A 276,342-nucleotide genomic window follows, 5' to 3' on the forward strand; every position below is an offset into this window, starting at 1 on the left:
TTGCTTCATATCTTTGCCAACACTTGTTATTTTCTGTTTTGATAGTAGCTATCCTAATGGTGAGGTGGCATAAAACCTTTTTAGGACATAGGTTTACTAAAGGTTTTGATCTCTCCTACCGCTAACTTTGCATAAAGTCCTAAATTCCTTTATCACAATGTTTTCATCCAAGGAGGTTTTTTGGAACATAACCCCCATGGTTAGAGAAGGAATATTCTATTGTCATCTTAAAGTCTTTACCAACTAGAAAGGTAAAATTTGAATTGTTTTAATTTTCTTTCATTATTAGTGAAGTTGAACTTTTCACTAAATTGTTATTTATGGTTTCTCTGTTGTGAATTGTTTGTGTCTGAATTTCTTACATGGTACAAAATAAAATAGAAATAGCTATTGACTGCTTTCCATGTGTCAACTACTGTTCTAAGAGCTTTACATGTAGTAACTTAGTAACTCGCTTAATCCTGACCCACCGCGAGGCAGGTGCAATTATTATTTTATAGAAGAAACAGAAGCATGGAGAGGTCAATGAACTTACCCAAGGTCCTACCTAAGGAGTCTGGATTCAGAGCCTATGTCCTTACATACAGAATGGCCAATATTTTCTTAATTTATTTGTTTGCTTTTAATTTTTTTCCATTAACTATAAAAATGAAAACAAAATTGTGGTTAAATTTATCAGTCTATGCCTTTCTTTTATTGGACCATTTTATTCTTTTAGCCAGCTTAGAGCATCCTCTTCTTTTCAGATAATAGAAAATATTTGGATTTTTGTTACATTAGATGTTTTACATGTATGTATTTTCCCAAATAATCATTTCTCCCAAACTATTTATTGAATTATATTATTCTTCAGTTGTTTAGCGATGGCACCTTTCTGCTGGTTTTTATTTCCTAATTGCTGTTTTCTTTTAATGAACATTATATGTTCAGTCATCTCTTGGAGGATACTGAAGTGTCTTTCTTGTTGTTCTGTTCTTTTCACTTCATCCAGCATGAATCTGTCTCTGGAGTGTTGGTGTTGCTGGCTGCCTTCCTCAGTGTTACTTTTTGTGTATTTTGGAATTTTAGTTTCCAGGTTCATTTCCAGGTTTTCTCCCTCTCATCTCTGGTTCCCTAGACCAGCAGAAGATGGGCTTCCAAGACTGCCCTCCATTCCTCCAATACCTCCTTCTTCAACCCAACCCCTCTCTCTCCACAAATAGCCCTTCCCTTTACCTTCTCTCAAAGTTTTTCACCTCCCCATGTCTGGTCTGCACTGGCCTGACCCCTCTTACCCCAGGATTAACAGATCCCTGGCCTCCTCTTATATTTTTGAAGTTATCACAGTGGCCTGTCCAGTCTCTTAACCAGTTTTGCTGCAGGGAATGGAAAGTTTGGAAACCATGGTGTGGGATGGGGGAGGTGCCATAAGTGTTTTCCTTTGGTTGTCGCTGAGTGTAAAAAAAATCAGACACTTGCAGCACAGTAAGGGTTAACCTCCAGCCCTGGGCCCCAGTGGATCCCTGTAGCAGCATGGTGAGGAGGGGTGGTGCTGCCCTAGGTAAGGCCGGCTGTCCGGCTGTCAGCGTCTATTTGCCTGAAGGTTGACAGGCTTCATGCACAGAACTCACCCAGGCAGAAGCAGTAGCCAAGTACAATGAACTTGACCCAATAATAACAAAGTCTTGAACATTAAATTTTAAGTGCCTTTTCTGGCTCTGTGGGTATGTGTGTGTGTGTGTGTGTGTGTGTTTGGTTTGGTTTTTGGTCTTGCATCAGGCTGTAAACTCCTTGGTTGCAGAGACCACATTTATCTTGTTCACCGTGTGACTAGCATGGAAGAGGAATTCAGGAAATATCTGTTGACTAAAAGAGTAAGTGGATGTTGTTTGCCACCATCCCTAGTCCAGTCCTGCCTCCATCCCAGTCATGAAGAAGGCTGAATGTCAATCGGAAGCTGTGGTCCTACAAGCTCTGCAAGACCCTGGGGCCTACAGGCATTGCTTGGATGCCCCACTAATGAAATGGATCACAAAAGAGAGGAAAGGCATCTGACCACTGGGCATAGACACCCTGCAGATTTGGTGTCTCGAGGGTTCCAGTTCAGTGCGTGTGATGCTCAGCAGGAGATGGAGACAGTTACAATATCCCTGGATGGCTAAATTTATGAGCACATGTGAGACTTCCCTCAGATCCCTAGAAATACTTCGGCAGAGAAGGGGACTTTGCAGGGGTTGGGAAGAGACGCTAAAATTTGGGTTCTTACCTTAAGATGACCCCATCTGCATGTCCTTGCAGGCTAGTGAGACCCAGGGAAACTCAGGTTACATTTTTGAACTCAACCTTGAGATACTACTTGCACCACAGACTAATTACTACCGCTGGGGTGAGAGCCCCTTGTTCTGTTGGGGATAGTGGCAGTGACAGTGGCTCTGGTGGAGTCACTGCAGGTGGCCTTGGGTAAGGTAGACTGGAAGTTCAAACAGAAGGAGAATAGAATGCAGTTTCACTAGAGCTTCTGGGCATGTTAATTCCTCTGTGATGCCCTGGAAGATATGAGGTAAGTGGGTGAGGTTGGTATTTGGAAAGCGAACAGACGAGACAAATGAGCTCTTATTCAAGAGAAATGACTTCTAAAGAGTTTGAATCTCTTTCTCAAGAGGAGAATCATGAGGGACGGTGCCAGAGCACCTTTACAGTGCCAAGCCTGGGAATGTCCCCATAAAGGTGGGACCATAGATGGGAGTAGGAACAGGGTAGCTATTCAGCCTCTTGAGGAAATCTGAGGCAGGCATTTCTTTCCCTTCAAGCCCGGGGAAAGGGGCTTCATAGTATCCTTCAGAGAGTTTATTGTGTGTTCCCTGCAATGTGGAGGACTGGGAGAGCTGGTGGCTGGCTCATTCTGAAAATCAAAAACCAAATTGGCTAGCTGCCCTGATGGTGGAACAAGAGAGGCTGCTGGGCTGAGAGGCTGCCAGCCTTCCCAGATACCAGCACTGGATTTATGACGTTTCCTGTGGACCAGATGTGGGGCCTGACGCAGGGTGATGTTAGATCCTGTCTAAAAGTGTCACCTGGAGGGATTGGTGAGCTTAAGAGAGTCCTGCCAGACTTGTAGAGGCTGGAGAAAGAAATATAGTTGACTAGCCTAAGCAGGGCATTTGACCACATCGAACAATCAGGGAGTGAGAAATCTTAGCAAAGGGAAGGAGTTGTCTCCAAAAGTATCCACAAAAGTGCCTAATGAAAGGAAGGATCACCTATTCCTAAAGACCCAGGGATGACTTATGCCATCTCACAGGAGTTCTAGCCAAATAAATCCTCCCCTGGCACCTTTTGGCCTCTCCCTCTCACCACTCCAACCCTGTTGGGGTCCAAGGTCCAAGTTGAGTTAGCAAGATGATGGAGGAAAGACAGAAGCACCCATAAAGGATGGCCTGTATAGTAAGTATACAGGAGCAGCTGCTGGGGGAAAAAACTCTATGTTAAAAAGAGACAAAAGTTAAAGTATTTCTCATGGAATAGTTCCAGCATAAGGACTCCTGAGCTGGATATGGTAATTCCACCATGTTGGGGACCCTGGGTCCTTCTGTCTTGCTGTTTTGCCCTTCCCTGGAATGCTGCTCTCACCTGAAAGGTTGAAATGACCCATCTCCGCATCCGCTGGGTCCTTATTCCAGCCAGCAGGAAGAGGGAAAGGGGAATTGGAGCACCATCCCGGCCATCCAGAGCAGTATCAAAAAGTTCCTCACTCACTTCACTCAGACCCTTTTGCCCAGAAGTTAGTCACATGGTCACACATAGCTTCAAGGGATGCTGGGAAATGTAGTCTTTATTCAGGGTGGCTACAAGTCCACTAAAAATTTGGGAGTTTTATTAGTAAGGAAGAAGAGGTGAATGAATATTGGGGGACAATAGCAGTTTCTGCCACAAAGCAAGAAATGGGAAATGGGAGATCACTGCACACTTCAATTCCCAGTGAAGGCAGCTGGTCTGTATATGGCACAAAGAAAGGGAAGAAGCCTTGAGTTTAAATAAAGTTTGAAGTTTTACCTTTACACGAAACCAGACCATTTAATTACTAAACTTTTGAGGAAATTAGACCAGGTGAACTTTGATTACATACAATGACCAGAAGGTCATGGAACCTGTTTGTTTGTTTTTTTTTTTTTTTTTTTTTTTTTGCGGTAGGCGGGCCTCTCACTGCTGTGGCCTCTCCCGTTGCGGAGCACAGGCTACGGACGCGCAGGCTCAGCGGCCATGGCTCACGGGCCCAGGCACTCCACGGCACGTGGGATCCTCCCGGACCGCGGCACGAACCCGTGTGCCCCGCATCGGCAGGCGGACTCTCAACCACTGCACCACCAGGGAAGCCCATGGAACCTGTTTTAAATGTCCATCAAGGAGCAGAAGGAGAATGGGTCCCACAAAATGGGCTTAAAGGGACAAAGAGAAATGAAAATAAAATTGCTTCCTGATCTCACCTTCTATTAGTTAGAGTAGGCTAGGCTGTGGTAATTGAAACACACACACACACACACACACACACACCACACACACACACAAGTTTCGGGCCTTCACATAACACAAGTTTATTTCTTATATAACACCGCTGAGGTTTGCATTCCAAGAGCAGCTCTCCTCCTGATGGTCTATCAGGAACTTGGATTGATAGTGGCTTTGCCAATTTCAATTTATGGCTTCCAAGGTCACCTTTGGTGTCAAGCTGCCAATCAGCCAGAAGAAGGGGGAAGAGAAAGGAGGAGGAACACGGGAGGTTTTTAATAGACCAGGCCTCGAGTTTGGTATGTACACTTCTGCTCACATTCCACTGGAGGTAACTTGGTCTCCGTTGGAGATACCTTGGTCATGTGACCAAACCTGTTTAGAAGGGTGTCTGGGAAATGTAGTATGTGTACCCCAAGAAGAGTGGAGTTTGGTGTGTAGCTGGTGGTCTCCACCATTATGCCCCATGATTTTTCTTACTCAGTATATAGTTGTACCAATGTAATGGTTATAACGAGTCACCAGATATCCAAAGCCTTTGGACCAAAGATGATTTCTCGTAGTCTTGTGCCAGGTCTAGAGAATTAGCCATTTAATATGCTGGCTGGGACTTTCCCTGATACACTGGAGGAGTAACAGAGTCATGAAAGGAGAAAGAGAAGGAGGCTGGTACAAAGCTTATAGGTCCTGCACCAGCAATGTCCCTGGCATCCATGCAGACTGGGCTCTGGGGCAGGATGTTTGCGGTGGCACCTACACAGGGTTTAGAATTGTGGAGAGCTCCAGGACCATGCCAGTAAGTTTCATAGCAAATGTTAGAATGCAAAGGAGAATATCCATGTGTAAGTGTTAGAGATCTCCCTCAGGGGGTCACATGAAGAGACGGCAGTTCCGGCTCACCCCCTCAAGTCAGGAGCAGTGGACAGGAGCAGTCCACCCATCTCCCATGATTAGTGACACCAAGGAAGAGAGAACAAAAAGAGGAAGCCTAGAACATTTGCAAGAATGATCAGGAACTTGGGCCAGGGGTGTAGTGCTCAGTAAGGCTGAGGACCCTCAGAGCAGCATCCAGGCAGTGGCTTTAAAGTCTGCCACTACTGTATAGCACAGGGAACTCTATTCAATGCTCTGTGGTGACCTAAATGAGAAGGAAATCCAAAAAGAGGGGATATATGTATATGTATAGCTGATTCACTTTGCTGTACGTATGAACTAACACAATATTGTAAAGCAACTATACCCCAATAAAAAGAAAAATAAGTAAAAATCTATGTCAAGGAAGAAAAAAAAAGTCTGCCATGACTAATGGGGCATCAGCCCCACAAGGGGAGCACTGGACCCACTGTCTAATAACTGTTGTGGTCAGGCTTTTCCTGGCAAAGTGAAACAATGCCATGAACAACTCCCAGTGACAGAGAAAATAATGATCTGCTGAGAGATACAGAAATACCAGACGGCCATTAGTAGGAGCCACCAGGATCTTTTTAGGATCAAGCATCATGGCCATCACCAAATACGAGGGCCATGGGAAATTGTGACCCAATGATATGGGTTTTATGAAACAGCCCCCCACCCCAAGTGCCCAGAACTCTTCAGAGTCTTCCCCTGGTGACTCTAAGGGAGCCACAGCCCAGCAGCAGGAGTGTGAGTGGGGCTCACCCTGCCTCTGTAGCTCTAAACCAGCTTTCCCCCCTCATGACTGATGCTCTGATGGCCTGTAGATATAGTGGCACAAGCCCCAAATTGCTCCTCTCCTGGTTGGTCCTGACTGAGCTCCTTCTACTATCCTAGATTTGCATGGGAACTCGGGCTCCCTGGCTTGACTCTCAGCTCTCTCCCAGGCCTTATCTGGGGCCCACCCTTCCAGCCCTTCCAACTTCCATTGTCTAGGGTAAGATACCCCTTCTAGTCAGCCCCTGAGGACTGGCTCAAGTCTAGACTGGTACCTCAACCATCCTCCGAAGGTGGAGGATGCAGCAGTAGTCTTCTGCATTTCTCAGGACAGCCTCAAGCCCCTCAGGCATGAGGAAGAAGCTCAGGACAGGTAGGATTGGGCAACCCATGCCAACCCTGGGCAACCCCAATGTTTCCCAGTGGGAGAAATGAAGGACTTGAGATGGGACTGCAAAGCATGAAGGGGCAAGACTCTAGTAATGGAAACACCTGGCCTTGTCAATGGGGTGTGCTTCCTCTGAAGCAGCCTGTTAGGTAAGTAGGTAGAAACCAGCAAGAGCAGCCTTCCCTCTACCCACGTGCATTGAGCCACTACTTTGACCAATTTGTCATACAAAAATTGGTCAATCCTTCCTGAACTTTCAGTTGTCCAGGTTGGAGTCCCGAGCTGACAGCAAAATTCTAGATCGTAGTGACTGGCTGGCATCTTCTCCCGCCTGATGGCTAAATTCCACTAGACACCCAATGCAATTCTTGGTGGGATTTGAGTACCAGATAATTCCCATGCCCGTTTGGGGTTTTTTTTTTTTAGCTTCTATATTTAGATACCAAGCCAGAAACAAACACACCGTGTTCTCAGCTTCACCTGAGCATGACAAGGTCCAGGTACACAAAAAATGTCCTGTTGCTTTAAGAAGCTGGCAGCTTTATCAGACTGCTCGCAGAACACCTGGGAAAGCCTTGGAGGCAAGGACTATATCTCCAGGGTAGTCTTTTGAGCCAGCAGGGCTCACATCTCCACCCTTGACTCAACCAACTGGCTGCTTAGGACTCTATAACCAAAGAGCAGTTTATGAACCCAAAGAGTGCATCATTTCCTTAATTTGTGGGCTCATGGATGTCAGCTCTCAGACTCCTGTCTCTTCTTATTGTGAGTTACCCTTGTGATCCGGACCTGGAGCATCTTGAAATGGCATCTACTTTCCACTACTCTGCCCTTTGGCTATTCTTTTTTTTTTTAATATATATATTTATTTATTTATTATTTATTTTTGGCTGCATTGGGTCTTCGTTGCTGCGCGGGCTTTCTCTAGTTGCATTGAGCAGGGGCTACTCTTTGTTGCGGTGCACGGGCTTCTCATTGCGGTGGCTTCTCTTGTTGCGGAGCACAGGCTCTAGGCACGCGGGCTCCAGTAGTTGTGGCTCACAGGCTCTAGAGCGCAGGCTCAGTAGTTGTGGCGCACGGGCTTAGTTGCTTCGCGGCATGTGAGATCTTACCGGACCAGGGCTCAAACCCATATCCCCTGCAGTGGCAGTCAGATTCTTAACCACTGGACCACCAGGGAAGTCCCTATTCTTTTTTTTTTTTTTGCGCCATTTCTTAGTTGCCGCATGCGGGATCTTCGTTGTGGCATGCGAGATCTAGTTCCCTGACCAGGGATAGAACCTGGGCCCCTAGCATTGGGAGCGTGGAGTCTTAACCACTGGACCACCAGGGAAATCCCTTGGCTATTCGTTTTAAAAAATATATTTATGAAGGTATAATTGACAAAAAATAAACTGCACAGATTTAAAGGGTGGACTTCAATAAGTTTTGTCAAACGTATACACCCGTGAAACCATCATCACAATCCCACAAAGTTTTCTCTTGTTCTATGTAATTCCCTTTCTCCTCCCCCTCCCCACCCCCATTCCCAAACAACCACTGTCCTACTTGCTGTCGCTATAGGTTAATAAGCATTTTCTAGACTTTGATATAAATGAAATCATAAGAAGGTACTTTGGGGGTAGATGGGATGTGGCTTCTTTCACTCTGGCTGTCCACTTTTAAGAGACACCATTCTGATAAAAGACAGTTCATCTCAGAGAATCCTGCCAAGAGCTCAAGTCACTTGCCTGTGCAGTGACTAGGTGTTATGAATTCTGGTTAGGCTATATAATTTCTCTACAAGGATACTAAGTCTACTTTCTGCTTAGTGGATCTCTCTTAACCAACAAGAATAATTTGCACTCTTAAGTTTTTGCCAGAATACATAACCTTGAACATCACTCCCTCCCTCCCAATTCTTATCAGAAACTCAGTTAAGTGAAACAAAGTCCATGTAGGATTCTTCGAAGAGTATGTAGTTCCTCCAGTTCTGTAGATTGTGTAATTACATTCACTGCCCTGTGAATTTGGATTGCATTGCTTTAAACCTTTATAGAATCTCTAGTAGGAACTTCCCTGGTGGCGCAGGGGACACAGGTTTGATCCCTGGTCTGGGAAGATCCCACGTGCCGCGGAGCAACTAAGCCCCTGTGCCACAACTCCTGAGCCTGCGCTCTAGACCCTGCGAGCCACAACTACTGAAGCCCGTGAGCCTAGAGCCCGTGCTCGGTAACAAGAGAAGCCCCCGCAATGAGAAGCCCCAGCACTACAACCAAGAGTAGCCCCCGCTCGCCGCAACTGGAGAAAGCCCACATGCAGCCCAAAATAAATAAATTTATTTATTTTTTTAAAAAAAGAATCTCTTATAATGAATTGCGCTTTAGCATTATGCTGTCAGCTTGCAGGGACTCAATATGAGTTGGGTATAATGTTGAAGAATTTATAAATGAAATGGTACAATGTTTGGAATCTGTTTTAAAAGATCCCCAGGGGGGAAAATGTGGTCTGGGTAGATTAAATGAGTATGACCAAATTTTGTCAGTTGTTGAAGCTTTGCGACAGATACAAGAAGACTCACTATGCTCTTGTCATTACATTTGTGTAGGTTTGAAAATTATCATTGTAAGCAGAGTTTTTTTTTTTTTAACACAGCTCATCTCAGGACTGAAGCTCAGGTTCTTTATGTCTTGGCACAGAAGGAATTCAGCGAGAGGCAAAGTGATAGGTAAGTAGATTTATTAATATTTTTTGTAAAGCATCTGCAGGAAAATGGGGCACGAGAGGATGGTCATGTCCCAGGTCTCCGGCAAGTTCCTGGGAAGGGCCACCAAGTGAGGGTCCTTGGCTTCAGGCAGGAAAGAATTCAAGAACAGAGCCATAGTAAAATGAAAGCAGGGGTACACATTCCACAGACAGAATGCGGTCTGTCTCAGGAGGTGCGCATGGCCCGGAAATATGGGGTGCTTAGTTTTTATGGGCTGGGTAATTTCATTGGCTAATGAGTGGGAGGAATATTCCAACTATTTGGAGAAGGGACAGGGATTTCCAGGAATTGGGCCACTCTTTGGCCTTTTATGGTTGGCCTTGGAACTGTCATAGCACCTCTGGGTGTGTCATTTTGTTGCCAAAAGTGGGGTCCGGCTGGGCTGCTTGCCTCTCTAAAGCCAATACTAGAGGGGCAATGTTGGTGGAAAGGAAAGTTTGCTTTATTTCGGAGGCTGACAACGAGGGCAGGGGGTTGAGGGGCAGACTCCTGCCCGAAGGCCAACCCCCTCCCCCATCAGTGGGCAAGAGCTTTTTTTTTTTTAAGCTTTACTTTTTTGGTAACTTTTCTCTTTTTTTCTTGTTGGTTAGGTAATGGTCTATCTTAAGAAACTTCAACAAACCAGCTTTTGGATTTTGTTAATATTCTCTATTATATAAGTTGTCGTTCTCTATTTCATCTTAGTGTTTCATTCTTTCTTGCTTCTTTGAGTTTGTTCTGTTGGTCTAAGTATTGCTTTAGCCATGTCCAATTTCAGCCTGTTGTGTTTTCATTATCAGTCAGTTTTCAGTATCTTTTTTTTTTCTTTTCATTTATTTATTTGGTCGTGCTGGGTCTTAGTTGTGGCATGTGAACTCTTAGTTGCAGCATGCGTGTGGGGTCTAGTTCCCTGACCAGGGATTGAACCCGGGCCCCCTGCATTGGGAGCTCAGAGTCTTAACTGCTGCACTGCCAGGGAAGTCCCGGCAAGAGCTTTTATAGGTGGAGGGAGGGGGCTCCACGCAGACACAGCACCGTCAGCTCTGACCGTCGTCTTGAAATCGGTCATCGCTGGTCTGACCTGCGTCATCCTGATTGTTTTAGGTACAGTTAATCTTCAGTTCCAGGGTCGGTTGTTCCCATTTCCTCGAGGCCAGTTCTTGGAATTGTGGCCACATATGTCATGGCTACAGTCTGGTCATCATGTAGTTAAATTCTTCTCCCTGGTGGGGTTTTCAGTATTTACAAGACAGCTCAAAGAATATGGCTCAGAATATTACCTATAGCCCTTGAGGAGGAACTAAAAGTCCTTGACTTTGCTTAATGACTAAACTATTAGTGTTTTGTCCTGTTTGACTACTTTCCTTTGCTTCTTCATTTTTCTCACTTCTCTGATTAAACTTATTCTTTGGCTGAAGTTTTTCTACAGACAAAAGGCAGACTGAGGACATGGGGTAGGAGTGGGTGTGGGGGAAGGGCCATAGGGTCCTACTCCATTTAGCATCCTAGTGTATTACAGTGAGCCTATAATGAGGCTCAAGGTCTACTGGAAGGTGAATCTTGCTGCCATCTTGGGCCTACTAGGTTCTAACCAATTTTTGTCATATTCAATGGCTATGTCATTCTTTTAAAGGTTGTGCTCTGTCCCCTCCCCTCCTGTCTCAACTACAGTATACTTTTGATGAGAAACTAAGGGTAATTTTAAGGCTTAAGTAAAATATTTATCTTAATCCAATGCCTGGCACCGAGTAATCACTTAGTAAACAACAGTCACTTATTGTATGATGATTTTATCAGAATTGATTTGTGTGTATTAGTAGCCTGACCTACTTGGAATTTGGAGGTTTCCTTTGATATTGGACTAAGAACAAAGGGGAAAAAAATGTCTTCTTTTTGAGAGGTTAGTTATAGGAGGTTTTCTGGGAGCTGACTGGATATATAGAATTTCTGGAAGAAATTTTAAGGTTTCCAGAGTCTCGATCCAGAAGATGAAATTTTAGTATGAGATATTTTAACCAAGAGTTCAAAGATAGCTTAATATTTTTAAATATATACAAATTTGTCACACCTGTAAGCCAAAGGAGATAAACCACATGATCATCTAGATTACTGATAGTTAATAAAATTGAACAATTAATCCTATAAGTATATAAAAAAGAATTCTTAGAACCTAAGAATAGAAAGATACTTCCTTATCATGCTAAAGAATCAACAAACAACATAACACATACTGAAACGTTCCTATGATTAGGCAAATTTCCCACTATGGCCACTATCATTAACTATTATTTACACTTCCTAGACAATCATATCCAATACAATAAGATAATATAAAAGTAAAGAGCTTAAATATATATTGGATATATTGGAAAGGAGGAAAAGATCAAAGTATTCTTACTTGCAGACTTGATTATCTTCCTAAAAAATCAAAGAGTATCAACTGTAAAACTATTAAGGGCAGATACGTGGACAATTGCAAAATGATATATAAAAGCAATAGATTTTCTATTTATCAGCAACAGCCTGTTGGAATATATAATTAGAAAATTCACATTCACAATATTGATATAGAAAATACTTAAGAAACACACTCAAAAGAAACACATCCATTCACATCCCTGGAAAGAAGATTACAAATGTTTTTGAAGGACCATAAACATTAATGCAAATACCCCTAGTTCTTGAATGTGAATCCTCATTATTGTAAATATATCAATTTTCCCAAGTTATCTATGAATATAAGGTAATTACAATAATAATAGGATTTTTAATGTAATAAATTTTCAAGAGATATTTTGGGGAAAAGAAAAAGAATGAAAGGGTATCAGACCTACTAGATGTTAAAATGTAATGGAAAGACCCAATAATTAAAATCAAGTGTTGCTGGTACTAAAACAGCTTAATCAATGAAACAGAACGTAAAGCCCAGAAAGAGACCTAAGTTGTATATAAGAATTTGGTATATAAAAATTGAGGGCTTCCCTTCCCTGATGGCGCAGTGGTTGGGAGTCCGCCTGCCGATGCAGGGGACGCGGGTTCGTGCCCCGGTCCGGGAGGATCCCACGTGCCGCGGAGCAGCTGGGCCCGTGAGCCATGGCCGCTGGGCCTGCGCGTCCGGAGCCTGTTGCTCCGCAACGGGAGAGGCCGCAGCGGTGAGAGGCCCGCGTACGGCAAAAAAAAAAAAAAAAAAAAAAAAAATTGATAAACGGAAACCTCAATTAAAATAGTCAGGAGGCCAGAAGGGGGAGCTCTCACACCCTGTGACAATAGCAAAGCCCAACAGGAAAAAGAAAGACTTCCTCTTCTTCCTGGCAAGAGCTCAGCCAATGAGAGGCTGTCACAACTCAACCAATGACAAGCCACTATACTTTGAACTCTCAATTCCTCCAGTGGACTGTTTACTATAGCCCTCCCAATTTCCTTTTCCCCTTTTTAAAAGAGGTTTTCCTCTCCTTCTTGTGCAGGGACTTGCTCTCCTCTTGCTGTGGTTACAGGCTCTGAATTGCAATTTTTTGCTGATCCAGAGTAAACTTACTTTTGCTGGAGAAGTACCTCGCAGTCTGTTTTAGGTCAACAGGTGTACGGTAAAATATGCATTTCAAGCTAGAGGGAAAAGAAAGCTTTATTACATTGCATAAATGGTACATTGGTTCTAACCATATGAAATACATTAATGATTAGGATTGTCTCTCTCTACTCAAAATCAATTCCATATGAATATAAATGTGGAATATGTTTAATGTGGAATTGTACAAGGGAGGAAGCCAACTTTACTATATGCTTCCTGGGTTAATCTTTAGTCTTGTTCCATCCCTAAGAGAAAGCAAAAGATAAGTAAATTGTGATAAATCTTTCGTTTTTGCATCTTGACATAGTCCTCAACTTCTCTCATCTTTTGTAATACTAATTCCTTTACAATGTCTGAGCCTTTATTACAACCAATTTCAATTCCTACAATAACTGGATGCTTGGATCCTATGCTTCCATGATAAGACACTGCACTTGGCTGATTTCTTTTCATAATGCACTTGCTAAATACTTAAGCTCTTGTGATAGACTTCTCAAGATATGTCAGGATTTCTCATCTCTATTTTATAATACAGTCATATCTCAGTAGCTGCAGGGGATTGGTTCCAGGACCCACAAGGAATACCAAAATCTGGCGATGCTCAAATCCCATAGTCAGCTCTCTGTATTTGCCAGTTCCACATCTGCAAATTCAACCAACCTCAGGTGGTAAACATAGCACACGATCCGCAGTTGGTTGAAGCTGCGGATGCAGAACTCGAAGATATGGAGGGCCAACTATATTATGTGTCCCTATTGTACAATAAAGAATTTGCCCTTTGTCCCTGGGTCCTGGAAAAGACCCCAATTCCTTGGCATTTCTTCAGTAATAGGAGTATCTTTATTATTCATGAGTCCCTTGGATCACACCTGAGTTCGTGCCAATGAGATGACTTTGGATGAAAGGCTGGTCATCAGAAAACTCAACCATGTGATTAAAGGGTTGGGGCTTTGAGCCATGCCAACCTCCAGGGATGGAAGGGGACCTGGATATTGAATTCAATCATGGGGCCAATGATTCAATCAGTCATGCCTACAGAAGAAAACCCTGGACACTGAAGTTTGGTGGAGCTTCCTGGTTGGTGAGCACAAGGATGTGTGGGGAAGGTGATGCTCCCTGATTCCACAGGGAGAGCACATGGCAACTCTGTGTTTCGGACCCTCCCAGGCTTTGCCCTATGTGTCTTTTCATTTGGCTGGTCCTCCTGATTTGTATCCTTTACTGTAATTGCAAGTATGACATTTTCCTGAGTTCTATGAGTTGTTCTAGCAAATTATCAAACCTGAGGGGGTGTCATTGGAACTCCCCAGATGTGTAGCCATTTGAAGCAAGTGGCCTGGGGACCCCCAAACTTGTGACTGGCATCTGAAGTGAGGGTTGTCTTGTTGAGGACTGTGCCCTTAACCTGGGAGTCTAATGCTAACTCCGGGTGACTAGTGTCAGAATTGTGCTGCAGTATTCCAGTCATTTGTGTTATTTCCTTGTCAGGGCGTTGCTGGGATGCCCCCATCTGTGTGATCTCATAAAGGCTGGAGACAAAGGAAAGGCAGGTTCACCCAAAGAAACAAATTCCAATGCTTTTTGTTACACATTCCTACATTTTTACAATTTCTTGCTTATTGATTCTCTGATTTTTGTTTCTCTGATTTTCCTAGATTATCTAGATTTTGGCAAATGCTAACAGTATAATTGCATAAGTTTAACCTATATGCCTTCAGGATACATTTCCTACTGCCTCCATTTTTTTCCAGAACTTCCTCCATTGTGTGTATGAGTGTGTGTGTGATATTCATTAACCTGAATTTTCATCAGAAGTTTGCCATCTTGATGTTTCCTTTACCATGAACAAAACAATGAATGGATTCTGCGTAACAAATAAGCGAGTGACTATTGTACAATACAGATCCCTGCTACAGGCTCAAATATACATTGCTGAAATGCTCTGAATTGGAGAGAACATTCTACTTTCCCATTTTTATTTTGTGCTGGGAAAAACTGCTCCTCCTCTAGGCTGTATGGAACTGAGCTACAAATGCCTAGTACTACCCACCTACCAACAGATTTTCGTTGCTCTGGGGATTCTTGTTATCACTGGGACATCCTATCTCTTTCACGCACTGCGGTACTTCTCAGCAATCGTCACAGCCTGAGATAGTTCCTTTCTCAGTAGGGCTTCCTTTCTCACCTCACAGATGTCCTTCAGTCGATTCTCACCGTGGCTTTAGTTGACTGCTGGCTTCTTGCCACCCACCAGCCAGGACAGTGCAATGATGCAATTATCAGCCACATTTCCAATTTTATTTTAGCTCGTTCAGGAGCAAAGCGATCATAACCTCCAGCTCTTAGTGGGGGGTTTTAACTTCCTTATTTAATTTTATGGAAATGTTCATGAAAACGAGCCAGATCTGATCTATGTCCTCCTGATCAGAATTGAAGGCCACCCACCCTCTGCTACAGTATAATTATCTGCATTGCATGAAAAAGGAAAGAATCTGTTTATATCCTGGAATCTTACTTCAAGGGGGTTCCTCTGATGGAAACTTGCTGAGTAATGCTTCTCCCCCAGAATGGCAGAGGACAGTGCTGACACCAGGTACCCTTATCATTGACATATGGCTTCATAGCAACTCCATCCCTCCTGCATTTCTTCTGTTTGCCTGGTGTATAGTGTGGCCTCAGACATCGTGTTCCCTCCCAGACCCTCCAACTCATCCTATAGATATTGAATATCAGACCAAAATGGAAACATTGTCTTTAATCTAAGTTTTCAAAATAGTCATTAATTCCGAGAAAGAAAAAGTTTATCTAAGTGGACTCTAGGTCTGATGCATCAACATGAGAGGCTGACCCAGGCATTCTCAACTGAGTCCTCTGATGGGGTTTTTACACCTACCAATACAGAATATATAGAGAGAATATATGTATTTCTGTTTCTCTGGAACAGAGAATCCTGACTACTGCACTCCTGAATCAGGTCATGTTGTCTCAATGCCCATCACACACCCACAGTCCTGCACAGTCATCAGAAACTCCTGTCACGCTGGAGGAAAAGATGGAAATTCAGACTTATTAATCTGCTATAAAAGACTCCTTTAAAACATATATATGGCATCTCATCTCCAAAGTGAAAACAGCTCCTCCATTCCAGACAGGTGAGCCTTCTGCTGCGCACCGCCTCCCGGCCTCCAAATTCTCCTGCTCCAGCCGCTTCGGGCTCACCCCCACCCCCAGCCATGCGTAAACTGCTGTGGGGAATCAGTTCTGCCTTGTATTTTAACGCTAATTGATTAGAGTTCTTTATATCGTATATAAGACAACTTTTTTTTTTTTTTACAATAAGGAATTCATTTAAATGAACAAATCTTGTGACCAGTCGGAGGAGTAGGCAAAACAAGAGAGGAAGCAGCCTCTCTACTGCCAATGCCTTGGCTGAAAGGTACCCCAGCATGATAGGGGTCATTTGTATCCTAAACAATACAACAGAGAGCCTACTGGAGGGGGGTGGAGTCTACCAAAGACATGGCTGTGATGGAGGCCTTTCTTTTCCTTTTAATATTTCAACTTTTATTCAAGAAGGCTTGGACTTTCTGTTTACAAAATATTTTAACTTTGTTTTATTAAATATTAAATAAATGCAAATATTTATACAAATATTTCATAAAAGATATTTAAGCTTAGAAAGTAATGATACAAAGAGTGACAAAATAACATTATTTTTTTTTAACCTGAGGTCAATTCCATCTAAAACAATTCAAGCCACCTGTAGCTATTGATTTTATTGCAATAACCAACAGAGACCATGGTTACTCAACCTACCACCCCTGGCAGAAATCTTTCATAACTGTGACGATAGTGAAGGAAATATAAAAACGGCCAACCTCTTGAAAAGATGGAGCTAATTAAGGGGTCTGATGTGAAAGAAAAGTCTGAGGATGTTCTTAGGGAAATGCAGGAAGGAGAATTAGTCCAAGTGCATACATGTTAAGCTTACATGAATCTTTCATCGGTTGGGAAAAATTCAAAAGTTTGACATCCCACTGTGTGAGTGAGGCCAGGAAGAAACAGACGCCTCCATATATCGCTGTCAACAGTGCAAACAGCACAGTCCTGTGTGGCAGAACCTACAGTACGTACCAGAATTAGAAATGCATTTACCCTTCGACCCAGAAGACCCCTTCTGGGAATCCATCCCATAGATTTGCCCACACAAATGTAAACTTGCTTAGGTATAAGATTATTCATTGTGGCATTATCTGTAATAATAACTAACCAAAAACAACCCAAGTGTTTAGCAATGGGGGACTTATTAAACAGCCAACTCTGGTATATCTACCAATGGAATACTGTCAAAAAAACAGAGGAAGAGTTTTATGTGCTCTGGCAGGGAAGGATATCCAGAGTAAGTAGTTAAAATGTTAAGAGGAAGGAGCAGAATATGTATAATATGCTTTTTTCAGTAAGAAAGGAAAAAATAAAGGTACATTTGCATAAAGAAACATCAGAAGGATAAATACATCACTATTATTATTATTTTTTTTTGCGATACGCAGGCCTGTCACTGTTGTGGCCTCTCCCATTGCGGAGCACAGGCTCCGGACTCGCAGGCTCAGCGGCCATGGCTCACGGGCCCAGCCGCTCCGCGGCATGTGGGATCTTCCCGGACCGGGGCATGAACCCGTGTCCCCTGCATCGGCAGGCAGACTCTCAACCACTGCGCCACCAGGGAAGCCCCACTTCACTATTATAGTAAAAACGGTTACTTTCAGGGGCAAAGTGAGAGAAAACAGAGGGTGGGAATGGAGTGAGAGTGACATTTCTCATGTACCTTTTGATGTAATTTTCATTTTAAACTATATAAATGTAATAGCTACTAAAAAGATTAGAAATTTTAAAAATCCATACATGATTTGTTAAAATCAAAGAATACAGAGAGCAGATATTCAGTAAGTGAGAAATAAAGAACATGCGTCAACAATATTTGGGTTTTATTTTTCTGAGCAAGCCCCTCCTCTGTTTCCATGCCCTTCTTTTTATTTAAAAAGAAAAACAAAATCCAAATCTTGGAGATATTTCACGAAAATCCTGCCAAGGAAAATACCAACAGTTCAATGGGCACGGGAGCCCACAATGCAATAAAGAGAAAGCCATTAAATGTTCTGGATGGCTTGAGAAGCATGTTACATTTATTATTTGGGGTTATAAAATGTGCATGAAATATCACATTCCTTATTTTTTTCTCAATTAAATGGAATCTGCTCTGTGTCCCAAACTGCCAGACTGGAAGGAAATTGAACCCTGGTCATTAGTGGGGTTCCCTCCTCCCTTCATGAGACTATAAACTCTCAGGGGTTTATGCAGTGCCAGAAAAGCTGAGAGCAAGACAGGTCCTTACTAACTAGTGGTAGCTGTCAGCTCAGGCTGCTGTAACAGAATACCACAGACTAGGTGGCTTCAACAACAAACATCTCTTTATCACAGTTCTGGAGGCTGGGAAGTCCAAGATCGGGTGCTGGTAGATTCAGTGTCTGGTAAGAGTTCTCTTCATGGTTTGCAGATGACCCCCTTCTCACTGTGTCCTCACAAGATGGTGGGTGGCGGCGGGGAGACACACCTCTGGTCTCTTCTTCTTTTAAGGGCTCCACCCTCATGGCCTCATCTAAACTTAATTACCTCCCATCCATTACAATACCATTGCATTGGGGTTTCAGGTTTCAATATCTGACTTTGAGGGTGACGCAAACATTCAGTCCATAGCAGCAGCCATTGTTTCTGTTGCTGCCTCTGATTTCAGAGGCTGCTGTCAACCCTGGAGGCCTCTGGGTCAGGCCCAGCACTACCCCTTACAGATGTCCATATCACTGACTGCAGAGTCTCCCCTGGCCTATATGGCCCAGCCTAGGAGAAACCATGCCTATCCTCTCTGGGCATTTGCCAGCAGTTGTTCAGCCTGGGTGTGCTCTGGGCAAAAATTAGGGGCCTGGGTCTCTACTACTCACTGGGGGGAGGGCACCAAATTTCCAGATCTCAGAGATTCTCAGTCTCTGCTCAGCACATGCTCACAGCCCACTTCCGTCTCTCTTAGCCTAGGTGTTTGCACATAATCCAAATGCCAACACTCACCCACTCTCTCCATGCCCAAAACAGAAGCTCAGAATTGAGAACAAGAGCTTCATAACTTTCTCAGTGAGGGAAATATACATAGAGCAACAAAAACAGAACAAAAAAATAATTCCACAATAAATTATCTTGCCACAAGCCTGGCAGCTAAAAGAATTCTAATGGAATGAAGAGTTGTCAAATGCTATAGCCACATTGGCAAAGTGAGTTAAGGAGATGGATTCTTACAGAGCCAAGGACACAAAGGCTGTGGTCCAGGTAGAAATTCAGATGTTCCAGTTACCTATTGCTTCATAACTACTCCAAATCTAGTGGCTTAAAACAGCAATCATTGCCTCATATCTCATGATTTTATCCGTCATTTCAGCAGTTCTACTCCTATCAGTGTCTACTGGGGTCACACTCAGTTGGCAGAGGGGCTGGTCCAAAGTGTCCAAGACAGCTTTCCTCACATTTCTGTCTCCTTGGTGGGGATAACCGGGCTCTGCTTATGGTGACCACAGTGCTGGGCATGGCTGCTCCAGCATGCAGCCTCAAGGGAATTTAGACTTCCTGCATGGAGGCTCATGGCTCCCAGAGAGTGTTCCAAGAGACAGGAAGTGGAAGTTGCCTAGGTCTGGAAACTGGCTCAGCATTACCTCCACCAATTTTTGTTGATCGAAAAGCCACAGAACCCACCCAGATTCAAGGAGACCTCACTTCTCAGTGGGAGAAGTGACCAAAAGCATTTGTGGCCATCTTTATTTAATCCCTAGCAGTGGATAGAATTAGTCCCCTTCCTCCAGGTGAGTCCAGGTGAGTTGAGACCTGCCACAGCAATGGCACCAGTGAAACTGGGGGCTCTGGAGATGATACCAAGGAGACCTCAGGCTTGATCAGCAGTGTCTGCCAGGCGGATGCGAGCAGCCCACAGGTCTTGCCGCTGGCCTTACACGTGCTGGTGCTCACATACAAGAGTCCAGCTAGTATTTTATGAAGGAGGCAGCAAATTGGGGGCTCACAATAACACAAACCCCATCTAATCCCTTTTAGTTTTTGCAGGAGCTGGAAAATGCATGAGATAAATTTAGGATGCCATGAAACAGTTGATCAAAAAAAAATATTGATTCACAGAAGATGTCAGGAATGAAAGAGCTGAAAGTCCTTCATGATTTAAGTTCTGCCCTGCCTCCCCTCCTCTTGATAAGACAAGAGCAAAGATCTTATGAAGAAGGCATGGAGCACCGTGGGCACTGAAATAATAGTAGACCATTCCCATCTCCTCACTCCATTCTGTAGTCTCATTTTTTGCACTTAAATCTCAAAAAATGTTTTACACAAATATAACATCCATAAAGGCACACACATCCCCATGAACTTTCACACAGAGCACATCTGTGCAAACAGCACCTAGATTAAGGAATAGAACATTCTCAGGATGCCAGGGGCCTCCCTCATGTCCCCTTTTAGTCGCTACCCTCCCCTAAGGGAAGCTCTGGAGTTGGGCTTTTTATAGATGTAATGGTGCCCTACGTGCCCTTGTGGGTCTGGCTTCTTCCACTCAACTTTCTGTCTGCAGCTTCACTGCATTGTCACACGGGGCTGTAGGATGATTTGTTTTCTTCACCGAGAAGTGTCCCACTGCATGAATCTGCTACAACTTTCCCTCCCGCTCTCCTGTGGAAGGGTATTGGGGTGGTTTCCAGTGTAGGCTGCAGCATGCTCCCTGGGGGACGTGGTGCATCTGTGTGGGGTGCAATCTAGACGCCCCCCATCTCCTGCCTCTGGCTGAGGCACAGGACTTCGCCGTGAGGTGACCGAGGCCCCGCCTTGCCGACAGCTTGTGCTGACATGGTGCTTCCTTCTCAGGGGCTACAGGCCCAAAGAAGCACGACAGAGGTCTCCCTCTGACGCCACAAACCTTTCTGCCATTTCTACCCCTTCCCCAGGGCTCAGCCCAAGGACCCCCATCGTCTAGGACCCACAAATGTCCACAGCCTCAGTGAGTCGCCTCTGCCCTCCAGTCCAAGGGAATCCCTTCGCATCGGGTCAAGCAGGTGGCTCTTAGTGTCTAGGTGCCGGGCTTATGTCATGAATCCATTCATTTCCCTCAGGGGACTAGGGTTTGAAACTTAGGAGCCAGAGAGGACCAGCAGGCCCTACCTCTCACCCTCTCTCTCCACTTCGATCCCTCCTTTCTCCCATCTCTTACCTACAACGTGGGCAGCACTATGTTGAATATGGTTCTTTTTCTAGAAGGGCCTGGCGTTTTCTCAGCCTGCACCAGAGACCCTGAAATTCCTTCCAACTTACCTGATGGCCTCTAATGGCAACACCCTCCAGTGTTGTGACCCAGGCAGGGAACATGAGGTGCTCTACAGGGAGCTTTACGGTGGTGTTTGTGGCATTCAAGCTGGAAAGGCCCCCTTGGCCTCGCCTTTCCCCCTCAGCCTCTCTGCCTCACCCCGCTCCCCAGTCTCCCTCCTGTGCACCCGAAGCTTGGTCAGCACTGCCCTCCTCAGATGCGGCCACACTCTCTCCTTACCCGGCATGTCTTCCCTGAGCCTCCTTGAACCACTTGCAGCCCCACCTGCCATGTCCAGAGCACCCAAAGGGAACAGGAAGGATTTGCTGGCAGCCAGGCCTCTCCATCCTAGTGGAGGTACCTGCTGGAGGACGGTGCAGCCAATCTAGACGCCCCACACACAGACGCCACTTCTGTGCCCCTCTCTGCCCGCTGCCTGGGCCTCTGAAGCTTCAGGACAATTTCAGGACCTTGGTTGCCAGGTGAGGTGGACAGAGTGGCATCTGGGGAGTGAAGATACACATTACCCCTCCCGTTTCTCCCCGACCCCACACTGTGATTGTGACTACAGTGTTACATAACTACATCTGAAGCGAGACAGAACCTGAACCGTGGCAGGAGATGAGGTTGACTACATAAATTGCGAAAATGGAGGCATGATTCAATCCATAAACTAAGTCGTGTGTGTAGACACCTACATTCTGGAGGCTGAACGCAGACCCAGACGCCCAAGATGTAGAGAGGGCTCCCCCTGGTGGCACTCCCAGAGGTTCCCCACGGAGCTGCAAGTCCCAGCTCAGGCCCAGAGCCCAAGCACAACCTGCTGTCTCAGGCTGGATTGGCAGACTTCAGTTGCTGCAGGGCCAAGTTAGGACTCCTGGCATTCTCTGTCCTGAGGTGACACCCCGTCCCAGGAAGAAAGGGTTTCTGGGGCAAACTTGCACGGGCACCTCAGGAGACGGTCTGGCCAAGCGGGGAGCCCAGTGTGTCTGATGCTAGGGAAGCCTGCCCGTGTCTGCTCCTCAGCACCACTGGGCCTGATCACAGGCCGAGCCTTTGGAAAGGGATCCAGGGCCTCTGGGTGGGGCAGAGGCTGCTTCTCCCTACCCCTGAATTCATAGCCAAGAGAGCACTCAAGCCGCAGATCTGGTTCTGTTTAAATCGCAAAAGAGGCACCACTTTGTACGCAGCTCCGTGTTTAGATCACTGTGCCCATGGCACTGAGAAGTATTCTGGTGCAGCAGGAGAGGGGGCAGGAGCTGGGGCCACGTATTTGCCCTGCCTGCAGGCAGGGGTGCGTGTGGAATGTTGGACGAGTTACTCACGGGGTCCTAAGGACATGGTGCATATTTCCGCACATGCATCCTGGCACCATATACACCATTATGTTCTGCAGGGATCCTACCACAGCTGAAACTTCTGGTTGTCCATCTAGGGACCATGTCAAGCCACCAATGTTTGCTCTCATATACTCCCTGGTACTGGATCTACCCTGGCTTGAGACCCCTGATGACATGGTGGCATGGAGCTCTCAAAGAGAAACCTTCCTCCTGTCCCAGAGCAGCTACCCCAGGGCTTCTCCGATGCGTCTTCACATTGGGTGGGGGACAGTAGCACTTCCTCCACTCTCATCTCAGGTAATGGCTGTAGAGCCTTCTACCTGCTCCAGCCTCAAGAAATCTAGCAGGACACGATTGGAGGAACTTGTGAGAGTGGCTTCCTAACTCATAGCAGAGAGCGACAATGAATGCTTGTACATAAAGACACAGGCACACGAGTGAAACAGAATACACAGCCCAAGGCTTCCCGTACAAAGCAGTGGTGGATAAACTATTAGAGAAAATACAAAATCCATATTCAACAAGTGGAGAATATCCCCATGGATATTCCCAGAAATTGAATATAAATGCAAAAGATGAACAGGGCTGATGCTGTGGCCTTTTGGAGTCTGGATACAGTCAAAGGCAGCTGCTAATTCAAGTCCCGTTGAATGATGAGAAAGAATTGAATTGCCCGCTTGAGGTGGGGGAACAGAGTCATCAATTCAGGTAAAAAATCCAGGAGCTGTGACTGACCTCTCCCCACCTTCTTCAAGAAAATAGATTGAAATAAGTTGCTGCTGACTTTGCCTGGGACTGTGGCCTATGGAACAAATGGCGCAACACATGACCTTAACCCAGCCTCTTCTGTCATGGGGCTGGACCTGAGTCATCCTCAGGGTCAGGCCAGGGCAGGGACCCTGGCTGCCATATAAGACCTCACTCTGGACAGGGTTCCGAGGAGGGCAACTGCTCAGTCACTGGACAGGGAGGAGTGAGGAACCGGAGAAGAGAGATAGAAAACCTGGAAATGACCTAGAAACTAAAATTCCAAAATGCACAAAAACTAACACTGAGGAAGGGAGTCAGCAACATCAACTCTCCAGAGACAGATTCATGCCAGGTGAAGTGAAAAGAATATGAAAACCAGAAAGAGACTTCAGCATTCTCAAAGAGATGATTGAACATATAATGTTCATTAAAAAAAACAAGCAATTAGGGCTTCCCTGGTGGCGCAGTGGTTGAGCGTCCGCCTGCCGTTGCAGGGGACACAGGTTCGTGCCCCGGTCCGGGAAGATCCCACGTACCGCGGAGCGGCTGGGCGCGTGAGCCATAGGTGCTGAGCCTGAGCGTCCGGAGCCTGTGCTCCGCAACGGGAGAGGCCACAACAGTGAGAGGCCCACGTACCGCAAAAAAAAAAAACAAAAAAAAAACCAAGCAATTAGGAAATAAAGACCAGTAGAAAGATACCATCACAAAACAATGGAACAAAAAATATAATTCAATAAATAGTTTGGGATAAATGATTGTTTGGAAAATACATACATATGTAAAACATATATTAAAACAATTTGTTTTTCTATTATCTGAAAAGGACAGGATGTTCTAGACTGGCTGAAAGAAAAAAAAAGTGCCGGGAATTCCCTGGCGATCCAGTGGTTAGGACTCTGCGCTTTCATTGCAAAGGGTACAGGTTCAATTCCTGGTCGGGGAATTCCACAAGCCATGTGGCATGGCCAAAAAAAAAAAAAAAGTGCCAACAAAAGAAAGGAGTAGACTGATAAATTTTTTTAGTTAATAGAAAAAACATCAAACAAATAGGTTAGGAAAATATTGGCCATTTTGTATTTAAGGGCACAGGCTCTGAATCCAGACTTCCTGGGTAGGACCTTGGATAAGTTCACTGACTTCTCCGTGTTTCTGTTTCCTCCATAAAATGAGACTAATCATTGCACCTGCCTCATGGTGGTGGGTCAGGATTAACTGAGTTACTACATGTAAAACTCTTAGAACACTAGCTGGCACATAGAAAGCACTCAATAGTTATTTCTATTTTTATATTGTACCACGTAAGAAATTCAGACACAATTCACAGCAGAGAAACTATAACTAATTAACAATTATAGTGAAAAGTTCAACTTCACTAATAATGAAAGAAAATTAAAATAAATTAAAATTTTTACCTTTCTAGTTGGTAAAGACTGATAAAATGACTATACAGTATTCCTTCTCTAGCTATGGGGGGGTCATTTCCTAAAAATATTCATGAATGAAAATATTGTGATTAAGGAACTTAGGACTTTATGAAAAGTTAAGGGTTTGGGAGATCAAAATCATTAGCAAACCTGTGTTTTAGAAAGGTTTTATGTCACCTCACCATTAGGATGGCTACTATCAGAACAGAAAATAAGTGTTGGTGAGGATATGAAGCAATTAGAACGCTTGTGCACTGTTGATGGGAATGTAAAGTAGTGGAGCAAAAGAGTGTGGTGGTTCCTTAACAAATTAAAAACAGAATTACCATATGATCCAGCAATTCCACTTATGGGGATATACCCAAAATAATTGAAAGCAGAATTTCAAAGATATATTTATACACCCATGTTCATAGCAGCACAATTCACAATAGCTAAAAGGTGAAAGCAACCCAAGTGTCTATCAATGAACGAATGAGTAAACAAAACATGGTCTCTAGGGCTTCCCTGGTGGCGCAGTGGTTGAGAGTCCGCCTGCCGATGCAGGGGACATGGGTTTGTGCCCCGGTCCAGGAAGATCCCACATGCCGCAGATCGGCTGGGCCCGTGAGCCATGGCTGCAGAGCCTGCGCGTCCGGAGCCTGTGCTCTGCAACGGGAGAGGCCACAACAGTGAGGCCCACGTACCGCAAAAAAAAAAAAAAAAAAAAAAAAATGGTCTCTACATATACAATGAAATATTATTCAGCCTTAAAAGAAAAGAAAATTCTAATACATGCTACAACATGGATGAACCTTGAGGATATTATGTTCTGTGAAATAAGCTGCCACAAAGAGACAAATACTGTAAGATTCCACCTCTAAGAATTAGGCAAATTTGTAGAGACAGAAAGTAGGATGGTGATTGCCAGGGACTAGGGGTAGTGGGAATGGGGAGTTGTTTCATGGGTACAGAGCTTCAGTCATGCAAGATGAAAAGAGTTCTGGAGATGGATGGTGGTGATGGTCACACAGCAATGTGAACGTGCTTAACAGTACTGAACTGTACACTTAAGAATAGTAAAGATGGTAAATTTCATGTTACGTGTATTTTACCACAATTTTTTTTAATTTTAAGATTTTGTTTTTTAAAAATATTCTCGGGACTTCCCTGGTGGCGCAGTGGTTGGGAATCTGCCTACTAATGCAGGGAACACGGGTTCGAGCCCTGGTCCCGGAGGATCTCACACGCCGCGGAACATCTGGGCCCGTGCACCACAAGTGCTGAGTCTGAGCTCTGGAGCCCGCGAACTACAGCTACTGAAGCCCGTGCACCTACAGCCTGTGCTCTGCAACAAGAGAAAGCCCGTGCACAACAATGAAGACCCAACGCAGCCCAAAATAAATAAATTTATAAAAATATTCTTTATTTTTACTAAAATAAACTCATAAAGAGATGATCAATTTTACAAAACTTAGGTTGGTAACTGCTGACTGAACAATGATTGATTGTCCATTAACCCTTTTTTACTGGAGAGCATCCTCCAAAGTCTTCCCTCTCCTGCAGTTGCAATGAGATGTTTACAAATTAGTTCTAGTTTATTACCACTAATGGGCCTATGAAGAAGGATTTTGTTTGCATATAGTTCTCTATCCAAGCACTCAGCACCTCTCCAATTATCGGTAGTAATACGTAATGTATTGCAATTATGTAATGCAGTTATGAATCAGAGAAAAAGTGTGGTCCAGGCAGAACGTGCTATCATGGTCACGGCAGGAAGAGAAACGTGTTCACTGCCCTGGAATAGCTCATGGTCCCAGCCCTGGGATTCTGATTCACTGGAGGGGGTGTGGCCTAGGCACAGGTGTGTGGAAAGGGCCTGGCTGGCTCTAATGTGCACCTGTGGAAGGGGTAGGATCAGGAAAGGGAGACTTGGCTTCTACTTGGGCTCCTCCCCCAACTTTCAGCTCAGCCATAGATGAGGGTTTCCATTTCCTGGGTTTTTAATTAATTAATTAATTAATTCTTTTATTTTTGGCTGCGTTGGGTCTTCGTTGCTGTGCGTGGGTTTTCTCTAGTTGCCGCGAGTGGGCTTCTCGTCGAGGTGGCTTCTCTTTGCTGTGGAGCGTGGGCTCTAGGCACTCGGGCTTCAGTAGTTGTGGCACGCGGGCTTAGTAGTTGTGGCTCATAGGCTCCAGAGCGCAGGCTCAGTAGTTGTGGCACACGGGCTTAGTTGCTCCGCGGCATGTGAGATCTTCCCAGACCAGGGATCGAACCCATGTCCCCTGCATTGGCAGGTGGATTCTTAACAACTGCGCCACCAGGGAAGTCCCCATTTCCTGGGTTTTAATGTCCTCCTTTTGTTATAAAGTGGAAGAGTTGGACTGAGGTGGGGTCCCCATTCCATGGGAAGGCAACATGGTATGTGAAGAAAGAACACAGGCCTTAGGTATTCTCTCCAGAGTCATATTCCACTCCTTCACCCTTACATCAGTCTTTCCTGCCTGGAAATCGGTCTCCTATCTGTCCCCACATGCCCTTGGCAGCTGTCTTCGTTCAAACGTTCATCACCACTCACTGAGACATAGCCTCCCAGCTATTTTTCCAGACACCAATCTTGTAATAGGAAAGAACCTTTGTATTCTCTTACAAGTTAATCACTAAAGGGATGTTGCCTATGAGCTTAAATTATACACGATGGCCCATCTCTGGGAACTCTGCCTCCCAGGTAAGCTAAAATACCTTTGTTTAGCTCATAGGAAAGATCCTGATCTGATCCACCTGTGAATGGCTGCAGGAAGGAAGAAGTTAACACATCCCCACCCTCCCTACCCTCCACTCCACCCCCCAAGTCTGGCTGGAACCAGGACTTAACTCCCTCCCCTTTTAGTATAAAAGAAGCCTGAATTCTAATTCTGGTAAGGTGGTTCTTTGGGACACCAGTCCGCCATCTTCTCGGTCTGCTGGCTTTCTTTTTTTTTTTTTGCGGTACGCGGGCCTCTCACTGTTGTGGCCTCTCCCTTTGCGGAGCACAGGCTCTGGATGTGTAGGCTCAGCGGCCATGGCTCACGGGCCCAGCCGCTCCGCGGCATGTGGGATCTTCCTGGACCGGGTTACGAACCCATGTCCCCTGTATCAGCAGGCGGACTCTCAACCACTGCGCCACCAGGGAAGCCCCTGGCTTTCTTTATAAAGTTGCTATTCCTTGCCCCAGCAACTCATCTCTCGATTTATTGGCCTGTTGTGCAGCAAGCAGTAGGAGCTTGGACTCAGTAACAGTCTTTTGTTGTTGTTGTTGTTGAAGTACAGTTGATTTACAATGTTGTGGCAGTCTCTGCTGTACAGTAAAGTGACTCAGTTATACACATAGAGACATTCTTTTTTTATTCTTTTCCATTATGGTTTATCACAGGATATTGAATATGGTTCCCTGTGTTATACAGTAGGACCTTGTTGTTTATACACGGTAACAATCTTGATCCTCCCCAACCCACCCCGACCCCGCCTCTGGTAGCATCCTTCGCTGTGGATGAAATTTCTGGCTTCATCACAAGGGCGTGTTTTCTCGGCCTTATACACCATTTTATCAGGTCATCAAGATCTTAGCAATCGCCAGGGACCAGTTTACATTTTTGCAACATGGTTCCCAATATGCTGCTTTCTCCTCCTGTCTTCAGCAAACCCTCCGTGTTGTCCTCTGTATAAGAAATGAACCAATGGGAGTTCTCTGGTGGTCTAGTGGTTAGGATTCAGTACTTTCACTGCTATGGCCCGGGTTCAATCCCTGGTCGGGGAACTGAGATCCCCAAGCAGTGTGGCGAGGCTAAAATAAAGAAGGAAATGAGCCAGGACGTTATGCTGCAGGTTTGCCATTTTGACTTATTCCTCACAGTCAGCAGAGTTCTAAAGGAATTCTGCTTTTGCTGGGAGTTGTGTCTCTGTCCACACATCTGGGCATTGGGTGTTCCCTGGGGCCTCAGTCAAAGTGCCTCTCTTGGGATTTCCACGTTGCCCTTGTGGGGCTAAAAAACAAACTTAGAAAGCTCCTTGAAGGGGAATTCCCTGCGGTCTAGTGATTAGGACTCAGTGCTTTCACTGCTGGGGCCCAGGTTCGATCCCTGGTCGGGGAACTAAGATCCCAAATGCTGCACAGTGCGGCCAAATAAAAAAAAATTAAAAACAGAAACAAACAAAAAAACTCTCTGAAGGCTGGAACTCTGTAGCATTTACTGTTTGTTCCCAACCCCTACATAGTGCCATAGTGCCTGGGATACTTATCAAATGACTCCATCCATCTAAGATAAATGTTAGAAAAAGTCCTTTAAAATTCCCCAGGGTCAAAAGTGTACAGAAGCACAAAACAAGCACTGAACGTTCTTACTTTTCTCAGTTCCCTCTTCCCATAATCGCTCTCACGTCTCCTCCTCCCACCTCCTCAGCTTCAAAAACCTACAGCAGATTCTTGGGCACCCGTTACCTCGGACTCCATACCCCACAAGCGCCAGAGTATATACAGATGCAACTAAAGGGACAGCCTAATCATCAGGGATCAACTCTAGTTGTCATCAGACTCCCACAGGACAGATGCCCAGACCAGATTGAGGTTCCATTGCTGGGGGAGAGGGGGATAATGGAGTTTGAAGCGGCAATCAGCTCTGCCTCCCAGAGTATGTCAAGATCCACGGCCAAATGATGAGATGGAGGAGGCTGCTGAGAAAGGACGTTCCGAGTAGACTTAGACGAGGAGGAGGTATTTCTGAGTAATTCTCCATTTGAACTTTGGGCTCCTGCATGACTTGTTCTGTTCCCGTGGGTCACATGAGGCTGACATGAGAGACTGGGCTGTTTCACTTGCCCTAGGCCACAAAGCAAGAACTCATGCCATTTCCTAAGTCCAAGCCTGGGTCCTTTCCACTACCTATACCTTTGCAAATCATGCTCAACAGATCCTTGGAGAATCACAGAGGCACCTGAGGGGCTCTTACGAGTATCTGGGTGGATGTACTGTGGGGAGGGCTCATCTCCTTCACCCTCTTCACCCAGAGAAGCTCCACCTTCACGTTTTTGTTATACAGCGAGCTTCTCTATGAGACTTAATTTGATATAAAGGTTAACCTGTCACTTTTTAAAAACCAGTCTGCTCTATAACTATTCTGTACTTTCCTTATTTATTGAGCATTTTACGATCAGATTATTTCATACATTCACAGGTTCTCCAAGTTGGAAGTTGTGGCTAGTACACAGGGGCTCCAGAAACAGCTCATCCCAGTTTGGTGCTAGCATCAGAAGATGCCACTCTCTAAAATAGAACTAAGATGAGGGAGGCTGAGGTCAGACACCTGCAGAGGTGACTTGGAAATGAGTGTGAACTAGGCTGGGATATTCCTCACCACTCAATGGAGCACAGCATAGGCTGTACCGCATGTGAGCTCGGCTGGATCTCACTCATGGCAGCACACGGGGAGATGGTTTTTTAATAGAAGGTGTTGGTCTGAAGAGAAGAACAGAATGTGTCTGTCTTCAGATTACTTTCATTCAGTAGTCCGACATCGACTGGATGGAGAAAAGAAGGAAGCGGGGGACGGCAGTGGTCACAGATCTCTGGCTTTCAGAATAAGCAGGGGCGAAATCTACTGACCTCCATACAGGAGAGGGTGCTGAAGCCAGCCCACGGGGAGCCTTTGGGTGCATTTTAAAGACTCCTCCTCTGAGTGAATTGAATAGGAAAAGGCACGTCCTCTGGGCACAAGCAGATGACAAGCATACATGCTTGGCAACGAAGAGCACATTTTTCATAAACTAGAAAAAAAGGCCCCTTCCTCTGGGCAAACAGCCCTTGCACTATGCCGTGGTGAGAGCCCAAGGGAGCTGGGCACAAACTGGAATTCAGCCCTCCTCATCACCTTAGTGAGCTCATAGGCAGGGCCCTAGGCGCCAACTCTCCCTGCTCCTCCAGTTACCTGTTGGGGTACATAAGCCTGCATTCTACACATGAAAGCATTTTCAGTTCCAGACACCAGCAGCCTTGGAAGGGAGGAGGAAGGGGTGTGGAGAGGCTGCCACCCTCTTCTTTTTTGTGATGTGTGGACACAGGTTCATGTACACACACAGGCACACGTGCGCACTTGTGTGCACATATGCAGTCAGGAACCTGTAGGGTAGAGCTTAAGCCACTGAATGTTTCAGTAAGAATAATGGTGCCTAAGAAATAGAATAGTTGACAGATTTGGGGGAGGCGGTTCTTACTACTCACAGTTCCTGGAATTATGTATAACTACGTCTTAGAAACCCAACAAATAATCAGTAAGTATAGAATTAAGGAATCACTGTGATGAAGTTCAAGGAAGCTGATGTCACTCATAAGAGTAAATAAAGTAGAAAGTCCAGGGCCTAGGGTCACGGTCAAGAGCCCCGTGGATGATCTCTGGAGCTCCAGGCGTTCAGAGAGGGCAGCTTGCAGAGACCTGATATGCATTCTCCCATTCCTCCTTCTAACAGAACTCCAGTTTTATTTCGCTTATCCATATTCCTCTGCTTTAAACAATTTTTTTTTCTCAATGTCCCGTCCAGGTAGGAGTGACGGCATGACACAGTTCTGGCCAAGGGGGTGTCAGCCTAAGTCACTAAATGGACTTGCAAAAGAATTCTTTTCTGAAGCCAGCTCTCTGGTCTTGGGTCCCCTTTTCTCCTTCACTATCCCACTTCTTCCTGCCAGAAACATAAACGTGGTAGTCTGAGTTCTAGCAGTCACCCTGAGAGCATTGATTCATTTACTCAACAAATACATGCTATTTTCCATGCTGGGGTTTCAGGGTGAAGAAAACAGACAATGATCCCTATGCTCAAGGAGCTTACAGATCATAAACAAATAGATACGTAGTATGTCAGAATGTGGTAAGTGTCAAGGAGGAAAATAAATTAAGAAATGAGGTACTAGATGTAGGACAGAGTCAGCCCTATAGATGATGGCTCAGGAGGCTAGAGGGAGCCAGGTTCCCTTTAGGAGCCCTGTTCTCACCTTGAGAGTTATTTTAAATGCAGAAAAATTGAACCCTTAATTCGTTTATGTCACTGTTTTTCAGGTTTCTAATACTACCCTCTGAATGCCATCCCCCAGCCGATAACGACCCTAAAAGAAAGCTGTGTTTGGCCAGGCTCCGTGAGCTTCTCAGATTTCATCCATATGAATAGGTTGTTAGCTGATGACACAAACAGCAAGACAAGTGATAGATTCTTTTTTTTTTTTAATTGAAGTATACTTGATTTACAGTGTTGTGCCAGATAGATTCTTGATAAAGTAACTTCTCTCATCTTCTACGTACACACACGAGATACTATTGCAAAAATGCGATGACTTTCCACAGACCGTTTCTGAAGACTGAGGATTGGAGCAGTTTCAGTAGTGGTCCTGAAGTTATTTAACCTTACAGCAGTTCATTAAATACTAATCTTCATATGAACAAAAGGTGGGAGGAGGGAGAAAGAAGGGGTGAGAGGGAGAGAAAGTGGGAGGGAGACCTGAGCCTTTGTCTCTAGCAAAAGTTGTAAACTCAGCCCCCACAGGGTCGGAGCAGGAAATGTGAATGACGTCATAGCATGCTGGGGGCGAGAAAACCAAGGCTCTTGCTGTTTCTTTGTTTTCCAACTTTGGAGTAAACATGTGGGTAGGGACTCAAATTTTTCTACTAGAGGAAAAACAGCTGCTCAAGCTAAATAATAAATGCCAGTTGACATCCTCCCTCAGTGTTAGGGAAGCCAGGGGACACCGACCGAGTAGACTCTAGTGACCTGAGAGGGACAGCTACCATCCAGCTCCATTGTTACCAGCGGGCCCCTTGATACCAGATAGTCTGAATTTTGACAATCTAGAAATCTGGATTTTTATGTGCAATCTCCCGTTTTAAAATGTTTGGAATGCATTCAACAGTTTTTATAAACGTTCTGTTAGCAAGTTACATGTTTCTGCAGATATCCAGGCAGCAGTCCATCAGCTTGCGCCCTCTTGTATGCTGAATGGTTGGGATACGAAGCTGTTGCCAAGAAAAGTAGGGGGAGAGCAAGGAGCTGTCTGAAAGTAGGTAAGGAAGCGGGGGAGGTGGAAAAGAAAAGACCAAAGATGGTGGAAACAAGAAACATGGATCATCAACAAAAACTGAGCTACCACGCGCTTCACACCCGCAAGCACCCCTCCGCCCACCCCCCACTCCATGAAGCCATTTTCTACCCCACCCCCAAGCAGAGGAGGCCCTCCTGGGTGTCTGCACAACCTGCTCCAGCTTGAATCACTCTCTGGACGGGTCTTTAGTCCACTCTTCCTGAAGCCCGAAAGCTCATATCTTCCTTGAATTGCTGGAAAAACACTGTGCAGAAATCACAGAGTCCAGGAAAGAAAAACAGACAGCAAAATGAAAACAAATGCAGGGAGTTGAACAGACGTTTATTTTGATCCATGTCCAGTTTTGGAAAAGCTCGAAAAGAATAAAATGTCCAGGAAAAGACAAGCTGAAGGGAGGCTGGGGGAAGGAGCTAATAATATCAGATTTGAAACTCTATATGAACAAAAAAATTGTGTCCATTTATCATACAAAAGGATAAATTCCATATAGAATTTTTTTTAAGTGAAACCATATAAGTACAGGGGGTGGGGCGGAATGAGTGAATCTCTCTATTACTTGGGAGTGGAGAATACTTTCATAACTATGACTAAAAGTCCAGCTGCCATTGAGGGAAAAGATTGATACATTTGACCACATAAAAATTTAAAAGCAAAAACTTTTACAAGAGAAAACATTATCATAAGCAAAGTAAAATGACAAACATATCACATACGAATGGCTAACATACTTAATGTATAAAGAGCTTCCAAAAGCAGAGGGAAAAGAACCAACAACTTGAAGGGGAGCAAAATAGGCCACCCCAAAATGTGCCACTTTGGCATATGGACCATTGAGCTGAAGGCAATCAGGATCCAGCAGGCTTGGGAACAGCTTTTTACCTCTCCCTTAACTGCCTAAATAATTTAGGTAGGGGCTTCCCTGGTGGCGCAGTGGTTGAGAGTCCGCCTGCCGATGCAGGGGACACGGGTTCGTGCCCCGGTCCGGGAAGATCCCACAAGCCGCGGAGCGGCTGGGCCCGTGAGCCGTGGCCACTGAGCCTGCGCGTCTGGAGCCTGTGCTCCGCAGCGGGAGAGGCCACAACAGTGAGAGGCCCGCGTACTCCAAAAAAAAAAAAAAAAAAAAAGCAAGATAAAACAAAAGAATCTATCTGCACAGTGATTCAGTGGTATAATCACAGAGAGAACTATTTCAAACAACTTTAAACCACAGTAATTTGACTGTATATCCATAGTGAGATATACGTAATCAATTAATGGTGACAGTACTGAGAGATAAAGCAAATGTTGGTGCGTTTGGGGACTGAGATATTTGGTTGGGAGAAAGAACAGATGTACGATATATGAAGTTACATAAAACACTGAGAGTCTCTATTTGGAGTTGAAAGTATTAGTATAAACAAAGGATGATATCTTTAAATATATGTGTATATATTCCTTTCCATTAGAAGGCTGTAGAAACAAGGACCAACCCAGTAGCAATGAACATCTCTAGCACCCTGACTATAGTCTCTAATTGGCATTCCGATCAATAGAAACCTTGAAGAAATGTTTGGTTCTCAGCCTGGAAAAGGAAATGTACAAGGTGTGCTTGGATATCTTGTCATATCAGAAATTCAAAGACTATCAAAATCTCTTATGACTACATCAAAAGGAGGTAATGTTGCCAAAGATGGGACAATTTAAGCATTCATAAGAATAATAACTACAACGGACTACAGTGAACTAAAGTACATCAAATATGTTTAAACCCGTGACTTTATAATGATTTTTTTAATTGGTCACTTTTGGAGTGTTCTAGGTAGCAAACTCAATAATTTGAAGACTGCTAATAAAGAGAAATCAACATTTATCCTGCCTTTCCTGTAGGAACCATACCTGACCATGTGGTTGATGAGGGAATTTCTCTTACAGAAGTAATCCAGTAGTAAATGAGCAGAATGATAGAATTTCAATATCACCATTTTGCAACCCCTAATGAAATCATGGATTAGTCAATAATGATTAAGGACTGATAACATCACCAAAAGAGAGACAAGCAGACATTATGCACATTCTGTTGGAAGTTCACAGCACTCTCTGAGAAGGAGTCCTGCAAATATAAACACTGAACCAGGAAATTACCAATGAAATTACCAATTTACAGGGAATTCATTGGACAGAGGAGCGTGTTACATAGTACCTCAAGCATATAATCAACCAAAACCAGACTGTGGGAAACTCTACAGGAAACCACGCCCTACACACATGCGCACACACAGTTTCCTCAACAAATACATTTCAAGGGGGAAAAAAAGTGGAATTGGAAAGAGAACCTACATGTTAAAAGAAACATAAGAAAAAATATCGACCAATATAATGTATGGACTTTATTTTAATCCTGATTCAGAAAAAGTAAACTCATAAAAAGGATATGAGACATTTGAGGGAATCTGAAAAAAAAAATCTGAGGCTCCTAGATTCCAGGCTATTTTCCCACTGGCATGAGCCTGGGCATTGCTGCTATTATAAGTAAAAACCACTTCAGAGCCCAGAACCACGGGGTTGGGACAACTCCTCCAATTGGCTCTTTATGTGTCAGAAGAAGAGTCTAGCAAACAAGGCCACCTCTCCCATTCTCTCCCAGCCCCGAAGACTCCCCTGCTCCCAGGCCAACCCACCGCAGAGGGTAGAACATTCAACTACTCAGAATGAGGCTCCAGGCAGGCGATTTTCTTGAGGTGCTTCTCATTCAGGCTCTTGCCCATCTGGAGCACAGCTTTTGGCATCATTCAGGATGTGCCAAATGAACGAGTTCTGCTTGTGTGCAGTGAGTTGATGTCCCTGATCCCGACTGGGCCTGCGATTTGGAAAGGGAGGTGGTTGTGATGCTCCATCAAATTCCACCACCAGCCACACCACGGACGGGAGTAACTGGAAACTATGCAGTACGGGATTCCATTTCGAAAAAGGTAAACCCTGTCCCCAGGGCCTGAATGTTCTTAAGTCAAAAGACCTGGGAATTAGCCATTATCCCTATCTATTACTACACCTACACTTGAGGTCCTTCAGCTCTGAGCTCTTTAACCCTAGATGTGATGTGGAGAGGACACTCATTATTTCAGGGGAGAGAAGAACTTTTAAGATAAACAAAAGGACCCCAAGAAGGGCAAGAAATGAACAAGTCAGGAAGTGTTGCTGACACATGAAGCCAACAGTGCTATAACTGCTAAGTAGATAATAAGAATTTAATATTTATTGAGTTCTTAATACCTGCCATGTGCTGGGCTAGGTCCTTTTCTCTTTTTTTAAAAATTTTATTGAACTATAGTTGATTTATAATCTTGTGTTAATTTCTTCTGTACAGCAATGTGATTCAGTGATTATATATACAACTGAATATATATATATATATTCTTTTTCATATTCTTTTCCATTCTGGTTTATCACAGGATATTGAATATAGTTCCTTGTGCTACACAGTAGGACCTTGTTGTTTATCCATCCTATATATAATAGTTTGCTTCTGCTAATCCCAAACTCCCAATCCTTCCCTCTCCCTCCCCCCAACCCCTGGCAACCACAAGTCTGTTCTCTATATCTGTGAGTCTGTTTCTGTCTCGTAGATAGTCATTTGTGTCATATTTTAGATTCCAAATATAAGTGATATCATATGGTTTTTGTCTTTCTCTCTCTGACTCACTTTGCTTAGTATGATAATCTCTAGGTTCATCCATGTTACTGCAAATGGCATTATTTCATTCTTTCTTACAGCTGAGTAATATTCCATTGTGTACATATACCACATCGTCTTTATCCATTCCTCTGTCGATGGACATTTAGGTTGTTTCCATGTCTTGGTTATTGTAAATAGTGCCACTATGAACACTAGGGTGCATGTATCTTTGCAAATTATAGTTTTGTCTGGATATATGGCCAGCAGCGGGATTGCTGGATCATATGGCAACTCTGGGCTAGGTCCTTTTCATACATCATCCCTTTTCATATGCTCAAAAACCTAATAGGTAATGCTCTCAACCTCCTGCTCTCAAGGGCAACCTCACTCCCTCTTCTCAGGAACACATACATCTCTTGCCTATTTCCTATTTCCACAACTGGCATTTATATGGAATAGCTGCAGTTTCATACGTGTAGCAAAGATGCTGAAGGGGCAGTCTCAGTTCAACTTGGGGGGTCTGAGGTCACTGGAGGGCGAAAGACCTCCATGACACAATCAACAAAGCTTCTTCCATGCAATGTTTAAACAGAGGCCTATCTAAAGAAATTTGTCATCTTTGCAAAAAATGTCGAAAAAATGCCAAGCTCTTCCAGTCAGGGCTTTGTCTTTGACGTGAGCAATGGAAAGCCATTGCTCCCTTCACAGCGAGTCATCTGGCCATCCACTATTTTGGATCCTTTTCCAGGAAATTCAGCTGAACAAAGGCTGTTGGACCTCTTACAGTTTTATCATAAGTAAATGAGACTGAAAGTTGGGTGCATTTACATGCAAGAAGTCACAATGTAATCGGTGATTATAGAGCCATTGCATTTTTTTCCATCATTTCCTAACAAGGGTCATGCCCTGAAGATTCAATAATGACATAATGATAATGACAGAAAAGGGAGAGGAATTTACACAAGAGGCAAAAAAGCCCACTATGTTGCATGGGTTCTGTCTGTCCTCAGTGAAGGAGCAACATTTGAATTGTGTCCCTATTAAGTTGTCCCCCCAAAACCACCAAAACATAATTAACAATAGGGCTTAACTCTGTAGCTATAATACAACTAATCATATCTAGAATTATTTCAGTGAATCAATGAAGCAATAATGCAGCACTTAGCTTTATTACTTGTTTGTGTTTCCTCGATATGGATATTCGGCACAGTAAACATGTGGCATCTGCAAATCTGACATTCCAGCTGCTTCAGTTGTCGGTGAAGACCCCTGATGTGTGGGAACACACAGTTTTGCTGAGGCATGGGCAAGAATGGTGCTGCCCAGCTGGGGGTGGGAGATGAGAGCTGACCACCCAGCCAAAGCAGCTTTGTGTTTCTCAGCAAGCGGTCGAGTAGGCAGAAACCTACCAGAAAAAAAACTGTTCTAAAAACTCGGTTTCTGGGAATTCCCTGGCAGCCCAGTGGTTAGGACTTGGCGCTCTCACTGCCAGGGACCCGGGTTCAATCCCTGGTTGGGGAACTAAGATCCCACATGCTGCGAGGTGCGGCCAAAAACCAAACAAACAAAATAGAAAAACAAAAACAAAACAAAAAACTTTGTTTCTTTGCATAAATTGCCTCCCCGTCACCCCGCAAGAAAAATCCAGTCATTAACACTGGTGATGGACGTAATGAAAATGTGAAGAGTTGTGGAAAAGTAATGATTTTTAGGAATTGTAATTTGTGGTAAATTAAAGGTGGGTGTTTTGATCTTGATGGCAGTTCAGCTTTCTTAATCCACAATAAATGCAGCTTTTTGAAAAGAGACTTGAGAAACCATTTCAGGAAACGTTTTCAGGCAGCTCAAAAATTTCTCACAGAGTAAGATACAAAGTGAAAGTAAGAACAGTGGTTAACTTGTGGTAAGAGAATATAGCAGGAAGCAGCAGCCTCTCCACGTAAATATGATTAAGAAAGTCCCAGAAAATCTGGATAAAGTACTTATGTATCATCTACTTTGGAGATACACAAAGATCTCTGTAAAGGACAAAAGGGTCTGCTCTCCTTTCTGGAAGCATGGCCAATGGCTGAATACACATCAATCTCCCTTTCATTTCAGTATCCCTCACCCAAAACTTGCTACAAATGTGCCTTGGAGGTTGAAAAATTCTGAACTCCCTGAAACAAGATTGTCTTGTGGGGAGGGAGGTTGGTGAAGCAGCCAGCATGCCTAGCGTAGCAGCCCCTCCCCAGTAGGAAAGGCTTCTGATTTATCTTCCAAGGGCTCATCCTCTTTCTACACAGATATTATCTAGCACTGCATACCCATCCTCCCTTCCCTTCCTACTTAATTTATTATTTTACTCTTGTTTAACGATATCCAGATTTATCATGTTTATGTCTCATAACTATCAAAGTCCCTTTGGATATGAGCTTGGTATATATAAATAATAACAGTGACTACCAAGTATTATAGTTATTAATTATGTTAATAGTTGTCATTATACCATACTATATATAAAATATATACTATAAAATATATAATATACTATATATGACCTGTAGTATAATATCTATAATAGTTATACTATAGTAACAGTTATATAGTATTAATGTTATAATATAGTATAACATTCCAGTTCATATACATTGTCTTTTATCCTCACAATGCTGGAAGATAGAACTTACATAAAACAAGGCACCAGAGTGGCGGGCAACTAGCTCATGTTGTCATAGCTAGTAAGTGGTAGATTCATGGTTCAAACTCAAGTGGGAAGGCATCTATGTCAGGGCTTGTTCTATTACTAAGTTGCCTCTAATGGTGCACATCTCATTAGCATCCCTCTCTGACCTATCATTAATCAGACAGAGCGTCAGCAGTTTTATAAAAGCTGTTTACTAAGCTAAGCTAAAGCAGGGTTAACTACACATAGACACACACACACACACACACACACACACACACACACTCCCTTTATTCAGTTAGATTCCTTCATCCTCTCAACCAAAGCTATCCATGCCTATTCCATGCCAGACACGGGCACTAGTACACAAGCCAGGCATGGTCCCTGCCCTCGTGGAGCTTCCATTTTCAGTCCTACTAATTCCTCAGGTATATCTTAAATGATATCCTCTTCAGTAGGCATCCCTTGTCGCCCCAGACTTAATTAGGTACCTCATTATACTTTTCCTGGACTTTTCCTTCATAACACCTGTCTCCCTTTAATTACTTGTTCACTGTCTTTCATCCCTCTGTCCTGTGACCTCCATGGGGGCGAGATGGCTGTCCTGTTCCTGCTCTATCCAGTAGCACCGGGCACCTAAGAGAAACTCAGTAAATATTTGTTGAATGAACGGATGTGAACAAGCAGTGGGAGCAGCCTCTCTCAGAGGTTAGGGAAGGTGGTGCACCAGCCAATAGTTAGCTGACTGTCTGTTTCCATGGGTGCCAACCTCTCCTTAACAGAAACTAGTAGTCTCCCTCCCAATGCACACCCTTTCTGGTGTCCACCTTGCCAGTGAGGTCTGCCCAGGCCCGCCTTGCCTGGGAGCTGTACCAGCAGGTGGAAGTCTGTCCTGCAGAAAGGACTAATTAATCCTCACTGTCACATCAGCCTCACAGCTCTTGCCCTGTGCACACCCATCCAATCTGGGTGTCCCTTTGACCACAATCTCTAGTCTTGGGTTGAACCTCAAGAGAGTCAACAACACCTGGAAGGAATGACTGCACCCTCACTCCACCCCGGCCCCGGCTATGTGGGGATTACCTGGAGACCGTGCTTTCTGTGCCCTGTAGGATCAGGTCACACACCTGGCAGTAACGTGGTCTCTAAAAGAGATAGACATTCTGGCATCAGGCAGGCATAGGTGAGGGGGGCCTCAGGGTGGGACGTGGAACGCAGAAAGAGAGACTTGAACAGGCAGGGGTGGGAACTTCCATGTGTCTCTCAAGACTCAGGGAATGTCTTTGAGAGGGAGGCAGCAAGTCAGGAGCCAGGAAGGAGCAATCCCTGCCATCGGCTGTGGGCTGAAGATAAATCCGCTGCATCTGTCTTGTCAACCAGATTATCGGGTTTCCTTCTGCTCGGTTCTTTGCTTTCCCTTCTCTTACTTAACTCTAAGCCTTTAGGGGAGTCCTATTTAATTGTTTCAGGTCTCTGCAGTGCTGATGACTTCAGCTGTGGTTGTTCATAAGCATATAAAGGGACAGGGACAAGGGGACCTCTGGGATGTGGCAGGGCTGGGAAGTCCCTTCCTCTCCCCATGGAGATGCTCCCTTCCACTGCCTCCCCTCAGAGGATGTACCTCATCTTATTATAGGAGGTGGCTGTTTCTTTGCAGCATCTGAACCAGCTGAGGAAGTCCCCTGACTCCAGCCCTCACAAAGAGAGAGTCCTCAAATAGAAGCGCAAAGCACCCAGAGCGGGCGCTGGAGATACAGTTCCCTGGTGCTTAGTGATATTCTGCTCATCACAGATCTCTGTAACCCTGGTAATCTGGGGGGCCTGCCAGAGGAAGGTCACTGCTGGGCACGCAAAATGATCCCACTGTAGTCTCATGGTCAGGATTATAGTCCATCAATTGCATCCTACCCAAGGCCTCATCTCAAGGCTCAAAGTCATCTTTCCTTCCACAGACGAGATCTCCCCTCCTCTGTGTTGTGTAGAGCCCCCCACTCTCAATCCAGGGCACTTTTCTAGTTTCTGGATGAAACAGATCTCCTCTTCCACTGCTCTGAAAGAAAACAGCTCTTAATGACAAGCTACAACCCTTCCCCCCAAATCCATGTGACTATAAACAGTGGTACTTTGTGGTGATTATTTTGTAATATATAAAAATATTGAATCCCTATGTTGGTTCACCTGAAATTAATTTAATGTTGTAAGTCAATTATACTTCATTTTTTAAAAGTATAATGAATAAAAAATAAATAAATAAAAGTAAAGTTACAGCTTCAGTTAAAAAAAAAAGTGGTACTTTGCCCACATGTGAATAACCAATATTCTACAGCCTCATTTCTCTCTCCCATGTGCCCACACTTCCTCATTTTCCAACCCATCCTCAATCCTTCCTCAGTCTGCCACTGGAATTTATGACCACTGAGGGTAGACCCTGTTGTCCTCAGCCCTCAGTCTAGGCCTCAAAGTTAATGCTCTGTTAGGGAGAGGAGAGTTCGGTTACAGCGGTGTGCTGGTAAATCCGTATGGCGGGCTTAGGGTAGGAAGGAAATCCCTGATTTGTAGGGGTTACCAGTTTCCACAGTGTAAACGCTCCCTCCTACCATGACTGATTTCCAACTACCCACAGTTTCACAACCAGCTTGGAGAATTCCTAAATATTTAACAATTACTCTCACTAGCCAGTCTGAGCTGGCTGCAGCATACCACCAATTCAGGAGGATTCCCAGAGGATCTCTGGGCCCCTAAGATGTCTTGACAAAGTGAAGTGAAGGGAGAGAGGGGTCCTCACGTGCCATTTCTACCCACTGGCTTCCTTGGCTCAGAGCCCTGGAAAGAGTATGACTTTAGGGAGTCAGGAGACCTCTGGGTTCGAATCCTTGTGCGACTTTGGGCAAGTTTCAGCTTCCAACTCTGCAAATTAGGATTGATAAAACCTACCTGTAGGATTGCTTTGAGGGTGAAATGAAATGCCTAAGTAAAATGCTTAATATATAGCAAGTCTCGATAAATGTTCTTTCTTTTGCCCCCCAATCTTTGTCTTAATTTTTCCTGCACTAGTTCAAATAATTATTTTTCAAAGGGTCCAACAGGGGGAGCTCAAACTCAACACTGTCAGGGTGGGGGCTGGTAATTCAACCCAACTCTCATCCCAGTTTAGAGCTAAACTTCGGAAACTTTGAAGGGCACAGCTCTTTCTCTCTCTTTAGGGCTCTCCCTTGTCCCCATCCCAAAAGATGTGAGTCCAACTAAATGTTCCATAACTGGTGCTTATGCCGCCTGGCTTCATTCTCCTCTAAGACGGCAAGCTACACCCAGAATCAGAAACCACATTCCACAAAGGGGGCGCCATGTCAGGACCAGAGCAAGGACACTGGGCTTCCCTAAGGCTGTGCTTCACACAGTCCAGAGCACTCAAAGCTTCCCGCGCACCCAACATGCCTCCCACATCAAAGCAGGTCCCATAATATACAGTTAACCAATCACTCATGAGGATTTACGTTAACATTGCGCAGCAGGAGGCTGTAGTTAGATATCTAGAAAAACGCCTGTAGAAGGAAGTGGAGTCTTTGGTTCTGTGGCTGGGGGAAGGGAGGCAGAGGCAGAAGGGACATGAGGCTTGCTAGATTTGCAAAGTTTGGCTGCTCACAAACAGTGGAATTATTGGAATGCTACAGGGAGAGGCGGCAAAGGAAACTGAGAAAATCTGGTTTCTTGTGATAAAGAGCTTTCGGTAACCTGAGAAAGTTTCAGAAATTTAGACACACGAAATCGCTTCATTTGAAATGAATGAAAAGCCTTGGGTTTGAACAATGTGTGGCCACTCTCCAGCTGACTGATCCATACAAGTTATTTAACCTCTCTGAGATTCAATCACTCATATATTTATTCACTCAGCCTATTATTTATTGAGCATCTTGTATGTATCAGGTATGGGGTTAAGTGAATCCTGAGGAGACAATGGTGGCCAAAACCAGGCACTGTCCTTTTTCTCACGGAACTTGCAATTTATTCAACTGTAAAAAGGCATAGTGGGAATTCCCTGGCCGTCCAGTGGTTAGGACTCTGTGCTCTCACTGCCGAGGGCCCAGATTCAATCCCTGGTCAGGGAATTAAGATCCCACAAGCCACGCAGCTCAGCCAAACAAAACAAAACAAAACACAAAAGGCATACTAACGCTGGGACAACTGGATATCCACATGCAAAAGAATGAATTTGGATCCCTATCTCACACCATATAAGAAAATTAACTCAGAATGGATGAAAGACCTACATGTGAAACCAAATCTATTAAGTTCCTGGAAGAAAACAGGCTCAGATCTTTGTGACTGTGGATTAGGTAATGGTTTCTTGGCTATGAAACCAAATGCACAAGTAACGAAAGAAAAAAATAGATAAATTGGACTTCATCAAAATTTAAAACTTTTGTGCTTCGAAGGACACCATCAAGAAAGTGAAAAGAGGGACTTCCCTGGTGGTCCAGTGGTTGAGACTCCATAGTCCCATTGCAGGGGGCCCAAGTTCAATCCCTGGTCAGGGACCTGGATCCTGCATGCCGCAACTAAAGATCCCACATGCCACAACTAAAGATCCCGCATGCTGCAATGAAGATCCCACACACGGCAGCAAAGATCCCGCGTCCTGCAACATAGCCAAGTAAATAAATAAACAAGTAAATATTTAAAAAAAGAAAGAAAGAAAGTGAAAAGATGCCAAGATATGGAAGCAACCTAAGTGTCCATCAACAGATGAATGGATAAAGAAGATATGGTATATATATATGCAATGGAATATTACTCAGGCATAAAAAGAGTGAAATTTTGCCATTTACAGCAACATGGATGGACTTGGAGGGCATTATGCTAAGTGAAATAAGTCAGACAGAGAAAGACAAATACTGTACGATATCACATGTGAAATCTAAAAACTACAACAAACTAGTGACTATAACAAAAAAAGAAGCAAAAAAAAATCTCCCAGTCGTAGCCCTGGATCCTCCCCATCTTGCTCCAAGAAAGACCCCAGACCCCACACAGAGGGGCTCCTGCTCATTCCTAGCCAGTGTCCTCTGAACTCCTCTTCCCCATTTTTACCTCCTTCCCTATAGCAAAACCCTCCCTGAGATCTAATTTAAAGTCTCTCACCTTGCAAACTGAAAGGTCTGCCTTTCAAGGAAGCCAGAGACGGCTGGGAGCCTGGCCGGAAGTCAGTTTCCTGGGTGGGAGAACACTGGCGGAAATCCAGACGGCTGACGTCACCTGGTCCAGATGGCGGAAGCCATTGCCCAATCAGAGGGAATTGATGCCAGCAACACACTTCTCTATGACTCTCTTACCCAGTTCAGAAAAACATTTTCCTCGACAGGAGGCAGTTCGGTAAGAGTGGAAAATGCCCTGGCCTTTGAACCACATGGCATGTTGACCGGGAGGCTGACCGTGAGGCTGGCCGTGGCATCAACTGACAATGAACGTGAGACCCGACACTAGACTCGGGGTCAGAAGACACAAGTCTGGGTCTCTGCCACCTAAATCCTAACCTTTAACAAATCACTTTGGTTGGTTTTCTTAGCTATGAGTAATAATACCTACTCACAGAAGCTACTGTTGCATGGTGGAATGAGGTCATTCATGTGACAGATTTCATAACCTTGAAGCAGGATGCCATTACAATATTCTGCGTCTGTGAGAGCCTTCCAGAGGACAGTGGACCCGGAGGAGGCAAGATGGAGAGTGATTACAGGCTGATCCTGGAGCCAGGCAGCCTGTACTGGAATGTGCAGCTGGGACACATAAGTTAACCTCTCCGTGCCCAGTCACCTCGTGGTCATAGCGGGGGATGATAAGAATACCATCCTCATCACAGGGTTCTCGGGAGCGTCAAGTAGTTACTCTACTTGGAGCACACAGAACACTGCCCGGCTTGTGGCAGCACTCACTAAGACTTGGCTGGGATGATTATTCCCAAGGCCATCTTGTACACCTGCAGGCCCTGGGCTGAATCCCAAGAGATCCCGTAAAAAGAGATTCTGGGAATTCCCTGGCGGTCCGGTGGTTAGGACTCCAAGTTTTTACTGCCAAGGGCCCAGTTCAGGGAACTAAGATCCTGCAAGCCACGCAGCACAACACCCCCACCCAAAAAAAAAAAAAAAAAGACAGATTCTGCCCCCACCCACAGTCCACACAGCAGGCAGAGCTATTTAGCTAAAATCTGACCATGTCAATTCTCTGCTTAACCACCCAAATCTGCCCCAGTCCCACTCCCACCCCCAGGTAAAGGTATCAAATCCCTGTCATAGGCCCTTGAGTCCCTCTCCAGCCTCTCCTGATGCCCACTGCCTCTCATCAAGGCTCCAGCAACACCAAACTGCCTGTCGCTTCTCACCTCCACCAGCTGGCTCCTGCTGCCCCTCTGCCCAGCATGCCCTCACCAACCCTGCCTTTGCTAACTCCTAGTTACCCTTCAGGACCCTTAGACTCATGTCTCCCAGAAAGCGCTTTCTGACTCCGCCTGGGCAGACCCTGGTTCCCCCTTTCCTATATCCCTTGTGGGCACCTCCATCAGGCCAAATTGTATCCTAACTGTTCAGGTGACTGCTTCACACCAGACTGGGGGATCCTTGAAGGGAAAGGCCAGCACTGGGTCTTGCACATCTCGGTAAACTCGGCACGAGCACAGTGCCAGGCACACAGTAGGTGATCAGTAATGGTTGAGTGGAAAAACTGATGAGTGGATGACCAGGAACTAATAGAGCCCTAGCTTGTTTTGGCCACGCCGCGTGGCTTGTGGGATCTTAGTTCCCTGACGAGGGATTAAACCCAGGCCCTTGGCAGTGACAGCGTGGAGTCCTAACCACTGGACCTCCAGGGAATTCCCTGTTCAGCTACTTTTTTTTTTTTTTTTGTGGTATGCGGGCCTCTCACTGTTGTGGCCTCTCCCGTTGCGGAGCACAGGCTCCGGACGTGCAGGCTCAGCGGCCATGGCTCACGGGCCCAGCCACTCCACGGCATGTGGGATCCTCCCGGACCGGGGCACGAACCCGCGTCCCCTGCATCTGCAGGCAGACTCTCAACCACTGTGCCACCAGGGAAGCCCTGTTCAGCTACTTTAACAGATGATGTTGTTTGCCTGGGATTGGGATGAGCATCTCAAAACAGATAGAGTTTCCATTTGCCTCAGCCATTGCTTTCCTCAGAATCACCTCTGTCTGTGTCTCAGGCATCCTCTGTACCTCTCTCTTTTCCCTGCTCTTATGCTTTTTTCTCTCCTTCCTTAACACTTCGTTTCTCTTCCTTGCTCTGTGTCATATTTCTATACCCTTTGTTGCTTTGTATCCTTTTCCTCTCATCCTTCTTTTGTGCTTGAGTGGTGGTGGTCTGTTCTCTTGCCTCTTATCAAGGCTTTTAGGTGGTTAGAGTACCCCTGGGTTCAGAATAAAAAGGAGATTTTGAAAGGCAGGAAATCAATCCTTATTGTGTGTCCAGAAGTTCCATACATTTTATTTCGTATAATCTTAGTAATAAACTTATAGTACGGTATATCATCCAAGCAAGCTAGGTTATGCTTCTGTAACAAACAGCCTCAAAAGCTCAGGGGCTTTATGCAGCCAAGATTTATTTATTACTCCTGCCACTTATCAATGGTGGGTTGACTGAGGCTCTGCTCTGAGCCATCATTGTCCTAACCTCAGGACCTAGGTTGACAGAGCAGTCACTACCTAGAACGTCGCCATTTGCCATAGTAGAAGAAAGAGAGAATGTGAAAAAGCACAGCACACACTGGCTTTTAACACTTCCATGTAGAAGAGACACGTTTTAATTGGTCAAAATAAGTCACATAGCCATTCCTGGGTTAATTGGTAGGAGTTAAACGAGGTGGCAAAGTACAATCTTCCTAGGTATCTGGAAGGAAAGAGAGACTCAAATATTGGTGAACAGGCCTGATAACCATGGTAGATATTACTGTTCCCATTTTACAGATGAGGTGGCTGAAGCAGAGGAAGCTTATGTAGTTTGTTCAAGGACATGCAGTAAATGTCAGGGGTAGGGGGAGCTGAACCCATGCCTTTTGATTCCTGGGACAGTACCCTTGCCACTTCACTGGAGTTTTAGGATGCCTAAGCCTTGTCTACCCTTTTCTACCAGGTTTTTGGACTCTGCTGTGAAGACTGGTTTGCTGGTATGCCAGAGGCAAGATGCTAAGAAGCCCAGCTTTGCTCACCAACTTCTGCATCACATCTGGTGAGGGGCGTTGGAGTCTCTCCCCAAGGTGGGGTTTGGGAGGCTTCTAATTTCCAAGACAAAACCAGGTAGGTCACAAAACTTGGAGCACAGTCATTAGAAACCTTCTAGACAAAATTATCTGTGGTGATAGAAGTCAGAATAGCAGTTATTTCAGAGGCGGGCAAGAAAGGGGTTTTGCATATTGACTAGATAGATGTTTAAAGGAACCTTCTGGGGTGATACTATCTCGATCTGGATGGTGGTTAAATGGGTGAATACAAATGCAAAAATTTATCAAGCTGTACACTTAAGATTTGTACGCTTTGCTATATGTCATTTATATCTCAATAAAAATGAGTAATAAAAAGAAATATTCTTATCAAAATTAAAATATTTACTGTGCCAAAGATCCTATTAAGAGAATGCAAAGACAAGGTACCGAGTGGGAGAAAATATTTGCAAGTTATGTATTCAACAATGGATATGTATCCAGAATATATAAAGAACTCTCAAAACTCAACAGCAAGTAAACAGGCAACCCAATTTAAAAAGTAGGCAAAAAAAAAAAAAAGTAGGCAAAAGACTTGAAGGGACACTTCACCAAAGAGGATAAAAGGAAAGCAAATAAGCATATAAAAAGTTGTTCAACGTTATTGGCCATTAAGGAAATGCAAATTAAAGCCAGGATAAGGCACTTCCTTGGCGGCGCAGTGGTTAAGAATCTGCCTGCCAACGCAGGGCACACGGGTTCGAGCCCTGGTCCAGGAAGATCACACATGCCGCGGAGCAACTAAGCCAATGCACCGCAACTACTGAGACTGCACTCTAGAGCCCGCGAGTCACAACTACTGAGCCCGCGTGCGCAACTACTGAAGCCCGAGTGCCTAGAGACCGTGCTCCATAGCAAAGAGAAGCCACCGCAATGAGAAGCCTGCGGCACCGCAACAAAGAGTAGCCCCCGCTTGCCGCAACTAGAGAAAGCCCAGCGAGCAGCAACGAAGACCCAACGCACCCATAAGTAAATAAATAAATTTATTTTTTTTAAGTAAATGTAATTAAAAAAAAAAACAGGACGAATTACCACTACAAATCTGTTAGAGTAGCAAAAAATTGTTTTAAATGTTGACAGTGCTACCAAGCGTTGGCAAAAAGGCAGCAACAGCAGCTCTCGTTCGTTACTGGTGGAATGCAAAATCATCCTCTGGAACATAGCCTGGCAATTTCTTATAAAGTTAACACACTTACTGCACAAGTCAGTAATCCCCTAGGTCTTTACCTGAGAGAAATAAAAACATGTTCACACAAAAACCTATACACTGTATGCTCATAGCAGCCTACATTTGTAATTACCAAAAACTAGTTAAAATGGGTAAATGCATTACTTGGCTTCTCCGTGCCATGGCACACAATCCAAAAACAAAAAGAAAGAAATTATTCATGCAACAGCTTAGATGAATCTCAAAGGCATTATGCTGAGTGAAAAAAATCTGGTCTCAAAAAGGTTACATGCAATATGATTCCATTTATGTGACATTTTAAAAAGACAAGGCTAAAGTGACAGAGAATAGATCAAAATAGCGAGAGGTTTGGTGGGGGGTGGGGCGGGCGGGAAGATGTGACTACAGAGGAATAGCACAGGGGAGTCTTGGGGGCAGTACACCTGTTCCATATCTTGATTGTAGTTGTGATTAGACTCCAAATCCAGGGGCCAAGGAGCCCCATCTGCTTTGTTCACTCCTACACTCTCAGTGCCTGGAACTTAGGTACGATGTTCGTGCTCATGGACGCAGTGAAGGAGTGTTCTAGCTCCAGCCCTGATTCATCTTGGCACACTTCGCAGGCTAGTCTATATTTAGCTACCTCTCCAGCTGCCTAATGGACACGCCACAGCTGGAAGGCATCACTAATCCCCCTTCACAACCCAGGCCTGGGTCACAAGATCTCCCTCCTGGAAAGCAGAGTCTCCAGCTGTCCTGTAGTTTGAAATTTGTAGATATTAGCAATCTGATGAGTCATTTTAATTTTTGAAGTACATTTTTATTGTAAACGTAACATTTGTTCAATGTTTAAAAAAAAACTGTCTCAAAAAAAAAAAAGTAGACCCCACCCTATTTCCCAGAAGCCATAATTGTTACTAGTCCCTTCTCCGTCTATCTAGAAACATTTATGTGTAAATAAGCAGGTATAGCTCTATATGTGTAATAGACGTGAATGAATTGATCCACAGCTCTTGGGGCACATGTAATGTCCTGTTTCTGTACGGACTCACTCGTATCAAATCTGCCTTCCACCCTGCCCATCACTGCTGGTATTCTAGTGTCTGACAGTTTTCAGACTCCCTCCCTTGGATCAAACAAGGAAGTCGAGGCTTCTGCAATCCTGAGGAAACAGATGAGAGTCTGCTCCTCTGGCCACCTGGTCAGCATTGCCTTGCTCCTCATCCAGGCCTCGGGGGTCCAACAGAAACAGACCACTAGGCTGGCCTGAGCAATTCCTAATCGCCCAAGCATAGCATCAGCAAAGCTAGGAGAGAGGAAAAAAAGCATCAACTTTGGAAATTTGATGTTCAAGAAGAAGAAGAAAGAGGAGGAGGAGATGGAGAGAGCAGGAGGGAGTCAAAGTAATCAGGCATCTAGGAAAAATTACAAATCTATAGTACATCCTTAAAGCTGTTTTTGGTTTCATGTAGTTCTTTTATTTTTAATTACGCTGCGGGGGGGCAACATAACATTTTCTGTTTTTCTCTATAGTCTTGATCTGGCCTTACCTGGGGGCAGTTGTTGAAGTTCTGAAAATACCCAGTACAGAGCACCTGGGCGCAGTTCTCACGGATGCTGGCAGCCAATACCATCCGAGAGGCTGCTCTTGAAAAGGCCCAGCTCTCCACATGTCCTGGAGAAACTGGATCCCCTCTTTTTTCTCTGAGTCCCCAGAGGTCCAAATGCCATCCAAGAGGTAGGTTACTGCCTGCCTCTTCATCCTTCCCTTTCAGACCAGACATCCAGCACCTTCCAAAACCAAGGCCTATGTTGGTGTGGGCTTCCTAAACCCCCACCCAGTCTGATTCTTACTGTTCTTTCTAAAACACACAAAAAAGCCAAACCGCTCAACGGTCAGGAAACCCACAACTTCAAGGATGCAAAGTCCTGACTGCGCAGAAGAGGAAGAGAAGAATTCCTTTATTCCTTGTTAATTCTCAATAGATTATTGTTACAATAAATTCATAATAGATGGTTCTGCTATATAACATATTGTTTAAATTTTCTTATTTCTTCAAATATGATGCCTGTTGGGAAAGTTATTGTAGGGAGATCACTTAATAATCATTGATGAAATGTTTCTTGGATGAAGAAACCCATAATGGTCATAGTGTGGGAGATTTAAAGACAGGAAAAGAGGATTCTTCTGAGACATTTTAGTCCACTTTAGAAAACAAAATGCCTACACTATCTGAGAAACTCTTTGAGGACAATGCAGGCCAGTGGATACTTATGGAGCATCTACTAATAAAAGCTAATATCTGCTGATAGCCTACTAGGTGTCAGGCACCGTACTGGCCCTCGGGATACCACAACCAACCAGATGGAGATGCCTCCTGCCCTACAGAGCTCAGAAGGACAGACATGAAACATATAGAAACGAGGTGGTAACTCTTAAAAAAGGGAGAGTACAGGCTGCCATAGGAATGCAGAGCCAGAGAACTAAACACAGGATGGGGTATCAGGGAAGACCTCCCTTAGAGACAGACCTTTAAACTGAGACTTGCAAGTGACAAACCAAAATAGAAAGACATCAGGGCTGGGGGAGGGGAAGCTGAGTTTATTGCTTAACAGGCAAGGGAAGCCATGTGCCTCAAGAAATGAGTCCAGTGGGTCTCCCTAAGAAGAAACTGAAAGGCCAAAATATAGATCCAAAAGGAGGAAGCTCACCAATAAAGCAGGAATTGAGTTCTGGTTTCTGGCTCACAAAGGGGGTTGTACACTCTACCATCTTCAGTTCTCAAAAGAGTAGGTGATTCTCAAAGAGGTCCAAGACAGGTCCTGTGATGCCTCGATGGACTCGGGTCAAAAGGGGGCAAAACCATATCTGCTTATTCTAAAGCTAGATAGATTTCTTCTTACAAAGACCCAATAGCAGTGGGGCAGGCAGAGGACGAAAGGACGGTGATGGAGCGGTTAGATTTGCAAGAGATCTGGACAAGTTTGAGGAACCAAGAGAAATTCAAGTTACAGAAGCATGGGGGCAGAGAGAATAGTGGTGCTTAGAGGATGCTGGTGAGATGGGCTAATCAAGAAAGACCTGGTAGGCCATGTGCTATGGACTGAATTGTGCTCCTCAAAACTCATATGTTGAAGCCCTAAACCCCAATGTGACTATATTTGAAGATAGGGTCTCTAGGAGTTAATTAAGGTTAAATGAGGTCCTAAGGGTGGGGCCCTAATCTGATGGGATGGGTGTCCTTATAAAAGATACAAGAGAGCTCTCTCTGCCCATGTGTGCACAGAGAAGAAAGAGGCCATATGAGCACACAGGGAGATGATGGCCACCTACAAGTCAAGAGAATATGCCTTAGAATTAGACTTACCTTTCTGGCACCTTGATCTTGGGCTTCCAGCCTCTAGGACTATGAGAATAAATTTTTGTTGTTTAAGCACCTAGTCTGTGGTATGTTGTTATGTTACCTGAGCAGATTAATATACCATATTAAGAATTCTGAACTCAACATCAAAAAAAAATTTTTAATGGGCAGAGAATCCAACAGACATTTTTCCAAAGAAGATATACAGATGGCCAAGAGGCACGTGAAAGGATGTTCAACATTGCTGATCAGGGAAATGCATATCAAAACCACAATCACCACATACCTGTCAGAATAACTATTATCAAAAAGACCACAAATAGCAAGTGTTGGCCAAGATGTAAAGAAAAGGGAACCTAGTGCTCTGTTGATGGGCATATAAATTGGTGCAGCCACTATGGAGAACAGTGTGGATTCCTCAGAAAGTTAAAATAAAACCATCATATGATCCAGCAATCCTACTTCTGGGAATTTATCCAAAGAAAACAAAAACATTAATTTGAAAAGATATATGCACCCATATGTTCATTGCAGAAATTATTGACAATAGCCAAGATATGGAAGTAACCTAAGTGCCCATCAATAGATGAATGGGTAAAGAAGATGTGTCACACACAGTGGAATATTACTCAGCCATAAAAAAGAATGAAATCTTGCCATTTGCAACCACATGGATGGACCTAGAGTATGTTATGCTAAGCGAAATAAGTCAGACAGAGAAAAACGAATACTGTATGATTTTACTTATACGTGGAATCTAAAAAACAAAACAAATGAACAAACAGAACTGAACAGAAACAGAGTCACAGACGCAGAGAACAAGCAGGTGCCAGAGGGGAGGTGGGTGGGAGAATAAGAGGAATAGGTGACAGAGACTAAGAGGTACGAAAAGTACAAACTTTCAGTTATAAAATAAATGAGTCACAGGTATAAATGTGCAGCGTGAGGATTATAGTTAATAATTATGTAAAATCTTTGTATGGTGACAGCTGACAACTAGACTTACCATGGCGATCATTTTGAAATGTATAGAAATATCAAATCACTATGCTTCGCATCAGGAATTAACATAGTGTCATAGGTCAGTTATAGGTCAAAAACAAACAAACAAACTCATAGAAAAAAAAGATCGGATTTGCAGTTACCAGAGGCAGGGAGTGGGAGGGAGGGGGAATCAGATGAAGGCAGTCAAAAGGTATAAACTTCCAGTTATAAGTTCTAGGGATGTAATGTACAGCATGATAAATACAGTTAACACTATGGTACATTATATATGAAAGCTGTTAGAGAGTAAGTCCGAGTTCTCATCACAAGGAAAAATTTTTTTTCTCCATTTCTTTAATGTATCTATATGAGATGATGGATATTCACTAAACCTATTGTAATCATTTCATGTCGTACATATGTCAAATCATTATGTTGTACACCTTAAACTTATACAGTGCTGTATGTCAATTATATTTCAGTAAAATGGAAGAGAAAAACAGAAGACTTTTGAACATATTCCTAAAAGCTCGGTGGCAAGCCTCTGGGGCTTTAAGCAAGGGATAGACATGCTCACTCTCAGATCTGGGAAGGCTCACTCTGGCTGAAACTCAGAGAAGGGATCTGAGCAGGGCAGGACTGGAGGCAGTGAGATAAGGTAGGAGGTAGGAGGTGGGGTAGGCACACAGGCTGGAGGTGATGGAGTCTTGGAGCGTGGTGACAGGGAGGTGAGGGAAAGTGGACAGACTGGAGAGATCTTTACAAGGGAAAATCAATGGGACTTGGGGGCTGATGAAGGAAGGGGGTGCTCCAGAGGCCCCCAAGGCACAGTGGAAAAGAGCACTGGGCTGGGAATCTCAAGATCGAGGTCTAATTCCCAATCAACCACCAGTCAACTACCCAGTGGCTTTGGCCAAGTCACTTTACTGCCCTTCGCTGCTTTCGTTTCCTCATCTTGTAGGACGAGATAAGGCCTGTTGATCTTATGGTACCACTCAATTCTACTATCCTCTGATTCTACAAAGTAAATGCATTACTAAGGACAAAATAAAACCATGGTGTCACCTCCCCCCAAGGTTTAAGGACCCTTCCTCTATGTGTTACTCAATACCATTGATCATCATATACTTAAAGATGTACTCAAATGTTGCATTTACTGGTCTGTCTCCTTCAGAAGGCGAAGTGCTCCTTGAGGGCAAGAACTGGGTATCCTGTACCTGGAACCAGGTCAGGCATATGGTAATTGATTCACTGTATTTGTGGAATTGACTATTTTGAAGTGCAGAGAGAACAGACACACAGTTACTCAAGAAGGCATCTTGGTGCCAAGTATTGTGTTTTTTCTGTATCCAGAGCACTGTGGTGGATGCTAGGGTCATCTGAATAAACAAGAAAGCCAGTCATGGACCTTACGTCAAGTCAAGTGGCCAAGACAGACGTTAAACACACGAGGACAAAAATTATGGTTTATTTCTAGTTGTGGCAAGTGCCACAAGGAAAAGTACTGGGTATTGTGACTGTGTAATAGGGAGACCTAACTGAGAGAGTGACCTTTATGATAATAAGGGTGAGTTGATTGACTCACAGAACTAGGAAGGGAAGAGAGAAAGAGAGGGGGACAGAGGGAGAGACTTTTAGGAATAATAAGGAATAATAAAAAGGAATAATAAGCATGCATGGAGGCCTGAAGCAGGAAGGAGTTCTGATGAGAATACGGGAAGGAAATCCGCTGGGATGATAACATTAGCTACATTGGGATTGTGGAATTTTGGGTACTTTTTATTTTCTTCTGTTTGTATACATTTTGCATTTCACAGATTTTCCACAACAAACACACGTTATTTTAATCATTGGAGGGGAAAAAAAACATTGTTAGTTTAAACAAAATAATAAAGGATGTGGGGAGAATGGGTGTCATGGAGGAGGGGGCACATTCCAGAGGGACTGGTGACTTAAGCGGTGAGTAATCCCTACGTGGGGGAGAGCAACCGGCATGTTGATGGGGCTAGAACAAAAGAGCAGGGGTGACTCACGAATGATACAGTTGAAGCTGGGCCGCCAAGGTCCATGAAGGTGAGGCTGAAGAGTTGGAGGTGATATGAAAAGTCATAGTGAGCTACTTTCAAAGGGCCTGAGCAGGGAAGGTAAGCATTTTAGCAAAGGGGAGCAGGATGGGGAGAAACCAGAGAGAGAAGGAGTCTAAGAGGTCCCTTCGGGGCTGGTGGGGGAGAGCGGGGACCTGGTAAGGCCAGTAGTCCTACAACACAGCGTAGTTGGTCCTTTGTTACTTGACGGGCATCGAGGGGTTAGGCTGCCCTATGCTTTCTGCCCCACAGTGGAAGTGGAAATTGTGTTTTCTGAAGGTCCTTCCTGATCTGCAACCTCTGAGAAATAAACTGCTAGCCTGGGGACATTTCTAAAGAGATAAAGTCAAAAATTGGTTTTCGGGGGCAGAGGTGGCAGGGCACAGGCAGGATTTGGAAAATTGGGGCCTGATACAAGTTCTAAGATGTCCTCCCACCCACTCCTGATCTAGATAAGCACCTCTGCCACCCACACTGGATACTTGGCCAGGATTTCCTCCTGAGGCTGTGAAGCATTTTTAGGGCTGGGATGTGAGTTGGGGAGGGGGCGGAAATTGGCTCCCCACTCCCCTCTGAGCTGAACCTACAGGAACTACCTCAGCCACTTCCCTTCTAGGCTTTTCCCCCCTCTTCCCATGTGGTTCCATCAGATCACCATCTGATTGCCCCAACAGAACTCTTCTTGGCATCTCCTCTCACCCCACACTCCTGACATGGGTGCTGCCCACTCAGAGAGATGAGGACCAACTTCGTCCTGGCCTTCTACCCAGCCCGGAAGCTGAGTGCAGCACAAGAGTCTGCCTTAGCCCTCTCCTGCTCTCTTGAGAAAAGAGATGCAAAATCATATTAAATAATGATATTAAATCACCATGTTAAATCAGTGTATCAAGTGCAGGACGGTCAGTCAGCAGCTGAGGGATCACTACCCGTTGCCCCGTAGTTGGCCCTGGGCTACTGTGAGGATGGAGGGGACAGGGGCACTGAAGGAGCAGTCCCGCTGTTTGGAGGCATCAAGTTCTTAATAAAAGTAACTTCAACCCAGAAGACTTGGGTTCATGTCACAGCTGAGCTCTTGCTAGCCTAGTCATCTGAAGGGTAGCCCACTTACCCCTCTAAGCCCCGTAGTTTCTTCAACTGTCGTGATAGCTAGTTTAGGGTCAAATGATGCAGTGTCTGAGAAAAATAGACTTGAAAGGAGTTCTTCCTTCCACAGGAATCTATTGTGAGGCTATCACTGCTCAAAATGTTTAGGATATAAAGATAAAGAAGACAATCGTAACAGGCCAGTCCCCTGCCCTCAGGAAGGTCCTCCAGTTGCTGTTATTACTGATGACTGTTGAATAAATGGGGCCACTCATAAGAAGCAAACGGAGAGTTCTGACAGAGGATGAAAGGCTATATTTTCCAAAGATGGATATCCTCCTCCGATACTCTTCTTATCCCGTGACTGACACGCCAGGGTGGGATCGTGTTCCTTCCCCTTGAATCTGGGTGGGGCTGTGACTGCTGTGACCAATGGAGTAGGGGGAAAGCAATGTAGATCATAAAAAAGTGAAGTCATAAAAAGTATACAGTTCATGCCTGGTTCTCTTTCTCAGTAACCCAGACACCATGCAAGAGAGGCCCAATCTAGACCAAGGGAGAGGAACCGAGGCCCCCAGCCAATAGCCAGCATCCACTGCCATACGTGTGAATGAAGGATCCTGCAGACGGATGGTTCCAGTCTCCAGCTTTCGAGTCTTCCAGCTTCGACCCCAGACATCATGGAGCAGAGGCAAGCCATCTCCACCCCCACTGCGCTCCATCCAAACTCCTGATCCACAGAACCCATAAAGGTAACAAAGAGTGTCATGCCCGCTAAGTCTTGGGGTAATCTTTTAGGCAACATTAGATAACCAGAACATAGAGTGACCTTAGGAGGAGCAAGAATGAGCAGCATAGAAACTGAAGGAGAAAGTACCCTAGACGAGTTGAGTTAGTCAGATGGAATGACATTAAATGTGGAAAGCGTTACTAGCCTCGACCACATGGTTTCTAACCTTGTCCTGCTGTGAAATTGTCCCCTCAAAGACCACCAACAACCTTCCAACTGACGAAAGTCAAAAACACCTCACCTTTTTCTCCATACTCATTCTCCTTCAACTTCTTTCTTGACTTCCAGTCTTAATATAAGGTCAACTACCACACGGACATGCTTCTCTACCGGTCTCTGCTTTGCTTTACTCATTGGTTCCTCTTCTCCCTCCCACCTTCCCACTAGGCTGTAACCAACTTACTTTCCAAAGGCTTGCTCCCCTCTCTCTATCCATGGCCCTCAAAGAGCTCACTTCTTCTTCTTCTTCTTCTTTTAAATATTTATTTATTTGGCTGCACCTGGTCCTACTTGCAGCACACAGGATCTTCGTTGCTGCCGTGTGGGATCTTCCTTGTGGCATGCAGGCTCTTTAGTTGTGGCATGCGGGCTCTAGTTCCCTGACCAGGGATTGAACCCAGGGCCCCTGCATTGGGAGCATGGAGTCTTAACCACTGGACCACCAGGGAAGTCCCGGGCTCACTCCTTGACGAAACTATCACCTGTGTGCAGAGTCTCCCACTCCAATACCTCCATAACCAGTCCTGTTCATCGACATGAACTCCTATCTTGTATTGCCAATTTCCCTCTAGTCATGTGCCAATACCTTATTTCTTCGCCACCTCAAGTCCAACACATCCAAAATGGACCCACTGTAATGGATGCTATCTGGGCCTCACCCAGATCATCTTTACCAGCTGGTCTACTCATCCCCCAGGTACCAGGCATGTTGGCTGATAACCACACACAGCTGTCCCCTTTTCTGGAGAATTGGCCTGGACCGAATGGGAGACAAGCCATCCCCACAACACACACTTTGGACAGATCTCAGCCACTGACTGCCTGATGCGCAGCTGTAAAACGCCAGCCCCCTTCTCTCAAGGTGGAGCTGACTCTGGTGTGATTTGCGCTGAGAGTCTCACTGTGGTCTCGGATTACAGTTTAGCCCACATCCTTGCTTAGCTTCTTGGCTTTGCCATCTTGTTCCCCTCGCTCTTCTCCTCCCCGCATCAATCCCTTGGACAAAAGTTCTGTGCCAGGCTCTGCCTCTAGGTGACCCAACCTAAAACACCTATCAAGGCAGGTTCACTTGTTTACTTGTTTCTTGGCCTCCCCAACCTGAAACTCCCTATCAGGCCAGCCATCAGTCCTAACATATTTTCTAGCAAATGCCTCTCAGATTTATTTCTTCCTCCTTGTTCCCATTGCCCCCACATAATCACCTCACACCTGGATTGTGAAATTGGTCTCCTCTCCAACCTCCCTGCCCTTTCCTGTTTTTCCTTCCCCCCACCCAACATGACTCGCACGTAAACGCCAGATTAAAATCTCTTTAATGCCTTTGATCATACAGCTCCCCTACCCAAAAGTTTAATGCCTCCTGTTTATAATGGCACTAGATAAAGATTCTTTTGTCTGCTTTCCTGGACCCTCACTGAGATCTGGCTTTCACCTTGTTTACTTAACCTCATTTTCCAGTATTTCTAATTTTCTATTCCAGCCAGCTCCTTCAAAATTCCACAAAGCACACTTATTCCCATCACACCAGCCCCACTTTCCCCTCCTACACTTTCCTAAACCCTGCCCACCAGTGGGAGGGCCACCCAGCTGTCTCCCAGTATCCACCCTTCCCTTCTTCTCAGTTTCCAGCTGGGCACAGGGGTTCCTGGAGTAAATAACACATATCCCAGCCTCCCTTGCAGCTGGATATGGTTAAATGACTTCACTTCAGCCTATTTCATATAAGCAGAAATGCTGCGCATTACTTCTGTCAATGGATTAAGAGGAAAGGATGTGTTTCTTTGCCCTTCTCTGTCCTGCTGGCTGGAATGTGCAGCTTGGACAGCCATCTTAGATCATGAAGTAAAAACCATGTACTGAAGACGTGAGGCAACAAACTGAGCTTCTAGCCAAGCCTGAACTGCCAGCCTTGATCTAGACTTTCTATCAGAGAGAATGAATTTATATCTAGTAAACCACTCTTCTAATTTTTTGTCTCTCACAGCTGAATCTAATCCTCACTGACACACATACTCAACTTTTCTGTTTGTTAGCCATAATGAGCTTCTGTAGCTCACAACCAAAGGAAACCAAGTGCTAAGGAAGGAAGGTAAAAGCTTTAGAAAAATTAAAGGAAGCTGAAGCAAAGTGCACAGGACTTTAGAAAGACATTTCTAAATTATTACTGGCAGGGAAGTGACTACGATTATGTAAGGAGAAACTAGGCAAGCCCAGGCAAAATGCAGGGCTGGATTTTCATGCATTTCACTGCAGAAATTATGGGCAGAGCAGATCTAGTATAACTCTGAGTGTTAATAAGGTGGTTGAGCTGTACTTTGGTTCTGCTCACATCTTGTGAAGGGAGGAAAGAAGTGGATGCAAGGCTGAGCTGAGAAATATTTAACAACTGCCTGGAGGTTGGGGGGAGTCTAATTAGCTGCATTTCCAGTTTCCGTGGTGTAAATATTCCCAACAAGGTCAACTTCAAGCTACCGACGTTATGTCAGTTGGCTCACAAAATTCCTGAAAATATCACAATCTGCTCTCCTGAGGGGCGCTGAAATAGCAATGCATGTAATGAACCTCACTAGGCGCCAGGCGCTGTGGGAGCCATTTTGCATATATTATCTTCCTTAATCCTTCCACGCAACACTGAGGGGTAAGGCCAAACTTCGCCAACCATTAATCCTTTGGAGGAAAATTCCAATACATGTGGATTTATATTTATATATCTTCTCCACAACCCTGGAAGGTGCATTGGTCATTCCTATTATGGATAATTAGAAAAAGTAGGAAATGGAGGTTAGGAAGGAAAACTAGGGTGTAGTGGATATTACTTGGGTTTTGACAATGCAGCAATGACTCTCTCCTCCTCCTCTGACAATAGTCATTGGATTCTTTGGGGAATTACCTGTGCACAGTCCTACTGAGCTTTCAGTTAAGATGTCCGTTCTTCCCCAGGCCCCTACCTAAACCAGACTAATCAGACTCTCTCTGCTGGAGCTTTGAATGATGAACATGCATGTGAGGGATGGAAAAAAACTAGCTGTCGTTCATTCATTTCAGCAGGTAGTGAGGGCAAGACTTGATTCCTCCTATGGAGTCCCCAGAGCTGCCCTAGTTCCTATGTTCCCTGAGCCTAGCTCTCTAGCCTTCCTTTCAGGCTGTGAGCTCTCCAATATGCTCCCAATGCTCAGCTTTTCTAAGTTAGCCATAATGAGTTTCTATGGCTTGAAACCAAAGAAATCCAAATGCTAAGAAAGGAAGGTAAAAGTTTTAGAAAAATTAAAGGAAGCTGAGGCAAATGCAGAGGGCTTTAGAAAGGCATTTCTAAATCACTACTGGCAGAGAAATGGCTACAATTATGTAAGGAGAATCTAGGAAAGCCCAGTCAAAATGCAGGGCTGGGGCTTCCCTGGTGGCGCAGTGGTTGAGAGTCCGCCTGCCGATGCAGGGGACACGGGTTCGTGCCCCCGTCCGCGAAGATCCCACATGCCGCGGAGCAGCTAGGCCCGTGAGCCATGGCCGCCGAGCCTGCGCGTCCAGAGCCTGTGCTCCGCAACAGGAGAGGCCACAACAGTGAGAGGCCCGCGTACAGCAAAAAAAAAAAAAAAATGCAGGGCTGGATTTTCATGCATTTCACTGCAGAAATTATGGGCAGAGCTGACCTTATATAACTCCAGGTGTTAATAAGGTGTTTGAGCTGTACCATCAGATGCTCATCACAGGGTTTGTTTTTTTTTAAGCTTTTTTTTTTTTTTTTTTTTTTTTTTGCGGTTCGCAGGCCTCTCACCGTTGTGGCCTCTCCCGTTGCGGAGGCTCGGGACGCACAGGCTCGGCGGCCACGGCTCATGGGCCCAGACGCTCCGCGGCATGTGGGATCTTCCCAGACCAGGGCATGAACCCGTGTCCCTTGCATTGGCAGGCGGACTTTCAACCACTGCGCCACCAGGGAAGCCGTTAAGCTTTTCTCTTTTTTTGTAAATTTATTTATTTATTTATTTGTTTGTTTGTTTATTTATTTATTTATTTAGACGTGCTGCACTGGGTCTTCGTTCCTGTGCGCGGGCTCTTTGTTCTGACGCGCGGGCTTCTCTAGCTGCAGCTCATTGGCTCAGTAGTTGCAGCATGAGGGCTTAGTTCCCCAACCAGGGATTGAACCCGGGCCCCCTGCATTGGGAGTGCAGAGTCTTAACCACTGGACCACCGGGGAAGTGCCCTGGGTTAATAATCACAGGGTTTTTAAGTAAAGGCAACTCAAACCATTTCACATCTGAAGTATCCAGGTTACCCTGTGGTTTTAGAATCACTATGAAACAGATGGGAGTATTTTTTTTTTTTAATATTTGGATCATTTGGGTGGAGGACCAGAGAGAAAACACAGACCACTAAGCACTCTTAGTTAGCATTTTATCTTCTAGAAAGTAATTTACAATTATCTCCTTTAAAACTATTAGCAGCAGAGATCCTGGCAGGTTTCTAGTAGGGAAGCCAGGAGTTGTATTCGGGTTTGTGTGACTGCCCAGCATTTCTACTAGTTCTATGCCTCAGCCAAAATTTTTCCCATCACCCCTTCCTGCAGTGATCTCACCCTGCTCTGAATTCCTAAAATGCTGGCTTTCTGTCTCAACATTCCATTCATTTGACATTCAACACGGTGATTTGCTGGGTCTTCAGATGAGGAAAAGTACTTGCTAAGCTCTAATATACCAAACAAATGTTAGTTATTATGTTATGGTGTATGTGCATATATTAGTGTGTACATGTATAAAATATACACGTATACTTGTACGTATATGTGTATGTACAGTTATATAATTATTATATGTCTCTTATTTTCCCTTAACTAGGTTATAAACTTCTTGAGGCCCGTTTATCCATCTTTCTGCCTTCCACTGCTCGTAGTTGGAACACATTTGACAGTCAATCTACTGATGATTTGAGTGCAGGGACTAGCCCCCATCATTTCTATGACTTTCAGCCACTTATCTCCACTGCCCTCCTGTGTCCTACAGGGCTGCTAGGAGGAGTGAATGAGATAATGGGTGCAGAGCACCCTGGATTGGTTGGTTCCGTGTGGACTATGACAGAAAAAAACTCTCTTAGTTCCCCCTTCAACCTCTTGTATTCCTTTTCACAGAAGTTTGGGTCATGGCTATGATCAGAAACACGTTTCCGTTTTTCAGTAATAGATTTCTGAAGTTGTTTCTAGAGCTCTGAATGGGTGGTAGGAGACCTCATCCAACCAGAGCAGACTGATCTTGACTGCTTTAAAAGTGTTGAAAGCAAATGAAAGCCATCAGCTCGCAGTGAATGTTTACACAATGCAGCAGTTTTCCTTCTCTCACCCCACTCATCATCTAGCCCGGTGCTGTCCAATAGAACTTTCTGTGATGACGGAAATGCACTATACCTGCGCTTTCCAATATAGTAACCACCGGCTACATGAGGTTTTTGTACACTTAAAATGTGGCTGATGCAAATGAGGAACTGAATTTTTTTCATTATTATTTCTTTTTTTTCAAATAAATTTATTCATTTGTTTATTTTTAGCTGCGTTGGGTCTTCGGTGCTGTGCCTGGGCTTTCTCTAGTTGCGGCAAGCAGGCGCTACTCTTCATTGTGGTGCGCGGGCTTCTGATTGCGGTGGCTTCTCTTGTTGCAGAGCACGGGCTCTAGGACGCGTGGGCTCAGTAGCTGTGGCTCGCGGGCTCTAGAGCACAGGCTCAGTAGTTGTGGTGCACAGGCTTAGTTGCTCCGCGGCATGGGGGATCTTCCCGGACCAGGGCTCGAACCCGTGTCCCCTGCATTGGCAGGCGGATTCTTAACCACTGTGCCACCAGGGAAGTCCCTAGGAACTGAATTTTAAATTGTATTTAATTTTAATCAATTAAAATTTAAATAGCCCCATGTTACCATATGCGACAGCACAGAGCTAACTTAAGAGAATCTGGGTCTTTTTGTTCATTCATTAATTTACCATTCAATCAAAATCTACTGAGTACCTAATATAAGTTAGGCACAGTACTCAGCCCTGACAGGGGGTTCAATGGTTAGTCTCACCTGAAAGACCTCAAAATTTCTTTGAGGAAGGGACTTCCCTGGTGGTCCAGTGGTTAAGTCTCTGTGCTCCCACTGCAGGGGGCATGGGTTTGATCCCTGGTCAGGGAACTAAGATCCCACATGTGGCATGGCCAAAAAATTGTTTGAGGAAACAAATGATCTTTTGAGATGACCTCAAGACCTTCATTTGTCTTCTGACTATACCATGTCCTCTTGAAAAAAGTAGCTGGAGATTTCTTAGGCATGGGTCACCCTGCAGATGTCCTTACCTCCCCGACTTCCCCTGCTGGATTAGGATCCTTGCCTGAGCTAGAGGCAACTCCCAAGGGCTGGCAGGAGTCCAGCGATATGACCAGAGGAGAGAATGCCCAACAGGGCTGCCCAACAAGGTTATTCTACCCTGGGGCATGTGTGCATAACCCATTCAGAGTTTGAAAGTGAGACACAAGCAAGGACGCAAATATCAGAGCAGCGTAAAACCCCAAGGACAACGAGCTAGGGCAGTGAGCCAAATGATAATGTTAATAATGAGGATTGTTAAGAGGCAGGGAAGCGTAGAGGTTGGTTGCTTTGTCTCTGGAGCCAAACTTCCTGGAATTCAATCCCAGCTCTAGCCCTTGCTGCCGTGCAAAGTTTCTGTGCTGTATCCTCACCCGTGAGAGGGATGTTGTAAAGGCCTTCTTCTCAGAGACTTACCACGAAAATTAGATGAATAGAACATGGAATTGAACCAGAGTAAGCTGGTTCCAGCGTCCACTCTCTGACCGATGTGGTACACTGCTGGATTTGGGATGAGGTAGACTAGGGTTCGAATCTAACTCCCGCTATGTAATCTTGAGAAAGTGGGCTGCCTCATGGAACTTCTCATTTTCCTCTTTGGTAAAATGAGGATACAGGCAATGGTGACAGTGGAGGTTTGTGAAGGTTTAATGGATTGATTCCTAGGTAGTGCTCAGATTAGTGCCTCCAGGGCACTGTGTGTGCCCAAGCAGCGTGGGCCTGTGTTACTTCACACTATGCACCGGGGCCCATGCAGGGCCACGCGGCAGACACTGAGGCTGGGGAGAGCAGCAGACGGAGAGATACTGAGCCACAGGGTGCGCTGGGTGGGCCGGGAGGTGGGGTGTGCTCCTGGAGCTGCTTGAACAGCAGCGTGGCTTGAAATCGCTGTGGCCTCCTAAAGACATGACATGCCAGTTCTTCAGGGTGCAGATTGCCGGATTCCAGCCTATCCCTGTCCCCTGAGGTAACCTGCATGTCAACCTGTTCTCTGACAAGGAAAACGTTCTGACTTGACAGGTTTGATGCAGGAACTTACAACAGGGACATTTTGATGCAACTTCCTTAGAACAGTCCTGTCAGAGTGTAAAATGGTAAACCGTGGCCATTTCTTATAAAGTTAAATATATTCTGAGTTATACTACTCCTAGATATTTACTCAAGAGAAAAACACACGTCCACAAAAAAAGTTGTATGTGACTCTTCATAGCAGTTTTATTCGTAATAGCCAAAATCAAGAAACAAACACAAATGTCCTTCAATGGTGAATGAATAAGCCAACTGTATCATATTTATACAATGAAATACTATTCAGAAATCAAAAGGAAAGAACTACTGATTCATGCAAGAATATGGATGAATCACAGAAATATTATACTGAGCAAAAGAATCCAGACACAAAAGAGTGCCTACTGTAGTTTTATTTATATGACATTCTAGAACAGGCAAAACTACAGGAACAGAAATCAGGTCAGTTGTCAGTAGGGGCTAGGAGCGAAGAGAGGGTATTGATTCCAAAGGGGCATAAGGAACTTTCTGGGGCAATGGAAATATTCTATATCATGATTGCAGTGGCATTTACACAACTATATGAATTTGTCAAAACTCATCAAACTGTACTCCTAAAAAGGATGGATTTTACTGTATAGAAGCTATACTTCAATATACTTGGCTTTTTTTTGGCTGTGTCGCGAGGCTTGTGGGATCTTAGTCCCCTGACCAGGGATCGAACCTGGTCCCTCGGCAGTGAAAGCACGGAGTCCTAACCACTGGACTGCCAGGGAATTCCACAATATACCTGGCTTAAAAAAAAAAAAAAAAGTAATATCACCAAGCACTACCAAATTCTATGTGAAAGGGTGGGAGTCAGAGAGAGACAGGATGAGCACTACCCACAGGGATGGGCTGAGAGTATCTGGTTTGTACATTTCTCTGTTTTTTGTTTTTGTTTTTTTGGCTCCTCCATGCGGCATACAGGATCTTCATTTCCCAACCAGGGACCAAACCCGTGCCCACAAAGTCCATTAACCACTGGACTGGCAGAGAAGTCCCTAAATGCTGACAATTTAATAACTTTAGGGGGCCTTGTCAAAAAGTCCCTGGCATCAAAATGGCTGCATCACAATGCCATGTGCACTTCTAAGCAATCAGAAAGATCAACAGACAAATATCTATAATATACTGTGTTTGGTGCCTCAAGAGATTTACGTACAAAGTAGATGGACTAATTCTACATGGAGGAGTCACGGGCACGGTTTCCCCAAGGAGGTTGGAAAGAAAACAGCATGTGAAGAGTCCAATGGGTAAGAGTTTGGCATGAGTGAGAAAAAGTACAAAATCGTATATGGTGCCCTAGCTCAGGGAGCAGGGAAAGCAGTCAGGGAGTTGAGAGAGAAGCCTGTAAAGTTGCCTGATTCGGGTTGGGAGGCCAGTGTCAGCCCCACTAGAGAGTTTAGAGGCACTGAAGTTACCAACCCAGACACTGACTTGGTCAAGTCCTTCTTTTAACAAGAAAGCTCTGGGGAGGGAATTCCCTGGTGGTCCAGTGGTTAGGACTCCGCGCTTCCACAGCAGGGGGCACGGGTTCGGGGGAACAAGATCCTGCATGCCATGCAGCACGGCCAAAAAAAAGAAAAAAGAAAGCTCCGGGGAAGGCAGAGAAGATAGAAGATGGAATGGAGGGAGAAGAGTTAGGAAGGTTCTCTGTGTCCCATCCTTGTCATTGTTTCCATTGAAATCAAATGTGCCTTTCTGGTAGTGTATTGTTCTGAATACCAAAAGTATTAGGTAAGTAGGTCTCAACTAGGATACATCAGCCCCGAAGGTGGCTCAGGTGCCCAGTACTTTGGGACCCTCTGTCTCTTTCCTGAACTGGGGAACCCTAGCTCTCAAGCAACCTCTTCATTCGGGCTCCCAGGGTTACCACCAGTGGGTCTGTGTGGGAGATGCAGCAGTCACAGGAGCAAACCCACATGGTCGTGGTTGGCAGTGGAGATCATCAGAGCCAAGGGACACGATACTTTCAGCCTCCCCTCGTGAGTAATCCCCTTCAGCGTCGGGTGGTATTTCCAACCTGGGGAAACAATTGACCAATGGTCTGGGAAGAGAGAGTGTCATAAAAGGGCCAGGGCCGCCCGAGCCAGGATGACGGTAGCAATGGGGCCCAGACACTCTAGGGAATCCGTGAGTGATGGAGAGAGAACATGAGGGAAAGCAGGGCTAGTGGCCAGCCCAGCCCAGCTTCCTCTTTCATGAGCTCATAGTCAAAGCCAGGCCAGACCGGGAGGGTGCCAGCAATTGACTGAGCTTGTTTTTTCCCTAACTTGGTTCTGAGTCACACAGGGCATCTACCCTTCCCAGAAGACCGCCTTAGGTTTCACCCCGGGGCAGCCGATCAAGCTCCAGCCCTAACACACGATCCCCACTCGCGCTGGAGGCGGGCCAGCCGGGAGCACCCGCCCCGCCACCGAGGCCTCTCTGGGCGGAGGCTGGACCCCTACCAACCTTCAAAGAAAATGGCCTATGCAGGCAGCTGCTTTGGAGGTAGGAGGGAGGCACTGGCTAACTTTTGAACGAACACACGGGGAGACGCTGCTGAATCAAGGAGCTGCCGGGGAGGGAGGCCCATTCGAGAGCCTTTAATCTAAGCCCTTGACTTTACAGATCAACTCATTCAGTAAATACAGGGTGTCTGAAAAGGCAGGACAAAAGGGGAAATGCTTTATTTGTTGCCCTTCCTGCCCACCCCCCCACATTACGCTTTGAATTAAATCTCAGTCATATTCTCCAATGCTGACATTGGAGCAATCTACAGAGAGACTCCCACATGAACACCTCTAATATTAATGAATTAAAGAGCCCTATGTTTCTAGCCTTTTCAGGTAGTCTGTATGCTCTAGACACTGAAAATAGAACGATGAACAAGATGGATAAAGTCCTGCTTTCACAGAGTTATAATCTGGTGAGAAGGAAACTGAGGCCAGAGGGAGGAGCCACAACCCTGGGGTCCTAGGAAGCCAGTGTTGGACCAGAACAGGGATGCTGGGTTCTTTTCCCAGCTCCCCACTCTCAGCAGCCTCTGGGGAAGTTTGGCTGAGTTGGACTGGGCTGGGCTGGGCCAGGCTGGGCTGAATCCAGGGCAGGGCATATCATGTTCTTTTGTGACCTTGCCTTGGGCCTCCAGGCACCCTTGCCATCCTTTTGCGTCAGGGAAAACTGCCAGGGCCTGATCTTGGCCCTCCTAAGGCCCAGATGAAAGTCTTTGGGGGTCATTTATTAACTTGCTGCCTAGAACTCACCACCGCCCCCACCCCCCCATGCCTCTGGCAAGAATTGTTCTGGCTAGAATGTGTGTGTATATCGGGGCCAGGGGAAAGTTGTTTACAGTCATTCTCATTGGCTGAACAAGAACAAGGAATGCAGAAGTCTCTGCTTCTCTGGAGAAAAGAAAAAGCCACAAAACCTACCTGAAATGGAGAGGGAGAGAAGGGAGGACGAAAAGAGAAAGAGAAATTGTATCCCCCGATGATCTTAGCACTCGGAGGCTATTTTATCATCCTGGTCTCCTACTCCTGGGTTAGTTCACTACTGTCCACATCTGCTCCAAAGCAGCCCCTCTTCCCATAACTATAATAATGGCCACTAGGGAAAATACAGCACCTTGTGCCTATTCATATTCTTAATCCTTACAACAACCTTGAGGCCAGTTGGCCCATATTTCAATTAAGGAAACATTTTCAGAGAAGTTAAGTAGCTGGCCCAATACCTCATAGTTGATAAGTACCAGAGCTGGAATTTAAACCCACTTTCCTCTAATGCCACTAGATGATAATATACTCTTTTTGCTACCCCATGTTTCCCTTCTATCTCAAACGCACCTCAAGTCAATAAATAGTTATTGAGCATCTACTAAATGCCAGGTGTAGCTGAGAGTTTTCAATTTTCATTCCCTGACCCCAAGGCCCTGGCTCCATCCCTCTATCCCTGCTTCCCTTTCTCAGAAGCACCCACTTCCAAATATCTGTCTCCCTCTCCTCTGCCCATTCTGCCTCCTTCCCATTACCTCTGTCCCCCATTCTAGCCTGTGATTAGCAATGCAGCAGTATTCCAGGTGGGGCAGTAGGCATGACTCACTCTTATGTTACTTATAAAGGGTAAGAGCCAGGGCTTTGCCATCCATCAACTGCACAGTTATTCCTGACTCAATGGCAGGTCACCCTGAGCCACAGTTGAGTATCCCCCACCTTCCTCTTTGAAGAGGAAATGTAGAGGCCTCTGAAGAGACACAGCTGTATAAACAGACACCTCTGGGGGTGAGGGGTAGCTCCTCAGACGAGATGAATTTAAGAATATTTATTAAGGGAACTCTTGTACACTGTTGCTGGGAATGTAAATTGGTGCAGCCACTGTGGAAAACAGTATGCAGGTTCCTCAAAAAACTGAAACTAGAACTACCATATAATCCAGCAATTCCACCCCTGGGTATATATCTGAAGAAAACAAAAACACTAATTTGAAAAGATACACGTACCTCCATGTTCAGAGCAGCATTATTTACAATAGTCAAGATGTGGAAGCAACCTAAATGTCCATCAATAGATGAAAGGATAAAGATGTGGTATATATATATATATATATATATATATATATATATATATGTATACACACACACAATGGAATGTTACTCGGCCATAAAAAAGAATGAAATTTTGCCATTTGCAACAACGTGGATGGACCTAGAGAGTATCATGCCTAGTGAAATAAGTCAGACAGAGAAAGGCAAATACTCTGTCATCATTTATATGTGGAATCTAAAAAATAAAACTAATGTATACAACAAAACAGAAATCAATTCATAGATGTTGAGAACAAACTAGTGGTTACCAACAGGGAGAGGGAAAGGGGGAGGGGCAAGATAGGGGTTGGGATTAAGAGATACAAACTACTAGGTATAAAAAAGATAAGCGACAAGGATGTATTGTATAGCACAGGGAAATACAGCCATTATTTTGTAATAACTTTAAATGGAGTACAATCTATAAAATATTGAATGACTATGTTGCACACCTGAAACTAATATAATATTGTAAATAAACTATATTTCAATTAAGCCCCTACTGGGTGAAAGGCCAAGTACTAGAGAAACCACAGAGATACCATGAGGAGAAAGGGAGGATGTGGTCCTGTAAACTCGAGGAGATGATATTCCAGCGGGGGAGAGACACAACAAAAAGTAAACAAATACGTAAAATGATTCCCTACTGTGGTAAGCATTAACAAGAAAACAAACAAGGGGCTAAGAAAGAGGTTAGTGGGAGGTCAAGAACACAGGTCAAAGGAGGGGAATGAAGGAACTTGGTGATCTTGGGCAGATAGGGATGATATGAGAGCTGGAAATGGAAAGGGGCAAAGGCCTTTCCCTAGGATTAGGGCAGTGAGAACCCGTGCAACTGCCGGTCTCAGCCCCTGGGCCTTTCTGGCCTTAACTCATCCCCCAGCTGTCACCCCTGCACCCTGTCATTGACTTAATGATTCACTCTCAACCTTCCCCAGCTTCCTGTGTGGCAGGGAGGGGGTGGGGCAGAGCCCTGGCTCTCTGAGTTCTTCTCTCCGGTTCTTCTCTTGGTCCCATTCTGACTTTGCCACAAAGAAAGTTCTCTCTGTGCCGGGAGGACAGTGAGGATAACTAGGTCCAGCTGGAGGCCCAGATTCCAGATATTGGAGGTAGTGTGAAACAGGATCCTGACATCCCCTTCACTTCCCCTCCCCTGCCTAATGCCCTGGAGAAATTTTCCATCATAAACAAGTTATGCATTCCTAACCTTGGGTGACTCTCCCCTTCTCCCACCAAGCAGTTTTCTTCCATCATCACTCTCTCTCCCATCCCCAGTTTATGTCTGTGTGAGCATGTGAGCCTGTCCACACATGTAAATTGTCATGTATTTATGTTGATCATCGTTTAGTGTGCAGGTTGCCTTGGAATGAGGGTGTAGGTGGGTGGGTAGGCTCACTGTGCTTGGGTGTAAATGTAACGATGATGGCAGATGTGAAAGGGAGGTGTGGGAAAGGGATGTGTCTTTGTTTGCAGAGGAGGTGTGTTTTATGCCTCATCTGGAAGAAGTGTGTAATGCTGAAAGTTTCAAGTGTGCTTAAACAGGAGTGGTGGGTGTAAAATAAAGCAACACATAAGCCCAGGAAGCAATAGTATAGACAGCAATAATGTCTCTATTTATAGCCCAGTTGTGGGCCATCCCCTTATTTGCAACCCCACACATCCTTGGCTGAGAAATGCCCTTAGGTGTTCTTTGTTTGGTGTCTGTGTAAGACTTGTCCCAACTTTTCTTAAGAGGTTATAAATTCATATGTGGGATTTGAAGGAGTGTATGCCTGTCTCAAAATCTTGGGGTGATCCAGCCAGTGTATGTATACTATATGTGCATTTTTTAGTTCTGCATTTTCATCTTTCATTTATCAAGATTACTGAACAACTAGTACATGCAAGGCACCCTGCTGGGCTCTATGGAAGACACAAAGACATGTGTGACACAGCCTTTAATGGAAGAGGTCAAACATGTTCTCATCCTGTGTACCAGGCATAATATGATCTGGTACAAAGCTCTGTGGCAGATGCATTTGAAATGCATGGAGACAGCTTTGGTCCCTTCATGCTCCCTGACTCTAATGCTACCCGCCTTATCACTAAATTCTGGTAATCTTATGCTAGGAATGTCTCTTAAAGCTGCCCCTTCTCGTGTTCCCTGTGTCATAGCCCATTTCAGGCCCTTTCCTCATACCCAAACCTCTCCAGTAGTATCCCGTCTCTGCCTCAGTGTTTCCCCATCCAGAGCATACTCCTTGTCCCACTCAGTTCCCAGCTTTGAACCTGCCCTCCTTTGATGTCATTCCATGACCCACAAGCTCCACAGTCTAGAGTCAAACCCAGTCCCCTGGCCTGACAGCTAAGCTCTCCTCACTGCCTAATTCCTTTCCAGCCATCGTCACTTACCACTGTTGTGGAACCCAGATTTGCGTGCCTGATGCACAGTGAGGCCAAACAAACCAAAACATTGGGTTTGGGGCAGAGAAAGGTTTATTGCAAGCACCAAGCAAAAAGAACAGGTGGCTCTTGCTCAAAAACCCCAAACTCCCTGATGGTTTTCAGGGAAGAGTTTTTAAAGGCAAAATTCGGATCCTCAAGGACTATGTCATTCTTTTAAAGGTTGTGCCCTGCCCGCTTCCCTCCTGTTTATGATGAGGATGAGAAGTTGCCAAAAACTGCAAGTGCCAGGGCAGAGCAATTTAAGCAGAGGACCTAAGGCGAGAAAGAGCTTGGCAAATCCTGGGAACTGAAAGGAGGCAGCCCTGGGTGGCTGGAGCACAGCACAAGAGAAGAGGGGTAAAAATGAGCTTGGAGAGGAAGAAATGAAATTTTGAAGGTACTGTTATGGAACAAGTTCATGTGCCCAGTGCACAGTGAGGCCAAATAAACTGAAACGGCAGAGTTTGGGGCAGAGAAAGGTTTATTGCAGGGCCAAGCAAGGAGAATGGGTGGCTTGTGCTCAAAACCCCCCAAATTCCCTGAGTTTTTTGGGGAAAAGATTTTATAGGTAAAATTTGGGGTGTGTGACTTTCTTCTGATTGGTTGGTGGTGAGGTAACAGGGTGGTGCTCCAGGAATCTTGCACTCAGCCTGAAGTTACCATCCTCCAACTGAGTGAGGGACTTAGTTCCTGTAGAAGAACTCAAAGATATATTGTTATGTATATCCCTTGAGGAGGAACCAGGCCCCTGCTTTATCTGCACCATTCTTTTTTTTTTAAAGTTTTTGGCTGTGCTGGATGCACAGCATTCTTCCCGGACTAGCGATCAAACCCACGCCCCCTGCAGTAGAAGCTCTGTCTTAACCACTGGACCACCAAGGAAGTCCTGCACTATTGTTTCTTGACTACTCCTGTTTCTGCATTCCCTTCCTTCCCTAATCAGCAACTGTTTGAATCTGTCCTTTGGAACCCAGGGAAGGTCTAGGAGGGACACGGAAAGGCTTTGGTACCCAGGAGGGCCCCACAGGGTCCTGCTGGGTTTCACCACTACTCCATTACAGGAAACTTGTCCTGAGACCGTTTTTCTTGTGATTCCCCAAACACATCCTGTACTTTTCCAGCTCAAGGCCTTTGCTGATTCCATTCTCTTTCTCAGTCATCTTCCACATCTGACTCTGTGGTATCCCACCCACCATTTAAGGTCATCTCAAATGCCATTCTTCCCTGATGCCTCATGTGATTGATTAGACAGACAGGAACAGCAGCTCTATCGGGTTCCCCTTATACTTAGTCTTCCATTTTCTTAGAACCTGATGTGTTTGCTTTAGATAAAGCACTTGGCTCTCTCAGCAGCATACATGCTGAAACCTACCTCAGTACTCAACAGTACCTTTTAACAGGGTGTCTGGCCCTGTTGAGTGCTCAAAAGATGTTAAATTCTGTGTCCATTGTAAGGTCGGATCTTAACAAACGGCACCGCGAAACAGAGGAAAGCTTCAAGTGAGCGCTCCCAGGCGAGGTTCTCTGGTCGGAGAGAAAGGGGCCAGAGAAGTCGCGGCTGGGGGAGGGTTGGGCAAGATTTTATAGGGGAAGAAGGGAAAGGGGTGTGGTGAATCTGGGAGGGCGCAGGGTATTCCTTATTTGGTGGTCTTTTCGGGTATCCTGGGGGACCGTTAGTCCCGCCCCTCGAAAGGCGGGAAGGCTGGGCTGGGTTCAAAGTCCCCAGGTCAGTTCCTGGAACTGGGTGGTCCGGAGAATTTCGGTCTGATGCAACCTGTGAATCTGATTGTGTTCCCCTGCCTCGGGCCAGTTGGCCTTACATCCATGAGCAGCTTTCTCTAAGGCAGTTATGAAAATGTGTCAATTCTCTCTTGTGTTATTATCATTACCACAACATTTGCATAATGTCTCACAGTTTAAATGTTCTTCACATAAACTTAAATCCAGATGGCTGCTAACTTCTCACCTTTGTATTTTGTGGTCCTCTGCTCCAGCCATGTATGAACATTTCTGCACATTGCTGGGTTGCCCCTGTGCAGTCTCTGCACCTTTGTTCTGTGTGGGTGTGATGTGCATATTGAAGGCGAGCAGAATATGCCACCCGAAATGTGCCACTTTGGCATGTGAATTATTTGGAGCTGAAGGAAATCAAAACCCCGCAGACAATTGCCTAAATAATTTAGGTAGGGGGACTGGCCCAGAGATAGCTTTCACCTGAAAGACTTACCTGCTTAGCAGGGCAAACACCTAATTAGCTAACATCTGCCCTTTTCACCTTCCTGTGAATTACCCACCTCCCCTTCAAGCCTCAGGCCTCTTTCCCATTCCTTAGCTGAAGATGGCATATAAGCCTCAATTGCCCGACTGCCTGCCTTTGAGTCTCCAGTCTTCATGGGCTCCTGTAAGTAAGCAATTAAATTTGTTTTCTCCTGTTAATCTGTCCTATGTCTAATTATTAGACCAGCCAAAGAAACTAGAAGGAAAGGAGAAATTTTTCCGCCTCTACAATGTGGTGTGTGTGCTTGTGTGTGTGTGTGCGTGTGTGTGTGTGTGTGTGTGTGTGTGCTAAAGCAGGCAGGGTTGTGTCTGTCTGTGTGTGCTAGGGTGTTCATTTCTCTTAGGCATCTTGGCTGTTTCTGTACTAGACTTCCCTCCTATGCTGTGTGTTTTCCGTGTTCCTACAAGCTTGTGAATGTGCACCTGTAACTGTGGTTCCTTGACTTTGCTGGGTCAGTATTGTAGTAGGATGGGCAGACTTCCTTATGTAAGCCTTCCTGCCTCTCCAGAGATGGGGCTTGTGGCTGAACCTTCTCAAACTGTCTGTGAGCCCCTCTCCAGCAGCCACATGTCCCGACATGTGCCCGCAGTCCGGAATTTTACCCGCCTCCACTCACAAATCACACACTCACGACACACACTTAGGTGCCTACGGTTGCACTGGCCAAGTCTCCACCCCCTCCCTTTGCTTAAACTTCGGAATTTCCAGCCGACCGGCCAACCGCTCCCAGCAGCGGGTGGAGTTGAGAAGGGCCCGCCCAGTTCTCGGAGTACAAAACTAGCTCTGCAGGACTGCGCGGCCACTTGTCCTTCAGCTCTGCGCACAATGTGTCATTCTCGAAGCTCCCTCCCCACCATGACCGTCCTGCGGGCTCCGACCCCGGTCCCCTCCACCAGCCCGGGACCCCAACGGGGCTCCGGCCCCGAGATCTTCACCTTCGATCCTCTCCCGGAGACCGCGGTGGCCCCCGCTGCGCGCCCCAGCGCCTCCCGCGGGCACCGAAAGCGCAGCCGTAGGGTCCTCTACCCACGAGTGGTGAGTGTCGCCGAAGTGGACAGCCCGGGGGAAGAGCAGGGCGGACCGCCGTACGCCGGGGCCCCGACCTGACCTGTTGCCTTTGTTATCTCCCCACAGGTCCGGCGTCAGCTGCCAGTCGAGGATCCGAGCCCTGCCAAAAGGCTGCTCTTTTTCCTGCTCACCATCATCTTCTGCCAGATCTTGATGGCTGAGGAGGGTGTGTCGACACCCCTGGTCCCGGAGGACACCCCCAGCGCGCAGTCCCTCGCGCCCACCGTTGTGCCCCCGGTCCTCGAGCCCCTTAATCTGACCTCGGAGCCCTCGGACTACGCTTTGGACCTCAGCACTTTTCTCCAGCAACACCCTGCCGCCTTCTAACCGGACTCTCCACACCCTCAGAAGAATCTGAAAAACCAAGAAACACTGGGTGTACCTGGTGGGAGAAAGAGCGTATCCCAAACTGGGACTCCCAAGGCAACTCGCACTCAGAACACTACAGCGGAGATGCCAGCCCGAGCCTGGGAGAGACAGGCACCGACAAGCCGGGGCTAGGCCGGGTGGCAGGAGAGCGTCGTTATTTCTCATTGCTCCTAATAATATTTATATGTATTTATGTATGTCCCCCTAGGTGATGGAGGGGTGTATGTAATATTTATTTTAACTTATGCAGGAGTGCGAGATGTGCTCCTTGCTGCAAATGCAGATCTCTGGGTATTTATTGGGCTCTGGGGGATTGGTGGAGGCCGGCGCCCAGAACTGAGCGAGGCTGGGAAGAGGGATGGAGGAAACCCGGGTCCGAGAAGGCGCCCGGGCTGGGAGTCAAGGACGGTGGTGGGTCGTAGTAGGTTTAGCGGGTGACATACTCAGCCCTCCAGCATCTCAACTCGCGGGTCTACTGTGTGAGGCTTCGGCGGACCGTTGAGAATAAGGTCCTTGGCCTTCGATCTCCTCGAAGTTGCCCCCAAGGGGTGGCTGCGGGGTCGATGGGCTGTCAGGGGGCGGCTATGGGGTCGCCCGGTATGTTCTGTGAACACAAATAAACTTGATTTACCGTCAGCAGTCATGTGAGTGTCTCTTTGCAAGCCATGGTCCCCCATTCCCCATGGCCTTCAAGCGCCTGGGTCGGAGGAGCCGCGGTCAAGTCACCAGCGGGCGCTCCTCCCCGGGCCCCTGAGCCCCTTTTTCCCGAGTCACGGAACCCAGCAACCGGTAATCGGATGCTGTCGTACGTTGCCCAGTCTGCGGTTTTCCCAGTTAGTTCTCGCGGGGCAAATACGAGGTGAGTCAATCTCCCTTGCCCCGGGGTGCCAGACCCACTGAGGTCACGTCCCGTGGGGCGGGGCGTGGAGCGGCCTGGGCAGGGCTCCGGACCCCTGAGGGGCAGCGAATTGGGGGTCGCCCCATCCGACCCCGTGAGCCGGGGCCCGGGCGGGCGGCGGACCGGAGCGCGGCCTGCTGGGAAAGGGGCGGGCCGAGGGGGCGGGGGGAGGTTGGTCCGCCGCGGGGGCGGGGTCGCGTCTGCCGCAGCGCTAGGGTGCGGCCTGGTTGGGTGCTAGGGCGCCAGCGCGGGCCCAGCTCCCAGGCAGGCTGTGCGCGAGCGGCCCCTGCTCGGCGGCTCACAGGTCCCCTGCGCGTCCCCGCCCTGCCCCGGACCACGGCCAGGCCGCTGCCCGCGTCCGGGAAGGTAGGTGGGGGGTGGGGTGGGGAGATGGAGTCGGGCTGTGGAGGAGCAGGGACGGTGGCGCAAGGGTCTGGGGGTCTCCAAGGGCCGGGAGAGCTTTATCAGATAAGGGAGAAACCGTCGTCACTGAAGGTGGGGTGCGGCAAGGGGCTGGGAGTCGCTGGGTGACTGCGAAATTTCACAGGGTAAAGCCTTAGCGGATCCGTGGGCGCGGAAGGGACGGGGCCGCATTGTCTGCAGGCGGGGCGGGACTGACAGGAAAGCGAAAGGGTTCACTCCTGTGGACCTCACAGTGCCCCTTGCTATCAGCAAAGGCTTTCTCTCCCCCTCCTCCAGCTCCAGCCTGAGCCATGTTTTTCACCTGTGGCCCAAACGAGGCCATGGTGGTCTCCGGTAAGTATTGTTCTCTGCTCAGCCAGTGACCCCCAAGTCCCCGCAGAGGTCCCTTCCCCCTCTCCCCACCAGCTCCCCAGCGCCAGACCTTCTGCCCACCCCACCCCCATGGTTGCAAGCCACCCACTTGTGGTGATTCCCTGCCTCTATCCTTCCAAGGCCTACACTGCCCGCTGCTCCTGCCAGCGCCCAGATTTCTTCGTGGGGATTGCTTCCCCCTCCCTTCCCCGGTCGTCTTCCACATTCCAGCTCCACCGTGGCCACCGGCCACCGCAGCTCATTGCCTCCTCACCTTGCAGGTTTCTGCCGGAGCCCCCCAGTCATGGTGGCTGGAGGACGTGTCTTTGTCCTGCCCTGCATCCAGCAAATCCAGAGGTAGGTTGAACAAGAGAACTAGGGAAAGGGAACCTCCGTTTTCTCTCTTTTCTCCTTTTCACACTGTCCACCCCTTCTTTTTCCCCTAGGATCTCTCTCAACACACTGACCCTCAATGTCAAGAGTGAAAAGGTTTACACTCGCCATGGGGTCCCCATCTCAGTCACTGGCATTGCCCAGGTGAGGCTTTCAGAGCCTTTCCTCCAAAGTCCACTCCCCCATCACCTTCTCTGTCCCCAGACATTAAGAATCTTCTGACCATGGCCTTCCCTACCTCTTGCTATGGAGAAATTTCTCTGCTAGTCTCAGCTTCTCCAGGGATCCCCAAGGCACCTGACTCTCCCAGCTTCCTCCCTGTCTTCATGAGACCTTCACCACACCCTCCCTAACCCTATTCTGGCTACAGGTGAAGATTCAGGGCCAGAATAAGGAAATGTTGGCAGCTGCCTGCCAGATGTTCCTGGGCAAGACAGAGGCTGAGATTGCCCACATCGCACTGGAGACGCTGGAGGGCCACCAGAGGGCTATTATGGCCCACATGACTGTGGAGGTGGGCCTGAGGGCAGGGAAAGATCTGGAGGGGGTGCCAGAGTGAGAGGGGCCTAAGGACCGAGCTAGTCTGTAGGAGACAGTGGTCAGAGGATCTGAGAGCTTACGTTCCTTCTTCCCTCCATCGTGTTATCCTAGGAAATCTATAAGGACAGGCAGAAATTCTCAGAGCAAGTTTTCAAAGTGGCCTCCTCAGACCTGGTCAACATGGGCATCAGCGTGGTCAGCTACACCCTGAAGGACATTCACGACGATCAGGTAAACCTAGGCAGTTGCTTCTCCCCGCTTTCCTGCTCCCATCTGTTAAACCTTCCCGAGGACTGTGATATCTGCAACTCTTCCACAGGACTATTTGCACTCCTTGGGGAAGGCTCGAACAGCTCAAGTCCAAAAAGATGCTCGGATTGGGGAAGCGGAGGCCAAGAGAGACGCTGGGATCCGGGTGAGAGATCTGGGGGTTGCTTGGTCTCCATGGGCTTATTGTGCACCTGGTGGAAGAGGGGATGGCGTGGGGGCTGGTGGAGCAGGGTTGGCAGAGGATATAAATGAGGCCGGGCCTGGGGTGAGGACAGAGGAGCTTGGTGGAGATCAGGCTCTCTCCCTGGGGCCTTCCTCTCCCTACTCTGACTCCCTGCCTGATCTCTGCATGCACAGGAGGCCAAAGCCAAGCAAGAAAAGGTGTCTGCTCAGTACCTGAGTGAGATCGAGATGGCCAAGGCGCAGAGGGACTACGAGCTCAAGAAGGCTGCATACGACATTGAGGTCAACACCCGCCGAGCACAGGCTGACCTGGCCTATCAGCTTCAGGTCAGAGCCCCTATGCTGGCCCGGTGGCCAGGCTGGACTTCACTCCCTCCCCGTTCTTCTCAGGCCACCACTCTCTCATATTCTGACTCTGATCCCCTTATTCTGGCCCTCCATTTCTGACCCTCCATTTCTGACCCTCCATTTCTGACCCAGCTCCTCCTTATGAGGAAGATTTAAAAGACCTAAACGTTTCAGCTGAAAAGCAAAGAAAAGGCCTAGAAAGGATACGCTCTATAGGGCTGATCACGGGCTTGAGGCAGGTTGTGCCCTGTGCCAGGGCACCTGGATGAGGGGGTGAACCAGAGCTAAGATCCAACCATGGTCCACATCGGGCCTGGGTGAATGGGTCTGCATCCACCCAGAGGAAGGGGTGCCTTTTTCCAATTTGCACAGGGGTACTCCATGGGCTCACAGCAGCCCTGGTGATCACAGAAGTGTGTGAGGAAGGAAAACGTGGGCTTTGAATCCCACAAAATGAAACATGGAGGCCCTTGAAAATGCAGGGAGGTGTAGTCAATCCTCCTCATTTGTGGATCCCATAACTGAGAATTTGCCTCATCACTAAAATTTATTGGTTACCTCAGAACCAGTATTTTTTGTACTGATGACTGTTTGCAAACATGTGCAGAGTGGAGAAAAATTTGAGTTGCCTGATGTGTGCTTCCCAGTCGAGGTTGAACAAGAAGATGTTCTGCCTTCTTGTTTCGGCTCATACTGTAAACAGTGTCATTTTCATAGTATATTCACTGCCACATTTTTTGCACTTTTGTGCTTTTTTTTTTTGGTGATTTCACAGTTTAAAATGTCCCCAAATGTAGTGCTGAAGTGCTGTCTAGTGTCCTAAGTGCAGGAAGGCTGTGATGTGCCTGATGGAGGAGACGCGTGTTAGATAAGCTTCCTTCAGGCATGAGTTACAGTGCTGCTGGCCATGAGTTCACTGTTAATGAACCAACAGATATGTTACCTATGGTGTCTTTAAGCAGAAACACATAAAACAAGGATATATAGGACTTCCCTGGCGGTCCAGTGGTTAAGACTCCGTGCTTCCACTGCAGGTGGTGTGGGTTCGATCCCTGATCGGGGAACTAAGATCCCGCATGCTGCACATCTTGGCCAAAAAAAAAAGATATATATTGATCTGTTGTGACCAGAGGCTCACAGGAACCTATACCTGTATTTCCCTTAGGAACAAAATAAGTGTTTTGTTAATTCAGTGTTCATGGCTACTTTATAAAACAGAACTACCATAACTAACGAGAATCAACAGTACTCTGAGACCTTTACCCAAAGGGCAGCAATATTATGAGATTCGTTTTTGCCAAGAGTTGGTACAGGGTGAAATTATGAAATGCAGCACATCTTTAGTTATGACGTTAAATCCCTGGATGGCTTGACAGGTACCTGAGTGTGGCATAGTACTTTGCTACTCAAAGTGTGGTCTGCCTCCCAGCAACATCGGTATCCCTGGGGAGCTTGTTAGAAATACAAAATCTGAGGCTCCAGCCCAACTGACCAAGTCAGAATCTGTATTTTAACAAAATCCCTAGGTGATTCATGTATTGATAGACATTGGAGTTTGAGAAGCATTAACATAGTGGAAAACACCAGTTTGGGCGGGACTTAACCCACCCAAGGATAAGGTCCTTAATCTTCTTCTCAACATGGCTTGTCTGCACATCAAAGGGTTGGGCTGGTTTGGGTTCTGTTCAGCTTTTATTAGTTCCTCATTTTGTGCCAGCCAGGCTTTGTGCTAGGTGCTGGGGAAATAAGGATTTACTCAACAGGTATCTGTTAAATGCCTGTTATGTGCCAGGCATTGTTTTGGAGATGAGTATATACGTATGAATGAGACAGAATAAGATTCCTGCCCTCATGGAGCTTTACGTTATAATACACGAAACCACTAATAAGCAAATAACCTTCACTGGCTCAAATTACATGAAGTGCTATGAAGGAAATACATAGGTGGTACTTTACTGGGGGGATACTCTATTAGGTCGGGGGTGATCAGAGGAAGCTTCGGTGAGGAAGTGATACATGAGATAAATCCTGAAGATGAGAAATAGTCAATAATGTAAAGAGTGGTGGGCCAAGAACATTCTAGTCCAGTGCTGTTCAAATAGAACTTTCTGAAATAATGGAAATGCTCTATATCTGTGCTGTGATGTTGAGCACTTGTAATGTGGCTTTTGTGACTGAGGAACTGAATTTTTAAATTTTTTATTTTGATTTAAATAGCTATATGTGGCAAGTGACTAGGCAGGGGACTGGCACATGCAAAGACCCTGATGTAGCAAAGAGCTCAGCGTGTCCCAGGAACAGAAAGGAGGTTTCTGATCCAGTATGGCTGGTGTGCTGTGAGTAGGGAGAGGCAGGTGGGACCAGGTTTACTAGGGTTCGAGTGGCCATGATGGAGACTTAGAAGATTCAAAGCACAATGGGAAGCTGTTGGAGAACTTTAAGCAGAGAGGTGCTCTGGTCTAATTTACATTTTCACAAGGATCAGTACAGCTGTTATGTGAAGAATTGATTGATTGTCAAAAGAGAAGAGAAGGGGGCTTCCCTGGTGGCGCAGTGGTTAAGAATCTGCCTGCCAACACAGGGCACACGCATTGGAGCTCTGGTCCGGGAAGATCCCATATGTCGTGGAGCAACTAAGCCCGTGCGTCACAACTACTGAGCCTGCGCTCTAGAGCCCGCGAACCACAACTACTAAAGCCCGCGCGCCTAGGGCCCATGCTCCGCAGCAAGAGAAGCCACCGCAATGAGAAGCCCACGCACTGCAACAAAGAATAATCCCCACTCGCTGCAACTAGAACAGCAACAAAGACCCAACGCAGCCAAAAATAAATAAATAAAATTTTTTTTTAAAAAAAAGAGGAAGTGGGGAGATGAGTTAGAAGGTTTTTCAAAGATGATGAATTGCATAAATGCAGCTAATTGCACTCCCTCTTAAAACCTCACTAAATCCACATAAGGTGATTAAAGAAAAAAAAAGTTGGAGAGAATAGGAACAGAAGCAACAGAAACCATAACATCATTTTGGACGCTGGAAAGCTGTGGTAATTGACCAAGGAGGTCTGAGACAGCTGAGCCCAAAGCTGAAGGGGAGAAAACAATGAAATGATCTGAGGCTCAGGAGCTGGCAGCACCAGGGGCCTCTGGAGCTGTGACGAAGACTGTTGAAATAAGGAGAAACAGGTGAAAAGTGACTTCTCAGAGCGCTCTGGCTCCCTGCCTCTGGGTAGTGCTCCCTTCTCTGCCCCAGTAGACTTCTGGGGGTTTATTATCTGAAGAGAGTAAACCAGAGGGCATGACCTGGGGCCAGCCAGACACAGGTGAGGGCCTAAGTACTTAACCAGTAACAGGCCTGAAGAGGCTGTCTGCTTTTTTTTTTTTTTTTTTTTGCGGTACGCGGGCCTCTCACTGCTGTGGCCTCTCCCGTTGCGGAGCACAGGCTCCGGACGTGCAGGCTCAGCGGCCATGGCTCACAGGCCCAGCCGCTCCGCGGCATGTGGGATCTTCCCGGACTGGGGCACGAACTCGTGTCCCCTGCATCGGCAGGCAGACTCTCAACCACTGCGCCACCAGGGAAGCCCCTGTCTGCCTATTGAATACTGAATAGTGACCACTTCCCCTAACCACTCACCCCATATGGCTCTCAGAACCCCCATCTTCCAAAGAAGAAATCAGAAGACTGCTCTGGGGAACATGACCAATCCAACATGAAAGACTTGAAGATCCTGAATCTGAGGTTCGTCAGCAGATGAACTGCCTAGGTCAGCCTAGGTTGAAGCTCAAAGCCAACGAGCCTCACCCACATACCCAGAGTTTCCCTTCAGTGTTTCAGACCTTCCTCCCTGTGAGCAGACAAGCAAGGAATCCCTGACATATAAGGGATCCTGCAACATGGAAGACAGGCCAAAATCACAAGCAGAGCAAAGCAATTTGAAGGATACATACTATACAGGGAGAAGAAAGCTTAAAAAAATATATATCCTCAGTGATAAGAGAGTAGTTCACATCTAGGAAATCAGGACATAGAAAACAAAAAAGAGCTTTTAGAAATTAATAAAATGGAAGAACTGAAAAAAAAATCAGTGGAAGAGAAATTCTAATAAATTTCCCAGAAAATAGGACAAGACATGGAAAAATTGGGAAAGAATATTAGAGGCCAGCCCAGGAGACCCAACAGAACAAAGAAAACAGAAGGAAATCATCAGTGAAAAGATTTGGACACGTTTATGTGACTTTCTGGATTGAAATGGTCCACCAAGTGCCCAAAACAGTGAATGAAAAACATCTACCTTGAAGAACATCACTGTGAAATTTCAGAACACTGAGAATAACGAAAAGAACTAAAAGCTTCCAGAGAGAATGAACAGATCTCAAGCAAAGGGTCAGGCATCAGAATGACTTCAGATTTCTCAAGAAGCTTCAATACCCTGGAACAATGCCTTAAAAATTCTGGTGGAAGATTAATAACAACCTAGTAACCTGTACTCAACCTAATCGTCATTCAAATAGAAGAGTGGAGTGAAAATCTCAGAGAAGCAAGATCTGAAAAAACTTATTGCCCACATACTCTTTCCTTTTTTTAAAAATTTTGCGGTACGCGGGCCTCTCACTGTTGTGGCCTCTCCCATTGCGGAGCACAGGCTCCGGACGCGTAGGCTCAGCGGCCATGGCTCACGGGCCCAGCTGCTCCGCGGCACGTGGGATCCTCCCGGACCAGAGCACGAACCCGTGTTCTCTGCATCGGCAGGCGGACTCTCAACCACTGCGCCACCAGGGAAGCCCTCTTTCCTTTTTTTAAAAAAAATTAATTTTTGGCTGCATTGGGTCTTCGTTGCTGCACGTGGGTTTTCTCTAGTTGCCGTGAGCGGGGACCACTCTTCGTTGCGGTGCGCGGGCTTCTCATTGCGGTGGCTTCTCTTGTTGCGGGAGCACGGGCTCTAGGTGCGTGGGCTTCAGTAGTTGCAGCTCGTGGGCTCTAGAGTGCTGGCTCAGTAGTTGTGGCGCACGGGCTTAGTTGCTCCGCAGCATGTGGGATCTTCCTAGACCAGGGATCGAACCCGTGTCCCCTGCATTGGCAGGCAGATTCTTAACCACTGCGCCACCAAGGAAGTCCCCCACATACTCTTTCTGTGGGAGCTGCCGGAGGTTGAATCTGAAGAAGAGAGAGAAGGGGGGGTGGATAGGCTCCAACACAGGAACACTGTGATGCTGCATATGGGGGCCAAGAGCAACTAGTCTAGTTTGGAACAGGTTTGAACTTTTAGGGTCAAAGATAGTACAGGGTGCCACATCCAGAAGCACCCTTCCTCTGGAGTGAACAGATGGGTGTTCACTGTAAAGGCAGGGGCACCATCTCTTGTGTTGATGAGCCCCACAGGGGAGGTGGTGCACATCTGAGCCAGAGCAATGAGGCAAGAAGTGTGTTCCTCCCCTGAACCTCTCCTCACCGACATCTTGGCAAGAGCCTTCTGATCCCTCTACTCTGCAAGGGATAAGAAAATGAAATCTGCCTAAGAGGAACTCTATGTATACATGGTTTTGTAGTTGCTTACAGTATCCCGGGAAGGATACACGACAGGCTGCTCACGGTGGTTGTTTCAGGGAAAGTGAACCAACCAGGTGGCTTGAGAAATAGGTGGGAGGAAACCTATCACTGTTTACTTTTTTTTTTAAATTTGGACCACATACAAAAGATAAAAATGACACACACACACAGCCCCCCAAAAGAAAGTTGGTGAGAGAGAGAAAAAAAAAAGTTGGTGAGAGAACTTTTCAGTAGCTGACAGTGGCTTGCACTAAGGTAACCGCCACACAGATGGAGAGAAGTGCATGGATTTGAGCGTGACTGGAGGTGGAGGATGGCTACCATGCACTCAAGTGCCCACCAGGTGTTCATACTCTAGAGGGAGACTTGGTGGAGAAACAAGGTGATAGGAGTTCAGTGGAGGGATACTTCACCTGGCCTGAGGGAGAATTGCTGGGTTCCAGCCCTATCCAGCCCTGAAGCTGAGACTACGTGGGGAACAGCCCTAACTGTTGGTATTGGCTCTGATAGGGAAGATCAGGCCACCCCCCATCGCTCCTCAGGCCATGCCTTGGATCTGTACGGGAAACGGACTCCCTTGGGCAGGCTGAGCCTACTGGGACCGCCTTCATGTGCCTGCTCTATTTTTTTTTTAATTTTTTTGAATTGACACGGTATCAAGTCTTTTTTTTAAAGTTATTTATTTATTTATTTTTGGCTGTGTTGGGTCTTCGTTGCTGCACGCAGGCTTTTTCTAGTTGCGGCGAGTGGGGGCTACTCTTCATTGCGGTGCACGGGTTTCTCATTGCGGTGGCTTCTCGTTGCGGAGCACGGGCTCTAGGTGCGTGGGCTACATTAGTTGTGGCCAAGGCACGTGGGATCTTCCCAGATCAGGGCTCAAACCCGTGTCCCCTGCATTGGCAGGCGGATTCTTAACCACTGCGCCACCAGGGAAGTCCCCCTGCTCTATTTTTACATCCCGCCTGGGAGCCCCGGCCCTAGCTTCCCTGCCTGCTTCCTGGCCGCTTGCTCTTCAGCTCTGACTCTGAGCATCCCTCCTTCCCAGGTGGCCAAGACGAAGCAGCAGATCGAGGAACAGCGGGTCCAGGTGCAGGTGGTGGAGCGGGCCCAGCAGGTGGCAGTGCAGGAGCAGGAGATCGCCCGCCGGGAGAAGGAGCTGGAGGCCCGCGTGCGGAAGCCAGCGGAAGCCGAGCGCTACAAGCTGGAGCGCCTAGCGGCGGCAGAGAAGTAAACACCCCTTCCTGGCCCCTTGCGGCTCCTTCACCACCTGGGCGCCCCCAGACGAATTGCTGAGGCCTTCTTTACCTGTACTCCTCCTGTGGAGTCTTTCTCCCAGAGCAAGGGCTCTTCCTCAGCTCCTCCCTCCACTCCCTTCTCTGCCCAGGTCCCAGCTGATCATGCAGGCAGAGGCAGAAGCCGAGTCTGTGCAGGTGAGTTAGCAGATGGCTCTTGCCGGCTTGTGGAGGGAGTGGGATTGTGCTGGGATTTCTTGTCCTTGACTACCGCCATCAGTACCCCAGGCGTCCTGTACCCTCCTCAGATGCGTGGGGAAGCCGAGGCCTTTGCCATAGGGGCCCGAGCCCGGGCCGAGGCTGAGCAGATGGCCAAGAAGGCAGAGGCTTTCCAGCTGTACCAGGAGGCTGCTCAGTTGGACATGCTGCTGGAGAAGCTGCCCCAGGTCTGGGGGTCGTGTGGACAAAAGCAGAGGAGGGACAGGATGAAGGACTGAGGGGTGGGGGAAATGAGGGAGGGTCTGGGGGAGAACCAGGCTAGGAGCCATAAATTCGGGGTGAGAATTACAAGCCAGACCAGAGTGAGGAAGGGTGATCCTCACAAAAGTGAAGGACAAGGATCTTAAAACCCAGAGGAAGGAGTCTTAGGATGGGTGTGGTCAGACCACAAGTGCTGAGTGGGCATCTTACCTACCAGGTGGCAGAGGAGATCAGTGGTCCCTTGACCTCGGCCAATAAGATCACACTGGTGTCCAGTGGAAGTGGGGCCATGGGGGCGGCCAAAGTGACCGGGGAAGTGCTGGACATCCTGAGCCGCCTGCCGGAGAGCGTGGAGAGACTCACAGGCGTCAGCATCTCCCAGGTGAGGGTTTCTAGGGCGGGGGCTGTGGAGCCGAATCACCAGGTTCTTATGGCATGTGATGCAGCGGGCCTAGCATGGGGCCAGCACCCAGGAGGCCTGGGGGGCCACTGACATTTATTAATTGCTTTCTGTGTGCCAAAACAGGGCTAAGCTTCTACACAAATGGTTTAAAAATGTTTTTAGATCAAACTTCCTTTGGGGTATGTGGGCTTTTACAAAGTAAAGAAACTGAACTTCCAGTTTAGCCCATGTCATACAGCTGGTGAAGCTGGGCTTCACACCCAGGCCAGCTATCTCTGGAGCCTGTGCTCTTGGTCACCCCACGAGTAGAAGGAACTAGCTGCAGCCTGTTGAAAATTAATTCCAGGGCATATCACTGCTTTTCTTGGTGCCTGTTTATTCACCTGTAGATTACGGTAGAGATCAGAGAGTAGGACCTAGAGCCAGACTGTTTTGGTGTGAATCGTGGCCCCAGTGCATGCTAACTGTGACCTTGGACAAGTTAATCTTCTCTGCACCTGTTTCTTCACCTTAAAACTGGGTTAATAAAAGTAACTACCCTGTTGAATTGTTAATGGGATTAAATGAGTAGATATTTGCAGTGTTTAGAACAGTGCCTAGCATGTAGTAAGTACTATATAAGTGTGTGAAAGGACTTCCCTGGCAGTCTGGTGGTTAATACTCCACGTTCCCAATGCAGGGGGTGTGGGTTCGATCCCTGGTCGGGAACTAAGATCCCGTATTCTGCACAGCCAAAACAACAACAAAAACAAAACAAAGAGTGTGTTAAATAAAAAATGCATATATAAATAAAAGCACCAGACTGAATCAGTGACCTTCGAGCTGGGTTCCTTGGAGTCTCCTTGAGGTCTGCAGTGGATAATTGGGAGCTAAGGAGGGCCTGTGCAAGCAGGGATCCGGCTCCCTTCACCCCTTTGCAGTAAGTAATTCATTATTATACAAGAATCCAAATGACTGCTTGGCAAAGGGGGTGAGGTAGGGTACCAGAAAAAACTAGAATACTCATGGAAGTATGCATCCTCCCTGCAGCCTGTTCACCCAGATGGGATCCTGGGAGAGCAGGGCACCTGGTTCCCATAGTCATCACTGTTGTCTTTTGCCAGGTGAACCACAAGCCTCTGAGAACAGCCTGAGCCCTCGACCTTCGCGATGCCCAGCCTCATAACTCAAGTTGCCTGAATGGCCCCAATACTGCATGCACTTCAGCTGGCTCCCCAAGCACATCCTTTGACAGCGGAGTTCCACCGCTTGTCTCTCCTCGCCAAAAAGCCTGTCCCTTGCCTTGGAAGGGAAGGGTTGCTCCCTTTTCCAGCCCCATACTGCAGACTGCCAGTCCCATGCCAGCCTTCTGATGATCCCACCCCCAACTTATTTAACTTAAACTACTGTCTGAGCCTGTTGTCCAGAATTCTTCCTTAACCAAGCCTTGAGGGGTGGTCTGCAGGTTCTCAACTTTGTCAAATAAATTGCTAATAAGTACTGATACTTATGAACAGTTAATATAGCAGAACTAATTCAAAATGAATGCTAGAATGTAGCTTTTGCCTTTGCCTTCAATAGGCTTTTTACAATGGGAGAGGCAGTAGTTACTTGTATGTTAAGTTATAGAATTAATCCCCCTCCCAACCCTGAAGTTGGTTATCGTCAGCAAAGCGTGCTGAAGTGGAAGCAATATCAATAACTGCATTCGTCCCTAGAATTACTGAAAACACGGCCAAGGGAAATTGTTACATTTGTTAAATTTCCAGGGCAGCTTTGAGACTATTGTGCTCCTTGAAGCACGAGGTATTAGATGGAACAGTTTAGAATGGGACCATGGTGTGACGTCCCTCACTAGTGATTTTCTGCCTTAGGCCGAGAAAATCCACAGGATTACAGAAATCAGCGTTACCCATAACAGAAAGGAACCCTGGATGCACTGTGCATTCGAGATCCTTCTGGAGCACTGTTAAAAACAGACTGCTGGGGTCCAACCCATTCTGGTTCAGTACATCTGGGCAGGATCGTTCAAGGGGATGCTGATCTTGCAACCACTTGTCGTTTCTCAGTTCCTTTTTCTGTCCCTAGATCCTGCATCTGGGCCTATACCTACCCCAGTTACTAAGACAGGTACAGGTGGTGGGTACCAGGGATTAAGGTGTAAGGATATTCTTCTCATTAGTTTATGGGAAGTAGAATGTATAACTGAACTTGAGCCCCATGCCTCCATGAGCAATCTTTCCCTGAATGAGCACACATCTCACAACTTTTTTTTTCAATTCCCGTTTATTTTTGGCTCTTGGGGCAATGTCATCTTTTCAATATGAAAAAAAGCAGCAAGTTCAACACAATAGAAATCTGAAGTGTAGAATAGGACAAAACCAAGGGTAGGGGGGAAGGCAGTAGCAAAAGTAAGAGATGAGGTGTTGCCAGAGGATGGAGTGTCCTGTCCCCTCTCTGGGGAATGACATTTAGGTGGTAGCACATAGCTTTCCATATAGGTACAGAAGGGGTGATAAGTCATTTTTTTCCATAAGAAAAGATAGGGCTGGGGAGTGGCTTTCTGGAGGCTTAGAGACTAGTCTCCCTTGCTCCTCTTGACCCCCTTTTCTGACCAGGGGAAAGGAAGGAATCCAACATTACGAGGGAGGTAAAGTGGAAGAGGGGAGGATCCCCCGCTTGACAGGGTGGTGGCCAGAACCTTGCAAAGGAAATGGCTCAGGACAGAGCTTGGAGGGAGATTGAAAATGGAGATAATACTGTTAACACCTCCCCTGAAGCTGAGAGGAGCCGAGAGCTACCTGGAAACTAGGACTTCAATAGCCTGGACGCCCCTCTCCAAAACCCCACCCCTTCCCAGTAGGGACTTCTACCTGCTGCTTCGTTTCCTTTCCCCTGGGCTACCACATGGGCCTAGGATGGCAGTCACCTATCCGGATTATCAGCACATGGTTCTGAATGGGATTTGATGAGACTCAGCTTCTTGAGAGTTTATCTTGAAAACAGAGAGGGAAATGTTAACTGGACAGATGGGAGGAGTGGGCACCAGAAGGAAATACAGGGTTACCCAGAATGGCAGAAATCTAGGTTCCCCAGAGTGGAAAGAGAGAGGAGACATTCAACAAACAACAGATATTTATTGAGCGCCTATTATGTGCCAGGCACTGTTCTAGAACCCCCCCCCCAAAAAAAAAAAAAAAGGCAGAAAACGCAAATTCTGAGGGAGAGGAAAGGGGCGGCTGAGGAAGAAGGCAGAGGGGACTGAGAAGCCTGAGGTGGTGGGGACTCGGCCTTAGGCTTCCTCTTCGGCCTCCTCACCGAAATCCTCCTCCTCTTCTGCGGTGGCATCCTGGTACTGCTGGTACTCGGAGACGAGGTCGTTCATGTTGCTCTCAGCCTCGGTGAACTCCATTTCGTCCATGCCCTCACCTGTGTACCAGTGGAGGAAGGCCTTCCGGCGGAACATGGCAGTGAACTGCTCTGAGATGCGCTTGAACAGCTCCTGGATGGCTGTGCTGTTTCCAATGAAGGTGACCGCCATCTTGAGGCCACGGGGTGGGATGTCGCAGACGGCCGTCTTGACATTGTTGGGGATCCATTCCACGAAGTAGCTGCTGTTCTTGTTCTGCACGTTGAGCATCTGCTCATCGACCTCCTTCATGGACATCCGCCCACGGAAGACAGCAGCCACGGTGAGGTACCGGCCATGGCGGGGGTCACAGGCAGCCATCATGTTCTTGGCATCGAAGACCTGCTGGGTGAGCTCCGGCACAGTGAGGGCCCGATACTGCTGGCTTCCACGGCTGGTTAGAGGAGCAAAGCCAGGCATGAAAAAATGGAGACGTGGGAAGGGCACCATGTTGACTGCCAGCTTGCGGAGGTCAGCATTGAGCTGGCCAGGGAAGCGGAGGCAGGTGGTGACACCACTCATGGTGGCCGAGACGAGGTGGTTCAGGTCCCCGTAGGTTGGCGTGGTCAGCTTGAGGGTGCGGAAGCAGATGTCGTAAAGGGCCTCGTTGTCAATGCAGTAGGTCTCATCAGTGTTTTCCACCAGCTGATGGACGGAGAGGGTGGCATTGTAGGGCTCAACCACAGTGTCGGACACTTTGGGTGAGGGCACCACACTGAAGGTGTTCATGATGCGGTCAGGATACTCTTCACGAATCTTGCTGATGAGCAAGGTGCCCATTCCAGAGCCTGTGCCCCCGCCCAGCGAGTGGGTCAGCTGGAAGCCCTGCAGGCAGTCACAGCTCTCGGCCTCCTTCCGAACCACATCCAGGACCGAGTCGACCAGCTCGGCCCCCTCTGTATAGTGGCCCTTGGCCCAGTTGTTGCCTGCCCCAGACTGACCTGCAATGGGGTCAGAAGGCAAGCTTGGTTAGTAAAGTGTGGAAGATACATGGCCACATTTCTGCTTTTCAACTTTTGGAGTAATGCCAGTGGATGTATCTTCTCTCCCTCCCGTGTTACACCTGTCGCTCCCCCCCAATTTACTATTTAAAGCAGTCACTACCTCTATCCTCCATTAGATTTCAAAACACAGCCCTGTATAAGTTCTTCAGTACAATCATTTCCTAACTCTTGCTGCACCCAAATAACTTGAACAAGTATCTACTATTGTCTGTGTAACTCACCAAAAACAAAGTTGTCTGGTCTGAAGATCTGACCAAAAGGCCCTGAGCGAACAGAGTCCATGGTCCCGGGTTCTAGATCCACCAAGATAGCACGAGGAACATATTTGCCACCTACAGGGAATAAAGTAGCGTTGTAAAAACTGACCGACATATAGGTAAATATTTTGGGGCGGGGAGGCAGCCGGGGACCCAAACTTGTGATTCCAGGCACTGCCACCAGGTGGCAGCAGAGCCACTTTTGAGCCCCGATGTGGGAAATGAAGAAAGGGCTCCAAAGGGAGAGAGAATGGATTCATTCAAAGGGGATAAAGGGTTTCCCAGGGAGGCAAGAGACCCCAGAGAAGTGGGAGTAATGGGACCCGTGATTCACGGCCTCCTGCCCTCACCTGTGGCTTCATTGTAGTACACGGAGATGCGGTCCAGCTGCAGGTCGCTATCCCCATGATAGGTGCCGGTGGGGTCGATGCCATGTTCATCACTGATCACCTCCCAGAACTGCCAGGGGAGAGCAACGGGTCCTCAACAGCTCAGGTTCCAGCCAATTATACGCCCTCTACCGCCATTTTAATTCCAGATACGCCTGTGCCGGGCCCTCCCCTAGGGCCTGGCATTCCTTCTGCCTGCCACACCCTTCCCCTAAACACCTGCACACGCGGGAAAACTGCAGCTTTCACTGCTTGGGATGTGAGATGCTGTGGAAGGTCCCGGCGATCGCAGGCACCGAGGTGGGTAGATGGAAGCGGCCGACTTGCTCGGAGAAGCGAACCTCCCCGCCCCACCCCTTCGCAGGGCACAAAGAGCTGGGGGCCGGAGAGAGGAGCCACTGCCGCAGGCGCCCACCCCGCCCGGCACGTGACCGCGGCGCAGGCGCGCGCCTAGGCGCCGACAAAGGGAGGCGCCGCGCGTGGGCGGGGCCGGAGCGCGAATTCCGCGCGGTAAGGGCGGGACTTGGCTCGGGCTCGCGCGCCCCCAGCGGGCTGGCCCGGCCGCATTGTCCCAGCGCGCCAGGGCGCCCGGGTCCCGCCCTTCTGCTCTAACGTAGCAGCCGCGCTTCCTCCCCGCCCCTCCCCCGCTACACTGTAACCGCGCGCAAAGGAAAAAAAAACCCTCCCCCTTGGCCTCGGAATTTTATTTCTTCTCTAGCTTTTAATTTTAACCCCCTTGCTTTAAATGAGGTTTTTCTTCCTTTGTCCTACTCTTTGGCCCTGAGGAGCCCTTTTAAAAAAAGCACTCCCCCTTTCCCCTAGCTCTTTCTCCATATCTGTTCACGCCCTAAAAGGGTCTCGGTTAAGGGCAAATGAAAGAAACTGAAATTAGTCTAGCACATATTAGCCTTCCGTGCACGAAAACCTGGGGGACCGCCCCTTGGGGATCGCGGGTGCCCGGAGACACCTATCTTTTGTAAAGGATATCGCGTACTGCAGCCCACCCCGGCGCATCGCGTCCCCCACATTTGGATCTGACCTCTCTGCAGCTGCCCGCCAGCCTCGCCCCTTCCCCCTCCGGCTCAGCCCTCCGAAACCCCGCCAAAGGGGATGCACATGGGGAAAACCTCATCTCGCTTTGTCTCGGGCCGTTTCCGCATCTCCCTCGCTCCCCGGTCCTCGGACCGTTAGCAGATGCCCTTTTTAAGTAAAATTTTACAGAAACTCGGTTTTCCCGCCCCCTAAACCTGAAGGGTGCTTTTAACAGCTTCCCCAAAATAAGCCTGCCAAGAAAAATTCCCCATTTTTCAAAAGCAAATCCCAGCTTTGCATAATACAAACGTGTATTATATATACATACAACTTTTAACGGGCAAAGCCTAAGAATGGAGGATGCGAATGTCCCAGAGCCATTCGTCATAATTTACCTGGATTTTTTTCTTCTTAAAAATAAATATAGTCAAAAGAGGTTAAAAATCCTTACCTTGGCACCGATCTGATTGCCACACTGACCGGCCTGGATGTGCACGATTTCCCTCATTTTTAAAATTTATTGTAATCTTTTTGCTCGCCTCACAAGTGTGTACGGGGCAAGAAAATGATACGTAATTAGTTTTTCTCTGCTGCTGGTCGCAGGCTGGAAGGATGGGACGGGGCCCAGAGGTTGGAGCAGCGAGGTCCGAACTCGGCGGCAGGAAGGTTCTGAGAGGGAGAAAGGAGAGGGGAGGGCGCGGGAGGAAAGGCGGGCAGGGCGGGGCGCGCGTGCGCGGGGGCCGGGAGGCGGGAGAACGCGCCCCGCGAGGTGGTGGGGAGACAAAGCCTCACCGAGGCTGGCCCTGATTAGTCCGTGCTGGTCATGTATCAGACGTCCATTGGTCCCTGCTCGGCGGGACGAGCGCAGTCCTCCCTGGGAGTTGTAGTCCTCTATTGTTGTCCACGCTGCAAAATGAAAGAACAAATGGGTGGGTACTGGGTATGGGGGTTTTGGTTTGGGAGTTTTTAATGAAAAATGACCTTGCGCAAGGGTTCCTTCCTCTATGCCTGACTTTTCTGGTATAAAAAGAGAGTAGTTTACGGATACAGAAATTGAGAACCCGGGGGTGCCAGGCGTTGGAAGGTGGAGTGGGGGCACGCCCTGAAAGCTCCCCGCTGCGGTAGCTCTTGGGAAGACAGGACTGCTTAGCTCAGCGAAAACAGGGGAGAAATGCGGCATCCTGATCTGCTATCTAACAGCTGGTCCTTTGGTGACCCAAGGCATGAACTTCAGTAAACTGCTGCTCCCCCAGATACCTCAGGAAGAAGGAGGGGATTGCCCTCCTGCTATTTCCTTGGGAGTTTTCTAATGATAATGTTTAGAAACAAAATTGCAGCAAGGGCTTTTCAAGATAGAGAAGTAATTGTGTGAAGGGTATGTTCAAGAATAAGTTGAATGGTTTAGAGAAGTTGATATGCCAGAAGTGTCTGTCCATGTGGGGGGTCTGGGCCTTAGAGCAGCGTTTAACACACTGTATTGTCCAGCGGAGAACTATGGGGTGAGATACCTGATAGAATTTCAGTGTCTTCCAGCCTGCCTCTCTAGACACTGATGAAGTCAGTGTTTTTTCAGTTCACTGATTTCACTGACTAGGTGGCTGACCATTGCAACCTTCCAGGAGCCTCAGGATTGAAATAAAAGGGGTAGGGAGGTGATGGGGGAAAAACTGGATGAGCTGAAGTCTGAGTGGCATGTTTCATCTCAGGGATTAGTTCAACTTGAGAGATACTAAGTGTCCACCAAACCAGGAGCTAGGGATACAAGAATGATTAAGAAGTAGCTCACTGTTCTCCAGGATCTTGCAATTTCGTGAGAAGTGTATAAACAATAATTGAGTGTGGTAAGCCCTGTGATAAAGGACATGTTATATCAAGGTCATCATTGTTAATTCACATTGGATTCAACACACATTTCTCAGTCGTTTTATAAATAAAAGAACAAGTTGTGTAAGACCCGTCTACCCACTTAAAATAGAATGTTCATGTTTTACGGCATGATCACAATGAAAATAATTACGTATTTTGTGGTAGTGAAGAGAGTTCAGGATTTACAATTAGGGAACTGGTTTCAATTTGTCTCTACCTTACATTAGTTGTAGGCAAGTTATCGGCAGAGCTCCGATTCTTTCTATAAAACCTATTTCTGCCTATTGTAGTCAGAATGAAGTGAGATAAGAATGCAAAAGGTCTTCCTAAATTATTCATGTCAAATTATTATTCTTGTCTTAGTATGACATTTAATGAAATAAATGATATTTATCATCCTTGAACCCTTCAAAGAACTCGGTCAGCCTTCAAGATGGTTAACGAAACAGTTCTGTTTGCCTAGGGATCTTTACTCTTGGGGAATGACCTCAAAATGTCCATCAGGAATGTATTGTCAGAGAGGAAATGACATGACTTCAAGACGAGCTAACTCATAAGAAAATGACTTCCATTGCAATGAGTCCTCGAGCGCCACGCCTACGGGATATTTTCCAAACTGCAGCCTTCAGCCACGACTGCAACCCGCAACCCATTTTCATTTCTCATGAGTCAGCGGACTCCATGTCTGGGAGGACCGGGGGAGGACGCTCTGGCCGCACTAGATGCTTGGGGCGACGACTATGGTAAGCCCCTCTATCTGTCGCTGGCGGCCAGACTCTGTGGTCGCGATTTGGAAATCTGCGCGGGAAGTGGGCGGTGCGGTGAAGCGTCAGTGGGTTGTCCTCTGGAGCTACCCAATCGAGGTGCGCTATTCTGTGCGCCTTCGGCGGCCTCTGATTACAGCCTCAGCCAACTGATCTCAGCCTCCCCTTAGAAGCCGCCCCTTTGAGCTGTAAGGGGGCGGGGACGGGGCGGGGCTCTGACTGTGCCTCCGAATTGGCGGCTTGCTCTGTCGGCGTGCAGCCGGGCTGTGAAAGACAGCGGCAGGAGCCAATCAGCGAATCGGCCCCCGCCCCGCTCAGGCACTCGCGCCACCCCGGTCGCGGCCGTTACTGGTGGCGCGCGCGGGGACTCAAAGTAGGTGAGTTCTGGGGGGCCTCGCCCAAGGCTCCCCGGCTGACATCTTGGTTTTCCCCGGTGGGCGGGAGGGGCGTGCCTTGGGTACGACTGGGCGGAGGATACTTGGAAATTTGCTGCTCGGTTTATAATACTCATCCTTACCTGACGCTCCTCCCTGACCTTAGGTATGAAGACACAGGGAGCCGTTGGGCTAGGAGGGAACCCATGGGATGGAGGGAGATCAAAGGTGGTGGCCCATGGATTGGAGACGAGGGTCATGGGTACCAGCTGAGTTCGCCAGTCTTAAGAACGGAGTTTACATTATCTCCATGGAGGTGTCCTACTTTCCCAACCTGTCAACAGTTTCCGTTTAGAGTAGCATCTTTCATACTGTTTTGAGTTTTCATCTTATTTGTTCTTTAATCAGGAGGGCAGAGTTAATTTTACTTTGGTTCAGGAATGTATCCCGAATACTTATAGCGGTACCAGGTGCGCAATAATTGTTGAATGAATATGATGGACCCGTGGGGAAAAGACAGAGTTCTTCTGCCGTGTCCAGTTCTCGGGGGGGTGTGAGGCAGAAATGGAATGTAATAGTTACACTATGGTGAGAGCTATCAGGATAAGTACAAGTCCACCAACCACCGTGAAACACTTAGGAACATGGGGAACACCAGAAAGCAGAGAAGACTCCAGGCAAGGCTTTGCTGAGGTAGTGACATTTGAACTGAATTGTAAAGGATGGGTAGGATTTGGACCAGAAAACTATGAGCAAAGGGCTAAGGAGCTGGCTAAGGCCTGCAGATGAAAGGGAGCAATGTGTTCAGAGACTGGGGAGAAGGTCCATGTGGCTGAATCATAGGCTTGGGTGAGGTGCGGGTGGGACATACATTTGAGGATATGAGGTTCTGATTGTGGAGGGCCTTGCTAAGGAGTTTAGATTTTATTTTATCCTATGGGCATGGAAATCCATCAAAGAATATTAAACAGAGGAGAGACATTATCTGGGTGGTCCTGGACAAATTCCTTAATCCATCTGTATTGCAGTTTCTTTATCTGAGAAATAGAAAGTAATAAGAAGGAATTCCCTGGCGCTCCAGTGGTTAGGACTCCGTGCTTCCACTGCAGGGGCCAGGGGTTTGATCCCTGGTCGAGGAACTAAGATCCCACATGCCATGCTGCGTGTCCAAAAGGAAAACAACCAAAAAAAAAAAGTAATAATAATAGTTTACAGGGTTCTTGTGATAATTAAATAAGTCAGTGAATATAAAGTGTTTAGAGCAGTGCTTGACACCTACCAAGCCTCTCTTTTGGCTGTTATGATTTTTTGCAGTTTAGTCTGATCACACTGAGATGATCTGATAAAGTGTAAAAAGCATGGGCTTTGCAGCCAGAAGCACATTTATTCCTACCCTTTTCATTTACCTGCTATGTTATCCTGATTGAATATTTTTAGCCTTAGTGTCCTAAACGCCTGCCTCACGGCTACTATGCCTGATACATAGTTGGTGTTTGGCAAAAGTTATCCCAATAGTGGATAGTGAAATCAATTTAATGGATTGCAAATCGGCGTTTAAAGAATTGAGAAGAGAAAAAAACAGAATGACAACTACCAGTGTGTTGTATAAAGGCTTAACATTGTTTCTCAAAACATTTGTCTATAAATAAGCATGTGGGGGTTTTTTTGTTTTTTGTTTTTTTTAAGATTTATTTATTTATTATTTATTTAATTTTGGCTGTGTCGGGTCTTAGTTGCAGCATGCGGGATCTTCACTGAGGCATGCGGGATCTTTCATTGTGGTGCCGGGGCTTCTCTCTAGTTGTAGTGTGCGGGTTTTCTCTTCTCTAGTTGTGGCACGCAGGCTCCAGGGCACGTGGGCTCTGTAGTTTGTGGCACGCAGGCTCTCTAGTTGAGGCGCCTGAGCTTAGTAGTTGTGGCACACAGGTTTAGTTGCCCCGCGACATGTGGGATCTTAGTTCCCTGATCAGGGATCGAACCTGAGTCCCCTGCGTTGGGAGGCAGATTCTTTACCACTGGACCACCAGGGAAGTCCCAAGCATGTGTTTTTGTATATATTTCTGTACTGGGGACTCTATAATATTTATTTCTTATTCCGTATCATGGTCAAAGATATTTCTTAAATGCTTCAGAAGAATAACAACAGAATGATTGGCAGAAAGGGAAGCATCAGCCTCCATAGCTATCCAGGTTTACAGCAGTTAGCAGTCTCCTCTCTGAGGCTGTGTGGTGTGACCCACTGAAAGAGGTGATAATAATGTGTTTTTTCCTCAGATCATGGAAGACACCCAGGTTATTAACTGGGAAGTTGAACAAGAGGAGGAGGTTGAAGAGAGACCCAGTGAATCTTTGGAGTGTAGCTTGGAGCCCCTTGGGCGACTGCGTATCTTCAGTAGTTCCTATGGACCAGAAAAAGGTCAGGGGTTATTGTGTGCTGAAGTACTGGTATTTCTTTTTCTTTTTTTCTTTTTTAGGCCTCTTATTTCTGTGGCGAGGTAATTGGAGGGTTGCAAGCTTAGATATGCATCTGGGAGATCTGAAAAAAGGTTTTACTGGGAATGGAGAAGAGGGGGCTGATTGATCTGATTGCTCCAGGCAAGTGCCCTGGACTCAATGGGGGTGCTTTTACTTTGGTAGGAGAAGATGAAGGGATTCAGATAAAAATCCAGTGAGGTCTGGAAATGGGTGGTGGTGATGTTTTGCACAACAATGTGAATGTACTTAACGTCACTGAACTGTACACTGAAAAGTTGGCTGAATGGTAAATTTTATGTATATTTTACAATAGAAAATAATCCAGTGTGGATGGATGGGGTATTGATTATGAATAATGCATTGCATATATTCTTTATTAGCTAGTTATCCTGGGGCCTTTTATTTTTCTAATGCATGGGGGGACCTTGAGTGAGTAGTGAGGTACTTAACAGGAACATTTTCCTAATAGAAGGTCAGGACTCTGGCCTTGGAACCCATATACCTCTCTAATTCTTAGATTTCCCATTATACCTTGGGAAGAATGTGGTAGGCCGAATGCCTGATTGCTCTGTGGCCCTGCCCTATTCATCTATCTCCAAACAACATGCGGTGATTGAAATCTTGGCCTGGGACAAGGCGCCTGTCCTCCGGGATTGTGGAAGCCTCAATGGTACTCAAATCCTGAGGCCTCCTAAGGTCCTGGGCCCTGGGGTGAGTCATCGTTTGAGGGACCGGGAGTTGATTCTCTTTGCTGACTTGCCCTGCCAGTACCATCGCTTGGATGTCCCCCTGCCCTTTGTCTCCCGGGGCCCTCTAACTATAGAGGAGACACCCGGGGTACAGGGAGGAACTCAACCCCACAGGCTTCTGTTGGCTGAGGACTCAGAGGAAGAAGTAGGTAAGTTTGTGTATTGGGAGGGCGGGTGAGGAGATGGGGATTGTGAGTGTAAAACTGTCAACTTATTCCTTTCTACAACTGACAGATTCTCTTTCTGAAAAGTGTGTGGTGAAAGGACCAAGGACCTCCTTTTTGGCAACAGTAGTTCCAGAGAGGTGAGTGCCAAAGGGCCAGACACCTGAGTCCTCAAAAGAAGGAGGAATCAGGGGCTGGAGGATCCATCTCTACGAGAACTTATTACCATGAAAGTCTGGGCTGGGGAACTACACATACTCATTCAATCAACTGAATTTTTATTGAGCACCTCTGATGTGCCAAGTAGAAAACTAACTGCTGGAGATAGAAAAGAAAATACTACCTCATGTCTGCCCTCAAGGAGCTCCTAGTTGAGTGAGGTATCCCTTCTGGGGAAATAGATTCTATAGACTCTCTCTTCTCTTCCCTTCACAGCGATGAAGAGGGATCTTCCTCTCCCCTGGATATCCCTGGGCCACCTTTTGCCTTCAACTTGAACAGTGACACAGATGAGGAAGAAAGTCAGCAACCAGGAGCAGGGGAGGGCTCCTCAGCTGCCAGAAGAGTCACCGCTGCAGAGACAGAACAGCCTAAACCTGTCACAACTGGAATCCAGCTTGAAAAGGATCAGTGTTCAGTGAAGGAGAAGAACAATGACACGAAAGTTGAGAGGAGCGCGAGGAGTAGGGTGGTTCCAGTTGGAGTGATTCTGGAGAGGAGCCAGCCTACTGGAGAGGACAGTGACACAGATGTGGATGATGAGAGCGGGCCTCTGAGAAGGCTCACTGGGGTCCATCTGGAAAGGGCCCAGCCTTGTGGCTTCATAGACAGTGATACTGATGTGGAAGAAGAGGGGATCCCTGCGACCCCAGCTGTAGTTCCTGTGAGGAAGAGGCACAGCTTCCATGAAGTTGGTACAGAGAGTCCTCGGGCACCTGGCGTGGCACATCAGCAGGAGAGCCTGGCTGGTAGTGATACAGATATAGAGGAGGGGGAGGCCCCCCTGACTGTCCCTCTGGACAAAAGCCGAGCCTCTGTCGTGATCGATAGCAATACAGATGACAAGGAAGAAGTCTCAGCAGCGCTCACGCTGGCACATCTACGAGAGAGCCGGGCTGTCGCGTGGAACAGAGATCCAGATGCAGAAGACGATAGGGCCCAACCGGTGGCCCTTCTGGAGCAAAGCCAAGCCTCTGCTGGGAGAGACAGTGACACAGACGTGAAGGAAAAGGGGCTCCCAGTGGAGAAGACAGGAACTGTTCCCAGGGGTCACACGGGCAAGGCATATTCAGAAAAGAGTCATCCTCCCCTCAGGGACAGTGATACAGAGGTAACGGAAGAGAAGAGCTCACCAGGGTTCCACCTGGAGAGAAGCCAAGCCTCTGCCACAGTGCATATCAACACACAAGTAGTGGAGGAAGTCCCACCAGGGCCAGCTGTTATACTTCTGGAGAAGCATCAAGTACCTGTAGCATGGACACATCAAACAGATGTGGAAGCTGAAGGAGGCCCAGCAAAGCTGCCTGTGGTGTATCTAGAAGAAGCCCGGCCTCCTCTAGCTAGGGACTGTGACCCAGATGCGGAGGAGAACACATCCTTAGCAGCCTCAGCAGTGGCAGATGTAAGAAAGAGCCAGCTTCAGGCAGAAGAAGATACTGGGACAGAGTGGGCTGTAGCTGTTCTTGAACAGGGCAGGGCTTTTATGGCTGGGGCCCAGGGTGGGTCACCTGCGGCCCAAGTGGAGCAGGACCTTCTCCCTGTCTCAAGGAATAACATAGCAGATCTGGTGGTGGACACAGTCACTCCAGGGGAACCCACCCAGCCACAGAGACGGGGGGCCCAGACCCCCACAGAAAGGGAGAGAGAACCACATGTGGATAGGACCATGGACTCTGGAGACAACCACGATGGTTAGTGCTGGCCTTTCTTCCTCCCTTAACCCCTGCAATAAAGAATGCTTCTAGGGTATCTTAGTTCATTTGAGCTGCTATAACAAAATACCATAGACTGGGTAGCTTATAAACAACAGAAGTTTATTTTTCACAGTTCTAAAGCCTGGGAAGTCCAAGATACCAGCAGATTCAGTGTCTGGTGAGGCCCCGCTTCCTTCTTCATAGGCAGCCATCTTCTCACTATGTCCTCACGTGGCAGAAGGGCCCAAGGAAGCTCTCTGGAGTGTCTTTTATAAGGGCACTGATCCCATTCACACGGGCTCCACCCTCATGACCTAATCACCTCCCAGAAGCCCCACCTCCTAATACCCTCACATTGGAAATTAGGTTTCAATGTAAGAATTTTGGGGGAGACACAGAGATTCAGTCTATTGCATGGCGTTGGGGCTGAGGAGGGAATAGTAGAGTAAAAGGAAGGAGTTAAGGGTCAGCTGTGATTTTTTAATTATCCTATATTCCTCCCCCACCAGATTCTGAAGATATGGACCTGCAAGCTACCCAGTGCTTTGTGGAGAGAGAGAATCAGAGCCTGGAAGGTGAGGACATCTGTGTCATGTGGATACTGGTACAAACAGGAGCTTGGAGATCAGACTGGTAGTCCTTGAAGTGTGTGAAAGCTGGGACGGTCAGGGTGGGAAACTAAGAATGGGACCCTGGAGTTCTGTGGAGCAGTGCTCAGGCCATGCTTTTTTGTGCAACAGTCCCCAGCATGGAGGATGAACCCACCCAGGCCTTCCTGTTTACTCTGCCCCAAGAGCCTGGCCCTTCCCGTTGCAGCTTCCAGGCCACAGGTATAAGAAACTCTCCCCTCCTCTGTGTCCCTAACTTGGCATCCTTATTCCCCCTCTACACGTTTCTTTTATATTCCTTGACGTTTTGCTGATGTTCCTCCATCTCATCAGAAAAAAAATGCCATATTAAGTCAGACCCATAGAGCAACTAGTCTAGCATAAGTTTTTAAGAGGCTACTGAGAGAGCTTTTATATGAAGGTTTGGGCTTACTTTTTGAGACAAATGTTAAATGTTATGACTATCTTCCTTACTCCCAGCTTTCCTTTAATAACCCATTTAAATTTATTATGCATGAATTTGTCTTCATCTTTTCTCAAGCTATTACCTTTTCAACCTACATTCCTCCCTCTTCTCTCTCTCTCTCTCACTCTGCTTTCAGGTTCCTTGGATGAGCCATGGGAGGTCTTGGCTACACAGCCATTCTGTCCGAGAGAGTCTGAAGCCTCTGAGCCTCAGCCCATTGCCACCCACATTGAAGCCCATGCATCTTGCCCCTCTCCACCTACGGCAGCACCACAAGAGCAACATCCAGAGAGTCCAGTTCATGCAGAGCCACTGGGGATTCAAGGCAGAGGGATGCAGACTGTGGAGGAAGACATGGGTACACCAAGAGAGACAGCAGAGAGGGTGACCCCTGAGAGAGAGCCATTGGAGAGGGAAACTGAGAAACTGCCCTCGGAAGGAGAGAGGGAAGATGTGATGGGAGAGGAAGAATCAACCAGGGGGATACAGGACAGAGAACAAAAACAGGTGTTAGCTAGAGATACTCAGAAACAAGAGTCTGACAAAAAAGTAAAAAGTGCAAGTACTGAAAGGGATATGGAGAGTTTGAAGGTAGAAATTGAGACACCCGAGGAAATACAAGAGAAAGAGAGAGAAAAGCAGACTCTTACAAGAGAAATATTTGACAGAGAAGCAGAGAAACCAGTAGCAGAGAGAGAGTGTGAGGCAGGTGGGTTACAAGGGAAGGTACCCAAAGTGATGCTGGACAGAGGCCCACAGACAGGGGAGACAGAGGCGGGGGGCCAGGACCAGAAAGGCCAGGCCTCAGGTTCGACACCAGAGCCTGGAGTGGGGGCGGGAGACCTTCAGGGACTTGCTTCAGACCCCATAGCTTCTGGGAGCCAGTCAGGTGGAGGAAGGGGTGCCCCAGTGGGCCCCAGGAGGCAGCAGAGAGGTAAGTGAAGGTAGAGGGGAGCCTGAGGTGGTACACAGCCCTCATGATAATCAACCGCTAAGTGACTGACTGCTTAGACCTCAGCTACTTGTCTTTCCCTTCTGTCTAGGCTACTTGAATTGCAAGATGCCACCTGCTGAGAAGGCTTCCAGGGTGAGAGCTGCTTTCTGTACCCACCTCCCCACTCCACAGGTCATCTCTGTATCTCCTCCACTGCCCCTTCCCCTGACCTTGCTTTCATTTACTCCTTTCCCCATACGTTTAACTTTTCTTCCATTTTCACTGCTCCTTAGTTGGCTTCTTGGTTGGCTCCTTAGTTGGCTTCTATCCGTTTACTTTGACACCTGTTGTTTTCCATATCTGTTCCCCAAGTTCTGTCTCCCCATCCCTGACTCAGAAAGCTCCTTTTTTCAAGTCCATTTCCTCTTTCTCCTAACCGTCCTCTTTATTAGAATCATCCATATATTGAGAATACTATACTGGCATTTTGGGGAGAGGTCTTTGGGAACGAGGGAATTCCCAGTCTAATGGAACAGACAGAAAGAGAGATGCCACGAGTACATTCTATAAACAAGGATCAAGAACAGTATCCAAGTCCTGTCTCTCTTCTCTGTCTCTTCCTCCCTCACTGGCTTCCATTTCTCCCCAGGGTAATCAGGAATCCCCAGATGCTTGTCGGCCTCCTGCACTGCAGGAGGCTTCAGCGCCTCTCCAAAACCCCCTCATCTCTCAGAGCCAGAAACATCCTGCCCCTCAGTCCCTCCTTTCGCCCTCTCTACCTCCTTTAGAACGGCCCATTCCCAGGACCAGACAAAATGAGAGTCAGGAAGCTCTGGAGACTCCCTTTTCCTCAGAGCTGGACTCTCTTCACCCAAAACCCAAAGTCAAGCCCCAAGGGTCCTCTCCAATTTCTTCTGTACCCCTTGAGCCCCACCCTACCGCTTCCACAGACCAGCTTGTCACCCCCAAGCCCACATCTCGGGCCACTGGGGGCAGGACACTTAGGTCCTCTGTCAAAACCCCTGAACGAAATGTCTCCACAGTCCCTGAGCTCCAGCCTTCTGCCCACACAGACCAGGCTGTCACCCCCAAACCCACAACTCGGGCCACTCGGGGCAGGACACAGAGGGCTTCTGTCAAGACTCCCGAACCAGTTATCTCCACAGCCCCTGGGCCCCAGCCTTCCACTCCCACAGACCAGGCTGTCACCCCCAAACCCACATCTCGGGCCACTAGGGGGAGGACACAGAGGGCTTCTGTCAAGACTCCTGAACCAGTTTTCACCACAGCCCCTGAGACCCACCCTTCCACTCCCACAGACCAGCCTGTCACCCCCAAACCCACATCTCAGGCCACTAGGGGCAGGACACAGAGGGCTTCAGTCAAAGCTCCCAAACCAGTTATCGCCACAGCCCCTGAGCCCCAGCCTTCCACTCCCACAGACCAGCCTGTCACCCCCAAATCCACATCTCGGGCCACTCGGGGCAGGACACAGAGGGCTTCTGTCAAGACTCCCGAACCAGTTATCTCCACAGCCCCTGAGCCCCAGCCTTCCACTCCCACAGACCAGCCTGTCACCCCCAAACCCACATCTCAGGCCACTCGGGGCAGGACACAGAGGGCTTCTGTCAAGGCTCCTGAACCAGTTATCTCCACAGCCCCTGAGCCCCAGCCTTCCACTCCCACAGACCAGCCTGTCACCCCCAAACCCACATCTCCGGCCACTCGGGACAGGACACAGAGGGCTTCTGTCAAGACTCCCGAACCAGTTATCTCCACAGCCCCTGAGCCCCAGCCTTCCACTCCCACAGACCAGCCTGTCACCCCCAAACCCACATCTCGGGCCACTCGGGGCAGGACACAGAGGGCTTCTGTCAAGGCTCCCGAACCAGTTATCTCCACAGCCCCTGAGCCCCAGCCTTCCACTCCCACAGACCAGCCTGTCACCCCCAAACCCACATCTCAGGCCACTCGGGGCAGGACACAGAGGGCTTCTGTCAAGGCTCCCGAACCAGTTATCTCCACAGCCCCTGAGCCCCAGCCTTCCACTCCCACAGACCAGCCTGTCACCCAAAAACCCACATCTCGGGCCACTCGGGGCAGGACACAGAGGGTTTCTGTCAAGGCTCCCAAACCAGTTATCGCCACAGCCCCTGAGCCCCAGCCTTCCACTCCCACAGACCAGCCTGTCACCCCCAAACCCACATCTCAGGCCACTCGGGGCAGGACACAGAGGGCTTCTGTCAAGACTCCCGAACCAGTTATCGCCACAGCCCCTGCGCCCCAGCCTTCCACCCCCACAGACCAACCTGTCACCCCCAAACTCACATCTCAGGCCACTCGGGGCAGGACACTTAGGTCCTCTGTCAAAACCCCTGAACGAAATGTCCCCACAGCCCCTGAGCTCCAGCCTTCTGCCCACACAGACCAGCCTGTCACCCCCAAACCCACATCTCAGGCCACTCGGGGCAGGACACTTAGGTCCTCTGTCAAAACCCCTGAACGAAATGTCCCCACAGCCCCTGAGCTCCAGCCTTCTGCCCACACAGACCAGCCTGTCACCCCCAAACCCACATCTCGGGCCCCTCAGGGCAGGACACTTAGGTCATCTGCTAAGGCCCCTGAACCAGTTGTCCCCATAACTCCTGAGCCCCAGCCTTCCACCTCTAAAGACCAGTCTCTCACCCCTGAGCCCACATCTCAGGCCACTCGGGGCAGGACACAAAGGTCCTCTGTCAAGACATCCCAGTCAACTGAAGCCACAGCTCCTGACCTTGAACCTTCGTCCCCCACAGAGCAGCCTGTCACCCCCAAAGTCATAGCTCAGGGTGGTCAGAGCAGGACACTAAGGTCTTCTACAGTAAATGCTGTGCCAGTTCCTACCACCCCTGAGTCCCACTCTCCAGTCCCCACAGGAGAGCCTATTCCCCCTGAGCCCATCCCTGAAGCCAATTGCAGCAGGAGGCCAAGGGCCACTAGGAAACATGGGTCTCTCACAGCTCACGTTCATGAACCCTACTCTGCACCCTCCGAACCTAACTCCTCAAGGGACCAGAGACGAGGGGCAGTGAGGGCAGCCGAGTCCCTCAGCACCATTCCTGAGCCTGCCTTTGCCCAGCTTCCCGAGGCACCCACTCGTGCTCCCCAGATCCCAAAGGGGGAGGCAGCAGATAGATCTGGCTTCACCCCAGAGCCCCAGCCTGAGGCCTCTCAAAATCGCAAGAGGCCTTTAGCTACTGCAGACTCACCTCCACTTCAAAAACGGCTCCAAAGAGGAGAAGTTCCCCAGAAGACAGCATTCCTTAAGGAAGAAGAAGAAAATCCTGCAGCGAAGCAGAGGAAGGAAGAGGTGAGGCGGGGGCTGGAGTCACCTAGTTTAGAAAGAGCTTGGGGGCTTGGAAACTCCCACCAAGTTCTCTCTCAACCCCAGGATGTAGTGATTCCAGGACCAGGCAAGAGAAAGAGAGAGCAGACAGAGGAGGAGCCCCGGGAAATACCAAGCCGCAGCCTGCGACGGACCAAACCTCTCCAAGAGTCCACGGCCCCCAAAGTAGGAGAGAAGGGCTCTGGGGCTTTGTGGGAGATGGAGATGTGGTAGGACGGGAGGAGACCCAGGGGATTTGGGAGACGGGTGCCGATGGCGCTGGTTGCCGTGACCAGCTCTGGCTAACCCCTTTCACAGGTGCTCTTCACAGGCGTGGTGGATGCTCATGGAGAGCGGGCAGTGCTGGCCCTGGGGGGCAGTCTGGCCAGCTCAGTGGCTGAGGCTTCCCACCTGGTGACAGATCGGATCCGCCGGACAGTCAAGTTCCTGTGTGCCCTGGGGCGGGGCATCCCCATCCTCTCCCTGGACTGGCTGCACCAGGTGAGAGGCCAGGAGATGATGACAGACCCGTAGAGATAGTGGCGGGAGAAGGCTGCTCATATGGGTCTGTAGAAAGCGGTGGGAGGAACGTGGGTACAGGAAGACGAGGTTAGTGAAGCAGAAGGCTTAATTCTGAAAACATTTCCTGAGCTCCCTGTAAACACTAGAAAGAAGAGCTGGGTGAAGGGCTGGGCTGAGCTTTGATACTGACTGTTACCGTCCTTAGTCCCACAAGGCAGGTTGCTTCTTGCCCCCGGCTGAATATGTGGTGACTGATCCTGAGCAGGAGAAGAACTTTGGCTTCAGCCTTCGGGAGGCCCTGAGCCGGGCTCGGGAGCGAAGGCTGCTGGAGGTGAGAGGCCATCTTCTGCCCCACACTTCAGCTGTTGCCCAGCGGTCCACGGCCTCTCAGTGCATCATCTACTGTCTCCACCATTCTCTTCCTCCTAGGGCTATGAGATTCACGTGACCCCAGGGGTCCAGCCACCACCACCTCAGATGGGGGAGATCATCAGCTGCTGTGGAGGCACCGTCCTACCCAGCATGCCCCGGTCCTATAAGGTAGGGGTGGTGTGTTCAGGATCTGGTGAGGTGGTAGTTAGAGAGGTGGCTGGAATGGGAACAGGTTAGATGGGAACACGGAGTAGTGAGAGGCTGGGGGAAGACCTCTGGTATAGAGAGGGATAGAGAAGGAAGAGGTCTGCTGATACCAAATGGACTTATTTTTATTTTTGTATATATAATTTTTTTGAAATATACACAAAGGGAGAGGGAATATGTAGCGAACCTCCATATACCAATCACTCAGATTCAACAGGTTAATTTAGGTTTTGCTGCATTTGCTCTATTTTTTTTCCCTTTTTCTTTCATTTTCTTTGCTGAAATTTTTAAGGGAAACTGCAAAGGTCATTATTATTTTTTCTTACATATTTAAAATATACATCTCTAAGAAATATGTACATTTCTTACATAATCACATGCCGTTATTGGTCAATAACAAAATTAACAATTGTTTCCTGGTCACTTCGTCTTACTCCATTAATCAAATTTCTCGAGTCATCTGAAAATGTCTTTTTACAGTTCAAATCAGGACTCAAACAAGGTCCATGTATCCCCACAATTGCGCTGTATCTCTTAATTTTCTTTTACTCTAGAGCATACCCCCCAACCCACCTAGCCTTTTTCCTGCCATTGACTTCCTGCAGAAACTAGGTCACTTGTCCTTTAGAATGTTCCACAGTCTGGATTTTTCTGTTTGCTCCCTTGTTGTGTCATTAATCTTGTTTTTCTATCTTTTATATTTCCTGTAAATCGTAGTTAACTTTAAAAGGTTGAACAAATTCAGGTTCAACTTTTGTGGCAAGAGCTCTTCATAGACAGTGTGTGTGTGTCATATGGCTTCCCGTCAGGAGGTTGTTTTTGTGCTGCTAAGACTGATTAGTGGGTCCCGAACCTACTTCTAGGATTCTTTTTCACCCCTGACTTTCTGTTTTCTCTTTCTTCCAGCCTCAGAGAGTTGTGATCACATGTTCCCAGGACTTCCCTCGATGTGCCATTCCATTTCGGGTTGGGCTGCCCATCCTCTCACCTGAGTTCCTGCTCACAGGAGTACTAAAGCAGGAAGCCAAGCCAGAGGCCTTTGTCCTCTCCACTTTGGAAGTGTCATCCACCTGAAAACCCCACCCCAGTATGCTTTTCCTTCCAGACCAATATATAAAGTGTTAGAAATATTTGGAAGAAAGAACTTAGGGCTTTAGAAAGGATTGGGGTGTACTGATCTCATTTGTCTTGGAACATGGGTGGGGCTGAAAAGCTTGCTGGTAAACAAAGACAGGGAGATTGGGAGCCACAGTTTTCTTAAATGGCCACTTAAAGTCGGCCAATCCCGTGCTCAGATATCTTAAGTCGCTGCTCACATTTAGCCGGACTGATGTGCTTATTGCTCTATGGCGCGCAGTGTCCTGCTTCCTGTTTGGAAACCATTTGTTTCTCCTCTTCTTTTCTTACTGGGATTCTTACTCACCCTGCAAAAGATAGTGGAAACAATTTTAGTGTCCAGAACTTGAAAGAATGCTTGGAGTGAGTAAATTTGAGGGTGGAGTTATGGAATGCTACTAAAATATTTTCCCCTCTCCTTGCCCCATCTCGTTAGAAGCATCCTTTAGCTTTGACGTTGAGCAAATCTCTGCCCTTTTTTTTTTCCTGGCCTGCTTTTCCAGTATTTATAAAGTTAGCTTAGGCTTAACCTCTGTGATAAATAAATATTCACTATGTGCCTTATGGTGTAGTACAGTTTTATTTTGTAAATTTTAGAAGTTGGTTGATTATAAGGATGTAGAGAAATTGGAACCCATCTACATTGCTCATGGGAATGTAAAATGATTCATCCACGTGATAAGCAGTTTGACAGTTTCTCAAAAAGTTAATTATAGAATTACCATATGACGCAGCAATTCTACTCATAGGTATATAGCCAAAAGAATCAAAACAGATGTTCAGACAAATACTTGTATACAAATGTTCATATCAACACTTTCACAAGGGCCGAAAGATGAAAACACCACAAATGTTCATCAGCAGATGAATGGATAAACAAGTTGTGGCATATCCATACAATGGAATATTATTCAGCCATAAAAGGGGATGAGGTACTAATTGTGCTACGGTGTTTTGAGGATGAATCTCAAAAGCATTATGCTAAGTAAAAGAAGCCAGACACAAAAGGTCACGTTGTATGACTCCACCTGTAGGAAATACACAGAATAGGTAAATCCACAGAGACAGTAGATGGTGGTTGCCAGGGCTGGCAGGGAGAGAAAATGGGGAATGACCGCTTAATGGGTACAGGGTTTTATTTTGGGGTGAAGAGAAAATGCTTTGGAACTAGACAGAGGTGGTGGTTGCACACATTATGAATGTACTAAATGACACTGGACTGTTCTCTTTAAAGTGGTTAATTTCATGTTATGTGAATTTCACTTCAATTTAAAAAATACTGATTAGTTTTGGGCACTTTTCTGCAGGTAAGTTATACTTAAGTTTGGAAAACTTTGGTGTAGTAGAAACAGCATGAGCTTTGCCAAACACTGTGCTGCTGGCTTTTAGACATACCTCATCTCACAATATATATTAAGCATAGCCATAGTGGGTGTGGCACACAGTAGGACCCAGATAAATATTAGTCCCCTTGCACTGCTCAAAGCCTTGTACTTTGTGAAGCTGCCTGTGTCCCTGAGGTCCACTGGATTCCTTACAGCACCTGCTGTCTCTGTAGCCCCACTTAGCACTCGTGCACACCCACTTCATGACTGGTACAATTTAAGTGCCCCGATTTAAATTTCTAGAGAAGAGAGATCTTTTCTTACACTTCCAATGAACCCTACAGCTCATAGCACATTGTGTAATAAATGTCTCTGTCAGTCAGGATCCTAAGAGGAAACTATGGCACAGTCAAATTAGGATAATTTGGAGAGAGTTTAATGAAGTGAAAATTATAAGTAGGCAGAGTGTAGGGAAATCACAAAGAATATTGCCAGTACTCACAGCTCTGTTGTGGCCACCTGTAAACACAAAAGGTTGAGAGGAGGGAACAGTTACATAGAAAGGCTTCCCTCAACTGCTGTGATTTTCTTTGATGTAGTCCATTCAGGACAACTTCCTGAGGCAGAAAGCAGGATGGAGAGTGAATCAGGAGGGAAAACATAATGATGTCTGGTACAGTATAAAATAGCACTGATTTGGAGGAGAATGGGAATACTAAGCCTCCGGGAGGGAGAAGGAATGTAGAGCCTGTGGGAAATTTTCTTGATCTCTTTAGGCCTATGTTTCTTCTATCTATTAGCTGAGGGAATTAGCTTCCTGATCTCTAGGTTCCTCACTATGGTCATAGCTACTGTGACCAGGTCCTTAGCTACATGATCTTTAATGGAGAAAAACCTTACTTTACTTTGATTTTTAGATGTGAATGTTAGTCTTGTAGGTATTACAAACAGGTCTGTAGGGAAAATTTTGGACAAAAGATCTTAGTGTTTTCTGACTAGTAAGTGGAGTCTAATGGGGTTGTATAGGTAGTTAATTATCACAAGCTTGGATAAAATTAACATACTACAAAGTTTACAACTGTAATAAAGTTTTCTATCACAAATATTTTAACATGTTGTTACTCTCATGTTTACAAAGTAACAGCCTTTGGCATTAATAGAACAAATCTTTCAGTGTTACAGACAAGTTCTCTCCCCTTAGCAAGTGGAGAGGCAACAAATCAGCTTTATAATAAATTACAGACTAAGCGTTTGTGGTAAAATAGTCACTCTTTTTCATCTAACAAGCTGTAATGGATGATTCAGAGCTTTGGGTTCTCAGCCTGGGTCAACAGTCTTCCGTTCTCTCACCGTTCATTATAAGTGTTAGCTGAGGCTTTGTAACCTCTTGACTCTGGTTGTTTTCTAGTCAAAGCTGTTAAAGGAAGGTGGGATCATAATGCCGTTTCTGCAAGAACCCTGCAAGAGAGGAACTGTCTTCATTTTAGATGCGAAAACTAGCCCAGCTGCGATTCAAACCACGTGCATGACTGAACAACCGCTGCCCTTCTCACCTCTCACTTGGGATTCTAACATTCCCTTCTGTGACGCGGAGATCGCAGACCGGGGAAAGACACTTAGGGATCAGCCCTGAAGCTCTGTGCGAGAGAGCCGCGCGCGCCGGCCGGAAGCCTGGGCGTCGGCGCGCGGGAGCCCCGCCCTCCTGGGCAGGGTCCCAGGCGGGAGGCGGGGTCGGGGCGGAGCCTGCGGCCGCGGGAATCCCAAACCCGCCCCTTTCCCCACCCCTCCATTTCTCGCCATGGCCCCTGCACTGCTCCTCGTCCCTGCTGCCCTCGCCTCTTTCATCCTGGCCTTTGGCACTGGAGTGGAGTTCGTGCGCTTTACCTCCCTTCGGCCACTTCTTGGAGGAATCTCGGAGTCTGGTGGTCCTGGTGAGCGGGAGGGACCGAGGATGAGCTCTGGGGTAGGAAGGTGGAGCCGGAGCAGAGGGAGCGGGGGCGGGGCTTGGAGACAAATGACAGGGGAAGTCCAGGAGAGGTAACTAGAACCGTGAAAGCCGCCGAGACGCTGCAGGGGACACCAGAGGGCTAAATTAGCAACTCAGGGATTAGCGGTTTGGAGAGGCGGGAGAGTGAGGACTGAGGGGGAGAGAGGGCGATAAGCAGAGTATTCTAAGGAAAGGTTTAGTAAAGAGGACTATGGAGAGTGTTACAAAGAGGGAGCATTTAGAGAACCGAAACAAGAAGGGCACTCCAGCCATGCCTTTCGTGACTGACCAGCATGAATCCTCTTCCCCAGCTCTGAAGGAGGCCTGGGGAAGAGGGAAGAAACAGAGAATAGAAAAGTGAGGTGGGCAAAGCCTAGAGAGGAAGCATTAAGGCTCTTGAAAGCATTAAGGGACATGGCCTGGGGTCCCAAGAGGAGATAAGAGTAGGGAGTTTTTCCCACAGTCTTCTTGATCTTTTGTCCCTTTCTCCAACTCCCGCTAGATGCCCGCCAGGGATGGCTGGCTGCCCTGCAGGACCAAAGCATTCTTGTCCCCCTGGCTTGGGATCTGGGGCTCCTGCTACTATTTGTGGGGCAACACAGCCTCATGGCAACTGAGACAGTGAAGTCATGGATGTCCCGGTACTTTGGGGTCCTTCAGAGGTCTCTGTACGTGGCATGCACTGCCCTGGCCTTGCAGGTATGAAGCCCTGGCAACTGAGTCCTCAAGGGAAACAATCTGTGGGAAGGATTCCGTCGACTGGAGAGGCAAGGACCTTAGGCTTCTGATAAAACATGGGTTTAGGAGGAGAACTAAGGGTGTTCAGGACTGTAATCTCAGCTCCCATTCCTCCACAGCACATATCCTACTTTTTATCAAGAATGGTGTACTGCTTGTCATTCCCCGAGCATGATATGTGCATTCTCACCGTTGCAACTTTGTTCACGTTGTCCTGCTTGAGATTCCCTTGTTAGCTCCTCTTCAGTCTTATCCTGTCTTCAAAAGCACTTCCCTAGGTCACAAGAGAAAGCTTCCCAGTTAGTACTCATCTGTTTCTCAGTGGGTGCTTGGCCTAGGCTACTTTGTGTACCTATCTGGTGACTCTCATCCATTCTTTAAGTCCTCAGAGTACAGACAAGTCATTCTTACATACTTGGGACCCCACCCAGTACCCTCCACATGTTGAACATTCTCATGGTAGAGGCGGGGAGAGCAGCTGGCCAGCCTGGGATGGGGGCAGCCTCTGGGTCTAGGTCTTTCAAGGGTGGGCTGCTGGGATACCCAGTCCCTCATCCTCCTTCAGCTGGTGATGCGGTACTGGGAGCCCGTGCCCAGGGGCCCCGTGTTGTGGGAGGCTCGGGCCGAGCCATGGGCCACTTGGGTGCCCCTCCTCTGCTTTGTGCTCCACGTCATTTCCTGGCTCCTCATCTTCAGCATCCTTCTCGTCTTTGACTACGCAGAGCTCATGGGCCTCAAACAGGTGAGGCTCCCAGATCCCTACCCCAAACCTCTGATCCTTTCTAGAATACCTCTTTCCCCTCCAAGGATGTCCCTCCTCCTCCCCTACTCTTCCACCTGCCTCTTGCTTTTGACTCCCTCACCTCCCTTTCTTGTAAGATAGTCTCCCCTTAGCCCTCGCTCAAAGGCCAGAAACCATGGGCTTCCTGGGCCTGGGGAAGTTTCATGGACCAGAGATGAGGGTCAGGGACCCCAGTCTCAGAAGGGTGGTTCCTGGGCCTGCGTTATAGAAAGGAGGGTGCCTGGAAGGGGAGGAAAGAGGCAGCTAAGTTGCGACAAGGGCTTGACTCCATTTCTAAGCCATTCTCCCTCTCTTAGGTGTACTACCATGTGCTGGGGCTGGGCGAGCCTCTGGCCCTGAAGTCTCCCCGGGCTCTGAGACTCTTCTCCCACCTGCGCCACCCAGTGTGTGTGGAGCTGCTGACTGTGCTATGGGTGGTGCCCACCCTGGGCACTGACCGCCTCCTCCTTGCTCTCCTCCTTACCCTCTACCTGGGCCTGGCTCACGGACTTGACCAGCAAGATCTCCGCTACCTCCGGGCCCAGCTGCAAAGAAAACTCCACTTGCTCTCCCGGCCCCAGGACGGGGAGGCCGAGTGAGGGGCTAACCCTCGTTCTAAGCCCTGTACTTCCTTTTCCCCTCCAATTCCAAATCCCCTTAACATCCAGGCCTTGGCTGCTTCAGACCAGAGGCCCAAATCCATGGACTGAAGGAGCTGTCCCTTCCCTTGTTTGAGCCTCCACTCCTTGGGTCCAGCTCCATATCTTAAATTCTGAGTTTCAGCCATTGGACTCCAAGGGCCGCTTCTCACCAGCCAGGAAGAGGGAGTGGGGAACTTATCTGTCTCCTCAGAGTTTAGGGCTTGACCCTCCATTAACAACCTCCTCACAAGGAGAAGGGTCTGGCCTGACCACTCCCCTGGTCCTATTTCTGGCCTCTGTGCCTCAAGGATCCTCTTCTCCACGTCTAGCTCCCCTCCTAGGAGCTGGACCAAGATCCGCAAGTTTGACGATAGTGGCTGCCCCATCAGGCTCCACACCTTGCAGCTGCGGCCCAGCCCCACTGTCTGGCCTTTCCAGCTCCCTAGGCCCTGCCCCTGGGCTCCAGACTCATGAACCTAGTTGAGCAGATTCTCCTGCTCTTAATTCGGGTGACTAAGGGCTCCCTGCTCTCCCGAGTAACTCGCGCTACAGGAAAATAAAATTCAGCCTGGTTTTTCTACGTGTAGCATGCAGTCTGTCAGTGTCTCTCAAGCTGCAGGGCTGCCTCTGGGAAGGACAGGCGAGCCAGACTCGAGTCTGGGCATCGGCCGCGCCCTCTGATGACCGCTGGGTGGCGGCCACTCCCCGCGGACCGCCCCACCCCCCTTCCCGGAGCACCCGGTCTCCCTTCCTCCAAATCCCCCAATTTCCTCGCTGCAGACCTGGGGACCCTCGGCAGATAGGTTGAAGCGGAAGAGTGGGGCAGCGGCTCGGGTAAGGGAGCTAGCTTCCAAAACCGTTGGCTTCCGAGCGCCGCTCCTGCTGCCGCCCCCTCCCTACGGGTCCCCCGCAGCCCGGCGGCCGCCCCGGCCCCCACGGTAACAAAGGCTGGCCGGGGAAGGCAAATGCGTGGGGAGGAGCGGCAGGAGATGGGAAGGGCGGGCCCGGCTCGGAGCAGCTGCCGCTTCCTCCCCAAGTCCCTCGAGGGGCCTGAGTCACGGGCCACCGCCCTGGGTTGGCGAGCTGGGGGCGGAGGTCTGGACACCTGGGTTATCCGGGAGCCGGGTGAGAAACCCTGGGGACAGACGTCGGAGGGCCAGGGCTGGCGGCGGGAAGAGAGGAGACCCGGAGCCGAGTCCCACGCGGGGTCGGAGGGAGCGAGGCTCCGCCCCCTCGCCCGGCTCCGCCCCGCGCCCCCTTCCCTCTCCCCATTGTCCTCAGACAAAGCGGCCGTCTCCCCCCGCCCGGTCCCCTGGTCTCTGTCTCCGTCCCTCCTCCTTGGCTCCCTCTTTCCGTCCTCCTCTCCCTCCCTCCTCCCCTCCCTCCTGTCTCCGGATCTCCCTCGATCCCTCTCTCCTCCTCTTCCTCTCTCCTCCTCTCTCCGGACGTCAGGCTCCTTCGCACCCCCTCCCCTGGGAGCCCCGCGGCGTGTGAGTTGACTGAGGGGCTTCAGCCTTGGGGAGGGGGTGTCTCCTCTCCCGTCCCCGCTCCCGTCCCCGGCCCGAACCTTGGGCTGTCTCCTCTTTGTGCCGAGATTGCCTGTCTGTGCGGTCAGAGCCGGGTGGGGATGGCCGGCTATGTCGGGGTTCCGTGAGAGCCAAGACCCGGGCACAGGACTGGCAGGCTCCGGAAAAAAGAGGTGTGGGGCCGGTGCTCCGCACGCCTGGGTCCCGGGGCACCGCCGGTGGGGGAGGCAGGCGGTGGTGCCGGGACCGCGTTAGGGTGGGGGGTGGACGCCAGGGTTCTGGGAACGTGCTGGCAGGTCCGACACCCGGGTTCCGAAAGTCCCCGGGGGAGGGTATTTCCCCTGACCCGCCTCGGGGCGGAGTGCGGGGCGGAGGGGTGGGGGCTGGGGGGCCGGAGAGGCGTGACCCGAGCAGAGCTGGAAGGGGAGCCCGGACCTCCTGGGCCCACGCTGAGACGCGCCGGGCTGCAGCCGCGGAACCCCCTCGCCCCTCTGCCTCCCTGACTTCCCCTTCTCCCTTAGACCTCTCCACTCTCCGCCCTCCCACCTCCCCGACACCCCCTCAGGTCCCAGTGCCCCCTCTCCGGCGGGATTCCCTGACCTCTCTTCCCACTCTCACCGCTCCTGGGGTAGCGGTGAGGCAACCTCGCCTGGACCCTGTCCCCCTCACGTCCAGCCTCTCCTTTCTCTCTTCGCCCGCGCGCCAACTTCTCTCGTTTTTCTCTCTTCTCACATCCCGGGAACTGTCTCTGATACCCAATAACCTGTACTGACAAATCTGACTCCTGCCTCTTTGCCCTGAATCTCCACTCTTCCTCTCAACCCATCCCCCGACTGCCATCAACTTGACTCTTAGTTTCCCCTTCACTTTCTCAGCTTTTCTCCTTTCTCTGCTCCCCGCTCTTTCCCTCTGTCCTCACCCTCAGCTCCTCTGCCCTCCTCTGTGTCCCACCTCTCCGCTCCACTACCTCCCCTCCCACCCCCATTCGCACCCTCCGGGCCTCTCTGGAGCCTCTCCTTCCTGTTCTCTGCCCCCAGCGTTCCCCACCCTCCCCAAGGGGACCATGGCCACCATCCCAGACTGGAAGCTACAGCTGCTAGCCCGGCGCCGGCAGGAGGAGGCAGCCGTTCGTGGCCGGGAGAAGGCAGAGCAGGAGCGGCTGTCCCAGATGCCAGCCTGGAAGCGGGGGCTTCTGGAGCGCCGCCGGGCCAAGCTTGGTCTGTCTCCCGGGGAGCCTAGCCCTGCGCCTGGGACTACGGAGGCTGGACCTCCAGACCCAGACGAGTCTGCTGTCCTCCTGGAGGCCATTGGGCCAGTGCACCAGAACCGATTTATTCGGCAAGAGCGCCAGCAGCAGCAACAGCAGCGGAGTGAAGAGCTACTTGCAGAGAGACGGCCTGGGTCTTTAGAGGCCTGGGAGCGGAGACTCAGCCCTGGGGAGATGCGGGATCAGAGCCCCAAGGGAAGAGAGTCAAGAGAAGAGCGGCTCAGTCCCAGGGAAGCCAGAGAGAGGAGGCTGGGGATAGGGGGAGCTCGAGAGTCGAGCCCCAGGCCTGTGGATGCTCGAGACTGGAGGCAGAGCCCAGGAGAGGCTGGAGACAGGAGCTCCAGACTGTCAGAGGTGAGGAAATGGAGGCTGAGCCCTGGAGAAACTCCAGAGCGGAGTCTGAGACTGGCAGAGCCTCAAGAACAAAGCCCCAGGAGAAAAGAGGTGGTGGAAAATAGACTGAGCCCGGTGGAGTCTGACAACCAGAAGTTGGGCCTGACAGAGGCCCATAAATGGACGCTTGACTCCAGAGAGTCTCAGGAACAGAGTTGGGTACAACCGGAGGCATCAGAGTGGAGGCTGAGCTCAGGAGAAGAAAGAAAAGACTGCTCAGAGGAATGTGGGAGACAAGAAGAGAGGCCAAGTCCAAGGATGGTCCCAGAAGAGATTACAGCGTCGTCAGAGACCCTGACAAGGGAGGCTCCAGACATCAGTTCTGGAGGAGTGGAGGCAGCAGAACAGAGGCCCACCCCTGCGGAGGATGGCGAGAGGGGCTTGAGGCTGACAGAAGGGTGGAAATGGACCCTGAACTCTGGGAAGGCTCGAGACTGGACACCCAGGGACACAGAGACTCAAACTCAGAAACCAGACCCTCCAGAGTCTGCCGAGAAGCACCTGAGTCCTCTCTCTGCAGAGGCTGGAGAAGGGGAAGCTGAGAAGGAGGAGGCAGGGGCTCAGGGCAGGCCTCTGAGCGCCCTGCAGAACCGCTGCTCTGTGCCCTCCCCCCTCTCACCAGAGGACGCTGGGACTGGAGGCTCTAGACAGCAGGAAGAGGAAGCAGGGGAACTCCGGCCCCCACCAGCAGCCCCTCTGTCTCCCCCACCCCCAGCCCCACCTGCCCCCCAGTCCCCTGGGGATCCCCTCATGAGCCGGCTGTTCTATGGGGTGAAGGCAGGGCCAGGGGTGGGGGCCCCCCGCCGCAGCGGACACACCTTCACAGTCAACCCCCGGCGGTCCGTGCCCCCTGCAGCCCCTGCCACTCCGGCCAGCCCAGCCACAGCTGACGCTGCAGTCGCTGGGGCTGGGAAGAAGCGGTACCCAACTGCTGAGGAGATCTTGGTTCTGGGGGGCTACCTCCGCCTCGACCGCAGCTGCCTTGTCAAGGGGTCCCCTGAAAGGCACCACAAACAGGTAGGGAGCAGCCAAGTCAGACTCCTCAGAAGCCCACTTGTCGGCTCTCTGTGGGCTCCTGTCTCTGTCTCATACGCCTGTATTCTTGTCTTGGTCTATGCGTTCTTGTTGATTCCTGCCACCACTCTTCCTCCCCTGCGCACACACCCTTCCTTCTTCCTTCTCGTAGCCCTTCTTTTCCATTCACTTCCCAGCCCAAGGAGGCTGCCCCGCAAGCAAGCGCTGTCCTGGGTGTGTCCCTCTCAGGCTGTACCCAGGCTGCTCACCCTCTGTTCCCTCAGGCTCTGAGCCCCCAGCCCCCCAGTTCTTTCCATTGCTGACTCTGTGACCCAACCCAGGCCATCTGGTGGGAGACCTGAGCTGAGGCCACAGCCTGGAGCCTGTGAGGGCAGGGTCCGCAGGGCAAAAGCACTTCCAGCCTTCCAGCGGGGAGGATGTCGGGGCGGAAAGCCTGGGGAGGTGGAGGGGTGGCTTTGGGCTTGTAGGGATAAGTGAGCGGAGGAGGGTCTCACAGACCCGAGGACGAGGGGTGCGGAGGAGGGACACCGCAGGACAGCAGGGGGAGGGGAGTGGAACAGGGCTGGCCAAGGAGCAGAGAAGGCTTTCGAACCCCGAGTCTGCCCCATGGGAGAGACGCACACAGAGGCCATTTGAAGTGGGTGACCTCGAGGTTGCACACCCCCAGCTGGGCTGCTGCTTCAGACAGTACTCCCTTCTCTCTTGGGACAAGAAAAGCCTTCTCCTCTTCCAAAATACCCCCTCGCCATTCCCTCCCTGTCCTTCCTCCCTGGGCTTCCCCTCCCTCCCCAGAACTGGCTCAGCAGTTGGTTTTCCCCTCTCTTCCTGCCATCCCGGCCTCTCCCTCCTCTTGGGGTAGAAAGAGAAGTGAATTTGGAGGCACAGTGCTGAGAGCAGGGAGTACAATGGGAGTTAAGGACGGGGCGGGGTGGGGGCGGGGTGGGGGCCGAGGCCAGCAGACGAAGGCAGCGCAGGGAAGTTGGCAACAGCCAAGCTGTCAGCCAAGCAGACTTCTCCCCCTGGCCCTGGCCCACGTCCTTCCCCACACACCAGTTTCCAGCTTGAAAAACTCTAAGGAAAGAGAGGTCTCTGCATCTAACATCTCTCCAGAGACTGGGAAGACCTTCCTAGTCTCCAGTTCTCATCTCATGTGTGACATCCTCAGACTTGTTTTTTGTGTCCTCAGTATCAGTGGGAAAGCACAGGGACCAAAGCTCAGGGTCACTTGAGACCCCAGTTCATCTTCACATGAAGCTTAAGCTCCCATCCCTGAGCTATGGTCCCTGAGTCTGTCCTGAGCTCTCGGACTGCTACCAGCCCCTTCCCCTTCAGGCTGGGCAGATGCAAGGAAGTAGGTGAGGAACGACCAGGGCGAGGTGTTCAGAGAAGTCACTTCCTGCTGTAGAGGTTGGCTTGTGCCTCTGGAGAGGAACAAAGAGGAGAAGGCGTGAATTTGGGGGCCCAAAGCCCAGGGACTGTCTGAGCGCAGGGCAGGACCTGTGAGGGTGACCATACCTAGGTCAGGGAGCAGGGGAGCCGGAAGCAGATCGCCCAAACAGGAAGCCTGGTGGGGGGGCAGCCGGAAGGCTGGTGGGGCTGAGTGGCAAATGCAGGGCCACGGGCCTGCCAGAACTGTGCTCAGGATGTGGTGAGAGAATAAGGAAGCAGCCGCTCGGGGTGGGGGTGGGGGTGGGGCTGGGGAAGAAGCAGCATAGAGTTCTCTAGGCCCAGACGCCTTCCCCTCGGCCCTCCCTCAGGCCTTCTCCACTCGACCAGCACCCTGCTCATCAGGGACAGGCATGTCCTGTCCCCAGCTGCCAGATCAGGAATATGAGGACCCTGCCACCCAACACTGCCCCCCTTCCCTAAATAACTCCTGTTTTGCAGGCTAATTCCATCAAATGTATCCCTGCCACTGAGAGAGAAATCCCAGCCCTGCCCCTGGAGCCCAGGGGTTGGGCTGTGGCTGGTGCCCTTCCCCAGAGGCCCCTCTGGCAGGGAGACCAGCCCCTCCCCTCTCCAGCCCCCTTGTGACCTTATATAGCTGATGAGAGGAGTGAGTCACCCCCTCTGTACCCCCCACCCCCACACGCCCCATGCAGGCTGTGCATTCCTGAGAAGCCCAGTCAGAAGCTGGGGCGGGTGGTGAGGAGGGAAGCAGGGTGGGGGGAGAGAGACAAACGTGGAGGGAGAGCAAATAAAATGGATCCTTTTCCAGAGCAGATAATAAACTACGCAGCTTGTTATCTCAAAAGGTGATATGAAAAGAAAACCGAAATGGGTTCCCAGAAGTTTGGGTAAATCTGTCAGCAATAGAATTAGTTCCTTTTGAGAAACTGGGATATAAAGGGGTCTGGTTCCTGTCACTTGATTCTACCAGCCAGCTGTTCCACAGACACAGACTGGGGGTTGACTGTGTACAGACTGGACTAACCCCGCCCCCAGTATTCCCCCAGTGTTGGTCCTCTGTTGGGACCACATCTGAGGTCTGGATGAAGCCTTCCTTACCCATTGTGGCAACTTCCACGTTTCTGTTGACAGCAGACACAAATAAGTAAACAAATAAGTAAATTCTCTGGTAGGTTAGGTTAGAAGGTGGTAAGTGATTATGGGAAAACATTAGAACAGGGACAAGTGGAACCTAGAGGGCCAGGAGGTAGGAGGAGCAAATATGACAACTTTATAATAGCATGATGCAGAGAGAGGGAGCCATGGCTATATTTGGGGGAAGAGTGTTCCAGGCGGAGGGAACAGCCAGTGCAAAGGCCCTGAGGTAAGAGTGCCCCTGGTGGGGCTGGAGGAAATCACAGCCAATGTGGCTGGGGTGGAGGAGGATGCTGGAGAGGAGTGGGGAGAGGCACACTGGCAGCCCCCTGTAGGCCTTGGCCAGTCTCTGGCTTTTGCTCCCAGTGAGGTAGGGGCCAATGCCAGGTTTGGACCCAGGGAGTGACACACACAGTCTCTGAGTTCTAGCTTCCCTCAGGGACCCAGGTGTTACCTGTCCAGCCACCAGCCTGGTTTCTCTCCTCACCCCAGTCCCTGCAGAGACTCAGGGGTGCTGGGCTGCAGCCCCGAGTTTCTCAGACGCCAGAGGAGGCCTGGGGAGATCATCTGGACCTTTCTGAGCAGTTCACATGGAATCCTCCTGTTTGTCTCCTTAATCGCTTTGGCTCCCAGAGTTAATCCCACCCTGCCCCTTCCCCCTGAGCTTCTTAGGAGGGCAAAGGGGAAGGGTAAAAAGGTAGTGAGAGCAGCTGGGGCTTGCCTGCTCTTGAGACAGTATGTTTAGGAAGGATTTTCTGCCCTGTCCAGATCCCTTCTGGTCATTTGCCTTTGTCTCTGCACGTCCCTTCTGGTGCACTCTCCACCCCCATGCCATGTTTGCCCGGACTTTCCTCTCTGCCCCTGTCACCTCCCCCAGCTGCACCTTTCAGGCACTCAGGCTCATCTTCTCCCTGTGTTTTGGGGAGAGTCTCTTTTCCTCTGGGCTTTTCTGTTCGTCTCCGCTCCCCTCTCAGACCCAAGACCCTTTCCTGTGGGTCCACTCCAGCTGGAGGAGGGGAGTGAGGGGGGTGAAAGGGGCTGGTGACCAGGGTCCTGGGTTTCCCCCAACATCAAGGGGCCGAGGCTATGGAAACCATTGTGCCTGTCTTTGCTTTTGGTGGGGATCCCTCCCAGCCAGCTCTTTCCAGCTCTTTTCAAATCTCACCTCCTCTGGGTAGCCGTCCTGATTGCTCCCGGGGTGCCCAAAGACTCAGTTCTGATCATAGGACTTATCTCCATGTTTTTAATTTGTTTTTACCCTTCTACCTCCCACACTCTAAAACCAGAACCTTGGTCCTGGGTTACTCACTTCTGCCACCTGGGCCCCCGCCAAAGCTCAGGTCAAAGTCAATGTTTCTGAAATAATATGATTGAAGAGGGAAAATCTGGGACTGGAGAGAGAGTACTGCAAGGACAACTGGCTTCCAGAGTGGCTGGGGAGGACAAAGTCAGCGAGTGCCCAAATCCAGTCCCCACTCTCCATCCTGCACCTGTTACCCTGCGGGCTTCCCCCTGCTGACCTCGCCTCCTCCCCCCTTTCTCTCCCACCCTCAGCTCAAGATCTCCTTCAGCGAGACAGCCCTGGAGACCACGTACCAATACCCCTCCGAGAGTTCGGTGCTGGAGGAGCTGGGCCCCGAACCTGAGGCCCCCAGTGTCTCCAGTCCCCCAGCGGCCCAACCCGACGACGAAGAGGATGAGGAGGAACTGCTACTGCTGCAGCCAGAGCTCCAGGGCGGGCTGCGCACCAAGGCCCTGATAGTGGGTGAGCGCGGGCTCCGCCGGCCCGAGGGCGCCCCCTGGTGTTCGGAGTGGGCACTGCGGTCCAGGAGGGAGGGGGAGGATTTAATGTTGGCGCTTGGAAGCGTCTTGGCAGGGCCTCTAGCCCAACTGCTCCTTTCACAGATGGGAAAACGGAGGTCTTGGGAAGCGAAGTGCACGTGAGGTCTCCATATTTCAAAACCAGGCCTCTTTCTGAGCGCTCTAGTGTGGTTAAAAACACAGCGTTTGGATCAGACAGACCTGAATTTGCATTCCATCTTGTCTCTTAATTGTGGTGTGACCTCAGGGAAATCACCTGACCTCTGGCCTCAGTTTATTATTGTGAAATGGGGTTAATAATAACTACCTCTTGGAATTGTTGGGAGGGTTAAGTAATTTTTGTAGAACACCTAGGAACTACGGCTGGACATCAAATTATTTAACCTCTCCTGGGGGTTATTGTGAGATTAAACGAGTTATGAGAATGGCTGGCACAGAATCCAGGCTAAATGAGTGATGGCTGTTACTAGTAGTAACAGGCACTCAGGATGTGGAAGATATTATAAGATTTCCTACATGCCAACTGGCCTTCAGTGTGGGCAGTGAGTCGGGAAGGCGGGAAGCAGAGACCCTCACTCATTCTCTATCCTTATTGCCTCCTCTCCCACAGATGAGTCTTGCCGGAGGTGACCCTCTTCCAACACTGGGATATACCTCCCTCCTTCCCAGAACTGAAGATCCTGGACCCCAGAAGATTCAGAGCAGACAGACCTTGAACATGAGACTGGCAGGGAAGGGCAACCAACATCTTCCAACTTGCTTTCCTCATCCTGTTTCTGGGGGCGGAGGCAACCGCACAGTTTCCACCCACATCAGACATGCTGGTGCATCCTAGGTGATCCAAGATCCCCATCAAGTCCTGGGGAGGAGCACAGAACTCACGGGGTGCAGTGGGGGGGTTGTGGATGGAGCACCCTCTCCATCTCCATGGGCAGGGTAACTCTTCCCACAGCCTTCCTTGACTCCCCCCCCGCCCCCCCCCGAGGCTCTCGGGATTTAAGTACCCATGTCCCTGGGAGACCTGGCCCCCACTGCATTTACAGGCACCTCTCCCTCCTGTTCCTTAGGTCACTGCCCCTTTGTTTACAGCGCCTGCCTCCTCTCTTGACCACAGCCTGGTTTACAAAATCCCCCAGTTCCCAGCCCCACCTGCCAAAGTCCCGGGTTTACAAGCCACGTCTACTTGTGTGTCCACATAGAATCCTATCCCCTGTCCTCTGAAGTCACCTCGTTGGGGTGACCTGGGGGTATGGCTTCCTCCACCTTTGCTCAGTATTACTGTCTCAGTTTTCCCCAAGAGGGAAGGCTGGGAACCTTAACTCTGTATCCCCCTCTAGTTATTTAATTCTGTTCCTCCTAGTGGTTCACAATTGAACTGAATTGCGAGGGTGTGGGGTGAGTAATGAGGCGCCTCAACTTTCTTCCCCCAATTCTCCTTCCTTCTCAATTGCCTGTTTTTTTTGGTTTTGTTTGTCTTTTTTTAACTTTCCGTAATAAAGTGGAGCTCTCTCCGACTCTCCTGCTGCTGTTTCTTTAGAAAAAGTGCATGTTGGGGGTGGGGTGGGCTCTGGGCTCCTCATTCCAGGCCTCTCCCTCCCATCTTCTTCTTAGCCGTGAAGAGGAAGCAGCCACGGCTGTGGGAGGGGAAAATGACGAAGGTGAACCAGGAACTCAGCAATGACTTGTAGAAAGGGCTCTGGGAGAGCCTGGCACTGGTTTCTCAAAGGACTAGCAGGCGAAGGACTGGATTTTTGTTGTTGTTGTTTCTTTGTTTGTTTGTTTGTTTTTGGCTGCGCCTCACGGTTTGCAGCATCTCAGTTCCTCGACCAGGGATTGAACCTGGGCCTCTGCGGTGAAATCGCCAAATCCAAATCCCTAGACCACCAAGGAACTCCCTGTTTTTTTTTAATTCTCTTTTTTTTTTAATTAAATTTTTTTTTTAGTCTAGGGCTGGTTTGAGAAAGGGCAGTTGAAGCATCCACTAGACTGGAAGCACCATGAGGACAAACTGTGTTGGTTGGGTTTACTGCAGCATCCCCATGCCTGGCACCTCGTAGACACAAAAATTTATTTTTAAAATGAATGACTGAGTAAATGAATGAAAAGATGAAAAGAGCCAAAAACTTGGAAGCAAAGGACACTCTGAATTGAAGGATTCTGGTATTCAGAAGCCTAGTGCAATGCAAGCAGCCAGATAGTATGTGATTAGTAGTGGCTAATCCAGAGGATTTTACTCCAAGACTCAGGACCATAAATAAGTCTCCTGAAATTGCTGCAAGTATAGTGTATGTACAGAAGTGCAGATTCCTCAAAAGGGTCTCCTCTGATAGACAATGGGATAATTCATGGCTTTGTGGCCCAAGTGTAGTTGGTACTGGGAGGTTTCCCCATTTCAATGAATTTTTATTTTCTACAAATGTAGAATATCTGTATCTTACTTATCAGTCTTTTTTTTTTTTTTTTAAGTTCTCCAGGCTAATAAAGACATGGTTAAGTAGTTGTAGTCCTTCTATCACTAGAGGATGCTCCTCTCAGACTAGTCAGAGGAGATTCCTTCTTTATTAAAAACAAAGTGTATTAGACAAATTGATCTTAAACATATGCCAAAGGTCTTTAATTTACCAGCAAGGGAACAAGCAAGGTGTCAAAAGAATGAGCCACTTCAGAGAGGATGGGGGTAGGAGGGAAACAGGATACTTACCTTAGTAGCTAATTAGGTAAAGATCCTAATCAGTTGTGGCCCAGGAAAGCAGAAGCAAGAGGCTCTGAGGTGCCAGGGGTGTCCACAGTCCATTTCAGAAATAGAAAGCAGTGCATTCAATAAGTTAATGAAGGCTTCCCTGGTGGTGCAGTGGTTAAGAATTCACCTGCCAATGCACGGGACATGGGTTCGAGGCCTAGCCCAGGAAGATCCCACATGCTGTCGAACGACTAAGGGCATGCACCACACTACTGAGCCTGCGGTCTAGAGCCCATGTGCCACAACTACTGAGCCCGTGCGCCTAGAGCCTGTGCTCCGCAATAAGAGAAGCCACTGCAATGACAAGCCGGGGCCGCCGCTCGCCGCAACCACAGTAAGCCTGCGTGCAGCAACGAAGACCCAACGCAGCCAAAAATAAAAATAAACAAATTTTGAAAAAAGAAAGAAGCCAATGATGTGGAGCTACCTGTGGCTGTTAATTGGAATAACAAATGTTTCTTTTCCCAGCGTAGTGTCGATAAATACAATTAATTGTAAAAGTATGAAGCAGGATCAAACAGAGGACGGCAGAGTCAAGCAGCAAACTCTGCTTATTTAAAATTAAGCAGTCACCAGTGAGTTTCTCAAGCAGTTAGCCAAAAAAAAAAAAAAAAAAAAAATGCTGAATACAGTTTGCACATTCCTTAGTGTGCAGATCTTTTAAAATAACTTCCAGAGACAGCGCCAAGAAAAGAGGGCACCTTTATTTTTTCTCCACATCCCAAGTCTTCTCCTGCCTGGAGTCCTCTTTTAAGCCTAACCTGTATTCACGTCTGCGGAAAGTACCAGTCCTAGCAAAGATCACTTCTAATCAGCACGGCCTAATCTGTAATAAGCATGGACCTGATCCTCTAATTTGAAAGACTGCCCAACCAGCCGCGCGCGCGTGCGCACACACACACATACACCTTGCATTATTTTTGGCTCCATGGAACTTACATGTCTATTTATTTATTTTTGCGGTACTCAGCCCTCTCACTGTTGTGGCCTCTCCCGTTGCGGAGCACAGGCTCCGGACGCGCAGGCTCAGCGGCCATGGCTCACGGGCCCAGCCGCTCACGCGGCATGTGGGATCTTCCCGGATCGGGGCACGAACCCGCATCCCCTGCATCGGCAGGCGGACTCTCAACCACTGCGCCACCAGGGAAGCCCACATGTTCTATTTTTTATGTATCTTGTCTCCGCCCTCCTCAAGCCACTGTAAATTCTGTGAGGGACTTGTTTCTGATTTGTTCTTTGGTATATCCCCGGAACTAAAACTGCCTAGCACACATTAGGCTCTCAGCATTTGTGGAATGAAATGAGTGAGTGTAACACCCAGGAGTGACCAACAGAGGGCGAAAGAGAGATTCAGTGGGGGAGGAAATGAAAATGTTTTATCCTAAGCTTCGAGTACAATTCCGCAAGATTTGACTTCGCTCGGCCACCGTAGTGCTTAGGCCGGAAAAAGTGCAGCTACTTCCGGCTTCCGAGGTCCGGGAAGATTGCTTTGGGCTGTCGTAAACCGAACCCCCAGGTCCTAAGGCAGCTTCTTTGTGGAACAGAGGCTCCGGCCCGGGGCTTAAGGCCTCCGGGTGACCCGCCCGGCCGCCAGCAAGGCTGCTCGAGACACTTTCAGGGCCGGGAATAGGGAGCGTGAGTCGCCATGGCGACGCCGGCGGGGCTGGAGCGCTGGGTGCAAGACGAGCTGCACTCGGTGCTGGGACTGAGCGAGCGGCATGTGGCCCAGTTCCTCATCGGTACCGCGCAGCGCTGCGCCTCGGCAGAGGAGTTCGTGCAGCGCTTGAGAGACACCGATACCCTGGACGTCAGTGGGCCGGCCCGGGACTTCGCCTTGAGACTCTGGACCAAGGTGCGGGGTGGGGGTGGGGGTGGGGGTGGGGGGCGGGCGTGGGAGCGGCAGGAGAGGGGGTGGAGCGGGGGCGGCGCCCCCAGGTTATTTGTCTTGGTGAGGTCGGGCTAACTGTCCAACCGAGAATTAAGTAAGCTCAGTTCACCAGCATTTCTTCTTTGTCCGTTATCGCCTACGGGCTGGACGTCTACTTCCGTGGAGAAGATTGAGGATGGTTTAAGTGTGTTGGATTAAGCGCTATAGAGCAGTGTTTCTCAAACTTTAACAGGTACAGGATTCATCCAGGGCTTTTGTTAAAATGCGGGTTCCGATTCGGTAGGTCTGGGATGGATTCTTCGTTTCTTCATTTCTAACAAATCTAACAAGTTTACAGGTGATGGCTGGTGATCCATAGACCATCCTTTGAATAGCGAGGCTATAGAATAGATGTGTAGGCCCGTGCTGTGGAAGGGCAGAAGGGGTGGGAGTTGGGATCGGGAAAAGCAGACCCAAAGATCCCCTGGAATTTGTCAGGTAGAGAAGGGAGAACAGTACAGGTGTAAAGGTTAGCTCCTGGAAGACAAGACTGTATTTCTTTTTTTAATGAAATATTTTTAAAATAAATTTATTTATTTTTTTTGGCTGCGTTGGGTCTTCGTTGCTGCACGTGGGCCTTCTCTAGTTGCGGAAAGCAGGGGCTACTCTGCGTTGCGGTGTGTGGGATTCTCATTGCAGTGGCTTCTCGTTACAGAGCATGAGCTCTAGGCTCGCAGGCTTCAATAGTTGTGGCACGTGGGCTCAGTAGTTGTGGCTTGTGGGCTCTAGAGCGTCCGCTCAGTAGTTTTGGTGCAGGGGCTTAGTTGCTCCGCGGCATGTGGGATCTTCCCAGACCAGGGCTCAAACCCATGTCCCCTACATTGGCAGGCGGATTCTTAACCACTGCGCCACCAGGGAAGCCCGACAAGACTGTATTTCTTGTCTTTGTATTCCTACCACCTAACTGCACCTTGCAGAATTAGAGCTTAGAAAGTATCCAGTAATACTAAAAGTGTTGAGCTTGTTCAGAGAATGGTGGATAACCTGGTGTGGATATCCCATAAGGTGCTTGGTGAGAAGTGAGGTTAGAATGTAAGGGATGGGAGGGTAGGAACTTTATGTTAATCTGTTTACCAGTGTATCCCTGGAGTCTGGTACAGTGCCAGGCCTCTGCACAACAATCCTGGCCAGTCCTTGGGTAGGAATGACTTAGTCATTGGGAAGAACAGAGGCTGAGCAGTTGAGAATTGGATATGAGAATGTAAACTCCGTGAGGGCAGGAGTTTTTGTCTCTTTATTTATCCCTGTATCCCTAGTACCTAGCAGTGGGTGCACGGGACAGGCTTCGATAAGTGTTTGTTAAATGAACCACTGAAAAGAAGTTTGGAAGCTGAGAGGTCCTATTCAGGCTGATGGACATGGTGTGAAGCCTTGGGGAAGAGAGAGGATGAAGGCCGGTTTAAGGTCAAGTTACTCCTTAAATTAGGAACAGGGCAGAGTAGGTGGGCAGGGATCAGGAGTTGGTCACACTCCCTTATCCTCTCCTCCTCTGACAGGTCCCAAGGAAGGCTGTGGTGGAAAAGCCAGCTCGGGCAGCAGAGCGAGAGGCCAGAGCCCTGCTGGAAAAGAACCAATCCTACAGGTTGCTGGAGGACAGTGAGGAGAGCAGCGAGGAGACTGTAGGCAGGGCCGGGAGCAGTCTCCGGAAGAAGCTGAAAAAACGGAAACACCTCAGGAAGAAACGTCAGGAGGAAGAGGAAGAAGAAGAGGAGGAAGAGTTTTCTGAGAAAGGAAAGAGGAAGACACAGTAAGTCAGAAGTAGGGTGAGAGAGGATGGGGCAGGTGGATGATGGGACAGTAAGCCTCTGGATGCCCTTAGTTAATGCTCCGGGCTGGGCTGCAGGGCGAGTAAACAGCAGACGGAGAAGCCAGAGTCAGAGGATGAGTGGGAGCGGACAGAGCGAGAGCGCCTTCAGGACCTGGAGGAGCGCGATGCGTTCGCCGAGCGGGTTCGGCAGCGGGACAAGGACCGGACTCGCAACGTCCTGGAGCGGTCAGACAAGAAGGTGTGTAGAAGCAGCACGTCCCGTCAGTGCCCAGAAGATCCCTGGGTCCAGTGTGAGGTTGGGTGTGATTGCAGATAGTGATCTCTGGGAAGACAAGGGGCTGCCTCCAGTGATCTGGTAATGTCTTTGGGTCTTTGGGCTAAGGTGGCTCTCTGCTGAACCTGCAGCCCCAGAGATTCCTCAGTGAAGGGGGAACATTTTTTTGGCTAGGGAACATCAGGATGATACCTGTGATTCTAGAAGGGCAGTGGCTGTGGGTGTGGGGACTCTTGGCCACTCTTGCCTTCTTCTCCTAGGCTTATGAAGAGGCTCAGAAGCGCCTCAAGATGGCTGAGGAAGACCGGAAAGCCATGGTGAGTCCCAGTGCCCAGGAAGACAAAAGGAAAGACTTACTGAAGGAGTGTGGTTAAGGATAGGGAGAAAGTGTGCACAGGAAGTGCAGTGGGGCTGCTGGTGGGGTGTTGGGTCTCTGGAGGAGGGGGCTTGGTTGACAGGAGCCTGCTGAGGGTGGATTAAGTTGTAGAGGGAAGAAAACGGCCCAGAAACCCTCTTTGACTCCTAGGATCAGATCACACTGTGTGTTAGTGAGGGGAGTGTGAGCTTTCCCTGTTCCTGAGACTTAAAGAGACGTACTCCAAAGGCAGCTGGGTGTTCAAGGGGCGGCTGCAGGACAGGGGCAGAGCAGAGTCCTGCTGCCCACGGGCATGCTGACCCCTGAGCTTGGGTACAGCATCTCCACATACCTTCTTACCACCTGATCCCTCCGTGCCCCACGGGGCCTTGTGATCTCCCACTGGTTTCCTGATTTGGTCTTCTCACTGCACGGGGACAGAGCCCTTGTAATTCATAAACTGGACTTGTTACGGGGTTAGCCTAGGTAGGGTTGCAGTTTTCCAAAGGCCTGGTCTTCCCATTAAGTCACACTTAGATTTCCCCAAAGAATTTTGAGGCTCTTGGTGTCCTGAAAATGGCCTAATGGCCATCAGCTCTCTCCTGACATATCCATCTCAGCTCACACCCCACAAAGTGACTGTGGCCAGACTTCTGAGACATCTCTCGTTGCTGGTGTAGTGTTTTTACTTTCCTGAATTTTTCTTTTCTTTTTCAATTATGAAAATTTTCAAACAAATAGGAAAGTTGAAAGAATAGTATAAGGCAATTTTTAAAAAATTTTATTTATTTATTTATTTATATTTTGGCTGAGTTGGGTCTTTGTTGCTGCGCGTGGGCTTTCTCTAGTTGCAGAGATGGGGGGCTATTCTTCATTATGGTGCGCGGCCTTCTCATTGCGGTGGCTTCTCTTGTTGCGGATCATGGGCTGTAGGCATACAGGCTTCAGTAGTTGTGGCGTGTGGGCTCTAGAGTGCAGGCTCAGTAGTTGTGGCGCACGGGCTTAGTTGCTCCGTGGTATGTGGGATCTTCCCAGACCAGGGCTCGAACCTGTGTTCCCTGCATTGGCAGGCGGATTCTTACCCTTGCGCCACCAGAGAAGTCCCTGCAATGCCTATGTAAATGGCGGCTTTTTTCTTTTCCTCTCTTTTTGAACCATTTAAAAGTTTTAGACATCATGGCATTTTGTCCCATCAGCATGTACCTGGTAAGATATTTCTCTAAAACCACAGTGCCTTTGTCACACCCGGGCAGATGTTTCTCATATATCAACCAAGAACCTGCCTACAGTAAGATTTCTCCAGTTACCCCAAAATGTCTTTAATAACTGCTTTTTGCAAACTGGAATCCAGTCAGGGTTCACGCATTGCATTTGGTTGTTAGGTTTCTTCAGTTTGTTTCACTTCCCCCTTCTCTCTCTTTCTTTCTGTCTCATCTTGTACCGTGTCCTACATTCTGGATTTATCTGATCCTTATCTTGTGGTATTAAGTTCTGTCCCAGTGCTTTCTTTAAAGTGGAAATTGGGTCCACAGCTTGCTTGACTCAGATTAAACAGCTGTGGCAGCAACACCTCTTGGGTGGTGATGTGCACGTCATATCAGGGGGACACACTGTCCAGCTGTGTGCACGTTAGTGCTGGTATCCTTCCTGCCAACAGCCTCTCAGCTAATGGTTTAGCAACCACTGCTAATCCTTTCCTGAATCGCTTATGTCATGGGGGATTGCAAAGTGGTGATTTGTGGATCCTGACATTCCTTCTACATTTATCGGCTAGCCTTTTTATATAAAGAAGAACTTTTCCTCAACAACAAAGAATGGGCTACAGTGCCTTCCTCAAAGTGAGGGCAAATGCTTAATTGTTTCCTTTTAATTACTAATTTTCAGAGTAAAGAGTCTGCTGTAATATTCACCTCACCGGTGACAGAAGTTTTTTTCCTGTTGTTTGTACGCATGTCATGTTGGACTCATGAATTTTTATTTCTCAGTATTTTATAATTGCATATCATTATTCTTTTTGATGCTCAAATTGTCCTGATTTCTTGCCCATATTTTAAAAAGACATCCATCTGCCTCACCCATCAGGCCAGGCCGAAGGAGTATTTATTTGATTGTGGTACTCAGATCAGGTCATGAGCATAAACTCCATTTTAAGACGTGATAGAACAAACAAGAAAAACCAAGCAATTAAATCAAATCAGGGCCCCCAAGGGGAGGGCAGCAGTGGGGTTTTGTCACTGCAGTAGAGGAGCTTGTTGTGAACACAGGGAAGATTGTGTTGTCACAGTGGGAGGGCTTAGGGTTAGGGTCCAGAAAGGCCTTCAGCATGTGGCCAGTCTTCTGTCATCCACAGTGTGCCCTGAAAAGCCTGTATTGAAAGGAAACACGTAGAAGCCAAATGACCCATTGTCTGAGGGGGAGAAGTTAGTCCCTGAGCTAAACATCCCTCATTACGTTTTGCCTCACAGAACCACTCTCTGATGCTTCCAACCTTTTTGTGTGTAATTTATTTTTCCCTTTTCCTCAAACTGCAGTCATTTGGTTCAAGACTGGGGAGCATATCACTGGGGAGGAAGAATACCTATTTTTGGCTCACGCAGGGTTTCCAACTGTCTCAGTTGTTTTCAGTTTGAGACCTGTGCTTCCAAATGCTGGTATCAGCTGTTATGTTTTTCCCCTTTCCACTAAGTCGAATAAAACAGCAAGAGTACAATATAAAATATGCACATAATCACCTTAGCTCTAGTGAATTTATATTGGCACAGATGGTCAGGCTGCCTGGAAGGACGTCCAGCTGGGTCCTCCTGCTGGAAGGCAGCGTGTGGGCCCAGCGTTGGGCATGTTGTCAGTCGCGTTGTCCAGTGCAGAGGGAAGGAAGGTAGAGGACACATCTTTAGGTTCTCTTGCCGGCCTGTCGGAGGTTGTCACTCTTAGGGGTATGTGAGGAAAAGGGTCACTCTTCCAGCGAGAAGAGGCTCTGACTGCCCTGGGCTGACCCAGGTCCCTGAGCTGCGGAAGAAATCCCGCCGAGAATACCTGGCCAAGCGGGAGCGCGAGAAGCTTGAGGACCTGGAGGCCGAGCTGGTGGACGAGGAGTTCCTCTTTGGGGATGTGGAGCTGAGCCAACATGAGCGGCGCGAGCTCAGATACAAGCAGCGAGTGCGGGATCTGGCCCGGGAGTACCGGGCGGCTGGGGAGCAGGAGAAACTGGAGGCCACCAATCGCTACCACATGCCCGAGGAGACGCGAGGACAGGTGAGGCGAGGGGGTTACCGCTTCAGCCCCGGTGCCCGAGCAGATGGGAGGGAAGGCTTCCGGGGCTTAGGCGGTGGCTTGGCTGGCCCCTTCCTTGTCTTGCCTTTCTCTGGGGGCGGGGGTAGCGGCTGGGGAGGGAGTGCTGGGCAGAGAGGGCAGCTCTGTCTCCACGTGCCCCTCTCTCTTTAGCCAGCACGAGCGGTGGATCTAGTGGAGGAGGAGTCCGGTGCCCCTGGGGAGGAGCAGCGGCGCTGGGAGGAGGCCCGGCTTGGGGCAGCGTCCCTGAAGTTTGGGGCCCGAGATGCTGCCTCCCAGGAGCCCAAGTATCAGCTGGTGCTGGAGGAAGAGGAGACCATCGAGTTCGTCCGGGCCACTCAGCTCCAGGGTGATGAGGTGAGGGGGTGGGCGCTGGGATGTCCCGAGGAGTGTGGGAGCCGGCCCTGAAACTCACAGCCCTTCTCCTCCTTCTCAGGAGCCGTCAGCCCCACCCGTTCCAACCCAGGCCCAGCAGAAGGAGTCCATCCAGGTCGTCCGCCGCAGCCTCCCGGTGTTCCCGTTCCGCGAGGAGCTGCTGGCCGCCATTGCTAGTCATCAGGTCCTCATCATCGAAGGCGAGACAGGCTCGGGCAAGACCACCCAAATCCCACAGTACCTCTTTGAGGAGGTATGGCAGCCTCAGCCTCCGCTGGCACTGACCAGCACAGTCCTGTCAGGTCCTTTACGTGGGATTTTGAGTAGTCACTTTCCTTCTGTATTTCAGTCCTTTAGTCTTTTCTGCTAAGTGGTGAGGTTCTCGAGAATAAGGACCACACCCTTTTCATGCTTCTGTTCTCACTTCCTGCCACGGTGTCCATGCCTGATAGGTGTTCTGTAGGTTAGTGTTGGAAGGAGGTATAGACGGTTAGATGGTGGCGTGTGGGTGTGAACATGGACCCCGCTCCACCAGCCCGGCCTCTGCTCCTCCTCAGGGCCAAGGAATGAGGAGTGAAAAGACTTTTCCTGCTTTTTTACCTTCCCTTGATCCCCTTGCTTTTGGGTCTGCCCAGCCGGTCAGTCCTTTTCCAGCTTGAATCTCGCATAGCCCCGAACTTGATGACCCAAAGGGCTGGGACTGCCTAGGGCTGGGTGAGGACCCTTTGTGGGCCCTGGGTCTGCCATCCTACCTGTTTGCCCTTCTTGTCTGGTTTTCTGCTCTGTCTGTTTCTCTGTTCCCCCTGCCCTGCATTTCCAACTTCTCTGAATTGCTGGGCCCCAGCTGCATATTTGTCAAAAGGAAAGCCTCCTCTTTCTTCTTGTCATGCAGGGTTACACAAAGAAAGGTGTGAAGATTGCCTGCACCCAGCCCCGGAGAGTGGCAGCCATGAGTGTGGCTGCCCGAGTGGCCCGGGAGATGGGTGTGAAGCTTGGGAATGAGGTGAGATCTGTGGGGACTGAGGGACGAGGGGAGCCCCTAGGGTCTGGGACTCAGCCCCCGCTGCCTGCAGGTCCCCTCAACCTCCACCGGTCCAGGTGCTCACCCTTGTCCCTTTGCCCTCCCTTCTGGGGGCAACAGCCCAACTGTCGATCACTAATGGCCCACATGACAGGTCGGCTACAGCATCCGCTTTGAGGACTGCACATCAGAGCGAACTGTCCTGCGCTACATGACGGATGGGATGCTTCTCCGGGAGTTCCTCTCTGAGCCTGACCTTGCGAGTTACAGGTACGCACGGACCCCCCAGCTCCCACGAGAGGGGGTGCTGCCCGCCTTCACCTCCCTCCGGTCTGCTGCCCTCCTGTTCTTCAGTACCCTCCTTTATCTCCTTTAATCTTTGGCTTTTCCCTCCTATCTTCCCACCTGGCCATTTTGGCCATTGTCTTCTCTTCTGATTTATCCACCAGTTCTTTTTTCTTAAATTATTTATTTATCTATTTTTGGCTGTGTTGGGTCTTCATTGCTGCGCACGGGCTTTCTCTAGCTGTGGCGAGCAGGGGCTACTCTTCGTTGCGGTGCGCGGGCTTCTCATTGCGGTGGCTTCTCTTGTTGTGGAGCACGGGCTCTAGGTGCATGGGCTTCAGTAGTTGTAGCACGTGGGCTCAGTAGTTGTGGCTCCTGCACTCTATAGAGCGCAGGCTCAGTAGTTGTGGCGCATGGGCTTAGTTGCTCCACGGCATGTGGGATCTCCCTGGACCAGGGTCTGAACCTGTGTCCCCTGCCTTGGCAGGCGGATTCTTAACCACTGCGCTACCTGGGAAGTCCTGTCCACCAGTTTTTGAATCTTTATGGTTCGAACAGTCTTATAACTGAGATGGGCCCGGAGGGTAGAAGAGGCTACAGAGAAAGCCTTTCTGTGTCTCCCCAGTTGTTCCCAGAGTTCAGAAAACAACCAGGATGGTAGAATGGTGCTGTGGCTACTTGAGAAGCCACGTGAAGACCACTTGCAAAAACTTAGAATGTTCAGCTTGGAGGGGAAAACTCAGACATCCTGGTTCCCTCTAAATATGTGAAGGGCTATTATTACATGAGAAAGGGACCAGACTTGTTTTATGTGACCCCAGAGAGCACAGCTAGGAGCCATGGGGGAGGTTACAGGGAGGCGGATTTCAGATCAATACCGACAAGCCATAGTGTGGCAGAGATGGCGGGGGCTGTCAGAGTGCTTGCGCCCTGACTCTTAAGCCTCTGGCCCACATCTTGGAGTGGCTTGATCTGTGAATAATGAGTTCTCAGTGCCGGCATTGGCCAAGCAGGGGTTGGATGAGCATGTCTTGTGGGGGAGAAGTGATTCATGGATGGGATGAGGGTGGAGCCAGGCCAGCTGAGCAGTACTTGCCTTTTCAGCTCTTAGGAGACTGGATTTCTGGTCCTAGAAGGTTACACTGGAGCAATGGGACAGATATGATTTGGTCCTTTTCTCAGAGGAAAAACCTCTGAGAACCCATGGAGGCCACCTAATGCGAGAGTGTTCGGGCTGTGGGGTTCTCCCATCACGCCAGCCTGCTTTGTGAAATGGCTGAGGACTTCACCATCACGGTCACAGTTAGGCACAAAGGGTTGAAGTGGGGGATGAGCTCCTGCGGGCTTGGCAGGAAATCCAAAGACTAGAGCAAGGAGAAAGAAGGTGACACACATGTAGCTAAGTTACGAGGAGACCAAGAAGCCTGCAGAGTCCTCTCAGGTTGGGGTGGGAGGGCTCATCCGGCCCCTCTCTCCAGAAAGAGGCATCAGGGTCAATCAGGGATGCACGGCAGGTGCCCCAGAGGACCCCGGGAGCTTCGGGGCTGTTCACATCATGGTGCTTCAGGTCTGTCTGTTCCTTCCTAGCCAGGCTGGGGGCCTGTCCTCTCATCCGGCGACCCCAGCGTCCCCTCCTGCATTACCCACCTCCCCTTGCTCACTGGTGACCCCGTTCCTTCCTCAGCGTGGTGATGGTGGATGAGGCCCACGAACGGACCCTGCACACAGACATTCTCTTTGGGTTGATCAAGGATGTTGCTCGATTCCGACCTGAGCTCAAGGTCCTGGTGGCTTCAGCCACACTGGACACTGCCCGCTTTTCCACCTTCTTTGATGACGCCCCCGTCTTCCGGATCCCTGGACGCAGGTTTCCAGTTGACATCTTCTATACCAAGGTGCCCCCTCAGGGAGGTTGGGCTTAAGAGTGAAGGCAGTGGAGCCTTTGAAGGAGATTGTCCCAAGGAGGGGAGGACGGGATGGAGAGTCCAAAGGGAAACTGGGGTAAAGTGTATGTCGAGCTGGGAGGAGAGGAAGGGGTTTGCCTGAGCAGGTGGCCTTCCTGCGGCCCCGCCTCCTCCCCCACAGGCCCCGGAGGCAGACTACCTGGAGGCCTGCGTGGTGTCTGTGCTGCAGATTCACGTGACCCAGCCCCCGGGCGACATCCTGGTGTTCCTGACGGGACAGGTGCGTGATGTGGGGCGGGTGTGTGATGTGTGAACCCCAGGGGAAGACAGGGCTGGCAGGTCAGCCTCTCGTGACTCTGGGTCCCACACAGCTCTCCCCACCCAAATCCAGGAGGAGATTGAGGCTGCCTGTGAGATGCTCCAGGATCGCTGCCGCCGCCTGGGCTCCAAAATCCGGGAGCTCCTGGTGCTGCCCATTTACGCCAACCTGCCTTCCGATATGCAGGCGCGGATCTTCCAGCCCACGCCCCCTGGGGCACGGAAGGTCAGTTGGAGAAACCCACATTCTTCACCCCTGTGGTTCACGCAACTAGTAGTGAAAAGGAAAGTGTGTGCCTGCCCTGTGCAAGGTGTGTCCTGGGCACTGGTGCAGCTGCGAGGCGGGGTGGCAGTTCCTTGCCTCTGGAGCTGGAGAGAGAGGGTGATGACAGCGGGAATGGCGAGATAGCCAAATGTGTGATCCAGAAAGTGAGCGTGGCAGAGGTACAGAGGAGAAAGGAGGCCCTTGGTGTGCCAGGAGGTGGGATTTGGTCTGGAGGACCTTTAGGGAAGATGATGGGGGAATATCAGAGGAAGGCTTAAGGGGTGTCTGAAGTCAGAGTACTCCAGCAGGCTTAGGGGAAGGCTCACATGGTGAAGTAGTGGGAGACAGGCTAAAAACAACTTTGAATGGTGATTAGAGAGGGCCTTTGATGGCAGGAGGAAGAGTGTGGACTTTAGACCAGTTAGTGGCCATCAAAGGATTTTGAGCAAAGATGTAACTTTTCATTCAACAAATATTTAAAGAGTTCCTCCCGCGTTCCAGGTACTGTTCTAGGGGATGAGGATACAGCAATGAACAACACAAGTCGCTAGCCTCCTGGAGTTTAGTCTAATGTAAGTTAGGAGACAGTGAGCACATGAACGCCTGATATCGATTCGTGGCAAATGCTCTGAAGAGGCACAGTGCGGCACGGGAAGACGGAGGCTGACCCCGGGGTGTCAGGAGAGGAATGGCAGGAAGGGATTTTCCTTAGGGTATAGGGAAGGCCTCTCCCTCTCTGATAAGGTGAGAGTGAAGCTGGGGCCTCACCCAGGCCAGGGAAGGAGCCAGGCTGACATCTGGGAGAAGAGCACGCCAAGTAGAGGGAATAGCGCACGAGGAGGGCAGGCGTGAGGATGGGGCGGCCGTGAGGATGGGCGTGAGGTGAGCTCAGCAGTGGGCAGGGATGGAGCGAGGAGCCCTGGTGCTAGGAGGTGAGATCAGGAAAGTAGCCAGGGCCTGGAAGACTCAGGGCCTGAAGGGGTTTGATGTGATTCTCAGGTAGGGTGGGAGGCCGCTGATGGATGGCGGGGAGTGATGTGACAGGCTCACATTTTAAAAGGACCATTCTGGATGCCGTGTAACCAGGGCTAGGAGTAGAGCAGGGAGACTAATCAGGGGGCTGTTGTAGGGAGTAACGTGTAAAGGTGAATATGAAAGTGACAGTGGGGCTTCCCTCGAGGTCCAGTGGTTAGGACTCCACGCTTCCACTGCAGGGGTCGCGGGTTGGATCCCTGATTGGGGGAACTAAGATCCCACATGCTGTGCGGTGCAGCCAAAAACTAAAAAACAAATTAAAAAAAAAAAAAAAGTGACAGTGGGGAAGATGGGGCCGGAACCTGACACCCCCAGCTCCCACCTCTGAAAAAACCCCTGAACCCCCTTCATTTCCTTTCCTGTCCTTTCCGCCTTATGCCCTGCTAATCCCCATATCTCCCCTCTTCTACTGGCCTGTCCCCCTCTCCCGACCTTAGCCACAAATCTCCTCAGCTCCTGCTCCTTTGCACCTGTTCGTCTACTCCGCGTATTCCAGAATTACTTCCTCTGGGTAACTAGGTGGGTGGGATTTACCGGCGATCCCACATCCTCTCATTCAGGTAGTTGTGGCAACGAACATCGCCGAGACCTCGCTCACCATCGAGGGCATCATTTACGTGCTGGACCCGGGGTTCTGTAAGCAGAAGAGCTACAACCCGCGCACGGGCATGGAATCGCTCACCGTCACACCCTGCAGCAAGGTTGGCCTGGGCTTGAGCAGGGTCTCCACGGGGCGAGGGGGAGAACAGGCCAGCTCAGAAGCGGTGGAGGCTGCTTAGAGCAAGGGGGATTAGCGGTCCACACCCTCCCAGATTTCTTGCAGAAATACTGCCCTTTCTCTTTTCCATCACCAGATGGTCCGTGGACCTGACAAATTGTCCTTTCTTTCCAGGCCTCAGCCAGTCAGCGAGCTGGTCGGGCGGGTCGGGTGGCTGCAGGGAAGTGCTTCCGCCTGTATACCGCCTGGGCCTATCAGCACGAGCTGGAAGAAACCACAGTGCCCGAGATTCAGAGGACCAGCCTGGGCAACGTCGTGTTGCTGCTCAAGAGTTTAGGTGACTGGGGTCCCCCAGTCCTCCTGAGACAGAAGGGGTGGGGCTAGCTTGTGCTTGTGAAGGGACTCTGTTCTACCCCCGCACATCTTTCTCCAGGGATCCACGACCTAATGCACTTTGATTTCCTGGACCCTCCGCCATATGAGACCCTGCTGCTGGCTTTGGAGCAGCTGTACGCGCTGGGGGCCCTCAACCACCTTGGGGAGCTCACCACGGTGAGGTGGGAGGGCGGCAGGCTGGGGCAGGAGGAAGGCTGGGGTGACCCCTCGAGAGTTGGAGGGACACCTGAGGGAGGAGTGGCCTCAACTCTGTCTTTCCTCTCCTTAGTCTGGTCGAAAGATGGCAGAGCTGCCGGTGGACCCCATGCTGTCTAAAATGATCCTGGCCTCTGAGAAGTAAGCCCCTGACTCGGCCGGGCCCCCAGCACACACACTGGCCCTGCCTCTTTCTGTCTCTGGAGCCGTCTTTGTGATCTTGCTTTTTCTCTCCACCACATTCTTCTTTAACAAATAACGAGTCATTAGATAAGTTTTATTGCCCCTCTTGAGGCCCACAGGGATCAGTAAGACACTGTCCTGTCTTCGGTTATGATTATCAGAGGCGTGAAATTGACAAGCGTGTAGAAAATTCGGGGGCATGAATGAAAGTGGAAGATTCTCCATCGTGAGGAGCGCTGAGTGAGGGCTGCTTTGGGGACTTACTCATTCCTAAGGTTTCAGACTAGAGCATTTAGAAACAGCTGTGGAGGGACCGCCTTTAAATGCCCTTCCTCTGCTATGGTTGAGGTTAAATGTCATTACATGAACTTAAAGGGATTGCTGTAGTGTGCACCTTCGTACTGCAGAACCCTCAGAGGGCCCTGGTGCCTTCCTGCCCCTGCCTCCCTGGATCTCTCTCCTGTTAACCGTTTTATCTGTAACCTGACCCTCACCTCCTTCACCCCCATACCGTTGCCCCTGCCACCAAAATCAATCTACTCTCTGATTTGTAGCCGTTAGCCCAACTTGCTGTCCCCACGTGAGGACATCCACCACACAGCGATCACTTTCCTCCTCACTGCGCCTGTTCCTGTTGCTGTGTCTCGCTTTGAACTCCCATGCCTTTCCCTTCCTGCCCCAGGTACAGCTGTTCGGAGGAGATCCTGACAGTGGCTGCCATGCTCTCTGTCAACAACTCCATCTTCTACCGACCCAAGGACAAGGTCGTCCATGCCGACAATGCTCGTGTCAACTTCTTCCTCCCTGGTGGGGACCACCTGGTTCTGCTGAACGTTTATACACAGGTCACTGGGCTTGGGTGAGTGGGAGTGAGGGGGACGTGGGGGACTCTGGTTCCGCTGTATACTTAACAGCCCCTCTTCCCCCCCTCTTTTTCAACCCTTTTCACAGTGGGCTGAGAGTGGTTACTCTTCCCAGTGGTGCTATGAGAACTTTGTACAGTTCAGATCGATGCGCCGAGCCCGGGATGTGCGGGAACAGCTGGAGGGGCTCCTGGAACGCGTGGAAGTCGGTCTCAGTTCCTGCCAGGGGGACTATATCCGTGTCCGAAAGGTCAGCGTTTCTAGTCTGCTGCTGTCCACGCAGTGTCTCCCGAGGAGCAAGCTTCTCCTCTGGGGCCAGTGGCCTGAGAACGTGCCCCTTCCCCTGTGGAAGGTGTGCTCTCCCTGTGCTTTCTTTCCGGACCACTGAAAGGCCCTTACCTTTCTAGTTCTCCCAAAGCCTGAACTAAAAAGGCAGTGAGTGCTGAGGGTCCATGGACGCCTGCCTTTCCCACTGACTTCCTTTCCCACCTGCTCCACAGGCCATCACTGCTGGTTACTTTTACCACACAGCACGGTTGACTCGCAGCGGCTACCGCACGGTGAAACAGCAGCAGACGGTGTTCATTCATCCCAACTCTTCCCTCTTTGAGGAACAGCCACGCTGGTTGCTCTACCACGAACTTGTCTTGACCACCAAAGAGTTCATGAGACAGGTGAGGGGACCTTGCCCTGCCCAGGCAGGTGGGTTGTGTGGGAGATGGTATCCTGGCAAGCTAAAAACCCAGGTTCAAGTTGCTGGGACTGGCAGAGAAACAGGAAAGCACCTTGGTTTAAGGTAGGATAAGGTTGGAATGCATCCTTTCTAACAGCTGTCTCAGCATCTACTAAGATCTGAGAACTGTTTATTCACTCACTAAGTATTTGAATGCCCATTGTCTCAGTGTTTCAGGTGCCGGGGTGATGATGAACAAAGCAGATATGAGCTCCATCCTGAGTGTATTTCAGTCTTTATGTTCAGGCTTTTGTTTAGGGTTAGCTTACTTGTGCTCTTGAATAGCATGTAGAGACGTGTGTCTGCCCCTGGGATCCAGAGTATTAGAGCCAGGTACCCTTTCACCTAGCCCTGCAGTCAAAGGGGAAAGAAGAGAACCTTCTTTTAAATCACACACACACATCAGAAACTAGGTTGGACAGAAGGGAGCCCTGCTGATGTTTTTCTCTTCCCTTCCAGGTATTGGAGATTGAGAGCAGTTGGCTTCTGGAGGTGGCTCCCCACTATTACAAGGCCAAGGAGCTAGAAGATCCCCATGCTAAGAAAATGCCCAGAAAAGTAGGCAAGACACGAGAGGAGCTAGGGTAAAGAGCAGAGAACATAACAGAACAAACAGAACGTTAACACCAGCTCCTTTTCCTTCTGTACATTATTTAATATCTATTAATAAAAATATTTTTAGAGTAAAGCTATGGGGAACCTTAGAGATTCAGAGAAGGTGACATGGAAATTCGATCTCATATATTCACTTAGATTTTATTATTTACAAGTTAAGTTACACAGCAGCTTTACACGGCATGAGATGGAAAGTAAAGGAGAAGAGAGAAGAGGGGAGGAAGCTGGCTCCTGAGGTCTTTGGCCACCTCCACCTCCTCCTCTTGTGCGTAGCAAGTCTTCCGTGCTGCCTCTGCCCCAGTTCCTGATCAGCCCTTGGAACACAGGTGTAAGTTGGGTTCTGGCTCCGACAGCCCCAGAGCCACCAGGGCTCCCACTAGCAGCTTCTTCACGGGCGTTGGGGGTGAGTGTGAAGGCATCAGCTGCAGGGAGAAAGGTTAATGCCAGCTGGTGGGATGTTCTACCCCATCACCCCACCCCTATACGGCCCTAGGACTCACTTTGTCTAGGCGATGGCGACAAATGAGGCCGTTGGAATTCAGGTAGAAGGTGGAATAGGCATCATAGGTCCTGGTGAAGGGAGAAAGGCTCACTGAGGGAGAAGGGGACTGGTCCCAAAGTTTAACTCAAGCATTTGTTTAAACTAGTAGTTCCTAAACTTTACTACATATTATATCACCTGGGGATCTTTTAAAAATCCTGAGGTTGTTCCCTGGCCCAATTAGATCAGAATGTCTGGCACCGATATTTTAAAAAGATTCCTGGATGATTCCACTGTGCAGCAAAGTTTGGGAACCGCTGGTTTGGGCTGAGCCTAAGAATTTCTTGGGATTCTACTCTGTGCCAGAAATTTACCAGGTACTTTACCTAAGGTTGTGAGGCACCGCTTATGAGACGGGAGTTTTCATCTCTTCACTAAGTATTTGAGTACCTACTATGTGCCAGGTAATGTACATGAAGAAGCTGAGTTCAGAAGCTTCCTAATAGATTCAGAGTCTCTATTTTTTGTTAGATTAAAGTAGACAAAAACAAGATCCTGCCCTCAAGGAGCCTGCAGTCAAGTCAAGGTAGATCCAGGATTGTCTAGAAGACTAGACCATAGATTCCCAAAAGGGTAAGATTAGGAAATTGTAGTGCGTTTCTTTTCTCACTTCTCTTACCGGTAAAGCTCTTCCTTGTCACGCTTATAGAAACGCAGAAAGAGTAGGTGGATGGGCAGCCCCACAAGCCGCCAGCGGGCTTGCAGGGTCCAATTCTCAGGGTGGCGGGTCAGCTGTAGAACCTCCAGCCGAAGCTGTGCAAAATAGTTCCAGGCCAGGAAGCGGCAGAGGGTCAGTGACAGAATGTACCATGTCCGGCCTCTGGGAGGAAGGAATGGGAAAGAAATCTCATGATGGCAGAATCAGAAAAACAAACTGGTATCTGACAGTGGGATGGGGAGCAGCAATGAGAAGCGGCCTAGGACATTCTCTAATAAGTGAAAATAGCATTGGGTCCTTTTCCTCCCCAAGGCCCTACCCATTCGTGGATTCTCACTTGGTACGCATGTTCAGGATCTCATTGATGAATTCCACATCCGATGAGTAGAGAGTGTAGTCGTGGGAGTGAAGGAAGAGACTGGGAAGCTAGGTGGAAGAAGGCATCAGACCGGGAGGAAAGAAAAGATGATCCTATTTCTCAGTTTTCTATATTTAGTGTCTCTTTATTCATGAGTGAAAGGTCATCTCATCCCATGTTTAACTTTCCTAATCCAAACTGAGGAGCATCTTTTCCTTGGGAAATGTTTATAACATATTTATATGCCCGTCTTATGGTTCCCAGAAAGAATCCAGTTGACTGACTCCCTATTTTTAAAAGTTACCTACATCCCTTCCCATTTCGGACAAAGGCCACTTCTGAACCGACTTACCTCTTGTCTCAGTCTCTCGTACATGACAGCCAGGTGCTCCTCCATACTCGGATCTCCTGATGGAGTGGCTGGGGAAGAGTGGGCAGTCCCAGAGGCTTGGAAAGGTATCAGAGCCCCAGGACAGGGGCAGGGAGGTCCCTCAAATAGGCTCCTAAGCCCATCCAGGCAGCCGCTGTGTAACTCAGGTCCTGGTCCCTCCTCCCCCTTTCCTGGGGGGAGAACCACCCATGGTGAGGTGAGGGCTTGGACCTGAGGGAGAGGTAGTGGGGGAGCTCGGGGAAGCAGCCGGGTGGGAGGGCTTGGGGGTGGGGGAGACCAGAAAAGAGGCAGAGATGGAGAAGTGGTTGTCACGGAGTGAGGCCAAAGAGGTGGGAATGGTAGGGCCCGTGGAGAAAGGTGGTCCTAAGGAGGAAGAACAAAAGGGAAAAAGATAAGAATCCAGCTGCCTGCCATCCAAACTGCCCCTTAACAAGCTTCCAGTCCCACCTGCTCCTTCTGACAGGAGAGATGGAACTACTAGAGGGAAAATTCATCTCCATCTCTACTTAAAACAGGAGGAAACACTTTCCTGTGACAAAAGTACACATACCTCCCCCAAACATTAGCAAGTACTTTTAGATTTGTTTAAGATTCCAAACCCGTTTGGGGGCAGGTCTGCCTCTCTTACAGCAAGAATCATAAGAGTGCATATTTGAAGAATGAACAAATGAATGAATAAGTTACAGGTCTTCTTGTACTGTGGCCTCTAACACAACTCCAGGAGTGTGTGAAGCAGAGGTTATATAGAGAAAAGTTAACATCCAACTGGAACTAGGAGACTCTTGAGTTCCAATTCTATCATGTAACCTTAGGCACTATCTCATTTCCTCAGCCTGAGGGAATGTCCTATAAACGAGGACGATGAAAGCACACTGAGTTATTATGAGGACTATATGAGATAATAATTGTAAATAAAACTTTGCGACCTGTTAAGCAGTAAGCTCATCATTCGGGCTCCTCTAATGACACGAAAAGGCCCAAGGAGACTGTTAAAGGCTGGACCTCATGCCCCTGGTTTACTGATGTCGAAACTGCGATGAGGGAGAGGTCACCCAAAGTCAGGCCTGACCCGAGTCCCTGCGTTTCCAACGAACCCCCCCGAGGGGGTCTCATTATCGGGAGAGTGGGCGGGCCGCGCGGGTACCTCTGTCCCCGACGGTGTCCCGGAGGCGCCGTCTCCAACGGGGGCGTGGCCATCTTGCCCGCCCGGGCACAGGGGCCCGAACAGGGTCCACCCGGGCCGGCCTTCCCGCCGGGACCGCTATCCGGGTGCAAGATGCGCGGGCTGCAGAGCGCGGCCCGCAGGTCTGTCTGGTCGGCTCCCGGGAGGCGCCGCGAACTTCTCCGCCCCCTGCCCTTCAAATCACCTCCAGGCACAGGTAACCGCGGAAACGCGGGCGAAATGCGGACGCGCCCCACCGCCCCAGCTTCCAGCCCGCCTGCCCCCGCAGGCCCGGGAGACCGACGTCCCGTGCTCTACAGGGCTGGCGGCGCCGCCCTCGGATCCCCACGACCCCTAACCCCTAAACGCGCCGCCCCGCACAGGTGGGAAGGAGCGGCGGGACGTCACTGCGCCTGCGCGACACGGGGCGCGCGCTCCGCCCCGCACGCCGACTCTGGGGAGGGTCTCTCCCCGCCCCCTCTCCTCCCCTCCAGCTTCCCCTCTACTCTTACCTGGGGACGAGCCTGGTAGGCACGGAGGCAGGGGCCGAGGCGCCGGGCCGCCCCCCGGCTGGGCTGGTACATGATCTTCCGGGAATGGAGAGAGTACCTCCCGTGTCCGGCCTCCTCACAGGGGTGAGCGTGCCCCGGAGCCGGCTTCTTGAAGGGGAAAAGGGGGGGGGGGGGTGAAGGGCTGAGGGGAGGGAAACGGAGATGTTGCGCGCTTGCGCACTGCGGCGGGTTCCAGGGAGGCGGTGAGGCGCTGGGTCTGCAGTAAGTGCGCCTGCGCTCGCCGGATCGGAGGCTGCCTTAGAGCGCTTGCGCAGTAAATTAGCGGCCTCGAGCACTGCTCTCACCTGTGGCGCTTGCCCAAAAGTGGGCGATGATGGGGCTGAACGGGGCGCGCGAAGAGTGACGGGTGGGATTGAAATAATGACAATCGCGGTTTTCAGTACCTCTCGTGATAAAAATAAATACTTTATTGCTGTGGTTAAAAATAAGATACAAATGACTTGGCACTTATAATAAAGCCTGTCGAATGAATGAATGAATGAATACATCCATTGTGAGGGCGGGCTTTGGCTAGGTCCTGTGTGAGAGAGAAATAATACTGACTTTGAAGGTGTGAGAGGGGGCTGCGGTCACCAAGGCCTGGTGCTGCGACGTTCCTGCAAGTTTCGAATGAACCTAGCGTTGAACATATCCCCACCCATTGTCCAGGACTGGGCTGGTGGAGCCTGGGCCTGTGGAGGAACTGTGTGCATGGGTTCCTGCCGAGACCCATGCTGTGACAAGACCTGCTCCTCACTGGCAGACCTAGTAGGTGGGAGATGGAGAGTGGGTTACAGGGGTACTAAAGGGAGAATTAAAATCACAGCTTCTTAAAGGGCTGACTGGCTCTTGTGTAGAGGATGTATGATGGGGTATGAGGCTGGAACCATTAGTGCTATGTCCAAACCTGAAACCCCTCAGAGACTGCCAAAGGGAAGCACTCGAGTCGAACCTATGGGGAAAGAGGCTTGTAGGGTGTTAGGTGGAAGGCTTTGTGGGAGGAGCTGGTGTCCAGTTCAGAGAGTGAGATTTAGGAGGAGGAAGTAGCTGAGAGTGATGTTAGGAAAGGAGTCAGAGGTGGTGCGAGGCTGGTAGGGGAGGGGGTCAGACCTCACCTATTCTCTGTTTCCTGCTCCCCCTGCTTCAGTTCTTGGTTGCCTGTGGGAATACCAGGCATGTGCATGGGAAGGCTGGAGTAGGTAGTGAATATGGCCTACTTGATTTGCGGATAAGGAGATGAATAACTTACCTGTATTGGGGGATGAGGAATTCAACCGCCCATGGCGGCTATAGCTGCAGCTTTGGGCTACCAGCCCTGGGGGAGTCCTGCTGTAGAAGAAATGTGAGATGATGGGGAAAAGGCTACAGGATGAAAGATGAGTGGGTATGGAGGAATCAGGAGAATAATAAAAGGAACAGCACAGGAACAGAGAGAGAGGGGTAGTTATCATTCCTATGGGATTTTAATCAAGTTGTGCCCCAGAAAAGGGAAGGGAGCTCATTTTATACCCCAAGGTTTTCTGAAGCAGTCCTGACTTGCTGCTTTATTACTCCTAGTTGAGGTAATGTGTTAAAAGTAAGGCCAAATGTGCTCCAAACCATGTCATAAAAACAAATTCAGGGGAATTCCGTGGCGGTCCAGTGGTTAGGACTCCATGCTTCCACTGCAGGGAGCACAGGTTCAATCCCTGGTTGGGGCCTGGTCGGGGAACTAAGATCCCACAAGCCGCGTGGTTCGGCCAAACACACACACACACACACAACCAGATTCACATATACGCAAAAAAATATTTTTTTGTTGGACAAGGTGCCCTGATGTTTGGTTTGGAAAACATGATTACCTTAATTTTAGGATACTTCAGCCAGAGGGAAATAGGGAGTGGTAAGGCTGAATTAGGAAAAGGACTGTCTTGAGAAAGAGATCCAAGGGTTTAGTGAGGGAGAGGCCAGGAAACTAGCGGGAAGAGGAATTCAGGAAACAATTAGGGGACTATTATCAGGAGGCAATTAGTGGATCCCAGAGATGTTAGTAAATCTTAACATCTCAGCAAGGGCTGGCCTGGGGTAAAGGGTAGAAGTGACTAGGGAGAGCTAGAGGTTTCTGGAGAGAATGGAGGAGTAGATATAGAAGGCTACACAGAGGGATCCAGCGACTACATGAGAGGAGACAATCCGCAGAAGATCCCACAATGAAGATGGGGACAGGCAGACACCAGATCCTGCAAGGGGAGCTCTAAGGCTCCTTGCTGGAAGATCTGCAGATCTCACAGGTGAGGGAGAGAGGGGGAGAGATCCTGAGATCCCAGGAAAATAAGGGGTGACGCACAAACGAGGCTGAGACCTTAAGGTTTGTTTGGTGTTTTTTTTTTTTTCTTTTGTAGTTTTTATCATTGAAAATGTCCATTTAAAAAACACAAAAGAATTCACACTTTATTCAGACAACACTGAGAGGGAGAAGAAAAAGGAATGAGTCAGAAGAGAGGGAGATCCTGCTCCCAAGGATTTCGGGAATACAGTAGGGGTATCAACTAGCACACATCCAGAGGGTAGGGAGGGGGAAGGATGTTCTATACCCTGGGTATGGAGCAGGGAAGAAGGTTCTTGCTATGGAGGAAAGAAGAAAGGAAGGCCAGAGGAGGAGTTCCCCCATCATCTCAAGACAATCTCACAAGACAGGAATCTATCAGCATCTAGCGACCGGGGAGGGATGGCTGCGAGAGGGTATTCCAGGAGCTAATAGAGCCTTGAGACTCAGGCTTAGCTTCTGAAACTTGGCTAAGAGTGATCCTAGGGTGCTTGCTGGGATCTACTGCCAAGAAACAAACTCCCTCACAGAACCTGGACCCAGGGGAAGTGGTGGTGTCTGTAGAAGTGTGGCGAGTCTGGAGCCTCAAAGCAGACATCAGCTCGGGGGTCCCCTGACAGATACACATACACACAACATGTGGAAATTAAGAGTTTGGCAATGTTGAGTGGATCCCTTGGGGAGCTGGTAAGTCCCTGTCCTACCTGACTGGACTGCTTTGAAGCAGAGCTCACTCACTGGCTGGCGTCAGCAGGCTGATAGGGTAGCTGTGGTCGGTAGCACGAAGCAGTATTAGAGCTACCAGGAGACAGTGTAGTGGGACTATAAGATTCATTCCATGGACAAGACTCTTTAAAAGGTTTCCCTGGTAGAGGAGGCCCTTGGACCTTCCATGGTGTTCTAGAATCTGACTGCAAGCAAGACTATGCTTCTCTGGATAATTAGTAGGAGCTGCCCGACCAAGAAGTCTGGCAGCAAATGGGCTGTCTGTGGGAGAGTGTTCAGAGCCCGAGTTAGGAGAGAGCGGGTGCTTTCTATGGTAAGAAAAGCTACAAAGCATTAGGCCATCTGGGACCCTGACAACCCAGTTGTCCAAGAAAGGGGAAGAGGGAATCCTATGGGCTCTGTCAGGTTCCCCTGGATGCTGGGGGATACAATGGAAGATCCGGTCTGGGGTTCTCAGGGAGGGAGTCTCTGCCCTTGCCAGGTCTCCCAGGGAGGGGAGAGGCTTAGCTGTCTGTCAGTATCGACTCTCATCAGAGCGGGGAAGGGAGCTGTGGAAGGATGTTATGGACAGGAGGAGGGGAGAGGGGAAATGGAGGGGAGAGAAAAACAGAAAGAGAAGTCAGAGGTGAAGAGAAAGCTGGGGAGAGAAAAAAAGGAGAGGCCCACTCTCTGCCTGCCGGGATGGGCTCCTGCCACACAAGGCACTGACCCAGGGCTGGTGGCTCCCCAAACTGTGTCAGAGATCCTGCCCCTTCCCAGCAAATGTTAAACCATGATTTCCCCAATCTTAGAGGCTCAGTCACCCACCCAACGGATCTGTGTTCTTCCTGTGCTTCCTCCCAGCTCTCCCTTAAACTAGACTCCCTAGACTCTACATAAAGTCCTATTCTGCTCCTTCACTGTAATTTATTTCCAGACCACTCCCATAAATATTTTCCAATATATTCTTCTTGAAAGGTTTCAGGACTCTCCAGTCTTCCTGTCCTATTGCTTCATGTCTCTGATGGATTTACACTGCCCTCTGCCATTTCTAACACCCTGTCCGACAGTCTTGACACTCCCTAACCCTCCAGCTCCTATTACCTGGTGCGGCGACGCTGGGCCGGGCTGCCGCCTGGGTCAGTAGCAAGCAGAAGGCGGGCGGTGGGGTGCGGGGGGCAGAGGCGCAGGGAACGCAGCAGCTCCTGCTCTGGCACGAAGGGGCGGAGGGGACCCCGTTCTGGCGAGTTTCCCAGGCTGCTGGAGCGTGGGGGTGGGTGGGCTGGAGGTGTAGCACGGCGAGGGGCCCTGTTCAAGGGCCAGGGAGGCTCCACAGCTACCTTCAGAACTGGGGAGAGGGAGAAAAAAGAGCAAGACAGAGAAGAAAAAGGAAAGGGAAGAGAGTCATGACAGCAAAGATTAGAGTAGAAAAAAGAGAAATCAGAGCCTTTAGAGAGAACAAATCTTTCCCCTGGGTTAAGGCCCCCCCAGGCCCAGACCCCCTACCCCAGTCTTACATTCTCGGTCACTAGAGGAGTATGGCTTTATGTCTCCCTCTGCTCTCTTGGGTGGCAGCTTCCTTGCTGGAGCTGGCAGTGGAGAGGACACAGGCAAGGTAAGCATTAGGAGGCATACTGTGCACCCCTTCACTACCCCCACAACCCCAAACCTCTGATCCCTGACACCACAGTTCCTCCGGGGAAAGGAGACTTCAGCTCCACCGCAGAAGCAGCTCTGTGGCACTGCCATCACACCAAAAGGGAATTCGGGGGGAAGGCTGGAGCATTTTGAGGAGAGCCAGAAGGAGTAGGCTGAATGCAGAGTTGGGGGGAAAGATCTGGGGGAGACTGTGGGGCCTGGGAGACGCAAGAGAAGGGCAGCCAAGGGAGGCGAGCTCTTACTGTCAGTGGGCGCTGTCAGGCCCCCCTGGGATTCTGGGGCAGTGGAATGGTCCCAGCTGGGCCACCGAGGACCCCAGGTCCCTCTAGATGAGACGGACAAAGCCCTTGGTTAATCAGGAATTGCTTTGGAGAGGTCAGGGGAGGCTGGGGTGGGGCAAAACCTCCCCTTCCGGAGCAAAGATAGAAAGAGATTTACGTTTTATAAGGGGAAAAAAAGGATGAGGTAAAAACACAGACACCTGGAAAGGAGTCACCAGACAGAGTAAATGGGAGGCTAACGGACTGTCCCAGCCCTGTCTCCAGCCTCCTCGCTTCTCCACTTGCCCCTCCCTTTCCCTCTCGAGAGGTTCCTTCTCCATCACACGTGGCAAATGAGAGACTGCCCAGCGGATCCACTTAAACTTTAGGGTCCCTCCCGTGTGGACCTGGTCCTCACCGTCCTTGTTGGCTCTCTCTCCCTCACAGCTTTGGTCAGCAGGAGCTAGATGGGGGAAGCCTTAGAAAGCAGAGCCGGTCACGGATCTGAACTGCCTCTCCGTGCCTGACATTGGTGGATGCTAATCACTGTTGAGAGATTGCTGTCTGGGTGGTGGTTACTCTGTTTCCTGGCCACCGAGGAGGTGAGAGAGCTAGCTACAGAGCCAGCTCCTTCAGCAAAGGGCCCTTCTGTGCAAATGCGCACAGCACGGCCAGCAGAAGGCTGTGCCCCTCGGCCTTGAGAAGGAGGAAGGGGTGGGGCTCAGCCTGGCAGGGAGCATGTGTGTGGATGAGGATGGAATGTGGAACCTGGGCAGCATTTCAGTACCTCCTAGGTATGGTTTCTCCAGATCAATTTCATTATTTGGTTGGAAATGTTACAAATTCTGAGTGTTATCTTCTAAAACTGGTATTTAAGCTCTGGACCATTCATGTCACTATTCAGTGACTGGAAATGGAAGGGCTGACTGCACTTGCCTGTCCCTCACTGGCTGACAGAAGCCTGAGGAGTTTACGAAGGAACATGACTCTGGCCTATTTTGATGGGCCCGAAGCAGCAAGAGGCTCCATCACTGTCAACTGTCAAACAGGCTTCCGATGAGCTTGCTTAGTTGAAAGTCTTGCCAAATATAAATACACTGAGCTCCCATGAGGGCAGAGGACATGGGTAATGTCTGCTGGGGACTTGGGCTGCTTTAGAATGCTCCCAAACTGCCCACAGATTGCACTGAGTTCCCAGTGGCCTCCAGAGTGACTAGCCATCACAGCACTACAGATCCACCCATTCAATGCAGCTTTACCAGCGGGCATAGGATCGACCGCAGCAGCACAAGAGTGTCGAGTTGCCCTCAGAGAGGTAGCAGGGGGCCCTGTGAGGAAGGAAGCGGTGGTGCCCCTCAGTGCGGGGTCCCGTGGGACCAAGAATCCACCTCCTTCCTTCCCCTCACCCCAACTGCTTGACCAACACACACAAGGTGAGAAAACTTACGATGCTGATGGGCAAAGAATCCTTCGAAGATCACGAAGTTGTTCACCTGTAAGATGAAACAAGCGAAATATATTTGTCCATTCAGCCACTCAGCACATACTTGCGTATAGAACCCTGTGCTAGAAAAACCACAGTGGGAGGAATGAAAGCCAGCCTTCTTGTCCTTGTTGACAGACTTAGTCAAAATCTCAGACCCTGACAAGCTAATCCTAAAGTTGAATTGCAGAGGACCTCGAATAGCCAAAATAATCTTCAAGATTAACAAAGGAATAACAAATTTGGGGAGGATTCATACTTCCTGATTTCAAAACTTACTACAAAGCTACAGTAATCAAAATAGTGTGGTAGAGGCACAGGACAGACATAGAGACCAATGGAATGAATAGAGTTCAGAAACAAACCCATGTGTCTATGGTCAATTGATTTTCAATAGAGGTGCCAAGACCATTCAATAGGGAAAGTATAACTTCTTCAACAACTGGTGTTTGGATAACTGAGTATCTACATGCAAGATAATTAATTTGGACCAAAAAATAGCTAAAAATGGATCAAACAGCTAAATGTAAGAGCTAACACTGTGAAACTCTTAGAAGGAAACATTGAGGAAAATCTTGATGACTTTGGACATGGTTTCTTAAATATGACACCAAAAGCATAAGCAACAAAAGGAAAAAATAAATTACACTTCATCAAAAGTAAGAACTTTTGTGTGTCAAAAGACACTATCAAGAAAATGAAAAGCGGGGCTTCCCTGGTGGCGCAGTGGTTGAGAGTCCGCCTGCGGGTGCAGGGGACAGGGGTTCGTGCCCTGGTCCGGGAGGATCCCACATGCCACGGAGCAACTAAGCCCATGCGCCACAACTACTGGGCCTGCGCTCTAGAGCCCACAAGCCACAACTACTGAGCCCGTGTGCCACAACTACTGAAGCTTGCGTGCCTAGAGCCCATGTTCCACAACAAGAGAAGCCACCGCAATGAGAAGCCTGCGCACCGCAATGAAGAGTAGCCCCGCTCACCGCAACTAGAGAAAGCCGCATGAAGCAACAAAGACCCAGTGCAACCAAAAATAATAATTAATTTTTATAAAAAGGGCAAAGACTTGAATAAACATTTCTCCAAAGAAGATATACAAATGGGCAATAAGCACTTGAAAAGATGCTCAACATCATTAGTCATTAGGGAAATGCAAATCAAAACACAAAGAGATACAACTTCACAACCATTATTATGGCTATTATAAAAAGAACAAAGAAAAATAAATTTTGGTGAGGATGTCAAGATACCAGAGCTACCACACATTGCTGATGGAGATGTAAAATGTTGCAGTCATTGTGGAAAAACCGTTTCTCACTTCCTCAAAGAGTTAAACACAGGATTACCATATGACCCAGCAATTCTACTCTTAGGTATATACCCAGGAAAACTGGAAATATATGTGCTTGGAGACATGGCTTGCCCAAAGTCTAGTAGCTACAAGTGGCAGAACTGGGTTTCAAGTCCCAGACTCCTGATTCTAGTTGAGGCATTTCAGCCAGGAATACAGTGTAGTCATTAGAGGGGGCTATGGGTTCAAATTCAAGCTCTACCATTTATTAGCTGTGCAAACTTGGTCAAGTCACTAATCTGTATAAACCCAAAATGGGGTCAATAATGGCAACTACCTCAAAGAAATGTACAAGGATCAACAGAGATAATGCATGTAGATACCACACAGAGCTCATGAAACATCAGTTGTTATTGGGTTGGCCAAAAAGTTCGTTCGGGTTTTCCAGACGGATGTTACAGAAAAACTGGAACGAACTTTTTGGCCAACCCAATATTATTTACACTCTATACTGCCCTGCTCTTACATGTTACCTGGGTAATGCATTTGATGCTGGATACTGTGTTTCTTCCGTTGCTCTCTGCTGCCTCTTAATGGAAAAATGATGTTCTACTCTGGGAGCACAGTCTAAGGAGATCCTGTCTATCTCCTGCTGTAATGTCTACCAACCCACCCACCCTCATCCTTCCCCAACAAGCATATGCCCAGCACTCCAGCCAAACAAAACTGCTTGCAGTGCCCTGAAAGGTAGATTAATATCTCTCTGACTCTGCTCGTGCTGGTTCCTACATGAAAAGCACCTTAGCCTGCCCACTTCTGTCCACCTGACGAACACCTTTCAAGATTAAGTCAAGCCTAACTCACTTTATGCCCCCTCTGTAAGCACACCAATTAATCACGTTACAAGGGATTAACTATCCGTGCTCCTACCCAAGGCTCGCTTGTCAACCCAATCCCAAGCCCACTCAACGACACTGCTTCAGCAATTCTTCCCACTTTCTCTGACATCAGATTTTCTTTCTGAGTCATTCTTATGCTGTTCATTTTTATGCAACTGAAAAGAATCAACCCTCCCTTGATCCATATCCCCCTCTAGCTCTTGCTCTATTTCTGTTCACATTAAAGCAGCATTTAAAAGAGTGGCCTATTCTTGCTGCCTCCAGTTCTGAGCTTCTCAATCTCCTAAAGCCACTCCATCCAGGCTTCCACCCACGAGTGTGCTGAAACCGCTTGTCAGGAACACCAGTGGCTTCAGGCAGCTAAATCCAATGGTCACTTCCCAGACCTCTTCTTACCTCACTGATCAGTAGCATTTGACTCAGTAAGCCATTCCTGCCTTTTGCAAACACTTTCTTCACTGGCCTTGCAGGTCACTTTACTTCTAAGTTTGCATCTACTTCACCAGTCACTCCTCAGCTGCATTTGCTGCTTCTTCTCCTTCCTGACTTTCCAAGAGTGCCCAAGGACTCAAGTGCTTGGACCACTTCTTTATAGATACTCACTCCACGGCGGTTTCATCCTGTCTCACTGCTTTCAGTACCCTACGTGTGGTGAAAACTCTCCACCCCGAACCTCTTCTCTGAACTCCAGGGAAGTAACCAACCTGGACTCATCACGGACATCTCCAATTAACATATTCAATATGGACTCCTACTATTTTTCCCCAAAGCTGCTCCACCTTCCATCAGTTAATGCAATGCCATCCTTCCAAGTGCTCAGGCCAACAACTTTGGGATCACCCTTAACTCCCTCTTTTTTTTCACAGTCTATCAAGAAAAATTATTTGCTTTAACTTCAAGATACCTAAAATCTGACCACTCCTTACCATCTTCTACTGCTACCATTTTAGACTGAGCCACCACCATTTTCCAGCAGGATTGTTGCTTCCTAACTTGCTTGTACCCTCACTCCTCTACTACCTATTCTTAACAGGCAAAGTGCTCTGGTTTAAAGTAAGCCACATCATATTCTCCCTCTGTTCAAAGCCCTCTGATGGCTCTCCTTTTCTCATTTAAAGGCCAAAGTCTTTGCAATAGCCTATAGAGTCCTAAATGTCTTTCCTCCCCCAATTACTGCTCTGATCTCATCTACCACACTCCCCCCTCACTCATGCTGCTCTAGGCACACCAGCCAATTTTCCAGGCACACTCCCACCTCATGGCCTTTGCACTAGCCATTCCCTTTGCCTGGGATGCTCCCCCTCCAGATATTACTTAGCTGACAGTCTCACCTCTTTAAGTTATTGCTCAAGTGACACTTTCTCAGTGAGGCCTTTCCTGCTTATCCCATTTAAACCTGCAATCCCACACACTCCCATCCTCACATGGCACTCCCAAGCCTTCTTACTTGCTCTCGTTTTCCTAGAGCACTTATCATCAATCATAGTATATACTTATTACGTTTGTGTCTCCCCACGTAGAATATAAGCTCCGTGAGAACAGAGACTTTTATCTGTTTCATTGAATAAAGTCTTTCTAGAGCCCAGAACAGTGCCAGGTACTCTAATATGTATATGTTGAACGAATGGACAGCATTAGCACCATTATATTGCATCTACTTATAAACAAACCACCTTCCCCAAAATAGACCACATTTCCCTGAGGACAGGGAATGCGTATTATTCTGAGCCCTTACTAAATCTTGATAGACTAGGTAATGGTCTATGTGAAAACAAGGAGATGAAAATGAGCTGATTATGTTTGGGGCATAAACATATTATTGGGTGTACACAACAGCCCATGATGAAGAATTAAAATAGATGAGAGGGCTTCCCTGGTGGCGCAGTGGTTGAGAGTCCACCTGCCGATGCAGGGGACGCGGGTTCGTGCCCCGGTCCGGGAAGATCCCACATGCCGCGGAACGGCTGGGCCCATGAGCCATGGCCGCTGAGCCTGTGCGTCCGGAGCCTGTGCTCCGCAACGGGATAGGCCACAACAGTGAGAGGCCCGCATACCACACACACACAAAAAAGGTGAGAGTGAAATAGCTGCAGGATGAGAGATGGTACCCTGCCCCCCCAGAACTTACCTGTATAAAATAAGTCCTATATAATAGGGAATAAGGAGTACATGGAAAGTGCCACTTGTTTGCCACAAAAAAAAAAAAAAAAAAATTCAGTGGGAATGCTCAGTGGGGTCTACTCTCTGAAACCTCTAACCTGTGGGACTGTGGTCTCCAGGCTGTAGTGTTTATTCAGGAACTTCAGCAGCTTCTGTGAGGGTCGGTCAATAGCCAGTTGATGTGGTTCAACTCGCTCCTTCTGCAGGCAATAGGAGACTCAGGGTAGGAGCAGGCATGGGGAAAGCAGGCCAATAGGAACCCAGTCACCTGGGAAGGATATGGGAACATGGGGGGTGGGAGGGTGGGAGGCAGGGCCTCTGGAAGGACTCAGGACAAGGGGCCTTTGATCTCCATTTTGGATGAACTGGTGAAGAGATAAGTAATACCTGCAACATATACTGGAAGAGTTCTCGTCCATGGCCATGGCGTTGAAGTGACTCATGGATGTAAAAGTCCAAGATGCAAAGTGGTTCTACCTCATTGTGAGCCTCACGGTCATCCTAAGAGGTAAAAGAACAACAAAGATCTTCTAGGACCCAGGCAGCATTGCCACCTTCCAATCTCCAGCACTTCTGTTCTCAGGAGCCAAGGTACATGAACTTTCAGTTTCCAATGACACTCACCAGTACAAAGAGTTTCTTATATCCAACTTTAAGGAAGCCAACAATGGCTCCTTTTCCAGCCCTGTAGGTTGGGGAAAATAACAATAATTAGCAGCTATCTGGAAGAGGCAGAGTCAAAAAAGGGAGAGGGGCTGGGAGAGGGAGGAATTAAGTATAGGGTAGAACGGTATTTGGCACTCACATTCGAGCTGAAGTATCTTTGAGTATATACATAACGTGGCGGTTACTCTGCATCCTTGATGCACTGGTGATGGGAGCAGGAAGATGCTGGGCCTGCCAGGAATTTGAAGACAGACTTTCTACAAGTCCCTTCCACAGGACCCAGGCCTCCCTTACCAACTGTCTCCAGAGAGGCCTCCCTTTACTCCATGTAGACTCCACATTACCTTAGCAGAAGCCTTGCCCAGTTCATCTACAATGGTCATAATTTGCTGCTGCAGATCAACACTACAGAAAGAGAGGAGATCAAGAGTCAGATACTCACTGAATTAGAGGGTCCTGGGCACTCACTCCCTGGGAATCTGGGCGATAACCGCAACCCCAGTTCGGTACTTCAGGCCCTCTGCCTTTACCTTGGAATCTTCCAACCTGATTTCCCACCCCACTCTTCTGGAACCCAAACTTTTGCCACACCTCCTTTCAGTGTGGTACACTCCCTCCTCCCTTGAAGTATTGTGGGGAAGCAGGAAGGGCAGGTCAACCACATCCTTTGGTTGGAACCACGATGGGGCCAAGGGATGAAAGGTGACAGATTCAAGCCCCAATCTACCCCACCAGTTCTAGGATCAAATGTCACCAAAAAGGCGAGCCAGGACATCAAAAGGAGCAGACACTAGTCAGTGAGAAGGGGGCGTGGTGCCTGGACCAGGTTTCGAGAGGAACCGGGAGAGAAGGGCCGTGGGGCAGGTTTGAGATGTCACCGGGCCGGCGTTGTGGTTCCGGGTCGGCGGGCCGGTGGCCGTAGGTGCTGGTCTAGCACCGTGATCCGCTCCGGGAGCAGCGCGTCCACATCGAACGGGAACTCCATGGCCCATTGTGCGCGGCCGGACCCGCCCCGCGCGACGTCACTTCCGCCCCTCCGCCACCGCCCCGCCCACCGCCATCTTCACTTCCCCTGCCGCGCCCCCGGGTCCCTAGGGGGGGGTCGCACCGCCCCCCTCCACCACCACCGCCCCCCACCCACCGCCGCCCCCCACCCACCACCATCCCGGCAGCCGGCCCGGAGACCCTGTTCTTTTTGCCAGACCAGCTGTCACTTAGCAACGCCACTCATCCCATCCGCGCCTCCCACGGCAGCGGGTGCCATAGCAACGCATTTTTCTTAGGCCTAGTGTCTCACTCTCCAACCCTTTAGCCCCTCAGTGGGAACACTGTGCATCGGGCACAGGGGGGCACAAGTGATCATCACATAATGGCACAACTGCTCATCCCAGGTGGCTTCTGGTCCCAAGAGTGCACTGATCGGACTGGCTCAAGCCTGACCACTCCTCTCCCCACAGCAGCACCCACTGCCCCCCAATCCTCCATAGCATTCATCTGAAATGCAGCCCAGAGACAGGATACAGCTTTATTGTGGAAAAACCCAGTTGGCACAGGTCTGAAACAGTAGCAGAATGTACAGCCTATCTATTGACAACATATAGGGGCTGGGGCTTCCGATACACGTCTGCGCTGCCCTCCCTCAGCCTCAGATGTATTTATCCCTTTCACCAACAATCATTTCCTTTCTCTGGCCCTGGGCCTGCCACTGGCCACAATGTAGACAGCTCTTCAGGATGAAATACTGTGTAAGGGACCCTCCGGCTCCCTTCCTAGTCTACAGCTCCTACAGAGCAGTCTGGGGGCCCGCCTGCTCAGTGGAGGAGGCTTCAACTGCGGCTGTGAGGGGCACCTTGGGCATTGACTCAGGCGGAGGGCCACTTTCTTCTCGGAGATGACCCTGGTAGAGCCGACGAAGGCGGGACAGCTCTCTCTCTGGTGGTTGTTTCCAGCTGTACCATGGGTACCAGGGGTCACCTGAAACCAGAGTGGGCGCTGGCGGAGTGACACTCACAGCTCCATGAGAGGTACTGAAGTCAGGGTCCCGGGGTTCAACCTGGGGAATGTGGTAACTGAGGAGACCTGGGGGATTAAAAAAAAGAGAATGCCAGGGAAGGGAGGACAGGTACTTCAGATTAAGACAGATAATAAGAAAAATGACCTATAAAGGGAGGGAGGGACCAGTCAGAGCCACTGGGTTCATTTATGCATGTGGTATGCTGCACAGAAGCAACTGGCCAAGGGGGCAAGTGTGGGCTGACGTGCTGCCCAGACTCTTGCCTGCCAAGCTGTGCAGGCCTGTGCCAGGGCTATGAAGCTGCATCTGCCCTAACATAGGGGTACCTTTTCCTAATTTGTGCAGAAGTGTCATGGAGCCCAGGGTCTGAAATTTATACAAAGCTCCTATGATTTAGACATGGCATTGGGGCAACATTTATAAAATAAGAAGGCAGAGAAAGAAGAAAAAGAGGACAGGGCAACGACAAGATAAGAGACTCAGGAGAGGAAACAAGGGACAGTGGAGTGATGAAAGAAGAGATTCTTTGGAAGAACATGAGTGCTACCTTCTCAGATAGGTGGGAGCATTTATACCCACCCTCCAGCCCTAAGTCACCTTCCTTATGCCTAACAAAACTGCGCTGTGCCCCTTCTCATTCTTACCATGATCCCTGGCTTTCTGGATGGCCTGGGTCAACTTCTTGTGTTGCTTCATACAGACCCCTGTGAAAAAAGGTAACTCAGAGATCATTTTATAAGTCACAGTAAATGAAGAACATAACTACTTCTACATGGTGATAGAGGCTTAGATTTGGAAAACCTAGCTCTACCTGATGACCCCATTCCCCTGACCCCTCGGCAAGGCTTGGTTTCCCCTTCTGCCCAGTGGGAAGAACCTTCTCTCTCTCTCTGCGAACCAGGATGAAGACTTAGGAGGGTCTAGCCACTATAGAGAAGCCACTTAACAGTAAAGGTTTCAAGACAGGGAACAGAACACAATTCAAAGGGCAAGTGTGGTTAAAGGGCTGAGTTGGACAATCCACAGAGAAAGATTCAATAAAAGAAGAATGGATTTCAGATCTGGGCAAGACGATCTGAGAAAGTAGCAAAATAGTCCCTTCAGCCTTTTACAGCCTGACTATAGAACTCTTCTTAAAACTCCTTGGGAATTCCCTGGTGGTCCAGTGGTTAGGGGCTCTGTGCTCTCACTGCCGCGAGCCCGGGTTCAATCCCTGGTTGGGAAACTAAAATCCCACAAGCCGTGTGGTGTGGCCAAAAAACCCCACAAAAAACCAAACTAAGCCAAAACAAAAACAAACTCCTTGACAAACCAAACTCCACCGATCATGCTACCACACCACAAAAGGGTGGATTCCAATTATTCTTTGCAAATTTATCTTGCTTTGGAGCAGGGGTTGGCAAAATGTTCTCTGTACAGGGCCATATACTGGAGGCAATGTGGCATATGTTTTAGGCATATATTATAGTCTGTCTCAGCTCCTCAACTCTGCCACTGTAGCCTGGAAGAAGTTGTAGACAATATGAAAATAAATGAACATGACAGTGAGCCAGATTTGGCCTGTGACTATAGTTAGGGAATAGATGTAATCTTGAATTGGTGAGCTTACGCCAAATTTGGGAAATCTAACTAAATTGTCAATGGAATAAAAGTAAGGTCAATTTATGAGAAAGCCTTCCGTAAAAGTGAAGAGACCCTATAGAAAGGAAACAATCAGCACCATTTACCTTTTAACAGTTCCATTTAGATAGTTTGCTTATACTGGTACTCGCCTGTATCTTCTGTTCACATGTAACTGTTTTAGCGTGTGAGTATCCCCATTAGGCCAAGATTTCCAAAAGGTTCCATCACATTTTTTAGGCCATTAGTAGGAACCACCAAATAAATACCTGTTGTCTGTCTTAATAAATATAAGAAGTGCTGTAAGGAAAAGCTATTCTGGTGGTGACAGGGATGATGGGCTGACCTGTATATGGAGCATGGAAGATGATACCCGTGTGGGCGCAGACAAACTGTTCCAAGAGCTTCACATTCTGTAGGAAAAAGTGGTGGAGAAACAAGAGAGAGGGAAGGGAAGGTAGCAAGACGATTAGAGACTAAAAGTGCAGAATCCCTGCATACCCACACAAATGACCTTGACCCTTCTACATCTCTCCAGGTACTACTTTCCTTCAGGTCCTAGTTTTAGCCCCATCCCTTTACTGAACACATTCTTGCAACCTTTTTCCCTTTCCTGGCCTTCCAACCATTTCACATACACATCCTACGTTTTGTCACTGAGACTCACATAGAATTATCTTCTGCAGGGGTTAGGTTCTAAAGTCAGTCCTTCATGCAGCAAATTAGGGACAGTCTGTTGGAAAATCCCTGAAATCACCCAGAAAGTGTAGTACGTGTTATAATGTACATTTACAAATTATTAACTTATATAAATGCATGGTATATGTAATGTATATGTTTACTAAAATCAATTTTAGAGATTTAGTTATTAGAATGACTCCCAGACAGTAATTAATCACAGGTGGTGAGACTTCCAAAGAAAAAGCAGGTGTATCTGTGGAGTGGAATGGCAGGCAGAATCATCTGTACTCTTCAATCTGTAATCTTTCTCTCTCCCTTAGTCATGCGATTTGTTATAAACTGTATACAAATGATTATAGCCTTTTTTGGGTAACCAATTATACACAGCTGAAATTGAGAAGTATCTTCTGGACTCCTCTACAACCTGTATCAGAAGGAGCCTGAGAGCAGTCAGACACCCCCATCTGCTGACTGACTGACACCTGAATGCCCTCTGACTTCTCTGATGACCAGCCATTCAGCTTCTGCCCTAATACATTGTAATACTGCAAGCTCGGAAGGGCACTTTTCCATTATCATCTTTATAAGGTTTTTGAATACTTTAAGGAACAAGTTCTGTCCTTATCACAATGAAGGTTTTTTGAAAAAAATAACTAGATTATACCTTGCTTCATGTATCTGCCCTCCAGCCCCAAGTCTCAGCATGCCACCAAACATCAACATGACAACGAAATAAAGAAAATCTCCGGAAAAAACTAGTCCAATCTACCTGCTAACAACTGTGATTGATATAAATCAACCTTTGGGCATTGCCCTCACATTAGAAACAAGCATTTCTCTTGCCAAATTAGACTGTAAATTTCATAGACAAGGGATGAAACTTTTTAGTAAAACCCTTAGTAGAGTGCAAAAGGCTGGAGGGAGGAATGTTTTTATATTACCAGAAAGTCAACACAAAATGGACTTTAGGGGCACCAGGATATGAAGAGCGGGGCACCTAAGGTAATCTCTTTAGCATTGCAAAAAAGGCTCCAAGTCTTTATCCTAGAGAAAAGATTCTCCTTACCCTAAAGTCAACGTGCAACTTCTGATCCCGGCAGATGGGGCAGGGATTCCCAGCAATTTTATTTCCACGCTGTAGAGAGAAGAAACTGGCAGGTGAAGCTGTTCAAAGCCCTGTCAGAAAGAGTGCAGCTGGGGACTTCCCTGGTGGTGCAGTGGTTAAGAATCCGCCTGCCAATGCAGGGGGATACGGGTTCAAGCCCTGGTCTGGGAAGATCCCACTTGATGCCGAGGAACTAAGCTCGTGCACCACAACTACTGAGCCTGCGCTCTCGAGTCCGTGCTCCACAACAAGAGAAGCCACTGCAATGAGAAGTCCATGCACTGCAACAAAGAGTAGCCCCTGCTCCCTGCAACTAGGGAAAGCCCGCATGCAGCAACGAAGACCCAATGCAGCCAAAAAAAAAAAAAATGCTGCTGCCGCTGTCACTATGGCCTCCAGCCCCACTCCACATCCACGTGCCACACTCAGAAACTCACAATACATGTCTTTCGAGTCCGCTGTGGGGGTATTCCACCTTTGTGGTTGCGACGGTAGTCAGTCCAGACAGGGCGAGAACCATAGCGGTTCTGGTATTCTGAAATGAAAGACCATACAAGTTTGGGTGGTGGTGATGGGCGGGTCTCTGTCCAGTTATTTAAGACCTCACTTGACCCTCCCCTTCCCCATTTAGAAGTACCTTCTGAGTCCAGATATTTCCAGGGTTCATCCTTGTAAGGGGAAACGGGAAGTGGGAGCAAAGAATCGTCCTCAGGGGGGGCTTTGGTGCAAAGAGTCTGGAGGGGAACCTATAAAAGGAGGGGCAGAGGCGAAATGAGACAATGAGTTCAAGGACAAGACCTGATTGGTTTGCTGCCCACACTTCAGAGAGAAAGGGGAAGGCACGCCCACTGTGTAAATGAAATACAGCAGGAATATGCTGTATATGGGAGGTAGCATTTTGTGGGAGATTAAGTTTACATCAACAACGACTATCCCTACCTCCAACTGGATCTTGAAAGAAAATGTAACATTAGAAGATAAACTAGCACAGGTGACTGGGAAGCAAATTTATTTGAAAAGACAACTCAAAAACCTGGCACGTATAAGGCATTCATGCTTTCTGGGATGAACTCAGTCTACTGGAGGAAAAGGGAGAATGTCCATCTTATTGGAATTAAGATGTGTGGCAGGAAGGGGATGCAAAGGACATGCGAGTCTCCAACTCGATCCAATCCAATCACTCAGTTGCCCAGCCTTCTAAGAAGTTGAAGGTCAACATTCCATATGGCAGAACAAACTTAAGTCCTAACGCTATCTCTAAAGCTACCAGGCCTGTAATTAACTCTATGGTGACCCCGTCACCAGTTTTCAGTCCCACTTTAGGGAGTGGCAGCTGGGCAAGCCTTCCCATCTCACCCTGCGCCACCAAGAATCTGCCCTGCCCATAACCTCCAGGGTGGTGAGTACGTAGGCTGGAGGGAAAACTCAATCCAAAGTTAAGCTCTCACGTATGCTTTGATAAGAAACTGATTTAGTGAGATAAAGAGCCGAGTAACTGGTCCCAGGTCATGAGAATGTATCCTGGCTTTATTGGAAGATAGTAGGGCTGGTAGAAGCTAGTGTCCCTCAACCCAAGAACACTCCCTGGCATCGAAGATTTAGACACCACCTGTACAGTTAATAGTTGGTTTGTGTATGGCCAAGAGATCCGTTCCACCGCCTATTTATTCAGCCGAGATGGAAACGGGAAGAGGAAGACATCCAACCCTTGCTCTTTACCCTCGACTCGAGATTAGAAAACGTGCGCTGTACTGAGGAATGAGAAGGGAAGGAGGAGGGTGGTGGAAGCAAAGGGTTGCCTTGACAGCCAAGGTAGAAGCACTTGGGAAGGCCTCGGCTCCTGGATTCCCAGCAGTGGAGCGATTACCTCGAAAAGGTACAACCAAATCTGGCGTTGTACAAAATGTGCCCCAAGGAGTTACCTGAACTCCGTAGGCACCTCTGAAGGGCGAAATGCGAGGAAGGCGCCTCAGCAACACGTTCAATGTGGAGGCAGCCATCTTGACATACGCATAAAGCAGGAAAAGCGACTGCGCATGCTCCAGGAAATAGATTAGGGTAGGGCCAAGGACGACCCCGCAGTGCGGAAGGCGGCAGCGCATCTGCGTCAGGACGGAAGCGTGAAAGGGGAGCCGTAGGGAGAGGTCAATTTCAACTGCGTCACTATCGAATTCGGCCTCAAAATTGCATTTTTGCTGAACCAGCCAGTACGACTCTTAGATCGCATTCTTACAGTTTGTATTTTAAGCAATTTTGAAGTCGATTTTGACCGAGGTCCTCTCACTGCGCATGCGCCGGTCCGATTCTACCAACCCTTGGTGAGAAATGATCTCGAGGGCGGAAGTGGTGGAAGCAGAGGAAAGGGAGGTGCTAGGCCGCTAGGTCAAGCGCACGCTTTCGGGGGCCAGGAAGGAGGCGGAAGAGGGTGCCCAGGGGAAGGGGCTGAGCGAAGGTTAAGGCAAGATAGCCAATCAGCTGGCGAGTTGTCTTATTGGTTGCCCAATGAATTCACGCCCCGCGCACAGTCTCTCGCCGCAAGGGCGTTTCACTAGCACGTTTGGGCGCGTTGGGCGGTGTCCGGATATAAAAGACTCAGCCCGAGCGGGCAGCCGCCATTCTGGGGTTCGTTTAGAGGTAAGTCTCGGCCCTTTGTTGGTTGGAGGGTAAAATTTTGCTGGGACAGTTGGCCTAGGAAATGGGTTAGGCGAGGGCTCGGTTGAGAGCCGTGACTCTTTTTAAGCGGCTGTGTTCGGGATGGGACGTGGGGGTGTTTGGGGACAACAAAGATTGTACTTTTGGGTGTTTAAGAGCAACCCATACTGATTATATCTTTCTCCCTTGTGTTCCTTTTATCCCAGGTTTGAATTTTCTCGGAGAAAGACGGGCCGGCCACGAGGAGAAAAGAAACAAGCCGCAGCAACATCTAAGCCCTTGAAAGGATCCTGAGAGAGGGGGGAAAGGGAAAACAGCAGCCACCAGCCCAACCACTTGTGTCTTCTGCCCCTTCCCACCTATCTTGCCCACCCCACCAGCCCACGCTGCCTGGGACTTGAAATCTGTGGCCGAAGGACCGTCACCACATAACTTCAAAAATAATCAACCACCCTCCCTTCCCAAACCCACCCAAATTCACTCATCCAGCGTTTACTTTTTTTAATCCACTCAGAACTTTTTTTCTACGACCCCCCTCCCTACATGGAGTTGGGTGGGGGGAAAATGAATACTGAGTTGGCCTTTATTTTTTTTAAGGAGACTTTTTGATCCAATGAGGCCCCCCAAATAATTGAGTTTTGGGTCCTGGTTGGTTGTTTTATTTTTTTTCTCCAAAATTTTAACCCCCTCCCCCCCTGAGCCCGAGGTGCTGACGTCGCAAAAAAATTGGATAGTAAGTGTCGAATTTTCAAAAACCAGCCTTGCAACAAGAAATCAACGTTTCCCTTTGTGAAACCAAAAATAATGAGAGGAAGAAATGAGACCGTAGAACAAATAGAGAACTGGAGAAGGACCGATCCGGTCACTTAATCTCCATTAAAAAGGGCCTTTGGGTCTAAACAGTGTTCTCGCTCCCCTACCACCTGCCTTTTCCCTGCTCTGCTGCAGGCTAGGAGAGGGTGGAGGGAGGGCCCGCAACTTAAGATTTTGATGGTTAACCCTTGGTAATCCAGCCAATTTCCAGACTGCCAAAGCCATAAGTGTTTGCTTTTTATAAGGAGGTATGGTTACCTTCCTCTCGTTAGCAGCAGTCTTCAAAAGGGTTAATGAGCTCACATACAAAAGATGGTGGATTTTGTGGCCCAGAAGTCCCACTTCTTTGTGTGTGAGACAAGCAGGGCGCCTTTCAATTTGCCAGATTAATAAGCAATCTGTACATAAAGATTGCAGGGTAAGGAGATGGGCAGAGAGAAATAGGTGGCTATGACTTTTTAAATGATTGTTAACTCTCAATTTTAATGTAATTTGTTTGGGGTATATTTGTGTGGTTAATACAGGTAGCAATCTAGGAATAAAGATTGCAAGACACTTAATTCAGGGCAAAATATAATCTTAGTGCCAATACATACAAGATAATAGTTGGGGAGGTAAAGAATGTCTTGTAATTGTTGCAGATTGCGTAGGTTATTTAAAAGCAAAAAAAAGTGATTAACATTTTAATTTGATACTTTTTGGTGGGGGGAATACAGTTTAGAGGGTGGAAAGGTTGGGGAAATGTGGAATTCAGGAGTATAATTTTAAAAGCCATTTAGTGCAATTGAATGCTAGCTTTCTAGAAGATTTGTGTCGTTAAAAGGAATTTTTTTCTTCCCTGCTTCAATATGGCGACTTTCTTTGTCCTTTTGTCTTCCAAGCGGCGTTGCAGGTTGTGTCTTGACCCATTTTTCTCCTGTCCTCCCACCTCAACCCTATTTGTTGAGAGGGGTCCAAGTCCTCCCCCCTTTCCCTTTAAAGGGAGGATGGGGGTGTTCGACAGTAGCAGGTTGAACCTCAATTGCAAATTCAGTTCTTCCCCGCAGAAAATTGTTCTTTTTAATATTTTAATTGCTTTTATTTTCACACTGCTCTTATTCAAAGTAGGTCAAAGACTATTCAGGTTGGGGGATGCTTTTTGTTTTTTGTTTTTTTTTACTAAAAGGTTTTTTAATGTAAAAAGCTACCGGCAGAGCCGGGATAGCTTTTTAAGTTTGAGTTCTCTTCTCCGTAACAAGATGGCGTCCCTGCCTTGTTTTTCTCCCCCTTTTGCCATCCAGAGCTTAGGGCCGCCCTAGAAACTTGGTCAAGGGGGAGGAGCAGCATTGAAAGGTGATGTAATCAGCTTTCTTCCTCCTTTCTCCACCCTCTTCAAACTCCACCCCGAGCAGATGCCTTCTGGACTCTTGTGCACGCTGCTGCTAGACAGGAAAAGCCATTTTCCTTATTTTCTTTATAACCTTTTATAGCCATTATCTTAAAAGGAAAAAAGCTTATAGGAATTAGGTCTTGAAGCTGTCCGTCACCTTGGGCAGCTCTAGTTTTTGTATTTAACGATCCCGAGTCTGTTGCTTTTATTTTCACCTTCTTTCATCACTACTGCTTGGAATTTTTCCCTGCTTCAGTTGCCAGGGGTGGAAACCAGTCAAACAGCTGTACTTTAGGGCTGGAAGCTTTTGAGGGGAGTGTGTGTGAGCGTGTGTGTGTCTTACGTGTGTTGGGGGATACTGGAGGAAGACACAAGGACTTGTGAATGAGTAACTGGAATAGACAACTGGGGCCTAATGACACTGAAATGTGCCGTTTCTGCTCAGGAGTCAGTCCTTGGGCCTCTTGCATTTGGTCGCTTTGTATGATGAGAATCTGGGGGAGAGTGGGTACTTTAGGACTTTCTTCTAAATCGCCCTTATTCCCGCCTCTGGGTTTGGGGGTAAGCTCTTTGTGTTCAGTGCTGTATCACGTTCTCCAGTTGCTTAGCTCCTGTACATTGGTACTAGGATGAGAAGTGAATCTTTAGGAAAGGAGGCGGCAGTTGTAAACTCAAGGCAGGGGGATTCAAGCTACGGTTTCTGGTAAGCAAAACCTTTCTGGTAATACATTTCACAACCTTCATTTCTTTTTTCCAAAGAGACACCCTTTTTGAATTTCTTTTTCCTTCCCTTCTGAAAGAAATTCCTTAAAAACAATGGGGAAATAATGTCCTCTTCGTTTTTCAACTTGTGCAGTGCTGTAGCAATTGGTGCATGTTCGAAAGCCATGCCCTACCTGAGGGTGGTATTGGGTGTCCTGTCCCTTTCTTACCTTTCTTCTTCCAACTTTTTCAAAGTCAAATCTTTATCAGACTCTCCATATACTTTTCATTTTTTAAAGTCCTGCCGTGAAGCGTGAAGGTTCTAGGCAGAATTGGAAAGCCATTTTGTACAACTGTTATGTGGTGACTTGGTGAGACTTTAGGGCTAATTTTCTACTGGGTATGGATTCTCAAACTATTACTTGTGGATTGGATGGGAGGGCCTCTTCCACATGTCCTACTGACCACAAGTTTTTTATCTTTTAAGCAGTTTGCCATGTGCCTCTGCAGCATACCTTCCTTGGGAGCTGAACGTTCTGCCCACTGGGGTTCCTGAGCTCTAGTGAGCAGGGGATTATAATAAAGAAGATCTGCATTAACATGGGAGATGGGAAAAAAGGTCTTCTAGGGAAACCACATCCATCCAGAGAACGTCGGAGAACCTGATCCTTGTAGTTTGTGGCCACAGTCTATCCTGGGATCCTGTCCCGTGAGGGCAGGGGTGGGGGGTGACTTTACACCCTTATTGAAAGGCAAATAAGCGTTTGGGAAGGGCATGTGCTACCAGGTTTTGGAGTGATTTTGAGGGGGAGCGGCTTACTGCTCGAAGAGAGGTGCGACCTTGTGAATCACCTGAGAGACATAATTCCGTCCCCTCTGGAGTCAGACTAGGAAATGCCTCAATTACGGTGGAAAGGAAGGGGGGAATGTAAGCTACAAAGCACTTCATTTCCAGAAGTGCTGAGACCTCTAAGTGAAGGTAAACTTGGACGGACACCTTCCTCCTTTGTTAGAAGATTGTTGTGATTGTTTTTAAACTCGCCTAGAATTTTTGTCCTGAACCAATTCAGTTCTGTTTCATTGGTGATGGGTATGGAATAACTTTAGCCAAGCTAGATATTTTTTTTTCACCTTATTTATTTTGGAGGCAGGAGTTGGTGTCACTTCTGGACTTAATTTTATCTCTGGTAAGAAGGAAAATTCCCCAGTGCCTTGTGTCTGCACGTGTCTGCCGGCAACATCCTCCATAAGGAGAGCCCAGCTTTAGGACAAGGTGGAGATGATGCCAGGGGTTGCTTCCCCACTGCCACCCCGTATGTTCTGCCTTCAAGGAAATTAAAACACCATGCCCTGGATTATTCTTGGTTTCAGAAAGCTTCCTTAAGCTTTCGTTCCAGGCTCCAGATACGTTAATGACAATTGGTCACTGCCCCTCTTTCCCTGGTAAAGTCATTTGCCTTTTCTCCTGTAGGGCTGTGCCGAGAATTTAGGCTCTTCATTCCTTTCCACTTGAGTGCCTTGGAACTTCTTTCTAAACGTAATGACTTCAAAATACGGAAATAGGTTGTAAAACACTTGGGGTCCTTAATTTTACATGAGTGAAAACTAATCTGCCTGGAGGAAGCCGTCATGAGAAAAACCCCTTACATTTTAAAACCACGTGATTGGTGCTTGTGAGACAAAATTTATAGTTTTGTTAATTATATTTCCAGAATGTACATAATAGGAAAACTGCAGTGGAAAATGAATATTTAACATTTCTTCTGCTTTGTCTTCTAGTTTTCCTTGACTGTTAATGTCTTTTATTCTTGCTGCTTGTGAATGGGAATTAAAAAGTTGTCCCTGGGTCCCATTCCCAGCAGAAGGCACTGGACAGAATTTAGCTGTGTACTCGCTGGTTTCTTTTCTCTCTAAAGTTGGTTATTCTCTCTTGTCTGCTGCCCTCTTAAGCAAAGGAACATTTGAGCTCAGGTGACAGTTTTTGTTTCTGAAGGAAGTAGGGGGAGCAGGCCTGTTGACTTAACTGGTAGGTGGGTATGCAAAAGGGACTTTTCCAAGGTGCTGTGTATTCAACTGGGTTTGAATCTGAGGGGCCAGCTGTATTTAGGGGACATTGGTTGGAAGTGAAGTTAGTTTAATTGAAAGCTTTTGGTCAAATTGCGTATATATTTTTTAACTGATGATATATTTTATTATTTTGGATTCGCTCATTGCTTTTCCAGTCTCCAGCAAATGGGAAATCTATTTTATGTATCCCTTTATTGTATTTCTGTCCTTATAGTGTCTATACTTCACTTTATAGTGTCTTACTACATGGGGAAAATTCCTTTATCCCCATGTCTGTCTCTCTCTATATAAGAATCACCACACTTAAGTGGATTTGGCCTGTGGACTTCTAATTTATCTGGTATTGGACTTGAATGTTTTTTCCTCTGACCTTAGGTTCTACCTGTCCTCGTGGAGATTCCAGGGCAGCAGCAAAGCACAGTTAACCCAGACTTGCTCACCTCTCAGTATTTCTTACCTTACCTCCTCTCCCTGTATTCAACCCACAGGTTATGGTCTCAGGAACCAAGTTCCCCCCATGCCTCTGCCTCCTCTTGGCCTAGGTTGTTAGACCGTGTAAATGTAGAAATTTATTGACTTTTTTATTGTGAGAATTAAAAGGTTGAAAGTATTATGCTTGTTTTTCTCTTTTGGCTTGAGAACAAATAGAACTAATTAACATGATCTTATAAGGAACCTGTTTTCTGCAGAAAATATAATCATCTTTGTAAAACACTGATTTTTCCCACCCTTCTGCCTGGCTCATGTGTTTCATCTCTGTACTAGATGCGGGATTCAGGAGGCTTTCTTCTTGCCTGCTTCCTACCCAGTGTTCGTCTTATTTCCCAAATGTCGATATTACTAAGGTGGCTTTCTTTTCTGCTTCTCAGAAGCCAATGTTTAGAGGCATTGTGGATAAAAATCCTAATCAGAACTATATTGATTCTAAATCACCTCTCTCAAACTTCAGTTCTGGCCTAGAAATTGTTTCACGTGTCTCTGTCCCGTAACAGCTGTGTTCAGCTTTTAATTAACTCCTTTTCTAACCTAGTCTAAAGCAGCTACTTAAAGTTTAATGGCATTTTGCCAGCTTCTAGTTTTATTTGTTCCAATCTTTTTGGCTCCATGGTTTCTAATTTCAGGCTCTCCTTGGGGATCTCGGGTGGTGTTATGATTTAGGTGGGACGAGGAGTCAGATTTGCATCTTTGCTTTTGAAACCACAAACCAGTCTTGCCCTTAACTTTGAAACAATAAAAACTCATGCAGGGTTTGCTTAATGAGTGACATTTTTTCAAGGCTTAGGAGGACCTGCTTGATTTTCTTTGCTCCATTTGTCTCTCTTTCTGGGAGCCACCCCTAACTCCCGTAGGGGAGAGGTTCTGTTTTCAAGTTTTGTTTCCTTCTCTTTTCACCTACAACTTTAGAAGATTGTCTACTGGTACAAGCAGAACATATCCTGCTACCTGTGGCGGTTGACTTTTTTTTTTTTTATAAGCAGGTTCTTATTAGTTATCCATTTTATACATATTGATGTATATATGTCAATCCCAATCTCCCAAGCGGTTGACTCTTCATGGGCTAAGATAGAAAGGAGTTGACTCTTGGAAGACAGCCCAACATCCATGATTGGCCCAGTTCTTATCAAGCTATAGGTTTGGTGTTTTTTTTTAAGCTCGATTCATTAGCAACTAAGGGGAAACGGGACCTGATAAGCAAAAATGACTTGGAGAGTTGAGTGTTTTGGGAATGTGAATCTTAGCTCTGATACAATCTGGTGAAGTGCAGCTGTCCTGGGAAGGATGTAACTGGGAGCGAGAGGAGAGGCGCTGCCTCAGTCCTCCAGTCTGACTGTCGTCCCCTTCAGTCATGTATGGACACAGTGCTTCACTTGCCAGGGCTGTTCTCTCAGTAGGGACACTTGTCTGTGTTGATTTTTCTTACCTAGATAATGGTGAGTGCAGTTGAATGTAGATTAAATAATCACTAATAATTTGTCAAACACAGAGATAGAATTTATTAGAGGGCAACTGCGGCTGTCCTTGCCACCCATTTATTCTGTGGGTTTGTTTTATCCTCATCTTAGAAAACCTCGATCATGGGTTCGGGTCCCATAGACCCCAAAGAGCTTCTCAAGGGCCTGGATAGCTTCCTTAACCGAGATGGGGAAGTCAAGAGTGTGGATGGGATTTCGAAGATCTTCAGGTGAGTCTGTACCCTTTGAATTTGTTGTGAGTGGAGAATATTTTGTGTTGTAATATGACTATAATTAAGGCAGAGAGCAGAAAGTGTTCCCTAAGAGGAATGGGAGTCAGTGGAATAGGATTCAAATCCAATTATGTTAGAATTAGTGATAGGAAAAGATGACCCCTTGGTCCCCGGTCATTATGGCATCTGGATATTTGGAGATCCATAGTCCCAAGGGAAGGAAGGAAGTAAGCAGGGGAGTCAGGTGACAGGATTCTTAGTTCTGTTTTGGGTTGCATTCTGCATGCCCCAAATGTCATTTTCATTCAGGGATCCTCAAGTTTTCCAGGAGAAAGCGAGTGACTAAGCCAGTCCGAAGAGATGGTAGTTGAAGCCTAGGGCTCTTCACCTGGAAGCAGAATCAAATGTGTCCTGTGGGTTAGAGAAGCAGTGACACTTACCTCCTCAGATCGGAGACTTCAGTGCATCTCCTCCATTGTGTTCCATCCCTCTGGGTGTTTCCACATCAATCCTGATCCACCCCATCCTCCTAGGGGCCTGTGTGATCCTCCCACCCTGTAGCAAAGTCCCAAGTCATCAGGGATCTCGAGGTACTCCCACAGATTAGAGATGTCTGCTCAAAGAAGAGGTGCTTTCGGGCTGCTTCATTTCTAACCTTGACTTATCTCTTACAGTCTGATGAAGGAAGCACGAAAGATGGTGAGTCGATGCACTTACTTGAACATTCTCCTGCAGACCCGTTCACCAGAAATATTGGTCAAGTAAGTGGGGACCTGGGTGGCTGGGTACTTAGAAGGGAGGGGGGGTGAGGCACGGGGTTCCTGGGTTATTGCTGGGGGACTAGGAGGGTGGGGTATACTCCCAAGACCCAGGAAGGGCATCACAGAGCCTCCTCCCTGCCTGCAGGTTTATTGATGTTGGTGGTTACAAGCTTCTTAACAACTGGCTGACATATTCAAAGACAACCAACAACATTCCCCTCTTGCAGCAAATTCTACTGACCCTGCAGCACCTACCACTCACTGTTGATCATCTCAAGCAGGTACCTTCAGTCTTTACAATCCTGGTTCTTCCTTTTTGGTTTAGGCTAACAGATGAAAAACCCATTGACTCTGATGTGGCTACAGTCTTGGGCCTGTGAGGTAGAATGGTAGAAAAAAATAGGAGTTTGGAATCAAGATTTGGTTCAAATTTATGTCCTTTAATAGGTGTGTGACGTGGGGCACTTTATATATCTGAGCCTCAGTTTTTTCATTTGTAAAATGGGAATGGTTGAACCTACCTAACTGGGTTGTTTTAAGGAGTAAGACTACGTCTCCAAGGGCTTTGTAAGAGAGAAGGTCTATCTCAGTGTTAGTGGCTGTTAAGAGATTGTGCGTTTGTGGGAGTGGTTAGCTCTGAGTGGGCTGCTTTTCCTTCTGGCACTTACCATCCTGCTGCTCCCTTCCTTTCATAGAACAACACAGCCAAACTGGTGAAGCAGCTGAGCAAGTCAAGTGAGGATGAAGGTAGGGGCCAGTCCTTTCCTCTGTGTCCTGGGCCGCCTTCCGTTACTTCCACTGTTACCTTCATTTCTTAAGATCTCTTGGTGTAAAAGCCATACACTTAAAATTCTTTGGGGGAAATAGTGTCATCCTAGAATGTTTCGTCATCATTTACTTCTGCTTCTCTAAATATCAATAAATAGAGCATATTCTGGGACCCTCAATGTCTATTTTCCTAACAACAGGTATGCTCGTTCTACCAATAAACACCCTGCTCTAGGGCATGGGCAGAATCCTGACTGCTGGAGTATATCATAGCTTTGATAGCAACAGATTCTTTCCTTTGCTAAGACAAAGGGTTTTGGAGCTCCTGGCAAGGGCATACAGTTCTGGCTTGAAGACAAAGCCTGGCTCCAGAAAGTCACAGGCTTTTCTTTAGAGAAGAAAAGGGTTTATATCCAAGAGTTAACCCAAAACATAACCCAAAACCCATAACCCAAGGCATAAACCAGTGAGCACGACACTGGTTTCCCGGAAGTGAGCAGCATTGTAGCAGAGCCGATCCCCGCTCTTTGTCTACGGGGAATGGTATGCTAGGTCCCTTTGGAAAGTTTAGCTAGAGGAGAAAACACTGGGAACATTTTCCGGGATAAAGGATCACGATTTTATTTTAACTCACAGTATCGTTTAAGTGAAAAACATTCCCTAGCTTTCCGTTCTTTTAGTTGTATTAATTCTGTTTATAGGTCCTTTTATATAATGAGCACTTCACTGTTTTTCTGACATCTCAGAGTAGCTTTGTAGGATAAACTGTAACACAGAAGATCCCATTAAATCATTGCCTATCTTTTGTTTCTTCACCGAGGTATATTGGTCCTTGTTCCAGCTGGCTTAATTGTGTTGCCATCTTTGAGTATAGGTTTAATTATTATTCTGTGCTTCCTTTAGATACTGAAATTTGTACATTCCTTATTGACTGTAGTTAAGTTTACTGGACCATAGTATCGATTGCTTCAAAGAGGTTTCAGGATATTCCCCCACTGGGCATTGGGGTTCATATTGCATTAGGTATAGGAGTTGGCAGTTGTGTGACTGTTTTAAAAAGTTAAGTTTTAATATTGTACAACAATTTCATTATTAAATCAGCCCATAGTGGAAATGTTGGCAAGAAGAGAGGTCCCGTAGATAGGAGATTTTATTTGCCAAGTACAGAAGGAAAGAGCTACAAATGCATTTTTCCATATATTTAGAAATAAATTCTGTTTTTTATCTTTAAATTCTCTGACCATCTTTTTTCTCTAGATAAACTCTGCTTCCTTCATCCTAAATTGGTTTGTTTTTAAGTTCTTTTTTCACTCTTGCAACACTTAATTGATTCTTTTAAGAGCTGTCAACACTAGTGACATCCTAGGAAAAAAGTTTCCCTAGAAAATCTTTTTTTTACGAGGACCTAAATCTGCCTCCTTGAAATTTTTAAAATCTCGTAGCCCTTTGGATACTTGAACCCCTCTGCCTTTCTCCTTATTTTATTGTAATAAGTGGTTAAGGGAAGAGCATAGGCACTAGGTTCATTCTGCCATCTTCTAGTTTTGTAACTTTAATCTCCATGCTTCTGTGTCTTAAAGGGAGATGAAAAATGTTCAGGTTGTGGGCTTCCCTGGTGGCACAGTGGTTGAGAGTCTGCCTGCCGATGCAGGGGACACAGGTTCATGCCCCAGTCCAGGAAGATCCCACATGCTGCAGAGCGGCTGGGCCCGTGAGCCATGGCTGCTGAGCCTGCGAGTCCGGAGCCTGTGCTCTGCAACGGGAGAGGCTACAACAGTGAGAGGCCCGCGTACCGCAAAAAAAAAAAAAGTTCAGGTTGTAATAGCAATTACGTGAGATGTATGCAAAGCAACTAGTGTAGTTTTTACAACATACTTTAATAAATGTTCCTTCTTTTTGCCCCCCCCGCCCGGTGTTATAATGGCATCAGGGTTGAAAGTTATCTGAATAGAGGAAAATTCCATGATTCAGTGTATCTTACATTATTTAGGCATTTCCCCTTTCTCTCACCTGCAGAGCTCCGGAAATTGGCCTCAGTCCTTGTCAGCGACTGGATGGCTGTGATCCGCTCCCAGAGCAGTACCCAGCCTGCTGGTAAGCAGCTAGGCCCTTTATCCCTTGTATTTCTTTCTTTCCCACTGGGATGTGGCCTTCCGTGCCCCTAACCTGCTTTTTACCTCTGACTGACAGTCTTTCTCTTTATCTAAATAAAATCCTTTTCTGCTCTGTTTTTCCACAACAGAGAAAGATAAGAAGAAACGGAAAGAAGAGGGAAAGAGTCGAACCACCCCTCCTGAGCGACCGTTGACTGAGGTGAAGGCTGAGACTCGGGCTGAGGAGGCCCCGGAGAAGAAGAGGGAGAAGCCCAAGTCCCTCCGAACCACGGCGCCCAGTCATGCCAAGTTCCGCTCTACCGGTAAGGCTGCCGTCTGGCCTCTGGAGTGTCTGTGGGTAGGTGCAGAGCCCGGGCCTTATGTGGAAGAGTTGGACTTAATGGTACGATAAATCTGGAGAGAGGGAAGACTAGTGGGTGGAGCATTGTGGGAGTTTATAGGGCTTGATGAAGGTTAAGGGAGGAAGAGTCAGGAGAGTGTGGAGTGAGTCCAGCCCCAACACCATGTCTTCTCCCCCAGGACTAGAGCTGGAGACCCCGTCTTTGGTGCCTGTGAAGAAGAATGCCAGTGCAGTGGTGGTTTCTGACAAGTACAACCTTAAACCCATCCCCCTCAAGCGTCAGAGGTATGGACCATGTTCTTGGTTTTTGAATGGGTTGGGTCTGTGGACATGAGGGGAAAAGAGGGGACAAGTCAGGTGTTGTTGACCAGTCCCTTTCTAACAGTTCCACAGCTGCCCCAGGAGATGCTGCACCCCCTGCAGAGAAGAAATACAAGCCACTCAACACAACACCCAATGCCACCAAAGAGATCAAAGTGAAGATCATCCCGCCACAGCGTGAGTCCAAAGTGGGGGGATGTGCTTTGAATTGAGAGCAAACTCTTTTCATGGAAATGAAGCGTTTTCCTCCATTTTCATCTGGTTTCTTGGTGTCCTTTAATGTTTACTCCCTTGGAACTCCCTTCCTAGGAGTCCTTGATAGGATTGCTTAGGAGTGATTTTAGAGATGAAGTAGGGAGGCGTGCTGTTCAGTGACTGGTGGGTGCGCTCCCAGCCGTCACGTTCATGGGGGCTGACTTTGTCACTTACCTGAGCTCTGATTCCTATCCAAAGCCATGCTTGCCTGCCTTTAAAAGAAAGATAGAATAATGACAATAATTTCTTGTGTGAATCCTCCTACATATGCTTCCTGGTCACCTTGAGCTTATTGTGTCCAAAGTTGAGGCAGGGTCTCTATTGGCCAATTTTCTGCCCAGATTTTGTCTATAGGAATAGCATTATTAAGGAGGTCTGATGATTCCATTTTGTGCTCTTTTCTTTTGTAGCTATGGAGGGCCTGGGCTTTCTGGATGCGCTCAATTCAGCCCCTGTTCCAGGCATCAAAATTAAGAAGAAGAAGAAGGTGCTGTCACCCACAGCTGCCAAGGTATGGGTGCTGCGCAGTAGGTGCCAGTAACCAGGTAGAAAAGGTACAGGTGAAGAGGCGAAGGAAGGGCCCAGCAGCTAGGATGCTCGGGGAGGACAAGAGTTGTGTCTCAGACGTAGACTGGTGGCAGAGTACTGTTAGAGACAGTCTTCCTTTATAGGAACTGTTAGGGGATCCTGCCAAGGACCCTGGACTAATTGCCTTGCCTTTCCTGTCAGCTCATTAATTTCTTTTTCTTTCACAATAGCCAAGCCCATTTGAAGGGAAAACGAGCACAGAACCGAGCACAGCCAAACCTTCTTCCCCAGAGCCAGCACCTCCTTCTGAGGCTATGGACACAGAACGTCCAGGGACCCCAGTTCCCCCTGTTGAAGTCCCAGAGCTCATGGATACTGGTAAGTCTAGAAACTGGTTCAGGTTTCGGGGTTTTCTGAAAGGAAGGATCTGCTCTGAAACTACTTCTGTTTACAGCCTCTTTGGAGCCAGGAGCTCTGGATGCAAAGCCAGTGGAGAGTCCTGGAGATCCTAGCCAGCTGACCCGGAAAGGCAGGAAGAGGAAAACTGTGACCTGGCCTGAGGAGGGCAAGCTGAGAGAGTATTTCTATTTTGAACTGGATGAAACTGAACGAGGTTAGAGATCCAGTTTCCTCTATAGTAGGTGGGGTATAGAGAGTTTAAAAAGGACTTGGTTGGGCTTACCTTCCCTCTTGCTTTTTTTCTCCTTGGCAATAGTGAATGTGAATAAGATCAAGGACTTCGGAGAGGCAGCTAAGCGAGAGATACTGTCAGACCGACACGCGTTTGAGACGGCCCGGCGTCTGAGCCACGACAACATGGAGGAGAAGGTGCCCTGGGTGTGCCCCCGGCCCCTGGTGCTGCCCTCGCCTCTTGTCACCCCTGGAAGCAACAGCCAGGAGCGGTACATCCAGGCTGAGCGGGAGAAGGGGATCCTTCAGGAGCTCTTCCTGAACAAGGAAAGGTGAGCAGAATGGGGTTCACTTCCTGAGGTACTGCGCCCTTGAGGGGAACGTGCCCTGGGGTAATTAGAAGGGGGGTGGGGTTAGGAAGAAAATCAAGGGCTTGAATAAATAATTTGACTGTCACTCTTTTTTTTTTTTTCTATCGCCTGCTGCATTCCTGACAGTCCTCACGAGCCTGATCCTGAGCCCTATGAGCCTATCCCCCCCAAACTCATCCCCCTAGATGAGGTGAGTTATGTGGTGACGGAGGTTGTGATTGACGTTAATGCATCTTTCATGTGAGACGGGCTCTTTATCCTTGTTGGTCCTGATTGTTCTCTCCTGTCATTTCAGGAATGTTCCATGGATGAGACCCCATATGTTGAGACCCTGGAGCCTGGGGGGACCTGTGGCTCACCCGATGGGGCAGGCGGTTCCAAGTTGCCTCCTGTTCTGGCCAATCTTATGGGAAGCATGGGTGCCGGGAAGAGCCCCCAGGGTCCTGGAGGAGGCGGCATCAATGTGCAGGAGATCCTCACCTCCATCATGGTACGAGCCTCCCTCTTCTTCCCCACTGTCTCCATTTCTCCTTACTCCTGTTCTGCTCTCCTTCCCGCTTGCTTTTTCCTCGGGCTCTCCCTTCTCTGCCGGGTGTTACCCTTATTCTCTGTTGACCTTGTCCCTTAATGACCTTGCCTCACAGGGTAGCCCTAACAGTCATCCCTCAGAGGAACTGCTGAAGCAACCAGACTATTCAGACAAGATCAAGCAGATGCTGGGTAATCCTCGGGGCCAGCCCCGGGGCCTGGGCGAGGAGGCCTGCAGTGGAACTGGGGGAGCAGGGGTATTGCCACTAGGCAGCAAGACATGGGAGGGGAAGACTGGACAGAGGGCAGTGCTCTGCCAGGTTGGTCTGAGGGGGTCAGCTGGGCACACCTAAGCGGGAAGACGTCATGCCGCTCTTCTAGAATCATCTTGCTGACTGCTTCACTCCTTTTTCATTAACAGTGCCTCATGGACTCTTAGGGCCTGGTCCCATAGCCAATGGTTTCCCACCGGGAGGCCCTGGGGGCCCCAAGGGCATGCAGCACTTCCCCCCTGGACCTGGCGGACCTATGCCAGGTAGGTGGTGAGTGAGAGGTTGGAATGGGTTTGTCTGCTTGATTTCGGCCTGGTAACTGTACAGGATTGACCAAAGCCGGGGGTTGGTTTGGGTTGGGAGCTGGCGGTCCCTGGGTGCAACAGGTAGCTGATACTGTCTCTCTCCCTTTTTTTTCCCCCCAAAAGGTCCCCATGGAGGCCCTGGGGGCCCTGGTGGGCCAGTGGGTCCACGTCTCCTGGGTCCCCCACCCCCTCCCCGGGGGGCTGATCCCTTCTGGGATGGCCCAGGTGACCCCATGCGGGGTGGCCCGATGCGTGGGGGACCAGGTCCGGGGCCATACCATAGAGGCCGTGGTGGCCGAGGCGGGAGCGAACCACCTCCTCCTCCTCCTCCATTCCGAGGGGCCAGAGGAGGTCGCTCTGGAGGAGGACCTCCAAATGGAAGAGGGGGCCCTGGTGGGGGCATGGTCGGAGGTGGTGGGCATCGTCCCCATGAAGGCCCTGGTGGGGGCATGAGCAGTGGCAGCGGACATCGTCCCCATGAAGGCCCTGGCAGTGGCATGGGCGGTGGGCATCGCCCCCACGAAGGCCCTGGCGGCGGCATGGGTGGTGGCAGTGGCCATCGTCCTCATGAAGGCCCTGGTGGAGGAATGGGTGCTGGTGGTGGACATCGGCCCCATGAAGGCCCTGGACATGGGGGGCCCCACGGCCACCGGCCTCATGATGGCCCTGGTCACCGAGGCCATGACCATCGAGGGCCACCCCCTCATGAGCACCGTGGCCATGATGGCCCTGGCCATGGCGGAGGAGGCCACCGAGGGCATGATGGAGGCCACAGCCATGGAGGAGGTGAGGATGCTCCCTGTCCCCCGTATGGCTTTTGGTGTCCATTACAACTTTCTGGGGAACGTCACTACCCCGGCCGGGTCTGCCAGGCAGAACATGAGGTCACCCCGTTCCCAGCATGCATGGCAGTTCCTTCCTTTAGCCCTTCCCCCAGGTCCCCAAGACTAGGTCTCTGAAAGACAGGTCTCAGGATGCCTTGGACGGGTGGGATGAGGGTGGCATTGACCTCTTGGCCATTTCCTATCTAACTATTCCACCATCATTCCCACAGACATGTCAAATCGCCCTGTTTGTCGACATTTCATGATGAAGGGTAACTGCCGCTATGAGAACAACTGTGCCTTCTACCACCCGGGTGTCAATGGGCCCCCCCTGCCCTAGGGACCACCTGCCCACCCCGCCCACACCCCTGTGGACTGCAGCCTTGCTCCTTCCACCCTTTTATGGCTTCTGTGAGGCCCATTTTCCCCGTTCCCCAGCTGATGAGGAGCCGGCCCCCTCAGTGCACCTGCCTGGGTTCTTGGGGGTTTTCGGATCACTGGTGCGCATTGATGTACATATTTTCCTCCAGTCTGGGGAGGAGAGAGACTGGACACATTCTGTACCCTGGACTGCTGAAGAGGAGACCGAGTTGGCTTCACTTTTTGAGGAGATTTGCCCTTTATGCCAAGCGCCTCTCCAGTATTACCCTTTATGCCTGAGAACCTAAAGCTGGTTATCCTGGAGAACACCTCTACTCTCCTCTTGTGGGTCCTCCACATGCACACAGAACTCTGACACGGGATCAGCTGCACTTATGAAATCATCCCAGCCAAGTTCATGCTTCCTCGTGGGGTGGGGAGATGGTAAAAGGGGTATTGTGTATCCCACTGCACTGAGAGGACTCAATCAGGCTGGATTTGAGTTCTGGAACACATCATCCCCACTCCTCCCGACACAGGCTTTACATTGAGTCCTTTCTCAAGTAAGACGTTGCAATCTTCCGTGAACACCCAAGTTTGCATCATGGGTCTGCTAGGTTCAATGATGGCAAATCCACATCGGCATCCGGTGAAAAGTTTTAGCTGGCATAGGTGAGGCCATTGGTGGTGGTCCACCCTTGCCTGCAGCTCATTCTGGAAATTAAAACACTTCAGTGAGACCAGCTTTTCATCAACTGAAGCCCGGCGTGCTGGGCATGCCAGTCACACTACACGCACTGCCTCTGGGAGTTAGCGTGCTCCTGGCCCCCACCTGGAACCTTGTGGGTGTGAGGCCTCCAGCTCCCTCCCTTGCCCTGTCAGCCACCTCTGAATCCCCACCAGGTGCCTTCCTGGGTGGATTCGATGAGATGACCTGCCCTCTTCCAGCCCTCTCCTTCACCTGTCTCAGCATCAGTTGTTTTCTATGAAAACAGTGGATTGGTTGGGTTTTGTGCAGGGTCTTGGGTTAGAGCCACAATGGATTTGAGGATGAGTATTTTCTTTTTTCTTTTGGTTTTGTATATTTTGTACATTAATAATAAACAGTGGAAAGAGAAGTATTTAACCCCTGGTGTTCCTGGACTGTTTAAAAAGAAAAAAGCCATTATCAGCTGTTGTTGAAAGTTCATTAATACAAACCTTTGTGGAATGTGGCTTTCAACCCTTTGTTGGTGTTAAGTGAAATACTGGTGAAGGAGTACTTTGAATACAGAACGCCACAGCTCGGGAAGGCAGCGCTCACAGATCACCTGAGCTGCAGGCACATCCATTCTAGCTGATCCTAACAGCCCTGTGGAGTAGCTTAGGGAAGGGACTTAACGTGAGGGTGGGCAGAAGGGAGGAGTACGGAAGAGTGGCTGAAAAAGGAAAAATCCAAGAGCAGTTTCTGGGGAAGGAAGAAAAAAGAGGTGGATCCTGCTTGTCCCCCAAAAAAGGGGCTCTGCAGGGTAGAGAGAAATAGGCCTGCTGCTAGAAGATGTAGGATCAAGATAATTTTTAGACCTTAAGGACAGGTATTGAGGACCTAGTTGATGGAACAAGATTCCCAGGGGTGGGAATTCCCTGGTGATCCAGTGGTTAGGACTCAGCACTTTCACTGCTGGGGCCTGGATTTGATCCTTAGTTGGGGAACTAAGATCCTGCAAACTGTGTGGCATGGCCAAAAAAAGTATATTTAAAAAAAAGAAAGATTCCTGGGGAGACAGGAGGTTTTAGAGTCCAGAACATGGAGGGACAGGATTAACTTTAAATAGGAAGCTCTGCTATTCTTGTAATCAGAAATTAGGAGATTACATTTTGGGGGAAGAGGGAAAGGGAGGTAGGGATATTGGGGTATAGGTTGAGAATGGTGGTTACCAAAGTTGCAGCGTTCCTCAGAATCATCTGAAGGGCTTTTAAAAGAGACTGGGGGTGGGGTTCGGCAAATTTTCTGATTCAGCAGGTCTGGGACGAATTCCGAGATTTTGCATATCTAACAAGTTCCCAGGTGTTGCTGACTGCTGATCTGGAAAACAATGAAAAGACAGGGCCCTAGAACACGTTTCTTGGCTGTTGTTTCCAGGATTGGCCACAAGAGGGGAGCAACTTCCTAAACCTCACAGGCCCCACCTACACTTAGGCCAGCGGTGTTAATTTTATCTTCCCTTTTGCCCCTTCTCTGGAAAGAGGGTGTTCAGTCAGCCTACTGTTGCTCTTCACACTCGGAGAGGTCCTGAAAAGATGTAATCTAAGGGCCAACCTAAGAGGTGAAATACCAATGAAGTACACAACTCAAGTGAAAAAAAGTTAAAAATTCTTTAACTTGGGCTTCCCTGGTGGCGCAGTGGTTAAGAATCCGCCTGCCAATGCAGGGGACACGGGTTCGAGCCCTGGTCTGGGAGGATCCCACGTGTCGCGGAGCAACTAAGCCCGTGCACCACAACTATGGAGCCTGCGCTCTAGAGCCCGCGAGCCACAACTACTGAGCCTGTGTGCCTAGAGCCTGGGCTCTGCAGTGAGAAGCCACCACAATGAGAAGCCTGCACACTGCAACAAAGAGTAGCCCCCGCTCGCCGCAACTAGAGAAAGCCCGGCGCAGCAATGAAGACCCAACGCAGCCAAAAATAATTAAAAAAAAAAAAAAATTCTTTAACTTGTGTTTCTTTCTTTCTGGTTCCATCTACTGCTGCTTCTCACCGTCTTCCCTCCACCTCCTGCAACAGGCCACACCACAAGAACCTTTACAGAGAGCTTAATTTTTTCTATTTTAATTTAAAAATGAGTTCAGCCATTTTTTTTCAAATTCTCCATGAAAATCCAAATTACCTGTTACTTAGATTTTCTTTTTTTTTTAGGCAGGGAGACAGTTTGAGCATCTCATCCATTTCACTGTACCCACTGACCCATTTCTGTTTCTTCACCAAGCCTTGCAGGCACACCTCTCACGACTGTTTCAGTTGGTCTGTTCTTCCTTTCTTATTCCATTTCCACCCCCACCCCTAAATAACCTATTAACTTTTGACTTTTCTGTCAACCCTTCCCCAAGCACACCAGTGCAGTCTCCAATTCTGAATCACCATTATTCTATTTCTCCCATTCCTGCTCCCAGGCAGTAAATATAATGTTGAAAACCCACAAAATCCTACCATCTTGGCCCAGTACCAATTACTAGCACGGACTCAACATTCACTGCTACCTGGCAACTCCTAACTCCTCTCCCTTCTCTGGCACCAAATCTCCTGAGAAAGTGAGCCCCATCCTACGTGAGCACCATTTCCCCTTCTCTTCACCTGAAAATATGAGTCTACATTATCTCCTTTCCTTTCTTAGAGGAAGGAGGATATCTCCTCCTGCTCGCCTCTCCTGGCCTCTCCTCTTCCTGTCTCCCTCCCACCCACCACTCTTCACCCAGCAGCCAGAGCAATTTTGTGAAAATGAAAACCAGGTCAATTCACACTCCTGCGTACACACTGCCTTCTATTATTCCTAGAACCATATCCCAACTCCCTATCAACGTTTATAAGACCCCACGTGTCCTGGCCGCTGCTCAAGCTCTAAGCTCAAGCCATGGTCCTGACCAAGTCAAGCTCTTTCCAGCTTCTGAGCCTCTGCACATTCTGGTGCCTTGCTGAAGGCTCTTTCTCACCCATCTAGTTGGTTCCTTCTCCACCTACAGGCCTTGGTTTTAATTAATGTCACTTCTTCTGAGAAGTCTTCCCTAATCACTCAAGCTAAAGGTGACCCCTACCCTTTCTCTCCTAACACCATGTTTCCTGTGACATGCTCCAAAGGCACCACTGAGTTCCTACCTTTGCACTTCTAACAAACTCCAGGTGATGCCGCTGCCGCTGGTCTAGGACACGCTGAGAACCACTGCCCTAGAACGGCCACCAGTTCAAGCGTCTCAGCTGCTGCACCAGCACCGGCAGCACAAGGGCAACTTCTCACATTCCCAGGCCTCCTCTGAGTTGTGTATGGCCACAGGGCTCCTTCCTGACTTTCATCTCTCCCACCGTAGTGCTGACAGACTTCCCTAAAACGTCTCTCACATGTTCCTAAAACACACTCCTGCCTTGGCTCTCATGCCCCTCAAGGACTCATCCTTTGGTCATCCTGTCCATATTCTACAGATGAGGGAGGACGCCCAGGGCACTGGCATCAGAAAACCAGGGCCCCCATCCCAGGAACTCTCCTTTCCAGGCTGGGTGACCATGGGTATGTCAGCATCTCTGAGTCTGTTTCTTCATTAGGAAGGTGTGGAGAAGAGTAAGTAATTTTTTATAACACTTCTATGGTGCTCATTATGAACAATATTAGTGCATGATTTGTAGGTGACAAAGGTTATCATAAATTAAAATATTTGTTAACTAAATTCCATTTTTCAGGCTTTGGGTTACCCACATACTGTACTACCGTGTAAACGTGTAATTTTTTCCTTTCGAGTTCCATTTCTATGCTGCTCTTTTTGAAGAAGTGTAATTCTTTTGCCCATATTTAAAGTGCATTATTATAGTATATATATTGAGGAAAGAAAGAAAACTTGTGCCCATGGATGGAAGTTATTTTGGAGCATCTGAAGTATTTGTAGTGAAATCCGCGATCAAACACTTAAAATGCAAAATGTTGGTGTTCATTTTATAAACAACATTCTCAACTATTTTGTGTAACATCTCATCTAGACTACTGAACTGAAAAATTTAAGTGCAAAGTGTAGAGTGTACATGAAATACATGTAACAAAAGTAAAAAAAAAAAAAAATTAAAGCCCTTCACAAATAATTACTTAATCCCTTAATAACCTTGTGAGGTAGGGGCTTTTTATCACCTTCATGTTACAAATGAGGAAACAGGTACCAAGAGGCTAAGTCCAAGGTCACCCCACTAGTAGTGGACTTGAAGCCTGCTCCCACTGTTCTACGACACACCTACTTTGTGGAATTGTGGAGAATACTTTCACATGTAACATCTTACTTGGCACAAGACCCTGATGCTTTTCCCTCAAATTCCATACGGGGTGCTCCTTTAGATCTAACTTGGAGATGTACCCAACGGCACGTCTTCAATCATCTTCACACCAAACCTTCACTTTTAGCGTAAAACTCATAATTGAGGTCCAGTATTATTTGGCCAGAAAATAACTTCCCCAAATTAGACATCCCAACTTAGTAAATCTTAAATGGTTCTTCATATTTCCCCTGGAACTGCACACATCTGACCATCCTCTCTCCAACTCCCACACCTGGCTCTTTCCATCTGTCCTTGCCTTGTATCCCTCTCTCTCGTATCCTAATTCAGGATTTATTAGCTCATCCCCACAGCGAAAGTTCTGGGGCCCATCCCATAAGTCTCTAAAGTCCACCTTGCCCATCACTACCTGAAATCACCACCAACCAACCACTTGCCACTTGGGTTTTACTTTCCAAACCCATCTCTCCAATCTAACTCTAATAAGAAAAGTGGCCACAGCAGCCATGTTCTCTCATTAACTCTCAAATAGTTCTTTCTTCTTTAGATCTGCCTTAGACCTGCTCTTTTCCTATGTTCCAAAAATGGCTCCCTGTTCCTCACTACTAAAATCCTGGGACTTCCCTAGTGGTGCAGTTGTTAAGAATCTACCTGCCAATGCAGGGGACACCAGTTCAAGCCCTGGTCCGGAAAGATCCCACATGCTGTGGAGCACCTAAGCCCGTGTGCTACAACTACTGAGCCTGCGCTCTAGAGCCCATGAGCCACAACGACTGAGCCCATGTGCCACAACTACTGAAGCCTGCACACCTAGAGCCCGTGCTCCACAACAAGACAAGCCACTGCAATGAGAAGCTGCCACACCACAACGAACAGTAGCCCCACTCGCTGCAACTAGTGAAAGCCTGCGCGCAGCAACAAAGACCCAACACAGCCAACAATAAAGAAATAATTAAAAAAAAAAAAAAAATCCTTACTTTTTCAGGGTCCACTCTCAAGTGATCCCACCCAATAATCAAGTTCTAGATAATCTTTCTCTTCTATGAGCTCAAGGCAACTTAGAATCTACAGCACCACACATTTGGCAATTAATTGTATCACGCTATACACTCAAGTCTTACTTTCTAAGTCTTCTCTATCTAGACTATTCATGAAGGCAGACCTTGTCTCTTCCCTTCTTGCATACTGCACGGTGCTGTACATGTTGGCTGATTTAGTAACTTTTGGGAGGATCAGGTCTCTGGTCCCTGATACCAGGGCGGAGCTTGGATAGTGAGAAACCCGAGTGTCCTAGTTGGATGGGATGACTCACTTTCCTTTGTCCTTGTCGGAAGGGCTGTGGGAAGGGAGGGAGGCTCCTCAAACAGTGAGCACCACCTAAAGTGCGGTAAGACTGCAAGTTAGACCCACCTGTACTGGTGGGGAAGAGAGGATACTAACTGCTGCTAGTAAACTGAACAAAGCAAATCAAGAGTAAGAACAGTTCCAGCTCCCACGAAATCTCCAAACAGTGACAGGGCGGCGCAACTCCTTTCCTTTATTTCTTCCCCTTGTAAAGGGTGATTCGAGTTCAGCAGCATTCCTTTCCTGCCCCCAAGTCCCCAACCAGACTAGAGACTGCAGGCACCAAATCCTGGGTGACAGTGCAGGCCTCAGAACTCTCCTCCAGCTCTGAGCTGCACCAGCTGTTTGTATCAGTTAGGTCAGCATTAAATCCACCAGAAAAAAGCAGCACCACTCACAGAACAGGGCAGCAGCTGGGCCTGAAGCTTTGAGGCGGACCAGACGCAGGCTTCTGAGGACAGAGTCTCAGACAACTGGCCACATGAGCTTGGCTGGATGCAACCCCATAACAAAGGTCACCTCTGCTTGTACAGAGGGATTTCAAGAACAAGGCCAGCTCAGTTATCTGAAGAGAGCAATCAGACAAGTCTTTCAGAGAAGAGGAAGCAATCGAAGCGGTATCCTGGTCACATCAAGACCACACTCCGCCTTCATGTACCCGAGTAGCTACTGCGCCAGTTGCAGACCAGAGCAGACTTCCGAGTGGAGAGGAGACGAGGGGATGTCCAGGAAGGAAAGCTCATTCTCGGGGCCGGCTGACCATGACTTCCCCCAGGGCCTCCAACACCTCCCGCTTGTAGTCTTCGAAGTCGCCGTCGATCTGGCTAACACTCTGCTCCTCCACCACCCACAGCTGGCAGCTGGTTTCTGTGATAAGTCGGGCATCATGGCTGACGACGATCACAGCTTTGAAGAAAGATGGCGAGAATGGAGGGCAGAGATGAAGGAGGAAGAGGGGGATCAGAACCTGAGAGGAGGGCGCCCAGCCGAAAGACACCACAGCCCGGTACCCAAGGCGGGGAGGAGGAGGGCGCGCCCTGAGCTGACTCACCACCCTTGTATTCGTTGATGGCCTCCCCAAGAGCATCGATAGACTCTATGTCCAGGTTATTGGTGGGCTCATCCTATGGGGGAGGAGGCATCCCGTGACTGAGAGTTACGACTCTTACCTTTCACTTCTGTCACCCTTGCCCCAGCCCTGCAGTCCAGCTCACTCACCAAGATGAGGACATCGGGCTCCCGACAGGACAGCTCTGCAAACACAACTCGGGCTTTCTGCCCACCTGTAGCAAAGGGAAAGGAGATCCACACCTTTCACCACCTGACATTTCTGCAGGTAAACCCTGAATGTGTGTGTGCGCACGCGGTGAGGTCCCCCAAGTCCCAGTTCCTCTTTCCTCCTGCCTCTAGGGACAGTCTGCAGGTATGAAGGCTAAGGACGGGGACACCTGCCCTGGCCCCTGGTACCAGAGAGTTTGCAGATCTGGATGGTGTGGGCGTGACTCTCCAGGCCAAAGCGGCCCAGGCACTTGCGGGCATCCTGGTAGGGCAGGTTGAAGCCCCGTTGCAAGTACTCGGTGGGCGTCTCCTCCATGCGCAGCTGCTCTGCATACTGCTGGTTGAAGAAGCCAATTTTCTGCCCGAGAGAAGAGGGAGGTGGTCAGTCAAAGTCATACTTCCTCTGTCAGCCTCTTACTCCCTGATTCCCAAAGCCACTTACCAGCCGGTGGTTCTTCCTCATTTCCCCACGAGTCTGCAAGGAAAAAGCAAGGGGGGAACTAAGGGGAAAGGAGCTGCAGCTCCACACCCCAACTTTTCTGAAGGGGAGCTAAACACCAGAACCGGGCTTGAACAAGCCAGCATGAGAAAGGGAACACGGGCGTCTCCTGAACGTGACCAAGGCAGGCCCAGGAAATCAGAAGCAAGAGGAGAATGAAGGAGGGGGGAGACAGAAAGCAGAGATTCAGAACCAGGAGCAGACTGACCACAAGTAAAGGACCCCCGTCCCCACCCCCGCCTTCCAGCAAGATGTTTTCAGGGTTCCACCTCAGATGGGGATTAAGAGACAGTTTGTGTGAGGATCTAGAACACCTTTCTGAAGATCTACTCTCTGTGGGTGTGAGGCAACGGGCCCTCTCAACACTTTCTTGGAGGGCAGACAGATGGCTACAACCCACCTAAGCACTACATAACGCCGCAAAAGTCCCCAAAGCAATTCCAGGGAATTTATCCTAAGGAAAACTAAATTCATGAACAGGTATAATAAGACTATTTACTACAGGTTTGTCCTTTAGTGAAAAATCTAAACAACTGACATCAAATACACTACGGTAGATCCACACGAAGTGAACGCACACATAGGATTACTGGCACGGAAAAAACACTTGATGTACATTATCTGGAAAAAGCTGGCCACAGAACAATTCACACGATAGGCCACTTTCGTTAAAAAAAGTTATACGCAGGCTTGTAAAGGAAAAAAAAGGGAGAAAGCAATCCATCGAAATTAATACTGGTCACCTCTGGATTTTGCTCTGGCTTACGAAACTTCTTTTTTTTTCCAGCTGTGCCGCGCAGCTTGAGGGATCTTAGTTCACGGACCAGAGACTGAACCCGGGTCCATAGCAATGAAAGCTCTGAGTCCTAACCACTGGACCACCATGGAATTCCCTGGCTTGTGCAATTTCTAACCACTCTACAATGGGCATGTATTTCTTGCATAACCGAAACACATGGGGGGTGGGGAGGCATGCCCCTAGCCTGGCCCCACTTCTGGCTCTTCTCCCCGCCTGATCTAAACCGTCCTCCTCTACAGCACCTCTCAAGGAAGCGCACCATCCATGACAAGTTCTGTATTTAACTCTCCACGGCACAGAGGGGCCCCCAACTGCAGCCTCTGGGGAAGAGCCGTGTGCTCACGCTTCCGCTCGCTCGTCGCCGTCCCCCCTTCCTGGCTCCTGGACTCACCGGCGTCAGCTTTGCCTGTCAGCAGCAGCAGCAGGGTGCTCTTCCCACACCGTTAGGGCCCACGATGCAGACCTGCCAGAAGGAAGACAAAGGTCAAAGAGGCGAGGTCCCCAGAAACTCTCCCCGGGGCTCCTGAGCCTCCCCTGCCAACTCACATCCTTGAGTCCATGTCAATGCCAAAATCCAGATTCTTAAAGAGTGGTTTCTGCCCTCATAGCCAAACGTCACACCTGAGAGGCCAGGAAAAGAAGCACTTTATTTCTCTTCAGAGTCCCCCGAGGGTGCCCTGAATGTCCTGGTGTGGAGGGAAGGCATTGGCCGCGGCCGCTCACCGTGCAGGCCCAGCACCGGAGGGCTGAGCGGCGGCGGGTCAGGGAACGTGAAGCGCACAGTGTACTCCCTGGGCCGCTTCAGGAGCTCGGGGGCCTCCTGTGACTCCTCATCCTGGTTTTTCCTCCGGCACTTCTGCTGCTTTCGAGTCAGGGCTTCCTTTGTTTGCTTTTCCTGGGGAAGAAGGAGACACCCGCACCCTTTACAGAAGGCCTCAAGAGGCAGGCAGGGCCCGAGTCCTCCCAGGAAGACCCAAGTGCTCACCGCCTGCTTGGTGGACTTGCCGCCCGCCTTTAACTCCTTCAGCTTTTTCTCCTGCTTCTCATACTGCTTCAGCAGTTCCTTCTGTTTCTGCTGGTACATCTTCTTGAAGGTCACTGGGGCAAGAGAGGGGAATGGGCATCGATGGTTGTCCCTCTCCCCAGCAGGACGGGGGAGGATGGGGGCAGGCGTCGTTGTCTAGAATTCTGAAAGACTCAGAATTATCACCACAACCCTACAGGCCCTCCCTCCCAGGCCCTTCTCCAGGAACCACCCCTTTCCTTGCCCGCAAACGATCCTCCTTACTGTAATTGCCCCTGTAGTAATGGAGCCGCTGGGCATCAAGATGGATGATATCGGTACAGACGTCATCCAGGAAGCCCTGGTCATGGGAGACGATGAGCAGCGTCTTTCGCCAGCCTTGGAGGTAGCTGGGTTTTAGAGAAGAGCGTGGAAATGTCACAATGGCCAGGTTAGGGTGGAGTCAGGGGAAGCAGACAGAGCACGGGGGCAGGGAGTGAAAGAGGTGGGGCTGGAGTGAGAGGCGTCAAGGACAGAGTGGAGACCAGCTAGAGGAAACGAGGGCAGAATGCGAACCAACGATGCAAAGGCTGTAATCAAGGGCTACTCACTTATTGAGCCAGATGACAGCATTGAGGTCCAGGTGGTTGGTGGGCTCATCCAACATCAGCAGCGTGGGCTCCATGAATAGCGCCCTAGAGGGCAGGGCAGCAGAATGCAGAGTCAGGGGGAAGAAGACCCTTGCTCAGAGAACCCAGAGAAGCCTCTGGTAAGTGGAGCCTGAGACCATGAACACTCCTTCCCAACCTCTCCTTAGACAGTTCCCAGGCAGGAGACACAGACAGAATACACCCCCAGGTAGGGAGAAAAGACCCTGAGTCTGGCACAGCAGACAGTAAGGGAGGGAGAAGACAGCTTTGGAAGAACGGGGAGAAGGGAAAGAGCCCTGGTGGACGGTGCTGGAAGGGAGGGTGGTGAGGGGGGGCCCACCTAGCGAGGGAGACGCGCATGCGCCAGCCCCCCGAGAACTTCTGTGTGGGTCGATTCTGCATCTCAGGGTCAAAGCCCAGACCGGCCAGGATCCGGCGGGCTTTGGCCTCTGCAGCTGCCGCCCCGGTAGCCCGCAATTCCTCATACACCTGGGAGGAGGGAGAAGAGGACACATGCTGCGAGGTCCCAGGAGCCCCCAGTCTTAGCCCGTGTCCCCTGCGCCATCTCCTCTACCTTCTCGAGCCTCTCGGCAGCCGCGTCATCACCCTGCTCCAGCTGTCCCTGAAGCTGCCGCTCCTCTTCCAACAGCTTCAAGCGCTTGGTGTCGGCTCGGAGAACAGCCTGCACGGCCGGCGTCTCATCGGCTACCACCTCTGGGGGCAGGGGAGAAGTCAGGGTGCCCCAAGGGCCAAGCCTCCTATTCCCTCTTCCCTATAGCTGTTTCTGGTTTGCCTGACCCTGCCCAGCTCTTTGTACTTGTTCCAAATAAAATACTCTCCAGTCTCTCTTCTCCCCCTTCTTTAGCACCATTTCCCAGTCCCCAGTCTCCCCACATAACCCTTCCAGCTCTACAACCACGGTTTCTTCTATTCTTGGTTGGCTCCTGTACCCCAGTGGCGGCCCCCCTCAGGCCCCTCGGTTTCACCTCCCCATCAAGCCCCTCTCCCACCAGCGGCCTCACCCTGTTCACAAAGCAGCACGTCGATGTTGGGAGGGATGCTCAGGGCTCGGTTGGCGATGTGCTTGAGGAGAGTAGTCTTGCCCTTGCTGGGGGATGAGAGCTTTTAGGACCAGGCTGCCTCAGAGAAGTCTCTTCTCCTTCCAGCCCCGCCCCCCTCACAGCTCCAGCCCCTCCTCTCCTCACCCATTGGGTCCCACCAGCCCATAGCGGCGGCTGGCGACAATGTACAGGTCTGCGTTGACAAACAGCTCCTTGCCGTGGGCGGAGATGCTGAACTTCTCCAGCTGCAGGTGTCAGGGAAGGAGCGAGCACATGAGAACTCTCCCTTCCAGACAGCAGCTGCAGCTTTCTCTCTGCAGGGAAGGCCCCTCTTCTCACCACACCGGCCCCTTCCCCAACCACTGCCTCTAATCGGAGTCTCCAAATCCTAAGCTCGGCCAGCCTGTCCCGCCTTGCTTCCCTCCAAGGGTGGACCCTTATGCTGGCTCTTCTATCTTCTCACTCAAGTTGGCAGAACTCAAGGTGTAGAGAACGGCTCCAAGCTTTCTTCCCAATGGACTTCCCATTCATACCCACTTCCTCGGCTGCCGTGGCCACTCAGGGGAAGGTGAGAAGTGGCATGTCCCTGGGTAAGCTGGTAGAGGGGCCCTTACCTTGGCCCAGACCTTACCTTGATGTCAGATGCGTTTTCTAACATGGCCTGGCGGGAAGACACCTCTGCTTGCGACACGGAGAAGTCATTTTCAGCAGCACTGGCTGCTTTTAATGAAGCCACCTGGCGCTCATACTCCATCTGAGAAGGAAGGAAAAATCACATTTGAGGCTATTGCCTGCCACTTTCCCATCACCACAATACAGCCCCACATCACCAGACACCAAGACAAGGCTCACAGAGAGCAGTTATTTCCTTACTCCAACTGTTCTACTTGACAGAGCACCCAAAGCGCTCCTTCTTGTCCCCTAATTCACATGTCCCCTACTTGAAGCGTTAAGGAAAAAAAAAAAAAATCAGGTTCTCCCACCTTTGACCACCAAGAATCCAAGGTTTTACCTGTTTCTTCAGCTTCTTCTTCTCCTTCTTGCTAAGGTGAGCAAAGGGACCATCAGCCTTGGACTCCCCTTCCTCCTCCTCCTCCTCTCCTTCTTCCTCTGAGCCCTGTGAGAACCAGGGCATAGTAAAAACAAGGGACCCCTTCTAGAACTCAGAATTCACATCACGTACCCCCAGTTCCACAGTCAGCTCTGTCTCTCTCCACCAGGGTCCTGAAATACACTGGTGGATCCGCTCCCATTCTCATACCCACCCTGCTCTCCTTGCAGCCCTATATCCATTTTTGCCACCAGAAATGGTATGAGTATTTATGTATGAAACGTAATAATGTATGTATACCTGTAACTATGTAACTGCCAATACAGTGTAACTGAGGGTTATATGAGGTTCTTTTTCTCATGTATCAGTGGCCTACACATTAACATGCAGGGGAAAGGTCTAGAAGCCCTAGCATACAGTCACTGAGAAATCCAGTAAAATCAGAACTAGCAAATGCTAACAGTACGAGGGAGCTCAGAGATCACTAGATCACACAGATGAGGAAACTGAGACCCAAGGAGATGGAAAAATGTACTCAAGGTCACACAGTGAGTGGTGGCAAGAGCCACAGCTCAGACTGACTGAGGCTAACGCCCGCAGCATTTCCTCTCTGGGTCAGGAGTTGCCAATGATGGCCCTTGAGCTAAGAACGGTTTTTACACTTTCAAGGAATTTTTCCAAAAATAGAAAACAAGAAGAATATGCATCAGAGATTGTATATGACCTGCAAAGCCAAAAATATTTATTATGTGTCCCTTTACAGAAGTTTGCCTGGGACTTCCCTGGTGGTCCAGTGGTTAGGACTCCACGGTTTCAGTGCCATGGGCCAGGGCTCAATCCTTGGTTGGGGAACTAAGATCCCGCAAGCCATGTGGCAGGGACAAAAAAAAAAAAAAAAGTTTGCCAACTCCTGCTCTGGAGAGTAAGAGCACCCCCAGATCCTGCCCCCTGCCCAAGGGCCACAGAGTCCTAGTCCCTCAGCCCACCTTCCCCCAACACCAAAATACAAACCTGCTCTGCCTTCTTGGCCTTCTCCTTCCCTTGCTTGGGTGGTTCCTCTTCTTTTGTTATTTCCTCTTCATTCTCCTCCTCGTCATTGTCCAGAGCAGCAAATTTATTTTGAGGCTACCAGGGAAAAGACAGCAAGTTTGATGAAATGCTCTAATTCCTGAGACCCAGCCCCTCCTCCTGCCTATACTCCCTCACCTTGGCCTTCCCCTTTGACTTCTCCTCCTTTCCCTTTTTGCCCTTGAGCCCTGGCTGTTGTTCCTGAGATACAGCCTGGAGAAGACACACACAGACACACACAAATTAATTTGCTATATTGTAGCTTAACGAGTGTTTCTAGGGGGTCTAGGAGTAGCAGTTAACTATACTGAGTCTGCCAGGGAGAAAATGAGACCCAGCAAAACCCTAGTCTCCGGCTAAGGGACTGTGACACAGGCAAGTGAGCCACGTGGGTGAGATGACCCTAGCACTGGAGGGCTTCCTCAAGAGGACACATCTCGAGACGAGGTAATGGATGTGGGCTTAGTGAAGGTGTTCTAGGAAGAGGGAAGAGAAGGCATAAAGAACAAAGGTTTCAACACACAGTCAAGCTGGATGCCAAGATGTGATCAGGCTAATCTGAAAGGTATACATGGAGAAGTCCCAAGTAACCCTGCAGAGGAGTCCAAGTGGAAGGGCAAAGACCCACAGGCCTTTGTTTTATATTTGGAGTTTGAAAGCAACAGGATCACTGTAAATTTCCGAGTGATGAAGAGCATTTTAAAAAGCTGACTCTGACAGTGTAAGCAAGACTGGCCTAGAAGAGCTAGCTGAAAAGCAAGAAAAGAAGCCGGGAAATTACCACACTGTGGCCAGAGGTGCTACACGGGGTGGGAGTGACTGGCAGAGCCATCACTATCACCTTATTGATCCGATTTTTCTCTGGCTTGGCTGGCTTAGGAGGATGTTTTTCTTCCTCCTCTTCTTCTTCCTCACTCTGATCCTGAATCAGGGCTGCAAAAACATTACCACCCTGGAGAATGAAAGGGCCAGAGAAGTCAGCGGGATGGTCAAGGCTGCACCCCTGGGGTCTCTGTCTACCACACAGATGGCTTACCTTGGTTTTCTTCCCTCCTCGGGGTACTGGGGCAGGTACTGAAATGACAAGGGGAGAAGGTGAGAATTACAATGTCCTGCTCCTTAATCTAATCCAACTCCACAAGCAAGGAATGCAGCTCCTGACTCTTCATGACTAAAGGGTTCCAGGTACCCATTTCCCCTCGGGACATTTACCCTCATCCTCCTCATCACTGGCCGGCACTGAGAGCTTCTTAAGACGCTCCATGAGCTCCTTCTCCTCTCCGTCATCATCCACATCCTTTTTCCGACGGCTTTTGCGAGCATCTCGCTTCTTTTTTTGCTGCTGAAAGCCAAACAGTGAGAGAATGAAGCCCAGGCCGCTGATGTATCTCTGCTCCCGAGAGCGCTCCCCGTCAGCTGAGTGAACCAGTGTGGGCTGCAGAGGGGCTGGCGGACCCATGGATGCCTCCATGTAGTGGTGGGTCCCCTGACACCTGTACCTGCTGCTGCTGCTGCTGTTGCTGCTCCTTCTCCTTGAGCACTTTCTTTTCTTCCCCAGCTTGTCTGTCTTCTACTGCCAGCTCTTCGAAGAACTATAACGGGAGTTAAGATCTAGGTAAACATGGTTCAGAAACCAAGCCCTTCACCACCACACACGAGCCCAGGGACCTTCCACTCCATCCCACCTTGCTCCCTCTCCTGACGAGACCTCTTCCCCTCCCTTGGGCCCCCACCGCCTTCAAAGGGCCACCTTCTGCTCAGAAACACCCACAGTCCTCTCTCCTCACCGTCTTTTTGGTCTTCCTGTCCTTCTTCCCTTTCTTCACCACTTTGTCTAGAAGGTTAAGCAGATATTGTGAATGATGATTTGCAAATTCCAAAGCACTCTGATCTCTCCTGCCAAGCTCTCAGTGGTCCCCACCCTATTTACTGTTTTTCTAGCTCAACTACCGCTCCCTAGACATTGGCACAAGACAGACACAAGACATTGGCCACAGACACAAGACACTGGCCACAAGACATTGGCCACAAGACAGACAATGGTGGCTGGTCTAGGGTAGCAGTGGGAAGCAGAGAAGGAGAATCCACAGGGTGATGGCAGAGGTGAGAAGTAAGAGTATTCAGAGATGACTGCAATGTTTTTAGCTGGCAAAATTAGCTGGGCTAGTGGTACCACTGATTAACGCAGGATATACTGGAAGAGAAGGACCCCTCTCCCCACCCCTACCACCCGTGCGGGAGAAAGGTAGGACAAAAATATGAATTCAGTTGGGGATATGTCATTTTTGGAACCTACAGGCCACGGAAACAGCCATCTAGTAAGTCAACAAGAACCTGGGTCTATGCCGCACCTGCTCCACTAGCACGATTGTACTTGATTGGGCATCAGTCCTTCATCCTAGAGAGCGACCTGAGACTACTTAGCTCGTGTTCCCAGGAAGCAAAGTGGGAAGTCGATAAAAGTTTACTGACTGAACAAATTCCAGCTTCTCCTTTCTGTCCATCCCCATTACCCTGAATGCAGGGGACTAGGTCTAACTCCCTCCCACATCAGACTGGGAGGCAGCCAGCAGCCTCGTGACTTCCCTCCACGCCCAGGCCTGTCCACTATCACATTCGTCTCCCAACCATCCCATCCACCCACTGCTACCCAATTCTATCCAAAAGCACTCCTGCAATCGCTTGGGTTTTTTTTCCCCAAAAAACCCCAAAACAAAGGCTTTCTGCTATCTACCACATTGAGTATTCTCACACCAGATTTCCACCTAGTCCATAGTAATCAGTTATTCAGATACTGAGCATCTACAGTGTCAAAAACTGGAGATAATAAAGGACAATCGCTATAACTTATGACCTCACAGACTAAAAGGGCACATCCTATCTTGTCTGCTATCTCTGTTTCCCTAACCATACCCGGGTTCTGGACACTGGCTTCTCCCCACTCCTTGGTTAACTCCCAGGCACGCTTATGCCTGTCTTTGCTTCATCTGTGACCTCCATCCTGAACACATTTCAAAATCTGATCCCCATATTGGGTGACTAGCGTGATGGAACTGAAAAGATGTGCAGGAGAAGGTAATGAAAGGTTTTATAAGCTATTCCACGGAGTCTAACCCTAAAGCCATTAAGAAGGAGGACCCACTGCAGTACACGAGAAGGAATGACATGATCAGCTCACCCTGACAACACTGAGAGTGACTTAGACACTAAGTATCTCCAAGGACTAACACAACCACACCTCCTGACCATAGGGAGAGAAGCCTGTGCACAGGTTCAAGCGTGAGAAAGTATTATCAGCAAGGAACAGGAAAAGGCTAAGTGTGGCTAAAGCTATGCTGTATCCTCCACATCTCCCCCTCTAATGGCTCCTCCCCTTAGTAAGTACATCACTGAAGTGACTCCTAATTTCAAAGCCAAGTAAAGCACTTTCCGTAACCTTACAATCTCCTCCCCCAATTACTGTTTCTATCCTGTCTTCATTGAGTCTGAGTGCAGTCCACGCTAGCTCCACCTCCTCATCTCCTGTTCCTTTTTGAATATACTGCAACCTGATTCAGCTGTCATCTTCTAATGAATACTACTTTTCTCAAAGCTGTCACTGTCCCCTTAGTTGTTCAACCCGAAAAGATTTCTTTGTAGTCCTTATTTTGCGTGATTACTTGGCAACATTCCATGCTACCTACCTCCTCATCCTTTTAATTCTCCTTTCCTGTTGTTACTTAGCGTCAGGGATCCTGCTGCTGCTGGTCTGCCTCTAGTTTCTCTGGCTGCTCTCCTTTCTCGGTCTCATCTTCTCAGCCTCCTTCTCCACCTTACTTCCCTTAATTGTTGAGGTTCTTTTGGGTTCCCACCTTCTACGTCTTTTCGCTTCAATCTGCATTCACTCTCTAGGGGATGCCCCGTACAACTACACTCACCTGTGTCTTTACTCCTAGTCCAGCGCTCTCTCCACAGCCACCGAACAAACTCTCTCCTTGCCATCTCCTCTTAAAATTCCCCAGAAATCTCCAACTCAGCATTCAAAAGCTGACCTTACCTCTTCCCGCTCCCCACTCTACAGGCCACTACTGCTTTCAATAAATAGCCTACTAACCGCTGCAGTATTCAAGTGAGTGTCAGCCTTAATTCTTCTCCCTTGATTTAGCTGGTTCCCAGTTCCAGTCAATGCCCTGGCTTACTCTCTTACCACTTCTCACCTGGATCATTACCAGAGCCTCCTAAATGGTCTCCTCCCTCCAACCATTCCTTATGCACTTCAATGGGTCCTCCTTCTTAATGTTTTTAGGACTAAGTTCCTTGGAGTAGTGTATAACACCTTTCATTATCTGTCTCCCGCACGTCTTTCCAACCCCATCACACTAGTCACACAATACTGGGAACCAGCCAGGCTCAACGACACCTCTACCTCTGCATTAACTGCACCCTCTGCTTGCTTAGGATGTTCTTCCCCTTGCTAACTCACACTGATCCTTCAAGAACGAACTCGGCTATCACGTATTCCTGGGAGGCTTTGCTGACACTCCCGCCCTATCTGATAGATGTTGCCCCTCTCTTTTCTAGTCCCATAGCATTCTCAACACATTCATCACACTCTGTCAGCCTCTGTCTGATTAATGCTCTGTCCCCTCCACTAGGCTTGCCCCTTCTCGATAGGCAAGGCTTATCTTTCATCCCTACACCTCCAGTTCTTCTGCACAGCACCAGGTACAAAGTAGGCATCCAATAAATGCCTGCAAAATTAGTCACTGTATACCTACTATAATTATTTGTATCCATTTTTATCTCCCTCTTGAAGTACCTTCAAGCCTGGTAGGATGTCTTCGTTTTTCTCCCCTCCCCAAAGCACAGCATTCACACTGCATAATTAAAAACAGGTGCTCCATAAACATCCGCTGCTTTTAAGTAAACCGTAATCCTCCATTCCAACACCCAGTGTCTATGCTCTTGCTCCAGTTGAGTCAGAAAGGTGTCTTACGAAAGAGCGCAAGGAGTCATCCTTTCTTAAGAAGCAGGTGGGATGCTGGTTTCCACGGGTGAGTGTGAGAATGTGTATGTTTGTGTGCGCGCGCGCGCGAGAGAAGGTCGAGGCACAACTTATATCAATATGTAAGTGCCGGATGTGGAATACCGTGTGGTAGGGAAGATGTCCAAATGAGAAGAAAACAGGACTTTCTCAGTTCTCCCCATCTCTCCCTCGGTACCATAAGCTCTTCCTCGTCTCTTTCCCAGTCTTACTGAAGTTCCTGCGTGACACCCCGGCACCTCTTCTTTCGCCGGCACCCCAAAAGCCCTCCTGCCAGGGCAAACTCTTCTCGGCCCCACTGAACGCATGCGCAGTAGCCTCGCACGGCCCGGTCAGTCTCGCGCCCCGTGACTCTCTCCTAAGACACGCACACACTTCTCTCTCTTCTTCTCTTTCCTATCTCCTTCCCTCCCTGCCTACCAGCCTCACCTGTGGGGCTCGTGGTCTCTCCGTCCCCGATCCACTCGGGCTCCGGCGGCTGCTGTTTGGGCCCCTTCGGCATCGCGGTGGCAGTTACGGCAATCTTGGCGGCGCCGGGCGCTATTTCCGGTTCCGGCAGCTTGGGGCCCGGAACGAGGCGGGCTCCCTACGCCTGCGCTGTCGACCCCGCCCCCGGATGGCCCACGAGCGCCGCGCCATCATCTCCGGGGAGTGCTTGCGGCGGGGGTCCGCCCACTCGGGTCGCGACAGCAAGTTTATGACGGTTGGGGAACCCCAACGCAGTGACTCCGCGACGCCGCGTGACTAAGGACTGAACATAATAATTTCCGACTAGTATGAAAGAGTAAAGTCATGTTTTCTCTTTTCTTTTTTTAAGAAACTGAATGCTACCTTGTACCAGCCCCGTGACGTCTGGTTAGGAGCAGAAGGGCGCAGTCCACCGACTCAGGAAGAGGCCTTGTCGGTCAAGTGTTGAGATGTGTCACAAAATCCCGAGGTGTAGAGGTGTAAACGAGGAGGAACTCTAGCCTAACAAACAGAAGTCACGGTGCGGTGGAGCTTCAGTTCACCTTTTTTTTTTTTTCTTTTTTGGTAACAGCTTTTCTGAGGTGTAATTGAGTTACCATAAGCTGCGTATACAATAGACAGCCAATAAACTGCAAAGTGTACACTTTGATAAGTTTTGACATGTACACACCGGTTAAATCACCACCACAATCAATATTTGGGTACTTTTTTTTGTGTGTGTGTGACTCTTGGATTCATTGGAACTTCCTGACTTTTTTTTTTAATAAATTTGTTTTTACTTTTGGCTGTGTTGGGTCGTTGTTTCGGTGTGCGGGCTTCTCATTGCAGTGGCTTCCCTTGTTGCAGAGCATGTGGGCTCTAGGCGCACGGGCTTAGTTGCTCCGCGGCATGTGGGGTCTTCCCGGACCAGGGATTGAACCCATGTCCCCTGCATTAGCAGGCAGATTCTTAACCACTGCGCCACCAGGGAAGTCCGACCTCGGTGTTTTTAAGAGCTGGGCTGGCCCTCACATCTAGGCCATGGTGTTCTCACATTGAACATAACCTCAGAACACCCATGCCAGACAAGGCCAATCTGTGACTGTGATGAAGTAAGACAGAGTCTATAATCTTGTGTAAGTGCAGACAAAAACAAGGTTACTATGCAAACCATAAATTCTGAACAGGTCCCTCTCAGCTAAAATGAGTAGTAGCTGCTTTTTTGCTAGTTACAGCTTCAGCCATGTTTCATTTCTCCCCCCAGAGGAGACTCTGTTATCTGTGGGTTCCACATATTTGGATTCAACCAACCTAGTATCAAAATATTAGGGGAAAAAAGAAATTCCAGGAAATTCCGAAAAGCAAATCTAAATTTGCTGCATACCAGCTACTACTTACATAGCATTTACATTGTATTTATAACTATTTACATGGCATTCACATTGTATTCAGTATTATAAGTCATCTAGAGATGACAAAGTATAGGAGAGGATGTGTGCAGGTTATACGCAGATATTATGCCATCTTATACAAGGGACTTGAGCATCCTTGGATTTTGGCACATGACGGGGTCCTGGAACCAATTCCCCATAGATGCCGAGGGATGACTGTATTAAAATGTGAAATGATAGAATTGCTCCCACTTCCTGGGAGCACTCAATCTAGATTCCCCACTTCCTTGAATCTTCCCCCAAATCACAACACAAACCCTAACACAAACACAAATCCTAATCACTCCTAACCCTCTCTTAGTGAGATCTCTGCAGGTGATGTGTGGTCTTTGGCTGGAGGGCACTGACACTTGACTGTCTTATTCTCTATTTCATGTCCAAATTCTAGCAGGGAGGCACTGGTAGAGGATGTTCATCCTCCTCTAATGTTTTTACCTGCTGAAGGGCCAAGAGTTTGCTTAGTACGTGGCTGCCTGAATAAAGAGTACTTTTCAAGCCTCACTGGGGCCAAGGATTGGCCACAGGACTAAGTTATGGCCAGTGATGTGTAAGTTAAAGAGGGTATGTTAGCTTGGAGGTAATTTCCTCTGCCCTTCCTCCGTCCTGAGGCCTGGAGCATGGATAAGTGAGCTAGAGTTTCACTGCAGACTGTGAATAGGAGGGTCTGGCCCCAAGAATCATGGAACTGAGAGCTGGGGGGAGCAGGGGTTCTGAACACCTGAGGACCTTGTGGTGGCATGATTGTCACACATGCCTTGTACTACACTTCTTGACTTGTGAGAGAAATAAATTTCTATCTTGCTTTAAGACTAATTTTGGTTTGTTACAACTGAACTTAAAACTCATAACTGGGCCATAATAGGTGCTTAATATTTAGAGTGAAGGAATGTGTCCACGCTCATAGCTTCAACCACTACCTATATGCAAGTAACTCAGATTTATGTCTCTAGTTTTAATCTGAGTACCAAATCTGTATATCCAGCTACTTACTTTATATCTCTCCTTGGATGTATGAAAAGATGCAACCATTCCAAAAGCAAATTAGTGGCATTCTGCCTGTTTTCTTCTAATACCTTTCCAAACAGCACTTGGTTATGCGAGCCAGAACGACCCGACCCTGGGAAACCTAAAATACTTCCATTTTGGTCTATTTCCAAATGTTCACGTTTCTTCCACTCCGCTACCCAAGTCTATACCACCACCAACTCCCTCGGACTGCTCAAGTAACTTGCTAATGCCACTTCCAAGCCTGGCCAGCTCCATACAGAGGTCATCTTTTTGAAAAACCTATCTAATTTATGATACCCACCTGCCTAAAATTCTTCAAAGGCTTCTGTCTTAAGACCCAAATCCTCATGTTCTGCAAGGCCCTGAGTCGTCTAGCTCCTTTTCCTTCTCCTCGCCTCTCACTCTTCCCATCTCCTCTTAGCAACACCTTTGCCTGGACTCTGCTCTCCCACCTCACCTCCTGCTTGTGCTCAGAGCTTGTCTCACCTGCCATCTCCCCAGACTCCATTTATTACATGCTCCCTCACCACGCCTTCTTTTTTTAAACATAAATGTATTTATTATTTATCTTTGGCTGCATTGGGTCTTTTTTTTTTTTTTTTTAACCATCTTTATTGGGGTATAATTGCTTTACAATGGTGTGTTAGTTTCTGCTTTATAACAAAAGGTCTTACCTGTTGTTTTGTTTTGTTTTTGTGGTACACGGGCCTCTCACTGTTGTGGCCTCTCCTGTTGCGGAGCACAGGCTCCGGACGCACAGGCTCAGCGGCCATGGCTCACGGGCCCAGCCTCTCCGCAGCATGTGGGATCTCCCCAGACCGGGGCACGAACCCGCGTGCCCTGCATTGGCAGGCGGACTCTCAACCACTGTACCACCAGGGATGCCCTGCATTGGGTCTTCGTTGCTGCGCGCAGGCTTTCTCTAGCTGCTGCGAGCTGGGGCTTCTCACTGTGGTGGCTTCTCTTGTTTCAGGGCACAGGCTCTAGGCGCGCAGGCTCGCTAGTTGTGGCACGCGGGCTCAGTAGTTGTGGCTCGCGGGCTCTAGAGTGCAGGCTCAGTATTTGTGGCGCACGGGCTTAGTTGCTCTGCAGCATATGGGATCTTCACGGACCAGAGCTCGAACCCGTGTCCCCTGCATTGGCAGGCGGATTCTTAACCACTGTGCCACCAGGGAAGTCCCCGTCTCGCTTCTTCATAGCACTTCTGACAGGTACTTCACGCATACTGGTGACTTTTTCACTAACGTGTCTCCTCTTGTAGATTTTAAATGCATTGATTTCGGCTCTCCATTTTCTCTAGCATCTAGTACATTGCCTGGCCCACACGCATGCTAGAGATATTTGTTGAAAGATTGCTTTGTCATTACCACTCCATAAACCTCAAACCATAAATGCAGGTAAAATGTTTAAAAATTACTCCATGGATACCCGGCCTTTCCTTTTTCTCAACAAAACTTTACCCTTGAACAAAATGCAACCTGGTCGGGTTGATTCCCATAGGTTAATGGGACGCCACTGGCTTCCTCAGACTGGAAGAAACTTCTAGCAACACTGCGTATGAACTAAATGAAGAATAAACTGACTCCAAGAAGAACAGCCTCACCTGCACCTCCTGAGATGACTGGAACACAGGGATTAAAGAAAATGCTTGTTTCCGCTGCATTTATTACTAATATAAAAACATGTTAGAAAGAAAAAAAAATTCATTCTCAGTTCTCCAACGGCTCTCATCCCTCCCTCTTGCCCACACAACTCCTGACCCATTTCCCCAGGGCCAGTTCAAAACTGAACCTGTTCACTGCCGTTTTCACAGAAAACAACCAGTGCCAGGGATGCAGGGGAAGAAGGTTGGAAGAGGGCGACAGTACTGTCCAAGTTCCACCCACAGTTAGACCAGGTGGAGATTCACAGAATTCAAACGAAAGGGCTGGTGGCCTCACAATGACATAGTCTAAAACGGGCTGGAGAGGAGGTAGGGTAGAGGACACCTCTCGGGCCTGTGTCAAACCCAGAGAAACTGATACCGGGAGAATGGGGAGGACCAGGCAGGCAGCCTTGTGGAAGTTTCACAGTTCTCCCACGTCGGGAGGTGGGGAAAGTCTAGAGGCCACCAACGGCCCCACGCATTTTGGCAGAAAAACTCACTCTAGCGTTGGGAAGTCACAAAAATGCCATGGACACTGAGAAAGGCTATGAGGGGATGCACAGTCTCACAAAGCACAGTGATCACAGACCATAGCGGTGGAGATCATGCTACTGATGCAGAAACTACAAAATCCAAAAGCAGGGAACGTGGCCTCTCAGGAGTGACTCTGCACCAGTCATCCCAACTTGACCCCAGGTCAGACAAGCTGGTGAGTGTCACAGAGCAGCTGACAACACTGGGGGAAGGGGGTGTCACATAAAAAGGACTTAAAACAAGCAGCGAGAAGGGAATGGTAGGAAACTGCTCCAGGGCTCTCAGGAATCCAGGGCGCTACCTGCGGCTGGGTGGACAGATGCACAAGAAACAGCACCAAAGAGGTTTCCTGTTCTGCAGTCAGCTGGCGAGGGGGAAGAGGATCCAGGAGGCAGTTGAATGGAGCAAAGATGGGGTCCCGGAGACGAGTCTCTGGAGGCTGCATCAGAAGGAAGAGTGCACACCGTGCACCAGTCACGGAACACAGCTCTGGACCCCGAGTGGGGTAGGTGGTGATGGAGCTGGGCATCACTGACTGAGGGCGGCAGGTGAACGGCCTCGCGGTAGCCATCACAGGGCCACAGGGAAGTATATGGCCGCCAAGTCAGAGGGCTCCTTCCAGTCTGGATGGGAAGGCACAGTCTCACAGAGGAGGTCCATTTACGCCAGGGTGGTAGAAGGCACAGAGGTCCTCATATCGACAGTGGCCCTTTTTGGCAAAGTGTCGGCAGACGGGGCGGTCAGATTTGTCTGTGAACAAGCGAAAACCGGGCAGTTTAAAATGCGAGTAAGAAAAAAAACAAATGTAACAAAAAGCAGAGATAGAGAAGGCTGAGATTTCCTACTCACTACCATTTCCAGATATGATGGAATGGTAGTCTTTCTCCTGGGAGAAAAAACATTCAGGGCTACTCCTACTTCAAAAGGACAAAGGACAGCCCAAAGAAGAGCCATGGGCATTCTGGACATGAGGTCACTTTGGGAGTGATGGGTGTTCAATGTGTGCAGGCATAAAAAAAATGGACCTCACCTTCCATAACCTGGGGTCCATCCTTGGGTGGGCAGGTATTCTTGATAAGAGACCAGCTTTTGAGCCTTCGAGGATTTCTCTGCTCTTTGTGAAAGCCTCCCCTGGAGGGACCCCCATGGCCTGGTCCAGGAAAAGGAGGCTCAGCACTGACCCCCCACCAACCACGACCATATGGGCCAGACCTGGGGCCTAGGCCTCCCCGAATTGGGCCTCTGCCCCGGGGAGGAGGTGGGAGACTCAGCAGTGGTGGGATCATTGGTCCCCTTGATCCCGGAGGACCTCTGTGAAGAGCTGAAGAGAGAGAGAGAAGGAGAGGGAGAGAGGGAGAGAGAGCAAGAGAGAGAGAAACATGGAAAGGTGATCAATGGCTAGCTTAATCCAGATAATGAAGCCCTGATTTTTTAAAAACTTTTTATTGAAGTACAATATACATACCAAAAAATACACAATTTTAAGTGCACAACTCAATCATCACCAAAGTAAACACACCTGTGTTTCCACTAACACAGGCTAGAGAAGGGATAGAACCTTATTAGCACTTCAGAAGCCCCACCCCCTCGTGCCCCTCCTCCCCCACTATCCCACCCTACTCCCCAAAAGTAACAGCTATCCTGACTTCTAGCATCATAGGTTAGTTTTTGCCTGTTTTTGAACTTTGCATAAATGAAATTATACAGTCTGCATTCTTTTGTGTCTGGATCCTTTCGCTCAACATCATGTTTATGAGATTCATCCAGGTTGCCTGTAGCGGGAGTTCCTTCATTTTCATTGCAGTGTAGTATCTCATTGTATGCACATACAACTTATTTAGCCATTCTACTGTGGTGGATTCCAGTATGGGGCTATAACGAAAAATGCTGCTATGAACGTTTTTATACGTGTCTTCGGTACACACATGGATTCATTTCTGTTGAGTATATACGTAGTAGACATATTACTGGGTCCTCAAGTATATGTATGCTCAAGTTTAAGGAAGTCAAACTTTTTTTTTCCAAAGTGGTTGTACCAACTCACACCCCCACCAGCAGTTGTTCCACAGACAACCTGTTGTTCCTTGACAACACTTGGTAATGTTGATCTTTTTCATTTTTGCCATTCTGGTGAGTGTGAAAAGCGGTGTTTTGTTTTGAAATTGTGGTTAAAACATGTAACATAAATTTTGCCATCTTAACTACTTCTAAGTGTACATCTCTGTAGTGTTAAGTAAATTCATCTTGTTGGAAACAGATCTCCAGAAATTTTTCATCTTGCAAAACTGAAAGTTTATAGCTACTAAACAACTCTTTTCCCCTCCTCCACCCAGCCCCTGGCAACAACCATTCTACTTTCCATTTCTATGAATTTAACTACTTTAGATACCTCAGATCAGTGGAAACATAGAGCAGTTGTTTTTTTGTGACTGGCTCATTTCATTTAGCATGGCCTCAAGGTTCACCCGTGCTGCAGCATGTTACAGGATTTTCTTCCTTTTGGGGGCTGGATCATATTCCATTATATGATTATACCACATTTTGTTTATCCATTCATCCATCAACAGACATTTGGGTGGCTTCCATCTCTTGTCTACTGTGGATAGTGCTGCTATGAACATGGGTGTGCAAGTCCCTCTTCAAGATCCTGCTTTCCATTCTTTTGGGTAAATACCCAGAAGTGGAATTGCTGGATCATACAGTAGCTCTATTTTTAATTTTTTGAGAAATCTCCATAATGTTTTCCATAGTGGTTGGACCACTTTACAATCCCACCAACAGTACACAAGGGGCTCAGTTTCAAACTTATGTGTTTTTATCTTGCATTTATTTGATGACTAATGATGTTGAGTTCTTATCCATGTTTTTGGGTATTTAGATTGGTTTTTATCAGGTGGCTGTTCTGGTCTTTTGCCCATTTTTCTAACAGGTTGTCAGAGAGTTTTTATATATTCAAGATATGAGCGCTTTATTGGTTATATTGTTGCAAGTATCTTCCACTCTGTGGCTTCCTATTAACTTCTTAATGGTGTGATTTGATTAACAGAAGTTCATATTTTCTAACATAGTTCAGTTTATCTTTCCTTTATAGTTAGTGTGTGTGTTTCTTGTCTGTTTAAAAGCTCTCATCTACTTTAAGCCCATGAAATACATTTGTTTTCTAGAATTATTTCTTTACCCATGAATATCCAATTAATTCAGCATCATTTACTGAAAAGACCACTATTTCAGTTCCATCTTCATCATCAATGAAATGGCCACATATGTGTGGGCCTGTTACTGGACTCTTTATGCTGTTCTGTTGATTTATATATCCATTGTTGGGCCAATACCACACTGTTACAACTACTACAGGCTTACAATAAGTCTTGATATTCAGAGTAAGCCCTTCCACTTCAAGATTATCTTTGCAACCTCTCACCCTGATCCTCTGCGTTTCCATACAAAAACGTAGAATGTTTATTTCTACAAAAACACTGTAGGGATTATAATTGGGAGCGCACTGAATCTATAGGTCAGTTTGGGAAGAAATGACATTTTTACAACATTGAGTTTTTCCAGGCTGTCAATACACAACATCTCTCCATTCATTTAAGTACAAAATTCCTGATCTTTTAATTTTAAGTCCTTTCTGGGTTATAGTCCCTCCCTTGCTCCCTTCTCAGGACCTAATCAAAGGATGAGGGCCCCTTCCTCCTCACCTGACTTGGGGTCACCAGGCTTTCCATTGGCCATGGGGGGAGGGCCCAGAAGGCTGGGTGGTCCTAAGGGCAGACATGAAAATATGGTCATCAGAATGGACTAAAAAACTGATGATCCTGTTCTTAGGTGTTTGTCTTCTATTACTCATTTCTTAATCTAACCAGCAAAGCCAGGTATGTTCTCAGCAGTGTTATGAGTTCTCACCCCATCTATTTCCAAAGCGTTTTCAGGATTTGCAAAGTGGAGACTCAGCCAAGTCAAGGGAGATAATGAGGGAAGGATACCTACAAACTTTCTCTTTCCCTTACATTGTTGCTATCCAAAAGATCCCAAGGGATTCCAGAGGTAATCCAATTCCTCTCTTTCACTGCTGGCCAATCAGATAGCTCTCCCCCCACCCCCCCACCTCCGAGTAGTTTACAGAAGGCTGCACTTCCACATTCCCCGTGAACGTCTGGTCACAAATTGTCATCCCAGTCATCTTAACCTACAACCTCTCTAGGGCCCCTCTCCCCTGTCGTTTTGCGGCTGCGCACACGAGCTCTTTATCTTCTCCCCTGCCTTCTTTAGAAAGGTTAGTGGCTGGTTTGAAGTTGAGGGTTCAAGTAAGAGAACTCATTTAGTGTTCCATCCAAGCCAGGCCTCCCCCAGCCCCAGCCCCAGCCCCAGCCCCAGCGCGTGCGCCCTTCCTCCTTCCGTTGGAGCCCCCTCCCCCGCACCTTTTCAGCCCCCAACCCCTCGCCTCGGCCGGCTGACAGGCATGTGCACACAACTCCCGGGCTCCTCACCGATGGGACTCCCATCCTCCTCATCTCCAGTCTCTTCCCGCTCTGGCAGTGGGGGCTGCTGCTGCGGCTGCTGCTGCTGATGATTCTGCTTCTTTCGTTTCGGCATCGTGGTTGCCGCAATGGCTGCAGCTGGATTTGGAGGGCAGTGAGGAAGGGGCACGCTGAGATTCTGTTTCCGCTTCCGGGGGGCAGTGGACAGTGAGGGTGAGGCTCCCGCCATTTCACTTCCGGAAGGCTGCGGGGAAACTTAGTGCGGCTGTTCTCACATCAGCTGCCTCCCTCAGTCTCTGCCAGGCATGGCAGCAATCTCAAACCTTTCCTTTGCTGCGTTTCTATAAACGCTGTAGAAAAAGTTCCTCGCTCCTGCCCTCGCTGAAAAAACCCTACAGCCGGCTCCTCATAGTGTGCCATAGAGTCGACAGGCTCTCGGGCCAGAAGGCCTGAGAAAAGACGGCTGTCGCACCCTAAGATCGCCACATCCGGTCCCCGGTTTCTATGGTAACAGCTGCAGGCACAACTTCGTGCCCTATGACCTCCTTCCAAAAATCCTTGTTCCACCTGGGTTTCCCTCCTCGGCCGCGCGCTTGCACTTAGGATCTATAAACCTGCTGCTTACCATCGTTCCCACGAGGAATTTGGGTCCCAGCAGGGCGGTGCCCAGAGTTCTCCAGACCAACACTCGCCCCTCAAGACCTCTCACCCTGTCCCCAGTGTAGCCCATCAACTTGGCTTCCTTCCCGGGACGTGCAGTCGCGACTTTCCTCTAAGGTCCAGCCGGAGGATTGGTAAAGTAGCTTCTGCGCGTCCACGCCCCTTTATCCCGCAGGTGGTAGGACCCGCCCTCCGCTCCACCGCCCCCTCCAGGTGAGTGGTAGCTTCTCCCCGGCTCGCAAGGTAGTGATGACACGCGTCCCCCCTCCTCCAAACGCGATTTGGTAGCGTCCGTGACGAAGTTAGCCCGACCCTCCCACGCGCGCCTCCTTCCTAGCCGCTGCTGCGCCCTCTCAGCTCCACTGGCTCGCACGTGCGGGTAGCCCACCCCGCATCATCCTCTCGCTTCGCTCCCGTGGGAAGTGACTGTATTTCCCCCTGGTTGCCTTCCACCCGGGCCGCCTGGGCGCATCGGCCTGGCCCGCCCGCTGACGTCACCTTCCAGTCCCGCCCCCTCCAGTGTCCCGGGCCCTTGCGGCGGGGGCTGGCTCGGGGGGAGTCAGTTGAGGCGGCTGGAGCTCGGCGAAGGGCGGGCCAGGTGACTGGTCCGGGCCATGCCGAGGAAGAAGCCTTTCAGCGTGAAGCAGAAGAAGAAGCAGTTGCAGGACAAGCGGGAGCGGAAGCGAGGTCAGTGCGGGAGCCAGGGGAGGGGGCGGGGCTCGGACTCCCGCACATCTGGGAGGAGGGGTGTGCCCGCCTCACCTCTGGGAGGCGTGAGAGGGGGTGGCTGCCGCGCGCCGACGCGCGTGGGCGACCGCGGAGGGGATTCCCTCACCCCAGCCCCCTACATCTGGAAGGGGTGGGGAAGGATGGAGTGTTGGGGGAGGGGAATCCCTTCAGCTCCAACGGGGCGTCATCCCAGTAGATCCTTGGAGAAGAAATGCCTCCCCCCACGCACATCCGGGAGGGTCCTGAGCAGAGTAGGTGGGAGAGTCCGGCCTCAAAAGACTGGGGTGGTGTGGGGAGGAGCCAGGCCGACCGGGTGGGGGTCTTCTGGCCCGGGAGAGCTGGCCAGCCCTGGCGTCACCGGCTCCTCCCCGCAGGGCTTCAAGATGGGCTGCGATCCAGTTCCAACAGCCGCAGCGGGAGCCGGGAGCGGCGGGAGGAGCAGACCGACACCTCGGACGGGGAGTCTGTGACCCAACAAATCCGCAGGCTCAACCAGCAGCCTGCCCAGGGGCTGGGCCCACGAGGCTATGACCCAAATCGGTGAGAGTGGACAGGGGGCTCTGGCCCGGGCTTCCCCGCCTACCCGGAAGTCAGAGCGTTGAGGGGAAGCCTGCTGCCGTTGGAGGAGGCTTGAAACTGGTGGGGCTGGGTTACCACGGTTCTCCGCGGGCCGCTGGGTCACCGGAGTGGTCCACAATCTTCCCTTCTGGAGGGGCTGGAGAGAGTTTGGCTTTCAGAAGGGTGAAACATACGGGAAGGCCTGCTGTTGTGTGAAAGAGATTTGGGAGAGGGCCGACTCAGAGGGGAGACCTGAACTCTGGAGTGAAAGCTTTGCGAAGTTGCCTGCCCAAGAGGGGAATTCGTGGCCAAGGATTGTGATGGATGACGTGGTCCCTGTTCTGTAGATACCGGCTGCATTTTGAACGAGACAGCCGGGAGGAGGTGGAGAGGAGAAAGAGAGCAGCCCGGGAGCAAGTGCTACAGCCCGTCAGTGCTGAGCTGCTGGTGCTGGACATCTGGGAGGTCTATCAGCCCGGCTCCGGTGAGTGAGAGCTCAACGCCTGGATGCTTGGGACAGGCAGTGGGCTGGGGAAAGGAGTTTGGAAGAGTAAGAGCTGACCGGGAGGAAGAAGGAGTCTGGGATGGATGCACCCTTGAGTCCTGAAACTATCCTCAGACTTATTTGGATTTTTTCTTGATTTCTCAGTCCTGGACTTTCCCCGACGTCCTCCTTGGAGCTATGAGATGTCCAAGGAGCAACTGATGAGCCAGGAGGAACGGAGCTTCCAAGAGTATCTTGGGAAGATTCATGGGGCTTACACCTCTGAGAAACTCAGCTACTTTGAGCACAATCTGGAGGTGAGACTAGAGTGGGGACAGGAGTGGGGCATAGTCACCCGTGGTCAAACTGGTCTGGGGTTATGCAGGAGAGCTACTCTGGGCTCAGGTTCTCTTCCACTGACCTTGTCTTTTCAGACGTGGAGGCAGCTGTGGCGAGTATTAGAGATGTCTGACATTGTTCTGCTAATTACTGATATCCGACATCCAGTGAGTCCTGGGGATGAGGGTGGGTAAGGGGCAGGAGGGGGGAAGATTCTTGCTGGGTAAAGGGCAGAGGCAGGAGTTGGGAGTCAGAGAGGTAACCTCTTCTTTTCCAGTCTCCTCTACCCCATCCTGATGTCTGCAGTCAGGAACTCAGTCTTTATCCATCAGCGTCAGAGCCTGTCACTCCTCCCCTGGCCAACTGCCTTTCCTCTCCTTTATTTTTTTGATGGAAAACTGCATACACATCCTGTTTCCTAGCCCACTAGGGCTAAGTAGAAAGTCCCAGTGTGGAGCTCCAGGGGCTTCCCTGTCATATCAGTCACTACAGAACTCGTCCTCACCTGGGATGCTAGGGTAGTGGTTAAGGCTCTAGACTTTGCTCCTAGGCAGCCCTTGTGTGACCTGGCTGTGCCACTTCACTGTTGTCCTCCAGTGGGAGAAAGGGAGGTCTGGAGTCTGTGCGGACCTTTGGGTTGGAGCTCCTTAACACGTACACACGCACTCCTACATACTCACAGACATACATGTGCATTCACAAGCTCACTTATGCAGCTACACGTGCTCAACACAAACATGCACACGTGTGCGTGCACACACACGTTTGTGTACACATGTAGACAGTTGTGTACCTGTGAAAATAGATAGTAATTTCTATCCCACCCCCAGCCCTGTGAGTGATCGCAGCGTTTAGCCCAGTATGTTGGGGGTCTCTGTTTCCTTGTCTTCTTTTTAGCTCATTTCCATTCCTAATCAGGCCTTACAGGAAGCCCCCTAGAGACAAACACATAGGTGTTACTTATGCCTGCTTTGTCTTCCTAGTTCAGTTTGGCTGATTTATCCTTGTTGCCCCAGAATCTGCTTCCACCAGGGTCTTGTCTCCAAGCTGTGCCTGCTGTGTGAGGAGCTGGAGGCAGAGAACTCTGGGTTGACCTCGCATCACTCCCTCCTCCTACCATCCCTGTTCCAGGTTGTGAATTTCCCACCAGCACTTTATGAGTACGTGACTGGAGAGCTAGGGCTGGCCCTGGTGCTGGTCCTGAACAAGGTGGATCTGGCCCCGCCGGCTCTCGTGGTTGCCTGGAAGCATTATTTCCATCAACACTATCCCCAGCTCCACATTGTTCTTTTCACCTCTTTTCCTCGGGATCCCCGCACCCCACAGGACCCTAGCAGTGGTGAGTGGGCAATGAGGAGGGCAGCGTGGGAGAGGTGGGGTGGCAAGGGACAAAGGGGGACCTGATCTAGGACCTGAGGGTGGTGGGAGAGAGGGGGTACATAAGCCCCATGGGGTGTGCTCACGCTTTTGTGCCCTCTGATCTCAGTCTTGAAGAAGAGTCGGAGGCGGGGGAGAGGATGGACTCGGGCTCTGGGGCCGGAGCAGCTGCTGAGAGCCTGTGAAGCTATCACTGCGGGGAAAGGTATGTGCCCCTTAGAGGGGAGCTGTGGGAGGCCGTGGGGGAGACCCAAAGTCCCAAGTCATTTTGCTCACCTTTCCCAAAGTCAGTCCCTCTATTATGGACTCAGGTGAGAGGCCATGGGGTGGGGTGGGAGAGGGAGCAGCCTGACTTGGTGGGACAAGAGAGGCAGCAGGGAGGCAGGAGCCCCACTGGTTTGCTGTCTTCAGTGTTGCCAGTGCTTTTCAGAAACTCAGAAATGCACCCGATTCCAGGGTGGAGTCAAGTGAAGGCTGGGGAGAGTCGCTGTTGCGCAGCTTGGCCCTACCCAATCCAGAGGGCGCCACTTACATCAGCTGTGCAGTACATGGTCTGCACCATCGTATACAGTGGCCCTGAGGAGAACCTTCTTCTTCTTTCCTTCCCTGCACAGTGGACCTGAGCAGCTGGCGGGAGAAGATTGCCCGGGATGTGGCTGGAGCCACCTGGGGTAATGGCTCTGGGGAGGAGGAGGAAGAGGAGGACGGGCCGGCCGTCCTGGTGGAGCAGCAGACTGACTCAGCGATGGAGCCAACAGGCCCCATACGGGAGCGCTACAAGGACGGGGTGGTGACCATTGGCTGTGTGGGTAAGGAAGCGGTGGCCACACATGGCGGCCTCCTAGGAGGCACAGGGTTTCAATATTTGGAAAAGAGGGAAGGTGGTGAGGTCCCATTAGGCTCCAGGGTCTCTGAGGGCAGAGGAGGCTTTCTGCTGTCGTGGAAGGATCACGGCACACCTGAGTTAAATTCTGCTTCTCAGCGTATTGATCTCAAGCAAGTTACTTACCCACTGTCAGTCTTAGTGACTTTGATTTGAAAAATGAGGACAATGATGCTCAATTAAAAGAATGGACGAGGGCTTCCCTGGTGGCGCAGTGGTTAAGAATCCACCTGCCAATGCAGGGGACACAGGTTTGAGCCCTGGTCTGGGAAGATCCCACATGCCGCGGAGCAACTAAGCCAGTGCGCCACAGCTACTGAGCCTGCGCTCTAGAGCCCACAAGCCACAACTACTGAGCCCACGTGCCACAACTACTGAAGCCCGCAGCACCTAGAGCCCATGCTCCACAACAAGAGAAGCCACCGCAATGAGAAGCCCCTGCACTGCAACGAAGAGTAGCCCCCGCTTGCCACAACTAGAGAAAGCCCGCACACAGCAATGAAGACCCAGTGCAGCCAAAGATAAAAATAAATTTATATAAAAAAAAAGAATGGATGAGAGGAATGGAGGGAATAGTGTAGAGAGAGCCTAACAAAGCCTGACAGATAGTGATAATAGTAATAATAATAATGTTAAAAATTAACATCTACGTGATGCTTGCTGTGAACCAGGCACTGTTACACGATTTACATATTAACTTTTTTAGTTGTAATAATCAGTCCATCATAGAATGATCGTTAAATTATAATAGTAGCTTAGAAGTGTCAGTTTCTTTCTTGGTCTTAACTCTTTAAGTCTAAGGAGAATCTTCCCTATTTTTAAAAATATTTTATTTATTATTTAAAAAAATTTTTTTATTTTTCACTGCATTGGGTCTTAGGTGCGGCATGCGGGATCTCTCATTGCGGTGCATGGGCTTCTCTCTAGTTGTGATACGCAGGCTTCTCTCTAGTTGTGGCGTGCGGGTTTTCTCTCTCTAGTTGTGGCACTTTACAGTAAAACTCTTTTAAAGAGGAGAGAGGAACGAGGCTGGCGGGGGTTGTCAAAGGAGAGCCTTATCCCCCCACCCCCTTTTGAGAGGAGATACAATCAAGGAACCCGTGGATACGGAGGGCTGACTGTACTATGCCATTTTATTTATTTATTTATTTTTATTTTAAATTTTTAATTACTTATTTATTTTTGGTTGCATTGGGTCTTCATTGCTGCGCGTGGGCTTTCTCTAGTCACAGTGAGTGGGGGCTGCTCTTCGTTGCGGTGTGTGGGCTTCTCGTTGTGGTGGCTTCTCTTGTTGCGGGGCGTGGGTTCTAGGTGCGCGGGCTTCAGTAGTTGTGGCGCATGGGCTTAGTTGCTCCGCGTCATGTGGGATCTTCCTGGACCAGGGCTCGAACCCGTGTCCCCTGCATTGGCAGGTGGATTCTTAACCACTGCGCCACCTGGGAAGCCCTATGCCATTTTATATAAGGGATTTGCGCCTCCAGGGAGTTTGTTATCTACAGGGGCTCCTGGAACCTATCCTCTGTGGATACCAAGGGCCAACTGTACTTGAGTGTGTTGTAAACAGAGTGCAGTCAGCACCATGGTGCATCTTTGCCCAGCCTCAGTCCGCTGCTGAATGGCCAGAGTTGCATTTTATAGGGTTGGAGTTTTGCCAGGTGACTAAGAAGAAGGGGAGAGGTGGGACCAGGGAGTGGAAGGTCTATGAGGGGGACTGGCTGTAGAGCTGGATCATGGAATCTAAGTTGCATAAGAAGGGAAGTGAGGACATGAGTTGGGTATTGAATACTGTTCCCAAGCTAGTCAGTGTCAGAGGCTTATTGGAATGGAGGGACCAGAATAAGTGAGCTGGAAAGACGAGATGTCAGGGCAGAGAGAGGGGTGCTTGCAGGTGAGATTTGGAAGGTGTGAAGTGACAGGTCCAGGGTAAGACCACAGAGGTGGGACGGAAGAAACCTTTGGGAGGGAGATTCTGGCACTGGGAGGCCAGAGTGCTGTAGAGGAGATGTGTGGTGGAAGGTGGTGGTCATGAAGAGAGTGGCAGTGAGCCCCTGGACTCTGTCTTCTCCTTGGAGAAGTTTGATAATCATGAGATGCATGTCTCACTTAGACTTCTGCAGACACAGTGCCACGCGATTGTATTTGTTTCTCATTTCATCCTGACCACTCTGAGATTGGAGGTATCTGCTCTGTAAAATGCGGAAACAGAGACTCAGAAAATTAAGTAAATTGCCATGAGGTCACAAAGCTTAGGTAAATGGGGAGGCCAGGATTCAGCCCTGGCAGCCCAGAGCCTGATTTGTAACTTGCGATGTTATACCGCTTCCTTTCTTTCTTTCTGCACCTTAGTTCTCCATTCATCTATAGCTATAGCACAGCATCCTGCCTGTCACAGAGTAAGGATCTGTCAGGTGTTAATTTTCCTTGTGTTCCTCAGGTTTCCCCAATGTGGGCAAGTCCTCGCTGATCAACGGGCTGGTGGGGCGGAAGGTCGTGAGTGTCTCCAGAACCCCGGGCCACACCCGATACTTTCAGACCTACTTTCTCACCCCCTCCGTGAAGCTCTGTGACTGTCCAGGCCTCATATTCCCCTCGCTTCTGCCCAGGCAGTTGCAGGTATAAGGGCAGAGGGGCCAGAGGCGGGGAGAAGGCAGGAGATGGAGGAAGGTGCTGAGTGCTCTTGTTTCCCCTCAGGTCCTGGCAGGGGTCTACCCCATCGCCCAAATCCAGGAGCCATACACCGCCGTGGGCTACCTGGCCTCCCGGATCCCTGTGCAGGCCCTGCTCCACCTGCGCCACCCAGAGGCCGAGGACCCCTCCGCAGAACACCCGTGGTGTGCCTGGGACATCTGTGAAGGTGGGCTCCACACGCCTGGCTTTCCTCCCCTTGCCCTATCTCCTTTCCTCTCCTTCCTCAGAGGTCCTGCCATCGATGGGGCAGCTGGCCAGTCACCCCTAGGCTTCTGTCTCAGGGCCAGCAAGATCTCGGGCCTGGAATATTCTGGGGGAAACTGGAAGGACTGTGTTAGGGGAGTGGGATGATGGTGACTGGGCCTGGTTGATGGTCTCCCCTCCCCATTCTTTTCTCCTTCCAGCCTGGGCAGAGAAGCGTGGTTACAAGACAGCCAAGGCGGCCCGAAATGATGTGTACAGAGCGGCCAATAGCCTCCTGCGGCTGGCACTGGATGGCCGCCTCAGCCTGTGTTTTCAGCCCCCAGGCTACAGCGAGCAGAAAGGTCAGTCGGCCAGTGTTCTTCCCTAGCCCCTGCTGTGATGGAGGCAAAAAGGTGTGGGCTTTGAAGGTGTGAGGATTCGGATTCTGTACCCATAGGGCAGCTCTGTGTTACTAAGCAGCTCTGAGATGACTTCCTGCTCTATAGGACCAGGGTGGTTAGTTGCCTCCTGGCAAGGTGGTGGTCACGTTCGGAGTTAATGTGCAACAGAGCTTCTGTTCTGTGCCCAGCACACGAGAGGCTGAATGAGTGCGCGAACAAATGGATGGCAGCAGCTATAAAAGTCATTGTTATTCTTAGTCTTTGCCTCTTCCCCATCTTTGCCTGGCATTAGTTTCTTGCTCAAAACTCTCCATTCTTTTTCTTGTTTTGGTTCCCCAGGCACCTGGGAGTCCCACCCAGAGACCATGGAGCTGGTGGTTTTGCAGGGCAGGGTGGGGCCCGCAGGTGATGAGGAGGAGGAGGAGGAAGAGCTGAGCAGCTCCTGTGAGGAGGAGGGAGAGGAGGACCGGGACGCGGATGAGGAGGGGGAAGGGGATGAGGACACCCCAACCTCAGCCCCAGGGTCCAGCCTGGCCGCCCGAAACCCCTACGCCCTGCTGGGCGAGGACGAGTGCTGAGTCCCTGCCCTGCGCCATCTCCCCACCGCCCCGCCCGTATCTTTGCTTTTGGACTGACCTGGGGGTCTCTCCCGTCTGCCACCCCAATTGTGAATAAAGATTGTCTGCTTTGTAGCCCCTTCCCCAGATGGACTGAGGTGAGAGCAGCTGTCTCAGGCTGACAGCTGTGGGAGGCTCCGCTGCTTTTCTCCCTTCTTTTTTCGTGCATTCTCTCTGCAAAGGAAGAGTCCTCTTAGGAGTTAATTCAGTGGGTTCTAAGGCCTGAAACCCGCTTCCTCTGCTCACTCTCCCACTTGCACCTTAGGAACCCCATCATCAACATGGGGAGGGGAGGCCACTTCAGGCTTTTGAGGCCTGGTCTAAATTCAGCCCCCTTTGGGAATTTGTGTCAGTCCCTCTGGGATTGGAGCAGCCCCCTGTGCCCCACCCCCTCCGCTGTCAGACCTGGGTTATACGAGGAGCTTCTGGGAGAAGAAGCAGTAAGAGAAGATGTCACAGCTGATGTCTCCAGGTGAGATATTTATAGGATTTATTCCAATTCAACAAATATTTATTGAGGTCTGACTGTGTGTCTGGACTTATGCTAAGCACTGAACATATAAAGCTGCACAAACACGCCTGACCTAAATATACTGCCTGGTCATGGTCAAGACCCCATTAATCAGGCACCTAGCTTTTTGGATTAAGATGGGGGTATAATGTCCTCCAAATCCTTAGGGCTCATATAGTATAACTCTAGAACTTCCTGTTGATGGAGGTATTTAGTTAAGACTCGATGCTTGTGAAAATGTTACTTAAACGTGTATGAGTAGTCTTGATTACTGGCAAAAAAGTAGCATGCACGTTTATGATTTGAGCAGAAGAGCCCTTTGAGTGCAGTGTCAAGTTTAACTAGTGAAAAGCCTGTAACACTAGGGGGTACTAGATTCATAGGGGAGGGCACAGAGCCAGCTTCCTGAATCCCACTTACCCAGGTTTGAGATGGAGCCAAGGAGACCCAGTGCAGGTTCTTAGCTGGCTTACAGTGTCAGGCACATTTCCGCAGGGGTCAGGTCTCTTGTGAGTCAGGGCACTTTAGGCCTTGCTGTACTTCTCCCTTGTCAAGCAAGCAGCTGGACTCCCAGATTTAATTCTTGGAGAAAAGGAAGAATGGGCTTTGGTTTATTGGCTGCCACAATGTTGTCTGGGTCGGGTGGTAGCAAAAAGTGTTGTTTGATAGGTTAGCCATTAGGTGTAGGGGTGAGGAGAAGAGGGCGTACCAGATTCTTCTCTTCACCCTAAAGCATTCTATTCAGGTTCTGGGTCTTGGGCCAGTTTCTGTAATTCCAGCAGAGACCCTGTCACCCCAGGAGCAAAAGAGGCTGAGATGTTTGGGCCACACATTTCCTCCAGTTCCCTCCTCCACTGGTCCCAGTGAGGGCATAAATCCTGGAATTTGCACTCCAATGCAAAGTTTAAATACTACCAGCATGTGAATATGCGTGAGGGTTGCCCAAAATGTGCCGTAAAAGAGAAAAAGTTTCAGTGGACAGAAAAACCCACCTGTCTCCCATCTTGGGCTTTTTACCCTCAGGGATGGGTCTTTTGATGGAAGAAAGAGGACCCCAACTCAGCATCCTTTGAAGGTTCATGATGATCAGGGAAGCTCAGGGGACTTCTCTGCTGCTAGAGGTGGGTTGGGGATGTTGGAATCATCTCAAAAAGTGGAGAAAAGAAAAATCAGAATTCTGTTTGTACCCCTGCCTCTGTGCTGCTTCTCTTCACTGTCATTTATCTTTTGCTCTCATGAGTTTCACCAGGGCCATTTGGGAGATCTGGGGGTGGGGGTGAAAGTTGAGACCTGGTGCTGGAGGGGAAGCTGAGAAGGGGGATTTTCATGCTGAAGACCTGAAAGGAAGCAACTCTAACATCCCCAAGGGGCCAGACTGTAAATGATTCTTCCCAGGCCCCTGTCAATACTCACTCTGTAGGAAAGTAGCACTGGGAGAAGAACTATCTTAGCAACAAATAGATTTGGGAGAAGGGTCTATAATAACTGAAGACCACTGCCTGAGGCTGAGCTTGAAACTGACTAAAAGGGACAAAGGAAACCAGGGGTCCAGTCTCCCCTCCATGATGAAATACCCAGGACCCCTGTCCTCACGCCCCTCCTGGGTCACATCCACTATGGAGATACTTGACCATGGAGGTCTCGGGCTGTGGGAGTTCCCACAGTTTCTGGCCAGTATCTTGATGGTGAGAAACTAGTGCTTCTCATTCATGCTGGAATTCCATTTAGATGCTGAACAACTTCTGAGTTTCCATTTTTCTAGACTGAGTTCCAGTCCTGGTTCTGGGACAAGGTAGCTGTGTGTGGTCCAGAGTAGTTCAATTATCTGGGCCTCTGTTTCTTTATTTCTCATTATCATTGATATAGTCAGCGAAATTGGTTGAAAACAATATGTGTCAGGCATGCTGAATTCTGGGACAAAAAAATTGAGTAAGGCATAGACCCTACCCTCCAAGAATAGAACAGCCAGACACTAATACAGTAATTCCATAGCATATGTAAATTATAAAAGAACTGTTGTAAATGAGTCTATTGAGTTGTAACTAAGTAAGGTGGGTAGAACTATAATCACCCCAAGGATTCATTCACCAATCGAACGTTTGTCCATTTGTCAAGTAATTACTATTTGCCAGTCACTGCTAAGTGGTAAGTGACATAGAAATGGTCCTTTGTGGAGCTCACAATTTATTGGACTATGGAAGCAATTAAATAGATAATTACCAAAAAAGTGTGATAAGTGCTGTGAGAAGGGTGGAACAGGGTCCTGTGGGATAGTGGTGGCTCCATATAGAAGGGTCTTGTGATGCTGGTCAGAAAGGAGTGGAGGACAGGGCTGGGGGCTGTGATTGTATAGCAAGTTATATAAGACAGAAAAAATCAGTGGTCTGTGGTAAAGAATTGCTATGGGAACACCCAGCAGGGGCCAGTCTTGGTGAGTCAGAGGAAGCCTCCTAGAGGAACAGAGGTCCAAGCTGAGGCCTGAAAACTGAGCAGGAGTAAGCCAGGCATTGAGAGGGAAAGAGCATTCCTGAGGGGACAGCAAAGGACAAGGAACAGCACGTAACAATTTCGGAAGACTAACTCGTTCAGCATGGCTGGGGCAGAGGGTTCAAGGGAGAAGTGGCGAAAGGTGAAGCTGGAGAGGTAGGCTTGGGTCAGCTCTCACTGGGCCTTGTCAACCATGCTAAAGATTAAGGCTTTATCCAGAGGAGCACTGAGACCAAGAAGGAGAGATTTGTGCCTTAGGTCACTTTGATTGGAGTGTGGAGACTGGTTTGGAAAGGGAAGAGAGATCAGAGGCTTTTGCAGAGATCCCAGAGAAAGAATGGAAACCGGAATTAAGGGTTTCCTTAACCGGAATTAAGGGGTATATAAAAAGGGTTTGGGGGAAGAGAGGTGTGGCTGCACACAGAGATTTGGGTGTCAGTAACATATAGGTGGGAGGAGGGTAACTGAGATAATCCACAGAAAGTGTGTAGCGTGAGAAGAGAAGAGGGCTGAGGAAGGACATGGAAAATATAAAAGGGAAGGCAGGGAAAGAGGAACCAGCAGACAGGATAAAACCTAGGAAGTGTGGTGCATTGAAAGCTTAGGGAAGGAGGAAGGGCGCAGTGCAGAATGCTGCTGAGGATTGATGACAAGAATGAAGAGTGTCCACTGGATTTAGTAAAAAGCCTTGCTGATCTTGGTGGGAGCAGTTCCATTGGACAGGTGAGGTCAGAATTCCCAGATGTCAGGGGATTGAGGAATAATTTGGAGGAATGAAGTGGAAGCAGTGGAGAAAAGGATATAATTTTCAAGAAGTTTGGTTGTGTTTGCAATGACAGAAAAACGGAGAGAGCAAAGTATATAAAATCGAGGAAAACAGTTTTTTAAAGTTTTCAACATTTTCACAGGCTGTTTAGAAGGGTCAAGTGGAGGAGGAAAGGTTGAAAATGCAGGAAAGTGGGGATTAGTGATGGAACAAGCCCTGGAGAGCAGGCGGGGGTGGCACTGACAGTCCCGGTGCAGGGATTACCCTCCCGCAGGAGCCTGGTGGCTTCTGTCGTAATAGGAGGAAACAGCGCTGACATTCAGCCGGTTTGCACTGGTACTGCTCAACCAGTTGTTAAAACACTTCTGTACCAGTTAGTAAGTAGTATAAGAGTAACTGCAATAAGCAGTAAAAATAATTAATAAAACAAATTATAATATGAACTCATCAGTTCAAGTAATTTTGAGATTGCGACAGCCATTGGTAAATGGGCTTCCCGCTGCACCTGAGACGCTTTGCAGCGCCATCTGCCGGTGGAGCATCATCACTGCAGGCTGAGCGGCTGCTTTGAGCCTTATTAAATAAATTCTTTAAAATTACCTGTCTAAATTATCTTTGAATTATGGAGTTGCTATTGCTTCTAAGTAGTTTAGCTTCTACTTTGATTTTATTGCTAGTTCACTGTCACTCTTGTGTCCGTAGTAAACTGCAGTGTTTTAATATTTACAAATTCAAGAATTTTTAATAAAATATTAAAGCCAAACTTGAATAAAGAGATAACAAAGTTTGAACATGTTTCTTAATGTGCCTTCAGAAATATCATAAATGAGAATCTTTTGGTTTCACGGGAGAACAAAGAAGAAATAATTTAATGAGCTGCTGCCTGGAATGTCTTCTGTTACTATGTTAAAAAAAAAAAAAGAATAATATGGAAATTCTTTCCAACGTTTTGTTTTGAAAATTGTCTAACACACAAACTGAAAAAAAGGACAGTAAACACCCAAACATTCATACAAGGCTTCAACAAATCCTATCATTTTGCCACATTTGCTTTAGTAGTCTCTATCTTGTTATCCATCTATTTGTCTGTCTACTTATCCTCTTTTTCCTGAACCAGTTGGAAGCAAGTTGCAGACATCATGCTCATTCATCCCTAAGTCATCAGTATATATCTTACACAACCACAATAGAATTATCATGTCTAATGAGTTAATAATTCCTAATACAATCTAATATCATATTCAAGCTTTCCCAATTTAAATGTCTTTTACAGCATTAAAGAAACAAACCAGGAATCAAGTTCCACACATTGCCTTTTGTTGTGATTAAGTCCTCCTCTTTTCCCTTTTTTTTTTTTTTTTAATATTTATTTATTTATTTATTTGGCTGTGCTGGGTGTTAGCTGCCGCATGTGGGATCTTCATTGTGGCATGCAGGATCTCAGTTGTGGCATGTGGGATCTAGTTCCCTGACCAGGGATCGAACCCGGGTCCCCAGCATTGGGAGCGCGGATTCTTAGCTGCTGGACCACCAGGGAAGTCCCTCCCCTTTTCTTATTTTTATTTTTTAATTAATTAATTTTATTATTATTATTTTTGCGGTACTCAGGCCTCTCACTGTTGTGGCCTCTCCCGTTGCGGAGCACAGGCTCTGGACGCGCAGGCTCAGCGGCCATGGCTCACGGGCCTAGCCGCTCCACGGCATGTGGGATCCTCCCGGACCGGGGCACGAACCCGTGTCCCCTGCATCGGCAGGCGGACTCTCAACCACTGCGCCACCAGGGAAGCCCCCCTTTTCTTTTTAATCCAGAAGAATCCAGTCTTTTTCTTCATAGAACTGACTCTTTGAAAAGACTAGGCCAGTCTCTTCTATAGAATGTCCTACATTCTGGATTTGTCTTATTGTTTCTATGCTGTCATTTAACTTGTTCCTCTAGCTCATATTTTTTTAATTAAAAAAAATTAGATTCTAGTTACCCAATTTTGTGACTAATTCTTCAAAAGTGCTGCGTTCTTCACATTGCCTCACATTGGAATGCATGTAATAAGAGGTCATGCCACAGCTAATGATGCTAAGTGTAATCACTTGGTTAAGGTGGATACTGTCCGATCTGTCCTATGAAGGTAAAGTGTTCCCCTTTGCAATTAGCAAGTCATCTGCATGGTTCTTTGACACTGTGATTTTTTTTTTTTTTTTTTTTGGCTGCACTACATACCTTGCGGGATCTTAGTTCCCCAACCAGGGATCAAACCCAGGCCCCTGGCAGTGAGAGCATGGAGTCCTAACCACTGGACCACCAGGGAATTCCTGACACTGAATATTCTAAAAAAGCTTTCACCCAATAATTGGCATCCATAGTGATCCTTGCCTGAATGAGTTATTTCATCAGGAATTACAAAATGGTGCTTTTCAACTTCTCCCACTCCCCCATTTATAAGGGGATATTAATCTAGAGAGGAGCTTTCCCTCATCAACTGGAAAAGTAGGGCTCCTTCTAAAAAGCCACGACAAATGCTTAATTATTTCCATTTAATTACCAATTTTCAGAGTAAGGTGGTGGTATATTAATCTACAAGGGTAGAAAGTTATAGTCTTTTTTTTAATCTATAGATCCAGGGTTTTTAATCCATTTAGTATTTTATAATCAGTTACAGTCATTATTCCTTTTGTGCTCAAACTGTATCAAATGTGTCCAGTAGGAGCCCTTTTAAGCTGACTCCTGTGTCCTTTTGACATGCCCCAAAGTTATCTTGACCACTTTCTTGCTTCTGGCATGATGAGGTCCCAGGCTCAGTTTTTACTTTCCCGTGCTTCAGACATGAAATCAGCCATTTCTCCAAGGAGCACTGGTTCTTTTAACGAATAATGGTATATAAAAACCACTGTTTAGGTTCTCGGAGAGCTCATTGCTATAGAGGTATCACTGCTTTAAGACACTTTTAGTGTTTAGAAGAATCATGAATTCATAGTGATATTTCCAATTCAAATTTTACATTGTAGTTTTCTCTCAACTTCTTTAATTTTGTATTTTATATCTTTTATCAGGCTAATTGAAAATCTTAATAACTTTGATGTATTTATCTATTCATTTTATCCTAAAATATACATAAAATAATTTCAAAATTGCAATATTTAATACTACTAACAATAAAATTACTGAGTGAAATTTAATATTTACTAGCTGTTCTTTTAGTCTTTAGAATATTTACCATGAAGGATGTACAGAGTACTGTATTCAAAAGTCACCTGAAATAATTATTTTCTCTTAATGGTTACCTCAAAATATGCAAATAAATAGGTTCATATGTTTTAGTTTTCAATTTTAGACTGATTTTTTATATTAAGTTCATTTAAAATATGTAAAATACTTTCAAAGTTCAAAAGTAGAAATAAGATTTTTAAAATGTACTCATGGGACTTCCTGGTGGCGCAGTGGTTAAGAATTCTCCTGACAGTTCAGGGGACATGGGTTCGATCCCTGGTCGGGGAAGATGCCACATGCCATGGAGCAACTAAGCCTGTGTGCAACTACTGAGCCCACGAGCCACAACTACTGAGCCCACGAGCCACAACTACTGAAGCTTGCACACCTAGACCCCATGCTCTGCAGCAAGGGAGGCCACTGCAGTGAGAAGCCCGGACATGGCAATGAAGAGTAGCCCCTTGCTCACCACAACTAGAGAAAGCCCGTGGGCGCAGCAGCGAACACCCAACACAGCCAAAAAATAAATTAATTAATTAAAAAAAAATGTACTCAGACAAGTATGTTTATCGTATACTCCCCATCAGTTTCTTCCTTCTCCCTTCAAGTAACCATTTTTATTGGTTTCTGTTTTATTCTTACAGAGTTTCTTTTTACAAAAATAAACACACATGTTATAAATATTTTTTAGTCTTTCTTATACAAAGAGTAGCATTATACAGACTTAAAAGTTTTTATTGGGCTTCCCTGGTGGCGCAGTGGTTAAGAATCCGCCTGCCAGCTCTATTTACAATAGCCCGGAGATGGAAACAACCTAAGCGCCCATCATCGGACGAATGGATAAAGAAGATGTGGCACATATACACAATGGAATATTACTCAGCCTTAAAAAGAAATGAAATTGAGCTATTTGTAATGAGATGGATAGACCTAGAGTCTGTCATACAGAGTGAAGTAAGTCAGAAAGAAAAAGACAAATACCGTATGCTAACACATATATATGGAATTTAAGGGAAAAAATGTCATGAAGAACCTAGGGGTAAGACAGGAATAAAGACGGAGACCTACTGGAGAACGGACTTGAGGATATGGGGAGGGGGAAGGGTGAGTTTTGACAGGGCGAGAGAGAGTCATGGACATATACACACTAACAAACGTAGTAAGGTAGATAGCTGGGGGGAAGCAGCCGCAAGGCACAGGGATATTAGCTCGGTGCTTTGTGACAGCCTGGAAGGGTAGGATGGGGAGAGTGGGAGGGAGGGAGACGCAAGAGGGAAGACATATGGGAACATATGTATATGTATAGCTGATTCACTTTGTTATAAAGCAGAAACTAACACACCATTGTAAAGCAATTATACCCCAACAAAGATGTTTAAAAAAAAAAAAGAATCCGCCTGCCAATGCAGGGAACACGGGTTTGAGCCCTGGTCCGGGAAGATCTCACATGCCTCGGAGCAACTAAGCCCGTGTGCCACAACTACTGAGCCCGCATGCCACAACTACTGAAGCCCGCACGCCTAGAGCCTGTCTCTGCACGCAACAAGAGAAGCCACTGCAATGAGAAGCCCGCGCAACGCAATGAAGAGTAGCCCCTGCTCACTGCAACTAGAGAAAGCCCCATGCACAGCAACAAAGACCCAATGCAGCCAAAATAAATAAATTTAAAAAAGTTTTTATATTCTTAAATTATTTTTACTTTATAAAAATTTTAAAGGTTACTTTCTATTTACAACTATTACTATATTCCTCACATTGTACAATACATCCTTTAGTCTATCTTACACCCAATAGTTTGAACTTCCCAATCCCCCAGCCCTAAGTTGCCCCCACACACACACTGGTAACCACTAGCATGTTGTCTATATCTATGAGTCTGCTTCTTTTTACGTTATATTCATAGTCTGTTGTATTTTTACGATTCCACATATAAGCCATCTCATACAGTATTTATCCTGGTTTGGAGTTTGCTAAGCACTTGAACTTGTGAAAAACTTCCGCTTTGTGAAAGACATTGTTAAAAAGAATGAAAGCCAAGACACAAACTGGGAGAAAATATTTGCAAATCACATATCTGATAAAATACTGGTGCTCAAAATATACAAAGAACTCTTAAAACTCAACCATAAGAGGGCTTCCCTGGTGGCGCAGTGGTTGAGAGTCCGCCTGCCGATGCAGGGGACATAGGTTCCGTGCCCCGGTCCGGGAAGATCCCACATGCGGTGGAGCGGCTGGGCCCATGAGCCATGGCCGCTGAGCCTGCGCGTCCGGAGCCTGTGCTCCGCCACAGAAGAGACCACGGCAGTGAGAGGCCCGCGTACCGCAAAAACAAACAAACAAACAAACAAAAAAACCCAACCATAAGAAAACAAACAGCCCAATAAAATATGGGCAAAAAATCTGAACAGACACTTCACACCTTACCAAAGAAGATATACAGATGGAAAATAAGTATATGAAAATATGTTCCACATGATATATCATTAGATAATTGCAAATTGAAACAACAATGAAATACCACTACACATCTATTAGAACGGCTAAAATCCAAAACGCTGATAATGATGGTGAGGACATGGAACAATAGGAAGTTTCATTCGTTGCTGGTGGGAATGCAAAAAGGTACAGCCTCTCTGCCAGTGTTTTATAAAACCACACATACCCATTTATTTATTTATTATTTTAAAATTTTATTTATTTATTTATCTTTTCAGCCATGCCACGTGGCTATCCTATTTCCCCGACCAGGGATCAAACCCGTGCCCCCTCCGTGAAAGTTCGGAGCCCCTGCTCTTTCTAAGAGAACTGGTAACTGCTCACACTCTTTTCACACACACATCTATTAAAATAATCCCCTCATTAAATTGTACTCTTTTGTCCTGCACCATTTTCTATTCCCACCAGCAGTTTGCAAGGGTTCTGCTTTCTCTACAGGTTTGCCAATACTTGTTATTTTCTTTTTTCTTTCTTTCTTTTTAAAAAAAATTTAAAATTTTATTTTTTTTATACAGCAGGTTCTTTTTAGCTATCTATTTTATACATAGTGTATGTATGTCAATCCTTATCTCCCAATACATCCCACCATCATCACCACCACCCCCAGCTCAGGAGAAGAGGTTTCAGGAACCCACAGACCCGTCACCACTCCTTGGAACCCTATTCTCTGAGTGAGGCTGGCTGCCTGAACTGTCCACTTCCCCCTTCATTAAGTTACACAATGCGTCAGTAATTTCTTGGTGGTCCAGTGGTTAGGACTCCAGGCTTTCACTGCCGAGTGCCCGGTTCCATCCCTGGTCAGGGAGATCCCACAAGTGGCTCAGCAAAAAAGAAAAAAAAGAAAAAGTTACACAGTGCCTTGCCAGTAGCAAAATGCCATCTCTCCTCCACTTTCTCCCAACCATTCCCTTCTACCCCTTTTCTGGAAAACAACTATTTTCAAGCTTTTTGGCTTATGTTTTGTTATTTTGTTTTCTTTTTTGCTTATGTTTTTTTTTGTTATCTCCATGTCTCTTGATAGCATACATTCGTGCTTCGTTTGATTTTTGTTTTATTGATAGAAATTATCTTTGACATGCCAACATCCCTTCCTCCCACACTTCCAACTCCCCCACCCCCCAATAAATGTAATTTCTTCCTCTTAGGGTAGGTAGTCCAGTTGACTGGACTGAGAGTCTGAGAGTTACAATTGACTGGACTGCGAGTTACAATTATTTACTTATGGGAATTCTACTCATGCCTGAGCCACATGTAAAACTCTCTTAATTGTCCTTTTCATACATACTGGTGTTTGTCAGGGATTTAATAATTGCCTGATGTTTTCATTTTCTTACTTTCCATGATGTTTTAATTTTATAAATGTATCCCCCCAACTCTCCCTCAGTTAAGTGAATCCCTTCTCAATCCCTTCAAAACCATGATGGTTGCTGCCTAGGTAATTTTCTTGGTTAAGGCTCCCCTCTGCCTTCCTGTTGACTCCCTTTCCCTTCTCGTAGGTTGATGCCCTGGTTTCCCAGATCCCACATCTTCCTCTTTTTTGGTATATGCCCTCCTTTTCCTGGAGCACATCCCTCTACTTCCCAAAAAAGAGTTCAAAGGAAAATTTTAGATGTTCTCATGTCTGATTTATTTTTTTACTATTTTAAAGGGATGGAATTGCCCCCAGCAGGAACAAATGGGTCACAGGAAGATCCGCATCAAGGAGCACAGGTGGCCCCTCTCCTGATGCATAAAGAGTCTGAATTTTTCCTATACTGATTTCCGAAGCAGGCAGCAGAATAATACCACAGCCTAAGTTTTAACCACAGGTGTTCTCTCTTATGGATTTACAACCCAAGTTCACATTACATGGATGTTCTGAATATTAGCATGCCATGAATTCAGGATTAAGAAGGCCATACTCCAAGGAATCTGGTGAAAGGAAACACAAGAGAGGTCTGGAGGAATCTACTATCATCCATGCTTTGAAAATTCCAAAAATCATTTCATAAGCAAAATGAATACTTAACACTAAAAAAGAAAATATATGTTCACAAGAAACAAGATACCTTGAAAGAAGAAACAGAAAAAACAAACAACAGAATCCTATAACTTTTAAATTAGAGTAAGAAAAATAGGTTATAAAATAGCTTATTCTTACTGTGAATAAAAGACAAAATTTTAAATATTTTCAGCTAATAAGAAATTGTAAAGAATATCCAAGAAAATTTGAAAAGAATTATATACAACATTTTATAAATGAAAATATAGGAACTTCCCTGGTGGCGCAGTGGTTAAGAATCCGCCTGTTAATGCAGGGGACATGGGTTTGAGCCCTGGTCCAGGAAGATCCCACATGCCACAGAGCAACTAAGCCCGCGAGCCACAACTACCGAAGGCCGCACGCCTAGAGCCCGTGCTCCTCAACGAAAAGCAGCCCCCACTCTCTGCAACTAGAGAAAGCCTGCACGCAGCAATGGAGACCCAACACAGCCAAAATTAATTAATTAAATTTTAAAAACACAATAATTAAAACAAAAATTTCAATGGGATTTTCCAAAGGCAGACAATTTGACACAGACCATTACTAAAGGAACTCTGAAGAATGTACTTCAGGCAAAAGGAGAGGTCTCAGGAGGAGGGTGTGAGTTTAAATAAAAAATAAACAAGAAATAAGGGTAAGTGTGTGCATAACATTGAATGAAGATAAACTATGGAAAAAATTGAAATGTCTTGTGAGGTTAAAAAGGATAATAAATTGGGAGGGGATAATCAAAGTTAATTGAAATCTGAATTCTTTCTCTTTCCTCCACAATACTGAATTTATTTATATCCTGATAAAAAACTTAAAGATAAACTTCTCACTCATTATGTGGTCTATTTTTGTTTTGTTCTGTACATTTCAGTATAGGGCATAAGAGAATATTTTGTGGATCTTTCTGTATGTTATCTTCCCAACTTATTGCTGGATTGTTCAGTAACTCAGATGCTCTAAACTTATAATTAACAAATGTACAAATTCAATGGTAGGGCAATTTTCCACAATAAGAAGGCCATTCATGGAGTTGGTGGAATCTGCCAATTTAAGACTTTCAGCACTGTGGACAGATCTACATGTCCTAGTGTACAGGGAGTTCTCTCTCAACTGGATACAATGGGATACCAGAGAGGAAAGTTTAAGATAAACCCTAATGGTCATGAAACTGTGATTTGAAACACAGTCATTAATCACAATCTCAAATTCTGATTCTACCCCACTTCCAATACATCATTAACTGTGATGTCACTATAATAGAAGAGCCAGTCTGGGCAGAAGAGGAAGTGACTCACAGAGGCAGTAAGTCACCTGAGCCTCTGTTCTGCCAAGCAGCCCATCTACAGTGAACCTACAGTGTAACAGCATTTAGACCAAAGTAAGCACTTCAAGAGAAATAAAAACACGTCCACACAAAAACATTGTACACAAGTGTTTATAACAACATTATTTATAATAGCAAAAAATGGAAACCACCCAAATGTTTGTCAAATAATAAATGAATAAACAAATTGTAGTATGTCTATACAATGGAATATTATTCAGCAAAGAAGAAGAAGGAGGAGGAGAGAAGAAGAGGAAGAGGAAGAAGAAGGGGGAGGGGAGGAGGAGGAGAAAAAGAAGAGGAAGAAGAAGGGAAGAAAGGAAGTACTAATAATGCTACAAAAAGAATAAACCTCGAAAACATTATCCTAAGTGAAAGAAGTCAGAACCAAAAGGCCACATACTGTATGATTTAATTTATATGCAATATTCAGAACAGGAAATCTGTAGAAATAAAACATACATTGGTAGTTGCCTAAGACTGGGGTCTTGGGGGAAATGGAGAGTGACAGCTAATGAGTATGGTGTTTCTTTCAGGTGTGATAAGTGTTCTAGAATTGATTGTGGTAATGGTGGCACAACTCTGTTAATATATTAAAACCACCAAATTGTACACTTTGCGTGAATTGTATCGTATGTGATTTATATCTCAAGTTGTTAAAAATGATTGTGTCAAGTAAAATTAGTGTGTTTCTTTGCTTAAAAAAAGAAGCTATGAGAGAAAAACACCCAATATAGTTTTGTTGTTGTTGTTGCTTCCTGTTTTTTGTTTTTTTGGCCACGCCATGCGGCATGCGGGATCTTAGTTCCCAGGCCAGGGATTGAACCTGTGACCCCTGCAGTGGAAGCACAGAATCTTAACCACTGGACCGCCAGGAAACTCCCTCAATACAAGTGTTTATTAAAATGGAGAAATCGAAAATATAGGGAGTAGATTGATAATATTAATTACCTCAGTAAAGTGGGTGTGGGTTTAGTGATGGAAGAGATTTAAAAATATATTTATACAAATTTGATTGGTTCATTTCCTGTGTGAGTATGCATTATTTTTATAGTCAATTTTTAAAAAATAATTAATTTTATTTATTTACTTTTGGCTGCATTGGGTCTTCGTTGCTGCACGCAGGCTTTCTCTAGCTGTGGCGAGCCAGGTGCTACTCTTTGTTACAGTACACAGGCTTTTCTTGTTGTGGAGCACGGGCTCTAGAGCTCAGGCTCAGTAGTTGTGGCGCTCGGGCTCAGTTGCTCCGCGGCATGTGGGATCTTCCCCGACTAGGGCTTGAACCCGTGTCCGCTGCATTGGCAGGTGGATTCTTAACCACTGTGCCACCAGGGAAGCCCTATAGTCAATTTTGTAAAATAGAAAGTTAAGAAACTTGAGAGCTTGCCCCATAAACTCTGCAGCCAAATAAAAACAGTAACTAACAAATAACGAAGAGGTGTCTGGAATTTCTTCTTGGAGAATTGGCTTACTTTTGTGCAAGCCAGGAAGAGTACAATGATAAGAATCGAGGCAGGACTACAGTGGAAGAGAAGAAAAACACAAACATGAAGATACATGCGAGGACAGAGAGAAGATGACAAATCCAAGAACTGAACACAAATCATGTTAAAAGCCCTTTCAGTCAGGAATCGGCTGGGGTCAATGTGACAGGAAAATTGCAGCCCAGAGCCCAAGAGGACCAGACACCATGGACAAGGGACAGGGGCTTTCTGATGATTCCTTTTTTTCCTCCTTCCATTGCCCCAGCAAGATCATTGCCTAATTTATACCTATTGCATATTAAGAAATCAGCACCATTTGGAGACTTTGGGATAATAGGAGCACAATTTTTCAGCTCTTCTTGTATCAGTGTAGGCTTTTTCAGAAAAACAGCCCTACTCTGGTATTCAAGGAATAAAAAAATTAACACAGGAATAACAGTTTCTACCACAGTTGAAAATCTGGGGAGCAAACATCAGTGAAGTCATGTGGTAGGCGTGACAATGGTCTCCTAAAGAAGCCCATGTCTTAATCCCTGGAACATGTGAAAATGTCACCTGATACGACAAAAGGGACTTTTTGGCTCTTGAGATGGGAGTATTATCCTGGACTATACAGGCAGGTCCAATGTAACACAGGGTTCTTTACAAGTGAAAAAGGAAGGCAGGAGAGTCAGAGTTAGAGAATGAGATTCGACGACAGAGTCAGAGGTCACAGTGATTTGACTGTTGACTCAGAAGACAGAGGAAGGGGCCACAAGCTGAGTAATGCAGGCAGCCTCTGGAGACTGGAGAAAGCAAGGAAACAGATTCTCTCCTAGAGGCTGCAGAAGGAACACAGCCTCGCCGACCGCCGACATCTTGATTTTAGCCTCGTGAAACCTATTTCAGACTTTGACATCCAGAACTGTAAAATAACAAATTCATGTTGGTTTTTTTGTTTTTAAGTTTTATTTATTTTATTTGTTTATTATTTGGGTCTTCATTGCTGCCCGCGGGCTTTCTCCAGTTGCAGCGAGCGGGGGCTACTCTTCATTGTGGTGCGCGGGCTTCTCACTGCAGTGGCTTCTCTTGTTGTGGAGCACGAGCTCTAGGCGCGCGGGCTTCAGTAGCTATAGCTCACGAGCTCAGTAGTTGTGGCTCGCGGGCTCTAGAGTGCAGGCTCAGTAGCTGTGGTGCACGGGCTTAGTTGCTCATGGCATGTGGGGTCTTCCCGGACCAGGGCTCGAACTCGTGTCCCCTGCACTGGCAGGCAGATTCCTAACCACTGTGCCACCAGGGAAGCCCCGAAGCTCAGGTTCTTGATGTCTGATCGCAGAAAGAATTCAGTGAGAGACAAAGTGATAGGTAAGAAGTGGATTTATTTAGAGAGAAACACACTCCACAGAGTGTGGGCCATCTCAGAAGGTGAGAAAGGCCTCATGTTGTTTTAAGCCACTAAGTTTGTGGTAATTTGCTATGGCAGATAGGAAAATAATACCAGTCACCACCAAAATTCTGAGGAACTGAAGTTGGAAAGTTAGGGAAGCAAATGCTGGAGACCTCAGCTCAAAGAACTGGTGGGTGGTTCTCACAAGCTTTCCGGGAGATTGCTGTAATTCTCTAAAACCTGTGAGAAAACTCCCATCCTGTGTCTCAGTCTGCAAGGCAAAGCAGGTGGGTGTCAAACCTAGTACAGTAGCTGCTGAGAATTTCACACGTGCCTGCTCACTCATGTGCCTGATGGATAGCGAGATCTCCCCCTTCTGGGCCCCATATCTCATGCAAGTCTCTCCCACTGGAAAACTTGAACTTGAGCTATGGGGATTCTGGGACATACATTCCCTGGGTTCTCTTCTGCAGACGTGCTAGAAGTGGGGCTGCTGATTTGGTAGGATACAATTCTGCACATTGGTTAATAATGGCAAGTGCAGGAGGGTGGGCTGGCCCCTGGTGGACAAGCAAAGTTTCTGCAAGCTGATGTAAACCAGTGATGTATTTAAGAGATCCATTTAAATTCAGCAAACACTTTTTTTCTTTTTTTTTTTCTTTTTGGCCACACTGTGTGGCATGTGGGATCTTAGTTTCCTGACCAGGGATCCAGCCCGCGCCCCCTGTGGTGGAAGCGCAGAGTCTTAACCACTGGACCGCCAGGGAAATCCCCATAAATTCAGTAAATATTTTTGGTAGCTATGATGTGTCAAGGTAACTCATGGTTTTCTTGATTTTCCCTAGTATGACTCAAGAATGATCCTGAAAGACCATTGTTCTAGCCAGATCAGAACCATATATTTGAATTGGAAAAGTTGTGTCGGATCCTCCAAGTCTTAGGGGCTCATCTGAGGGGCAAAAATTTTTATTCTCTTACAGGTCTTGAGGTCAGAAGTCTAAAATTAGTTTCAGTGGACTAAAGTCAGAGTGTCAGCTGGGCTTGTTCCTGCTGGAGGCTCTAAGGAAAAACTCATTCTCTTACACTTTCCAGCTTCTAGAGTCTGCCTGTGTTGCTTGGTTTGTAGCTCCTTCCTCCACCGTTAAAAGTACATCACTTCAATCTCTGCTTCCATCATCACATCACCTTCTCTTCTGACTCTGACTCCTCCTTCCTTCTCTGATAAGGACGGTTGTGATTACATCTGGGCCCACCCTGCAAATTCAGGATAACCTCCCTTTTTCAAGATCTTCAGTTTCATCATATCTGCAAAGTCCCTTTTGCCACCTAAGGCAATATTCACAGTTTTCAGGCATTAGGATGTGATTAGGGGCCATTAGTCAGCCTAAGGCCAGTAGTAATTTGTAAGTAAAATGATTAAAGGGAAGCAAATTATTGACATCCTATTTGTAGTGCAATGTTATTTACTGTGACTTTGGCATACATTTTCTGCAATTAAAATGCTTTACAGATGTATACTACATATTGATAGCTTTTGTTTTATATGTATTCAAGACTATATGCAATTTGGGGCTATGTTTTCTAGAAATGATTGTGAGGGCCACTGAAGATTTTTAAGTAGGGGAAGGATCAAATGACATTTTGCTCTACAAATATCTCTCTGGTGGCTGGCAGAGTCTTTGGAGGACAGTAAGACTGGAAGAAAAGAAGTGTGTTAGGAAAACTTGGCAGAAATCTCAGGGACAGATAATGACGATCTCAGCTAGGCCAGTGGCCACGCACTGCGACTGGTATCCCAGCCAAGGGCAAATGCCTGAGATGGAGCAGCCACAAAGGGTGGAAGGGAAGGCAGAACAGACCAGGGCAGCGGTCTCTGGTTCTGCTAGAGTAGAAGCCCGCGCTGTCAGAGGTCCCGAGGCGAAAGGGACATGGATCTCCTGGGTTGGGGCACTGTTAGGTAAATCAGGTTTGAGCGCTATTTGTGTACTTGTAACGAGCTGGGGTAGCTGAGGGGCCCTGTGTGAGGGCAGGGACGCGCAATCAGCGGAGAACAAGAGCCGCAACTCAGGCCGGGTGGAGCTGCCACAAGGTGGCGCCAAAGGAGCGGACTCTGGGCGAGGGAAACTGACAATCTGTGACCAATGAAACTGCAGAGGAACTTCTGCAAAGCCACTTTTCCTCCGGGTTTTAGACTGCATTAGGTTTCTCGTGAACTATTTTCTAGCACCGGAGCCCATCATCTTCTCTTCTTCCTCTCGGCTCTTTCTCCAATTTGACTTTTCCCCTCATATTGAGGAAAAATCCTCCTATTGAGGTATTGCAAATTTCCAATGAGGGAAAAAAGGACCGTGAACTCTGTCCCTTAAGTCTCCTCTGGTTTCTCACTAACCCACAGCGTCCCACGCTTCCCAGACACAACAAGAAGCTCAAAGGACAAAGTCGAATTGCATCTTCCCTACACCTCTGGGAAGCAAAAGGCATGTCCAAGCTTGGGGAACACATCTGAGCTGGGAGAACCGTGAAACTCGCAAGACAAGTCCCATATCTGTGTGTGTGTGTGGCGGGGATGGAGCGGTGTCTGAGAAGTGACAACAGGGAGAGACCAGCGGAAGCTCTCAGGTGGGAGTCAGAGCAGGACCTCCCAGCGAAGTCGAAAAGGGAAAGGGAAAGGAAGAATCTCAGCAGCTGGAAAAGAGAGCCAGACCCAGAAGTGGCCCGGGAGTGTTTGCGGCTTCCCGGCTGTGCAGCTCAGACGCATCGCTGCGTCGGTCATTCCTTAAATCAACCAACGGTTATTTAACGTCCTCTATCCGCCAGCCACGATGCTGGACTGTGCGGGTACAAAACTCCAGGAACTCGTGCAGAGACACCGATCTGGTGTCGCGGAGCTGGCCCCGCGGCCAGCCGCAGGCGGATCCGCGCACCCCGGGCCTCCGTCCTGCTCGCCTGGGTCAGGGCCCGTCCCAGCCGCCGCTCCCAGCCCGCAGCTCTGTCCTGCTTTGGCAAGGCTCTGCCAAGCGGAAGACTCAACAACGCTGTGAAGCCCCGAGGAAGACAGAAATTGACGAAAAAAACCTCTAAATGCCTAAATCATAGATAGCTCCCGGTGATTTTTAGTGGGAGAATGTTACGAGATCAGGATTCCTGGAGTCAGTATCCACTTTGGCTATATACTTATCAGAACCCAAAACACTTCAGGATCATTCACTTCAGCAAAAACACATCTCTGGAATGGATGTTATGAAATCATTGGCTCCCCAGGGTAACTGCACACTGGAGGAAGATCAACAGTGTAGTTTAGGTGACCTTGGAGAGCTTGCAAGTTTAAGAGGCTTGGTTGTACAACACCCACCTTCTCTAAATATAAATTCAGATGTTAATAGCAATTCATATTCAACCCCGAGATGGTGGAAAATTCTTTTGTTCAGGGAATGCTTCCTAATCCTTTTGTAATAAGACAGAGAGAAAGGGCAGAACCCAAATGCAGCAGCTGAGACAGAAATTCAAGGATCAGTCACATGCTTAATAATCTAGATGTAATAAGATAAGTGCTGAAACACATCAGGAAAACAGCAATGATGCAAGAAATGACAAACAAAAATCAAGGCAGAATTTCAAGAAAATCTTGAGTGCTTATTACATGAGCAATTGTTTTAAGAGGCCAGAACACTGATGGATTGAGGAATGAAACCGTGTAACTCAGACTGGGACTTGAACCCATGGTCTTTTAACTGAGATCACACACCTGGTCTCAGGACTTAATGAAGCTCAGGTCCTTGATGTCTCATTGCAGAAAGAATTCAGTGAGAGACAAAGTGATAGATAAGAACTGGATTCATTTAGAGAGAAACACACTCCACAGACAGAGTGTGGGCCATCTCAGAAGGTGAGAGGCCTTGGGAGAAACAAGTGGAAATGAAACAGGAGGGAAGGGGGCAGGGCACAACCTTTAAAAGAATGACACAGCCATAGGGCATGACAAAAACTGGTTAGAACCAACTAGGTCCAAGATGGCAGACAAGTTGACTTCCAGTAGACCTTGAGCCTCAGTATACGCTCACTGTAATACATTAGCAGACTAAATGACACACCCACCAGCGCTATGACAGATCCTGCAAGCCGTGCAGAGTGACAAAAAAGGAGGGGGGGCAAAGGTCTTGAATAGATATTTTTCCAAAGATGTACAAATGGTCAACAAGTATAGGAAAAGATGCTCAACATCATTAGTCTTAGGGAAATGCAAATCAAAACCATAAGGAGATAGCACTTCACACCCACTAGGATGGCTATAATAAACAAACAAAATAACAAGTGCAAGAATGGAGAGAAATTAGAATGCTTGTATATTGCTAGTGGGAATGTAAAATGGTGCAGCAGTTGTGGAAGAGAGTTTGGTGGTTCCCCCCAAAACGGAACTACCATATGATCCAGCAATTCCACTCCTAAGTATAGACCCCAAAGAACTGAAAACAGGTGTTCAAACAGAAACTTGTAAATAAATCTGGTCACAGCCTACAGATTCTGAGGACAGAATCCTCCTCTGGACTCCTGTCTCCCCCATCCTAAGGCTCCTTCTCTGACCCTCCTACCTACTTACTCAGTTTCAGGAAAAAAAAGTCCCAGTCTTTACCCCTTATGAGGAGAAAACATCCTGTGAGATGCCAGGGTGAATACTCTTAAGGAGCTGCTAGTCTTGGGCCCCAGTGAAGTTTCCAGAACTATCTCAGTCCAGACTAGGGCAGGATCAGGAAGCAATACGGGAAAGGGAAGTGTTGGTGAAACTGTGCACCCCAGATTGGGACTTGAACCCACGTGCCGGGACACGAACCCAGCCTAAACCCAGATTGGAACTTGAACCTGACCAAAACCCACGGTCTTTTTTTTTTTTTTGTACATTTATTTGTTTTTTAAATTTTTGGCTGTGTTGGGTCTTTGTTGCTGTGCATGGACTTTCTCTAGTTGCGGCGAGTGGGGGCTACTCTTCATTGCGGTGCGCCGACTTCTCATTGTGGTGGCTTCTCTTGTTGCGGAGCACGGGCACCAGGTGCATGGGCTTCAGTAGTTGCCACATGCGGGCTCAGTAGTTGTGGTGCATGGGCTTAGTTGCTCCACGGCATGTGGGATCTTCCCGGACCAGGGCTCGAACCCACGTCCCCTGCATTGGCAGGCGGATTCTTAACCACTGTGCCACCAGGGAAGCCCCCACGGTCTTTTATCTGAGATCAGGTAAAAGGCCTGATCTCAGGTTAACACCTGGTTTCAGGACTTAATGAAGCTCAGGTTTTGATGTCTCATGGCAGAAAGTATTCAGTGAGAGATAAAGTGATAGGTAAGTGGATTTAGAGAGAAACACACTGCACAGACAGAGTCTGGGCCATCTCAGAAGGTGAAGAGTGGCACCAGGGTATGGGGTTGTCAGTTTTTATAGGAGTGGGTAATTTCATAGGCGAATGAGTGGGAGGAGTATTCCAGCTGTTGTGGGGATTTCCAGAAATCGGGCTACCACCCACTTTTTTGGTCTTTTGATGGTCAGCGTTGGAACTGCCATGACGCTGTGAGTGTGTCATTTAGCTTGCTGATGTGTTACAATGAGCATATACTGAGGCTCAAGGTCTACTGGAAGTCAACTTGTCTGCCATCTTGGACCTATTTGGTTCTAATCAGTTTATGTCATGTCCTCGGGCTCTATCACTCTTTTAAAGATTGTGCCCTGCCCCCTTCCCTGTTTCATTGGGACTAGTCAGTTGCTCTCCCAAAGCCTATCCTGCAGCAGAGACCCTAGGCCTCTGACCTGTAACTTCTGGGTGTGAGTATGTTAACCATATTTTCTAGTTTCTGAAGTTTTTAACCTGTTGGGCCTTGCAGATTAGGGAGAGACTGCCCCTCCCGGGGTTAGCCTACTCTTAGAGATAGCAATCAGCTCTCCCAGGAGCTCACCCTTTGACATGCAAACTAACCAATCTGGAGTCTGCACCCCCCCCACCCCCCCACCCCCCCCACCCCCGCACCTGCTTTATTCCCTCTTAAGCTTGTGAGACATTAACCCTAGGCCCTAACCGCCCCAGCACCAGGCATCAGACAACTAGGGCTACACCCTGGAGCTAAGATTATTCAAACTAGCAATGCCAAACCTGGTCGGCCCGCTTTTGCCCTGTCTCACCAGTTCCTTCCCACAAAAACCACAATACAGGCTTTCCTGCTGTTCCGCTTGCTCTCTATCTGCAACTGACCCCGACCTCAGTGCTCTGCCTGTGGCCCTTCTCAGTGTGATGTGCAATGCCCCCTCCTCACTTCTTGGGAACCAGAGTAAAACTATCTTTTCAATGGTAATCATCTCCTGATCTGTTGGCGTCACCATACACACCAGAGTAGAAGCAAAATCCCAGGTACCTTTTAAAACAGGGAGGACACCAAATTCTGGTGGCCTGAGCTCTGTTCCTCTGTCCTCACCTGCGCTGGCTACAGTTAACCTGCCACTCTCACCTAATGCTTAAGCTTGCGAGGCATCTATGTACACACGTTCACCAAATTTTCTCACTTATTCACATATCTGTTATGCTAACATTTAACTTCATATAAAAATTTATAAAAACCAAGGACAGAATTTATAGGAGGGTGAACTGTATTATGGAAATCTGATCTCCAGGCATCCTGGGTGCCTCTCAGGTACACCCCAGACCTACTGAGCACAGACCTCAAGGCGACAGCAGGGGAAATCTGGCTTCAAACAGATCTCTGTGACCTGTAAATACCACGAAGTGGCCCGCTCTGCTGAAGCAGCAGTCTGACCCCAGAAAGTCCTGGGATGCAGGGACTATGGTTCAACAGGCAGCAGCCTCCCTGCTCTGCTTCTAGCCTAAAACTTCTCAGTCTGCCCACCTGACAAACAAGCTTCTAATGCAGAAAACTCCTACCCCAAGTACCCAGTCCCAGCGAGCCTGGCTCCTTGCAGATTTCGGCCACCCAGGCAGTGGTTGCTCAACTAGGCTAAGGCCTTGCCCACCTGAGAGCCAGTCTCCTTCCCACAGCCTGCTGCATACCTAGGTGTAGTCATTTCTAGCCCAGCGGTAACAGGGGCAGAAAATGGGGCAATTCTGCCACTTAGGGTGGGGAAGCCATAAGGAAATGGGGGCTCTCTTTCCTACCTGGACTCTTTCTCTTCCCTATAACAAGCATCGAGGTAACAGCAAGAAGATAAAGGCAAGTCCCATAGGTGGGAGGATAATGACTCACACAGGGAATATGATGGTCTTGGATATGATAGGCCAGGAAAGCAGCTCTTAGAAGGGAAGGTGAAAGGTGCTGATCTTCAGGTTTAACCCTTGAAGATCTGTGGTCTTTGGGTTTCAATACTCCAGCCCTCCCTGCTCCACCCTGTGCTCAAGGCTCCATCCTCAGACTCTGTAGAAATACTTCATGGAGGTAGGGAGGAGCTGATACCTTGCTCCTTCCTGGGGTCCAAGGTTGATGGGGCAGGGAAGGGGTAGGGGGTGAAGGGGCTCCTGAGACAGAAGAGGGGCAGCAAGATAGAGAAAGGCAGTGACTAGGAGATGGGTGAGAGGAGGGCTGAGGAGACCAGTGGATTGAAGTTACCTTTTTTTGCATATGGATAAGCAATTGTTTCAGCATCATTTGTTGTAAAGAAATGTCATTTCTTTACCGAATTGCCTTTTTGCCTTTGCCCAAAATAAGTTATCCATATATGTGTTGATCTATTTCTGGACTTTATTCTGCTCCATTGATCTATTTGTCTATCTTTACACCAAGACTATATTGTCTACTATTGCTTTATAAGTCTTGAACTCAAGTCTTTAATTCCAATTTGTTATTCTTTTTCAGAGTTGTTTTGGCTATTAATATATGACTTTCAGAGTAAAAAAAAAAAAAGGGCTTGAGATTGCTTTAAATCTAGGGAGACATGTTTTGGGAGAATTGACATCTCAATAATATTGAGTCTTCCAATTAATGAACAGGCTATATCTCTCCATTTATTCGGGTCTTGGAACAATATTTTGTAGTTTTCAGTACATAGGCCTTTCATAATTTTTGTCATATTTACCCCTAAGTATTTAATATCTGGATGCTATTGTAAATGGTATTGGTTTTTAATATTAATTTCTAATTGTGTATAGAAATACAATTTCTAATATATAGAAATACAATTTTTTTTAATATCCTGCACTCTTGCCAAACTCACTTATTAGGTGTAGGAGCTTTTTATTTTTTATTTTTATTTATTTTTTGGCTGCATTGCACAGCGTTCAGGGATCAAACCCACGTGGACAAGGGATCAAACCCACGCTCCCTGCAGTGGAAGTGTAGAGTCTTAACCACCGGCTCACCAGGGAAGTCCCTGTAGGAGTTTTCAAGTGATGTCTTAAGACTTCCTGCATAGATGATCATGTCTTCTGCAAACTAAAACAATTTTACTCCTTCCTTTCCAATCTGGATGCCTTTTGTTTCTTTTTCTTGCCTTGTTGCACTGGCTAGAGCCACTAGTTGAATGATGAGTAGAAGAGGCGACAGTAGCCAACCTTGTTTTTTTCCTGACTTTAGGGGGAATGCATTCATTTTTTCACCATTAAATGTGATGCTAGTTGTAGCTTTTTCATAGATGTCCTTTTAAGGTTGAGGAACTTTTCATCTATTCCTCATTTGCTGAGAGATCTTATTAGGAATAAATGTTAGATTCTGTCAAATGCTTTTTCTACATTTACTGAAATTATATGTTTTTTTTCTCTTTTAGTTCATTAACATAGTGAATTATTGTTCTGTCTCATTCTTCTTTGAAATCGGAAAATATTCCCCCTGATTTATACAACAGATCCTCAAAAGGCTCAATGGACAGCATCAGGTACTTTGATTATCTTTATAATGAGAGGATATATGCTAAGAACCTTATAGCATTAACATTACAGAGAGAAAAGTTCATAGAGAGTTACAGAAGTGATGGCATGTCTCTCCATTCTACATACAGTATACTTTCCAGAAGCCCTGGGAATGATTAGATTGAATTCCAAACCCAACTTCCACCCTGCACTGAGATGAATAATGTCCCCCACCAAGTTTTTGTCCACCTAGAACATGTGAATGTGACCTTATTTGGAAATAGGGTCTTTGCAGATATAATCAAGTTAAGATGACATCATATTAGATTAGGGTGGGCCCTACTCCAATGACTGATGTCCTTGTAAGAGGGAAACGTGGACAGAGATGGAGACAAACAGGGAGAATGCCATACAATGTTGGAGGCAGAGACTGGAGTGACGTATCTACAAGCCAAGAATCACCAAGGATTGCTGATAAACATCAGAAGCTAGGAACAAGCAAGGAGGACTCCTTCTACAGAGCCTTTGGAGAAAGCGCTGTCCTGTGGATAGCTTGACTTCTAGCCTCCAGCACTGTGAGAGGATAAACTTCTGTTGTTGTAAGCCACCCATTTTGTGGCACTTTGTTATGACAGCCCTAGGAAACTAATACACACATCAGGGCTGGAGATATACTGGACTCTGTACGTTTGGATCAAATAGGAATTCATAAAATATCCTTTTCAGAGAATATTTTCAAAGTACAGACCAATATCTTGTTCTGAATATATTATATCACATATCACGAGACCATTTAAACTTTAGTTTTGTGGAATTGCTAGTTTTGTGGACTCTGCTAGTCCATCAGGAAATCTACGGGTTCTACCTTCAAACTAGATCTAAAATCTGAACACTGCTCTCCCTCTGTTAAGACCCTGGTCCAAGCCAGTATCACCTCTCACATGGGTGACCACAACAGCTTCCTGTTTTCCTTTCTTCCAATCTTGCTCTCCTAGTCAACTGTTAGATCAGAGTGATCCTTTTTAGATGTTAAGCCAGATCACGTCATTTCTTGCTAAAAACCTCCAATGGCCTCCCAATGAACAAGTCAATTTCCTTATGATGGCCTAGAGATCCTTGGCCTCCCATTATCTCCTGGCCACATTTACTACTCTCCACCTGGCTCTCTCTGTTCACTCACACCAGCCTCTTGCGCACTATGAATACTCTGCGCAGGCTCCCTCTTCAGGACACTTGCCCTAGCTGCTCCCTCTGCCTGGAAGTTTCTCCCAGATATCTGCGTGACTGTTGAAGGAGGTAATCATGAAAACATGACTGCTGGTTGACCCTCGAACTGGACCCGGGCAATGAGGGGCTCCTCACCCACTCTCCTGTCCTTGGAGTGTGAGTTCTGCCCACTGTTCCCACAGTGGGAGCTGTTCCAAGGGCATAGCTTTGAGAGAGCAAGGTGTTGTTGAGACCATCTGGACTGAAGGCATGACTGAACCCTATTAAGGCCTCTATATAAACTTTTTAAGATTCTGCTGGGTGAGTGTGGAGGTCTAACTTGTCTTGCTGCTGCCCAAGACAAAGCTTCGTATGTAAGTTTCCTTGCTTGTTTTAAACCTGCCACCTACCAATGTGGAGTGGTCTGCCTCTTTCTTTGATCTCTCCTTGCTCTCCATGTACAGGGGCTGGTTTCAGATTTTACCTAGGAAGCTCCTGAGGTTTTGAACCAACAATGACTAGATCCCTTACCTTCCTCAAATCTTTTTTGCTTCCTTTTTTTTGGCAACACCATGCGGCCTGCCAGATCTTAGTTCCCCAACCAGAGATGGAACCCGAGCCCTCTGCAGTGGAAGTGCAGAGTCCTAACCACTGGACTGCCAGGGGATTCCCAGACCTTGTTTTTTTGATTCAGTTGGGATGACATAAGTTTCTTCTCTCTCCTCTATTTAATTTTATCTAACAGGTCCTAAAAGAGCACAGATTTTGAATTATTGAATTGTTTAGAAACATTAAAGAAAACTATTGAATAATAGGGCTTTGATTTCCTCTTTGTTATAGGAAATCCATTTTTGCACATACTGACAACTATTCTATCATAATAAGTAAATATGAAAAAGGACAGAGTTTTGGGATGGGGAGGAAGAGGGCTATGATCTCTAGTTAGAGGAACCCCAGTGCTATCCCACTGTGGACATGTTCAGTCATGTGCAATCATAAACACACTCAAAACAACTTGGCCAAGAATCAGATTTAGTGCATAAGAACCAACCAGCTCAGAAATGACACTCAAGGAGGGAACCAAGGAAGGTGAGCTGAGGACACAAAGGGTCCAGGCCTGCATGGGGTGCACCTTCAGGCTACATGTTTGTGCTGGCTGCTACAGTTGACCCGTTGAGTACTATCTCCAGAAATAAACGTCAAAGAATAACTTAGAAACATTTAGTTACTTGCACACTGATAAGTATTTTCCATGCAAACAGTGTACTGGCATGTGAAGGAATCAGTGAAGAGAATGAGTCAGGGACAAAGGCAAAACAAGGATGTGGTAGACTGCTACACTGGTGGTCCTCAAGGAACCAATGAACCTCCAAGTATCCACGCCCCAGTGTAGCCCCTTCCACACTGAACGTGGGCTTGGCCACATGACTTACTCTGGTCAAGGTGACATTAGCAAGCGTGACGAGGATAGAGGATTGATACGCACTTGCACCGTGGAGCCTGTCTTCTTGGAATACTCTCTGTGGAAGCCAGAAGCTTTGTAAGGAAGTCCAACCACCCAGAGACAGCCATGTTGTGAGGACGTCAAGGCCAGTTACAGAGCAAGGCCACATGGAGAAGCAATGAGGTGCATACATGCAAATGAAGCTTCTTGAGTCTTCCAGACCAGGTACCAGCCTCCAGCTAAATGCAGCTGAGTGACTCCAGCTGATGCTATACGGAACAGAAGAACCACCCAGACAGGCCCTCAACCAGTCTAGCCCACAGAATCAGGGGAAATAACACATCATTGCTGTTTTAAGCTACAACGTTATGCAGTGATTTTTATGCAGCAATGAATAAGTGCAACCAGGATTTACAAGAGAAAGGGAAGAGAGGAAACTGCATTCTGGGAAGAGTGAATTTTGTTTGTCCACTTTTGGGGTAAACTGATTAGCTGGCACCTAGCAAAGAGGTCAGTCTGAAATTCTGACTTCGAGTAAATTGTCCAGGGATAGCAAATAAAACAATTTTGGTTGTTTACTGATTCTCAAGAAAACCTTGAAGGTGTACCTACAGAACTTACTTGTGTAATATCTGACAGTGTCCGTTTGTTAGTACCTTTGACTTTATTAGTTCAGGTTGTACAACTTCTCTTATTAGAATTTTTTTTTTTTTTTTTTTTTGCGGTACGCGGGCCTCTCACTGTTGTGGCTTCTCCCGCTGCAGAGCACAGCCTCCGGACGCGCAGGCCCAGCGGACATGGCTAACGGGCCCAGCCGCTCCGCGGCATGTGGGATCCTCCCGGACCGGGGCACGAACCCATGTCCCCTGCATCGGCAGGCGGACTCTCAACCACTGCGCCACCAAGGAAGCCCCCTCTTATTAGAATTTTATAGAAGAAAACACAGAGATTGGGAAAAGACCCAAAAGGAAGTGGGCCTGGAGAATCTAAACCCTCCCTCCACCAATCCCACCCAAACTTTTTTTCCCTCCTTTAAAAACAGCATCAGTGGCATCAGTGGTCTGTCTGTCCAGCCCTTTAGCCAACAGTCAGGGCTACCTAAAAATGGACTGCCTTAAGGAGGATCAGGGCCTCGCAGACAACCCCAGAGCCTGCGTTCCAATCATGGCACTGCACTGAGGAAGCCGGGGTGGAGGGGCACTGGAGGCAGGGTCCTGGAAATGGGAGCTGCTTCATGGGGCCAAGTGGTAATTGGGATCTCCCTGAATGGTGGGAGTATGAGGATGATAATGACAAAGGACTAAAAGGACAAAGAGGTTAGCTGGTGACAGAGAAATACAGACAGAAACAGAGGAAAATGGAGTTAAGAGCTGAAATACAGAACAGAATCATGCAAAGTTAAAGAGAATTAAAATTTATTTGGAAGACGGGGTGAATCCATCACTGGCGATTGGAACTCTGAGGCTGAACTTTCTCCTCAGGAAGGTGGGCTGGAATGCGGTGGGTTGTGTTTGGCAGGGGTTGTGGTGGTTTGGGATCTGAGTAGATGAGCAGAATTAGTTTTTTAAGACTGTGGCACCTTTCACACCAACCCAGAACCCACCAATGTGTCCACCGCAGCTCTATGTTACCCACTGTCCCTACTCCCCTGGGGTACCCCCCATTTTCTCAACCACCTCTCACCTGCCTGGCTCCCCAGCTGGGCCTCAGGCCGGTCTCCCCAGAGCAGATGCCTAGGATCGTTGAGGAACCGTTGGCTGCGCTGGCATGTCAGGCAGGTCTGTACAGTCCAGCGCTGAGCCTTGCAGCCTGGGGTGCATGAGGGGAAAAGAGAGTGCCCAGGTTTAGGAAAAGAAAAGGTCTCCTGCACCCAGTTTTGCCTCCACCGTTTTCCAGTAGGGATTCTACTCCCTCCCCACCTCGATTTGATGGTGTCAGGTCTCTGCATAAAGTCTGTCATTTTCTTGGTACCCTTTATTTATTTATTTGGTTGTGCCGGGTCTTAGTGGCAGCACGTGAGATCTTTGTTGCAGCGTGCGAGTCGTGCGGGTCGTGCGGGATCTTCGTTGCTGCATGCGGGATCTAGCCCCTGACTAGGGATTGAACCTGGGCTCCTTGCATTGGGAGCGTGGAGTCTTAACCACTAGACCACCAGGGAAGTCCCTCTTGGTACCCTTTAAGATAAAGTCCAAACTCCTTAACAAGACTCTTCAAGATCTGCCCTGTTTCCCTCTCCGGCCTCCTGTCTTGCCCTTGCCCACCTCAGAGCCAGCCTCCTGGGCTCTCAGTTCCTTGACAGCACCACAAGCTCTCTTGTCTGAGGCCTCACAAATGCCTAGGATTTCCATCTCCCACTCCCTTCCCTTATAATGAACCTCACCATCACTGGTTTAAGTAACTTAGTATTCTACTTCCCTAATTAAAGCATTTTTCTACGCTATTCTAATTGTTTCTGTCTTAGTCTGTCCCATCAGACTATAATTTCATGAGAATAATGACTCTAGAGCAATACTTGACACATCTCAGAAAAATAATTGTTGAATGAATGAATGAATATGGGAATCATGTCCTCCATGATGTCGAATAACATCTATTATCATGCACGGGCGAGGTTGCTTCTCATGGCAACATCATTTCTCTACTGCCCAGACCTAGTTTGTCCAAGTGGAGTTAAGCTGTTAACTCAGAGCTGAAGAAAGCCGACGCCTCCAAATCCTACACCTGGCACCCATCTACATCGAGGAATGGATCATTGCCCGTGCCCTCCCCCAGCCCACAGGTGTTCCTCAAACATCCCACCTCGGCAGTAGGGAGCACTCACGTCTCTGGCGCTGGGTGCAGGTCAGGCCCGGGATGAGGAGGGAAGAGCAGCCACGACAGAGGGTCCTCTTCACCGAAGGGTCCCTGGGGGCGGAGGTGGGTGGTGGTCTGGGCGCCCGCTCTCCCTCTCCCCTCCTTCCCCCGTCCAGCCCGCCGCCGGGCTCCGCACCCCTCTCACCGCCGCAATACGAGCCTCTTCGCTATGGTCCTCTCCGTGTGGCAGTAAAACCTCGCCAGTGCCTGGTTCTCGGGGTCCTGCGCGAGGACGCAGTGGGCAGCCTGAGGGAAGGAGCCGTCAGTGGGGGCCCTCCGCACTGGGCCGCCTCCCTGTGCGTGCGCCGCAACGCGGACTCACCTGGTACAGGAAGCTGAGCCTCTGGAAGGCCTCGCGGTCCTTCACCTGCCCGGCCATCCGAGCCGCGATAGCTCCCCACACGCCGCAGTCCACAGGCCCCACCCTAGGGTAGCCCCGCTCCCGGGCGTCCGCGCAAGGCCTCCTGGGAACTGTAGTTCCTGGGGCCGTGCGCGCTCCTGTGCCGTCCTTACTCTGGCGACACCCTGCGGCCTCACAGACCCATCTATTTGCAAACCCACACCATCCCCTGCAATCCAAGCCAGGGGTTCCTTTATGAGTTTTGGCTTCCTTTTAGTCTTCCTCAAGCCCACGATTATATTAGGTAGAGACTGGAGAGGTTAGTGGAGCAGCAGAGAATCTTAAACTGCTAAACATCTTCAGGACAGAAGACTGGTCTCTTTATGCAGATAGGTTGGGGAGATGGTTATGTGCAATATATACCTGGCTAGACCTCCTGCCCTATGCTCCTGAAGCCAAAGGCAGATGCCCGGAAGACCTACAGACTGAAGGAGCAGTTGATACAGTCAAAAAACCCACTAGTGCCAGAGACAGTGAAATTGGAAAGGATCTTGAGGGCAGTGGAGGGAGGGAAGAGGGCTCCTGGCCCTTAGAAAGCACAGCTTACTCCCAATCTTTTCCACTTACCAAAATGCAGTGCTGGACACACAGTAAGTAGGTGATCCTCACTAACTCCTGGTCTTAGGTACTGGAAGTAACCTGTCAACAGCATCCCCTGTCCCCGAAAAAATATCCCCTGTAGTGTTCCACATGCTTTCCTCACTTCCCTCCCTTAGACCTCTGCCACTCCTTTGCTCTGTTTGACATCCTGTGATTACTTCTGCTTCATAGTTAATAACCACTCGTTCCTGAGGTTAAGGAGAGGGATAGAACGTGAATAAATCCTGAAATGGGGAGAGGGCAGAGTAAGTCAGGAGAGAATGAGGGTTCTCTCCTCTCAGACCCCTCCTCCTCACCCCCCATCAGGCTGGACAGGGAACCAGGCCTCCAGTTTGAAGGAAATGGCTGAAATTTCCTCTCAGATTAGTTTCACAAGTGTCTCCAGGCTCAAATGAGGAGTGTTTAAAAGGTAGATGCCCAGGCCCACTCCAGACCTTGATCAATCACTGAAGGTGAGCTGCAGGAACACAATTTTTTTTTTTTTCGCCACGCCGTGCAGCTTGTGGGATGTTAGTTCCCCGACCAGGGATCAAACCTGGGCCCCTGACAGTGAGAGCGTGGAGTCCTGACCACTGGATCACCAGGGAATTCCAAGGAACATGCATTTTTAACACCCATTTCTTACACATCAACAGAGATTATCATCAAATTAACACAGGACACATAGATCACTTCAGTGGATCCTTTGTTCCATATTATGTTTTACCAACCAAAGCATCTTGCCACAAAGAACCACAGTCAAGGCACAAAGGTAAGAGGAGAGTCTGGACAAAGTCCTGTTGAGGTGGTAGGAGGAGCTGAAATGCCCTCAATAAACTGCAGTTTCTTGTCCTAATCTTCTGTGAACCCCTGATTACCCAAGTAGCAGATAATCCAGTCATTTTAGTTTGGTTTGGCATGCATTGCTTTACCTTTTTTGACAACATATGTACCCTACAGGTTGTTTATTTTGGCCTAACATTAAAATGATTTACATTCTCTGATATGAGAAATGGCAAAAGGTGAAGGATGGCAACAAACAAAATCCGGCTCTTGTGAACACTAGTTCCAGGCCAGATGCACACAGGCCAAAGGAAATTGCCTATCTGGCCCTTCCCTATACATACCACCCTCTTCTACCCTGTCCCCAGGGTGGGAAGACTCCGTTTTCTTTTCCCTGTCTAGCTTGGACACCCTAGCCAGGTAACAAGGCTGACAACTTGGGAGTAGCTACTTAGTAGCATTCTTTAAGGCCAGGGCTTTGGATAGGAATACTTTTCTCTTTCCTCTAATACCTGACTCTCTCCTTTCCAAGTTCCCTTGGGAAAGCAGTGAAAGGGTAGATGTGTCTTGCAGGATCTCTTGCATCTTGCCTCTCCAGATGAGCAAGGTAACAGCTCTTGGAGATGAGCAACTACAAGGAGGTGGGCGATGAACCATCTCTGCTGAAGGCTAAGGCAGGGACCTGGGTTCTCTTTCTTCCTACCCCCTCCTCCCACATTCCTACCTCTGGCCAATCCTACTCATAATGGCAACCAAAGAAACCCTTCTCCCCTTTATTATTCTTTAGGAATCTGTTCATTTAGCCCCCTTTCCTGACCTTATTTCTAACCTTCTTGATGCCCAATCTCTGCCCTGAAAATAACTCCTCAACTTCTACACCCACGAGAGCAACTGTCATTCATCTTTATTTCAATTTAGAGGTACCAAGACCCCTGTGATCTTCCTAAAAAAACAAGACTGTTTTGGGTCAAAGAACCCCCTAAAAGGATGTACAGGGGGTTCTGTTTCCTCCTCTGGTTTGAGCAAGTCAGACCCTCCCACAGACTTGTTGTTTCTGGAAAAGCCTCTCCTTCCTTCCAACCCATCCTTGTGCAATAGAAAACCTGATGGACTTCAGAGGAGACTACCCCCTGGGAACCAGCTCTCCACCCTAACAGTGAGGAGGGAGACACTGCAGTGCTCTCGTCCCAGCCCAGTCCTAACTACTCCTTCCCATAAACCATTCTAGAAACCAAGGTGTTCTCCCAGATGGTTCAGGACTGGAACCAGGCAGACACGAAGACGTTCCAGCAGGTCACAGGAAGGAAGGCCCGTAGCTCTTGACCCTGCCTCACCCTGATTATTCCCACGTCCCTACCTGTCACTCCCAATCTGTTGGGGGCCTGATGGTAAGTGGTGCAGCATTCTTCCCGACCAGCCCGGATGCCTGGGTAGAAGAGGGGCCAAAGTTTCTCAGTAAAAGTATCAGTGAAGGTGTAGATATGAGAGCGGTCTGTGACGTTGTAAAAAGACAGTGTACCGGCCTCATAGTCTAGGAATATGCCTACCCGCTTGGGTTTCACCTTGATGTGCAAAGGGGTAAAAGGTGTGGTAGTGGCTGCATATTTGTCCCCATTCCACAGCCGCACCCGCCAGTAGCCAGTCTCAGGGAGTGGGGGTCAGTTCGCCCTTTCGGCTCACAGAGTCCCGGCACACACCCACTGCCCAGTGGGTCTTGTCGCCCACCTCCACCTCCCAGTAGTGTCGACCTGAGGTGAAACCCTCAGTAGCCAGGACACAAGGGTAGAAGGTGAAACGCTGTGGTGTATCAGGGAGATCCCGGAGTCTTGTCTCCACGAACTTGACGCTCTTACGATCTTCCGACAGGACTAGGTTAGGATGAGCAGTCTCAGGGTCCAGGGTCACATCCGCTGGCGGGAGAAGCCAGAGTGGGGAGCTAGATGAGGACGGGAATAGCTAAACGCCCCTGCCTCACTCTTCCAGCCTGCCTTTGCAGAGCCTGCTCCCTGAAAGCCCCCAGAACCCCGTGGTTTGCTTAACTTTCTCAATCCTTGGTGTCACCTAAGGAGGGGAGGGGAGGGAACAATGGCTTCGTTTCTCATCCTGGCCCTAAAATAAACAGGTAATGATCTCTTGACTCTGCAAGGGCTGGTGGTTTAGGCTCCTGCCTGGTCCTCCCTCCATCCCCCCTGACATCATCATCCATCTCACTGTGTGGAGAAGCACAAGGCACAGTCCAATGGTAAGAAAAAATAAAAATGTTAAGAAGGGTACAGAGCCAGACAGCATTATAGTCTAGCGATACAGTGACCATGTGTCTGTTTCCCTGGACAGTCTGGCTTATGACTATTTTCCAAGTAAGTATTAATAAGACCCCCTTTCACTCTCAAGAGGGGACCAGTTTCAGCAAATTATTTAACCTCTCTGGGTCCCTATTTAGAAAAGTATGGGACTAAGAGTAGATGACACCTGAGGCTTCTCACTTTGAGTTCTGTGACTCAGAGTGAGATTGAAAACCAGGTAAAGGAGTGGGTGTGAACATGGACATGAAAAGTGACAGAGGGGATAAGTGAAGTCCAGATAAAGTAGGACCTAAAGACTTTCTTCTCTCTGTCGATTCCCTCTGCTAGTTTCCTTTTGGGAACAACTCACCAATTAGCTGTTTAAGGATTTTCCTTAGTGCAAAGTACTGTCGGGGGAAATTGCTGAAGTTCTTTTCCAGCTCTATGGATACTGAAGTCACCTCCATGGTCCTTCACCTTCTCACATCTAGGAGGGATGGGAAGATAGGGGAAGAAAGGGCAGGGTCAGGGGAAGCTCCAGCTTAGTGAGTATTCAGATGTTGTCATCTCTAGGGAGAAACTACAATTCTCCATCCTCACACTTTCTCCTCCCTCAAGACAAGTTCTTGCTTATTGCTTTCTTTGCCTATCTATGGAAAGCCATACAGTCCCCTAGACAAACCCTTATCTTAATAATCAGTCTTAGAACTTTCTGGAGGTACTGTTATATTTCATGCAAATAGATAACCACCTCACCCCCGCCCCCAACCAGTTTCCTCCTTCCATCTTGTTTGGACACAATTCCACCCATAGGCCCAGGTAGAATCTGGTTCTATTTCATTATCTTTGTATCTAGGAAGTCCTGATGCTCAGAGGGGAAAAGGTAAGGGACTAGTACTCCCAGTTAGATTTGCTCTCTAACTGGCTTCATGGATGCAATAAACCTTCTCCCTTTTCTACCCAGACACTGCATGACTTTCCCATCCTTATTCCCCCAACTCCTTATTGTAGCCCTACTCTTTAAGCCAAGACCTAACTCACTCAAAGAGATACAAGAATCACTTACTTTTCCAGGGTACTTTTGACATCCTAGAGGAAGGAGAAAGAAAGCAATATTGGTCCTGGTAGTCAAGGGTCCTAAAGGCAAAAGGTTTCCCTCCTCCCAAAAGTTCTAGATCTATTAAATAGGCATAAGGCAAACTATGGGTCACAGTGCAAGGGGACGAGCTCCAGAGGGATCTGAGTACATCTCTCCCAACCTAACCCCCACTTTCACTCTCAGTCATCATGAAGCTTGGTAACTGATATCACTTCCAAATAGTTTCTTGTGTGCTTGTCTTTGTTCCTCAAGAACACTGGGACTCAATGCCAGGGACAGGGATTGTGTCTGCTCTTTACTCTGTCCCCCAAGTACCAACCACACACCTGTCTCCTGAGGATCAGTACAGATAGTTCCAGACGGCTGGCATAGGAACGAATCACACTCTCCTGTTGTGGTTTGGTATCCCTTGTCTAGTATTGGTTAATAAATATTAATACTGTGTGCCGAATCCTGATTTGTGAATACTTGGGGTCCAGAAGACAAAGAAGACAAATCTCTGCCCCCCAAGGATTTCCCAGTTTAATGTGGAAGGCAGAACACACATACATGAAAGGACATGAGAGTAAATACCAAGCAATATATAACATGCAGATAAATGTACAATGAAGCCTCACTGATTCAAATGCTGGTAATGTGATCTCTAAGATAAGAAATATGTTTCCTACAGCCTTGCTAAGACCATTCATTTGCTTAAGAAAACAGATTATTTCAAACATTTTAGAGGCACCATTTACATATCAAAAGCAATATATTACTTATACATTATTTCAAGTGTCCTTCAAACTATGCTTCTATTCTTTCTGTGCACTAGGTAAATCAAGTTCCAGGACTTAAAAGTAACGGTTACTGCATTTACACAATTTTTAATGCATAGTTTTTTCACTAATTCAGACTAGACTGCCCTCCTCTCAAAAGAGTGAATTTTTTCTTTGGTACAAGTTAAGCACATAATTGTTGACAAGACATAAGAACACCGAAATGATCAGAAGGGGATGGGAGAAATCAGAGAAGGCTTTCTGTAGAGAAAGATCCTTTGAGCCTGTCTGGAAGAAAGAATTGGATTTAGAGAGGCAGATCGGAGGAGTGAGCATTGCAGGCTGACAGAATGGCCTGTGCAAAGCTAGACTGCGCTTGGCCTGAGGGCTATGCAGGGGCAAAGGTCGACCCTTAAGCATCTCGAAGCCCGACTGTAAGCACTTGCCCTCCACCTCAGCAGCCAAGTGGGGCCAGGTCCCCGGCGCTTGTCTCCAAGGTGAGCAGCATTTTCTCGGAGGCGCTGTAGAATGTCCTGTTCCTCCTCCTCTAGTCGTGAAAGTAACACCTGCTGCTCTTCATCCAGCCGCCGATGAAGCTCTTCAAATTCCTTTAGGATCTGCTGTCGACGACTCTCCACTAGTCTCTGAGAACAGAGGGTGGGTATTATGTTTAACAGGGCCAGTGGGGCATAAAGTGCCTTTCCCCACCCACCATGTTTATGAATTCACCAGACTTCCAGTGTCATTGGAAAGAGCTTAACAGGACACTCATGTTTCTCTCCACTGGAATTTCCCTTTGTAAAGATGGCTCCATCCCTAACTAATAAGAACCTACTGTATAGCACAGGGAATTCTACTCAGTGCTCTGTAGTGACCTAAATGGGAAGGAAATCCAAAAAAGAGGAGATATATATATATATATATACGTATAGCTGATTCACTTTGCTGTACAGTAGAAATGAACAAAATATTCTACACTATACTCCAATAAAAATTTTTAAAAAAGAAAAGAATGTCTCCATCCTCATTGTCACCCCTACTGATGATGGGATGAAGACCATTGGGGAGATAAAAAAAATAAACCAATGTTAAAAAATTTATCTTCTTTATTAAATTAGCTTCTAAAAAAGCTACACTTCTATGTTTTAGTAAAAATATTCAAGACATAAGAACCCAATAATATGACATGTACTATTACAGATATCAGAGATACCTCTGCTAATCGCCTACTCTAAAGCTCTAGTTAATGCAATCTGTCAAGAAAAGGAAAGTACTGGAAAGTCTGAGATTGTTATCATTTGTACATTGCAAGACATTTACTTGATAAAAACCAGAGAAGCAACTGGAAAAATATCAGAATCAACAAGATTTTAGTAACGGGTTGTTATAAAATATAAATGTGGATTTCAAGGCTGAACCTGTTCAACAGTTTCAAGTCACTTCAGAGACTGACAGTTTACACCCCAGAAACAGGTTATAGAAGTTTGTGAGTAAATTATTTGCTTGAAATTTGAAACATGCTTTCTTTCAGTTAAACCTCTAACATTTCTGAAACTGGATAATATATGACTCAAACTCCAGCCATAACGCATTCTGAGAGTTATCAGCAGGCATATCTTCCCTTCTGCACCTCAACTGCAACAAGAAGTGATCTCCCCAGAGGATTCCCTAAGCATCACGTGTCTGATGGGGAGGAATCAGCCAAGAGGAAAGCAAAGTTAGAAGCAGAGACTGGGACTCTGGAAGAAGGAAGTGGATAGGGCCTGGAAGGCAGGGTTGAGGGTGAATAGAGAGTGGGGCTGCAAAGCCAGGTGGGCCTTACAGCCTTGTGTTTCTGGATTTCAAGCTAGTTCCCAGCAGAGGCTGACTAGCTCCAGTTCTAGAGCTGCTTGCTGCTTCCCATTTCACTGCTGTCTCCTCAGGAGCATATTGGAACAAAATATATTCTCACAACATTTACCATTAAGTAAAACACAGCCTTTTTTTCCTGTGTCTGTGTGTTTAGGGGTGATGTATGGGTAGAATTTAGGTTCATAACTGTGGTAAAAAGAAAGCAAAGGGCTCTCGTATAATCTCATAATCCCTTCTCTTTTTCTCCTTCTATTTTGTAGGGCAGTGGTTCTTAATCAGGGTGTTACCCTCCCTCTAGGGATGTTTTGGAAACAGGGGGCATTTTTGTTTGCATGATTGGGGGAGCTCCTGGGAAGGATGCTAACACTCATCCAATGTGTGAAGACAACCCAGTAATATGAACTGCACCGTTTCTAATGTTCTGCTGGATATTAAAAAAATGGAGTCCTAGACTTGAATGCCACTTTATATACAAACACAGAGTAATTCTTATATGGTTTTAATATACCTGAATTTTCAGGAATGGCTGAAAACTCATTAAGACTGTATTTGTTTTTCTTAGAACTTTACTGTAAGTTATTTATCATTTTGAAAAATTATGGCACCAACAGCTAAACTGCTAGTGGCATTTGAGTCAACATTACTACACAATTCCGTCAGTCTGAATTTGTATTTGTTGCATGTTGATATAGGTGCAAGGATAAAACTACACTGTAGTGTCTTTCAGGGTAGTCATGCCTAAATGTTTACATACCAGATTTTATTATAAATTACTTTATGTTGTATTATATTATACTATATTTGGGCATGATAGTCTCTTTTAAAAATTATGTGGATAGATCATTTTATCCATAATTTTCATTTCAGCATGATTAATTACAAATTATTTATTTCTAAAAGGGCATTGGGTCTGGAGGTGGGGATGAGGGAGAGAGTTCAAAAGGTGACTGAAGGAATGCTGGTAGTTGGTGACAGTTTCCGAGACCATTAAAATGATAATATACATTAAAAAAAAAAACACACACCACAGTTCTGTTCAAGCATTTAACAGGTTTTTTTTTTTTTTTTTGGTGGTATGCGGGCCTCTCACTGTTGTGGCCTCTCCCGCTGCAGAACACAGGCTCCGGACAGCGCAGGCCCAGTGACCATGGCTCACGGGCCCAGCCTCTCCGTGGCATGTGGGATCTTCCCCGACCAGGGCACAAACCCATGTCCCCTGCATCAGCAGGTGGACTCTCAACCACTGCGCCACCAGGGAAGCCCTATTTAGCAGGTTTTTAAAATTTTTATTCCCCTCTCCATCCTTTACCTTTAAGAAGGTGATCAACAGGAAAGGAAAGCTAATGACTGGGAATAAGCTTCATTTTTACATATTTTAAGTTCTTCAGGAGCCCTCCAAAAGGATAAATAACATTATTTTTTTAACATTCATCTTTGCAATCAAATTAGTTCAATTTAAAAAAATTCAAATGTTTGTTTGTTAAAATGTATAAAGGACTAAGGTAATAATACTTGCTTCCTGTTGAATGTCATTGTTAAAAAAAAAAAAATTAGTGTTTCTACTGATTTCAAACCTGTGTTTAATTTCTGGTGATCCCTAAATCTCAACTCCAAAAACTCATTATTTCTTCTGGAAGCCTTTAATGCAATCAAGTTTCTCTGCTGTCTTCTTAGGAATATGCAACTGTGCTTTTTGTGCCATGTCATTTATATTTTCTCTACTTGACTGTAAGCTCAAGGAGGGCAGGGACTGTGCTTTTGCTCATCATTGTTCCCAGTGTCAAAGACAGGGTTTGGCCTATACTGGAAGCTTAGTAAATATTTACTGATTTCTGCAGAATTAGTATCTCTGATTTTGCACATACTGGCTATATGATCTTGGACTAGACACTTATCCAAGTTCTGTTTCCTACTGTGTAAACTGGGGATAACAATACTTACCTTACAGGGTATCTAAGTTCACTCTTGTCAAATATGACTTCCTGGACTCCCTTCTCCTTGTCTTGTACCTCCTCTATGTCCCACTTGGGCCAAGTATAGCCTGAACTCTTAGAACTTAAAACTGGGCAGGGCTTCCCTGGTGGTACAGTGGTTGAGAGGCTGCCTGCCAATGCAGGGGACACGGGTTCGTGCCCCGGTCTGCGAAGATCCCACATACCGCGGAGCGGCTGGGCCCGTGAGCCATGGTCGCTGAGCCTGCGTGTCTGGAGCCTGTGCTCCGCAACGGGAGAGGCCACAGCAGTGAGAGGCCCGCTACCACAAAATAAAAACAAACCAAAAAAACACACAAAAAAACTGGGCAGAACCCTAAGACCTAATACAATCTTCTAAGTCTGGAATGTCATGGACACCTAAGGAATTAATGCACAGGATTCAATAAATACTAGGGTATTATTACCACTATAATTAACACATGTTTCACTGTCACAACAGAAGAAATAAGGCAGATACCAAACTACCATGCTACAAATATGGTAATGCTATGGAAGAGATGTGAAACTGTATGAAAATTAAGAAGTTAATTTCTAAAGGGTCAGGAAAGGCTACATAGGAAGTGGTTTCATCTTAGGATGGACAGGATCCTATAGGTAGAGGATGAGGGAGGTAAGAACATTCTAGGAAACCATTATCATCCAGCATACTTGAGCTTACTTGAATTAAGAGAATGTGGTCCTAATGTTGCTGGGAGGTTCTTCCGGGCGCTGTTGGGCAGCTCCTTCATCCTTCCTCCCCAGTGCACCTTCCACATTCTCCTTTCCTCAATCCCTCTAAGGATCTCTCAGCAGAGAGCCTCCTTCCCTGCTTTACAAAGAAAAAGGAGGCCAAGGGGCATGAACTCCCTCAACTCGCCAGATATAAGATGTTCTGTCCTTCACTTCTTACATCCTTCTCACTCAATTCTTAATCCATGACCAATTTAAGTACAATGTTTAATCACAGTCAAGCCTAATAAAATATCATTGTTTTGAGAGAACAGCATTTTTCTAATAAAGCAGAACTGGTAGATTAAATAATGTGTGGTTAATGTTCAGTTAATTGCCTGCAGAGCAGCCCAAGTGGGATTGCCTGCCTTTACCTTGAGTTCCCCAGGCTTCTTCTCCTCAGAGGACTTGCAGCGGGTGATCTCCTGCAGCTTCCGCTCCAGGGGGCTCCAGGCACTTCTGCAGTTTTTCCTGAGGGGTGAGAAGTGGGAGAAGAATGGCATTTGGGGTTGGCTAGTACATCCTACGTTCAGAGGCTAACCCATTTGTTTTAAACCATTTGTTTGCTTCCTATCCATCTATCTCTTGATCCAACTCCCTTCCTGGCCTGTCATTTGAGGTGTCAGCTTCCTACAGGTCCCTTCTCCTGCCACCAGCCTGTCTCCCATCACCTCCCTTGCTCACCAAACCTTCCTTTCACTGAATCTCACTGTTCCACTGTCACCCAACTCTCTGTCCTTCCCCAGCCCTATTAATTTTCTAACTCCAGGAACTGCTTGTTACTGTCAAAGTGACCTCCTGTACCCTGATATCCTTCTTTAAAACTTGTTTTCCTATCCAATTCTAACCACCTTGCAAATATAATAAAATCTTGATTACTTATTCTGCAAACTACCATAAAGTCTTATTTCCAAGATTTTATTAACATTAACACTTATTAATTAAGCAAAGTACTTGATAAAGTGCTAAGACATTAAAATCTCTAATTCCTATTACTCAGACATTTTACCCTGTGTCCCAGCAGTAAGTTAAACCAGATGCCATATTATCCTTTATTGGGGGAAGATGCAAACAGACTGGCTCAGCTTAGCCTGGTGGGGATCATTCTAAAGTGATGTTACCTGTTCCCATACCAGTGGGTAAACAAGGGGTGTGCTGAGGCAGGGGGACAGAATAAAGAAACCAGACCATTTTTCAGTTCTTAAGTTTGATCTTCTCCACATGGTTTCATTCATTTATGAAAAATATGATACATTCGAAGACCACACATACTCAAATGTGTTACAAAAGTCAGACAGAATTTTTTGGGGTACTCCTTACTGCTCTTCTTCATGCCTGAGGATAACTGATCAGACATACTGTGTGCCCCTGTGTACGTAGCTCTGAGGGGACTATAGAGTGAGGATCAGATACCGTCTTGCCCTCAGGAACTTACAATCCTCTACCCAGGGAGTCTCCCATCCTCTGTGCTCCTCCCTCTTGCCCTGCATTGGCATCATGTGTCTGGTTCCCTACCTTGTACTCCTGTGTGGCATCGTCCAGTGGCACGACGGTGTGGGCCCGGTGGGTGTGGGAAATTGCACATATCAAACACACAGCCTCCTGGTCCTCATAGCAGAAGAGGCTGAGGGCTTCATGGTGCTGGGGGCAGAGGCTCTCATCTCGGATCTTCCGCTTGACGGCCTGGAGCTGCTTGGCAATTTCCACCATGCTGCCCAGCTGTCGATTAGGTCGGAGACTGCGGTAGCGGGACGTCTTTCGACATACAGGACAAGGGAAGTCCCTCTCTAGGTCCTCCCACCAGCGAGTGATGCAAGCTTTGCAGAAGTTGTGCCCACACTCAATGATGACAGGCTCCTTCAGATACTCCAGGCACACAGAGCAACTTGCCTCCACCTGTAAGTTCTCCAGAGCTGCAGCTGTGGAGGCTGCAGAGGCCCCGGCCTCTAACAGGCTTGTCTCTGCCATTATTTAACTTGAGGTTAGGACGGGAGAAAGAAAAAAAAATGTTAGCTGGAGGTTTAGTTTTTTTTGCATCCCTGGCCTGACAGTTACCCCCATGTTAAATCCTAACTCCAGATTTAGCCCCATCATAGTATTTTACATCTTCTCTTCCACTACATTAACCTCTTTTGTTTCTCCATTTCCAAAACCTGTGACTCCCAGCCATCAATTTTTTCTCTTCAGCAAAATGACACACAACCCTCAATCTCTTGTCTTTTACCACTGCTTTCTCTTGCTAGAAACAGAGGCTTCCTTCAACTCTGAGTACTTTTCCTGATCCAGGTTCATTCCACTTGTATCTCAGAACCAATAGTTTCAGACCAATGTATTCCTAGTGTGACATCTTCTTCTAATAGATGAGAAAAGAGTATGGGAAAGCGAAGAGTGCCAAAGCATTAATTAAGATTTCTTAAATTGAGTATATTTTAAAGTTTAATATTACAGAAGAGTTTTACTACAATAGCCCATTGGAGCCTAAGCTTGATTCTCTGCCACTGTTCTCTCAGTCTTTCAAAGGGTAATAAATAGAATGAGTTAGGCAAGGGTGACAACCTCTTCTTTTCAGAAAGTTTGAAATTATTCTTCCTTTTATCAGGCTAGCCTAGAGAAAGTGTGCCGTTTTCTTGGAATGAAATTATTCATACAACTCATTTCTACTTGTGTGCATCTGGACATCTGGAACTGCTGAAAAGTTATAAATTCATGGCAACTAAAGAGTCTATTACTGAGCCCAGGGCAATAATTTTTTGAAGAGAGAGCTGACAAGTCTATTTTAAGTATTCAGCAGTGACTGGAGTCTTTTGAAATAGTTATCAATAACTAACTCCTTGGATGTACTGTACCTCCAACTAATAGGTTCTGGAGTGGTTGGGAATTAAGAGAGAGAAAAGTAAAAAGGCAATCAAAAACTTCTAATGAAGCCTCAAAAGAATTGGAAATGCATCTAAGAGATTTATAAAGTAGAAGGCTGGTCCTCTATTCCATCCTTAAAACATCACCACTTTTATCCATGAAATAGTTGATTTCTCCATCCCCTTAACCCCCCTCCCTAAGGGATCCAACAGAAGGAAATTTAGTAAGTCTATGTGTTGAGAGAGAAGTGGTCATGTAATGAGTTGGGTTAACAATGATTATTCCTGTATATGTTGACGGCACACGTGAAAAGTGTTTAATTTGGAGTAGGAACTGACAGCTTATTTGGACCTGAATTTCCTCCCTCAACCAGGAGAGTTCAGTCAGGTGATTTTTCTCTACCTCGGGGGATCCAACTTTGACGAGTAACCCTTCCCTTTCCCTAATCTTCTAGAAATTAGGTGGTCTCCTCACCTGGGGTGAGTTGAACTGTAAGCAGAGTTAGGGGGCAGAATGGATCTAGACTAGCAAAGAAGTAGTGTGGAAGAGAAATGGGGAAAGGTTAGGGAGGTATGGGGAGAGGACTTGGAGCTACAGCACTAGTTAAACCTTCGGTGTCTCTGGGTTGGTCATTTTTTCCCCTCTATTCCTCGTGTCTCAGTAGAAGGGCAAACTTCAAAGCCGTCCTCATTTTGTTTCTACCACTGTCGGGGGTCCCACCTTGCGACCCTTTCCTGAGCGTGGTCCACAACTCGGTCCCACCCCCGTCTCCATCTTCTCCCGCCAGATCTGGCGCAGGGGGACTGGAGTGCGGGGAGAGGAAACGTCGCTGTTGGCAGGGAGGGAGGGATGCGTGTCCAGGTGAGGAGGAGGTGTGACGTGAAGGTGGGATGCCCGCCGCTATGACGCAGCCGAGAGCCGCGGTGACGGCGTAAGAGTTTCACCCGGGGAGGCGAGCGGCAGCGGGACGGGGGAACGGCGGGGTAGCCAAGCAACGCCGGACGCGCTGACGTCGCCGGGGCGGCAAAACGTCCGCCCGGGCCCGAGGCGGGCGGAGGCAGCTGTGGTTACGTGCGGGGGGCCGGTGACGCAGTCGCGGGGCGCTAGGACGCGGCGTGCGGAGCCGGTCAGCGGGGGCAGGCCCCAAGGCCCCGGCGCGGCGGCGGGACAGCACCTACCTTCCCGGCTTCGGGTCCGGGAGTGCGGGGCGCAGAGCCGCCGGAGCGCTGCCTCCCTCCTTCCTCCTCCCCCCGCCCCCGCCCCGCAGCGCGACACACAATACTCGCCGGAAGCGGAAGCCGCGCCGAGAGGCTCGTGTCAGTGGAAGCCCGGGTGTCGGCGTGCGACCGCGGGAGGGCCTAGCGGCGCCTGCGGAACAAGGAGAAGGCGGGGGGCCGGTGGGGAGAACCAGCAGGAGGAATGAAGGGCGAGAAGAGACCCGGAGGGGCAGGTGGCTGAAATGCAGTCGTCCAGGTGACCCGAGGAATCCTCTGGAGAAAGAGGGTCGCGCATGCGCGTGGCGGAGCGCTGAAGCCCATTGCCCACAGGGCGCCTACGGGCGCCGGGGCAGGCGGGCCCGTCCCGCCCAGGGTGTGGGCCCGGGCTCTGACCCGGCTCGGGCTGGTCCCGGTTGGGGCTGGGAGCCGCCGGGGGCGGGGCAAGGGCGGGTTGCGGACATTGAGCTACACTGCTCCTCTCTCCAGACTAGTCCCTGGAGAAGGTGGCTCGCCGAGTCGGCGGCCAATTACGTGGTGGACCTGCGGGTCTCAGCTGGCACGTCACTTCCGACAAGTTGAGTTTAAGCCTTTTAACATTAAAGGATTAGCTCAGTTTTCCCTGCCGTGGGCTTCGGATGCTTGGTCACCTTGTCCTTGCTAGGCGAGCTTTACGGAAATGATCTACCTCCTCCGATGGAGTGGGAGCCCCGAAAGAGCTGGTACTGTGACTCTGCTGCTCACCTTTGTGTCCTCAGCTCCTCGCTCGGTGCCCGACCGCAGCGAGCGCGCAGTGAGCACCCGTTCTGGGTGCGAGCCAATCCCGTCTTTTTCCAGTTTTGTGGCTTTGGCTTGAGTTTCTCCGCAAGAGCAGATGGTGGTTTTGCGGCGACTCCGGACTCCTGCGTTATAGCCTCCTTACTTTCCTCTCCTGTTGCTGGAAGCTTCGCAGGCTTGTGACTTTGGAGGACGAGGGCGAGATGATGAGAAGAGTCGGTGGACAGAGGTGTGATGAGACTGGGAGGAGGTGCTGAGTTGAGTTGATGGAGCCGGGGAGGAGTGGATGCTGGGTAAAGGGGTGATGGGACTGGGGAGAAGTTGGGGCTGGGGAAAGGTGTGCTGCGGCTGGGCAGGAGTTAGTGCTAAGAGTAGACACTGCTGGTTGAAAACGCAGCTTGCCCCGCCTTCTCTCTGCCAACACTTGGCATACAGAATGCTAACCTAAAGAAATGAACAAATTTTGGTGTACCCTTCGAGGTGAAATGGCCCAATGGCCCAACTTGTACCTGTGTAAGTTGTGATGCTGTTTACAAACACTGTGCAGTATTTAACTTCTCATCCTGGGAGCCAGGAACTATTTATTTGCAGAAAATATCTCATGTGGGAGGTATAAAGATTTAGGGTCAGGCATGCTAAATACAGCTGGTCTGCTTTTTCTTCACTGTTCTTTGCTTTTTGCTCACTTTTTTTCAGTAGGAGTGATTTGAAGAGGATTAAGCTTGATAAAATTACATTTATTAACTTTTTTTCCCCTCATTGTTATTTGACTATTGGTAATTTTAGCAGCAGTACTGTTTCTAGTTCATGGACTGCCTCATTCTAAGGTAGGGTAGTTTGAAAGCCACAAATTGGGCGGTCAGCCTCTTTATCCTTACTTTATAGGGAGCATGGTGAAGTTTGGTTATGGTTATGATTTGTAACTTTTAAGGTGTTGGCTAGCACTTCATTCTGGCTTTCTGTTTGTAGGTGGCCAGGGGTGTGGTAATATTAAGCAAATTTCCAGGAGGAAGTGCATTTCTGAGGAGTATGAAGAATGTGGTGGCCTGGAGACTAATAGATTATTAAGATGACTTTATGCTCAATATGGAAGGAAAGAGGGGAGAATGTCTAGGTAAAACTATAAAATTATGAAGGGCATGTACTATGTCATAGAACAGGGTTTGGCAAACCTTTCCTGTAAGGAGCCAAATAGGACATACTTTTGGCTTTGTTGCCCGTACTCAATTCTGTCTTTGTAGTATGAAAATAGCGTTAGACTATACTAAATGAGTGAGCGTTGCTGAAATTTGAAGTTCATATAAATTCTTCACTTGCCTTGAAATTTTATTCTCCTTTTGATTTTACCCCCAATCATTTAAGAATGTAAACACATATCTTAGGTTGTGGGCTGTACAAGCACAGGTAAGCAGACCATAGTTCGCTGACCCCTGACATAGAACAGTAATGAAGTACCCAGTATTTTTCAAGAGAGAATGCCTGGGAAAGTGGGTGAACACAATGCTATGATCTCTTATTTCCATCTGTCTATATGATAACACACAAAATAATAATAAAGGAAGTTTGAAATCTTAACACAAATTTGTTATGACCTGTGAAACTTGGTCGGCTGAGATTTATGAATATACTAAGATACAAGTACATTTTTTAAACAAGGAAAGGTATTCGTTGTCTAAAATTAAACGAGATTGTAGTTCAGAAGAGGTGGAATAACACTGAATTGTGACGTTGATTTATATCAACAAGGGATTTCCAACATAGGAATATGCAAAAATGAGTAATAGTAATATGAAGGATAATTTTAAAAATTTAAATATACACTTTAATATTGTTTTTATATCAGTAAAAGATATATCTGATATATCTTCTATATCAGAAGATATCTTGGAACCACTGAGTCACATAGAGGAAAAGGATGTATTAGCAGTGCAGGTAGAAAACTGGTTGAGGTCAGATATGAGATATGGTAGGTTGGGGAGGGAGAGGGTTCAACTGTCCAGACTTCCGAAATTCTTCCTCAGAAGAAGGCAAAGCATCTAATTTTCCCCCACCATTTTTTTAAATTATAAAAAATTTAAACTGCAGAAAGACGGTCGTCAGTCTTTTTACACTTTACACTGTGCTTTTTATACTTTATACTGGCTGTCTATTATCTTTCCAATTCAGTAACATTGGAACTACCTTGTTCTTTTTCAAGTCTATATCACTGCCTCATTATGTAGATGTATAATTTATTCAGCCATTTTGTTTAGAGAAAACATTTAGGGTTTTTCCAAGTCTTATTAAATAAAGGCTGTAGTGAACATTCTTGTACATATATCTTTTTCCCTCAGTTTTATTGTGATATAACTGACGTATAACACTGTGTTAGTTCAGGGTGTACAACGTAATGATTTGATGTATTTGCCCATATGTCTTTTTTTTTTTTTTAACTTCTCAATAAGGAATGTGTCTTTTATTTTTTTGAATTTTATTTAATTAATTTTTTTAAACAGCGGGTTCTTATTAGTTATCCATTTTATACATATTAGTGTATACATGTTAATCCCAATCTCCCAGTTCATCCTACCACCACCACCCTGCCCCCCGCCACTCTCCCTCCTTGGTGTCCATACCTTTGTTCTCTACATCTGTGTCTATTTCTGCCTGCAAACTGGTTCATCTGTACCATTTTTCTAGGTTCCACATATATGCGTTAATATACGGTATTTGTTTTTCTCTTTCTGACTTATTTCACTCTGTATAACAGTCTCTACATCCATCTACTTCACTACAAATGATCCAATTTCGTTCCTTTTAATGGCTGAGTAATATTCCATTGTATATATGTACCACATCTTCTTTATCCGTGCGACTGTAGATGGGCATTTAGGTTGCTTCCATGACCTAGCTATTGTAAATAGTAATGCAATGAACATTGGGGTGCATGTGTCTTTTTGAGTTATGGTTTTCTCTTGAGTATATGCCCAGTAGTGGGATGGCTGGGTCATATGGTAGTTCTATTTTTAGTTTTTTTAAGGAACCTCCATACTGTTCTCCATAGTGGCTGTATCAATTTACATTCCCACCAACAGTGCAAGGGGGTTCCCTTTTCTCCACACCCTCTACAGCATTTGTTGTTTGTAGATTTTCTGATGATGCCAATTCTAACTGGTGTGAGATGATACCTCATTGTAGTTTTGACTTGCATTTCTCTAATAATTAGTGATGTTGAGCAGCTTTTCATGTGCTTCTTGGCCATCTGTATGTCTTCTTTGGAGAAATGTCTATTTAGGTCTTCTGCCCATTTTTTGATTGGGTTGTTTGGTTTTTTTTTTACATTGAGCTGCATGAGCTGTTTATATATTTTGGAAATTAATCCTTTGTCTGCTGATTCATTTGCAAATATTTTCTCCCATTCTGAGGGTTGTCCTTTCGTCTTGTTTGTACTTTCCTTTGCTTTGCAAAAGCTCTTCAGTTTCATTAGGTCCCATTTGTTTAGTTTTGTTTTTATTTCCATTACTCTAGGAGGTGGATCAAAAAAGATATTGCTGTGATTTAGGTCAAAGAGCGTTCTTCCTATGTTTTCCTCTAAGAGTTTTACAGTGTCTAGTCTTACATTTAGGTCTCTACTCCATTTTGAGTTTATTTTTGTGTATGGTGTTAGGGAGTATTCTAATTTCATTCTTTTACATGTAGCTGTCCAGTTTTCCCAGCACCACTTATTGAAGAGACTGTCTTTTCTCCATTATATATCCTTGCCTCCTTTGTCATGGGTTAGTTGACTACCGGTGCATGGGTTTATCTCTGGGCTTTCTATCCTGTTCCATTGATCTATATTTCTGTTTTTGTGCCAGTACCATTTTGTCTTTTTTTCTTTTTCATTTTATTTTTATTTATTTATTATTTTTGGCTTCATTGGGTCTTCATTGCTGCACGCAGGCTTTCTTTAGTGGTGGCGAGCGGGGGCTACTCTTCTTTGCAGTGCGTGGGATTCTCATTGCAGTGGCCTCTCTTGTTGTGGAGCATGGGCTCTAGGTGTGCGGGCTTCAGTAGTTGTGGCTCATGGGCTCTAGAGCACAGGCTCAGTAGTTGTGGCGCACGGGCTTAGTTGCTCTGTGGTATGTGGGACCTTCCCGGACCAGACCTTGAACCCGTGTCCCCTGCATTGGCAGGCGGATTCTTAACCACTGTGCCACCAGGGAAGCCCTATCATATTGTCTTGATTACTGTAGCTTTGTAGTATAGTCTGAAGTCAGGCAGTCTGATTCTTCCAGCTCCATTTTTTTCCCCTCAAGACTGCTTTGGCTATTCGGGGTCTTTTGTGTCTCCATACAAATTTTAAGATTTTTTTGTTCTAGTTCTGTAAAAAATGCCACTGGTAATTTGATAGGGATTGCATTGAATCTGTAGATTGCTTTGGGTAGTATAGTCATTTTCACGATATTGATTCTTCCAATCCAAGAACATGGTATATCTCTCCATCTGTTGGTATCATCTTTAATTTCTTTCATCAGTGTCTTATAGTTTTCTGCATACACGTCTTTTGTCTCCCTAGGTAGGTTTATTCCTAGGAATTTTATTCTTTTTGTTGCAATGGTAAATGGGAGTGTTTCCTTAATTTCTCTTTCAGATTTTTGATCATTAGTGTATAGGAATGCAAGAGATTTCTGTGCATTAATTTTGTATCCTGTAACTTTACCAAATTCATTGATTAGCTCTAGTAGTTTTCTGGTGGCATCATTAGGATTATCTATGTATAGTATCATGTCATCTGCAAACAGTGACAGTTTTACTTTTTCTTTTCCAATTTGTATTCCTCTTATTTCTTTTTCTTCTCTGATTGCTGTGGCTAGGACTTCCAAAATATGTTGAATAATAGTGGTGAGAGTGGACATCCTCATCTTTTTCCTGAGCTTAGAGGAAATGCCTTCAGTTTTTCACCATTGAGAATGATGTTTGCTATGGGTTTATCGTATATGGCCTTTATTACGTTGAGGTAGGTTCCCTCTATGCCCACTTTCTGGAGAGTTTTTATCATAAAGGGTGTTGTGCTGAATTTTGTCAAAAGCTTTTTCTGCATCTATTGAGATGATCATATGGTTTTATTCTTCAATTTGTTAATATGGTGTATCACATTGATTAATTTGCATATATTGAAGAATCCTTGCATCCCTGGGATAAATCCCACTTATTCATGGTGTATGATCCTTTTAATGTGTTGTTGGATTCTGTTTGCTAGTATTTTGTTGAGGATTTTTGCATCTATATTCATCAGTGATATTCGTCTGTAATTTTCTTTTTTTGTTGTATCTTTGTCTGGTTTTAGTATCAGGGTGATGGTGACCTCATAGAATGAGTTTGGGAGTCTTCCTTCCTCTGCAATTTTTTGGAAGAGTTTGAGAAGGATGAGTGTTAGCTCTTCTCTAAGTGTTTGATATAATTCACATATGAAGCCATCTGGTCCTGGACTTTTGTTTGTTGGAAGATTTTTTTTTTTGTGGTACGTGAGCCTCTCACTGTTGTGGCCTCTCCTGTTGCGGAGCACAGGCTCCGGACACACAGGCTCAGTGCCCATGGCTCACGGGCCTAGCTGCTCCACGGCATGTGGGATCTTCCCGGACCAGGGCACGAACCCATGTCCCCTGCATCGACAGGCGGACTCTCAACCACTGTGCCACCAGGGAAGCCCTGTTGGAAGATTTTTAATCACAGTTTCAATTTCCTTACTTGTGATTAGTATGTTCATATTTTCTATTTCTTCTTGGTTCAGTCTTGGAAGGTTATACCTTACTAAGAATTTGTCCATTTCTTCCAGGTTGTCCATTTTATTGGCATAGAGTTGCTTGTAGTAGTCTCTTATGACACTTTCTGTTTCTGCGGTGTCTGTTGCAACTTCTTCTTTTTCATTTCTAATTTTGTTGATTTGAGTCCTCTCCCTCCTTTTCTTGATGAGTCTGGCTAAAGGTTTATCAATTTTGTTTATCTTCTCAAAGAACCAGTTTTATTGATCTTTGCTATTGTTTTCTTTGTTTCTATTTCATTTATTTCTGCTCTGATCTTTATGATTTCTTTCCTTCTGCTAACTTTGGGTTTTGTTTGTTCTACTTTCTCTGGTTCTTTCAGGTGTAGGAACCTAAGATTGTTTATTTGAGATTTTTCTTGTTTCTTGAGGTAGGATTGTATTGCTATAAACTTCCCTCTTAGAACTGCTTTTGCTGCATCCCATAGGTTTTAGATCATCATGTTTTCGTTGTCATTTGTCTCTAGGTATTTTTTGATTTCCTCTTTGATTTCTTCAGTGATCTCTTGGTTATTTAGTAACACATTGTTTAGCCTCCATGTGCTTGTGTTTTTTATGTTTTTTTCCCTGTAATTGATTTCTAATACAATTAGAAATTGCTTGATATGATTTCAGTTTTCTTAAATTTACTGAGGCTTGGGCTTCCCTGGTGGCACAGTGGTTGAGAGTCTGCCTGCTGATGCAGGGGATGTGGGTTCGTGCCCTGGTCCAGGAAGATCCCACATGCCACGGAGCGGCTGGACCAGTGAGCCATGGCTGCTGAGCCTGTGCGTCCGGAGCCTGTGCTCTGCAACGGGAGAGACCACAACAGTGAGTGGCCTGCATACCGCAAAAAAAAAAAAAAAAATTTACTGAGGCTTGATTTGTGACCCAAGATGTGGCCTGTCCCGGGGAAGGTTCCGTGTGCACTTGAGAAGAAAGTGTAATCTGCCGTTTTTGGATGGAATGTCCCATAAATACTAATTAAATCTATTTGATCTATTGTGTCATTTAAAGCTTGTGTTTCCTTATAATTTTCTGTTTGGATGATCTGTCCATTGGTGTAAATGAGGTGTTAAAGGCCCCCACTATTATTGTGTTACTGTCGATTCCCTCTTTTATAGCTGTTAGCAGTTGCCTTATGTATATATATATGTGCGTGTGTATATACGTGTGTATATATATATATATATATATATATATGTATATGTAATTGTTATACTTTCTTTTTGGATTGATCCCTTGATCATTATGTAGTGTCCTTCCTTGTCTCTTGCATCATTCTTTATTTTAAAGTCTATTTTATCTTACATGAGTATTGCTACTCCAGCTTTCTTTTGATTTCCATTTGCATGGATATCAAATGGAATTTCCATTTCCATCCCCTCACTTTCAGAGTGTATGTGTCCCTAGGTCTGAAGTGGGTCTCTTGTAGACAGCATATATACGGGTCTTGTTTTTGTATCCATTCAGCGAGCCTGTGTCTTTTGGTTGGAGCATTTAATCCATTCACATTTAAGGTAATTATCGATATGTATGTTCCTATTACCATTTTCTTAATTGTTATGGGTTTATTTATGTAGGTCCTTTTCTTCTCTTATGTTTCCCACTTAGAGAAGTTCCTTTAGCATTAGTTGTAGAGCTGGTTTGGTGGCGCTGAATTCTCTTAGGTTTTGCTTGTCTGTAAAGCTTTTGATTTCTCCGTTGAATCTGAATGAGATCCTTCCCAGGTAGAGTAATCTTGGTTGTAGGTTCTTCCCTTTTATCACTTTAAATATATCATGCCACTTCTTCTGGCTTGTAGAGTTTCTGCTGAGAAATCAGCTGTTAACCTTATGGGAGTTTCCTTGTAAGTTATTTGTTGTTTTTCCCTTGTTGCCTTCAATAATTTTTTTTGTCTTTATTTTTTGTCGATTTGATTACTGTGTGTCTCAGCGTGTTTCTCCTTGCGTTTATCCTGCCTGGGACTCTGTGCTTCCTGGTCTTGGGTGGCTATTTCCTTTCCCATGTTAGGGAAGTTTTCGACTATAATCTCTTCAAATATTTTCTCAGGCCCTTTCTCTCTCTCTTCTCCTTCTGGGACCCCTATAATGTGAATGTTGTTGCATTTAATGTTGTCCCAGAGGTCTCTTAGGCTGTCTTCATTTCTTTTCATTCTTTTTTCTTTATTCTGTTCTGTGGCAGTGAATTCCACCATTCTGTCTTCCAGGTCACTTACCTGTTCTTCTGCCTCAGTTATTCTGCTATTGATTCCTTCTAGTGTAGTTTTCATTTCAGTTATTGTATTGTTCATCTCTGTTTGTTCTTCTTTGTCTTTGTTAAACATTTCTTGCATATTCTCGATCTTGGCCTCCATTCTTTTTCCAAGGTCCTGGATCATCTTCCCTATCATTATTCTGAATTCTTTTTCTGGAAGGTTGCCTATCTCCATTTCATTTAGTTGTTTTGCTGGGGTTTTATCTTGTTCCTTCATCTGGTAAAAAGTCCTCTGCCTTTTCATTTTGTCTATCTTTCTGTGAATGTGGTTTTTCTTCCATAGGCTTCAGAATTGTAGTTCTTTTGGCTTCTGCTCTGCACGTATGTCTTTAAATTTTCATACCATCTGTATTAGTAGGACAGATTCCTGGAAACTGAGCTGCTGAGTCAAAAGGCACGGAAATTTAAAATTTTAATTGTCTTCTAGTGTCCTTCGCATAAGGTTGTACCGATTCCTGCCCACACCAGCGTGTTATGAGATAGTCTCTTTGCTTACAGTGGAGCCGGTGTTGACATTTTCATATTTAAAAAATTTTGCTAATTATTTTCATTAAAAAATTTTAATGATTGGATAACAGGTCTTGTTCTGCAGGTGACATACATTGTCCAACCTTTATTAGCAGATGGGCATTTACTTAGTTTTCTGTTGTTACTTAGTTTCCTTTCTTTTGCCTTAGTTTCCTCTTTATTTTATTTTATTTTGCTGCTGCATAAGTAGTGTTTAGACTAAAGATTCTCTGAACATTTGTCCTTATGTGCTAGTGGATTCATTACTGTGAAAACGGTTCTGGGGTTGAAGGGTATTATTTACAATCAGCTCTCTGTATCCGTGGGTTCTGTATCTGTAGGTTCTCCATCTGTGGATACAGAGGGCTGCCATCTTTTAGAAGGGACTTGAGCATCAGTGGATTTTGGTGTCTGTGCGGAACAAGTGTAGTACTAATTTTTATGCATATTTCATTACTGCATTTTAAAAAAAATTTTAAGTTTTGGTTGTGTTGGGTCTTTGTTGCTGCGTGTGGGCTTTCTTTAGTTGCGGCGAGCAGGGGCTACTCTTCGTTGTGGTGTGTGGGCTTCTCATTGCGGTGGCTTCTCTTGTTGCACAGCATGGGCTCTAGGTGTGCGGGCTGCAGTAGTTGCGGTAGTAGTAGGCGGATTCTTAATCACTGCGCCACCAGGGAAGCCCCCTTACTGCTTTTTAAGAAGGCTGTTATTCTTTACATTTACCTTGGCAGCAGTGTATGAACTTTCCCCTTTCCCACATCCCCAGGAGAGAGTTATTATCTGCTTTTATTTTCTTCTGGCCAGTAAAAAATGTCTTGGTTATTTGAATTACACTTTTTCTTACTTAGTAATTTTGAATATCTTTTTGTTGTTATTTGTTTGTTTGTTATTGGGATTTGTTTTCTGTGCATTTCCAATCCTGTCTTTTGCCTGTTTTTCCTGTTGGGTTGTCTGTCTTTTGCTTATCAATTTATATATACATACATACACACACATGACACACTGTCCTCATTAAGAAATCTAGCCTGACCCTCAGATTGTAATTTGCTTCCCTAGGTTTTCTTACAGTGTTTTTTATTTTTTACATTTAAGTCTTTATCTCTGTTTTTAAAAATATGATGTAAAGGGAAGATCTTTATTTTCTCTAGAGCAGTGCTGTCCAGTAGAAATAAAATGCAAGATACTTATGTAATTTTAAGTCAAAGCTGCATTAAAAAAAGTAAAAAGAAACAAGTGAAATTAATCATAATAATATATTTTATTTCACCAACTTAACCCATTATATCAAAAATATTTTTACATGTAATCCATTTTAAGCAATTATTAGTGGGATATTTTATGTTTTCTCAGACTAAGTCTTTGAAATCCAATGTATATTTTACACTCATCAAATCTCAATTGTAGACTAGGTGCATTTTAGGTGCTCAGTGGCCACATGTGGCTAGTGGTTACTGTTGAATAGCATGCATTAGATGGCTTAGATGGATGGCTAGTTGTGCTAGCTACATTTATTAAATAATCATCCTCTTTTCATTGAATTAAACTATCACACTTGTCATATCTGAAATTCTTTCATAGTGAGATCTGTTTCTGGATTTTTGATTCTATATTCTAATCTTCTATTTATCTCTTCTTAACACCAACACCATAGATTTTATTTCATTGATTTTATAGTATTTTCTGAAATCTAGACAGGCAAGTCTCTCTTTCCTGTTATTTTTATACTTTTTCTTAGATGTTTTTGGACATGTATTCCGTATACAGTCTGAAATCATTTTTTACTGTTCCCTCCCGTCAAAGAAAAAGAGAAAAACCTATTGTGATTCTAAACGGAAAAACATTAAATGTATAATTTAATTTGGGTATTGTTGGCATTTTTTATGTGTCTTCCCAGCCAAGAATGTAGTTTGCTTTCCATTTATTTAGATCTTATTTTATTTCTTCAATAAGATCTTCATTTTTAAAAAAAAATTTATTTAATTTTGGCTGTGCTGGGTCTTTGTTGCTGTGCACAGGCTTTCTCTAGTTCCTGCAAGCGGGGGCTACTCTTCGTTGTGGTGCACGAGTTTCTCACTGTGGTGGCTTCTCTTGTTGCGGAGCTCGGGCTCTAGGCGAGAGGATTTCAGTAGTTGTGGCACACGGGCTCAGTAGTTGTGGCTTGTGGGCTCTAGAGCGCAGGCTCAGTAGTTGTGGCACATGGGCTTAGTTGCTCCACGGCATGTGGGATCTTCCCAGACCAGGGCTCAAACCCGTGTCCCCTGCATTGGCAGGTGGATTCTTGACCACTGTGCCACCAGGGAAGTCCCAAGATCTTCATTTTTAAAAAACAGATTAATTTAGCTTTTTTTTTGGCTGTTATGAATTTTTGGCTGTTACCATTTTTTTGGCTGTTTCTGATAAGCATACCAGGTGCTTCATTGCTTGGATAAAGAAATAAGAAATAATTGATATTTGACTATTTCTCATATCTAGACCCCCATCACAATCTCTTACTAGTAGTAGTAAATTTTTAATTATAGAGTTCATTTAAATATTAACTGGCACTCCGTGTTTTCATAGATTTCCCCAGACAGTTCTTGTGCATTTGGCCAGAGAAGCTCATTTGAGATCTGCTAATCTGTATGCTAAAGTTTCTCAAAATTTGTTTCTGGCTTATATGTCTCTCCTGAAACTCACACATCTGGAGTTCAACATGTATGAACTGAGATTTTTCCCTCTCACTCTTTCACAACTAATGTGTTACTGAGTTCCAGGAATTCTTCTTAACTGCTGCCCTTTTCTCCCTCCCTAGAGTATCAAAGAATTTGTAGATATTTTAAAAAACTACTGCAGAGATTAAAGGGTCTCAATTTATAGAGCCTTCAGAAGTAAATTTCCCTGTCCTTTACATCACCTGTGAAGGTGCTCTTTTGGTTTGAATTGCTCATTCTGTTGCTCTCACGAGTACCCCTTTCCATGTGCTAATACAGTTACTAGCATTGATATCTATCCTTTTCTGTCTGAGAAGATAAAAAAATCCTAAATCCTAGGGCACATAGAAGGAAACCATGTACTGGGAGGGGGTTATGTATGAGTTTCCTAGCGTTGCTATAACAAGGTATCACAAACTGGTGGCTTAAAAGAACAAAATTTATTTTCTCACAGTTCTGGAGGAAGACTGAAATCAAGGTGTTGGTCAGGTTGATTGCTTCTGGAGGCTTTGAGGGAGAATATGTTCCATGCCTCTCTCCTAGCTTCTTGTGGTGGCCGGCAATCCTTTGTGTTTCTTGGCAGTCTCTCTCTCCACTGTCACATGGTGTTCTCGTTGTGTGTCTGTATCCGTGTCCAAAATTCCTTCTTCTAAAAAGAACATCAGTCATTGGATTAATGCCCGCCTTAATCCAGTATGCTCTCATTTTAACTTGATTACATTTACAAAGACCCTATTTCCAAATAAGATTGCATTCTGAGGTTCCTAGTGGACATGAATTTTGGGGGGACACTATTCAACCCAATATAGGGTATAAATTTTAAATTTCACTGGTGTCTGTAGATACTTCACCAGAGAGAAGTTTCCATGACACTGCAATATCCAGATGTCCTTGATGTAGACATTGAGTTGGTCAGTGGACTAGTCAGATTGTAGAACCATGGCTGCTACTTGTTCATATGCAAATATTTGGTTATGGGAAGCTAAGAGAATTAGTACTAAGTAGGAGAAGTTGAAAATAGTAACTGGCATGAAGATGATTTTTCTAACCACTTTTACGTATGCTCTCATTGTCAGCTGAGCCTGGGAAATTTGCCACTTTTGATCATCTGACTCTGTGTCGTGATACCACCTTGCTTGATTACTTGGTGCCAAGGGGATCATACCAGAGGTCACCCCTGGTATTCTTTGGTCTGTAGGCAAAGCCTTTTTTCAAACCACACAAGTACAAGATGTGCTTATCTAAGTGGCACTTCAGTAGAGGAATCATGGGATTGTCAAGCTCTCCTCCACTCCCCTTACTTGATATGCATAGAAGAGGCAATTTTACCTCCAGGAAAGATTGCAGAATTTGGTTTTCTTGATTCTCAAGCTGGCTCTATTTTAGGGAGGGGATCAAAAGGAGAAGTGGCTGCTCCTAGTACAGTGAGTATGTAGTAGGTATTCTATAAATGTTTGTTGAATTAAGGAATCTTTTTCTCATAGGGGTAGCTGTTGGCATAATACATAGCTAATATTTATCTATATAGTGCTTTGTCTCCTTTGACTTCCACAACATTAGTATGTGGAAGGTTTTATTACTCCAGCTCTTCCCACTGCCAAATTATCATCCATCAGAACTAAGTTATTGTTATTTGTAATTCCCTAAATCTAGTGCCCTATTTCACAGCTTGATGCCTTTGTTTTCCTGGATTCCTCCTAATCTTGCTCCCACCTCCAAGTTGTTAATATTTTTCTTTGCAAAACTTCTGTGCTTTTATAGTGTTCTTGAACTATTGATTTTTTTTTTTTTTTTTTGCGGTACACGGGCCTCACACTGCCGTGGCCTCTCCCGCTGTGGAGCACAGGCTCCGGACACGCAGGCTCAGCGGCCATGGCTCACAGGTCCAGCTGCTCCACGGCATGTGGGATCCTCCCGGACCAGGGCATGAACCCGTGTCCCCTGCATCAGCAGGCGGACTCTCAACCACTGCGCCACCAGGGAAGCCCCTATTGATGTTTTTATATCTGTCCTCCACTGGACTAGGAACTACTTGAGAGCAGAAATTGTCTTTGTTTTCCCATTGCTTCACAGTGTCTGACACACAGGAAGCCTTAGCTCAAAGAAGGAGATCAAGGCTTGGAATGAATGAGTAATTTGCCTGAGGTCACACAGCTGGTGTATGGCAGAGCTAGGGGAGAATCTAAATCCTTAACCACTCAACAACTATAAAGAAGAAACACTGCACGGGTGTCAGGAGACCCAAGGACTAACCTTGAGTTGGCAGCTCTTGTGTTATCCTACCTAGGTGAGATTCTTTACCTTTATGGTATCAGTATTTCAGTTCTTGTTTGTAATGCTCTTTTTAGGACCATCAACCAAAGGTTCTTTTTGTATGCATT

At 47.7% G+C, this 276,342-nt stretch overlaps 16 protein-coding genes, 1 long non-coding RNA gene and 1 other non-coding gene across 55 annotated transcripts; 8 read left to right on the forward strand and 10 right to left on the reverse strand.

Annotated features, from left to right (window-relative positions):
* Positions 1–54,920: 54,920 nt before the first annotated feature.
* On the forward strand, positions 54,921–75,826 carry IER3 (immediate early response 3). The gene is made up of 4 exons (XM_032650018.1): positions 54,921–55,085; positions 56,624–56,860; positions 73,808–74,788; positions 74,888–75,826. Exons 3-4 carry the CDS (start codon positions 74,168–74,170, stop codon positions 75,146–75,148), a joined length of 882 nt encoding a protein of 293 aa, XP_032505909.1. The 5' UTR covers positions 54,921–55,085; positions 56,624–56,860; positions 73,808–74,167; the 3' UTR covers positions 75,149–75,826.
* Positions 61,237–61,309, reverse strand: TRNAG-CCC. Its single transcript has one exon. It is a non-coding gene; the product is annotated as a tRNA-Gly (tRNA).
* Positions 75,827–76,286: 460 nt separating the features above from the next.
* Positions 76,287–87,742, forward strand: FLOT1 (flotillin 1). Of its 8 annotated transcripts, none has more exons than XM_032648139.1 (13): positions 76,287–76,454; positions 76,788–76,844; positions 77,144–77,219; positions 77,309–77,399; positions 77,626–77,769; positions 77,907–78,026; positions 78,115–78,210; positions 78,423–78,575; positions 85,184–85,365; positions 85,523–85,568; positions 85,679–85,816; positions 86,068–86,232; positions 87,357–87,738. In XM_032648139.1, exons 2-13 carry the CDS (start codon positions 76,802–76,804, stop codon positions 87,384–87,386), a joined length of 1,284 nt encoding a protein of 427 aa, XP_032504030.1. In that variant the 5' UTR covers positions 76,287–76,454; positions 76,788–76,801; the 3' UTR covers positions 87,387–87,738. The 8 variants fall into 8 exon arrangements, with proteins under 8 accessions (XP_032504030.1, XP_032504027.1, XP_032504028.1 ...); XM_032648137.1 differs by having other exon boundaries at positions 76,292–76,454; positions 76,636–76,844; positions 87,357–87,742; XM_032648138.1 differs by having other exon boundaries at positions 76,292–76,454; positions 76,761–76,844.
* A 757-nt stretch (positions 87,743–88,499) lies between these two features.
* On the reverse strand, positions 88,500–93,117 carry TUBB (tubulin beta class I). Its single transcript, XM_032648145.1, has 4 exons — positions 92,775–93,117; positions 91,253–91,361; positions 90,867–90,977; positions 88,500–90,582 (listed from the first exon to the last, which is right to left on the reverse strand). The coding sequence occupies exons 1-4, from the start codon at positions 92,829–92,831 to the stop codon at positions 89,525–89,527; spliced, it is 1,335 nt and encodes a 444-aa protein (XP_032504036.1). The 5' UTR covers positions 92,832–93,117; the 3' UTR covers positions 88,500–89,524.
* Positions 93,118–93,152: 35 nt separating this feature from the next.
* On the forward strand, positions 93,153–108,781 carry MDC1 (mediator of DNA damage checkpoint 1). 9 transcript variants are annotated; one of them, XM_032648131.1, is made up of 17 exons: positions 93,153–93,252; positions 94,653–94,932; positions 97,602–97,743; positions 98,320–98,700; positions 98,786–98,855; positions 99,151–100,625; positions 100,762–100,806; positions 101,138–101,203; positions 101,369–101,458; positions 101,839–102,636; positions 102,746–102,789; positions 103,286–105,985; positions 106,067–106,186; positions 106,319–106,501; positions 106,728–106,853; positions 106,952–107,062; positions 108,008–108,781. In XM_032648131.1, exons 2-17 carry the CDS (start codon positions 94,912–94,914, stop codon positions 108,173–108,175), a joined length of 6,540 nt encoding a protein of 2,179 aa, XP_032504022.1. In that variant the 5' UTR covers positions 93,153–93,252; positions 94,653–94,911; the 3' UTR covers positions 108,176–108,781. The 9 variants fall into 9 exon arrangements, with proteins under 9 accessions (XP_032504022.1, XP_032504015.1, XP_032504024.1 ...); XM_032648124.1 differs by having other exon boundaries at positions 103,286–106,186; XM_032648133.1 differs by having other exon boundaries at positions 101,839–102,060; positions 103,286–106,186.
* Positions 108,388–115,535, reverse strand: LOC116761837. 4 transcript variants are annotated; one of them, XR_004352121.1, is made up of 6 exons: positions 115,257–115,535; positions 112,458–112,541; positions 111,819–111,853; positions 111,427–111,470; positions 110,893–111,000; positions 108,388–108,525 (listed from the first exon to the last, which is right to left on the reverse strand). It is a non-coding gene; the product is annotated as an uncharacterized LOC116761837 (long non-coding RNA). The 4 variants fall into 4 exon arrangements; XR_004352124.1 differs by having other exon boundaries at positions 110,893–111,014; XR_004352122.1 differs by having other exon boundaries at positions 111,096–111,470.
* NRM (nurim) lies at positions 111,305–114,275 on the forward strand. 2 transcript variants are annotated; one of them, XM_032648146.1, is made up of 4 exons: positions 111,305–111,473; positions 112,032–112,228; positions 112,833–113,009; positions 113,366–114,275. In XM_032648146.1, the coding sequence occupies exons 1-4, from the start codon at positions 111,341–111,343 to the stop codon at positions 113,645–113,647; spliced, it is 789 nt and encodes a 262-aa protein (XP_032504037.1). In that variant the 5' UTR covers positions 111,305–111,340; the 3' UTR covers positions 113,648–114,275. The 2 variants fall into 2 exon arrangements, with proteins under 2 accessions (XP_032504037.1, XP_032504038.1); XM_032648147.1 differs by lacking the exon at positions 112,833–113,009.
* PPP1R18 (protein phosphatase 1 regulatory subunit 18) lies at positions 114,839–123,790 on the forward strand. Of its 2 annotated transcripts, XM_032648135.1 has the most exons (4): positions 114,839–115,179; positions 116,253–117,892; positions 122,009–122,219; positions 122,886–123,790. In XM_032648135.1, the coding sequence occupies exons 2-4, from the start codon at positions 116,279–116,281 to the stop codon at positions 122,903–122,905; spliced, it is 1,845 nt and encodes a 614-aa protein (XP_032504026.1). In that variant the 5' UTR covers positions 114,839–115,179; positions 116,253–116,278; the 3' UTR covers positions 122,906–123,790. The 2 variants fall into 2 exon arrangements, with proteins under 2 accessions (XP_032504026.1, XP_032504025.1); XM_032648134.1 differs by lacking the exon at positions 114,839–115,179 and having other exon boundaries at positions 115,654–117,892.
* Positions 123,791–126,458: 2,668 nt separating this feature from the next.
* On the forward strand, positions 126,459–141,635 carry DHX16 (DEAH-box helicase 16). The gene is made up of 20 exons (XM_032648492.1): positions 126,459–126,867; positions 128,439–128,689; positions 128,786–128,948; positions 129,245–129,301; positions 132,337–132,591; positions 132,781–132,984; positions 133,064–133,255; positions 133,895–134,005; positions 134,178–134,293; positions 135,993–136,203; positions 136,394–136,492; positions 136,604–136,756; positions 138,391–138,531; positions 138,723–138,885; positions 138,982–139,100; positions 139,213–139,280; positions 140,005–140,167; positions 140,274–140,435; positions 140,686–140,859; positions 141,378–141,635. Exons 1-20 carry the CDS (start codon positions 126,661–126,663, stop codon positions 141,504–141,506), a joined length of 3,138 nt encoding a protein of 1,045 aa, XP_032504383.1. The 5' UTR covers positions 126,459–126,660; the 3' UTR covers positions 141,507–141,635.
* Positions 141,636–141,648: 13 nt separating this feature from the next.
* On the reverse strand, positions 141,649–145,371 carry C11H6orf136 (chromosome 11 C6orf136 homolog). 2 transcript variants are annotated; one of them, XM_032648494.1, is made up of 6 exons: positions 144,626–145,371; positions 143,443–143,844; positions 143,070–143,158; positions 142,694–142,894; positions 142,034–142,103; positions 141,649–141,955 (listed from the first exon to the last, which is right to left on the reverse strand). In XM_032648494.1, the coding sequence occupies exons 2-6, from the start codon at positions 143,485–143,487 to the stop codon at positions 141,842–141,844; spliced, it is 519 nt and encodes a 172-aa protein (XP_032504385.1). In that variant the 5' UTR covers positions 143,488–143,844; positions 144,626–145,371; the 3' UTR covers positions 141,649–141,841. The 2 variants fall into 2 exon arrangements, with proteins under 2 accessions (XP_032504385.1, XP_032504384.1); XM_032648493.1 differs by having other exon boundaries at positions 145,156–145,333.
* Positions 145,372–145,588: 217 nt separating this feature from the next.
* Positions 145,589–157,624, reverse strand: ATAT1 (alpha tubulin acetyltransferase 1). Of its 6 annotated transcripts, XM_032648497.1 has the most exons (13): positions 157,498–157,624; positions 156,964–157,024; positions 156,759–156,850; positions 156,578–156,638; positions 156,341–156,454; positions 156,052–156,153; positions 151,571–151,616; positions 151,383–151,451; positions 149,722–149,793; positions 149,309–149,552; positions 146,444–146,523; positions 146,310–146,352; positions 145,589–145,959 (listed from the first exon to the last, which is right to left on the reverse strand). In XM_032648497.1, the coding sequence occupies exons 1-13, from the start codon at positions 157,602–157,604 to the stop codon at positions 145,785–145,787; spliced, it is 1,266 nt and encodes a 421-aa protein (XP_032504388.1). In that variant the 5' UTR covers positions 157,605–157,624; the 3' UTR covers positions 145,589–145,784. The 6 variants fall into 6 exon arrangements, with proteins under 6 accessions (XP_032504388.1, XP_032504386.1, XP_032504387.1 ...); XM_032648495.1 differs by lacking the exon at positions 146,310–146,352 and having other exon boundaries at positions 145,602–145,959; positions 157,498–157,623; XM_032648499.1 differs by lacking the exon at positions 151,383–151,451 and having other exon boundaries at positions 145,604–145,959; positions 157,498–157,623.
* Positions 157,625–158,121: 497 nt separating this feature from the next.
* On the reverse strand, positions 158,122–164,397 carry MRPS18B (mitochondrial ribosomal protein S18B). The gene is made up of 7 exons (XM_032648631.1): positions 163,962–164,397; positions 162,677–162,785; positions 162,477–162,574; positions 162,001–162,069; positions 160,600–160,666; positions 159,278–159,337; positions 158,122–158,698 (listed from the first exon to the last, which is right to left on the reverse strand). The coding sequence occupies exons 1-7, from the start codon at positions 164,139–164,141 to the stop codon at positions 158,403–158,405; spliced, it is 879 nt and encodes a 292-aa protein (XP_032504522.1). The 5' UTR covers positions 164,142–164,397; the 3' UTR covers positions 158,122–158,402.
* Positions 164,259–181,330, forward strand: PPP1R10 (protein phosphatase 1 regulatory subunit 10). Of its 5 annotated transcripts, XM_032648629.1 has the most exons (21): positions 164,600–164,673; positions 164,898–165,424; positions 171,706–171,824; positions 172,502–172,588; positions 172,734–172,869; positions 173,284–173,335; positions 175,373–175,450; positions 175,599–175,772; positions 175,990–176,095; positions 176,196–176,308; positions 176,797–176,897; positions 177,145–177,292; positions 177,369–177,527; positions 177,630–177,876; positions 178,042–178,105; positions 178,211–178,405; positions 178,560–178,635; positions 178,865–178,978; positions 179,144–179,806; positions 180,075–180,116; positions 180,375–181,330. In XM_032648629.1, the coding sequence occupies exons 3-21, from the start codon at positions 171,718–171,720 to the stop codon at positions 180,419–180,421; spliced, it is 2,709 nt and encodes a 902-aa protein (XP_032504520.1). In that variant the 5' UTR covers positions 164,600–164,673; positions 164,898–165,424; positions 171,706–171,717; the 3' UTR covers positions 180,422–181,330. The 5 variants fall into 5 exon arrangements, with proteins under 5 accessions (XP_032504518.1, XP_032504517.1, XP_032504520.1 ...); XM_032648628.1 differs by having other exon boundaries at positions 164,601–164,673; positions 180,075–181,325; XM_032648627.1 differs by lacking the exon at positions 164,600–164,673 and adding an exon at positions 164,259–164,357 and having other exon boundaries at positions 179,144–181,330.
* Positions 181,331–188,082: 6,752 nt separating this feature from the next.
* Positions 188,083–199,545, reverse strand: ABCF1 (ATP binding cassette subfamily F member 1). Of its 4 annotated transcripts, none has more exons than XM_032650002.1 (23): positions 199,413–199,526; positions 198,718–198,816; positions 195,748–195,794; positions 195,460–195,552; positions 195,173–195,302; positions 194,997–195,034; positions 194,802–194,912; positions 194,099–194,173; positions 193,904–194,017; positions 192,854–192,958; positions 192,473–192,595; positions 191,986–192,086; positions 191,803–191,888; positions 191,355–191,494; positions 191,121–191,269; positions 190,742–190,825; positions 190,416–190,540; positions 190,113–190,225; positions 189,851–190,022; positions 189,675–189,748; positions 189,519–189,589; positions 188,272–188,304; positions 188,083–188,187 (listed from the first exon to the last, which is right to left on the reverse strand). In XM_032650002.1, exons 2-21 carry the CDS (start codon positions 198,734–198,736, stop codon positions 189,524–189,526), a joined length of 1,965 nt encoding a protein of 654 aa, XP_032505893.1. In that variant the 5' UTR covers positions 198,737–198,816; positions 199,413–199,526; the 3' UTR covers positions 188,083–188,187; positions 188,272–188,304; positions 189,519–189,523. The 4 variants fall into 4 exon arrangements, with proteins under 4 accessions (XP_032505893.1, XP_032505890.1, XP_032505892.1 ...); XM_032649999.1 differs by lacking the exon at positions 199,413–199,526 and adding an exon at positions 199,196–199,306 and having other exon boundaries at positions 195,173–195,299; positions 198,759–198,816; XM_032650001.1 differs by lacking the exon at positions 198,718–198,816 and having other exon boundaries at positions 199,413–199,545.
* Positions 199,546–203,537: 3,992 nt separating this feature from the next.
* PRR3 (proline rich 3) lies at positions 203,538–209,306 on the reverse strand. Of its 3 annotated transcripts, XM_032648702.1 has the most exons (5): positions 209,175–209,306; positions 208,559–208,687; positions 207,770–207,832; positions 205,099–205,389; positions 203,538–204,818 (listed from the first exon to the last, which is right to left on the reverse strand). In XM_032648702.1, the coding sequence occupies exons 2-5, from the start codon at positions 208,662–208,664 to the stop codon at positions 204,712–204,714; spliced, it is 567 nt and encodes a 188-aa protein (XP_032504593.1). In that variant the 5' UTR covers positions 208,665–208,687; positions 209,175–209,306; the 3' UTR covers positions 203,538–204,711. The 3 variants fall into 3 exon arrangements, with proteins under 3 accessions (XP_032504593.1, XP_032504591.1, XP_032504592.1); XM_032648700.1 differs by lacking the exon at positions 209,175–209,306 and having other exon boundaries at positions 208,559–208,980; XM_032648701.1 differs by lacking the exons at positions 207,770–207,832; positions 209,175–209,306 and having other exon boundaries at positions 208,559–209,051.
* Positions 209,289–217,553, forward strand: GNL1 (G protein nucleolar 1 (putative)). Its single transcript, XM_032648699.1, has 12 exons — positions 209,289–209,896; positions 210,313–210,478; positions 210,844–210,980; positions 211,146–211,297; positions 211,415–211,486; positions 212,451–212,658; positions 212,806–212,901; positions 213,311–213,505; positions 216,014–216,192; positions 216,271–216,433; positions 216,672–216,812; positions 217,191–217,553. Exons 1-12 carry the CDS (start codon positions 209,824–209,826, stop codon positions 217,427–217,429), a joined length of 1,821 nt encoding a protein of 606 aa, XP_032504590.1. The 5' UTR covers positions 209,289–209,823; the 3' UTR covers positions 217,430–217,553.
* Positions 217,554–230,363: 12,810 nt separating this feature from the next.
* Positions 230,364–248,024, reverse strand: RPP21 (ribonuclease P/MRP subunit p21). Of its 3 annotated transcripts, none has more exons than XM_032648564.1 (5): positions 247,772–248,021; positions 247,595–247,695; positions 247,418–247,500; positions 246,280–246,405; positions 230,364–231,607 (listed from the first exon to the last, which is right to left on the reverse strand). In XM_032648564.1, the coding sequence occupies exons 1-5, from the start codon at positions 247,826–247,828 to the stop codon at positions 231,582–231,584; spliced, it is 393 nt and encodes a 130-aa protein (XP_032504455.1). In that variant the 5' UTR covers positions 247,829–248,021; the 3' UTR covers positions 230,364–231,581. The 3 variants fall into 3 exon arrangements, with proteins under 3 accessions (XP_032504455.1, XP_032504456.1, XP_032504454.1); XM_032648565.1 differs by lacking the exon at positions 230,364–231,607 and adding an exon at positions 245,990–246,134 and having other exon boundaries at positions 246,273–246,405; positions 247,772–248,024; XM_032648563.1 differs by lacking the exon at positions 230,364–231,607 and adding an exon at positions 245,990–246,134 and having other exon boundaries at positions 247,772–248,015.
* A 1,093-nt stretch (positions 248,025–249,117) lies between these two features.
* On the reverse strand, positions 249,118–261,925 carry LOC116761985 (E3 ubiquitin-protein ligase TRIM39-like). The gene is given in 11 exon segments (XM_032648566.1): positions 249,118–250,619; positions 250,621–250,866; positions 250,868–251,121; positions 251,864–251,963; positions 251,965–251,980; positions 252,560–252,584; positions 253,764–253,827; positions 253,830–253,994; positions 258,278–258,349; positions 258,351–258,374; positions 259,419–261,925. Coding segments are annotated over 11 exon segments (1,467 nt in total). The 5' UTR covers positions 259,872–261,925; the 3' UTR covers positions 249,118–250,571.
* Between the last annotated feature and the right edge of the window lie 14,417 nt (positions 261,926–276,342).

The sequence above is a fragment of the Phocoena sinus genome, chromosome 11 (assembly GCF_008692025.1).
Source record: "Phocoena sinus isolate mPhoSin1 chromosome 11, mPhoSin1.pri, whole genome shotgun sequence".
NCBI classification, from domain to species: domain Eukaryota; kingdom Metazoa; phylum Chordata; class Mammalia; order Artiodactyla; family Phocoenidae; genus Phocoena; species Phocoena sinus.

What these genes read in the sequence shown, in the direction of transcription:
- IER3 (XM_032650018.1), top strand. Translation starts at nt 74,168, where the DNA reads ATGTGCACCTGTAACTGTGGTTCCTTGACTTTGCTGGGTCAGTATTGT. An exon ending in GGGTCCTCTACCCACGAGTG is followed by an intron (nt 74,789 to 74,887) that starts GTGAGTGTCGCC and finishes ATCTCCCCACAG; the next exon opens with GTCCGGCGTCAGCTGCCAGT.
- FLOT1 (XM_032648136.1), top strand. Translation starts at nt 76,953, where the DNA reads ATGGTTGCAAGCCACCCACTTGTGGTGATTCCCTGCCTCTATCCTTCC. An exon ending in AGGACATTCACGACGATCAG is followed by an intron (nt 78,027 to 78,114) that starts GTAAACCTAGGC and finishes ACTCTTCCACAG; the next exon opens with GACTATTTGCACTCCTTGGG. An exon ending in TGCTGGAGAAGCTGCCCCAG is followed by an intron (nt 85,817 to 86,067) that starts GTCTGGGGGTCG and finishes CTTACCTACCAG; the next exon opens with GTGGCAGAGGAGATCAGTGG.
- TUBB (XM_032648145.1), bottom strand. Translation starts at nt 92,831, where the DNA reads ATGAGGGAAATCGTGCACATCCAGGCCGGTCAGTGTGGCAATCAGATC. An exon ending in GCAATCAGATCGGTGCCAAG is followed by an intron (nt 91,362 to 92,774) that starts GTAAGGATTTTT and finishes CTCCCCTGGCAG; the next exon opens with TTCTGGGAGGTGATCAGTGA. An exon ending in GTACTACAATGAAGCCACAG is followed by an intron (nt 90,978 to 91,252) that starts GTGAGGGCAGGA and finishes TATTCCCTGTAG; the next exon opens with GTGGCAAATATGTTCCTCGT.
- MDC1 (XM_032648124.1), top strand. Translation starts at nt 94,912, where the DNA reads ATGCTTGGGGCGACGACTATG. An exon ending in CCCTGGACTGGCTGCACCAG is followed by an intron (nt 106,502 to 106,727) that starts GTGAGAGGCCAG and finishes TACCGTCCTTAG; the next exon opens with TCCCACAAGGCAGGTTGCTT. An exon ending in GCATGCCCCGGTCCTATAAG is followed by an intron (nt 107,063 to 108,007) that starts GTAGGGGTGGTG and finishes TCTTTCTTCCAG; the next exon opens with CCTCAGAGAGTTGTGATCAC.
- NRM (XM_032648146.1), top strand. Translation starts at nt 111,341, where the DNA reads ATGGCCCCTGCACTGCTCCTCGTCCCTGCTGCCCTCGCCTCTTTCATC. An exon ending in CTCGGAGTCTGGTGGTCCTG is followed by an intron (nt 111,474 to 112,031) that starts GTGAGCGGGAGG and finishes AACTCCCGCTAG; the next exon opens with ATGCCCGCCAGGGATGGCTG. An exon ending in AGCTCATGGGCCTCAAACAG is followed by an intron (nt 113,010 to 113,365) that starts GTGAGGCTCCCA and finishes TCCCTCTCTTAG; the next exon opens with GTGTACTACCATGTGCTGGG.
- PPP1R18 (XM_032648135.1), top strand. Translation starts at nt 116,279, where the DNA reads ATGGCCACCATCCCAGACTGGAAGCTACAGCTGCTAGCCCGGCGCCGG. An exon ending in CTGAAAGGCACCACAAACAG is followed by an intron (nt 117,893 to 122,008) that starts GTAGGGAGCAGC and finishes TCCCACCCTCAG; the next exon opens with CTCAAGATCTCCTTCAGCGA. An exon ending in CACCAAGGCCCTGATAGTGG is followed by an intron (nt 122,220 to 122,885) that starts GTGAGCGCGGGC and finishes CCTCTCCCACAG; the next exon opens with ATGAGTCTTGCCGGAGGTGA.
- DHX16 (XM_032648492.1), top strand. Translation starts at nt 126,661, where the DNA reads ATGGCGACGCCGGCGGGGCTGGAGCGCTGGGTGCAAGACGAGCTGCAC. An exon ending in TGGAGCGGTCAGACAAGAAG is followed by an intron (nt 128,949 to 129,244) that starts GTGTGTAGAAGC and finishes TTCTTCTCCTAG; the next exon opens with GCTTATGAAGAGGCTCAGAA. An exon ending in ATGATCCTGGCCTCTGAGAA is followed by an intron (nt 139,281 to 140,004) that starts GTAAGCCCCTGA and finishes TTCCTGCCCCAG; the next exon opens with GTACAGCTGTTCGGAGGAGA.
- C11H6orf136 (XM_032648493.1), bottom strand. Translation starts at nt 145,227, where the DNA reads ATGTACCAGCCCAGCCGGGGGGCGGCCCGGCGCCTCGGCCCCTGCCTC. An exon ending in CCTACCAGGCTCGTCCCCAG is followed by an intron (nt 143,845 to 145,155) that starts GTAAGAGTAGAG and finishes CTTCCTCCTTAG; the next exon opens with GACCACCTTTCTCCACGGGC. An exon ending in ACGAGAGACTGAGACAAGAG is followed by an intron (nt 143,159 to 143,442) that starts GTAAGTCGGTTC and finishes TCTTCCACCTAG; the next exon opens with CTTCCCAGTCTCTTCCTTCA.
- ATAT1 (XM_032648495.1), bottom strand. Translation starts at nt 157,604, where the DNA reads ATGGAGTTCCCGTTCGATGTGGACGCGCTGCTCCCGGAGCGGATCACG. An exon ending in TGGAGACCACAGTCCCACAG is followed by an intron (nt 151,617 to 156,051) that starts GTTAGAGGTTTC and finishes TTCATCTTACAG; the next exon opens with GTGAACAACTTCGTGATCTT. An exon ending in CTCCTCTAGTGACCGAGAAT is followed by an intron (nt 149,553 to 149,721) that starts GTAAGACTGGGG and finishes CCCTCTCCCCAG; the next exon opens with TTCTGAAGGTAGCTGTGGAG.
- MRPS18B (XM_032648631.1), bottom strand. Translation starts at nt 164,141, where the DNA reads ATGCGCTGCCGCCTTCCGCACTGCGGGGTCGTCCTTGGCCCTACCCTA. An exon ending in GGACTCGAAAGACATGTATT is followed by an intron (nt 162,070 to 162,476) that starts GTGAGTTTCTGA and finishes TTCTCTCTACAG; the next exon opens with CGTGGAAATAAAATTGCTGG. An exon ending in AGTTGCACGTTGACTTTAGG is followed by an intron (nt 160,667 to 162,000) that starts GTAAGGAGAATC and finishes TTTTTCCTACAG; the next exon opens with AATGTGAAGCTCTTGGAACA.
- PPP1R10 (XM_032648627.1), top strand. Translation starts at nt 171,718, where the DNA reads ATGGGTTCGGGTCCCATAGACCCCAAAGAGCTTCTCAAGGGCCTGGAT. An exon ending in CAAGATCAAGCAGATGCTGG is followed by an intron (nt 178,636 to 178,864) that starts GTAATCCTCGGG and finishes TTTCATTAACAG; the next exon opens with TGCCTCATGGACTCTTAGGG. An exon ending in ACCTGGCGGACCTATGCCAG is followed by an intron (nt 178,979 to 179,143) that starts GTAGGTGGTGAG and finishes TCCCCCCAAAAG; the next exon opens with GTCCCCATGGAGGCCCTGGG.
- ABCF1 (XM_032649999.1), bottom strand. Translation starts at nt 199,291, where the DNA reads ATGCGTTCAGTGGGGCCGAGAAGAGTTTGCCCTGGCAGGAGGGCTTTT. An exon ending in GGTGTCACGCAGGAACTTCA is followed by an intron (nt 198,817 to 199,195) that starts GTAAGACTGGGA and finishes TTAATTATGCAG; the next exon opens with TGTGAATGCTGTGCTTTGGG. An exon ending in ACAGGAAGACCAAAAAGACG is followed by an intron (nt 195,553 to 195,747) that starts GTGAGGAGAGAG and finishes CTCCCGTTATAG; the next exon opens with TTCTTCGAAGAGCTGGCAGT.
- PRR3 (XM_032648700.1), bottom strand. Translation starts at nt 208,778, where the DNA reads ATGGCGGGAGCCTCACCCTCACTGTCCACTGCCCCCCGGAAGCGGAAA. An exon ending in GGAGGATGGGAGTCCCATCG is followed by an intron (nt 207,833 to 208,558) that starts GTGAGGAGCCCG and finishes GTCTGCCCTTAG; the next exon opens with GACCACCCAGCCTTCTGGGC. An exon ending in TGGACCCCAGGTTATGGAAG is followed by an intron (nt 204,819 to 205,098) that starts GTGAGGTCCATT and finishes GCTTGTTCACAG; the next exon opens with ACAAATCTGACCGCCCCGTC.
- GNL1 (XM_032648699.1), top strand. Translation starts at nt 209,824, where the DNA reads ATGCCGAGGAAGAAGCCTTTCAGCGTGAAGCAGAAGAAGAAGCAGTTG. An exon ending in CGAGGCTATGACCCAAATCG is followed by an intron (nt 210,479 to 210,843) that starts GTGAGAGTGGAC and finishes CCTGTTCTGTAG; the next exon opens with ATACCGGCTGCATTTTGAAC. An exon ending in AGCTATCACTGCGGGGAAAG is followed by an intron (nt 212,902 to 213,310) that starts GTATGTGCCCCT and finishes TTCCCTGCACAG; the next exon opens with TGGACCTGAGCAGCTGGCGG.
- RPP21 (XM_032648563.1), bottom strand. Translation starts at nt 247,828, where the DNA reads ATGGCCGGGCAGGTGAAGGACCGCGAGGCCTTCCAGAGGCTCAGCTTC. An exon ending in AAGAGGCTCGTATTGCGGCG is followed by an intron (nt 247,501 to 247,594) that starts GTGAGAGGGGTG and finishes CTCCGCCCCCAG; the next exon opens with GGACCCTTCGGTGAAGAGGA. An exon ending in CTGCACCCAGCGCCAGAGAC is followed by an intron (nt 246,406 to 247,417) that starts GTGAGTGCTCCC and finishes CATGCACCCCAG; the next exon opens with GCTGCAAGGCTCAGCGCTGG.